We start from the raw sequence: 288358 nt of genomic DNA, 5'->3' as shown, positions 1-288358 counted from the left end.
AATCCAACTCAAAGCTTATTTCTAATAAAATAAGCCCATTTAAATGATTTATCTGCATCAGGTTTATATTTTATACATAAAATTAAAAATAAAAGGGAGTCATCCATAAAAAAAAAAGATTATGTTTTAAACTAATCCATTAATTCATTTATGGTACTTCTTTTTCTTTGAAACAGGAAGGCAGTGTTGTTTGAAGTGGGATCTTCCAACTCCGGTAGTGGAGGCTGCCGCTGCAACTCTGCAACTGTTAGAAGAATGTACTCCAGAATACCGTGGGGGTATTCTGGTCCATTTGGGGGTATTTTATGTTATTAAGTGTTTAGTTGGCTGTGTGGGTTTAGTCCCACATCGCCTAGCTTATGTAATTTGTAACTTCCCCTCTATTATAAATAGAGGGGGTCTTTCTCTCATTAAATCAATCAATTTCATTATTTGATTTCCTCTCTCTGACCCACGATTCAACCAACATGGTATCAGAGCTGGTCTGATCTAGGTTAGAGAGAAAAACCCTATTTTCTCCCTTCTTTTCCTCCAATCGATCTCACCTCCTCTTCTCCCTTTTCTCGTTTTTTCCTGCTCCTGTTCTTCTCCCTTTCAGCCCAAAAACAGGGGCAGCACTAATGAGGTAGACATAATATCGATGATTTAGTGCTGCCCTTTCTCTTCTATCGTTTTTCATTAAAATCCTACTGGACCCTAATCTGCGATTTGGAGTTTCCCTTTTGTCTTTGGAGATCAGATTCCTATCACCTAAAGAAGGCTGATCCTCCACTTTTGGAGCACCATATGCAGCCTTTTCCAGCACCTTCCTACCCTATTCCATTGACTTCCTTTCCTTTTTTGCTATTTCTCCATTTTTCATTAACCTTTCCAGCCCCTACCCTAATCGATCTCAACTTGTCAGGGTTTTGAAAAACCCCGACTCCAATCGATTTTAGGGTTTCCCTTTTCAGATGCAGCTAATTTTTTGGGGTGATTCCCTACTACTACAAGCCATACTCGACCTAAGTTTGGACCCTTTCTGATGGCTGGATTTGTTTCTACAGCAAAAATTCCTTAACCTGCTAATTTGGTTACCTGCCAAAAACCCTGACTTTCAGGTTTCAGTTTTTGCTAATTTTTTGAGGGCTGATTACTCCCACTTCAAGGACCAATCGACCTCAATATTGCACCTATCCAAGTTTTTTGAAGACCCCTACCCCAATCGATCTCTTCTTTTCAGGGTTTTCCAAAACCCTGATAAAAATCGATTTGGGCTAAGGATGTTTGTTGCTATTTGGAATTTTTTGTTGGTGTTTCTACCATCACGAAGGACATTCTACTTCAACTATTTATGGCTTGAAGAAGGTCTACTGCTCAAGATAGCTGCTGCCTTCATTATCTGCGATTTTTAGGTATTTCTCCCATGTGAAGATCAAGTCTCAATTACCGAGGAGATTGGTCATTCGAATTGGAGATCCATTCCAGCAGTTTTTGGTCAGCAAGTATTACAATAAGCAAGCACCTTTGACATGTCAGCCTCACCTTTGTGGAAGACCCCTTCCCTATAATCGATATTCACTTTCAGGGTTTTTTACAAAACCCTGGCTATTATCGATCTAAAGGGTAGGGCAGTCCACAGTTGCTAATTTTTTAGGAGAGTTTATCAACATCAGAGGAGTATACAGCCCATTATTCAGCATCTTTCATCGGTTTTTTAGTAAAAAAATTCCAGTTCATTCTGTTGGCTTGGTTTCTTTAATTATCAAGCTGTTTTTCTTGTTCCTATATGGCTGGCTGCTTCAACTACCTATAGATTTGTCTGGTTATTTATCTTATTTGGCTGGTTATTATGAGCTTCACTGCCTACCTGGCTGGTGTTATTGATTGGCTTCTGTAAGCATGACTGGTTGATGTGTTACTGCTGCCTTCATGTGGAATACTGCTGCCCTATAATTGTGACTGTGTTTCCTCTTATTGGAGATCGAATTTCTCTTGTTATTGAAGACTCGAATCTACTACCCTGGAGATCAGCCTATTTGGGATTACCACAGTGTGTTCCACGATTTTTTGGTTGCACCTACGAACCTATTCAGTTATGTGATGCTTTTCTGGTTAATATCCGGCATACTTTGGAGCTTGCATACTGACATTGTTACAGATTCAGATCTGATCCAGTTTTGTTGAGGCTACTTCCATTCATTGCTGTCCGGATATCTTCTTATTACTGTCTAGCATGTGGGAGTTTCTACCATGGAAACTTTTGCACAATTGCTCCTCCCTGTTTGAAGATTGAACAAGCCTTGACAATTGGAGCATTTCCTTACTTCGAATCAGATTTGTATCTTTTTCAGATCTGAATATTGGGGTTAGGAGTTTCTCCCCTGTAGGGGTTTCCATTCAAAGTGTTTGTTTGATTGATGGAAGAAGGTTGGAGCTTTCTATGTTACCCAAGTTAATCCTACTCCATTATCCCACTGCTGTTTTTCCTTCACCACCTCCCAAAACATACCTTTAGCATTACCCATAACACCCTTGGAAGTTAATGGTATTCTCTTCTTTACCATTTCTTCTTTTTTCCATTACACTTGGCAGCCACTGAACCATTCTGGAATGTTATGTTTTGCCCTATCTCTAACCCAATCTCTCTTATGTCCACGTGCACTACACGTGGGGGGGATTATATACAGTATATTTGCAGCCATTGCAGAGAGTAGAACATGTAGGGACACTTGGTGCAAAACATAGAAGGTCAGAGGTTTCACCATTGCCAATAAGTATCTACCTTGTTATTGGGTTACGTTTGCCGTAAGGGGGAGGCTGGTGTTAAAAGTTTTGAAGATGTTTGGTTATTGCCTGCCCATATGAGGTCCTACAGTTTGGTTGTTTCCGCTGCTTGATCTTTATTGCTGTCTGACTCATTTGCTTGCTGCCCTAGTTACTTACCTTCAAGATTATTAGTCAGAGATTCATCCCTGGACAATTGTTGAAGATTGGTAACAATTGATCAAGTCTGCCTAAGTTTGAAGGTCTATTTTTTTCAAGTTCTTGATGGTTTCTTTGGGAGCTGTATTCCTTTTGGAGCTAGATTCTGCTACAACTTATTTTTTCCATTTTTCATTTAAGTTGGGCATTAGTACCTTGTATGCACCAACTTGAGGGGGAGTGTTAGCATTGTTATGGAGAGAGTTTTTTCTTTTAGAGTTTTTTTCTTCTTTTAGTCCAAGCTGGATCTTCCTTCTTTCTTATTTGTACAATCCAGCCTAAGGGGGAGTGTTAGAAGAATGTACTCCAGAATACCGTGGGGCTATTCTGGTCTTTTTGGGGGTATTTTATGTTATTAAGTGTTTAGTTGGCTGTGTGGGTTTAGTCCCACATCGCCTAGCTTATGTAAGTTGTAACTTCCCCTCTATTATAAATAGAGGGGGTCTTTCTCTCATTAAATCAATCAATTCCATTATTTTATTTCCTCTCTCTGATCCACGATTCATCCAACAGCAACTCTGACAGCAGTGGCTGTCCCTGCATCTCCTCTTCCTATTTTCCCTAATTTTCTTCCTCCCTTTCTCATTTTCCCTGCTTCTCTCCCCCCCTTTTCCTCTTTCTTTTATAGGATTTTGGGACCTAGGAGCCTAGACAACTAGGCAATCGGCCGCCTTGCTCCCAGAAGAACACCTGGATGCCTAGGCAATGCCTTGACAACTATGCTAAACTGGTGAGATTTGGTTTGATTTCTTGATGAAGTTTGAGGTCTCACAGGTTGACCTACAGACACTTGCATCTCTCATGCTTCTTGGAGGGTAGGGGATTATATTAGGATAAATTAAATCTTTTGAAACCTATTACCCATTTGTTTTAAGTTGGATGGTGTGGAAGCAAAGGAACATAGGGATGTTGAAGGCAAGAGTACCTTGTGGTGATAAGGGTGCCTCAGCAGATCTTTAGGTCAGATATCTCCAATATTCTTCGAAGGCCAGAATTAGATAGAGGAACAACTGTACAAAATCAAGTCCATATCTGATGTCCTGATCTGGAATTATGGAAGTATTGTTGAGAACCGTGGGATTGGAATATTGTCTCTTTGTCTTAGGTTACCTTAGGGTTTTATTATTTTTCCCTCTTTACTATTTTGCGCTTTGGGTTGTAATTCTCATTATAAATAAAGTGGACCTCTGTCATTAATGACAAGTCACATCATTCTCTCAACTCTGATTCCGAACTCGTATCCTACAAGAGTTAGGACACTTGATTCAGAAATTCCAGTACAGACTACAGAATTTGGAACCAGATTCTAGATGGTTGCAACTAAACAATCAGATATGATTAGATTAGCCACAGAACTCAGAGAACAGTGGAAGATCAAATCTGAAACTAGAACCAGAACTCAACTTAGCATGATAAGAATGAAGTCAAATCTGAAAATGGAAACAAAACATACGCATGAACAGAAAAGAAAACCAGAAAACTGAAACAAGGGATGCACAAATACTACTTGATGTTTTTGACTGAATAAAGAATAAGATAAAAGAAGAGGATTTGAATCTGGAATCCCACCAGTTCCTCAGAGCTGGCATTCCACCAAACCCTAGCTTGGAATCCAATCAAGCCTTCCTTAGCATCTCACCAAGGGTCTCATTGCATCTCACAAGTTATTCTGACTTGAACAGAACAATGGAGGAAAAAGCCAAAATTCATTCTTCAAAATCGTTTACAGGGCTGTAGCCCCTTAAAAAGTATATAAAAGACTCAAAAACAGGCTCAAACTATGCTTAAAACCCCTCCAACAAATAGCTTACATTGGAGGTAGTATACTACAACTAAAACTCAACCTAAAATAAAGGAAAACAAACAACTTAAAACAAGGCTGGACGCATAGTGTCCTAAACCAGTTCAACTAAAACACTTAATAACAAATAAAATAAAGAATAAGATTCTAACTAGACCAACTAATAAAGTAAATCCCGTATTGATACCTCATACCCATATTTTAGGCCTATGAAAGTGGCTTATTACAATGAAGACCCATTGGACCAAAGGCCAAACATGTTAGAACCCAATGTAGTGCTTATTTTCACTAAAATAAGCTCACATCTGTGATTTATCTGCATCACTTTCCCCCGGGACTGATAACACTAGAAAATTTATTGATTAACTGAATGAGAGTACAAATTAGTATACGACAACAATTACGATGCCTCACAAGAAGGCAGCCCAAAAACTACATAAATCATCCAAAACATTGAGTTCTCTCCTGTGCCCGACATATGCCAGAGATGAAGGCAATCATATGGGTATGTCAGATGTTATCCCTGTAATACAACCTTGGACGTACAACCTCTTGTTTCGCCAGATTATCAACCACCATATTAGCAGATCTAGGTTTCCACTCAAACTGAAAATGCTTTTGAGAGATCTTTAGCCTCTTTGTTTTCTTCTCCTGCCCCCCCTCCCCCCTCCCCCCCCCCCCCCTCTTTCTTTGGTGGTCTTCTATTCTCTCCAACTTTAGAGGAATAGAGTTTCATGTTTTTGCAAATTTTGGTTTGGATATAATTTACGATATGTTCATCACTTGGCATACCGTATTTCAAGGTTCAAGAACTAGCTGCCGACACTGGATTCGACCAGCCAGAAACCGAGATTTCCCTGGTTTCGATAATATCTTGGTTGAAACCTGGTATTTTGTCCAGGCTAATTCGAAACCTTGGTTTTGAGGCCCAGAATTTTTTTTTGTCCTGATTGTTGTTGTGCTGCCTATTTTTGACATTTGGAATCCCATCCATGCTTTAGTTTCACATAGAGAACACTCGAAATAATACTGTGGTTTTGACCCAAGTTTGATAATGTATATTGTTCTTGGACATGGTATCGAATAAGGTTTGACCGGAACATAACTCCTTTCATATAAATCAGATTTAAGCAATCTTGGATTTGTTGGAAAGCTTTCAAACAAATCCAAGATTACTTAAATCTGATTTGTAGCGAAGGAGTTATGTTCCGGTCAAAACTTAATTTGGTGTGCGCGAATGCTGGTTAAAATTGCTCTGAATGGAAATAATTCCTTAGACATCAAAACAAATTAATATTTTACCGTTCTTTTGATTTTTAGCAATGTTTTATCATATTAAGATTTATAGAATTTTTAAAAAATTTGAGAAAAAAATCCAGCATTTAAAAGTTGAAAATTGCACCTACCGCCTAAAATCTAGTTTTTTTTTGGTTGGGGGTTGACTTTTTATCATTTTAGTTTTTTAACTATTTTTATTAGATTCAAATAGGGGGTATTTGCTTATTTATGAATAGTATCTTAAGTAAATGGTTTCGACTTTCGAGCCAGGTTTCCTCAAGTTTCGATGGGGATAAGTGAATTTATATAGGTGTTCAGGTTGAAACTTGTGAAATTACCAAAATATGGCCGAAACAGTGTTGAAACCATGCGAAACCCATCAAAATCTGGTCGAATTTAAATTCAATCCTTAACTCGTCTCAGGAGCCTGCGTAACCGAGACAACTCGGTCGAAACCTGCAGTTTTGACTGAGTTCTTCTTCCATGCTGTATTTGACTTTTAACTGTTGAGATCTTTCCCAACTACTAGCAAGGGAATAAAAAACTTCGCTAGTGTTTTATGCTGGCAGCCCCAAGCTTGGATAAAAGAGGGGTGCTGCATCAGGTCAGCAGCCGGCATTGTAAAAGCTTTGGCTAAACCTTCTAGCATGGATCCTAGAGTTGCTTTGAATAGAGTTGATTGGCGAAAGAGGATCCATGTAGCCAACCCCAATTAGTTGGGATAAGGCTGGGTTGAGCTAGGAAATATAAGGAAGTATCAAAAGGAAGGCTATAGAATGCCTAATTTTGACCATAATCTATCTAAAACAGTCCAAAGAAAAGCTGAAGGATTTAGCTTTGCTTGTTAACCATTAACTGATCTAGTAGTAGCATACTTCTGAGCTTTGTTTCCTGTACTTATCTCCGTCAACAATTTCATGCCTTATTGTGTAAAATGGGCCATGCATAGAGTGAAATGGTTGGACCGAGTTCATGTTGTTTACCCCTTATTTGACATAAGGTTTGCTCATATCCAAGGGAATATTCAAGACAACATTCTTTTGTGTGAAAGGAAAGAATGAGAGCACTAATCTCGGAATATCTTGATTTTTCTTTATCATGGACAGATGCTTTAACTCTCATTTCTTCTATCATCTATGAAAATAAAAGTCAACAGTGTAAATTGTAGTAGAAATTTTCTATATTCTCATTACACCTATTTATGGAAAATCGTAGTTGGTTTTTAATTTCAAAGGACTATAATAGGTCTCTTCTCCCTTTTTCCTATCAATCCTAACTTTCCAATTTATAAGAGCACTAAAACCTTAATATTTGTGAATACATCATGAAGTATGCTGAACAAGAAACGATCTCAATTGGGAACTGTAACGGCTCAAAATATCTAGAAGCATGGTGGAATGTAAACAGTGGTTACAGTGCAAAGTACATCTTTTCCATTTTATAGGGTAGAACATTCCTTTTTCTCATTGAAATCCTTTCATGATGACAGTTGAGATATTTATCAACAATTTTCCTTTTAATAGATGCTTTTGCTTTTCCAGTTGGATTACTCAATGAGCCTATCCTCCACATTTTTATTTTCAGGAACCAGTGAAGCTGCAAAATTTTTGCGGGCAAACGGAATTACACTTTTCAAGGTGCGAGAAGAAACTGTAAATTTACTTGGAAAATCTGACATGTACTTCTTCAGTCCTGAGCACCCTCCACTCACTGAACCAGCGCAAAGGGCCCTTGATTGGGCAGTAGATGAGAAAATGAAATCAGGTAGTAAGCTATTTTTGTGATAAATAGTAGCTATAAAATTGGAAGGGCTTCCAAACTGGTTCACCATTTTGATCCACATGGGCATATGACATGGCAATACTTTCTATTGGATAGAGAGGGCATGGTCTCGATTAGCCGAATGTCAAATTTCACATCCTAATTCAATCAAATACCCTCCTGTGTATTGGCTTGCATCTCCACGTCTGTCTATGCGTATCCTATGGTACTCCAACCATTACTGCACGCTCTCCCATAGTCCTAAAATCTTCAAACTTTAATTTGCCACTTGAAAAACTCTTGGAATGAGACTGTACATGTGAACAGGGACCTATGGGTCTAGTTGTCCAAAAAATTTGGCCCCTTCTGGTCCACCACGTGGCAGATTTGTAGGGGCGTTTAGGTAAGTCTTCCTTAATGAATTGGTAGGAAACCTTTATTCAATTATACTTTGGCATATGATTTCTATGTATCCTTTTTTTCTTTCTGGCAGGTAGTATTATGAGGTCATAATTACTACAATTTAGTAGGGCACTACGTGCCAGACATGTTAGAAACTTTTTCACCCCGTTCCCCCTTTTGTGCAGTGTGATACAATTGTGGGATCACTTCCTTGAGATATAAGGCTGAAATTCTTTAGTTACACGGCATATGATAAAAACATAGTTTGGGGGCCAACTACCATTTTTTCCAATCATGTTATAGTATTTTATTTGTATTGACCTCAATGCATGATCATCAAGTTTTTGGTCTTTTCTTTTCAACATAGACGAAGTGAGCATCCCTTCCTTTTCCTCAGTGTTGGTCTTTGGAGTAGGTAGAGAAGGTTTTTACTAGAAAATTAGACAGCCACAAGAATTAGAAATTGCAACAACTTTTCCACCAAAAGTCTAGGAATTGATTGATAGTTGAAATAAAATAATTCTGCTCAAGCAAGTGGTGATCAGGGACCCAGCAAGGCAATACATCGTCATGACCAAGGAAAGCATTCACTTTGTCGGATGGCTAAGAATGTTTATGCTTCTCCTTAATGTTATGTCCCATCATTGCCATAAATATGGCCATATATTTTAGTGCTATGATTTGATTTGTCAGCATCCTTTCCTGAATCTGATACCCAATTGAATCATGAGGTCTGCAGTTGATTTAGTGTAATCATGTTTATGGTTGAGGGTGTAGTTTCATGCTGTAAAACAGGAAATAAATACTGTACTTCTCGAGTTCTGATACCTTATGAACTTCAGAAAAATTGAGGAAAATATTTTCCTTAAAGTTGAGAGAATGGTTTTTCTTACTGATAAAGAAAGTTGCCGTTTTGAAGCATCCCAGGTTCCAAAATTTGGTAAGATCTAATTGATGAAGAGTGGTCGACCTTGTGGAATGCAACAACTCCAAAATGGGATGCTGAGAAAGAGAGATTTCCAAATATCTCTTTCTAGGGATACCATTTTTGATTTGTTGCATCCCACAAGGCCAGCCATTCTTCATCAGTTGGCTAAGGCAAATCCATGGTTCTCGGAACATTTTGTTGGTTTTCCAATGTCTCTCGCATAGGAGAGGTCTTGGGACTGTTTGGTTTTTGTAAAGCTGTCTCTTCGGTTTGAACCTTTGCAAGAGTTGGGAACTAGAATGGTTTGACTGGCCAAACAGATATTCTCAACCTTGCTGCTTTCTTCATATTTGTTCTACTTTTCATTTCTAGAAACTAAACACTATAATTTTATGCATTGAGAAGGATATATGCAGCTAGGTCCTTTTGTTTTTTTGGAGGTCGGAAATATGACTTAAAAATGAGTGATGATGGAAGGGATTGATGTAGTATTAGCTCTGAGTATTTACTTTAAAATATTTTCTCAAGGCTATGTAGCCAAGAGGAGTGGCATTTCTTGGGAGAGTAGTCTGGAATCATATTTAATCCCTCCTCAGTTCACTTATTCATGCAGCTGGCTGGTTGAACAGGATGGGTACTGTAGATAATTGGTAGATCATTGTTGCAGTTCTCATTGACATGTTTTATGTGTTATTTGGACAATGAATTTTATGCTCGTCTGTTCATGCACTATGTAGTAGCTCGGACTATCTGTTTGGTTATGTTGGCATAAGAAACCTGAGTGGATTGTTGGATCAGTTGAGATGATCAATAGGTGGAGTCTAATTCCTTGTTTCAGGCAGAGACCGAGTGGTATGGGATGCCCTTCAATTTCTGGTGTGGTGGGCATGTGATGTAGTTTGTTCTTCCATGGCTGGGCTTGACCCTGTCTCTCCAAAAGACCCAAGTCCAAACCTGGCTTTTGGCCCACTTGGGACATTTAGAAATTTATCTTCATTTGGCTTATTTTTGTAATTTGATTTTTTTTTTTTTTTAATATGGGAGTTAGCTATCGATAATGTTAGTGGCATAGTTGTCACGATGATTAGGTGACCTGAGGCATTGGAGGGGCGACAAGGCACCCGTCTAGGCATTAGCTAGGTGCCCCAGGCATGTAGTATATGACTATATATAATATAGTGTAGGATCGAATTGCAACACCCAAGAGGGGGGGTGAATTGGGTGACAACACTTTCTTACGCTTTCTTGCAATATGTAACAAACAATTAAATTAACAATGCATGCAAGAATAAGAGATGGAGACAATGAGAGACACAAGCGATTTTAGAGTAGTTCGGATTCACTAATCCTACATCCACTACCCAAGCCACACATGCCAAGGGTTTCCACTATCAAGGATCCCTTTCCAAATGGTAGGAATCATGCCTTACATTTCTCAATCACAGTCCTTCGGATTGAGCACCTGGATCACACAGATCAAGGATTTCTTACCCGAGCTACACAAGCCAACGATTCCACTTGGATCACACAGATCAGGGATTTCTTCCTTTAGCTGCAGAACACATCCGCATGCACAACACTAGCTGTAGAACACATCCACAAGCTCTACACATCAATATGACTTCATATAAGTTTGAAACTGCATCAATTCAAGCTCAATGATTCTCACAAGCAGACAAGACATTTCTCAAGATGATATTTTCGTGTAGGTTCTCTTGTGTTGTAGTTTAAATGACTCAGGCCTTTATATAGGCAGAAAAACTAGCTGTTAAACTAGCCGTTAGAGTCAACCATGGGTTTTCTTAAAGATGGAAAATATTCAAACTATTTTGGTCTTCAAGAAAATAACTTCTTTGTCTAAGAAAAACTAGTTGTTGGAGTTCAAGTGATGCATTTAATATATTCAAATTTAGTCAAACATCACTACCGTGGAACATTAAATGTTCATAGGACGGAAGTCTGCACGACCTCCACGGAAGTCTGTGGAAATGACGACTCAGATTCCATAGTCTCTGTCAGGACGGAAGCAAGTCACGGAAGTCCGTTAGCGAGTTCTTAGTTTTGACTTAATTTACTATTGTAAGCATGGATGACTGTCACTACTCATGGAAGTCCGTGAACAGTAAAGTCATAATTTTCTAAGTCAAACCTCCTAGTTTTTTGGGTTTGTTCATTTAGGTCTTTAGTTGACTTTTATTTGGGCTTTCTCATTTTGTGGACATCAACTTAAGGATTACATGAATATATAAATAAAGAGCAAATCCTATGTCTTTAGATGTCTTCAACTTGGTCCACTTTCATCTTGACGTATTCTTCAAAGCTGAATCAATCTTTAGCTTCACAGAAGTCCGTAGCTTTGTCACAGAAGTCCGTTATCAACTTATTATTTCTTCCCTTAATGGTTCCACCTCAAGTCCTTGGGTTTCATCAATCTCTTAGCACAGTAACAAACATCTTAAATACCCTCACACACATCATACAAGGCTTTCATATCCAAAAGACATAATCATTTGGAACCTTCTAGGTTCAATATATAGCAATGACAATTTTATATAATTATGGTTTTTTTTTTGTAGAAATATAAATATGGTTATATGCAACATAAGAGGACGGACCTCGGCGCATTGGTAAGGTTGATCCTTTGCGACCTAGTGGTCGTGGGTTTAAGTCCGGAAATAGCCTCTATGCGAAGTGGGGGTAAGGTTGCGTACATTATGACCCTCCCCAGAGCCCACAAAGGCGGGAACCTCGTGCATTGGGTAGGCCCTTTTTTATGGTTATATGCAACATAGAAGCCATATCAATGCAATATGCTATACTTATGCTAGTAATAACCTAATATGAGAAAACCAATATATAATAAACATAGCATAGGATATAATATAGGTATATTCATCAGAAAACAAAACAATAAACATAAGTCAACGTAAACTCTTGGAAGTGTCATTGCGGCGTACTTTCACCTTGGACCCAAGAAAGAGCTTGGACGCCTTGACAACTATGGTTAGTAGGAGTTAAGACTCCAAATTAGATTCAAATTCTGTTTCAGAATATGTATGGAAGTAGATTGGTTAGCCTCGAGTCTATTTATATATTCATCGATTATCAGGGTGTATTTAAATAGGATATTGACGTAATGGGTATGCTGCTCTGTTATGGTGTATAACGTGGACTAAGGAGAACCTGGCCGACATCCTCTAACTCCTCTTCTCTGCTCACGATACATTCTCCCAGGTGTGCCTTTCTTAATTCTTTACCTTCTTCGATCTGGTAGTTTTTTTCTTTTTCCTGATTCAGTTGTGCTCTGTACTGGGCAGTATTCACAACCCAAATAGTTTGGATTAATCTCTATCAATTCTGCTCATTTTCCCCTGGAAATTTTTGTGATAGTTATACTCCTAGGGGCAGTAAAGGGCAGGCCTCGGTGCAATGGTAAGGTTGCTCCATTGCGACCTAATGGTCGTGGTTCAAGTCGGGAAACAGCATCTCCATGAAGCAGGGATAAGGCTGCGTACATTATGACCCTCCCCAGACCCCGTAGTGGCAGGAGCCTTGTGCACTGGGTATGCCTTTTATACTCCTAGGGGCGATCTGACCTTCCCAGTGTTGAGAACCGAACCCATGTTTGGGACTGCTTCTTCTTCTTCTGCCAGCTATAATTTCAGAAAGTTAATTTTATTCTCTCAGTGGTTGAATTGGGTGGCCATTGGCTGCATCCAAAAGGGACATGAATTGCTATTCTTCACCCAAAGTTTCAGTTGAATCGGTGATCACATGAGAGAGATCTCTCCTTCAAAACAAACACAAACCTGGTTTTACCGCTGGTTTGGGTTCTAATGAGAGGTAATGTCTCATAATTGCAAGGTAGGTCAAATTTCTTGGTTATTTCATAAACCCCATTTGTTTGAATTTGTTTCTAACTTACTCAGTTTGCATTTAAAATCCGAGATTCGTCCTTTCTTCAAATTTAAATCACTTTCAGGTCCCTGACTCCCTTTCTCGCTAAAAATTGGTCCTAGACTTTCTCAGAATTTACAGAATTTCCACTGCTTCTTAATATTTAGAATTTATTTACTTTGGTGCGCCCAAAGTGACCTACATCAGGGTTTTGGAACTCTAGGTTGCATTAACCATGTAGATGGGGGAAAACAACAGGATTTTTTAAAGAAGGAAGATGGGCTATATCTCAATGGGTATTACTATCACTAGAACGTGTGTGTTAGCGTTGTAGCATTCTGTTGGGGGATTGACAGGGCATTGTATTGGGGTAGGGGAAGCATATGTTTAGGTGAATGTCTGTAGTCTTTGATCCTTCAGGGGTTCTCTTAACCAATTTTCATTCTTTATCAATAAATTACTACTCTCCCTCTTCCCTAATTCACAAAAAAGAAAAAGGATGATTTGAAGACACCCATTTTAAGGACAAGATTAATATAGATTTAAGGTTTGATTGAATTTTAATGTATCTTTAGGGAAAAAGGGATTCTCTTCCTTGGTGGATGAATTTTTGGAATCTTCTTGAAACCAGTATAGCTTTTCTCTCGGTTTGTTTCCTTTATATAGTCATTATTTCTTTTGACAATGCTGATTCTTCACTAGATTGCTATGGTACATTCAAGTTGCTGAAGGAATGAATGTTCCTGAAGTCCCAAAATGAAGTAAAAGGGTCGAAGAGCCAAAAAATGGAGCATACCAGAACATCCTTCTCATATATCAACAATCTGAGACTATTGGTAGCAAACTCAAAGAGAAAATCTTTTCTTATTCTTCCTGTCTTCCCAGAAAATTGTATCATGAGAAAGACCTAAACCTAGTGTAGATTTATGGCAATCCTGATATGAAGTGATTTCCATATTTCAGTGGAACCCCATTAATGATTCTGATATATGTGCTCCATTTTCTGAAGCTTCTCAGCTGAAGTGTTGTCCTTTCTAGTTATTTGTTAGAACAAAATGCTCAACCTGGTTCTGATGAAGACGCCTCCTTAAAAGTGTGAGCGTAACTAAGTAGATCCAACCAACAAGTTTCTCCTCAATGAAAACTAATACCATAAGGAAATGGAGAATCCGAGGGGCATCGAGAGGACAACCTACCCTTATCCCAACCTGTGCTGCCATTTCACTCTACCAACGAAATATTGGACTAAGATTAATGTAGCCACTTGAATGCCAATGAAATGCTTCAGCTACCTGACTAGCTGGTATGCTATTGACTGTTGCTTTGTGGCTGCTGTTTCTTCTTTCATATATGACATTGTTTGTAATGGCCAATGTGGAAAACACCATCCCTTTTTAATTAGTTAAATTTTTATTTGGATGCAGATGAAAGCAGTGAAATAACCACAACCCATTTACTCCTTGGCATATGGTCTGAAAAAGAATCAGCAGGTCACAAGATAATGGCTGCTCTTGGTTTTGATGATGAAAAAGCTAAAGAGATCGCTAAGTCAGTAAGTTCCAAGCTCTTTGTGTGTGTGTTCCTCTTTGAAGTTTGATCAACCACATAAAAATGGTTTTTACAGAAAGTTTAAGCATATCCTCTAGTGTATAGATTGACAATAACTTATGCGAGAAAGATCTCTGTCCGGGAGTGTGGCCTACACCAGCACTCCCATGAGTCTATCTCTCCCCTCCCCATTTGAAAAGACACATCTGCCCCCTTATTTTACGGAGGAGAGAGATAGACACATGGGAATGCTGGCGTAGGCCACACTCCCAGACAGAAAACTACTTCCCATAACTTATTTATAAGGATGTAATGCCACACAAAAAGACTACCTCAAATCTTCACCCAAAAAACCTCGTAGACATGTGAGTCAAATATTTTTAAAAAAAAATCCTTCTAATTCTCCCCTTCCACACCTCCATATATGAGAGATTTCCAGTCTGGATTCTTTTGAAGTGCAATAACATCATCAATCTTACAGTTTATATAATTGATGTTACTCACAGATGGACAAAGATGTCATTTTGACTTATCGGTAGAGAAGTAAAAAGGTTCTAGACTTGTTGCCCCAAAGCTTCTTTGCAGGACTACTCAGAAAGAGCACCAGCTGCTTTGTGGTATGGTTTGGTATGAAGAAAATTGTTCTGCATGGACTGCATACAAGTATTTTGATTTGTTAAGGCACTCCAAAGTGCTTTTGTAACCATCATTCAATTCTAGAATTCTTGTCAGAAGGAATTTTGATGGAACGAATTCAATTTCCTCAAGTATTTATATGGTAATTACTAGTCTCTTGTTAAGACAATCCAATTTCTTTGTTCCTTTCTAATTTCCTTTCAACATTGTTCATAATATTGTTTAGTGGATTTCTCATTTTATCATCAACTGAAAGATTGATTGTTATGCATGGAAGATGATGAAAGCTTCAACTGCTACAGCCTTAGGATGAGTAGCAGCTGTGGGAAACCGCACCAAATGCCTCTTTTTAGGAACCATATTGTTATACTCAGGCTAAAACTGCTGCTCAAGGTTCAACAAATGCCCAACCAGGAATTTTTTACTAGGTTAGACTTCTTTAGTTGTCCTTATGACCAAACTATATATGAATAAAATAGGCCGAGCCAGACTCAGCTGGAGGGCTCAACTCTAACCTACTCATATTATTTTGACAAATTATTTCAAACACGTTGAAACTGAAATATTTCGACAAATTTGAAAATTTAGAGAGAAATTTTGATAGTCACTTCATTTCGACTCTTGTTGAAACTAAAATATTTCATCGAAATTTGAGTTGAATTCATACCATGATTGCTGGTGGCTGATCCATCCTGTCCCCTCAACCTCTATTTTAATTGCTGGTTCAACTATTGTGGACACAAAATTGCAACACCGCAGCCATGGTTTTGAACGATACCTCTGGTTTACATGTAAACATGGATATGACCCATTAGATCTGGTTTCCAAGCTAAAATGAATCCACCACTGAGGGCAGGATCTTGTTAAAAAATCATAGAGTTCAACATAACAGGTTGTAAACTTATTGTGTTTTTCAATGAGAACTAGGTTATAAACTTGGTGATTTAATATGTGCGCATCAGGCAAAGGATGAAATTCCATGATATCCAACTGCAACACCACAGTATTTGTCCAATCTTAGGGATAATCATCATTATTTGTCCCATCCCAAGAAGGTGTTGATATTTTAATCGAAGAAAGTGATAATCAAGAATTGATAGCGGCCTTTCAGTCTGATTCTTGTGATCCCCTTTCATTATTTGTCCTATTGTTTCTAATATTAGTTATCTTGTAAGTTGTTTTAAGTCATGTATTTTTCAGTTTATCTCAAGAGTCACAAATGTTGTAGTAGATGCTCTTGCTAAGAGGGATTTGTCTATTGCGCATAGGACATCTTGGTCGCTATCTAATCCCTGTTTATCTGAGTTTTTTCAGTTAGATTCGAGGAGTGTCTCTCGCTTTTTTGAATAAATTGTTTTTAACAAATAAAAACCCGCAACATCATCAGTATATGTGCTAGTAATTACGTACTGGTGGTGGATTTTAACAAATCAACTTTAACTATTTTTTAAGTTGATGACTTCGTGCATGAAAAAAAGTTGCTATAGGTCCTAAGGACCCTTTTTGACTCCTTTGTGGTTTAGAAGAAGGGGATGTGAACTGTGTATCTCTATCTTACCCCTCAAAAAAAAAAAAAAAAAAAAACTGTGTATGTATCTCTACGATCTCTATTAGGCCCTTAATTTAATTTAGGTTAGCTTAGCAGCTCTTTCTGCCCAATCTTAGGGAAACATCCTGTAATTTTATACCTATTTCTCTGCACAAAAAGCAGAGAAAGAAAACAATTGCTTTGCTTTTGCTTTAAAATGTAAAACATATTTTCGTATGTTCCCTAGGGGTTGACCGCACGAGTTATGGAACTAAAGGGGTTCGGAGTTCGGACACTCTTATTTAGTACCTAAATTGAATTGGGTAAAAGAACTTAATAGATGCTTCTTTGTGGCCCTATATATCAGTTTCCTTCAACAACTGCAGATATCATTGACCCAATCCGACTTTTTCTATTTTCTCAGTTCCCAGTCGGACATCTTTGGTGCCTAAATTTTTGTGGACATCATGATTTTAATGTCATTATATATATATATATTCATGGGTTAATTTTCAAATCAATTATTTTCACTATGGTTAGGTTAAATCAATTTTAGACATGTATTGGGCCGAATAATAAAATTTGATTTCAATCGGTTTTTGTTCAATTTGATTTCGGTTTTCTATTGATTTTCTTAACGGGTTTTTATCGGTCTGCTAATGATTTAGTCCAGTTTCCTCTTGGCTTCCCATTGTTTCTAAACAATCCAAACTAAAGACAAACCATTAAGAGTTTGCTTCATTTTTTTAAAATTTATAAATATAAATATAAATAATAATTAAATGTAAAAAAAAAAAGAGAAAAATAGAAATTAGGAAGTTCAACAAGATATTGGATACTTCGGGAAATTTTAAATTTGGTATCTTCTACCCCATGCAAAGAAAAATAGTTATAGATTCAATAATGGGTGCAACTTGTTGTCATTAAAGTGGCGAATTGAGAAGTTTTAATATTCTTTTAATTGTCTATTTTTTTATTCTCAAAACTTATCATAGCGGTAAAAAAAAATTTTGAAAATAAAATTTATTTAATGCAGTATTTATGTAAAAATGATAAGATTTACTCTCTTTAAAAAAAATAATATATTATACTTTTTTTTTGGTAAATAAAAATAATATATTATACTAAAATGGGAAAAAAGAGAGTAAAGTACGATTTTTTTTTTCCACCAACCTTGATTACAACAAGAATTTTCCTTTATTAAAATCCTCAACATTGTATCTATCAAAAAAATTTTCAAAACATTGTATTGACATGTAGTAAAGTCATACTAGTTTAAAGTCTAAGCAATAATTAACTATTTAGATTGGCTTCCAAGCTTGTATGTGCATGAAACTTTGGTTTTCCTTCACCTACTTGTTCTTTTCCTTTCATTTTACATTTACCAACAATGATTAGTGACCTTTACCACCAAAATAAAATTGATTAGTGAATGAATAAGGTTTTCCTACACTGTGTATACTTGAAAAGTACACCCATCTAGGGTTATTAATCTCTACCCCTAGACTACAAAGTCTATATAATACTTCCTTTATAATTCTCAATACCCTCTCAACATGCATCATCCGAACGCCTTAGTCAAAGGATTCTCCATTGACCATGACTGAAGAAAAATCACCCCCTTAATGATTTAGGTTTAAAATTCAATGACACCATTGTGATTGTGATGCTAACATTGTTGTTATATTATGATATTAAACTAGAAAAACCAAACTTCGACTACACGCTTAGGAAGGTGTCATGTGTTTTCCATTGCCATTGTACCATGTGAACAAGTGAAGTGACTATTCCAATTGTTGGATAGAAAAGAAATGGTCTAAACTCTAAACTGATTAAAGTTCAAATTTCAAAGCCCTATTCAACCAAATACCTCCAGTGCCATGCATGCATCGTCGTGCATACTCCCATGCTCTAGTATTTAAAATTATATTTTAATTGAAATTGATATGTAAACAAGAAATTTTGAGATCTACCTGTCTACAAAATTTTTATTCTTATTGAACTATCATAAAACAGCAATTTCGCACAATGTAGAAAACCCATCCTAGGTGGGCTCTACAGACAACCAAAGCTGTATTAAACCGGCTAAGAGGTGGAAAATTTTTGTTTTCTAATGGAAGAGTAAGAGGTGGTTTTTAAAAACATAAGATAATAGGAATGTAATGCATTCTCATTCCTTGCATGGTTTGAGGAATTATTTCTTAATACACCTATACCCCCCCCCCCCCCCTTTAAAAAAAATCATTTCTTAAAAACACACGGTTTGCTTCACATTCTACTAAGCAAATGAAAAATCAAAGCATAGCCCAATTACATCTTTGACTTTTGAATCCCACTTGAATTATAGAAAATCATAGAAATTTTATCTTATCCTCCTCCTTCTCCCTCCATGTCCATTGTTCAAAAGCTTTAAACACACTCATGTCCCTTTCTATGTACACAAGCAGCCGGGTCAAACCTACTAAAATATCCTGACCCACCTAATGTCCCTAACTCGAGTCCGTGTCGGGTTCTTCTACAAATTGCTCAATTCCTGGCTCATGAACCTTAACCAGAGACAAGAAACAGCCACCAGGTTCTATGGGCGCTATTGCTATCCCCAGTCCCCACACTAGCTAGTAGTTTCAGACAAATTTTCATAGACCCTTACTGCCTTACATTTTAATATAATGGTAGGATGTACCGAAACAAATCGGTTTGGAGAATCGTATCGGGTTGTTATTGGTGAAGCCTGAATTTGGTCTAGAAAGCGATTCAGAGGATCTTTGGAGGATTGTTTTGGTTTCAAAACAAGCTCAGATGGACTAAAAAATGGATACATTGTCGCCGAAGGCTGTGTGTTGTGTAGAGCTCAACGAGACATTCGAAACGATATATTTTTTGATATATGTTTAGTTTCGGTCCGATCCTGATAAATTGGTCATTTTTTTATTCTAAAGGCATTTATGTACTTTGTGGGTTAGGACTTCTTTATATAATGTTCTTTTTTTTTGGGAAGGCTAGGGTAGAAGGTTTGTAATATTTCAAAGATATTAAAAACTTGTTTTGTTGCTCAGTCGTAGATGTCACTTCCCATCTTAGGGGTGAATCATGTAATTCTTTTGTATTATGTATTATGTGTTTTCATTTTCTTCTGCAAATCGTCGTTTCTGAACGTTGTTTTCTTGAGACGGGATCGGATTTCTTAAATATCCATCTCTCACAAATAATGATATACCGGATGAAACGTGAAGGGAGAGGTGTCGTTGCAGTTTCTTGTACAGAAGGAATCGTTCGGTTACATTTCAATCATGACACGTGTCAGCACGAGGTGGACTGTTATGTTCAATCAGTGCTCCCTCATCGTTACACATGGTTTGGACAGGTGCCGGACGGCGCGGCTATGCGCCGTTACGAACTGCTTAAGAAATTTCATTTTTGTTTAAAAAATAAAAAAGAGAGGGTAATTTTCGTTTATAAAGTAAGTAATGATGTAACAGCTACAATTGGGAATAGAGAAACGAAATCCCTTGTTTTTTTTTTGTTTTTTTAAATAAACGGCGCGTGGACCCCATTCTATTCTCTCACCGACTGACACGTGTCGTCTACCTATATCCGCCACTTCATTACAGTGGGCCCTTTATGTTATTCTTTGAACGCCGGAGTGGTGCTTTTGACTCTGACTGGCTCCTCATTAAAGTACTAATTTACCCCGCACTGGTGTTTAGCTTTTAGTTAATGATCTTAAATGATTGGATGATGGTGGGGATTCGTACGAATCTCGAGGACCAATTGATTGATTGTTTACGATGCGTATGGAAGAGGAGGACGTGTTCCTCAGGAGTATGATAATATGGAAAATAGGCGAATAGGTCGTGAGGCAAAAGCCAATGGGGGGGGATCCCTCTCAAAAAGGGAGAGAAAGGGAAGATAGCGTCTTTTGGCCTCTACGCAGAGCTTAAAACACGCAATTAGGCCAATGCAACCAAGCTATAGACACGTTTCGGTTTCTTCAATTTAAAAGAGATTTTTGGGTGAGAATCAGCGAGGAGGAATGGCTCAACAGCAAGAAAGTTAAGTGAGATACTATTTGGTGATTGACAGCTTGAGCTTGACTGATTGAATGGATTTCATACTCTAGAGAGGTAGAAAGAGAAAGAGAGAGAGAGAAAATTGCTAGATAGCTAGGGTTATCGCATGTTTGCTTCACGCAAGCAGCTAAGGGGGTGGGGGTGGTGTTTGATGTGTCGCGTGGCTTTAAAGATTTAGAATTGAGGTCCGTTTTAAAAAAACTCAAAACAAGTCCAAAACATGACCCACCACCAAACATAGGTTTCATTCATATTTACACACAATTTTGTTCTCATTTCATCGTCTTCTTCATCATTTGAATCAGTTCCTTGATGGATAGAAGAAACCCAATTTGAGCATGCCTTAAACAACACAAACAGTTAAGAAACCCAATCAACCAACATCTGAAGAGAAGAAAATGAGTAGTGCAAACAGCGGTGGTAGTACCAGTAGTGGAGGAGGAGGAGGTGTTGGTGGTGGCAGCGGTGGTGGGCCTTGTGGTGCATGTAAGTTCCTAAGGCGTAAATGCGTGACGGATTGTATATTTGCTCCATATTTTGACTCGGAACAAGGAGCGGCTCATTTCGCAGCGGTGCATAAGGTGTTTGGTGCAAGCAACGTTTCTAAGCTTCTACTTCATATACCCATCCATAAGCGCCTCGATGCGGTTGTCACCATTTGTTATGAGGCACAAGCTCGTCTCCGTGATCCAGTCTATGGTTGCGTTGCTCACATCTTCGCTCTTCAACAACAGGTAAGGTAACCATCCACAAAAAGCTTTTTTTTTCTCTTTTCTCTAAAACGATTCTCATTTGGTTTCAGAGAAACTGTTTCTCCTTGGAATCAGAGTCGTTTTCAGAAGAACTGTTTCCTTTACTAGTAATTCTCTTCTCTTTCGTGGAAGAAAACATGGAGAATGAATGAAAAAGACCCTTTTCCTTTCCTTTCCTTTCTTTTCCCCTCTCTCTCTCTCTCTCTCTGTCTTTCTTGATCTCGATCTGACAACTGTGATTAACGGTTTTTAATCAATATGGACCATTGGATCGTGCTTAAATCATGCTTTTTGTTTTGATTTACTGTAGAAATGTGTGAGAAGCGTTTTTTGATAAAAAGTTGTGTGGGTGTTGTAGGTGGTGAATTTGCAGGCGGAGCTGTCGTACTTGCAAGCTCATCTAGCAACCCTGGAGCTTCCATCTCCAACGCTGCGTCCGCCATCTCCGACTTTATTGACCCCACCGTCACTCTCCATTGCAGACCTTCCCACAGCTTCAAGCATGCCAGCTGCGTCATTTGATCTATCGACGCTTTTTGATCCTCTGATGCAACAACCTTCATGGACGTTGCAACAACGACAGATGGAACTTCGACAATACGGGGGTGGTGGTGGAAGGAATCCATCGGACAACTCTTCCTCCTCCTCCGCCGCCAACGCCACAGGAGGAGGAGGAGGAGGAGGTGGTGGTGGTGGTGATCTTCAGGCATTGGCAAGGGAGCTCCTTCACAGACACAGGTTTTCGGTGGTGGGTTCATCACATTTAACGGACCCATCACCTGAAACAAAACCTTCACCGCCGCCGCCGTCGTCTCTCTCTAGATAAAAATCTGAGATTGACGTTTACATTCTCTCAGTAAAGAGTTGCCCCAATTGGAATCCGGCTAATGGGAAGATTATAAAATATATATCTAGTTTACCTGGTTCTTGGGGTGTTTTTTTTTGTTTTCATCACAATAGACAATTAATAGTCAAATTTGGAACCTAGACCATTTTCATTTCATTTTGGCAAAAATATTAGGTTAAATGAAGAATTACTTTACAATTTCTGCGGGTCTTGTATGCATTTAACATCGAAATCTTTTCTATACATATAATATAAAATCAAAAACCAGATATTAGGTTTTGATATTATAATTGCTTTTGGTTTGGAGTCTTCAGCTCACCTCTCTGGTTATTTCTTCTGATTGCTTGCTTAATGGTGATCAAGGCTTCTGGAAACAGCCTCAAACAGCTGCGTGCATTATGACGCGACCCTCCCCAGACCCTGCAGTAACGAGAGTCTCGTGCACTAAATACGTTCTTTTTTTTTTAATTACTATTTTGTATTTCATTAATGTGTCTCGTGACTCTACTAGAGAGGCCCATCACAATTCCCCCCTTTTGTTGTATGTTTTCCTACTCGTGGGCGGAGTTGTAAGGGTATTTATGTAATATCTCTTCATATGTTTTAATATAATTCTATTTGTGTTAATGCCCAAATTGTGAGGGGCAATCTAATAATTAGTCCATTTGACCTAAACCCTAGTTTTCCTATATATACTAGCTGGAGGCAGCAGTCTGGGTATTCCAAACTAGATACTCAGGGTGTAATGCTTTAAACAACCTTGTGCTTAAACCCTAAACCCTAACAGGAGTTTCTCTAGAGCCGATTTCTTTTAATAAAATTTTTTCTTTCTGATAAAAAAAAAATGTATCTTAAGGTTTATGAAGGTGGATATTATGCTAGCTTTGCTTTGTTGCACAAATTTTATGGATCAATTGTAGAATCGGCCCTCTAATAATTTATCAAGAGATTCCTAATTAATTTGTTATTGGAAGCATTTTTAAGGAAAATGAATTTTGCACAAATTTCATCCAAAATTCTAAGCATAGCCTGCATAATACCATATTCAAAAGTTGGAAAAATCACAAAAGCGTAATAGGTTAATATGATTAATGGCAACATGATCGCAATGCAAGCGGTGTGGGAATGGAATCCTCAATATGCCTAGCTAATCGGTGCATAGGAGGGGGTGTTACACAATTCTTTAACAAGGAGCCAGAATGTCAGAGAGGAGAGAAAATATCATGATACATGAGAGAAGCGTGAAAAGATTACTACAGAGCTTGTGTGGGTATCATTTTCCCTATAGTGAATATATATGTTACTTACCATCAATGAAAATACTCATTGTTGATTACTTTCCTTGCATTGAGTTATCACTAATCATATAAGTCAAAAGATAATTCTAAAACCTGACATCATTTTCTTTCCCTATATTGTACAAAAGAGGACAAATTTGATATATATAATGATAGACTTGGTATAACCAACTGTGATTAATTAAAGCAAAACTTTTCAAATTAAATTAAACATTTTTTAAGTAGGCTACGGAAAAGTCTTACTCAATTTTCAAAGAAGGAATCTTCTTGACTGTTCACCTAGTTGAGTCATGTGGAAGGGTAATATGCCAATTTCGACCATTAGATGTCTAAAGACTGATATGATTAGACACCTATTAGATTAGATTTTGTATTCAAATTCAATCAAATATCCTCCCATGTATTTTCAGCTAGACTTTTTTCTTACTCTTTATTGGACCATTAGATGTTTAAAGAATGCTTTCTACGAATGAAAAAATAAGATTGCGTACATTATGACCCTTCTCAGACTTCATAGTGACAGGAGCCTCGAGCATTAGGTACGCCAGAAAAACTTTTCCACCACTCTTTATTAGCTCGTGTATATTGAACTCGTTCCTCGGCTACACGGTCAACGTAGAAGAGGTAAGCCTAATCCTATGAGCCTAGACAGCTATTCTAAAAGCATTTTTCCTTTTAGTTTTTATCAATATGAAGAAGCTTCTACGATATATATTATGCAACACTTTAGAGGTCTTATAGTTATATCTTTTGTACGCACAGTGTACTCAACGTTTCTTACGCAAAGGTAAGGAGCAATTGTTTAGATGAGATTATTACATGGATTTTTTTTTTTTTTTTTTTGATAAACACTATTAAATGGTTTCCAATCTTTCATTTGAAAGCTTCAATTCCACCTACTTGTTTCATTTAAAATCATTTTTATCTCAGTTGAGATGATGAAGTGTGGAAGCAAGAGAGAGATGTACGAATAAGGGAGTTTCCAAAACAAGAACGAACTGATAGCATGGGCTTGGAGAGTATTTTAGGTGTTTCTAATTTCCGTTATTAATATCAAAATTAGATCAACCTTCCTTTTCTCTTATCTTTTATTCTATGATTTTATTAAATCAAGTCAACTTCTAAGCATTATTGGAAAACCAAGTGCCCGCTTTATAATTTTACGAGTGTTTCTGTTCTGGTTATGTACTGAGAAACAGTAAAACAATTTTTTCATTTTCTGTGCTGAGAAACCGTTTTTGACCCGTTTGGTAAACCTGTTATTGGAAACAAGCAAAACCCTTTTTTTTAAAAAAAAATTAACAAAATGATATGTTTGGCACACTTTTCCAATTTTACAAAAGAGCATAATGAACGAATATAGGAGTTTTTATCGGGCACACTTTTCCAATTTTCAGCCAAGAAACAACAGAACATGTCCAACATGTTCTGTCAAAAGTCTTTCAGGGAGCATAAATTTTGATTTATGTTTCAAAAAACAGTCACAAAAAACACTTCGTTATCAAACGATTTTTAGGTGTTTTTTCGTTTCTCATAATGGAAAAACACCAGAAACTGTTTCTTGTAAGGTTATCAAGCGGACTCCAAGTTTACCTAGACTTGACTCACAGTGGGGAGAGGGAGGAGGAGGTGGGAATTACAAAAAAGGCCTTCATCTTTGGAAAGCTATTAAGTAAAATAGGATGGGCAGTTGACATTTCTCACAGCTCTAAAATAATAGGATTTTGCTGAAATCATGAAATTTGATTGAGTTGAAACCTCTCACAACTCCAATAATACAAACGTGTTTTTGCGCATTGCAAATCCCATTACATAAGGGGAGAGAAATGAAAAGTATTTTCCCCGACAATGTGTACATAACAATTTTGGAGTCAAGTTTTTATGAGGTAATTATTTTGTATATAATAAAAGGATGCACCTTGTTGTCACCAAGATGATGGAGTGAGAAATTATAATCTTCTTTTGATTGTCCTTTGTTTTATTCTCAAAAATAATTATTTAATTTAGGAGTAAAAAAATTTTAAAAATAATTAAAAACGACTTACCATTGTGTCATTTTAAAATTTTTTTTATTATCCATCTAAAATTACAAGATTTACCCTCATTAAAAAAAATAAACACGTTATACTATAAGGGCGATCTTGATTACAACAAGATTTTCCCATAATAAAACGACTATAAATAAAAGTGAGAGAAGGGGACAGGATAGTGAGCCACCAAGGAAGCCTCTATGTATATCACCCATTTTTATTTATTTATTTATTTTTATTTTTTATTTTTTGTCTGATGTTGCTATTCCAACTATTAGGTAGGACCCATTAGATAATTAGAGGATCCTACGATTTGGACGATTTGGACACATTCCAAGTTTTGTATGGCCCACCATGTATTTAACTTTACCCCTTGATTTCACAATTGTCCAAACATTTGTCAAATGTTGATTTTTAGCCAAAGTCTTATTTTGCCACTTAAAAGAAGCATTTAAAAAAAAAAAAAAAAAAGTTTTTGGCACTATCATAGTATCATCTTACTAAAGATCATTAATTTGAGTTTAAACTGGGTTACATCTTCACAGGTGAAGCCTCCGTTCTTCATGGCTAAAAGAGAGCCTTTTCAGCATCTTCCAACTCTGTTACCATCATCTTGGTGTAATCACAAAAATTGCTTTAGAATGATTCCTGTAGAAGGGCAAGTTCAGTAACCTAAGAAGCATGCACCAGACAATAAAATTACAGCCTTTGTTTGAATGTAAAATTAACAGAAATCATGGAGAACTATCCCAACAACATCAACAGAGATACATTGAGTTGCAATGAAATAGAAAACCAAAATTTATATGGAACCGAAATCACGTCGATCACAAAGAACTCACAAGCACAAAATATGATTATAGTTTCTCCTGAGAATCATAGTTATCTATTATTAACTACATTCAAGAACATGAGAATCTGCATTATGCAGAGGGAAACTGAGATAAAACAGTAATAAATTTAGCCATACCCAAGTAGCTTTGCCATTTAAACTTCATCTTTTTTATTTTGTTTTATGAGTTGAATCATGTAGAAGGAGGGTTTTCTACAAATTTTCAATTGCCCAAGGGGCTAGTGTATGATGAGAAAACCTAGAAGAAACTCTGTATTCTCTTATTTTTTTGTTCATTTTCAATCCTATCTTTCTACTTTCTTGTTTCTTTCTGTCTTCATGACTATACTTTCCTCATAATTTTTTGCAACTGGTAGTGACAATTGAAAACTAATACAAGAGCTTAGAAAGCTCACAAATCTTCAACTTGATCATCTTAACCATTGTCTACCATCTTTCTTTACCTTTCTCCATCATTATCCAACAAAGAAATTATTTTATGGGAGAGGGTTCTCTGAGCTAGTGGTATGGAGTATGGACAACCCACCAATCAGGGGTTCAGGTTACTTCGTAAGGGATCTCCTCAGTTTCTCCACTGCTTCTCCATTCTTACCCTAACATCATAATTCTCCATTTAAACCAAAATCTCTCCCTTTTTTTTCCCCTTAGAAGCTTTGCCTCACCACAAACCAAACACAATGCCCTCCAGTGAATCTTAAAACTGAAAATCTGATGATAATTCACTATTTCAGAACTACAAATCAAAATCCTAAATATGTTTTAGCCCACAACCACAGGGTTCTAGTGGTTCTATATCACAGAATTTGTTCTACAGTCTCTTCAAGATAGCGCTACTTCAGCAGTTACTTTCATGGCAGATGTTTGCTTCTTTCTCAATAAAAATTTGTAATCATTAAAAAATTTAAGAAGAGAAAGGAAGGAGAAAAGAACCCACTTATGACTATAAACATGGAAGAAAAGAGCAATGCTGAGGAGAACTAACTATGATGCCTAGGATCACCACATAAAGATCTAATTTGTTTACATCTTTCCCTTCTGAAGCTGTACGAGGATCCAAGCCCCAAGTAAAATCAAGTTCTTGCCTGGATGACTGAGAGTATTATTCTCCAAAGGGCTTCTAAATGGCAAATGGATATCCTCTTTACAAAAGCCAAAAGGGTTGTAGAAAGCATCTGGCATAATCTTATTCATTTCCCTTCTCTCCAGTAATTGGTTTACCTCTTGGAGAGAGTTTGAGATGAGTTGGTCACCTCCTTCCAAGTTCAAAGTGTTCCTCAAAGTTGGCATAATAAGCCCTAGGCCACAAGGCATAGTTCTGTGGAAAATCACAATTCTGGTCTTTGGATGGGAGGAGGGAAAGAAGGGGATCAAGTATTTGGCAGAAACAGAGAGCATATTTTAAGCTATGTACTGAACAATCAAAGAGTTGGGGTTCAAAGTGTGTGAGATATGAACAAGACTAGTACAGAACAAGAGTCCTAAAGAATTGTGAAAGGCCTCTTTTGCTTCACTTTGGGGGTTTGTTTTGTTGGTTGGATAGGATTTCCCTCAAGGCTTGTTGACTTGATTGGTTGTCTCTAGCTTGTTAGTTTTTCACAATGAAAAACTGAAGATCTTCAATATGTGATTATTGTATCATTGAAAATGCAATTTTCAAATGACGAACATAATTAACTAACCACCACGATCTAATAAACACATCTCCCAACTTATACCCATCTCAGGGATAATTGATGTGGAACTATTCTCTCAATACCTCCAAGCAGGTATTAGGGTTTTAAGAATTGGGATCAGAATCGCCACTGATCTGATACGGTCAGTTCACACCCAAAAACCCTAGAAATTCTCAGTTTTTAAATTTGATGACCGATTCCGGTCAATTCCAATGCTACCAATTCACACCCAAAAACCCTAAAAATTCCCAGTTTTTGGATTTGAAGAACGATTCCGATCCGGATCAGAATCACCATAGACTGATTCCATCCCCCATTCCACGTTTTAATTTCATCTAAAATTAGCAATAGCAGTCTCAACAGTCCGATTCTACAAAAATATATATATTAAAACATATATGCATGTGGACATTATCCAGAAAAACAACAAACACAAAGAGATAATAGGTAGCAAAAGAAACAATACTGCATATATGAAACAATGTCCACCAGGAAACAGTCCAAGAGAAAAAAAAAAAAAAAGAAGCCATACGAATAGCTGGAGATGTTCCAGCCTCTTCATCTCTTTAAGAACTGAAAGCCAGTTGGCTCTTCTGGGCTTCTTGATTTTCACTCATGTGTCTAAAGAAAGATTTTTTTTTTTTTTTTAAGAAGAGATACAATTGATCTGTGTCATAAGGAAGATCAGAGCATAAAAAGATGCAACCAATATGAATTCAAGGATAACATTTATTATTTTATCTCATTCAACAAAAGGCACTCACCTTGCTGTCGGCATTGAACAAATGAAGAAGACTCACCTCCTTGTATTTAAGTGTGTCGACATTGAGTTAATAAATATGAAGCACAAGAAGAAGAGTGTTTACTGGAGATGCATGGCTCTAAGTATCGGTATCGTATCGCCCATATGGGTGATACGTATTGGTTTTGCTAGTCACCAATATTGATACTGTGCCGATATCGTATCGGTAGCATGATACGGACAAGGGGTAAAATGGTCAGAAAATTTATTTTTTAAGAAATTTCAGAAGTAATTTTGTCCGATATAATCGATTCAAGCTGATACCGTATCGATATCATATCAGTTTTGCGTGTTGCCGATACCCATTCCAGATACCGTGCACTAAAACCATGGTAGAGAGGAGGGCGCATGCCATGGTCGGCACTTACCACCTACCTACTTCCCTTGGCCTATAAATAGGGGTGAGGGAGAAGAGTTCAATGCAACTGGAACTCAGTGTTCTTTTCAGAGAGGTTTGAGAGGTTTTTGGTGTGTTAGAGTGCATAATCAGGAATGGAAGAACTCATGATGTTTTTTGAGTGCAGTGTTTTTGTGTGAGTATTGAGTTTTGGGATTACTTGTAGGAGTTCTTTTGGGTGTATAATTTCTTGTTGTGTGAGTTGTATTGTGAGTGAGATCCTTGTTGAGTGGGTTTACATTAATGTTGTGGGTTAAGTGTGTGAGTTGTAATTTTCCCTAAACTAGTGAAGTGAAACTTATTGTGATTGCCACCGTGCTGAACCACATAAATCATGTATCTTCGCTTCTTTCTCTTTTTTGCATTTGTCTTGATTACATGCTTCAGATTCCTATGTGCCGATTAGTGCGAAATGAATACCAATTGTGGTTGAAATTTGTCTCGCACTAATCATCCTGTACAAATCTGAAATGTGTAATTAAGACAAACACGAAAAAATAAAAGATGTGAAGACACATGATTTATGTGGTTAAACATGATAGCCTACGTCCACGGGGCAACTACACGAAACTCGCTTCACTATTCCAAGGAAAATTACAACTTACACATCCCACCTGCAACACTGCTTGTGGAACCAACTCAAACAATGAAACTCTCACTCACATTATCACTCTCGCAAATCTCCAAATTAGAAGACATCTCACAGTATCACTCTCACAAATCTCCAAATTAGAAGACATACAAAGAGATAATATACTCAAAGAATTCCTATAAATGAAATCCAACCCAACACAAGAACACACTTAAAGCATTAAGATCTTCCGTTCTCGGTTGCTTGGATGCATCAACTCCTCTCCCTTCCACCCTATTTACAGATGAAGGAAAGGGGGAAAAACCGTGCAAGGCCACCTCACTCTTCTCTCAAAATTGGAGGGTTGAGAGAAAATAATAATAAAGAAAAATTACACCCCTCCCCTGAACTATGGCCTAATCACACCCCTTCTCTCGTGTTTTAAAAAATTATATGAATTTCCCCCACAGTTTAAAATGTGTAACAAACAGCACCAATCTGTTAGTGTGCCTCACTTAAGTGGTACCGTCAATGAGGGCTAATTCATTTAATGTCCAAAATACCCTTCGATGATGGAAGATTACATTTTTACCCTCTATTCTTAAACAACATAAATGAATTCTCTATCCCTCAACTACATTTTTTTACATTTTTTATTTTTACCCCTAATTCATTCCACCACCATCACCTCCACTACGGCCATCACCACCCCTCCCTCCCTCTCCCCTCCCCTCCCCTCCCCTTGTTCTTCCTCATGTCATCCACTGCAATCCCATTCTTCCACACCAGCCACTACAACTTCTAGCCCTGCAACCCCCCCCCCCCATCATCCAACACCTCTGCAACTCCACCCTCCCCTGTCCACACGACACCCCCCTTCCGCCGTCTACCCCTTGTAAAGATAAGAAGATAGGTTTAGAGAGATAGAAGATAAACCCAGGAGAAGCCTTTGAATAATAGTTCACCGTATTGCTTCATCTACGGTGTGCTATATTTTTATATCACATGTAGGAGCCGTTTACACTTTGTATTTTGAATTTGAAATAACAAAGAGAGATGGAGTTTGATTGAAATCAAAACTCCTATGTACAAGGTTTTGAAGAGAAGAAGTAGGAAGAGGATAAGTTGTTGGAGTTTCCCTTGACTCTATCAACATGCAATCCATTGATAGCTTTTGAATTTAAATTTGAATTTTCTTCCTTATCCTTAATACGCCCCCTCAAGCGAAGTGGTCGGTCCACGACTGTGAGCTTGACATGTAGAGCACGAAAACGTGGCCCGAGCAAACCTTTGGTCATAACATCTGCAATCTGATCTTGACTTGGAACAAAGCGTACAGAGAGAGTTTTGGCTGCTATCTGTTCACGAACAAAGTGATAATCTACCTCTATATGCTTTGTTCTGGCATGAAACAATGGATTTGCCGCTAGATATGTTGCTCCTATGTTGTTGCAATATAATATTGGAACTGGACTTGAGACACCAAGATCTACTAATAGTTGTTGCACCCATATTAGTTCAGCTGAAGCATTGGCCAAAGCTTTGTACTCAGACTCAGTAGATGATCTTGCAACAGTGTGTTGCTTCTTGGAACTCCAAGAGATAAGGTTATCCCCCAGATATATGCAGTAGCCGCCTGTAGATCGACGATCATCAGAACAACCAGCCCAATCCGCATCTATAAACGCACTGAGCTGTAATGATGAGGATACACGTAAGAAAATGCCAAGATCTAGTGTATCCTTTATATAATGCAATATGCGTTTGACTGCAATCCAGTGCTCCGTTGTTGGTGAATCCATGTATTGACAAACCTTGATAACTGAATAAGATATATTTGGTCTGGTCAAGGTCAAATATTGCAAGGCGCCAACAGTGCTTCTGTAAAGAGTTGGGTCTGAAAAAGTATTTCCACTTGTCTAGGAGAGATGGGTGGTCGAGCTTGGTGTGGGCATAGGCTTAGCTGCATCCATGTTTGTCATTTTTAGAAGATCTAGGGCATACTTGGTTTGAGAGAGGTATAGTCCTTGAGAGGATCTTGTGGCCTCTATACCAAGAAAATAATGTAGGTGGCAAGATCTTTGATAGCAAACTCCTTTGCTAGTTGAAGTATGACACTCTGAACTTCTTGTGCCGTTGTTCCTGTGATGATTATGTCATCAACATAGATCAGGATGTATATGTGTAGCCCATTCCTTTTGCGAACATATAAGGATGTATCTGCTTTAGAGGACTGAAAACCAAGGGTCACCAAGAAGGAGCCAAGCCTATGAGCCCATGCCCGTGGTGCCTGTGTGAGACCATACAAGGCACGTTGGAGATGACAAATATAATATGGTCGGGCTGGGTCAATGAAACCCTATGGTTGAGTCATGTAAACTTGCTCTTCTAGAGTTTCATTCAAAAAGGCATTTTGGATGTCTAGTTGACGAAGCACCCACCCTCTAGAGATTGCTATGGAGAGGACTGTTCAAATGGTGGTTGGTTTGACCACTGGGCTAAAGGTATCGAAGTAATCGATTCCTTCTTGTTGGGTAAAGCCCTTTGCTACAAGGCGGGCCTTGTATCTTGAGACAGTTCCATCAGCATTTCTTTTGATTCTAAACACCCACTTGTTTCCAACCACATTTAAGGATGGGGAGGGTGGGATAAGCTTCCACGTTCCATTACGCATTAGGGCATCAAACTCATCACTCATAGCCATTCTCTACTTTGGATCTTTACTGGCAGCCGTGTAAGATGTGGGTTCCTCTTTTTAGGTCAGTATGGTAGATAGGAGAGCTTATGGTAAGGGGTGTCTCGTGGCAAGATGTTATACCCTCACCTGGGATAATAATTAATTATTCTTTCTTCCTCGTGACGTGTAAATACCGTTGTCCTGTATGTTGGTGAGTTGTTCTTGATGGTGGTCAAACCCAGCTACAAGATCATTGACCATAGTACGGGTTTGTCTGTGGAGGAAAAATTTTTCAACTGGCAGTGGGGGAAATTCATTAATAGAGACTTTGTCGACTATCCTCCTAGCACCAGCCCAGGAAGCGAAGAATTTTGGAGAGAGTACCCCGGAACAACGCCTCACTTAGACACTTCGTTCAGTGATGAACTTGGCATTGCTGTGGGGAAACTATTTGGGGTCATGGGGGGACACATCATGATAGTTGAGAAGTAAGTTTCTAGCCCCTTGTTTTGTTTGTTTACCCTTCCCTTTGATGTCCTCGAAGTACGGGGCAAAGCTGGGCATGTTTGGATTAAGCTGTAACCCATCCTTGCTTGGATGGTTTACTATGTGGTTGGGTACTAAGTAAAGCCACCATAGGACCGCCCAGGCTGTTTTAGCTTAATAGTGAAATATTTTATTGTGGGTCCCACTTACCTTGGGAAAAGTGTAAGGGACTTGTGTTTCCATATTTGGTGAACCCCACTTATTAATCTTCTTTTCTTTGTGGGATCAACGGGTGGACCCATTTAATCTAATATGACCCAAAATGGATTTTGACTTATTTAATACCTAACCAAACAGACCTTAGGAAGGGTTTAAGTTATAAATAGAGGCTTGGATTCCCTTAGCCCATTTCTTTTACTCCTCCCATCTACCCTAAAACGTGGAAGAGAGCAAGAAGGAAGGAGAAAAGGAAGAAGGTGGGTGAAAGGGCTTGGTTGGAGGCTTGAGACCCCACCCCTTGGAGCCCTAAATGTGGAGCTCCTCTGTCTTGGTCAGGTAGGCCATCAAACTCTTATCCCTTCTTCTATTTTTGGGTTTTGGGAACTTGAGAGATGGGAAAACCTTGACCTAGGGTTCTACTTGGAACCCAAGGATCCATTGGAACATTTAACCTATGCTATTGTGGAGTTATTACACTCCATTGTTAACCCTAAGACTCACCATCTCACCCTACTTGAAAGACTTAGGATTTTTACCCTATTATGCCTTAGATTAGGTTCTTCTTGGATTCTCCTCTTGAATCCTTTGGGTTGTATGGACCTAATGAGGTCTTAGGACCCTAAGGGACCTAGGGGGAAGCTCCTTTAGTGTTCCCTTGCTTTCAAACTCCTTGGAAATGAAACCCTTGGTGAAAAATCCCTTGAAGTTCGGACTTGAAAGTGTAAGGTTTTACATGTGATTTTGAGACCTACGAGAAATCACCCTTGAAACCGCCTCCCTATGTAAGCCCCTGGTTAGAGAGGTTTTACATGCGATTTTATGTTCTGAGTAAAATCACCCATAAAATCGTCAGGCCTTAAAGCTACTGATTAGAGAGGTTTTAAATACGATTTCAGGAATTGAGTTAAGACCACCCGTAAAACCACCCTGTCTCTGAAACCTTATACTTAGGTGATTTAAGGGATGCCTTTTGGGGATCCTCTCCATTACTTGTTTAACCTTATTCTCACTCTTTCCCTAGGTTTAAAACTCCTACCTTGTGGCGTAATACTCAATCTCGACGACAAACTTGTAACAACGGAACATAACCTATATTGTGAGTAGGTTTGGTTATTGTTTGGGTTTGCTATTATAAATTGTACATGTACCATGCTACTAGTATACTTTATTAAGCATGATTGTGCATCTTGCATACTTTATAATACTTGATTGATATGATAATGCTATGATTGCTCTCCATCTTTTATTTAGGTTACGGTGCCAGTAAGTGCCGATGTCGGAATCCCGGGAATGTATAATATCTTTTATTGAATGTCATATTGAACTATATGCGTCATGCCGTACTGGTACCCGAGTACTAGATGGAATAGGACGTTGATGCACCCAGAATACCTCTCGGGACGATAGAACTTGCATGTAATATATTTACGGTTAGGACCTTTATACCCTTATGCTACGACCTTTACCAATATGGGTTTAGGTGTTGGATAACCAGAACTCCGAATTTTGTGGAGTGAGAGAGAGCCAGTCATGGTAGTAATGGTTATCGGGATCTGCCATTGGGTGATTTTGGTGGCTTCGACCGGCGTAGGCCCCCTGGTGACAATTGAGGTTTCATTGTGGCGATAATCTAAGTGACCCACAGTGTCTCCCGAGTTGTCATAGTAGCATATACCATTGACTTAGTCTGTGTGATAGGTGAAAAATTTACTAACATGTGCATGCATCATGGAGTATATATGAATTGTGTGTTTGTGCAGCCCCATCCCCTCACTAGTTCAGTGGAGCTAACCCCTCATATACACACTTTTTAGATTATGATGCAGGTGGCAGAGGAGTACTGCGATCGATGTCCTTGAAATGATTTTGCCTACAGGGCATACTGATGGCTGGGACTTGGTCCCCTTTTATATTTTGACTTTTGGGCCTTGTTCCTTTGTAATAACATTATCTGTTTACACCATATATTTTGTGTAGTTCCTAAATGGTTAGCTCAGGATGAAAACTTTAAACTATATGTATCACTCAGTAGTTTGAGCATAAAATAATTTTTGTGGTAAACGCTTCCGCTTATATTTCTGATCTTTCAAAATATAATATTTCTTCCTTCACGCTCTAATATTACTGTGTTGTTAATATTAGTTCTGACTATGTATTGAGACACTGCATCTGTGATCCTGGCAGTGGTTGGGATGACACGTGTCGTCCTAGTCATACCCTTTTACTATATTTTATCCCTTGTCGGGATAGGGGCGTGACACAAGAAGATTCAATTTTTGGACTGGTTTTGAGGTTCCAGCCCTTGACCGTATCACCATGTGATGGGAATTGCGGTTTGGGGCCGGCATAGGTGGCCGTTGGGTTGATGTGGTGAGTTGGGTCGATGTGATGGGTTGGTTTGCCATGGGCTAAATTGGATCAGGTGGATCTATGGTGGGCTAAGTTTGCTCATTTGCATGTATGTGTGAGGAACCAATAGGCTGCGGCACTAGTGATGGGGCTTCTTGTGTGCTTTGTAGAGTCCTACCAAGGGGGGTAGGTGCTTGACTCAAGCAAGGGGGTGGAGAAATTACAGCCCTATATTCTCTATGGGGAGGGGGGCAGGGAAAGATTACATTAGCGTTGATAAATGTGGGGTTGGGAGAGATAGGGGGGAAGGTGTACATTTTGCTTGAGATGTTTTATAGGGAAACAACACCTCATCAAAAATTACATGTCTTAAAATGTAGGTCTTCCCATTTTCCCGGTTGTAACATTTGTAGCCTTTGTGTGAATCGTTGTACCTAGGAAAAATACACTGAGTTGATCTGTATTCTAACTTGTGCTTGTTGTATGACCTTAACCAAGGATAACAAGCATACCCATACGTTCTCATCAGTGTGTAATCCGGATCTGCCTTAAAGAGCATTTGAAAAGGAGACTTGTTCTTTAGTACCGGAGTTGGGAGCCTATTTATCAAATATACTACAGTGTCAAAGGTCGAGACCCACATTTGCCTAGGTACGTATGCATGTGCCATGAGAGACAACCCTGTTTCCACCACATGGCGAGGCTTGTGTTCTGCCCTTCCATTTTGTTCGGAAGTATGAGGGCAAGAGTACTTGTGCACTATTCCCTTTTTATGGAGAAAGTTATCAAAATATTTATATTCACCAGCATCATCAGATTGAAAATTAACAATTTTGCAGTTATGATAATTCTCCACATAAGCATTGAATTGGATAAATATTTTCAATGCTTCTGATCTTTGGACTAAGGGAAAGATCCAGGTATATCTACTAAAATCATCAATGAAAGATATATAGTAGGTTTAACCTTAGACCAATGGTATTGGTGCAGGTTCCCATATATCGGAATGAATCAATTGGAAAGGCTTAGAAGCAGTGGATTTATTCAATGCAAAAGATAACTTATAGGACTTTCCCATTTGACATGAACAACAAATAGAACAAGAAGCAGTAGAAAATACTGGCAGTTTAGAATTATGAATAACAATGGTCAAAATGCTAGAAGAATGGTGACCAAGGCGGTCATGCCAGACAGACTTGGAAGTATGTTCACCAATGTAGACACTGGGCTGATTATTAGAGTTGGAGGAAGACACTGCTGTTGTGGGAAGACGATACCATCCTTATTCGTTCCTTTAAGTAAAATATTCCTGTTTGAGGGTCCTTCAAAAAACAACAAGAAGGGTGAAATTCTAAAACAACATCATTGTCAGCAGTGAATTTACTAACAGACAATAGATTTTTGGTTATTTTGGGAAAACATGCAAGACATCATTAAGATGAAATTTGCGGGAAGATGAAGAAAAGAAGGAGCTGTTAGTATGGGTTATGGCCAAACCTGCACCGTTACCAACTTTAACTTGATCAGATGTCAGATGGTGTGATGCACCTGAGTCAGGATACTAGGCAGCATCATAAGATGTCGTGGGAGTTGCAAGGAGTGCCTCTGGTGGAGTGGATGGAGCTGAAGCCGCAAGTGCCTGGAATCTAGGGTTGTATCGATTATAACAGGAGAGAGCCGAATGATAGCCACGTTGACAAATCTGGCATAAGGATGCATGATTCTATCGTGACTGATTCAGATAATAAGGGCGACCCCTACCACGCCCACGTCTATAGTAGTTGTTCTTCCCCCTATTAGAATTATTATTTGATGTTGGCACTGAAGGGGTAGGAGTGGTGGCAGCAACATTAGCCTCAACAGTTGGTAGATCCAATATCGGGGATCTCTGTTCCTTGAGAATTTCTTGGCTTAGAAGGAAACCAGTGAAATCATCAAGACTAAGAGGGTCAATCCGTGTAGTGACTAATGTGGCAAAGGATTCATATTCATTGACTAATCCTTTGAGAATACTCAAGATAACATTTGGATCTGTGACTGGATGGGAGGCAGCAGCAAGATTGGCAACCAATTCCTTGACCCTTTGAAGATAATCAGTCATGGAACTGGTGCCTTTCTTTATCTGCAGTAGCTGGTACTTGAGTTGCATCACACGGGCCTGTGAATGAGAGGCATACGTGCATTCCAGGGTTTTTCAGGCAGCATGAGAAGAGGTGAGGCCAATAATGTGAGCCATCGAATGTTTAGTCAATGAAGAGATGATCCAAGAGCGTATGATCTGATCTTGGCGTCTCCAAGATCTATAGGTTGGGTTCACGATTGGGATGGAAGTGGATGACTCGGCAGCATCAGAGGGTGGCAGTGCTGGAGGTGGGCATTGAAAGCTCCCATCGACATATCCAAACAAATTGTGGGCATGAAGAAGTGGGAGAAACTGGGACTTCCAGAGAAGGTAGTTGGATCGTTCAAGCTTGATTGGCAGCAATTGAACGATATTGGTTGGAGAATCACCAATGGAGTGGAGGAGGTAGTGGTGGTGGAGGAATCTGAAGAAGTCATGGTGGCTTGGGACGTTGGTCTTAGGCCCTGTATACCATGTAAAGATAAGAAGATAGGTTTAGAGAGATAGAAGATAAACCCAAGAGAAGCCTTTGAATAACAGTTCACCGTATTGATTCATCTACGGTGTGCTATATTTTTATATCACATGTAGGAGTTGTTTACACTTTGTATTTTGAATTTGAAATAACAAAGAGAGATGAAGTTTGAGTGAAATCAAAACTCCTATGTACAAGGTTTTGAAGAGAAGAAGTAGGAAGAGGATAAGCTATTGGAGTTTCCCTTGACTCTTTCAACATGCAATCCGTTGATAGCTTTTGAATTTAAATTTGAATTTTCTTCCTTATCCTTAATACCCCGCACCCCACCCCACAACCCCACCTTGCAGCACCTCTGCACTCCACCCTCCTCTTTAGTTTTCTGCGATAGCTTTGAATTCCTTCCCTTGGTAACAAATTGGTTTATTTCCTTCAATGTGGCATCATCTGTCAATGCATCTCTCCCTCTTGAACAATAAAGATAATTCCCTACCCACAACATCATGGATGCCTTTTCAACTGCGAATCAACTGATTGTTCTTTCTGCTTACGTTGAACACGAGGTGTTTTTTCTCTAATCTGAGGCAAGTCACTAAGGTGAAGCCATTTAAGTTACTTCTCATAAAATAGGGATTATGAGTTCTCAAGTTGCTTTCCTTTATTTCTAGAGACGCCACCAGAAGATTATGATGTCCAAGGGTTTGTGGACTACATTCAATCGCGATTTGCAGCAGGACCTCCATTAGGTATTTACTCCACAAATTTTGAACGCCAGAAGTCCACTCCAAAAATATTTTTCACAAACCCAACATTAAACCGTAAATGAAACCAAAACTTCTTCAAAAAAGGAAGATGAAGGCCCATCGGTGTCAATACCTTCCACTAGTTCCATAAAAACCCAAACACCTTTGTCTCTCTGAACACCCAAGAACTCGTCCACACACGGCTCACCTGCAAATCCCTCACATTGATCTTGAGCTCATCGCCCTATCAGGAAATAACACAGAGTGCTCCTCGATCTGCACCTTCCTCCTGATTGAACACCACCCTTTCCCACCATGGGCCTACATAGAATGTATCAACACAAACTCCATAATGGGTCTGCAAGTATCAGAAGGGGAAGGTAGGTGTTTGATGCGCCCACGGTAGGTAGAAGGGACCCGGCAACGACGATGGCAGAGGCCATCCACTGCCTTCCTGACAGATATCACCTCAACAAGCTTTAAGTCACCTGTATCACACAAGAGTTCATTGTATTGAACATAGCTGCATAAGTCAGAATCAACAATCACAACTCCAGGATGTCAAAACCCTCTCAAACCCTTTTCAAGTTTCCTCACCTAATGCCTTAATGGATGTGGGTTGTGCGGTAATGGATGATGGATTGGTTGAGCGATAATGGATGTGGGGTTGGTATATGGTGTGCGATGCAGACTGACTACGGTAATGGATTGGGAGAGATTGAAGATGGCACTGTGGGTTGAGACTTGAGAGGGGCAAGACGCGGGTCGGTGATATGAGATGGACTGTTGGCAATAGACTTGTGATGGTGATGATGGGTGGATAATGAGGGAATGTGAGAGGGTAATGGTGGTGCTAATATGTTGTGGCGAGATGGATGGATTTTGCTGGAATTTAGTTTTGGGTTGAATAGATGGAGTGTGTTGGTAGATTGAGATTGAGATGGGGCAATGAGGTTGCGCAGTGATTTGAGGTGGTTAGGGTGAAAGTAGTGATATGTTGGTTGTAGGTAATGGGTTAAAGGTAGGTGGCAGCGGTGACCTTGCAACAATGTCTTGATCTTGGAACAGGGACAGTTGCAGTGTCAATGGAGAAAAAAATTCTCAGTCTCAAACCCTAAACGATTTGAGGAAGATGACAGCAATTTGGTCACTTTATTCTTTAATTTTGAGGGGTTTTATCATAAGGGCATTTTGGTCATTAGATTCCCTAAAACTAACGTCTAACTTTCTAGATTAACGAGCTGGACTAGATTGTTTCAAAGTTTGGAAAATAGGGACGCATTTGGAATTAGTAAAAGTTTAGGAGTGCATTTGTACGTTTGAACAATTTGAGGGGGGCATTTGAAAAAAACCCTTTTTTTTTTTTGTTGAAGGGGTTCAGGTGTAATTTTAAACGGAACCATTTAAACCCAAACAATAAAATAATTATTACTTGGTTTGATTTATGTATTATAAAAATAAAAGCATCGGTTCTAGAGTCTAAACTGTTTAGTACTGCTTAAAACTAATAAACTGCTAAACGAATATGAACCAAACAAAACTGACTAAATTGATTACGAAGACTACGAACTGTATAGGAGAACAGTTAAAAAAATGATTAAATCGAATAACCAAACTGATTAAGCCGATTAAGAAACCGAACAGAAAATAAATCATTTGATCAGAACCAACTACAAAGTGGTTACGGACTTTACGGTGAACGATTTTGATTTAATAACTTGAAACTAGCTATCAATTATAACATGAATCGAATTAAGTGCAACTATTTAAACCAAATCCGAGCCGATTAACATCCTAATTATTATTAAGAGAGGAGGAGGAGTGAGAAGAGAGAATTGAATCAGGGAGCCCAGAGACCAGGGAGCTGCTAGGGGGCATCCAGCGGTTGACCTGTGCTACACATATCTTGGTGCATGCCTAAGGATGTGTGCGGCACAGCCCAATGGCTGACAACACCCTAGGCATGTGGTTAGCATCCACCATGAGAGTCCCACATGGGCTCACTCCCATTCTCGTAGGAGCTAGATCTTCTATAATGTAACTGCTCGTAATAGTCTGTACAGTGTAAATTGGGTCGTACAAGCAATGACCGCCTTATCCCAGCTCAGACAAAGCGTTTGGGTAGGGGTAAGGCGGTCTTTGCATGTGCAGCTCAGTCTACACCTCTCAATCTGCTACGGATAACGCACAGTAGAGGATCTAAATTGATTCTCATACGAGAAATCCCAACTCAGAAATCCCAACTCAGACAAACTAAGGTCCTCGAACAAAAGCCGTAACAGGTAGCACTCTGGCAACGCACGGCTGATATGAAATAATGATGGATCCTATTCAGGCTGTAGGTGTGGGCGTGTGTGTGTGGCGTGGAGGGGGTTAACTGCAATGGCACGCGTGTGGCATGCGGGTTAACACGCGTGCGAGTGGACCATCACGCTCTTCCACGTAAGCCCAATGATGGTGTTTTCACGTGAGAGGAGGATCTGGAATTCTAGATAGTCCGTCAAGTTCGTACCAGAGGAATAAGAAGACGGTCTTGAAGGAGTTTTCTATTCTTTAGGACTTTTGGATGGAGAGGGTCAGTCTCTAAAGTGTCTGTTGCCATAAGGATTTGATCTAAAAACAGAAGACCATTTTAGATGGTTGAGAAGCCACGGATTGTAATACATATATATTGTTGGGTTTCCATGCGTAGCCGCCTTCTTCATTATTCATTATTAATCTTTCTTCTTTCTCACACTCACACTTACACTTACAAGTATACAACTCTTCAAAGTGGTATTGGGTTGGGTTGGGTTGGATTGGGTGGGGGTGGGTAATAAAAATCCTCTACCGTATTGTTGGGTGTGTGGTGCACATATGGTTGTTGATTACATTTGTGTCACTTCTCAAATTATCATCCATATGAACATCAAGGCACTAAGAAAATGGCCATCGTCGATTGCTACTACTATTACTTCAAAGACAAAGCTATGAATAAGATATACTTCAGTGAGCAATGTTATGTTGTTTATCTTATTTCTTATTTTGAAGCTTGTAATTGCATTTTAATTCTATGGGAGTATAATAGTATAGTTGACTCCTCGACAAGGAAAGTCTTATCGATAACATGCATGATAGTATGACCTAGTTTCAATCCATGGCTTCTTAAATTATGTAATTCATAGACACGAGCTCTCATGTTTCTTCAATAAATGATTTCCTTTCATTAAAAAAAAAAGAGTTGGAAGGCTCCAAACATCTTATTAGTAGATTGGGCTATTGAGAAAATTGAAGTTCTAATAAGGTGGCATAGATTTTCAAGTTCCATTACCATATGTGATATCAACCAGTTGGTCTCATTGCTAATAAAAAAATTAGTATATTACTTTACATTATATCATATAAATATTTCTTGTACTCTTTAAAATTTTAAACTTACACCAGCTTTTGACTTCTTCTTGTACCCTAAAAACCTCTCTCTCTCTATCTCTCTCTAATGTCAAGATAGTGCATTATACATATTTATGTTTGTTTGTTGATTCTCCTTGGCTATTTAATGTCTTTTGTTTTTATGTTTAGGGAAAAAGAAAGCTAATTAACCGGTAGCTTGGTTAGTGTGGTTCCTACATCTATACACAAATCAATGCCTTTGTACATGAAAAGATCGTTCAATTCCTAGTAAAATAAAAAATTATATCCAAGCCAATGCTTCTACTCACACTTTAATTGCCTACCACACAGGTGCATGGACTACATGACCAATTAGAGTTCCCTTGCCTTATTTTTATTATCATTATTCTTGTTAGAATGAATGGAGATATCTAAATATCTATTGTCACTTGCACATTAAGTGATGCCAACTATTTGGTAAAGTAAAATTGCAAGGCCATTTTAAATTCAAGTGGTAGCATCATAATTAGCATGGTTGACTGTTTCAGGTGGTTTACCCTTTCATGTAATGACGTAATTAGGGTCTCTCTCTCTCTCTCTCTCTCTCTCTCTCTCTATGATAATGGACAGACGAAAAAACTCATCTCATATCAACAAATAATGCGATCAAAATACCACTTTAGGATTCATTGTTGGCATCTGGAATAACCCGTTCACAAGTTAATTCCTATTCAAAGTAATGGAAGCTACTTTAGCTTATAATTCCAATTTTCAAATTAGAGTGATGGGTGTTAGATTTCTTGTAGGCTTAATTAATTATACCCTATCTACTGGTATGAGTTCATAAGCATAAATTCGGTTTGGGATCACTTTAAAGTTAATGAGGTATTCTAATCCTTTCCATTGTGGGGTGGATAAAGATTAGGATTCTGTATTATAAATACACGGTTAGAGCCTCTATAATCTCTTGGTCTCATTCTCTGTTCTTCTCATCAAGAATTTGAGAGATGCAAGTGAGAGAAAAAGACAGTGAAATATCCAAACCAAAGGATTTGTTCATGTTCATCGTAAAAAAAACTTTACAAGGTTTTTTTCAACATACTTAAGTGTAAGGTATACTCTAATCTTGTTATATTCATTGTTTTATTGTGTAATAGAATTCTGTATGATATTCTTTATAGGTTTTCGCCAAACCCAAAAGGATTTATTCCAACAAAGTCAACATTTTAGCAATTGGGATGAGTGAGAGATATGTGACACTACAAAGGTATCCACCTCTCATTCTGGAAACTAATTTTCTTCATTTTTGTCCTCTTCCATCTTCTTTTGTTCTTGGACGGAAGAGGAAATGGAATACGTACTGGAATAGAAACATTAAGGTAAGAAAATGACTGAACAAAGAAAGATAAAGAGGAGTGGGGGAGAGAAAGGACAGAAGAGTGGAATGTGGAGGGAGATGAAACAGTGACTTATTTGTTTTATAGCGACTCATATGAAGAGAAAGAGAGATGTAGGGATCGATGATGTCCTTCTTCTTCTTCATAATCCGACAAGTCAACTTGGATCTCGTAATACTGCCCTTGAAACGGTAGACAAGGATAAGCCAAAAAAAAGTGGGGATTGAAGAATAAAGCTTTATTGGCAACCCATAAAACCGTGATGAGGTCTGATCTCGACCCAACACCTGAAATCTTCCACTATCCTCATATCTCCAGATTTTAATCTTTCTAAATGGGTTTCCATAAACTCCCCCAATACAATGCATTTATCTTCTCTCTCCTCTTAAGTCAAAATGCATCATTCACTTGCACTACTTTGTGGTGTGACTCAGTAAGAAATGACACCACTTGTGGTGCTCATGATTGGTAGGCTATATAATCCAACAGCATGCTAGGGAATTTAGCTTAGGCCCAAAACATTTGGTCCGACCACCCTAATTCACACAAATTTTACCAGATGGTCAGACCGGTTTTTAGATCTTTAAATATGTGTTTGCCCATTGCAAAGTACCCAACAAAGACCCTACAAGTTTAACTCACTTGGATCAATAGTAGTTAAATTAACACTAATTCCTTAGAACCTGACTAAGAGGTCATTAGCATCCAATGAATTGGAATCCAAGTGGATCAAGAATAAAAGTAATTGAAATTTATGAATGTATGAACACTTGAAGTTTATAAATTCTTATTATTCATAATTGAAGAAAAGTTTTTCGTTGCCTTGAATGGAGAGAAAGTCTCTTCAACCACCGATCAACTACCCACATGGGGAGCAATGGGGATGGATCCCAACCCTCCATGGGTTGTGGGATCCATGTCCCATGGAAGGTTCAGATCTATCCCCACCGTCTCTATAAGGAGAGCAGATCCGGACTCCATGATATGACTCTATGATTAGATTCTTGGATAATGATATTTTTTTTTTTCAATTTAATCAAGAGTTAGATGCAATGGCTTAAAAGGTTTTTTCTTCATCATCCATAGAAATTCTCAATCCTAACCCACTTTCACGGTCAAAGTATCTCAATCCAAGCCCTGATTAAACTCAGAGTGGGTTGAACCGATAAGACCGAACCAAAATTGCATCTTTAATGAAAACTATCCTTGCCCAATTTAATCAAAGATTAGATATGGTGGCCTAGGAAGTTGTCTCTTCACTTGAGAATAAGTATCCCCTCCAATTTGCTGTTCGCTCTAATTCCCTCCAATTCTTCACATAGGAGCGAAAATGAACACCCTATCCCACCTTGGGTAGTATGTTCGAGCAGGGGGTAGGGTGATCATTTCCACTCCTATGTGAAGAGTTGGAGGAATTGGAACTGGCAATGAATTGGAGGAGATAATGATTCCGATTAAGGCAAAGACCTCATAATTTCCCATTTTTTCAAAAAAAAAAATATAAGAAAAAAGGATTGGATAGGTCAAAAGTTGGTCCAAAGGGCCCCAAGGAATTGGTAAAGAGGGGGAGAGAGATTCAGAGGCACACGTGCGTTGGATCAATTACATTACTTTATGGTGGAACACACGTGCTTTCCTAATGATTCTAATGCCAATTTATGTGAATACAAAAAAAAAAACCAACTAACCAATAGAATAAAAGATCAACAAAAATAAAGAGAAATGGAGAAAAAGATCCTCTCTCTCTCTCTCTCCTAGTGTGTTAGACTATTTGTAAAGGCCTTTATCAACATCGCACGAGCTTATGCCTGCATCTTCAAACTCATCCCTTTTATTCTTATCTCTGCAACTCTACTCTCCAATTATTTCTCTTCTATCTTCTCCATACCTTTTTCACCCTTACATCAAACCCATCACCCCAACACTCTCTCTTCTTTCCCTTTCTTGATAAAAACATATACCAGTAACACCAATTCATCTCACCTTCATCAGTTTGTTCAAATCCATGGCTCTTGAAACATGGCTGATTAAGGTAAAGAAGCTGATCTCAGATGGTCTCGAAACAATTAAATCCAATAAGATTTCCAAGAAATCTAACCTCGGCGTTTTAGCCTTCGAGATCGCTGGGCTCATGTCGAAGCTCATCCATCTTTGGCAATCCCTGTCCGACAAGAGCATCATTCGTCTTCGCCATGAATCCATATCTCTCGAAGGAGTTCGCAGGATAGTATCCAACGAAGATTCTTTCCTCTTAGCTCTTGCCTGTGCAGAGATGGTTGAGAACTTAAGGCTTGTAGCCAAATCCGTGTCAAGGCTCAGCAAAAGTTGCAGCGAAGATTCGGGTCTCCAGTGTTTCGGTAGCTTATTCGAAGATTTCGCTAACACAGGCCTCGATCCCAACGGTTGGGTGTTGAGTTGGAAGGAGATGGAATCCAAGCTAAAGCAAATGAATCGTTACGTCACTCTAACCATGACTCTCCATAAAGAGATGAACGAGGTTTCGGAACTCGAGCACTGTTTGAAGAAATTACTCAAAGAGAAGAAGATTGTTGATCTCCAACAAAAGCTGTTTTGGCATAAACAAGAAGTGAAGTACCTCAAAGAGAACTCTCTTTGGGAAAGAAGCTTTGACACTGTCACGTTATTGCTTGCAAGGTCAGTGTTCACTGTTCTAGAAAGAATTAAGCTTGTGTTCAGCGTTGGACCAGCAATCCATGGCCCTTGTCCACCTCGCTATAACCTCTCCTTATCAGCCACGGTTCACCCATCTGAAACTACTACTACTACTACTACTACTACTACATGTAAATTTGAATTCTTGGAGTCGAATTCAAAGATACTAAAGCCACCACCAAGTACCTTAGGAGCAGCAGCCCTTGCTCTACACTATTCTAATTTGATTATTGTGACAGAGAAGATGATTAGATCACCACAATTGGTTGGTATTGATGCGAGGGATGATCTCTATGCCATGTTGCCTTCTAGTATTAGAGTTTCACTGAGGGCTAGATTGAGAGGTGTTGGATTCTCTGCGAGTGATCCAGTGCTTGCCGCCGAGTGGAGAGATGCCATGAGTAGGATTTTGGGTTGGTTATCACCTTTGGCTCATAATATGATTATATGGCAGAGTGAACGTAGCTTTGAGAAGCAGAATTTGATACCAAAGGCAAATGTTCTTCTTCTTCAAACACTGTACTTTGCAAACCAGGCCAAGACAGAGGCCGCCATCACTGAGCTTCTCGTTGGTCTGAATTATATTTGGAGGTTTGAGAGAGAGATGAATGCTAAGGCCTTGTTGGGTTGCTCCAAATTACCGAATTTGCAGAGCTCTTGTTGAGGTCTGAGAAATGATTTTTATTTTAATTTTCGGTCAGATCCTCCATTTTCCCCCTTTATTTACTCTCTTCTTTTTCTTTTTCTATATGTATATTTTGATTTTTGGTACAATTAGATGGAGGCATTGGAGCTGCAATGGTTGAGATCTATAAGGGGTTTGTTTTGCTGCCAACCCTGAGACATGTATATCTAAATCTAGATGATATATTTGTAAAAAAATTTATGAGTATTTCCTACCCACCATTTATGAGGTTTTTTTTTTTTTTTAATTTGGCCTTTAGTTAATTGGACAATTTTCTTTCCATTCCTCTGTGAGTTGCAAGATGCAACAGTGAGAATCTAAAGGTAGAAGAATATTTTTTATTTGCTTAGATAGAAGCTACCATTATTTTAACATTTCATAATTAAAAATTGATAGATGTCATTGAGAATCCTATGTATGAATAGTTGACTTTAATAGGCCTTGATGGCTTGTTTAATTCCCAAAGGCAACCTAATATTTAGCCTTTAATTTGATCCGAGTGTCAACAAGGTATCCAGGGATTATATTTATATTTCTCCTTACCTTTTTGAGTGGGCCTTGTGATTGAATTCTATAAGAGATGAGATTTTATGTACATCAAATAAGGTTATTCAGAAAGAATTATAAATTTTTTTTTGGTAGAAGAAAGAATTACAACTTTTTTAGGGTAAATTACATTGCAACTCCCTGAGGTTTTGGGCTAAATACAATATAACCCCCAGTGTTTCTAAATTATACATCCGACACCTTTAAGTGGACGATGTTAATAAATAATAATAATATATAAAATGTCAACTTTGCCCTTCTAACATTTATTACCAAAAACCTATTCAAACACTCTTTACCTTCTTTACCATTGCTTTCTTCCCCACAGCCGAAGCTGCTGCTATCTTCTCCGAAGTCGCATGACTCGCAATTCCACCGCACAAATATGCCTTTCTCCACTTGCCATTATCTCTCTCGTCTCTCCCTCATCTCAAGTACCACTCTCTTCTCCCTCTCTTCTCTTCTCTGTTATATTTCAATTTTTTTTTTTCTCTCTCGCCTCTCCCTTATCGCCATTAACCAACCCTAAATGTCCAGCAAACCTAAATTTAGGCTCTGTCTCTGTGTGATTGATGGCCAAATGGTACATTAAGGGCTAGAATGGCCTTATTTAGACACCTATAAGAGGGACAGAGACCCTAAGAAGACCTATCAGTTTTGTTCTCTATAAATCTGATGTCATTTAATGTTCTGAAAACCCTAATCTGGAATCCGATCTCCAACAGTATTCTCCCAAATTTTTAGATTAGACCATAATCAGATTGGTCCCAAGTTTTAATATCATGTTCTCTTCTCCAATTAGACGACTTGACTAGCCTTTTGACCATATCAAAATCGTTGATCTTTTGATATCTTAAATCTATTGGAATCTGATCCTTTACTGCAATTCTGGTTAGTTTCTGGATTTATGAAACTTATCACCAAAGGCTTCTAGCAACCCATCAAATTGAGTAACCTAGGTTTTTGCACAAGCTATTCTAGTTTAACCTGGAAGCGTTAAAGCAGGTTTCTCTTGCAAAGGGTTCGAATCTGCAAAAGTCCAAAGAAGACATGATTTTCAGCACAAAAAAAAAAACAAAAAACATAAGAGAGAGAAGACATGATGATCTAGTCAATTATACAAGCATATCTGCCCTCATTGGATGGTTCTTAAAACCAAGAAAGTGACAAACCCTAAATCCCTAAGAACAACAAGGATCTCCAATCATAGATATAGATTGGAGTCAGAGCCATATTGGCCATGTTGACATGGGATGGCCTCAGGAGATCACCATCTTGAGAACCCTAAAATGCATCTTCCTTATCATGTCTTCGAGTAGCAAAGAAAGGAGTTGAAGATGGCTTGAGCCAGATCGCCAGAACCCTAAACCGGTGACTAATTTGAGTAGCAGGGGAAGGGGTGTAAAGTTAGGGATGCCTTATGGGCAAAATGGTAAACTCACACCCCATTAGGGGCATATTTATCATATTAAAGCATCGATGACCAACACATCAGCAGCTAATGGGAATGCTCTAATGGAGTGGGGCTGACTGTAACAACTAACCTAAACTCAGGGGTCAGGGTGTATAATTTAAAAACACAGGGGATTGCACTATATTTAGGCCAAACCTCAAGGGGTTTACTGTAATTTATCCTTTTTTATTGTTATATAATACTTTTCTAAAGAGTAAGACTAGAAATTTTAATTTCAAAACTGATTGATAGGTCTAATTATCCTTCAAAAAATATGTAATTATAGTTATGTTTATTTTCTGTATAGGGTAATGGGTTGGGCTGACAAGAGTCCATGTTGAAAAAATATGAACCAGGGCCCAGTCCATCTTAGCCTCCCCCCACTACTCTCCCCTTCCCTTATGTTATTTCTTCTTGGACCGAGTTTTCCTCCATCCATGGTGAAGGAAAAATCCCTTGTTCATGGGCATCGGAACTATCAAATGACCATGGGGAAGGGTATTTTTGAATTTGTCAATAGAGGGCGGGAGTTTATTTATGTGACAATCGTATGGTCACATTACTAGTGGGAATGGGATTCTTCCCACTCTTGTTGGTTAATAAGGAAAACTTTTGCCTTTCTTCTTTCTCTTCTATTGCTTTTAATTTTTGAAATAATAGTTCCTACACACCCGTTTAAAATGGTATTGCCACGTAGATAGATGATATGGCTATTTGCCGTCTGAATTTGTAACCTCCAATTTACCACATGGCAATGGTAGATAAGTTCAATGGCAGTAGCATAAATTGGTATACCTAAAGCTAGAAATTTGATTTAGAAACAGATGGGGGAAGGCTGTAGATAGAATTTGATGTACAACCGAATTGTCTCTAAAAATAAAAAATAAAATATGAAACAACATTAAATATAAAAATTAATATAAAATAATTATTAAGTTATATAAGGCTGTGTATATTATGACCCTCCCCAGACCTGCAGTGGCGGGAGCCTCGTGCATTGGATATGCCCTTTATTATTAAATTATGTTCTTTTAATGAACTAATCATATTTGCAGTAATATTAGATTTAATTATTAAATATTGTTATATTTTTCTAGTCAACCCCAAATCAGATTTTATCAAGGCTATTTCTATTTCCATGTACAATGGTAAAGAAAGAAAATTTTCAGGAAAAGAGAATGCTACTTGGGTGCGTGCGGTGTGCTATCCTGTGCCTAGACACAGGGACGTGCAGAATGATTACCTCACCCTTAGGAATTTTTGCCTTTCCATGGAGGCACGCCAATCATTTCGTACGTTCTTGTGTTTGGGCGTAGGGTAGCACACCACATGCACCTAGGTAGCGTTCTTTCTCCCAAAATATAATTTTCCCCTTTATTTGGGGGGGTAAATGAGATAGATTTTTTTTTTGATAAAGACGAATGGGGTAGACGAAATGCCAAAAAAAGTCATTCAAAAATAATATTTAGATAAAATATTTATAATTACAATGAAACAAACATAGCCTAAAGAGAACCATCTGTGGGATGTCTCACTCTAAAAGGAAAATGGGCACAAGAATATTAGGTGAAATAGCTGGTGAAAGCATCGAGAAACCTTTGTTAATCGAAGTTTAGCTGTCCCTTCAGCTAAAAATTATTTATTTATTAATTTGAGTATTTTTTTTTGCTTTTTTCTATCAATGAAAAAATATACTAAAAGAAGAAGAAAGAACATTACAACAGTCAACCATGCTAACCAAAGAGAAGATCCCAATCAAAACAAACAAAACAATCAATAAAAAAGAAAAGTCTAACAATATAGACCAAGAACAAATCTATAAGAAACATTTTTGCTTCTTTATAAACAAATACACTTTAAATCAGGAAAAAGATAAGCAAATATTTGCCTATCAATGCAAATGTTTTGTAATGTGATAGAAATTTCCTATATCGATCAAAATGTTTCTCCTTGACCAATCTATAATTTGCTATATTCTGTGAATGTTATATTATGGAAAAAGTTTTTTTTCACTCACGGTGAACAAAACACCCAAGAAACTTGGGTTATTATTATTCTCCTCATAATTAGTAACAATTGGAGGTTAAAATTACCCCTCACTATTTTGGCCTTTGATGAAGAAATCCTTCCTTCACCGTAGCTTGAGGAAAATTGTCCTTATTTATAATTTGTACAAATTAAAGGGTTGGGTTGGCATCCCTTGGTTGGTTAAGCCCAAGATCAAACTAAATTTGTACAAATTATAAATGGGTATGCTTAAGGGTGTCAATTTTGGATCAGAACCGGAAACCGCATCGGGATTGGCCCATTAGGAACCGAAACCGACCCATCCAATAGGTTATTGGTCCGGTTCTGGATCTACCAATAAGTTATGGGTCCGGTTTCGGATCTACCATTTGAGAACCGTTGGAACTGGAACTAATCACATCCTAACTCTATATAATATATAATTCGTAAGACTGAAGGTCGCTAATGTCAAACCCTTTATTTTTGTAGTCTTTCAATTTTGGCTGGTATCACTTGTCTCATATACTATTTTACCAAATTTTTGGCTATAAATTTAAAAGTCAATTTGGGAATGCTAATTTAAGAACATACCTTAATATAATCCTAACTTATGAGGGTGGTGGGGTTCCTAATTATTAATTAATACAAAACAAGAGGTAATATAAGCTAAGTGTGATTTGAGAAAAAAAAATGAAGCATATCTCATTTGATTGAAATTAGTGTTTTATTACTGCAAAAAAAAAAAAAAGAAATTTGTGTTTTATTATAATATTATTAATATATGAAGCATGTGTTAGAATTTTTTGTTTTTTATTAATTTGGACTGCTTGGAACCTATTAGGAATAGGAACCGGAATCGGACCACCCATTAGTTAATGGTCCTGAATCTTAAATTTAAAACCGATTAGCTTATTGGTCCGGTTCGGGTCTTGACCCCTTAGGACTGGAACCATTAAGGAACCAAACCAATTGACGCCCCTAAGTACGCTCGAAACGGGCTTAAACTTTACGACAAGGCCCATCTCATGCCCAAGAAGACAACCCATAAGCTCATGTACCCACCAGTAATTGGGCTGGAAATCCTAGAGTATTTTGTCCTTACGTAAATGGCACTGCCCGTATGGTTCTTCGATCATAGATGAGATCTGGTCGGGCCAGGCTGATGGGCCCTGGGTCAAACGGGCCGAAAAGATGGAAGACGGTCAGTTCAATTGCTCAGGTGTGCCTGGGACATGACAGTCAACGACTCCGCTCTTCAAGCTTTTAACGGAAGAATATTAAAACTTACCAAAAAAAAAAAAAAACGGAAGAATATTAAGGAAGAAAATTATTTATTCAATACCCAAAATACCCCTACATGTTTACCATTTCACCGTCCCTCTGACTCCCGCAATTCATTTCAAGGTACGGCAATCTGAAATTATCTGAAGTTCTGAACTGAATATTCCGATTTTAATAACTTGAAAGTAGAAGGGTATTTCAGTCTTTTAGATTGAATAGAACCTTGAACATGTAGTAAAAATGTGGAGATTTTGTTTGGAAGGTCGAAAACACGGTGTCTGAAAGTCCCCCGCCATCTCCTCTGCTCCATTCCTTCTCCGAAAAGGTCAGGGAAGAGAAATTAAGCAACCAGCGTTTCTCTGCTGAATTGCTAATTAAACTCTCGCCATTGACGAACCAGGGACTTAGCTCCCTCTTCTGAAACTGATAAACCCTAATTATCGTTCGTTGGATCTGATACCCCTGCTAGGCTAGGTCGGGAATGGCTTCTTCGGAAGCCGATTCCCGTTTGAGTCAGGTAATTACACCGGCTCTCGAGAAGATCATCAAGAGCGGTTCATGGAGAAAACACTCCAAGCTCGTTCACGAATGCAGATCCGTAATCGACAGATTAGCTTCGCCTGACAAGTCTCCAACTTCTCCCAACGAAGACAGTTCAGTGCCCGGTCCGTTACAAGATGGCGGCACCGTTGAATTTTCTCTGGCGGAGTCTGAATTGATTCTCAGCCCTTTGATTGCCGCTTCTGGATCTGGATTTCTTAAGGTTGCTGAACCGGCTGTTGATTGCATCCAGAAACTAATTGCTCATGGCTATATTCGTGGTGAGGCGGACCCTTCCGGAGGCTCTGAAGCCAAGCTTCTTGCTCGTATGATGGAAGCTGTTTGTAAGTGCCACGAGTTGGGTGATGATGCGGTTGAGCTCCTGGTACTGAAGGCACTGCTTTCATCTGTTACTTCGATCTCATTGCGGATCCATGGGGATTGCTTGTTGCAGATCGTTAGGACTTGCTATGATATCTACTTGGGGAGCAAGAATGTCGTTAACCAGACTACTGCCAAGGCTTCTTTAATACAGATGCTGGTGATTGTGTTTCGGAGAATGGAGGCTGATTCGTCGACTGTTCCTGTTCAGCCAATTGTGGTTGCGGAGCTGATGGAGCCTGTGGAGAAGTCTGACACAGATGGAAGCATGACACAGTTTGTGCAGGGGTTCATTACCAAGATCATGCAAGACATTGATGTGGTCTTGAATCCGACCCCAACGGGGAAGACTGGGCTGGGTGGGCATGATGACGCATTCGAGACTACAACAGTTGAAACCACAAATCCAGCTGATTTACTTGATTCCACAGATAAAGACATGCTAGATGCCAAGTATTGGGAGATCAGTATGTACAAGACTGCCCTGGAAGGGAGGAAAGGGGAATTGGCCGATGGAGAGACTGAGAGAGATGATGACTTGGAAGTTCAGATTGGGAATAAGCTAAGGAGGGATGCATTCTTGGTTTTCAGAGCACTTTGTAAGCTCTCGATGAAAACACCTCCGAAGGAGGCCTTGAATGATCCACAATTGATGCGTGGGAAGATTGTGGCTTTGGAGCTGCTGAAGATTCTGCTTGAGAATGCTGGAGCTATTTTCAGGACTAGCGACAGGTATGTCACTTTCAATTTATTTTGTTATTGTCATTTTTTTTTTCTATAAAAATCTGTCCAGTTTGTTATTTTTCTGATTTTCTTGCTCATTTTGGTTAATATATAGTCTTTTTTTTGGGATACACTGTCGATTTTTTCCCCCAGTTTCAGTATTCTCCTTTATTTGCCGCCTAGGCCTCGCCCGCAACCATGCACAGGGCCATGCAAGCAACCATGCCCACAACCTTGCACTCATTTTCAATGTAGTGCAGATTAGTGGGGTACAGAATTCCTGGCTTAGTGGGCATGCTTATATTTCTCATAAAGATTTTAAAATATTGGTCTTCCTCCATTAGATTGCGAAGTCACCCATATATTCTAACAATTGTGCATATGTACTCCTTCCTTGGTGCACCCGTGCCTAATCCAATGGAAGAGAACACCTTGCAATTTTGAACTTATTTTATTGTTTTTCTTAAACTTTTTCTGCTCCCAAAATTGTGTATCTCTTAGATTTGTTTCTGTTCTTTATATAATGTATCAATGATTCAATCTTATCCACGGAAGGCCATGTGCTGGAATTGGGTAGAGAGTTCGTGTGGCTGACTAAAAGTGGTAGGGAGAGTTGAGTTGAGTAATCTACAATGGTAGATCCTCTAATAACCAATAATCTTTGGTGGAAAATTTTTTAATATCTTTTTTTGTTTATTAACGAAATTTTCTTAGGCCCCGTTTGTTTGTCGGGGTTTTGGTGCTGTGCGAATGAATTGTGTAGGAATACTTGACACTCTCCCATGAATGTGGTAAAATAACGATGTTTGGACGTCCGGGGTGGGAAAGGGGTCATAATGTCAGGTTTTCCTATCGGTGCAATGTATCCTCCACTCTACCTCTCTCAGAATCCAATTGAAATCGGTGGGATTCATTTGGGGAAGATGAGGGAAAGTACACGGTTATCTCCCTTTTCTCTTCTCTCTCTCTCAACTGTGACGTTCCTCCAATCCCCCTCCCCCCAAGTTGCGAACTAGAATAACAGGAAATGGTTTCCTAGTCTGGTGGAAATCTATAAACTCCCTTAGAAGAAAAGGGGGGGGGGGGAGAGAATTGAAGAAAATCTTGTCTTCTATTGATTCATAATAGCTCTTTAAATTGGTGCGACTGTGCGAGGTCTCCTCCATTCTTTAAAGTGGTCATCATGTCAGGTTTTCTTATTGGTACGATGTCTCCTCCACTCTACCTCTCTTTGAATCCCATCGAAATTTGTGGGATTCATTTGGGGAAGACGAGGGAAGTGCACGGTTGTCTCCCTTTTCTTTTCTCTCTCTCTCTTTCTCAACTGTGGCCTTCCTCCAATCCTCCCCATAGTCCAGAACTATAATCACAGGAAGCAGTTTTCGAGTCAGTTGGAAATCTATAAACTCCCTTAGAAGAAAAGGGAAAATAAAACAGAATTGAAGAAAATCTTTTCTTCTATTTGATTCATAATGGCTCTTTAAATTGATGCTCCAAATTTCTAGGGGTTCCTCTAAGGGAAGATCTTCTCCTCCAAATACTTCTTCAGAGCCTTGCTATTCACAATCCGTCCTGGCGATGGCGAACCATAGGGAAGAACTTACAATGAAGTGATGGAGGTTTAATAAAACATACAGGTATTTTAGGAAATTTAATAAAACATTAGGGATATTTGTCTTATGAAATTTTATCTCGCCCCTTTGGAAAATGCCAACCAAACATGCCTAGGGGGACGGGCAAAGTTACTTTTCCACCACTTAAAAATACCTGTTATTCATCCCTCCAACATGTGGGACCCAAACCCCCAGCTTTCCCACCCCACACTTCCTGCTAAACAAAAGGAGACTTAAGGTTTGGAAGTACAAAGAACAAGCCTAACTATAGTGTGTACTTTTCAAGAAACTATATGATGTCACTTCCTCAAGGGGTAACAATTTTATGTATTCCTACTTGAACATTTGCAAACTTGACATGTAAGTATGGGAATTTACTGAGTAGCTCATATATATGAACTGATAGAATTATGTAAAGTGGCCAAGAAAAATATTAAAATGGAAGGGGTTTTGAAATTGTATAGGCGAGTAAGACAATGCAGAAATATTATTAGGAGACTCTTTCCTTAATAACTATTGAATCATGGCATTAAGTGATTTTTTATTTGAAGTATTTTGGATATGGCTGAGCCCATATCCATGCGATTCCTCCTAATCGTATTTGTATTGTACCTCCTGGATACTGTATGGCCTTGTACATCCAGATATCATACGTTGTATTATATAACTAGTCTTTTAACCACTAACCCTCAATGCAAGTAGGGGGTGATGGGGCTGGCAATGAAAAATGAACTATAAATGTGACTTAATCTGAAGGGTGTCATATAATTCTGATTGACTGCTACATCTGCCGCTCTCTGTGGCAGAAAGCACCATATCATGGGAGGCTTTTAAGTGTGCATTGTCATAACAATAACCTTTGTCCATAGTTCATAATGGCCAGGCGGGTTTTATACTGATTCGTATGTAATGTTTTTTTTTGCTTTCTCTTTTTTGACCAAATGTATCAATATCTTTCCATGTGGTGGAGTTGGTTGAACATATTCTGGAATTCTTTTGGCAAAACAATTCTTTAACTGGCTAACCACCTGCTTTTCATTTCTTCTTTGTTGTTTTTTTTTTTTGGGTGAATATTCTTCTTTGTTGTTATTTGTGTGTGTTTACATAATTTTCTCTCTTTTTTTTTCTTTACTTTTCTGCATGTCACATTATATTTTTCTTCTATAATTTGATTAAATTGAAATGAATAAGGCATCATCATCTATGTGTAAGTGATCAAGCAGCTGACCATTTTCCAGTTAATTAGCTGAGAAGGCTAGAACAGCAACTACCTATGCCTTAGTGCTCTCACCTTTCATTAATTAAGATTTTAGTTCTTTTACTGAATTAGTAAGCTATTTATATCATGCTATTAGGCTGTAGTTGATTTTTGGCTGTTGTATTGTTTATTTTGGGATTAGGGTTTGATGCAATTACATGTTGGGTAACTTAGGAATTATTTTTTCTTCTTGTTATTTCCTTTTTCTTTTAGTCCTTTGATAGAGTCGTAGGAGATTTGATTCAAACTTTAATTTTGTGCTTGAGTTTGAATAGGTTAGGCTTTTGATTACAAACCTTTAAATAGATGTGTGCAGTCCATCGTTGGACACTATTGATGAGTGACTAAAGTTTGAATTTGATTTACCTCTGACGGCTGTGCGTGTTCTCTCCTCTCTCTTACTTTCTCTGGTTTGACTTCTATCTCATATTTTTCACTCTCTGGTCTGCTTCCCTCGTTTTCCCTCTTCCTTTATTATTAATCTTCTTATAGTACTGTCATAACCATCCTTGTTAAACCAAATTCCTACTCTGTTTTGGGCAATGAGTGCAGTCCCTTTGAAGTTGGTCAATCTCTCTCATTCAGTTGTCTTGGCCTGAAATTTTGGGGTTTAGATCACTACCCTAGGGCGACCAAAATTCTAGATTCCTGTCACCAACAAACCCTCCTGTTGAGAGCTCTTGACCTGAGCTCGAACCTGGTCTGATAGATTCCGCCAGGTCTGATTTCAGTGAAATTTAATTCATTTCTGGTTGCTGATTTGGGTGATGGTTGGTTGGGATTCAGAAGTTAGTAGCATAGGACCATAAGCCTGAAATTTCGTTCTGATTGGAGTCCACATGAGGGAGAGCTCTCACCAGAATTGACAACGGTTCTTCGCTGTTCTGTTAGAATTGTGAGGAACTGTGGAAGAAGAAGAAGTTGAGTCTTCTTATTTACACTTAAGACCATTCTTTCCTATAATATCTACAGCCCCCTGATTTATAACTTCTAATTCTGTTTTATTCATTCTCTATATGAATTCCCATAATTATCCTCCTTTTGAACTTAATTCCTAATTTGTCCCCTAGTTGGTTTATTTTATTTTAAGGGTCTGGACTGTTCCTGTTAAAAAATTATTTGTCGAAACCGCTTCCTCTAAAAGGCTGACCTTGTAGGAAAGAGAGGAAACAATATGTATATCATACAGGAGCTTTTAACACAGTAGACTATCCAAAGGGGGACACGGGTGAATAAATGATTTTTTAACACCTGCCCGCTCTCAGGGGGATTCGATACCGTGACCCCTACCTGCTTTGATACCATGTCGAAACCGCTTCCTCTAAAAGGCTGACCTTGTAGGAAAGAGAGGAAACAATATGTATATCATACAAGAGCTTTTAACACGGTAGACTATCCAAAGGGGGACACGGGTGAATAAATGATTTTTTCCCTACATATCTCATACCTTTGATATTTACCCATACCACCTTTGGAACCTTCTGGTAAATTACAATTTTGCCATTCCTTCCTTTTTTTAATTACCCATAACACTTTTAGAAAATTCTGAAATATTATGTTTTTGCCCTATCTTTTACATTATCTCTGTTATGTCCACGTGTACTACACGTGAGGGGGGGATTATGTACAGTACACCTGTAGACATTGTAGAAGCAGAACTTGCAGGAACACTTGGTGCAAAGCATAGAAGATTAGAGTTTTCACCATTGCCAATGGGTATCTACTTTGTTATTGGGTTGAGTTTGCCGTAAGGGGGAGATCGAAGTATTGAAATATTGAAGATATTTGGTTGTTGCCTATTTGAGGACTTTCGATTGGGTTGATACGTTTTTTCATTGCTGATTCGGTTTGTTTTCGCTACTTGCTGCTCTAGTTATTTCACTTCAAGATTTTAAGTCACTATGACAATCTGAGATTCATCACTGGATAGCTATTGAAGATCGTTAAAAGCTGCCTTTTTTAGAAGACATTCCAGTCCCAGTTTGCTGAACATGTCTGTCCCAGTTTTTTAAGATCTATTTTTTCAAGTTCTTGAAGGTTTATTTGGGAGCTGCATTCATATGTCAAGCTGGATTTTGCTTCACCTTAGTTTTTTTTCCCCATTATGTTCAAGTTGGGCATTAGTACCTTGTATGCGCCAACTTGAGGGGGAGTGTTAGCATTATTTGGAGTTCTTTTTTCTTTAGTTCAAGCTGAATGTTCTTTCTTTACTTATTTGTATAATCCAGCTTGAGGGGGAATGTTGGAATATGTAATCCAGAATACTGTGGGCGTATTCTGGTCCTTTTGGGGTTAGTTTATTTTATGTTATTAGGTACAGTCGGCAATGTGGGTTTTAGTCCCACGTCGCCTAGTTTAGTCTATTTGTAATTTCCCCTCTATTATAAATAGAGGGGCTTACCTATCAATTAATTAATTCAAGTATTTTACAATTTCAAAAAAAAAAAAAAAAAAATGTAGAAACCGCTTCCTCTAAAAGGCCGACCTTGTAGGAAAGGGAGGAAACAATATGTATATCATACAGGAGCTCTAACACGGCAGACTATCCAAAGGGGGACACGGGTGGATAAAATAATTCAACACCTTTCCGCTCCCAGGGGGATTTGATACCGTGACCCCTGCCTGCTTTAATACCATGTTGGAACCGCTTCCTCTAAAAGGCCGACCTTGTAGGAAAGGGAGGAAACAATATGTATATCATACAGGAGCTCTAACACGGCGGACTTTTCAAAGGGGGACACGGGTGGATAAATAATTTTTTAACACCTGCCCGCTCCCAGGGGGATTCGATACCGTGACCCCTGCCTGCTTTAATACCATGTTGGAACCGCTTCCTCTAAAAGGCCGACCTTGTAGGAAAGGGAGGAAACAATATGTATATCATACAGGAGCTCTAACACGGCAGACTATCCAAAGGGGGACACGGGTGGATAAAATAATTCAACACCTTCCCGCTCCCAGGGGGATTCGATACCGTGACCCCTGCCTGCTTTAATACCATGTTGGAACCGCTTCCTCTAAAAGGCCGACCTTGTAGGAAAGGGAGGAAACAATATGTATATCATACAGGAGCTCTAACACGGCGGACTATCCAAAGGGGGACACGGGTGGATAAATAATTTTTTAACAGTTCGATATATTACAAATTGGGGTTTCCGGACCCTGGATTGCATCAGGGGCCATTGCTTAAAGCAATTGTAAAAGGTTTGGGCTGCCAGGGCAAACGCTCGACTTTTAGTCTTGAGGGCGGCCACTTTGTGCAAAAATGGCAAAGGTTAGGACTGACTCCAAACTCACCCCTTCCAGGACCCTGCATAGGCGGGACATGCACTGGATAATGGCCCTTATTGTTTATTTTGGATTACTTCTTAAATAGAAGTTGCAATGGCACCCTTGGGAGTAATTGGATTCTCTTTTTTAATTTTGGAATTTGATACTGGTCATTAATGGTATTGTGGTTATCCCACAGAAAATGAATCCTTATTGACTAAAATACCGTTAACGACCAGTATAACAACAACAACTCAGCCTTTTCCCAACTAAATGGGGTTGGCTACATGGATCCTTGCCCTCCTATTAGCTGTATTCGATGTCATACTTGATACAAGGCCTAAGCTATGCATGTCTTTCCTCACCACTTCTCCTAAGGTCATTTTAGGTTTGTGATGAATGTTGTCTAAACACCTTTGTGAGCCTAGTTGATGAAGTAGTTGGTAGTGTAGGCGGTGCCGCGGTTGTGTAGCTGACATCCAGGCCTTCCCTTCCTACTTTTTGAGGCAAACTTTACCTAGTGTTTGCTAGCCTTCCATAGCATTTTGTATTTTAAATATGAGAAACAAGCATATATACTCTAATAAAACACATGAATCCTAGCCTTGGTTATTTTGATTCATTTTGACATCTGGACATGTGAATCAAATTAATATATCTGTAACAAATATGACGTAGTGTAATAAATAAATACAGTAGAAGTGTTTTAGAAGTAAAAAATAGTCAGAGAGCATCTTTATTTATTTATTTATTTATTTTAATTCTTATATTACAAAAAAGGAAAAAAACTGTTGTATGGTGTGATGGTAGAAGTTCGTCTGCCAGCATGAAGAATCCAGTTTGAGTCTAAGGATGGTCACTTCGTCCAAAAAATGCAGAAGGCTATGATGACTGCCTCCAGTCCACCCCTTCTGGGGCCCTGTGAAACCATAGTACTATATCTCGCGATATATCGGTATCTCGGGCCTACCGAGATATCCGAAATATCCGAGATATCGCGAAATATGACCGAAATATTGCATTTTTTCTGCAATATTTCGGGGGTCCATCTCGGGGGGTATTTGGCCATATCTAGGCCTGAAACTTCATGGACAGCCTTATTTAAGCTTAATAAACACATTTAAACCATAAAATTGTAAAAATGTGAATTCAAATTGGTGTTTTGGGCTTGCACCCTTGATTGACATACGGTCGTCGACCCTAATGTATAAATAGTTAAATACACATAGATTAATGAAATCACAACTTAAGTTACAAATTACAAGTGCTAAACTGCTAATAGTAGTTGCTGTGCCTCCCTGGATCAATCCCACTCATGCCTCGCTAGAGTCGACGTCCATTGCTCTCTGTTTGAAGTACATATGTGGACCACGGTATAGAATAGGAGAAGAAACGAGTGTAGTCATCCACAAGTGTCACGTAAATGGAATCATCAACATACTGTAGGTAACCTATCCTAGGATATAAACTAGGGTTACCAATCGATCCATCAGTAAAGAAGATGATCCACTGTGATATGATGTTGGCGCGGCGCAGAGGCGATGGCATTGGCGCATGTATGGTCGTGAGGTTGGTAGCTAGGTCCGCTAGGGTATGCAAAGATGTTATCTATAAAAGATGATCCAAGATGTCCCTGGGACTGGGATCGTAGTCATAGTCCCCTACCCCACTAAATCGCCCATATGATGATGATCCATATCCATATCCACCGTAAGGTTGTGATGCACCGTAATCCGATGCCAATGGAGTGGCATGTGCGTCGAAAAGATGGGGCACGCCAATGTCCAGGTCGGTCCTCCCTCCCTATCACCCATACTCAAACCACCAACGAGCTAGATAGGTTATCAATGTCCATGTGATCGGTTGCAGTGTGTTTGTCGACCCCTACGCTTCCTGTTGTATGTATGCAGGGGGCCTCTCAAGGGTGGGGGTGCGGGGGCACGTGCTCCGTGGTCCGTATCTTGTGTGACATGATCAAACTGTGTTTCTCCAGTGAATCGGAGTGGCTCTACAGGTGCCGTATCCTGGGCCTCCTGGCCTACCACATAACGCTCTCGCATGCCGTCAAATTCTTTACCAGCATCACCACCACCAACATCACCACCACCAGAGATTACCACCACCAGCATCACCATCACCACCACCAGCATCACCATCATCACCATCATCACCATCATCATCATTTGAGGACTTAGACCAGTCTTCATCATCAGCAACATTGCCACCGTGGCCTGGAATGGTATGGGTGAGGCTTCCTTGCATGTATCCGACCCTCGTCGACCATATACTCGTCCACATCGGCACCAATCTCGGAAGCTATCATGGGGTCGGGCCTACCTCCCTCCTCATCCAACACTGGCTCACCTCTATCCTCACCCAATCCACATAGGGTCCTCATCGTCCGAGTCAACTTGAAAGATGTCGGCTAGATCAATGGTGCCCCTCTGTCCCTCATGTCCCATGCGTATGTGTTGCGGTTTCAGCCTCGAGTTGTAGTGCACATACACCATGTCGATAAACGTTGAGACCCCAATGCATTGCGCCTCTTGGAGTGGATGAGTGCAAAGGTACTCCGTCCTCTCACAACCAGGATGCGAAACATGTTTGGGCGAGGACTTTAATTGCTATTCTTCTTAAGTTTTCAGCCGATTCCCCATACAACACCCACCATTCAGCTGCATTACAATTTTACAACAAAAAAGACATGTGTCAAATGTTGTTTCAACTTTCAACTTTCAAATTTCAATACATATGTAATTTAAAACTTAAAAGAATTACTAGCATCACCACGTGCTCGCCTTGTATCGCACCTCGGTTCAAAACTTCCCAATGCATCCCTAAATACCTTGATCTACACCCATGTGGAAAATTAGTAAGTACTTCTTCACTACTTATTTGAAAGCATCAATAAGTTGAGTTTCCAAATGAACTCACTTTATTGTTGCAAATTGCTTGTAGTGCGCACCATCCGCTCCAACTTCTTCACTACTTGTTTCACAAGATCAATAAGTTGAGTTTCCAACCCAAGCCTATTGTTATATTGATACTTAGGGTTCAAGTAGTATGCTTGAAATATGACATATAGAATAGAGGTATTGTCAAATGCATAGGTAATTAGTAAATAATAATACTATGAATTAGTAAACATAAAACAAATTTACTCACCACCTTATGCGGTGGATGCATAAGTTGATTCTCCCAATGACATTTATGATATCTAAGAAGTGTTTGCTCTGCGAGGAGCCACACTATAGACACTATCTTTCATCAATTCTATTGCAAGATATAGGACTGGCATGGTTGGGCCCTTCGAGCGGAGTCGCAACATGTAGAACTTTAACTACGGCTCTAAAACTTTCACCACTTTACTTAGTTTGGTCCAAGTCCTCGGATGACATCGTTGTTTGTGCTTCCCTCCCATTTGCGCTTGGAACCCTTCCATTCAAACCACTCCTCGAAGCAAACATGCTTCTCAGCCCGGCTTTCTTTGTCTCAATGCTTTTGAGAGCAATGTAGTTGGTGGCAAATCTTGTGATGCCAGGCCTAACCAAGTCACCCCCACATTTTTCCCTCAATAGATTGAGTGCATAGGAGTGGTTGTATACAAAGTTGGTGACTTGTCTTGCACTTTCAACCACATGTTTCACCAACTTTAACTTTCCCATATCTTTTAGCATTAAGTCAATGCAATGGGTTGCCAAGGAGTCCAGAAGAGCCGGTACTTATTATTGTTCATCATCTTCTCACCGCCACTTGAAGTTACTTCCATTGTCGCTACAATCTGGACAACATTCTCAATACCCATATCTTTTTCCACTACTTCCTTTAACAATCTGTAAATATATTTTGCATCCTTTATCTCTTTGGATGCATCCACAGATTTGAGGAACACTGTCCTCCCATCACAATAAACCATGAAATTGATGATGGACTTTCTTGTAGGCCAAGTCCATTCATCTGCCATTATAGTCACCCCATATGTCTCCCACATATTCCTCATCTCACTAATGTACTCATCAATCTCACTCTTTTGTTGAGGTAGATAAACATTCATTACCTCATATGGGGTGGGGCCCTTGAATCCTGGGCCAGCCTCTGCAATGGTATCTATCATGGTATCATAATGGGGGCCTTGTGCAGTGTTAGCTGGGATGGTATGGCATAGCATTCACTTAGCTATTGATTCTTTAACCAATCCCTTCATCCCCTTCCATGCTCCTTTGATTCTGGGTTGACTGCTTCCTTTCTTCTTATGCAATTTAGGATCGGAAGTTGATGGTGGACTGAATCTGGTAGAGGTGTTGGGGCTGCCCTCACACTTTGTGATCTTTTAAAAGGATTCAAAGTTCTAGGACCTCCGAAGCTGCGCTCCTCCACTACCCCCTACTCTTTGTCTCTGCTGATCATCTTGAAAACTTACTCTACTCCTTGAAACAGTCCGCCTAAAATCCCTAGCCTCCTCTGCTGTTTGTATGTCATCAGGTACTGCAATGTCATCATCATCAGAGGCGGAGTCATCATCATCATCATCATCATTATCATTGTATCGTCTTCCTCCTTCCATCGAACTCCTCACTGTATCCTCAAGTTGTTCTCTTATCCTATGCTTGTCAGCCTTCCTCTTCTTTCTTCCCCTCAAACTATCACCAATCTCCCTGGCTACTTCAGTGGGGACCATATGACAACCTACAACATCTTTAGATCCTCCAGTCAGTTGTTGTTTAAGTCTACTGGACCCACCTCTCATAAATTGCATGTGACAATAGTTACATATAGATTTTCTCTTATCCCCATTAATGGGAGTACCATGTAACCATGCAATGTTACCCCTATGCTGGCTGGCTGGTCTCTCTTGTTCCCTCTGTTCTCTTTGTTCCCTCCGCCCCCTTTGTTGACTACTTTCCCCTACCTTTTGCTTGCCCTTCGCACGTTGTCTATCACGATCCGCGATAATGATACTTGTTTACTGCAATGTAAGTAACACAAATAATTAAAAAACTTAATGTAGATGCACTTCAATTGACACTTTTAGATTACTAATACACTTGTATAGTTATTTAATATTTTTCCCCTAACCCTTATATTTTTCACATAATTAAAACCAATTTTTTATATATAATGTTAATATAAGTATTGACCTAACACAACAAAACCAAAAATTAGTAAACATAATATACATGTAATGCATCTCAAAACATATAGAAATAACTTTCATATTTTTTCATTATTTTTTAAACTTAAAACTCATATTTTTTCTTATTTATTTCTGTTTTTTTAATTTTTTATATATTTTTCTTAATTTTCGAAAATTAAAAGAATTATTTAAGAGCAGAAAAATAAATCCGACACTGTGAAGCCGTAGATCGGCCATTGGTGTCTAACATATATTTAATTCATTACCATCTAAGTCATATTACCCCTAATTATTTCCTATTTTAGTTGTAGGAAAATGAATTTTTAAAACCAGAAAAAAAATAAAAAAATACATATGGGAAAAAAATTTCGACACCGTGAGGCTGTAGATCGGCCTCCGGTGTCTAACATATATTAATATCAACAACATCCAACAACATTTGTACAAAGTTTTTTTAAAAAGAATAGTTTTAGAGAAATAGAATTTACCTTAAATAATGAAAATAGGCTTGGATGATGAGCTTAGATGACCCTCCGACGTCTTCCCGGCGACAAGGAGCTTCAACAATGCTTGGATGAGGCTTGGAAGGGAGGAAGAAAAGCAAAAAATGAGGAAGAAGAGAGAAAATTTAATTTTCAGCAGCTCTCGGTCGAAATATCGACCAAGAGCTGCGAAATATGGAATTATAAGGCCCTTAGTGTGACACTATTTGTCACTCTTACAATATCTCGCGATATATCGTGAGATCCACGATATATCGTCGATATATCACGATATATCGTCGATATATCACGATATATCTTCGATATATCACGATATATCGACGAGATATTGTATTTTTTTGTTTCGGAAGTGTTTCGTATCTCGGACATGTCGAGATTCACGAAATATGGCGATATATCGCCGATATATCGCGAGATTTTATACCATGTGTGAAACTAGGATTTGCACCAGGGTATGTCTTATTTTATTACAATATTTTTTTTAATAATTTCACACCAATATTATATAAATATAGTACAACAGATGGCCACCGAGGTATATGCCTTGTTGCCTATACTTGTGTGAGGATGCCAAGACAAGTGTCAAGTTAGGCATTGCCTTGGTGCACATCACTTTGGTTCCTTTTGATTATCTGATTGCCAAGGCTTGCTGTTCACAACATTATTACAATTCAATTCGAGAAGTGTTTCTCTAAAAAAGAAAAAAAAAAGAAAAAAGGAAAAGGTTAGAAATGGCTTTTTTAGAGACTTTAAATAAAATTTTACCTTTTGTCTGAGTTCTGTGGCATTCTAGGGCTGCATGTTATTTCTGCAAAGTATCGTGAACTTTGCAGTTTATTTGAGGTATACTTTATTGTAATCACTGCGACCAGAATCTGGTTCGGAATGATTTTCTTAGATACTTAAAATATAATTTTACTTTTTGTCTGAAGTTGGCTGCATGTTATGTCTGCAAAGTATTGTGAACTTGGTAATTTATTTGAGGTATACTTTATTATAATCACTGAGACCTGAATTTGGTTCCTGGAACAACATGGTGGTCCACTCGACTGATCTGTTTGGTAATTTTGTTTCGATCTGAATTTCAATATTAATTACCTTAACTTGTTTCAACCAGTGTGTACTATAATCCTGTGAAGTTGATTGCATTTGGATTTTTTCCCATCTCTCAACTTGTTTGCCTGTTGATTATTGTTTTGGAGGCTGCTGCTTCTGCCAGGAACAACAACAACAAACAAGAAACTCAGCCTTATGGCCCCTATCCCAACTAAATGGGGTGGGCTATGTGGATCCTTGCAAAATAAAGTCGGGAAAACTGACTGAAAGTAAAAGGGGTGAAGAAATGCAGAGATGAAAAGTGAGAAATTAGAAATGTAAGTAAGAGTAAAGAGGCACAGCCCAGGAAGTAAGGAAAATCTCAGCTAAATGGGGTTGTCAACATGGATTCTTGACCTCCAATAGGCTCTATCCGAGGTCATAATTGGTACAAGGCCCAGACTACGCATGTCATTCCTTGTAACCTCTCTTATGGTCATTTTAGGCCTGCCCCTAGCTCTTTTAGCTCTTCCTGCTGTCTGCCAGGAAGGAAACCCTTAATTATTGTGGAACAGAATATTTTATTGGTTGTTGGCTTCTCTGGCTCATAACCCACAGTTATAATAAGTTCTTGACAAGCATACTACATTTTTGAGCTTTGTAAGGCATTTTAGTTATACATAAATCACTTTTACATAAGCTTTACTGAACAACATTCTGTTAGTTATCTTACTTTAAGGTTTTGTCTACCTTATGGGCGGCTGCAGCCCATCTCTTCCAGAAAGACAGAGGGTGTTATTAATGTGTACTTGTCTTGGTTGATTAATTCAATTTGGTCTTCGATGACTCTGGAATCTGCATTTGGTGCATCTGTTAGTTTTGGAGAAGTATATCGTGCTTCCCTCTTACTAACTAGGACATGGTCCATGCTTCTCTACTTTGCTTGCTAATTATATGGTCCATAGTTTTCTTTTTTAAAGAATTTATATAGTTCAATGGTTTCAGTCCAAAATACACTGTTGACATTTCCTTTCATTCTTTTTTCTGCTAAGTTTTTATTTTATCCGTGCTTTTTTTGCTTTCCACAGCTTCTTGGCAACTTAACAAGTTTGTATTCATCTTTGGTAGTTTTCTTTGTTGTGATTCATGTTCTGATAAGTTGTCTACTTTACTTGATATGGCACAGGTTCTTGGGTGCTATTAAGCAATATTTGTGTTTGTCATTGTTGAAAAACAGTGGTTCCACACTTATGATTGTTTTCCAGCTTTCATGCTCCATTTTTATCAGTCTGGTATCAAGATTTAGAGCTGGATTGAAGGCAGAGATTGGAGTGTTCTTTCCTATGATTGTTCTCAGAGTTTTGGAAAATGTTGCTCAGCCTAATTTCCAGCAGAAGATGATAGTGCTTCGGTTTCTGGAGAAATTATGTGTTGATTCACAGATTTTGGTAGATATTTTCATTAATTACGACTGTGATGTCAACTCGTCTAACATATTTGAGAGGTAAGTTCATTATGTTCCAGCCCTTTGTTGTTTATAAGATACAAGGTTTGACAGTTAAACGCTTTCTCTTTTGGCAGCAGACCTCACGGCCATATCGCTCTATAATCCCCTAAGGTCCTGAGTGTTTTCATCTCATTCTTTTTCTTTTTATTTTTTGGTCCTGACAGGATGGTCAATGGACTTCTAAAAACTGCTCAAGGTGTCAGCCCTGGTGCAGTCACTACCTTACAGCCAGCTCAGGATGCCACCATGAAACTTGATGCTATGAAGTGCTTGGTGGCAGTTTTGAGATCAATGGGAGATTGGATGAACAAACAGTTGCGCATTCCAGACCCTCGTTCTCCTATGAAATTAGGAGCAGCTGAAAATCCTGAAACCGGAGCCCTTCCTATGGAAAATGGGAATGGGGATGAGCCTGCTGAAGCATCGGATTCTCATTCTGAGACCTCCAGTGAAGTTTCAGATGTGTCCTCTATTGAACAGCGCCGGGCTTACAAGCTTGAACTTCAGGTAGATAGTTTTATGATGTATTAATGGTCACATTACAATCTCTGCACCATTTATGGTCACATTGCAATCTCTGGGCCATTTTTCATCATTGCTGCATTCTGTGGGATCTAATATAAAATCTCATGGCAGGAAGGTATTTCCCTTTTTAATCGAAAACCTAGAAAGGGAATTGAGTTCCTTATCAATGCAAAGAAGGTAGGTGACTCACCGGAGGAGATTGCAGCTTTCCTTAAAAATGCATCTGGCTTGAACAAGACTTTGATCGGTGATTATCTAGGAGAGAGAGAAGACTTACCACTAAAAGTAATGCATTCATATGTGGATTCATTTGAGTTTCAAAGGATGGAATTTGATGAGGCAATCAGGTCCTTTCTGCAAGGCTTTAGGTTGCCGGGCGAAGCACAGAAAATTGATCGAATCATGGAAAAGTTTGCTCAGCGTTATTGCAAATGTAATCCAAAAGCTTTCATTAGTGCAGATACAGCATATGTCCTTGCATACTCTGTTATAATGCTCAACACTGATGCTCATAACCCTATGGTCAAGAACAAGGTGGGTTCTCTAAATTTCGGGGGGAATGAATTGGATGCTTGTAACGTAATGTTGAAACTCTCTCTCTCTCTTGTTAAGAAATTCTTTGAATATTGTCATCACATTGAAAATTTTGTTATATGACCCGGTAATGCAGATGTCAGCTGATGATTTCATAAGGAACAATCGTGGCATAGATGATGGAAAAGATCTACCTGAAGAGTACTTGAGATCCTTGTTTGAACGTATTTCAAGGAATGAGATTAAAATGAAAGAAGAAGATGATTTGGCTCCTCAACAGAAGCAGGCTATGAATTCAAACAAACTTTTAGGCTTGGACAGTATTTTGAATATTGTTATCCGTAAGCGAGGAGCAGAAACACATATGGAGACCAGTGATGATCTCATGAGGCACATGCAAGAGCAATTTAAGGAAAAAGCTCGTAAATCTGAGTAAGCTAGACAACCTTCTCCAATGCTCTAGGTGCACAATTTCTTTGTAGGAGGTCTCTGAGATAGCCTTATAATTTACAATCTTCTAAAGACATGGTTTATTTCTAGATACCTTAATAGCCCTATCATATTTTTTGCAATCCTTTATTTGTGTGGTTGTAATATTCTCTGCCTGTTTAGAGCTAAGTTGAAGATATGGTTTCATCTTATGAAGAAAACATGAAGCTTCTTTAGACTGTCTTCGTGATCTGGATAGCCTTTACCAATTTGCAGGTCAGTTTATTATGCTGCAACAGATGTAGTAATCTTGAGATTCATGATTGAGGTCTGCTGGGCTCCTATGCTGGCTGCCTTCAGTGTTCCACTGGACCAAAGTGGTGACGAAGTAGTAATTGCCCAGTGTCTTGAAGGCTTCCGTTATGCAATCCATGTTACTGCAGTGATGTCAATGAAGACCCACAGGGATGCTTTTCTTACTTCACTGGCGAAGTTCACTTCCCTCCACTCAGCTGCTGATATGAAGCAGAAAAACATTGATGCAATCAAGGTTGGTGCTTAATTTTATATTGCTTTAGACCAATTGTGAAATTCACAAGAAACTGGTTTCTACTTGATCTGCCTTACTGGTAGAGAATTCTATTGTGTTTTACTTTTGGTGATGCAAAAGGCAGTTGCTTCTGGTAGGCAGTAGGACTAGACTCTGAATCTCTGATTGACTAAGGATTTTCAGAGAGTTCGGAGCTTGATCCACCTTATCGTCTTGGCAAGGTTTGGCAATGAGTAGTATTAGTAGAAAATCTTATAGGTCTTGCATGGTAATGTCTGCTTGCATCAGTTTCTGTTGTTTACTCAACCTTTTTTCCTTTATGGGGAGGATGGACTTTGTGTGTTTGGAAAACAGTGGTTGAATATGAGGATGTTATTTGAAGGGAGCAATCGGATTTTAGGAAATTGAAAAGCAATGATGAGAACAATAAGGTAATTCACGAACAAAATAAATGAACATGGATCTATCAAAAAAAAAAAAAAAAAAAAAAAAAGGTAGAAAAGATGGGTAGAGTAGAGCCTGCTACTATCTTCCTAATAAGTTCTCTATGAATGCTCTTTCAAGCATTGAAAGCATCACACTTTTGAAATAGATAACCGGTATCTAAAAAAAAAGCAAAAATATCGTCTAATGAGATTGAAAATAAAAAGCATTATATTCTCATCTAATGACATCGTGTGCTGCAGCTGTTGTTTTTAAAGTTACCACTTTGTGAAGGCTTCATTTTGTCTAACTGAACTTTCAGAAAGTTATTTGCTTTATTTGATGTTGTGATTTGGCATTTTATTTGCATTCTACAGGCAATTCTTATCATTGCAGATGAAGATGGGAATTACTTACAAGAAGCTTGGGAGCATATTTTGACATGTGTTTCACGGTTTGAGCATTTACATCTCTTGGGGGAGGGTGTTCCTCCAGATGCTACATTTTTTGCAACTACTCAGAACGAGGGAGAAAAATCAAGACAAGCCAAATCAACCATCCTTCCTGTTCTGAAGAAAAAGGGACCTGGGCGAAATCAATTTGGAGCTGCAGCTGGCAGAAGGGGTTCATATGATAGTGCTGGTGTTGGTGGTCATGCCTCTGGAGTAGTTACATCTGAACAGATGAGCAATTTAGTGTCCAACCTAAACATGTTGGAGCAAGTTGGAAGTTCTGAAATGAATCGCATATTCACAAGAAGTCAGAGATTGAATAGTGAGGCAATAGTTGATTTTGTTAAAGCCCTTTGCAAGGTTTCTATTGAAGAATTGCGATCTTCATCTGATCCAAGGGTTTTCAGCCTTACAAAGATTGTTGAGATTGCGTAAGAATCTTCCCTGATCTACATCTTTGTCTTTGATTGAGTTTTTATTGGTCTTTGTCTTTGTTATCAAATAACTGTTTACTCTTCCTGTGGTGTTTCTTTCCTTCAGGCATTATAACATGAATCGTATCAGGCTTGTGTGGTCAGGCATCTGGCATGTGCTTTCGGATTTCTTCGTAACTATTGGCTGCTCTGAAAACCTGTCGATTGCAATTTTTGCAATGGACTCCTTGCGTCAGTTAGCAATGAAATTCTTAGATCGAGAAGAATTGGCTAATTATAACTTCCAGAATGAGTTTATGAAGCCATTTGTCATTGTTATGCGCAAGAGTAGTGCTGTTGAAATAAGAGAATTGATTATCAGATGCGTCTCTCAAATGGTTTTATCTCGTGTCAATAATGTCAAGTCGGGATGGAAAAGCATGTTCATGGTATTGTTTTCCACCTGGTCTCATTCCTTTTGTTGCTTTTATATGGCATGGAAACCAATGTACTTTTCTTTGGGGGCCGGGTTAATGTAATATTGAATTAAAGGGTTAAAACAGTACTAGACAGAATCAAAGCAGAGGAACAAACAACCAGATTTGGGTGGTAGATATAACAGAATCAAAAGGTCAGATCAGGCTGAAAACCTGGTCGAGTTCTCCTTTTAAGGGGGTAATCTTTGCTGAAAATCTCAGCTTGTTCCAATGATTGGATCCGAGTTTATGGGGATTTCTAGTGACACTAGGATAGGATTAAAACTGTCAAACTAAAATTCAGGTTAACAATCAGGCTGCAGAATCTTGAACCCAATTAAAATCTGAAGTTATGATATCAAAAGCAGATAAAATAGATCAATGGATGCTGTAATATGGGTACAAGGGTAGAATTGTCCATTAGGGTTTATTAGTGTTGCCCTAGGGGCATTATTGTACTTGTACCTCACATCATTCTATTATAAATAAAGCTGGGCTGGTGCCTCATAGACAAGCTCAATTCCCCAAAACCATCATGGTATCAGAGCTAGGATCAACATTGGGATACTAACCCTAATGCCGTTACACACCAAACCCTAAAACCACCACTGCCGCCACTCTCTCTCTCTATTTTTTCACTGCCAACCACCACCGCCCTCCCTTTCTCGATTTATACCGCCAACCACCGCCACCCTACCTTTCTCAGTTTTACCGCTAGCACCTACTGCCGCCCTCTCTCTTTCTCTTGACCTCTCGCTCACACCGACTCTCTCGCCTCTCCTTTCTTTTCTATTCACCCTTGGTGGCGAGTGTTTTTTCCCACCAAGGGTCTATTACCCCGATATGGCCACACAGATTTGAAGATTTCGGCTATTTTCTCCTTGTGTTGGGATTTATTTTTGTGACCATATTTGATCAGCAGCAATGTTCGACATCTCCACCACATCCATTGGACAGGAAGGGGTCATTTAGTGCAACTTTACTTCGTTCCCTATTAGCTCCATCAAATTAGATGGGAGCAACTACTTGATGTGGTCTCGTTCGTGTTTTCTTGCTATTGGTTCCCATGGCTTTTCTGGCTACCATACAGGAGAGTCTGTCAAGCCTTTTATTGCTAGTCCTTTTCAGAAAAATGGGATACTGACAACTGTCTTGTCATGTCATATCTCATCAATTCCATGGATCCTACCATTGCTCGGGGATATCTTTTCTCGACACCGCAGCTAAGTTCTGGAAGGCTGCCAAGGATACCTACTCTCCGGTTTGCAATGATGCCCAATGTTATGTGAAACAATGCAGACCTGCAATTGTGATCAGTAGAGAAGAAGAGGGGAGAAGATGGAGAAGGAGAAGAGAAGAGGAAGATGGAGACGAGAGATCGATTGGGAGAGCAAGGAAACCTCCCTCACGATTCTAATTAATTGAATCGTGAGGAGAGGCAATATTATTTATAATGACTTTACCACATTACAAGAGTAAATACCCAAACTACCCTTAGTACAGAAAATAAACTAGAAATATAAATAAGATATAAATCAAACCAAACACCCCCAGACTACTAATTCTAATTGACATCCTTAACATTATGAACTACGAAGCAGACTCATTATACCAAACAAAAAGAGATGTCCTTATCCCAGTACTACTCTACCCTGCGAGGTATGTGGCAAGAGTTGGATTTCTATGGTAATTTTGCTGCTATCTGTGATACAAATGCAACTGCATCAAAAAATGGGAGGACAAGCTTCGCGTATATGACTTTCTTGTAGGCCTTAATATTGGGTTTGATCAGATTCGGGCTCATGTCTTGAATCGTGATCCCTTCCCATCTCTTGAGTAGGCTTATGCCATGCTACAGTCAGAAGAGAGTCGTCGCACTACTATGCTCCATCGTGTGACACTAGAACGGTTAGCTCTTTACTCTAGCTTGGGTACTCTATCTCGTGGTACTAGTGATAATTCTGCACCTGATAGAACACCTATGAAGTATGATTGTTGTGGGAAGAAACCCCATACCAAAGATAGATGCTGGAAGTTGCATGGGCGTCCTTCCAATTTGATGATGCTCCTACAGATTCATCCCTCTTTTTGAAGGAGTTATTGACTCTGTGTCGTCTGATGTCCAGGCTAGAGCCTTCCTCTTTATCAACGCTATCTGCCGCTTCTGCCACATCTCTGCCAGTGATCTTTGATCCATCTCTTGCTCATTCAGGTATTTCTTTCGGTGGCCATTATGCCTCAGTTGTATCCATTTTACTAGTTAATCGACTTAGGTGCCACCGATCATATGATGGGGTCTTCAAATCATTTTTTTTCTTCAATATTTTCTCTTGTCAGGTAACAACAAAGTCCGTGTTGCTGATGGTTCCCTCTCCTCTGTTTCGGGAAAGGGCTCCATCAAGTGTTCTTCTTTGTTATCTCTTTCCTCTGTTCTACATGTCCCTATATTTTTTAATAATCTTCTTTCTATTAGCAGTCTCATGGACTTGGAAACGGGACGTATAATTGGCAGTGGTAAGGTGGTTGGTGGTCTAGAATTGCTTGATAGCTCTCCATTAGCTTTGACTACTGCGTCATCTCTCCTTGGTTCGTCTACTTTTGCATTATCGGAGTTACACAGGTGACATTGTCGTTTGGGTCACCCTCCTCTAGGCACATTATCTGAGCTTTTCCTAGATTTAATTAAGCATTGTAATCCAAACAGTTTCTTTTGTGATGCTTGCATTTCTGTCAAGCAAACTAGAGTTGCCTATCCTATTTTTGATAATAGAAGTTTGGTTCCTTTTGTATGATACACTCTGATGTGTGGGGCCTTGCCCGTTGTATGTCTATTTCTGGTTATCGGTGGTTTGTACATTCATTGATTGTTTTAGCCGAACTACTTGGATTGATCTCTTTTGTCACAAGAACGATGTGTTCCCATGCTTTTAGTCATTTCATAAGATGGTTCAGACTCAATTTGATGCTATGGTTAAAACCCTTCGGCCTTCGCATTGATAATGGCAAGGAGTACATTGACGGATCATTCCAGCTATATTTGTTTGATCATGGGATTATTTATCAGACTAGTTATGTTGACACTTCGACGCAGAACTGTGTAGCTGAACGCAAGAATCATCATCTCTTGGAAGTAGCCAAATCTCTTATGTTTGCCATGAACGTTCCTCCCCAGTATTGGAGTGATACAGTGCTTTTGGCAGCATTCCTTATCAATCGGATGTTGTCTCGTGTAGTCGTGTGTTGGCATCTCACTGCCCTATTGAGGTTTTCTTGGGTTCCTCCTTTGTTGTGCCACCTAGAGTTTTTGGATGTGTGGTCTTTGGTCATAATCATCATGTGCATGGCAAGTTTGATCCTAGAAGGCTCCAGTGTATTTTTCTTGGCTATTTTGCCACTTAGAAGGGATATAAATGTTATCATCATCCCTCACGTACGTTGTTTATCACCATGGATGTCATCTTTCATGAATCTGAGGCTTATTATCCATCTACTGCGCCTCTTTAGCGGGAGCCTTCTCCAAGGGAAGATGTGATAACTTCTCTGGATATGCCTACGGTGGAAGGTACTTCTATTGAACTTGAGGAGGGTGTGATAGGCCTGGAACAATAGCAACCTTCAGTCCAGGGGGAGCTACTCGAGGCGAGCATGACTGGACAAGAATAGGATCAGCTCACAGTCCAGAGAGAGCCTCCTCCTACTCCTCTGTTAAAAGTTTTTGTTTGTACTCCGAGTAAGAAGCAAGTTGATGCTACCACCACCATTGCACCTAGCCAACCGTCCTTACCGGGTCCATGTGCTTCAAAAGATCCCACTCCATCTGGTGAGTCTTCAGTGATCCTAGTCTTAACTGACTAGTTGCTGTTTGCAAACCCCGTAGAACTTGCACACAGTATCCCATTTATAACGTGGTTTCGTATGATTCTTGTTCTTCCTCCTTTTATACTTTGTCTCTTCGTTGTCCTCTGTTTCCATTCCTAACAACTGACAGGAAGCACTGACTCATTGAAGGTGGAAAGAGACAATGAATGAAGAGATGAGGGCTCTTGGGAAGAATGACACGTGGGGCTTGGTACATCTTCCTCCAGGAAAGAAACCTGTAGGCTGCAAGTGGGTTTTTGCAGTTAAATAGAAGGCAGATGGAACAATGGATAGATATAAAGCAAGGCTGGTTGCTAGAGGATTCACTTAGACATATGGAATCGACTATTAGGAAACCTTTGCTCTAGTAGCCAAAATGAACAATGTCCCGAGTTATCCTCTCATGTGCAGTTAACCTAGGATGGGATCTTCAGCAACTTGATGTCAAGAATGCCTTCCTCCATGGAGAACTTGAAGAGGTGTATATGGATATCCCTCGATTTGCTTAATAGGAAACCCGTGGCAGAGTTTGTAAGCTGAAATGGGCTTTTTATGGTCTAAAGCAGTCTCTAAGCGTGTGGTTTGGACGCTTTCATAAAGCCATGGTGTCCATTTATAGCTAAGACATATTTCAGAAGACATGTGACCACATTAAAGTCCTGATCATCTACATAGATGATATTGTAATTACTGGAAGCAGTGTTGATGAGATATCTCAACTAAAGACATACTTAGGAACAAAGTTTGAGATCAAGGACTTGGGTAAGCTACAATATTTCCTTGGCATAGAAGTTGCTCATTCAGCTCAAGGTATCATCTTCCTCTCCCAACGGAAATATACTTTTGATCTCTTATCAGATACTGAAATGTTGCACTGTAAATCAGCATATACTCCTTTAAAGCCTAATTCCCATCTTAAGGACAAGAATGGTGAACTAGTTGACAAAGGTAGCTATCGGAGGTTGGTTGGAAGACTAATATATCTATCCCACATTCGATTAGACATAGTTTTTGCTGTTAGTAGGGTTAGTCAGTATATGCATGATCCTCACTCAACACATCTGGAGGCAGTCCATGGTTTAAAGTATCGACCAATACAATACGATACGGACCGATACGTATCGGTATCGGTCGATAACGATACGATACATAACGATACGTCTCTTTTTTTTAAAAAAAAATGAACTGTCTCGAATTGTATCAAAATGTATCAACCGATACAGGCCGATACGATACGATACGGTATGACCGATACGTATCGATACCATCGATACATCCAGTAAAGGGTTCAGTGCGTGGTTGAATACGCATCGATATGTATCGATACATATCGGCCGATACGGCTCGATACATACCGATACATACCGATACGCACCGATACATATCGATACGTACCGATACCATCGATACATTCCATAAAAAAGCCATTTTCACTCATAGACTCGATACAATTCCTAATCTAACGAAAAAATGAAGAGAAACTCTCAACCAAGAGTCTAAAATCTTGCATTTAATCTTGGTTTTTCATACTTTTAAACTAAAAACGAATCAAGGAGTGCTACAACATCATCCTTTGCATCATCCAATACTCTTCATGGTTATACACGATTACAACATGTGAGAAACTTCATCTTTTATAACAATTTCAATTTAATGCACTTGTTTGGTTATACATTATTCACCATTTTAGGTTTTATGCATGACACTTATTATATATTGCTTATTTATATTGTTTTTTGTTCCAAAAGTATATTTCCATGTGTATCTTGACCATTTCTATGCGTACTTGTATTGTTCGATACGTATCTCCGAAACGATACGATACGTCTCTTAAAATCACCCGACCGATACGATACCCGATACCAATACTTTAAACCTTGAGGCAGTCTATGGGATTTTGAGATATTTAAAATCAGCTCCTGGGAAAGGTGTCATTTTCTCTCCTCACAGTCATTTGCGTATTGAGGCCTTTACTGATGCAGATTGGGCTGGTTGCCCAGATGATAGAAGGTCTGCCCAGGGTATTGCACTTTTCTTGGTGGTAACCTTGTTACTTGGCGTAGCAAGAAACAAGCTGTAGTTGCTCGGTCTAGTGCAGAAGCTGAATTTTGGGCTATGACCCATGGCATATGTGAACTTCTTTGGCTCCAAGGTCTTCTTCAGGATCTATGTGTCCCAGTTGAGCTGCCTATGCGTCTATACTGTGATAGTACATCAGGAATCAGCATTGCACTTAACCCAGTTTAGAAGATCAAACAAAGCAAGTAGAGATTGATCGTCACTTCATCAAGGAGAAGCTGAAACAAGGAGTTATTTGTGTTCGATTTGTTCAGTCAGATGCTCAGTTAACTCATGTATTTGCTAAGGGACTTGGTGTTAAGAGTTTTATTCCTATTGTTAGCAAGTTGGGCATGTTTGATATCTGTGCACCAACTTGAGGGGGAGTGTTCTAAAATGGGTACAAGAGTAGAATTGTCCATTAGGGTTTATTAGTGTTGCCCTAGAGGCATTATTGTACTTGTACCTCACAGAATTCTATTATAAATAAAGCTGGGCTGGTGTCTCATAGACATAAGCTCAATTCCCCAAAACCATCAATAGAGAATGAGTATTGATTTCAGCAATTCAAGACCATAGAACGAATCCTACTTGAAATAGGACTTCAACTAACAGTCAACAGATTGAAAGGAAACAATGTCAACAGCACAGTTCTGAAATCATAATCAAGACCAGCAATATAAAACTCTCAAAATCTAACAATCCCAGTAAGAGTAGGACTGCATTAATTAGCCTATAGATTCAGGATCTGAACACAGATTTTGACATTAGGCAAAATTGATTGTTGATTTCTGAAAACAGAATCTGAATAAGGTATGTAACTCACCTCTTATCGGCAATCGTAGTGGTGGTAGGATTGAGGTATTGCAGTCGCAGGCAACAGTAATGGCATAATTGCAGATCAGTAATCAATAGAACAATACCTTAAAGCACCCGGGCTTCCCGCTGCAAGGTGTTGGCTGGATCACACACCCGTCACACCTTGATGCACACAAGGGAAAACTCTCCACGAAAAAAAAAGAAGAACTTGAATGGCTAAATCATGGGCTAGAGAGAATTTCCCTTATGGGTCTTGTCCTCATTTATAAAACTACTAAAAGCCAAGTTTGAATCTGACTAGGAAACCCCTAGTCGATTCCTATTACAGATCACCATTCCCTTTAAAAGTCTAATTGGCCTTTAAAAGGATGTGGACCCAAACTTAAAGACTTGAAACAAGAAATAAAATATGGGAAAAAGGTCTCTACTTGGTGGTGTTTGCTATGCCATCTCACAGGGCTCTGTGAGATGGCGCCTCTGCCCCCTGGGTATATACCCAGGCATGCTCACCCATTGGCCTAAAAGCTTGTGTAGAGACCATGCGACCAAGTAGAGATCTCTTGCCCATAAAATATATAACTTAAATTGGATCAGACAAACCACCGGTTCAACCGGTCTAAAACGACTTAAAACATAAAAGAACAACTTAAAACAGGAAAATAAAAGGACTAAACACAAATTGGTCATGCTAGGCCTGGCCCTTCTTGGGTCTCCTGCTGTAGGTCTTCAGTTCTACATCAGGGGGGATGGGATTCTCCTTAATTCAACTCAACTAAGTCTTATCCCAAGTGTTCTCCATATACTTCGTAAATTCAATACCCTTGTTGTGGGCCATATGTCCTACCCAATCATAATATTTCGAGTTTTATCACTACCTTTTTTTTTTTTTTTGTTGGTGAAAGAGTTTTATCACTACCTATTGCTACATACTTTTCAACATTCTTCTGGTCCTTATCAAGGTTTAAAATCTCATTTCGTTTCGGTGTTTCAGTTTGACCGAAATTTCCGAGATACCGAAATATGGTATTTTTTGAGTTTTGCTTGGCCATTTGTGGGTGTAAAATGCCAAATGACGGAAATAACCGAAATTATCAAGTTTTCCGAAATTTCCGAAACGAGATGACTGAAATCGAAATATTGCATTTTTTCAATTCGAACTTGCGTTTCATTTTGACTCGACCGAAATACTCAAAATATTCGAGATTTCGACCGAGACGAAACAAGTTTTTGAACTACGGTCCATATTCCTATTCTTTTGCATAATTATATTCTTTAATTTATTCTAGCCTTCTTATTTATTCTTATTTACAGAATTTTTTCTGTTGTTTTTATCGTTGCATTGATAGAAATATATATACATGTATGCTTACTTTTCTTTTTCTTTTTATTTGTTTTCCAGGTTTTCACAACTGCAGCTTATGATGACCACAAGAACATTGTACTTTTGGCTTTTGAGATAATTGAGAAGATTGTGCGAGACTACTTCCCGTACATAACTGAAACAGAAACCACCACATTTACAGACTGTGTGAACTGCTTGATCGCATTTACAAATACTCGGTTCAACAAAGACATTAGTCTGAATGCAATTGCTTTTCTTCGGTTCTGTGCGGCCAAACTTGCAGAAGGGGATCTTGGTTCCTCGTCAAGGAATAAAGACAAGGATTGCTATGGGAAGATTGCTCCATTGTCCCCTCAAACAGGCAAAGATGGAAAACAAGATGGTGTGGAACTCGCTGATAAAGATGATCATATATATTTCTGGTTCCCATTGTTGGCTGGTAAGAGAAATTTATCTGCATTGGTGGTGTTGTGGAAAGCAATTTTTGGAGGCTTCATTTTGTCCTTCATTGCGTACGAGTAAACTGGATGCATATAATAATTAGCAGTAAGTTATCCTATTTTTGATGCAGGATTGTCAGAGCTGAGCTTTGACCCAAGGCCCGATATTAGACAAAGTGCCCTGCAAGTGCTCTTCGATACTCTGCGCAACCATGGTCATGTTTTCTCATTGCCATTGTGGGAACGTGTATTTGATTCAGTTCTTTTCCCCATATTTGACTATGTACGGCATGCGATTGATCCTTCTGGAGGAGACTCACAAGCGCTAGGACTTGAAGGTGATACAAATGAGCTAGATCAAGATGCATGGCTCTATGAAACATGCACACTGGCCCTCCAACTAGTTGTAGATCTCTTTATTAAATTTTATCACACTGTAAATCCACTCTTGATAAAAGTTCTGATGTTGCTGACAAGTTTCATTAAACGTCCCCACCAAAGCCTTGCTGGCATTGGCATTGCTGCATTTGTTCGTTTACTGAGTAATGCCGGAGATCTGTTTTCCGAAGAGAAGTGGCTAGAAGTGGTTTTGTCGTTGAAAGAAGCAGCTAATGCTACACTTCCGGATTTTTCACATGTTATTGATGAAAGGACTTTGGCTAGAAACCATGAAGATTCTTCGGCACAAAGAAATGGTGAGTCTGCTGAGTCTGTTACGCCTGGTGCTGATTTGCAGAGCTTGAGAGAACGCAATCTTTATTCTGTAATTTCTGATGCTAAATGCCGTGCTGCTGTTCAGCTTCTGTTGATTCAGGTATGCAATTATCTATGTGTTATTTTTTACATTTCTCACCTTCAGTTCTGGATTAACTATGATCTTTGTGCTTACACTGTTCAGTGTTTTCTTGAATATTTCCGTATGAATCATAATAGGGTTAAAAAAAAGCTTAAAATGTTGAAATCCAGTTCTTTTAGCCCTGTTCAGAAATAGAGATGTGCTAATATGATGATTTCTTTTAGAAGTTGCAAGAACTCTATATAAGTCATCTGGAAATTGTAGAAACATGCATGGTGTTTTGGGAAATGACAACCAAAGACAAATACAAGTGCATAAATTCTTATTTATTCCCTAAGCAATAGCTTGAAATAACTCAATAAGTAGGAAAAGCTGTTGAACGTCAGAGTTTAGCGTTGGCAGTGACGCGGTGGTATGTGGATTCTTCTAAATAGATCAAATATTCATGTTGGACATGCATTGCTTTCCCACACTGTATATAATTTTACAATCTTAATCTTCATTTCAGGCTTTTGCTCTATCACTTCTGGGTCCTTGTTTGTTCTACCTTTTAAGTTGATATACGAATGATTCAATTCACAGGAGATGCCATTAAGTTTCTCCCTTGAATTTAGATAAATGGATAATACAATTCACAAGAGATACCTTTTCTTGGTCTTACCAAGTTTCCTCTTTCTTTGGATGTTGCATAAATTGACTAATAACTCCAACGACAAAGGATATATCTGGGTGAGTGATAGTAAGATACATGAGTTTCCCAACCAATCTTCTATAATGGTGAACATTTGAAAAATCCTCATTCTCAATGGACCCAAGTTTTTGATGGGGATCCATAGAAGTATCTGCTGGCTTGGAAGCAAGGATTCCAGTGTCAGTCAGAAGGTCAAGCACATACTTCCTTTGAGATAAACTGACACCTTTCTTCCTTCTCAAAACTTCAATACCAAGAAAATACTTGAGAACGCCTAAGTCTTTCATCTGAAAACGTTGATGAAGATAAGATTTAACTTGAGCAATACCAGAAACATTGTTACCAGATATAATAATTTCATCCACATTGACTATCATCACCACCAATTTGTTGTTCTGACGACGAACAAAAACAGAATGGTCAGAATAACACTGTGAGAACCTAACCTGAGTGTCAATGGAGCTGAACTTATCGAACCATGCTCTTGGAGATTGTTTCAACACATAAATTGCCTTACGAAGCTTGCAAACTTTAGTAGAACTCTCCCCCTGAGCAACATACCGAGGTTGCTTCATATAAACCTCCTCTTGAAGATTACCATATAGAAAAGCATTTTTGATATCCATCCGAAATTAACAGCCAAAGAAATAAGAATACAAACTGAATTCAGGCGGGCAACAGGAGAGAAAGTCTCAAAGTAATCAATACCATATGTCTGAGTATAGCCTTTAGCAACCAATCGAGCCTTGAGCCACTCAACAAAATCATTTGGATTGTATTTAATAGTGTAAACCGACTGACACTTAACTAGATCCTTCCCAGCAGGTAGGGAAACCAGAGTCCAAGTATTTCTAGATAAGGTAACAGGTAGTAAGGACAACATCACACCAAAATCGTTTGGGGACATTCATGTGGAGTATAATGGACCGGGCAACTTCTAGTAAGTGTCAATTTTTGCGTTCGGTGGCTCCATTTTGTTGTGGAGTGTATGAGCAATTAGTTTGATGAATAATACCATGAGAGACAAAAATCAGAAATCTCAGTTTGAGTGTATTCAAGAGCATTATCAGAACGGAAAATTTTTATGGATGTGTTAAACTGAGGTTTTATTTCCTGATAAATTTTTTGAATACAATAAGAAATTGAGTCTGGTCCTTTAACAAATTAACCCAAATTGAACGGGAATAATCATCCACAAAACTAACAAAATAAGAAAATCCTAACCTATTATGAACTCGACAGGAACCCCAAATGTTGGAGTGAACTAAAGAGAGCAATGGAGAACTTCTAGGTGTAGTACGTGTAGGAAAAGAGGCACAGTGATGTTTGCCTAGTTCACAAGCTTCACATTCAAGATGTGAGGTAGACTTGCAGCTAGGAACCATTAACTGGAGTTTAGGTAAAAACGGGTGACCAAAACGTAGATGCCATTGCATGGTAGATGGTGTGGTAGTAGATGTGGCAGCAGTAGAAGGTTCTGTGCCATCTAGGTAATACAGCCCATCGCGTTCAAGCCCTCCACCAATCGTCTTTCTTGTCTGAAGGTCCTGAAAAACACTATGAGAAGGATAGAAGGTTACAAAATAGTTAAGGGACTTGGTAAGTTGGCTAACAGATAAGAGACTAAGAGGTAAACAAGAGCAAGTGAGGATGCTCTGACATGACCCCTACCCCTCCCCCCCCCCCCCTCGGCCACCTCATTCCCCCCCTCTGGTAGCCCACGTCAGCTCCACCATCACCGTTGCTCCCTCCCCCTTCTCTTCATCTCCACCCACCACAGCCACCCCTCCATCTACCCCCTCTGCCTCCTCACCAATCCCTCTCATCTTGCTCAGGCAGGTCCAAAGCAGTGGTCCTCCCTCTTCAACCACCCACCCCCCTCTTCCGATCCCTCTCTCCAATTTGTACCTCCTTCTCTTGATAATGGAGTCCCTTTTGCCCTCTGCCCCAACTCCATTTTGCTCCCAGAAATTCCCAAATGGGAATCCTGCCTGGTAGGACATTTTCTTGGTGCTAGGCCCTCCTTCAACATCATCAAGGCATCCCTCTCCAAGCAATGGAAGGCTGCTGGTTTGTTGGATATAATTCTGCTCGATAATGGTGTCTTCATTTTCAAATTTTTTTCCGACGTAGCTAAGGCTCGGGCTCTCGATGGTGCTCCATGGATGGTTGGCTTCAAGCCTATCTTTCTCCGACAATGGAGACCCCATCTCCTCCTCCACAAGGTCGACCTCAGCTCCATTCCCTTGTGGATTACTCTGCCTGGTCTCTCACTCCACTACTGGAGCCAAGATTGCCTGGGCCGAATAGGTTCTGTTCTGGGAATCCCTCTTCGTGCTGATCCTCGTACCCTAAAAATGGATTGTTTATCTTATGCTAGGATTTGCATCGATATTTCGGCAGAAGCTCCTCCCTCTTCCATCACCATCAAGGAAGAAGATGGGTTCTTCTTCGAGCAACCAGTAAAATATGAGTGGATTCCCCCACACTGTTCCCACTGCAAACTGTTCGGTCACCACACTAAAGATTGTGCAGCCTCACTGCCCCTGGCCAACGCAGCTCTTGGTTCCTCTCAGGTCCCTAAAAAGACAAATGACCTAAGCTCTGCCACCTGTGCAACTGATCCAGGGCTCAGCCCTACTGAATCTTCTTAGGCAACAACGACTACAGCTACCTCCTCTGCAACTGCCCCTTGCTTCACCTCTGCTACGGCTCCCATCTCTTCCTCAAACCTCTCTGGCTTCCCCAGATCCCATAGTCGAGGAAGAGAGCCTGTTCGCCGTCTCCGCCCCAATCGTCATCATCGTTAGCGTCTCCTACGATAACCCATCTCCAATCGCGCCTCCAGCACTCCTCCAGTCACGGTGGAGCTCTTTGTCCCAATTATCGAAGACTGCCCTCAGCCTTCCACCCTGACGGACGTACCTTCTCCATCGGCTACTGCAACCCCTGTCGCCAACTGCGTTGTGCTCGCTGCTGCTTCTGAAAGGGCTCAGCCAATCACTACTCTCTCGTTGACGGATGCTCGAGAAGACCTGGGCAGACCTGCTTTGTCTCCCTCGCATCCAGGTTTGCCTGATAGCAACTTCAGCTCGCAGGCCTCCCCTATAGCTGCCACGGACGCTGCCTCGCCTCGCAATCCAACCATTTGCCATTTCAGTGAAAGTCTTCCTTCTTCTACGGAAAGGTCAGAGCCCCCCCCCCTTTTTCCACTTTATAATACCCCCACCCCCTTTTCTTAAGGCTTTTCCTGTTTTACCCCCCACCCCCCTCTACCTTTGCATAACCCTATTTTACCCCCATCCCCCCTTTAACTCACAAATCCTTGTTTTACCCCCCTCCCTCTTCTGGTTCGCAAATCCGTGTTTTACCCCCCCTTTTGCCCAACCCTATCACCTGTCCTTTTCAATCCCCTCTCCTCCCCTCCTCTGGCCCACACGCTAGAACCAGGCCCATCATTTCGGCCCAGCCTTCTTCTCTTAGCCCTCACCTGCCTTCTTCCTTCTCCAGGCCCACCTCCCTGGCCCATTCTCAAACTTTAAACCCCCAACCTCACCCTCTTAACACCCCTCTTGGCCCTACCCATACCCAAATCCTTAACCAGGTCCAATCTTTCTTTTCTTACAACCTTCCTATCATCAGCCCTCCGGCCCATCTCTATCATAAGCATTTCCCCAACCCTCCTACCCTCACCCTGTCCCGATCCATTTCTTCCTCCTCTCTTGCGGACTCTCCTTTGGTTACCCCCAGATCCCCTTCCCCTCCTCCCTGCAGGCTTCCTCTAGCCCCTCTCCCCTCTTTAATCCTCCCCCCTTGTCGCCCGTATGTTCGCGATCCGGCTATCATCTATCGCTGTCGGCGGTATAGAAGTTCCCCGCCAATCAGGACCCTGCCTCTCCCCCTCTAGTTGCTATGTCTTCTGGCTTATTTTGGAATGTTAGGGGTCTCAATTCTCTGGCCAAACACCAGGACATCAGATCCCTCATTAAATCTACCCATTCTTCCTTCTCTGCCCTTCTCGAAACCCAAGTTCTTTAGGAGAATGCTTCCCGCGTTGCTGTCTCCATTGCTCCTTCCTGGTCCCTGCTTTCGAACTACAACCATTCCCCCAATGGTCGTATCTGGTTCCTTTGGGACCCTTCCAAAATCCACATCAACCTCTCCCATTCCTCTTCCCAACTCCTCCATCTCCATTTCTCCATTCCCAACTCCTCCACCTCCTTCCTTTCGGTGGTCTATGCTTGTAACCAGGCTACTGATTGCTTGCCGCTGTGGTCTGACCTTTCTCTCCTTAAGGCTGGTTTGGATTCCACCCCTTGAGGTATTGGGGGCGATTTCAATGTGGTTCGGTCCCAATCTGAGAAATTGGGCGGGCGACCCATTGACCCTATTTCAGTTAATGCTTTTAATGATTGCATTGAGGACCTTGGTATTAATGACCTCAGATGGTCCGGCTCCCCCCTTACTTGGCATAACCGCCATGTGGGGTTTGATCGTATAGCTTGTAAGCTAGACCGTTTCCTCTCTAATGAGGCCTGGCTTACCTCTTTCCCCCAATCCTCTGCCAACTTTCTTCTCTCGGGCATCTCGGATCATAGCCGTTGTCACATTCTTATTCAGCCCTATACCTCCTTCGGTCCCAAGCCTTTCAAATTCTTTGATATGTGGACCTCTCATCCTAATTACCAAGCCATCGTTCTGAAAGCTTGGCGCATCCCTAGCTAGGAAACTCCGCCACACCAAGTCTGCCCTCAAAAGCTGGAACACGTCCACCTTTGGGAATATCACCTCCCAACTTTCCTCCTGCCGGTCCAACCTTTCTGTTGCCCAAACTGGTCTCCAGTCGGACCCCCTCAACCCCTCTCTTGCCCTCGAGGAGAAGAAGCTCTCTGAAGAGCTCGCTACTCTCTCCTCTCTTGAGGAAAGCTTCCTTCGCCAGAAGTCCCGCATTAAGTGGCTGGACCTTGGTGATTCCAATTCAGCCTACTTCCTTCGATCCTTGAAAGCCAAGCTGAATTCTAATTCCATCACTGTTCTGCTCTCTCCCGATGGGACCCTTCTTTCCTCTATCCCAGCTATCAAAGAGGCAGCTAGTTCTTTCTTTTCTAACCTGTTTAATCCCCCTCCCCTCTGGCCTTATTGACAAGTTTATCCCTCCTCATCTTTCTAACTCCCTCCTGGCTATCCCCTCTGATGAGGAAATCTCCAAAGCCATCCTTTCCCTCAAATCCAATAAAGCTCTTGGTCCTGATGGCTTCAGCATGGGCTTTTACCTCAGTCGTTGGGATGTTATCAAGGGAGATCGTTTCAAAGCTATCCGTAGCTTCTTCTTCAAGCCCAGCCAGCTCGCCCAGGTCAATCAGACTTTTATCTGCCTCATCACTAAAAAAGATGGAGCCACCTCTTTATCTGATTTTAGACCTATCTCCCTCTGCAACCTCACCTATAAGTTCGTTGCAAAGATTCTTGCTAGTAGGATTAAGGCTGTCATTCCCTCCCTCGTCAGTCCTAATCAATCAGCCTTCTTCTCAGGCAGAAGCATTGCTGACAATATCATTATTTGCTCTGAGATTGTTAGAGGTTTTGATCGCAAATCCCATAGCCCGGCCGCCCTCATGAAAATTGACCTTCATAAGGCTTTTGACTCCATTCGCTGGGACTTCATCTGTGATGTGCTTGCCCAAATGGGCTTCCCTCCTGCCTTTGTCTGCTGGATCTATGCCTGCATCTCCTCCCCTTCTTACTTTGTTCTTGTCAACGACTCTCCTGCTGGCTTCTTCCACTCCAAAGTGGGCATCCGGCAAGGCTGCCCCTTATACCCCTTCCTTTTCTCCCTGGCTCTGGAAGTCCTCTCTAGAAGCCTTCATTCCAAAACCGATCTTCATCTCATCTCCCCTATCGCCAAGTGTAAGCAGATAAATCTCACCCATCTGGCCTTTGCAGATGATCTAATGATCTTCTCTAAGGCCAACCCTTCCTCTATCTCTGCCATCATGGACTCTCTCCACCTTTTCGAATCCCTTTCTGGCCTCCGCATCAATCTCCTCAAATCCAAAATCTTCCTCACTGGCATCCCTGACCCGACCAAAGACGCTCTTCTGCGCCTGACAGGGTTCTCCATTGGCTCCCTCGCTGTTATCTATTTCGGTCTTCCCCTCATTCTTGCCAGACTGTCCAGTCATCACTGTGCTCCCATGCTTGACAATATTCGTAAGAGACTCCAGCTCTGGAAAGGCAAACTCCTTTCCTATGCGGGCAGATTGGAATGTGTCAAGTCTGTCCTCCAAGCCTCTTACATCTATTGGACTGGCATCTTCGGTATCCCCAAAGCCATCATCAAGGCTATGGAGCATCTCTTCTGTGCTTTTCTTTGGAAAGGGTCCGATTCCTCCAAATTCCTTTATCCCTCTAGCTGGAAGTCTATTTGCCTCCCCAAATCTGAAGGAGGTCTGGGAATCCGCCGCATCTGTGACTCCAACACAGCGGGTATCCTCAATCTGCTCTGGAAAATCTCTTCCTGCCAGGATTCCATTTGGGTCAATTGGGTCTACTCCCATCTTCTCAAATCTGACTCCATTTGGACTGTGAAGACCCCCTCGGATTGCTTTTGGATCTGGCGCAAAATCTTCCTGCTCAGGCCTCTTGCCCTCCGTGGCACCTCTGCCTACATTGCTGATGGATCTTCCATTTCTCTCTGGCTTGATCTTTGGCATCCTCTTGGAGTTCTTTATAACCATCTTGGCCCTAGGGCGATCTATTCTTCAGGTCTCCCTAAAGATTCCCCCCTCTCCAACATCATCGTTTCTGGGTCTTGGGTTCCCCCCCTTCCCTTAACCCCCACACCATTTCTCTGTTCTGGCAATCCCTCTCCCCCCTCCCCCCCCTTCCCCTCCCTTGCCGATAGGATCATCTGGCTCCCCTCCCCCAAGGGATCCTTCTCTACCTCTTCTGCCTGGAACCTTGTCCATGAGCCCAGCCCCACTGTCCCCTGACACAAACTAACCTGGTTCAAGGGCCACATCCCTCGCCATAGCTTTATTTCCTGGAGATTCCTTAGACTTTGTCTCCCTACCCAAGCCTTCCTCATGCACCGTAACATCCCTGTTTCCCCTTCTTGCGCCCTTTGTTGGAATGGTCACGAGGACATAGCCCACCTGTTTTTTGCCTGCCCCTTCTCCTCCACCATCTGGAAAAAAGCCCTCTCCCTCATCTGGCACCGAAGTAGAAGATCCTTGGACTTTGATCGAGAATGGCGCTGGTTGGGCAAAGCTTTCTCAGGTACCTCAGTCTGTGACTCTATAGGTAAGCTGGTCTTCTGTGCTACTATCTACCACATCTGGATGGAGCGGAACCTTAGGAGATGGACTTCCAACTGCCGATCCTTTGATCAAATTTGGAAGGCCATCTCCTTTGATGTCTCTTCCAAAATCAACTGCGGTCGCATCCGTCATATTTTGGATTCCCCAAGGAACATGCATATTGTTGTCTCCTGGGGTCTTGATTTGTCTATTATGAGGCCTCCCTCCTCTGCGTAGGCTGCCCCACCCTTTTTTCTTTTTCTCTCCTTTTGTATATTCCCCCCCCTGGGGTATGCCGGTATGGTAATATATTTATTCATCCAAAAAAAAAGAGACTAAGAGGTAATTTCGGAACATGAAGAACATGAGAGAAGGTAAAGGAAGATGTTGGAGAAACAGTTCCATGATCAGCTACCTGAGTAGAGGACCCATTAGCAAGGATAACATTGGAAGAGGTGTGAACCTTATTTAACAGAGTTATATATGCTAACGTTTTGGTAGAAGTGGAGGCAAATGCAACTTCAAGTTGTTGTAGGTGTTTGACTAGCTAGTTGTAGTCATCATGAAATACAGAGGATGAAGTACTCGAACTCTGATATACATCACCAGTAGGTTTCTCAGCAATAGTGTCAGTCATGGCAGCATTGGCTGGTTCATTTGCCCACTCAGGTTTTCCATGCTTGGCCCAACAAGGTATCCATAGTATGATTTGGTTTGCCACAATACGAACGCTGGCGGGGAGACTTGTCAATGAGTTGAAAACCTGTACCTTGTCTACCAGTGCCACGGCCACGGCCTCTGGATTGGCCACGACCATGTCCTCGCCCTCGATTGGCAACAAAGGCTGAGTTGTCCTTGGAAGAATTATCAGGTTTGAATGGAGTAGCTAGACGATTAATACATGAGAAAATTTCATTGAGAGAAGGAACCTTCTCCCCTGTGAGCAACTGACTCTTCACAGGTTGGTAGTCATGATGTAGTCCAGCTAGAAATTTTGCAACATGGAACTCAACTTCTTGTGGTTTCAACTAATCAAGATTGGTAGTTAGGGGTTGATGTATCTGAAGTTCTTCAACTATGCCCTTGTAACTGGAAAAATATTCATTCAAGGTTTTATCTCCCTGTTGGAAAGTAAAATGTTTCTATAGAGATCATACATGCGGGAGATATTCCTTTCTTGAGAAAAGCTTTCACACAGGTCATTCTAGACATCCTTAGCAAGTGAGTGAAACATCATATTGGATGCAATAGCAGGTTCAACACTATTCCATAACCAGATCTTGATAATAGAATTTTCACACATCCATTCATCATAAGCAGTAATTGTAGTAGGATCCTTTGGATCACGATCAAGAGGATCATCGGTAATGTATTTGAGTTTACCTTTGGCATGAATGTAGGTTTGCACTGCCTGGACCCATAAGAGATAATTTGAAACTCCGAAGAGTTTAATAGTAGTAATCTGAACTTGGACATTGTCTGAAGGTGGTTTAGGATCAGCCATGGTGAAGGCTGTGATTATTCACAAGTAGCAGCAGTAGTAATAGATCTAGGGTTTAAAAGATCCCAAATTCAGGAGGATCGAAACCACTAGAACCAACAGCAACAATAGTAATAACTAGATCTGGTACAGAACCAGATTAGGGCTTTGAATAACCCAACAGAACAGCTGGTATTGAGATCCCAACTCTCAACAAGGATCGAGTCTTCAAGGATCAGCAGCAGCATCAGTAATATGAATTGATTCTTAAATAGAACCAGTTTAGGGTTTAAAAACAACCCAAAAACAGTAGCAGCAGGGGGTTAAATTAAGTTTGATAACCCAACTCCAATAGAAGAAGGAATTAGGGTTTACCAACCTCAAATATTAGCAGAGAAGATGGACCGAGGGTTGCTGATGAAGCAGAGATCAACCGCAAGGTCCTGCAGTAGGTAGGAGATCGATTGGAGAAGAGAAAACTTGATGCAGATGATCTTCAAGAGGTACCACAGGTAGTAGAGCCAGAAAAGTTGAGATAATCCACTAAATATGCAGTCTTCACTGGTGATCCACTTATATGAATCAAAAGCAAGGCTGTAATGATTTCTAATCGAATTTTGGTAAGTATTAAACCCTAGATGTAGTTTTCAAACCAGAATCTGATTCCATCAACCAACTATCGGTTGAGCTCTGATACCATGTAATGGAATAACCACAAGAAAACCAAGGCCGAGAGGGTGGAGAAGAGAGAAGCAGACTGAAGTTGGGATAGATCGAACTAACTAGTCCCCTCTCACAACCCTTTATTTATATGTAAATCCAAGTTACAACTTAAGACTTCTAATCCTACTAGGAATCACAAGAAATAAACTAGGAAACAGACTAGGACTAGGACTGACCATCACTTAATTATAACCACAATGTGAGGCACTTAGGAACTAGGTATCTCAATTAGAATAAGGAATATTCTAATTGAGATACACTAACCCTAGGAGCTCGATATACTTTAACAAGTGGGAAAAATGGGACTGGTGAAAAAGAAACAAGGGAGAGGGAAAGGTGGTAGCCGATGAGAGAAGAATTAGAGAAGAGAAAGAGGGGGCTTGGCTTCACACCACCTTGGATTCACTCCAAGGTTTGCAGGGAATCATTCATGCTGCAGAGATGGGAGAAAATCTCACAAGTTCCAACATCTTTCAATGTCTTCCATCCGAAAATACAGTCTTCTAAAACCCATAATAATAATAAAAAAAGAAATAACTCCCTAATAACTATTTTTCCAGCAATAACTACTTCTCCAGCAGTAACTTCCTAATAACTTCCCCATTTAGCATTACAACATTAGAATGTAACAGCTTTGACACCAAATAAAATAAAATACAACAAAATAAAAACAAACTACACATAAGCAAATGGAAATATGCATCCACACAAGTTAATAAGGAGGGACATCCAGCCACAATGAAGTGATTTGTGGCTGTGTATGTCTACGTTTCCTCTAATATGTCCTAAATCCCTGAGTGATGTCCTCATCAGAGAGGGGTGCTAAAGAAAACCCATATGGAATCCATAGTTCCCCACTATTTTTTTTTTTAACCCGGATATTCTCTGGGACCCGGGCATAGTTCCCCACTGTGATTTTGTTGTTGCTGTTACTTTTTTGTTTAATCAGCTATGTATATATATGGTCTAAAATTCATCATTTGTACTTTCATTTTGTTCTTTTTTTAAAAAATAGTTTTTGCAAATTACAAAAGAGAACTGATTCGTGTTATGCCTAATAGTTCTTAGGAAGATAAACGACTCCATATAACACTCTAGTATGTGTGCTAGTAGTTTTAGAATAGAACTTTTTCATCAGAAGAATAAGTCTTGAAAAATTTATACATATTGGGCAACTTTTCCTATAGTTTTCCCCACGATTCTGGAGTGGGGATTGTAGAACTTGAAACCTAAAATGATGCAGGATATGAATGGAAATCGCAAACAATCATACAAATGCAAGGATTTACGTGGTTCGGCAAGATTGCCTATGTCCACGGTAAGGATGTCAACAGATATTCGAAAATCTGTATTCGATCCGTGTTCATATTCGTTTAGGAGAATTTGAATCCGTCCGAAAACTAATTGGATACGAATATGATAATCCCCCTATCCGACCGATTATTATCCGATTTGTTTAGCAATCCGACAGTAATAAAATGTCTGAAATATATCTTTGTGTCCGTCTATCCGATTAAGTTACCTTATTGGATTTTGTTTTCTTATTTTTTTTTTATAATTTTATAAGTTAAGATAGTGTGATTCTTTTTCTAGATTTTCTATTGGTTTATATTTATTATTTTATGCACTGTGATACATGGAATCACATATCTATTAAAATAAATACAAGATAAAATCAGAAGTAAAGAACGTAAGAAAATCAAAGACTAAGAAGAATAGAAGAAAGGGTAGTTGCTGAACTATCAAGTCTCAACCCTAACCCCTCATCAACAAAATGGTAAGGATGTCAACGGATAGTCGAAAATTCATATTTGATCCGCGTTCATATCCATTTAGGAGTATCTGTATTCAAAAAATACTATCCGGAAACTATCTGATTTCGTCCGAAAACTGATAGGATGTTATCCGAATCCGTCCCAATATAATCGATACGAATATGATAATGCCACTATTCGACCGAATTCGATTTGTTTACATCCTTAGCTGCTTGTCCTCACGCCGCTCTCAGATTACAGAGAATGAACCATCGCTACAAATTTATGGCGAAACCTACGTAGGCACACATTACTGAAATACCTATGTGACCCTAAAAGGCAAGCGGTGGAATACCCTTCGTGCCTTACGGCCTCTTAACGGCTCTTCGGAATCAGCCCATAAATGCAAGCAACGAAATACAAGACATCGTACCCCCAACAGGGATTCTTCCCACACCCTCTCACATAATGAGCTGTGCGGCTCATACTGACAACCTCTCTCATCAGAAAAAATGTGGTCTCCTACTGAATGAATCTGCTCCTACCCTCTCATTGATGCAATTTCCCACTCTTGCGTCGTGAGAAATCTCTGCCTAATGCAATTTAACTGAAAAGAATAGGAGTATGAAGATACATCACAGCAATAATGTGGTAGTCAATGACCCATTTTTTGTAATTTCTCATTTTAAAGCAGAAAAATAAAAGAGCTAACCAACAGGGCACCAATCTGTTGGAGTGCCACGTTCATCCGAGACACCAGCGCGTTCTATTAGGAGGGAAAAATTCCTAGATCCCAGGTCCATCATTGCGCTTATGATTTTGTTAGAAGCCTTTATCTAACTCATTGAATAGAGAATGATGATCATCTTTAATGTTTTCCTTTAGTTATCATTTGAAAAAAAAAAAAAAAGAGTGGTGCAAAACTGTACAAGATCTACTGGAATCCAGTGTTCCTCCTAGAGATGCCAGGACCTAAATTGGAGAAAAATATCTTTTGGATTCCTGAACCTTCATCGTTCTGATAATATGAGACCATCTCAAAAAACCCTAAAACATGCCGAAGAAATGGAGTAGCAACCTTTTACCTTCAATCTGTCCATGTTTTGAGTTGAAGCATTTTGATGCCATATTGAAGAGCTTTAACTTCAAATGCTATTTAATCACCCACCTCCATTTACCTGATTTTGGTGAAAATGATGAAAGCAGATGCATCTCCAAGAACTCATCAAAGGACCTGGTATTTCATCACAGAGATTTGACAAAGTATTAATGCCATTACCTGGTCCTGGCAGTTTTGGGTGAGTGCAGAGGAATTGTTGCAAAACAGCCAAATTCTATCCATAGAGAATCCCCCATGTATATCCTGGTAGACAACCAATTGTGCTACTCAAGTGGCAAGCCTACTGTGTCAGATGGAATTGTACTAACCGACTTTCTACTTCCAAGATTCACTGATGTGCTATTGTCATACTCCCTTGGTAGTTCTCCTTCAAATCAAAAAGAGAATTTCTAATAATGCAAATTTTCAGTTATATCTTTGGAGAAAAAAAAGAGAGCCCAGAAAATGGTTTTCCTTGCCAACATGAGCAGTTGGTGATAGATTCTCCAGTTACCTTGCATATTAGGTTGCATGTGGGAGGAATCCCCTTTTTTTTTTTTTTTTTCCTTTGTGAAGAAAGAAGTAAACATGTGAATAGGATCTCAATGGCAAAGATACTGAAGGAAAGACTGAAGAAAGCAGAATCATTTGAAAATTAATGACTAAGCTCCCGTATTTTCTTCTGTATGAATACTTATTGATGCACTTACCTGAAACATAGGTCCAATGAGATACCAAGTGAGTGCAAAAGCAGCTGTGTCCATAGGTTTCCCTTGGGAGTACAGACATTGTAATTTGACCTTTAGCGGTATTTCACCTTCTCATAAAATCATCCGTAACTTGACCTTATTCCTTCTTCCAATCAATACTCAATTGAAAGAGAATTGAACAAAGGACTTTGTTAGATTGGTATTCTGACCAATAGAATGCAATCTATGTTTGGTATAGGCAATTGAATGTCACAAATCCTTGGCGTTCCTTGGTAATCTCCTCAACTATGTTGGCTTGCAAGGTAATATCTATTTTCCTTGATTTTTCCCTACTCTAAACCTTATTCTTCTTAGATCCACATTCCAGATTCTAATTGATGAGGTTGACTAGGCTCTCAAAAAGAATTCTTTTGGTGCCACTCTATTTATTTTGACTACTTCAACCGGAGCCTTGAGGTTGTGAATTGGAGGATTAATGACGATGGACGATCAGAGTCCTAGTTGTAGGATACATTTTGCCATGGAACTGGTTTTCTGGATAATATCTGTTACATTATCAGAAGTTGGAAACCAGCAGAGGAGAGAAAGAAACAGATGAAGAAGAAGAGAAGGAAAGCTGCAAGCAGAGCTCACAGCCGATAGCACCCTCCCCTCACCAATCTTATTTATAGCAAAAGCAGAAGAATACAAAGTTTCCTAATCAGAATAGGAAAGTAAAAGATACTAAAATAGATCCTAGCTTGACTCCTGGAGATATCATGAAAATAGAAAGACAGAGAAATAGAAAGACTAGTCCACGATAGAGGGACTCCCTCTATCGTGGTTACATAAGTGGACCCATATATTTTAATACTCCCCCTCAAGCTGGAGCATACAAATCACCCATGCCCAGCTTGGAACAACCCTTCCGAAACATCGGACCAAACAAGGGTTTGGTAAACAAGTCACCAAGCTAATCTGTGGAGGAGACAAACGGAGAATCGAAGGAGGATTAAAACAGTGTAGAAGACCAAAGGGAATCAACAATATTGATATCCAGCAATCGGCAGTAGGGAATAGCAGAATAAGGGACTCGAACCCAGATGTCTTGGGTAATTTTGATTACCAGAAGATGTGCAGGGTAGAATGCCTTAAAATTTGGATCAAAGGTACTGTAGGTGTAGTAGAATAGATCCCCAAAAACTCACTCCGATCAGCAGGCTTGATCAGTCTCAATTGCAGAAGGTACCAAACAAACAAAAAACCCAAAAAACAGAGCATCCACCAGGTATATGGAGGAAATTAATAGAAGAAAATCAATCCAGTGGAATTATCCCAAATCTGGATCGAGTGTAGTATTAGTAGCAGGCAATATCCTCTGAAAAATTCATCCACATCAGATGGTGGACGAGGGAGTAGTGCAGATTTCTTGTTCTTGAAGAAAAACCAATAACAGAGAAGTTGCAAGCACCATAGCAGTAAAAAATCAATCTCTTGATCAATATATCCCCATGGATTGATAATAGCAGATAGCAGTAAAAGAGAAGAACCCTAGTTTACTTCATATCATCAACTACTAGGGTATAAATTATGCAGCACAGACTGCTGCCGCCAGAGATGACAAACCCTTGAAGAAGAACACCAATAAACCAGAATCGTGGGATGAAGAAGCTACTGGTTTCAAAGCTCTGATACCATGTTACATTATCAGAAGTTAGAAACCAGCACAGAAGAGAAGGAAAGCTGCAAGCAGAGCTCACAGCCGATAGCACCCTCCTCCTCTCAAACTTATTTATAGCAAAAGCAGCAGAACACAAAGTTTTCTTATCAGAATAGGAAAGTAAAAGATACTAACATAGTTCCTAGCTAGACTCCTAGAGATATCATGAAAATCGAAAGACTAGTCCACGATAGAGGGACTCCCTCTATTGTGGTTACATAAGTGGACCCATATATTTTAACAATCTCTTAGCCTTAATGTCTCAAATTTCATGTATGCCAGTGCTATTCTAGTCTTTACTAGACCTTCTTTCAAACACTATCGTCTCCTTGAAAACATTTGAGGATCTCTTATAAGTTCTCAATATTTTGGTCACTTGGGCCTGAGAAATGATATCATCATGTGAACTTGAAGTCAAAACAAGATGCTGATCCTGAGCATTGGATGAAAAGTTCATTTCCCAATTGTTCATACCTTCAAGGAAATTTTAAACATAAAATTATGGAACCCATTTACATTCATGGGTTCAACTGCTAGCCATAGGAATAGAAATCGAGGTAACTTCATTACTCATGTGTTATTTATCCCAAGAAAGTAAATGCTACAAATTGGTAAATCTTATTCTGTTCCTTGTATTGCCTGACAGAACAGCGTATCTCCATTTTATGACGTAAGTTAGTATCGTGGGAATCTCTGTGAGTGTTATATATTTTTAATTTGAAAGTCATTTGCTCTGGGATTTCATTGGATATCTATGATCAGCCATTTTCCAAAAGTGGTAATGTATGTCAGGGAATTAAAAAAGATCCTTATTTGTCACATGAAAATATAGTTGTGAAGTGAGTGCCATGTTTCAGATTTCTTCTTGAGTTCTGGGCAATTTGTGTTCTTTATTTTCTATTATCTTTTCTAGGTGAACACTTTGCTTGAACCTGTATTCTCTGCACTTGTTTCTTTTACACCACGCCCCTCCAAAAAAAAAAATCTGCATGAGTGTGTGTTGAATGTATAGCAAGAATATTTTGAATCTGAAAACTCTCCCATTAATTCTGCGCAGGCTATTATGGAAGTATATAACATGTATAGGGCTCAGCTTTCAGCAAAGAATACTATAGTGCTGTATGACGCATTGCATGCAGTGGCATTCCATGCTCACAAAAGAAATGGTGATAGTAATCTGCGCTCAAAGTTGCAGGAGCTTGGCTCCACAACCCAGATGCAGGACCCTCCATTGCTGCGCCTTGAGAATGAATCCTACCAAATTTGCCTCACATTGTTGCAGAATCTGATATTGGACAAGCCCCCTAGCTATGAGGAGGTAGAAGTGGAAGCCTACCTTATCAATCTCTGCAGGGAGATCCTTCAGTTTTACATTGATACAGTCCATTCTGGGAGCTCATCCAAAGTGTGTGCTGATGGTCAGCCAAGGGCTCACTCGTTGATCCCTCTTGGTTCTGGCAAACGAAGGGAGTTGGCAGCACGTGCACCACTCATTGTGGCAACCCTCCAGGCTATATGTGAGTTGGAGGAATCCTTGTTTGAGAAGAACTTGGCTCAGTTTTTTCCTTTACTGTCGAGTCTGATTAGTTGTGAACATGGATCAAAAGAAGTACAGGTGGCACTGAGTGATATGCTCGGCTCTTCAGTGGGTCCGATTTTGCTTCAATCTTGTTGAGTGGGCAAGATCTGACTTGAGAATTTGGGAGGTGTATGATATTTTTCTCCTTTCATATTTTTTAGTTGTCTTTGTAGTCCAGTTTTCATTTTGTTCTCTTGTTATATGTTATTACCATTGAGGAAGCATGGGTTAGTAGTGTATTTTAGCCATGTTTTTGTATGGGGGAAGGCTTCTGAACCTTTTTGTAATATAGAGAGAACACAGCTCCTTTATTCAAAGTTCATAGATTTTTCTCCAGAGGATATTTTCATGTTTTATGCAACTGGTGTTCTGAGGCCAATAAGTTTAGGATACAAGCGCATGCAAAACACTCCTTGTTTGAGCATAAAAGATAGAGATTGTCTCCAGTTTAGTACTCAAGAACTTGAGTTGGCACTTTTATCTCAATGCTTACAGTTGGATCGTGTATGGATGGATCATCAAGTACTTTCAGTACAGAGATGTTAAATGTCATGAATCTAGATTTAACTACAATCCTTGTGTCAGCAATGTTGTCTAGCCCACTATCTCTCATCACCCTTCATTTCCTGAATATGACCTTCAAGTATGCACATGATTATAAAGAATTGGAGCTGCACTCAAGAAGTGTCAATATTGTGGACCATCAAAAGCGAACACTAATATGGAATGAACATGAATCTTATCTGGTTGATGCCACAGATGGATTGTCTATGGCTTCCAGTGAGACACAACCTTATAGGGACTTTAGTTGTGTGTGTTTGGGTTTGGGTTTGGGTTTGGGTTTGGGTTTAGGGTGCTAGGTATTCACATTTTTGTGAGAAATATCAAATTCTTCTGGAGCTGTATGATCTCCTTCTGGGATTGGATTGACATCTTCATGTGTGCTGCAAACACATAATTGTACCTTGTCAGCTTCTTTGTCCCTATCTCTTAGAATTCGAACAGCGGTCCACCAACCCCAAGCCGAATCCTGAATACAGACGAGGTTTGCTTCAATATCGTTGAGTGGCAAGATAGGATTCATTGAGGTGCATGATTTTTTTTCCCCGTGTTTTTTCTGAAGTTTTGATTTTATTCTCTCTCCATATTTTGTAACCATTGAGGAACATAGACTGCTTATTGTTTAATTTGGTCAAGGGCTTCTAAACCCTTCTGTGATATTGAGAGACCTGCTACTCTATTCAGACTTCAATAGATTTTTCCATTGGAAGTTTTTATATCGTCTCTAGTTTATTTAGCATGTAAGAAGTTATAAAATGACACTTTCATCTCAATGTTTATATGCAAGTGGCTCATGTACACATGAAGATTTAATGCTACCTTTGATCAAGTTATCATAAATGTTGACGCCTATGAATTGTTCACCCTACAAATCTCCAGTTTACTTACCATTCATGGATTTCTAAACTTGAAGATGATTCAAGTTTACATATAGGCAGGAAAATGATGGAAGCAGTCCATCCATCTAAGCGGATGCAACAATGTAACAGTTTTGCATTCTTTTCTAGCTTGTGCAAACAATTGAAGCCAATTGATTGTCTATGGCTTCTCCTGAGTCAGATAGTCATATAATGCTTTTCTTATATTCACACTACAGAGCTATCAAAATCTCCCACAGCTGTATTATCTTCTTCTGAGATTGGATCACAAACCTCCTGTCCAGCACGCACTTGTGCCTTGTTTGCTTCTTTTCCCCAATCAATCCTCAGAATGAAAATTAACAACAAAAACAAGCACACAGTCACACCAGCCAAGAACCCAAACAACAATCCACCAAGACCAAGCCGAATCTTGAACGCCAACACAATACCCAACGGCAAGGCCAGCAGGTAAAACCCACCGAGGTTCGCATACATACCTAGCCATGGCCTTGCTGTCCCACGAACTATCCCTCCACACACTGTTAATGGGAAGTTTACAACTTCCAGGACAGCCATTAATAACATCATCTTCTTGACACCTTTCAGAATGCCTTCATCATGACTAAACAAAGACCCCCAGACACCTCTGGCTGCTACCATTACAGAAGCACCAATGCAACCTGATACAATGCTCGTTGCTAAAGATACATATGAAGATAAGTAAGCAGGGCTTGCTCTGTTAGCACCTAACTCATTTGATACGCGAATGGATGCACATGTGGCTAATGAGAGCATGATAGAGAAGAGGAGGTAATCAAAGTTGAGCACCACTGCTAGCACTGCCACAGCTTGTTTTGCATCTGGTAAGCGCCCTGTTAGCAGGACTAATATCTCATAACACCACCACTCAAGGCAGGTAGTGAGGCAACAAGGACCACAGAGCCTTAGTAACTGAATCCACTCTCCCAAACTTTGATCCCACCAACCCCCTTCCCCCCACCTTTCCCCTTTTCTCCTTTCTACTATCAACACATAAAATCCAAGCAGAATTACAACAATAAGATCACTCAACCAGACAGCCATAGAAACTCCCTGGAGACCCTTTGCTCTTAAAAGTAAGATGTTCATAGGGAGGTGAAGAACTAGTGCAATAGCTGAGCTGAACATTATAGGGACTGTGCTGCTTTGGGAGCTTAAATAAGCCTTGAGAGGACAAAGGAATGAAATGACCAGCAAGTCAGGGAGAAGACACACAAGATATTTTTGTGCAACAATTGAAATATCTGGTTGTTGGCCAAAGTAGATGAGGATCTTGTCAACGTTAACCCATAAGAAAGCAACAGGGATTGTTGTTAGTAGTAGGAGAAAGGTTGCCATGATTAGTGTCTTATGGAGAAGCTTATAGTTTTTAGCTCCATAAGCCTGACCACAGATAGGCTCCATGGCACCACAGAGCCCATTCAAAACAGAGAATCCAGTGACATTGGCAAAGGTGAAACCAAGTGCTCCTCCTGCTAGTTGAAGGTCCCCAAGACGACCAAGAAATGCGGTAGTGATCGCTAATTTTGCGAACCAGGTTAAATTCATGGCCATCAAAGGGACTACAATCCTCCCCTGTGTTCTTAGCTCTAATGAAACCAATTGCTTGATGTTGGCAGGCCATTTTGGAGTGAAGGTTGATGTTGGAGTTGAAGATACCTGAGGAGTTGGGTCTTCTGGTAGTTTTGAGGTTACAGACATGTTTAATGGGAAAGATGAGAAGGTGTTTGATGGGTTTCTTCTTAATATATTTCTCTTGTGAAAAAAGATGAGATTCTAAAGGAATGGGTGCATTAGTTTCGTGAAAGGTGTTGGTTAGCAGGCAAGAAGGAGATGGCTTTTGGTAACGGCTTTTGAATCACAATAAAGTTGGTGGGATGTTATGTTAGTGCGTGATGAGAATGCAGATACCAACGAGAATTCTAAAGGGGAAGGGAAATTGGGTTTTCATTTCAAGGGTGGGGACAAATAATGGGCTTGGCTTTCATGGCCACTCAAGGCTAAAGGACCCTCAACACTTGCAATGAACTCTCAAGTATTCCAAACTGAGCAAATGATCCATTTTCCTTTCATGGATTTTTCATATTAGTTGAGGGTGATGCATAAGTTCCCTTGGTTGTATCTCAAAAAGAAACACAGAAAAGGAAATGATAGAGAAAAGTACTTGGCCTCTGTCAGTGTTGGCTAAGACACATGTCAGCAAGACTGCATATGTGAAGAGTAACTACTCTCCACTATAACTCTACATACACCACATGTTCAAAATTTGAATGCCCACTAATGCTAGACTCACATTTGTTTGAGTGATCCACCCGAAAAAGAGCTCGGATCATCTGCGTGTACGTACAGGTTGCAAACACATCGTCAGCTGCTTGTCTCATTTGTTACTATTTAAAAGGTGAAAAGTATTTTCAAAAGCGAAAGAGATACGTGTCAACACAATTTGGTTCTCCTCCAGCTGTGGAGGGAGCTAGAGGATCCAGTCCAACAAAATAAGGGGTGTTTAGATCATTTCACAGGGGTTGCATAGGTGAGCCCCTGTGAAATAACGTACATGTAGGCTACACACACACAATCAAGTGTCTGTCTCATTTGTTGCTATTCAAAGGTGAAAAGAGGCATTTACGAAAGAGAAAGAGACAGGGGTAGGCACCTAACGGTGCATGCAATGCTTGTTTGAGTGATCCACCTGAAAAAGAGCACAGCCTGCCACATTTGCTGCTATTTAAAAGGTGAAAAGAAGCATTTACCAAAGCAAAAGAGATGGGTGTTTGCACCTAACAGTGAATACATGCTTGTTTGAGTGGCCCACCCTGAAAAGAGCTCGGATCACTTGGAATAATTATCCCTTTCAATTTGTGAGTACTTCCAATTCCTCTAATAGGGGGGTGTGGATCCTACTGTGGACAATGTTTTCGGGCAGGAGATAGAGTAGTCATTTCTGTCCTTATGTGAAGAATTGGAGGAATTGAAAAAGACAGCAAATTGGAGGGCATAACGATTTGATCACTTGGGAGTTGCATGTAGGTACATGCTGCACACCACACCTGTCGTATTTGTTACTATTTAAAGGATGAAAATAGGCATTTACCAAAGCAAAAGAGAAGGTGTTGGCACCTAACGGTGCATGTATATACTTGTTAGAGTGTCCCACCCGGAAAAGAGCTTGGATCAGTTGCATGTGCGTATAGGCTGCGTACACACACGATCAAGCGTCTATCTTATTTGTTGCTATTTAAAGGGTGAAAATAGGCATTTACGAAAGCAAAAAAGAAAAGTGTGGGTGTTGACTAATGAGCTTGGTTGTATGGAGCCCCAGATGGGAATTGATCTCGTTAGTGGATCTAACGGCTTCAATTAACTTGTTTTAAAATGTAAAATGTTATTCTACCAAAAAAAAAAACAAAAATGTAAAATGTTATTATGTATGAGCTAATTAACAATTGAGCCCATAATGAGAGAAACATCAATTGTTTTGTCTAACATGATTAGTCCTCGTTCCCAGTCTAGATATTGTTAATGTTAATTAATTACTAACCCTAGCCATTGTATAGAGAAGGGAGCAAATAACATCAACAGAGGAAGAGACAGTATAGCTACATGTAATGCCATTATTTGTATCTTTATTATTGAAAATTTTTGTTAGGGTTTAGGGTTTAAGTATAAGGTTGCTTAAAACATTATACCTTGAGTATCGAGTTTAGAATACCCAGGTTGCTGCCTCCAACTAGTATTTATAGGGAAACTAGGATTTAGGTCAGATGGGCTAATTACTAGATTACTCCTCACAGTCTGAACTTTAATAAAAATAAGATTATATTAGAACATATCAAGGGATATTACATCATTACCCTTACAATTTTCTTCCCTCAAGGCTATGATGATCCATCCAAGAGTTGGATCTTTTACTTTTGAGTGCGCTTCTCTCATTCTCCCTACATAACTCATCAAAATTTTACTTTCTTAGTTTTCAACTTATACACAACATGAAAGAAAGAGAATGTTTAGTGTCTTCAAGAATTACTTGTTTTCTGATAAGTGTGTATCCCTTGAGGATATCTCATGATCATCATGGGTTTAGGCTGTTGCAGGCAAAACATCTAAGAAAAGCAAGGAGAGAGATAATCTTCCACCAATGTCTATATCAATTGTCCATAAATAATGATAAAGTAGAGTTGAGGTGACATACATGAGTCTCTATAATTTTAATGTGGGGTAGTAGTAACACTAAGTTTTTTCCAAACTGAAACAAGATATCCTTAGTACTAACCAATAAAAATAATGTAGAAGATCAAGAATAGAGATACCTCATTGGATCTAGTTCCAATGATTTGTTTACTAGGTGAGCACTTTGCATTCCACTTGCTCCCCATTCTCAAAGCAACCCTATCTCTCTCAAAGTTCTAGCTAGTGACTCCTCCCTATTTTAGATTGTGGCCTTATCTTTATAAAATTAAATTGAGAGAGAGGGATCTTTTTCTCTTCATCTAGGGAATTAAAGTAGGATAGAGCCATGGGAAATTAGAATAGTCTCTTGGAAGAATTTGGGTTGAGCTTTTCTTCTACTTTGTATATACTTTTTTATCCTTCATGGAGAGGGTAAGAAAGCATTAAATAAATGAGTGAGATACTTTGCACTAATGTAGATTCCCTACCTTTGAGTGGGCCATTAAGGTATAATTATAAGGGAAAATTAAGGGAAAATTAATAAATATATATATAATTCCATAAGTGATTAGCACTTGGTGTTTGTGGATGTAAATGCAAGCACCACATTCTTTTAGATTTGGGGAAGAGTCATGGAGTTTATAAAGATAATATGGAATCCTTTTACAAGATTATACTTTTTTAAGATTAGGAAACTCTTAAATGAAGAATAAAGAATATATGTGTGATTTGCATCATATCTAGTTGTAATAAGAGGATAATTAAGAATTTGAGAATCCATCCTCAGCTTCTGTATTATACCATAATCTTTGCGTACTAATGATTCTGCCTCGCATTTAAGGCATAAATCCTTCCTCTTCTTTCTATCGATCTCCACTTTTTTTTTGAAAAATATAAATAATATATTAATTATAATCTTTGATCTGCCATTGTCCTATTTGTCTACTTGTGACTCATCTTGATCGTTCAGACTTCAACCCCGTATACTTTCCTGTCAGATTGAGGGTGTTAAATGGTGCGGTTTAACGTGTTTGAGGGTAGAAATTGAAACCGAACTATTTATTAGACAGTTTCATTTTTTATTCAATAGGTGCACCTGATGAGGCATAAAACACCCCACCAATCAGAAGCGGCCACATGGCCGAGTCGAGGTCATACCAAGAACCGAACCGAGCTAAGCGGAAGACCAGGCTGACCCGATCTGGCTAAACCCTACTGCTTGGCCGAGCTCGTCAGACACTTCCCAGTCAACTAGACGTTGAGCTGAACTTGTACGGGTCCGACGAGGCCAACCTAGCAGGCCAAGCTCTTCTGCCGATCTCTGGCCGCACGGCACGACAGATCAGTACTCACCCAAAAATCCCCATCACGACTGAGTTGCACGCCTGCCGACCCCATGGTCCGGGCCTACGTAGGTCGGCCTCGATGGGAGCACCACAGCGCGGCAAAGCCCACACAACTAATGATGACCCTCAGGTCATACGGGCTGAGGCCGACCTCTATGGCCGAGCTCTCCACGAAGGCTACCATAGCGCCCCACCGGAGATCACAGCACCACGTAAACACCACCCGGGAATCACGGGATAAGAATCGAGTCACGATCTCATCGCGATACCGAATCACACTCCCAACTCGTGGTCAACCAGGTCAACGGAGACTATGAGGCGAAAGACAAAAGGATGATAGCTTACCTGAGCCGCGCACGAGATCTGATCTCCAAACTCGAGCACTTTGAGATGACCCGAATACCAAGAAAAGAGAATATCGTGGCTGACTCGCTGTCAAAGTTGGCCGAGGCCGACCTCCAATATCTGAGCCGATCAGTGTACATAGAGATATTGGAGAAGCCATCCTTACAAGAAGAAAGCGTAAAGCACATTGAAGAGGACGGGCCGACTTGGTTGGACCCCTTGTCAACTACTTGGAGAATGACCAGCTCCCGGAGAGCCGAGATGAAGCAAGAAAGGTCAAGATCCGAGCTGCCAAGTACACCATGGTCGATGGAGTGCTCTACAAAAGAGCAATCTCAGCACCTCTTCTCCGATGCCTTGTACCGAAGGGAGCCGAGTACGCCTTAGTCGAGGTACATGAGGGAATATGCGGGAGTCACATGGGTGGCCAAGCTCTTGCATACAAAATACTTCGGCAAGGATTCTAGTGGCCAAGAATGCAAGAAGATGCCATGAGATATGTGAAGACGTGCGAGAAGTGCCAGTTGTTTGCACCAATTCTGAGCCAACCAAAGACAAAGCTAACCTCAATGCTGAGCCCAATCCCTTTCGCTGTGTGGGGAATGGATATTCTCGGAGACTTCACACCGGCATCGGGAAACAGGAAATACGTGGTGGTGGCGATCGATTACTTCACTCAGTGGGTCTAGGTCGAGCCCCTGGCAACCATCACCGAGAAGAACATGGAGAAGTTTTTCCGAGATAAGGTCATCTACCGGTTCGGACTACCGAAAGTGGTCATCATAGATAATGACACGCAATTCAATAACCCGGCCTTCCGAGAGTTCTGCGAGCACTTCTCAGTAGCTTATCCACAAGGGGACCTCGTCCTCAGAAAGCTCAGTGCATCCCAGCCAAGGCAGCAAGAAAAGTTAACACCAAATTGGGAAGGCCCGTACATAGTCTCCAAGAAAATTTGCCCAGGGACGTATCGCTTGCAGACTCCAGGGGGCAAGAAGGTACCGAGCCCTTGGAACTCAGAAAATTTGAAGAAATTTTTTCAGTAATTTTCTTAAGTATCCTGCTCGGCAAGGTTTATGACGAGCATATTTGTATTCGGCTTCAGCCCCGATGTTTGATTCAATAAAACAAAGTCTTTCTCCATCACTTAACGTATTTGCAAGCTCCAAAATCAAAGTCGTAAGATCGGTCCTCATAGACCTGGCCGACCTCGAAGACCGACCCTCATAGGTCGGTAACCAAGTGGTAAGACCGGTCCTCATAGACCTGGTCGATCTCTAAGATCGACCCTCATAGGTCGCCAACCAAGTCATAAGACCGGTCCTCATAGACTTGGCCGATCGCAAAGATCGACCCTCATAGGTCGATAACCAAGTCATAAGACCGATCCTCATAGACCTGGCCGACCTCAAAGACCGACCCTCATAGGTAGGCAACCAAGTCATAAGACCAGCCCACAAAGATTGGCCGACGTCTAAACCAACAAGAGCAAACTCTCCCCTTAGCCGAGCTGAACAAAGTCTGAAACTAAGCTAAGGCATTACGCTCAGCCAGGGAGGCTGCTCGGCCACGCAGCTGCTTATGTGGTAGCCGGTCTAATCTGACCGCTGGGAACAACAAATTGATTAACCAAGGCGAAAGTTATCCTGACCTCGGATGTGGCATGGCCGAACCGATGACCCAGTAAAGCATGGATAAAAAACAGCCAAGTCCTTAAGCTCGGCTAACGGAACGGGTCGTCAGCTCGGCCACAACATCAAATGGAAGAACATATATAAGGAAAAGAAGGCTAAGATTGCCGAACCAAAACACTTAGACAAATTCTGAGAAAAAGAGATTTTCATTCAGTATAAGCCGACTGCTCGGCATGGTTACAAGGTGGGTAGTTCTGCCCAAAAAAATAAATAAATAAAAAAAAAAAAACAACAACAATAATTACATCTCAATCTCCTCGGCAGTGGACTTGGAGGCGACGTCGGCGACATCCACTGTGGTATGCTCGGCAAGGAGGTCTTGGGGCTCAGTATCAAGGGCAAGGGGGTTGGCCTACGTAGGGTCCTCAATTGGTAGAGCCTGTGTGACCTCGGCTCCCTCCTCATCTCCCAACTCCTCGGCAAAAGTAGTCGCATCATCGGCAAAAGTAGTCGCATCATCGTCAAAAAGTGAGAGATTGAGATCGGGATAGGCCGCCTTGATCTCGGCCAAGAGATTAGCCTGGCCTACCTCAAAACTCTCGGCATAAGGAGGCTTCCTGATCTCATGGCACACGTCAGCGTACTCCTTCGATTGGAGGTAGTCGTTGATCGCCTCGTCCCGGGCCAGGGCCAGGTCCTCCTTGACCTTCTCCTTCAGCCTGGTCACCTAGGCCCTAGAGCTCTTCACCTCGGCCTCGGCGGCAGTAAGCTTCTCTTGAGTCTCCCGACGCCTCTGAATGGCATCCTGAGCATCCTGGTAGGCTTTTTTACACTGGACACCCAAGGAGTGGTTCTCGGTCAAGAGTCGCTCAAAACGAAGCATGGTCTCCACTGCCTTAGCGAAGCCCGGCAAAAAAGCATTAGAACAAAAGTCAGGTAAGGTTGCACAGGTCGGACCTAATCACAAGGGCCGAACAGGAAACTTACCATATTAAAATCTTGAAACAGGGTAGAGAGGAGCTCGGGGTCAGACAGCGCTTCGAGCTTCTCCCTGTCATTCGATAGCCGACCTGTATCCAGCCATTCCTTGGCATGCGCGGCCGACGTCAATGCCGAGTCCCCTGGGAAAAGGCGTCAGGTCGGCCTCACCGGAACGTTGCTAGCCGAGGCTCTCCCCAAGACATATCGGGAGGTGTTGGGGGGGGGAGGCCACGGGTGGAAGGCCGCCACTCGTCAGATTGACCAAGAGTTTCTGATGCTTGGTATCTCTCGGCGGGGTCCTCTCGCCTTTCCGGCCCTTCCCTTTCTTTGGAGACCCCGCTGGGTTTGTACTCTTCTCGGCCTCAAGGCTGACCACGGTGTCTGGGTGGCTTGGCACCACGGCCTTGCCCTTGGGGGCCTTGGAGGACTCACCCCGGGACTTCTTCTCGGCATTTTTCTTCCTCCGATTCGCGATGGTCTCGGCCCTTAGCCGAGTTGTATCCATTGGGGGAATATGGCCGACTACTGCAAGAGAAACAAAAGGTCAGAAACAAACCAAAAAAAAAAAAAAAATAGAAAAGAAGACTAAGTAAAGGGGTCAGCTCGGGCGGCAAAAACAGGCCCGGCTCAGGCTCCTACCAGGGGTCATATGCCATCTTTGAAGAAACCCCTCGTCCTGAAGCTGGAGGGCATCGAGGGGCGGACGCTGGGGGATCAAGTCAAGTGAGGTCAGCTCATTCTCGGTCAGGGGCAGTACCCTGTTGACGTAGTTTAAGTGGATCTCCTTCCACTCGGCTAGGAGAGGGCTGTTTGGAATCGAAGCAAAGAAAAAGCGAGGGTTCCAATGCTTATTGAAGCTCGGCGTGCCGACCAAAAACTTGTGGCCGCCCAGGGACGCACTCTTCCCTGATCGGCGGCTGAAATAGTACCACCCCTTCTCTGGAGACTTCTTCAAGAAGAAGAGCCGAGAGAAAAGCGTCACGCTTGCACCTCGGCCCATCTCCCAAAATAGGGCGTAGAAGCCGTACACGATCAGCCAAGAGTTCGGCACCAGCTGACCTGGGGACAGGTGGAAGTGGTCCGAGATCTGGTCCACCAGGCTGAGGATGGGGAGCCTAAATGCGTACTTGAAGGGCAGCTCGTACAAAGCCACCTCGTCGGGCCTGATGTAGCAGGCCATCTCCCCTGGGTTAGGAGCTCGGAGCTAGATGTCCTCGGGGATGGCATAGGTCATCCTCAGATAGTCGAGGTTGGCATCCGTGATCGTGCTCGGAACGGTGCTGACACTCCCTTCTTCGAGCTCAGGGGCGTCAATGGACGAGCTGACCGAACCAACCCCCACTTCTGAAGAATCGCTCTCACTTGACTCCTCATCATCGGACAAGGATGATCCAGAGTTCTAGGCTCGATCCCTGGCAATTGGTTAGGCCACGAGGCCTGACTCCAGGGGTAACGGAGGCTCGGCCACCTCGGCCTGACGAGGCTCCACTACATCGGGCTCGTCCGAAGTCGAGCCTAACAAGTCTACAGTGGGAGAACGAGCGGGGAGCTCTTGGCTTAGACTCGCGCCCTCTGCTGGCCCGGCGAGCAGCTCGCCCATGTGACTAGTACCAACTGACATACAGGGCGGAGAGGACTTACTGGTTAAAGAAGAGCTGAAGACGAGCTGAACACGAATGAAGCAATAGCCGAGCTGATCACGAACCGAAAAGCAATGAGCGCTGCAGAGCTGAGAAATCCGAGCTTGCCGAGAAGTCAATAACTTGGAGCAGTGAAGAATGAACAGTTAGGAGTTGCCTATTTATAACTCTTGGGTTGAACTGATCCAACGACCAAGGAGAGCTCAACATAATTCAACGGTTCAGATCAAAAGACGTTTCGAATTCCGGAGCCTGCCATAATGACTCTGCTGACATGGCACTGACACCCAACCGTCAGACCGTACAACGTCAAATCCACGCCAAAATGAGCTCGGCTCGGTCGCAAAAATCTTTCAGACAAGCAGACCAGGAAACTTCACTCATTAGTGTCGAGCCGACCCCTGATGAGTGAGGGGCCTGTGATGAGGCATAAAACACCCCACCAATCAGAAGCGGCCACATGGCCGAGTCGAGGTCATACCAAAAACCGAACCGAGCTAAGCGGATGACCAGGCTGACCCGATCTGGCTAAACCCTACTGCTTGGCCGAGCTCGTCAGACACTTCCCAGTCAACCAGACGCTGAGCCGAACTTGTACGGGTCCAACGAGGCCAACCTAGTAGGCCGAGCTCTTTTGCCGATCTCTGGCCGCACGGCACGACAGATCAGTACTCACCCAAAAATCCCCATCATGGTTGAGCTGCACGCCCATCGACCCCATGGTCTGGGCCTATGCAGGTCGGCCTCGATGGGAGCACCCCAGCGCGGCAAAGCCCACACAACTAATGATGACCCTTAGGTCATACGGGCCGAGGCCGAGCTCTTAGGCCGACCTCTATGGCCGAGCTCCGACGCCGAGCTCTCCACGAAGGCTACCATAGCGCCCCACCGGGGATCACGGCACCATGTAAGCACCACCCGGGAATCACAGGATAAGAATCGAGTCACGGTCTCATCGCGATACCGAATCACACTCCCATTAGGACTCTTACCTTAACAAGAGTCTGACCCCGAAGGAAATTCTCCACTCCATTCCGCTCCACGGGGAAGAGCCTTACCAAACAAAGACTCTTACCATACTAGGACTCCTCCAACCGCCTCATCTCCCTCTATAAATACTAAGGTATGAAGCCCTATTGCTCATCTCGCTGTTTACTAGCTGTTACGCTGTTGCACTAGTAATCTAACTTGAGCATCAGAGAGTCCTAGGCCGGAGCCACACCGGCTCTCTCGTGCTCATCACTTGGTCCTTGCAGGCTCATCCGTGGGCGAACCAAACGTCGGAGATTTCCACACGCAACTATTAAAACTATATCATCACCGAACTCTTTCACTGATATTTTGGTGGAAGAGGCGTTGGTGGTACGTCAAAGTTTGGTGGATCTACATGCATCTGGTCATATGAGGATTGTGATTGAATCTGACAATTTCAACCTAATCAGATTCCTTACTGATAGCACACAGGCTTCGCTATTGCTACTTCGTCTGATAGTTGATGATATTTTGCATGTCATCTTTGTGTAATATTTGTAACTTTTGTTGTATTCCAAGGGAGATTAACACTGTGGCTGACTCCCTGGCCCGGATGGCCCTGTTGATTACATGCTCAACGGTTTGGCCTATTTCTAATCCTTGATTGCGAGAATTATGTTTGCTCTCAACACCTTGAGTTGTTACATGTTCTAATCAATTTCTTTGTACCAAAAAAAAAAGAAGAAAAAAACTAAAAAACTAAAACTGATTATTAAACAGTTCAAAAATGAAATTATAACCGAACCCATTTAATTCTACCCAAAAGAAAAAAAAACCGAACTCATTTAGGCTACGTTTGGTTGTAAGGGGAATTAAAGAGAAGGGAAGATAAAATTTTCAAATTATAAAAACAAGCTTTTGTAAAAATTACCCCATGTGACTATATCACTAACTCCAAATAAACGATTTTCTAGGTCTAATTTAAACAATTTGATTAAGTTCCGCTTTTGATTTAGTTTTGACACCCTTTTAAGAGTGGGTTGGGGGTTCAGCCTAAAGCCCAATTTGACACACTGCTTATACAAAAGCCCAGTTTTATAAGGGAAGATTCTTGTACATCGTTTATCTATTGACATTGTACCATCTTGAGCCGGATTGATCTTGCAAACTGTGTCAGATGCATGGTTCTAAGTAGGGCTGCAACAGGGTCGGGTTGGGCCGGGTTTTTTAAAACCCTAACCCAACCCTAAATCCCATTAGCTGGGCCCAACCCGCTTTGACCCTGACTCAGGGCTTAAAAACCCTGACCCTAACCCTGACCCTGAAGGGCCAAGCCCAGCCCAAGCCCAGCCCAAGCCTGCCCTGATTGGAACTGGCCCTGACCTTCCTGCCATTGACTCCCACCCTTCCTACACTTCCTTGCCGTGTCAAGGAGGAACTCTGCCCAAGCTCATTGCCAAGCCCAAATAGCCAACCTGCAAGGGTAAATTTTCATTATCTTGGTGATAAAATAAATAGAAAAGAAGGAAAAATTGACTCCTTTTTACTTCAATGGATTTGGCTGATTGATTTTTATCAAATTCCTTAAATCTGTCCTGACTTGATCAGCTGTTCTACACATATTCCATTTAGAGTTCTACAGTTCTAAATGGTTGCTTTGACTTGGGCACGTTTTATGTTGTATTGACCGAGATTATGTTTCTGCTCTCTGTTATTTCATGAATTGGTTTGAACCTCTTGGATTTGTAATCTAAGTGGTAAAATAACCAAATTCTACACCATATCCACAGATCACATATCATGTACTATGTAGGTTCTCATCAACATTGAAGACCAACTAATGGCCTGTACTAGCATAATATTGTGGGCAATATAGTGATAATGGGACCCAAATGACTTAATCAGGGTCAAGATCAGGGCCAAGATCAGGGTCAAATATCAGGGTAAAAAATCGATCGACCCTGACTCAGGGCCATGCATTTCTGGCCCTAACCCGCCCTCAGCACCAGAAATCTTTAGCCCAAGCCCTGTTCAGGCTCAGGGCGGGCTAGAGTGGGTTCGGGTCAACAGGGCCAAACTTGCACCCCTAGTTCTAAGTATCGTTGTCTTACAGAATTATCAGCAGTGGTACGAAAGCACTACCAATGAAGATCGGTTGTATCGGCTGAAAGTGGTCCATATTTGAAATTGCACTCGATATCAGTTCGATACGGTTCGATCCATATTGGTAACATATCAGTATTGGTCAAGAGACCCAAGACTAATACAGATGCCAATACCGATACCCATAACCTTGATTAGATGTGTTATACTCCAATGGATTAGCCACATGTTAAGTTTGGAGTTTTATCTGTTATATGGCCATGTATTAAGTTTTTTGATCGGTCATCTTTCAATGGTTTCAAGCAAAAGTGTCAACATGTCAGGCCTAATTGATCCCCGTCAACTTAAGTTATTTGATCTTGTAGGTCAGGGCATGTACATGTGGAAAATTATTTCTTGCAACTTCCTGCCTGGTCCAATTCCCTAGTGCCTATAATAAGAGGGGGGTGGACTTCACCCGGGCAGAGTGTTTGGGCAAGGGTGAAATGGTCATCGCTCTCCCTGTTAGGGGCACTAGGGGAACTAACTGGACAGAGAATTGCAATGGATAAAGATCTCATTGACATGTTACTATTTGATTGGTCGGTTAATTATTGATCCATAATTGGGCTCAAGGTAATCGGGATTTAAATGGGTTAATTGCCTAATCTAGTTATGAACAGTTCTTTAACATTCCATAAACGGGCTATAATCGAGCTAAATGTGCTTAAATGGGCTAAACAAAGAATAAAGTGTTTAAATCGGTCACAGTATTCAGTCAAATGACCATCGGGCCACTACCTTGCATTAGGACCGCTCGATTTTTTATCGGTTGTTTCTTGAACACAAGATGTGCAAAAATCGATTGAGACGGTCTCGGGCTTCAACTGATCGGTTCATGTCGGGTGCATGCCAACTTTTGACGCCCCTTCAAGTATTAGCCAAGTCAATTCGGGATTAGCAGAACTCGATTCACCCAAAAATAAACAAAAATGCAAATTGCATGTTTTTTTTTCCTTTCAATTTATCAGTTTGGACCATTAAGATTGGTCAATCAAACTGTTTAGATCTCTGACTACTGGGCTCAACGATTTAAGGCCCATTACCTAAAAAACTGAAGAAAAAAAATTGGAATAAACTGAATGGGTTGCGACAGAATAAGTTATGGGAGGGTGAGGATTTTCATCCTTCCCGGGTTCAAAAGCAACAAATGATTTGGAAACAAGAAATGTGGAATCTGGCACGTTTGATTTCAATTCTAATTCTCAATTCTGGCCGAGATGAGAATTAGAATTGACATGTACATGTTTGACTCCAATTCTGGAGTCATTCTTAGAATTAGGTCAGAACTGAGAATGGGCCTTCATCCCTATTCTCCAATTCCAATGCACACAAGAGCAAACACAGCCATATGAGAATGGGCAATCGATCCAGAATTCATTCCAAGAATGCATACCAAACGCAGCCATATGAGATATGAAAATTGCAATTCTGTCCAACTCTGGTCGTGTATTGTTCACGCTTTAGTGGGCGAGCATTGTTGTCATTTTGTAGTTAAAACATAAGAAACAAGAGCAAATAGGGGAGGGGAAGGGAGATTTTTCAGCAATCGAAGGAGAGGAGAAGAATTAGAGATATAAATAGTGTAGTTTCATCAGAATTTCAATTCTGAGAATTGCCCAGAATTGAAAATTAGAATTGGATCCAAATGTATCCTTAATGGGTCCTAATTAATAGATCTAGAGCCCATATCTCAGTCCACTTCAGAAATTGATCATTATATCCACAACAATCTACTCCTGTGATTACAAATATGGATGGGCTGTGGGCCTAATGGGTAGTTTTTCGATTGCTAGCTGCTTTCTAAGGGTGTCAATTTGGAACCAAAACGGAAACGGAAACTGAAACTGACTGTTTAAAACTAGGCCAAGCTGAATCAAAGAAGAAATAGTTTGCTTTTATTTCGGTTTTGGTTTCAAGGGTGAAACCATTCGGTTAGAACCAAACTGAACTTAGTTCCTTTGTTTTTGTTTTTTTGTGTGTGGATTGGGCACTGTATTCAAGTCAATATGTACTAGTAGCTAGAGGCTCAATTCTATACAATTTATTGGTGAAATGTCTTTGGGGTGATAGAATCTAAACTAAATAAGGAATCAAATATGAAACCGAATAAAAGTCAAAATCGAACTGAACCGAGTTGATTCGGCTTTAGTTTTGAAAATGTGCTCTTATTATCAGTTTGGTTCAATTTTAATTTCTGCATTTTGTATTTTAAATCAAACTAAAATCGAACCAAGTAATCAAAACCGAACCGATTGAAACCTTGCACAAGAGAGGAAGCTTATTAGGCCAGGAAAAGGAGGAGGATGACATCCAGTGTCCCAACTCTAAAGAGAAGACTCGTGCACGCAACTGTTTAAAAGCTTATCATAAAAACAACATTCCTTGTCTTTCGCAACATTGGTCGAATACGGCATCTGCAGCAAAGATGGACCAAATGGGCCATTCAGCATTGCCAAACCACTTCAGAATCTTAGGTCACCGTCGAGCCCGTCACCTACCCGTAAGTACTAGTGTGTACGCTTCATATGGTTAGGTGATGGCATCTTCACGTACTTCACTAATGCACTCTAATGGCACCTAATCTAGGGTGAAATGACTGTCCCACCCCTATGAAAGGTGGAAATCCTGTCTCTTGAGAAGCTAGTGCATACGTTTTCATTGGTTGCCATGCGCATTTGGCCCCTACGCTCCCCCATAGAGTGTTCTTTCATGTAAGTAATAGTTAAAAGCTAAAAAAGGCAGGTAAGTGACCCAGTGAAAGAATCAGGTTGATGAGAGTTTGGAAGAGAGAGATATGGTTAGTTCAATAAGGCATTGTTCAACAAGTCCAAGATCTTAAAAAATGCCAAAAAAACAGAGGGAGAAATACATTTTAAACGAGAATGTTTACCGTCTACTGTTTTTTTCGTATAATTGAAAAACATACAACAAAACATGTTTAAAATAGTAAAAAACAGGAACGCGTTTAAAACAGAGTTGTATTTTTGTTAACAATTGACACAACTAGATATTCCCCCTACCCCCCAAAGAGGATGGGTATGCCCACCTATAAAATATTTTGCCTACAAGAAATTTTTTGTGCTAAAATCTCAAACCGTGAATTTGAGGATTAGAAGCAAAAATATATCCCTATCAGAAAGATCAAATGACTAAAGTACTCTTCTAACAAACCAAGGTCACATTTTAATATCTTCAGTTGGGCTTTTGCCTGGAACTTTAGAAGTCTCCATTCTAAACCCAATCTGTGGGTTTGGTTTTGAGATTTCATGCTGACCCAACCCAATCAAACCTAGATCCTGAAGTTGATATCTTATGTCCACCATTCCACACTTTTTTTAGAGGTACTAAAAGAGGCCAATGAAATGATCCTATAGCTCTAAACCATGGAAAGGTGGAATTTCTTGGGCGTACAGCGATCATTCCGTGCACCTCTGTGTCTGGGTTCTGGGGCAGTACATCGCACACGTCCAGATAGCATTCTCTTTCCCTTTTTGTAATATGATAAAACTAGAAAGAAATTTAATATAAACTACCAGTTATGTCCTTAGGGTTCATATTTCCAATTATGTTATAGAAGAACATGGTCACTGTACTTTTTCTAAAATGAGGGGATTGATCTGGCATGATCTAATTTAGTGATTATAAATTATATATAATGGAAGTTTAGAGTCTCCCACGTCCCAGAAACTACGGAAAAATCTTGGGTTTAGAGTTATAGAATCATATTTCATTGGCCATGTAATAATTAACAAATTTTGCAAATGGAATCCAGTGGATGATGGTGGTCCAAACCATATCAATATGAGATTTTATGTGGAAAATTCAAGATTATCAAGAATATATATAAATGTATCTTAATAAAGGTTTGGAGCTTTATTAATCTTAAGAGGAAGTGTTAAGTTAGGGTACTATTTAATTAATCCCATCAAGTAAGATTTGGGATCTTCTCAATGATAAGGAAGAGTTTTGAGAAGGGTTTGTATTGGGAGTTGTGGGAGCTAATTGTCCCTGCCAGCTTCCACATGAAAAGGATCCAAGCCCATGATTGCCTAAGTCCCTTCAAAATCAGTCTATCCAAGTAAACTGGTAAAGAAATGGATTTTCATCATCTCAAGTGCGATGCATTGCCCAATGCACTTTTTAAAGTATATCGGACTGTGCGCACACTTCAATTGTGGGAAGCTCTGGATATAAGTCCTAGCTAGTCTAGAAGTGCAACTTAAAGTACATTTAAGTATATTTATCATTCAGATTTCAGAATGGTTCACTTCCATTCACCTGGGATCTCGTCGTTTATTTTGTTCATCAAAATGTATGGTTCAAATCTAATGATTCTTATTCTGGGCTTGGTTCAACTCCATGAATGACATCTTTTTGGGCTAAGCTTGGGCTTGAAGGCCCATCTCGCTTGCCTAAATAATAAAAGCAATGCCTATATGGTATTTCCTTAGATGGATGCATAGGTCAAGTTATTTAGGTAGGTTTTGACTTTTTAATCTAGAAATGTAGACTTATTAGTGCATCAAAAACTTATCTTGTATTTGTTAAGCTTCTTTATGGGGGAGAGAGTACTAGAGCCTAGAGTTGAACTCTTATCCAAAAAAACAAAAGTATTAGAGGTGAACATGTCAATCCCATTGGTTGTTTGGTCAAATGGAGAATGCCGAAAAGTTATGTTTGAACAAAACCAAGATGGGAACTTATGTAACAAGCTCAAAGGCTTCAACGTGTCAAACAAGTAGCTAAGATAAACTAGCTTATCTTCTAATTTGGAAATTTTGCTTGCTTAGTGTCTGTAATATACTTGAGAATGAAAAATCTAGCAAGTAGCAATTAGAGGAGGTTTTCATCTAAATTCCTTCATATCAACCAAGCAAGCCTTAACATATAACTATACATTTCTTTGACTCTTGTTGCTAAAATGATGGAACAAACACATTTTTTTTTAATATCATTTTTAAAGAAAATTTCCAACATTGATATACCCATTTGGGTTTTGACATGAATAGATAGATTTATAAAACAGGCGCAATCAATGCACGAGGCTCTCACTATTGCGGGTCTATGGAATGTCATAATGTACGTAGCCTTTCCCCTCCTCTTACAAAAAGACTGTTTTTGAACTAGAACCCACGACCATTAGGTTGCAATAGAACAATCTTACCGTTGCACCAAGGTCCACTCTTCAATATATAGTGCTATCCCTAAAAAAAAAAGATAGCCCCCTCTCTTTCCCCCCTTTCCCAAAAAACAAAAAATACTGGAAAGCTACCATGCGTTGTTAGCTTTATTTAATTAATCAACAACGTGACACTAAAAAAGCTACACCTTTTTTCTCTAACGCACACATAGCAAAAGACTTTTAGCAATATTATTAGGCAATCTTGCATGCCTTTAGTAAAATTTAATAAGTGCTACACTAAATCAAAAGGGAACAAAAGCCATTAATTGCTCTATTTTTTGTATCCCCATGAAGTGCAAACTCAGCTTCCTTTTCAGGAACTAGAGTTTTCAGTCTTTCCTTATTATTTTAGCATTTAAACATATCAAATCTAATCATATTCTCTTGTGTAGAAGGTTTTTTTTTCCCTTATTATTATTGCATTCTTGTTAAATATTGGGTTCCTTAAGAAATTATCAATTTTCAAGCCTCCAAATGGCTTATACTTTATGGAATAGTATCTTTGATCTAAGTTCTTGTCATAAGATACAAATTAATTAACAATTTTTAGATGGGTAAGGAAAACTCATTTGTATTTCCTCAATGTGTGTCTAGACAAGATCTCTGGTTGGATATTGCACCAATGCAAGTTAGTAAGTCAAGCAATACTTATTTAAAATTTTAGAATTTTAAACTTTAAGTGTTTAGTTTTCCATTTTAAAAATCTCTAAACTTATTTCCAAAGTTGAATTAAATTATTGTTAATATGAAACTCCTTTCATTTTGAAATTCCATTGGCATGGAGAATTGCACTTCCAAATAGATGGGAACTGATTAATTTTTGATTCCCAACTTTATGGAACTTCAACGTAGATTTTTTTTAAATTTTTCTTATTTATTTATATGTATAGATAAATGTATTATTTTTTTTTTGGGTTGAATAGATAACTGTACTACTACTAGGAACAATATCCATAAGAATTTATAAAGTAGATAACATTTCTAATCTGATTTTTTTGTCCATTTGAAATGTTAAAAGAAAGCTAGGGACCTAGACCATGCTAATATTCTAAGGGGCAACAAAGGGTAGCACATGTAAATATATTATTTCATTGTTGTAGGATATATATATATATATATATCTTCAAATGTCATAGGATGCTAACTAGAGCTAGTAGCTTGTGCAAAGAAATTCTATAAGGTAAGTATATATGCAATGGTGATTGAAAACTCAGTGTGCAAGTGAAATGTTTGTTATATTAACTAAATGAATACCTACAGGGTGAATTGGATGGAGGATTAAGCAGGGTGGGTCTTAGTGTCAAGAAAACAATGTCTAAAATGGCGATTTGCAGAAGAAATTGCAAAGTGAAAGAGAGAGAGAGAGAGAGACACAAACACATACAAGACAAGATTTATGTGGTTCACCTCACAAGAAGGAAGGCTACGTCCACGGCCGAGTGATAGTACGAATTTACTAATCTGTGAAGCAAAATACAAAACTCTCTCTCTCACATCTCTCAAGAGATTACAACATTAATTATATAAGAAAATCCTAACCCCAAAAAGTACATAAATGCCTTCCTCCTGAAAATCATCCGATTCGGATCTGAATTGAAATACGTCGAAATACATATTAAAACAAAGCTCTCATCAACGAGCTCTTTTTGACCATTCTAATGCGTTTCAATGGCGAAATCGCCACCGAAAAATCACCACAGCACTTTCTGGACTGAGATCAGCCTTCACCAATAACACTTAGATGAAAGATCCTCTGGCATCTTAATCAGTGTGAACGGAAACCGTTGACATAATAATGATAACCAATTGAGATCGATCGCCATTTAAACTTCCATAAGGTAGAGAGCATCTGCAGGCAGGTGAAGGGCATGCCTAGTGTGAGAGTCCAAACAGATCACCATCGATCACATGGGAACCTCATTGCTGTCGGTCGTTTTAATCTCTAAATAATTGCAATATGCCTGATGCAATAGGATTAATTAACTTAAAATTTGAAGCCTTTCAGCTGGTCATCCCTAGAGGATAAGCAAATTAAAAAGGTGCAAAGATCTATGGTATCTATCTATCTATCACCTATGGACGGAAAGCCAGGGAGGGACTCTTAGAAAGTGGAAACATTTGAAATATTAATATGCCAAAGATTCGAGGCTATGGGTGTCACTCACATGGATGGAGTTCCTAATTGTTTTTATTACTAGCTAGTGGTCCAGGAATTAGCTTCATCATTCATGTTAACCTCAATTTTTAATAGAGAGATGGTAATGGGTTGATTTGTTTAAGATAGGAGATATGATTAAATTATGTAATAAAATATCTAAGTCTTCATCTCTTCATCTTCTCCATCTCTAAATGGAAGACTATTCCTTTTTTTTTTGAATACCCAACTTCCCATGTAACAAGGGCTCCATAACCAAGTACTCCATTTCTTTTTCTTTTTTTTACATGGCAAAGTTTTAGTACTTTTAAGATGACTTAAACTTTGCTTGGGTTTGATGCTTCAAGGCAAGTTTTCTATTCCCATATTTGTATGTCCAAGGGACAAAGTATATCCAGACTTGGGAACCATACAAGGTCATCTTGGTCTGGGAAACCACCTACCTTGCAATAACTAAAGTACTCTACAAGGATTTAAATAGGCAATATTGGAGATACTAGGGTTCACAATATGTATGATGACAACAAGTACCTTGAGTTATTAGGTCTGATGGATTAATTGTGATTAGGGATGTAAATGGATCGGATGTGATCGGATCCAGATATTCCTTGGCTGAATACGGATATCTCTAAACGGATTCGGATGTGGATCGAATTCGGATTTTCAACCATCCATTTATATCTCTGCCTTGTGTAACCCGGACCTTCCTCTCCCTTGCGGATACAATTCCGATCCCTCTCAATCCATATCTCTAAGATCATGATTCTCTTTTCCTAATATTCTACAACATGTTGAATCTTCAAAAACCCTCAACATCATTATTTACTTAATTTTTTATTATTAAGTATTCGGATTTTTTTTCGGATATCTCTAAACAAATATGGATGTCCCTAAATGGATACGGATGTGGATCGGATTCAGATTTTCAATTATCTATTTACATCCCTAATTGTGATGGGTATTCTGATGATGTTTTATATGTTCATGGAGAAAACCACCACCAGAATGGTGGAAGCTCAACATCGATGGCTCATCGCTAGGAAATCCTGGACATTTTGGCACAGGTGGAGTCATCCGAAACCATCACGGAGCTGCGGTAAGGTGTTACGCATCATATGAGGCCATGAGGGTGTAGGAACAAATTACTTTGCAGAATTATCTGCGTTCTTCACAGGCCTTAAGGAAGCTCAAGAGCTGCAAATACAGAAATTATGGATTGAGTCGGACTCTACAGCTGTAGTAAACGCAGTACTCACAGGAAATACGCCGTGGATTTTTCGACAACAATGGTGGGCAACATTGAAATACCTAGACACCATTCATTGGCGGATCACACACTGCTATCGGGAAGGAAACTCGGTTGCGGATGCATTAGCCAACCATGCAGCGAAGAAAAAGAGAACAGACAAGTGGAGCGACACCCCCTCTTTCATTGCAAGTAGAATAGCGTGGGAAGAGATGAGTCTTCCTTACTACAGATTCACCTAGAGGTTTATCACCTTCAACGGTTGGCTAGCTGTGGAACTGGTCTTTTGTGAATGTAATGAAAGGCGAACCCAGCTAGAGGGTTCTTGATTGTATCATATTTTCTTTTTATTAATACAAACCTGGCTGACCATTAGCAAAAAAAGTGGGTGTGGGTGTTTTGTTGAGATTTCGGTAGAACTCTTTCTTAAAAGCTAGCTATTAACGAGAGGTGTACACAAATCCTTATAAATCTTCACACACCGGGCTACTTACATCTGATGTATGATAATTGTTTTCGGATGGAACCCAACATGTGTGTCTATGACGGAGATGAATAATAAATAGTAATTTTTTTAGGGTTGGGGAGAAGTTATGACTTAAGAGGAGTTAATAATGGTGAAGACATGGAATTCAGTACCTAGGAAGAAGAAAAAGAGTTGGGGTGAGGAAGGGGTCGATTCGTTGACTGGTTTTTGAAAACGATGGTTTTCCTTGTAAAACAGATTTCTTCTTTGTTTGATTTGTAAAATAGACTAGAGAGCAGAGGGACAAGGAGAAGAGCTGATCACAATTCACATCACGGGTGAGGAACGCAGGTTTATTAGTGTGAAGACGAGTAGAATCGAGGCCGGTCATTATCCTCTTCAACTCTTAAAGCTCGGTAGCGCGGCTGTGTTAGGTGGAGATGCCAACACGTGGCAGCTCAGACATCCAACGGTCCGAGTTCAATATAGTCAATGAGTTCGGACTGGTGGATGTCTGAGCTGCCACATGCCGACATCTCCACCTAACACTGCTGCACTGCCAACCTTTAGGGAATTAGAGAGGATAATTTCACCCCCCGGGAGAGTCCCCTCTCCCTTCAGATTCGCAACCTATAATACATTAAAGATCATCTCTCTCTCTCTCTCCCTCAAGTTTTTGTAGCGAAGGTATAAACATGGTCTCTTAAGGATAAGCCCAAACTCTATAGGAAACACAAAGATTCTAAGATTCTCGATAAGGATTGAGAGATGCATTATGATTAGTATATATAAAATTAGAAGAAGGTATTGACTATGGCAGTATAGAATTAGTTTAGAAATACAAATTTGGATTGAAACTTATATAACACCTAAAGACTACTTCAACTGCCAGAAGAGACCTGAAGGCGTTGACAAAAATATTTCCTTTGGCTTGTCTTTCTTGGGTTTTATTTGGAGGGAGGTTGGTTTTGTTATTGTGACAAGACAAAGAAGTTGACATAAGTAGCAGTTTGATGAGTGTTTTCATATGGTTATTCCCTTTCAATGGGACAAGCTTCAACCCTATAATCGTATTTAATGTGGCAAATACATTGAATGATATATTCATCCGAGTCACCTTTGGTCAATTCGATACATGATTAGTCCAATTGTTTTTGCAGCCTTTTCTTGACAATTTGAACTTTTAGAACTTTTAGGTGAAATGGTAGCGAACATTGTATCATAGTATGGAGGTCAAGTGTTCGACTCCTGGCTGAATCAGACTCAGGCAGTTCCATACTAGCTGAGAGTGACAGTACTAGGGACTGGACATGGTTCAAGTCTGAACTTGAACTGAATGGGGTCTTGGCTCTTTGGCGTTTTGGACTAGGTCTTTAATTTCTTTGTATAACAAAGTCATTTCCAAGATTTTAAAACACATTTCTATACCATTTTAGAGAAATCCTAAACTTTCACTGGATTTGAAATGTTGATCTCGAACTATTTTAGAAAAATACTAAACTTTCCCATCTAACGCCAGTGTAGGTCCATTCCTTCTCAAAACCGATATCTTTTAGATGGATTTTCAATTCCTAGAATATAGGGATGGGAAGATAGATCATTATACAAATTGGTTATGCAGAACTCTCTTTCAAGTCAAAGACTTCCCAAAAAATAGTGCGAGGAAGCTCCAAAAAGTCATTGATGACATGAAAACCACAAAGGCTGTACAAGTTATCAAAGATGTCGAGAAAACCTCAACCGAGTTGGTTCTCGGGCTGCTTTATTGGGCTGGTTTCATAGTCTACATCTGGGCCTGCATCATTCCCTCCATGTTGAAAATGGTCTGATCAATGATGCTCGCCATCCACCGGGGTCGAATAGAAACCAAATAAAGTCATTGGTGAAATCTCCAATTAAATGTAACAGCATTTGCAACACAACTTCAAATTCGATGACGATAGCAATTGATGTATTCATGACTCGAATAGATGACACATTCAAATACGACTTGGTAATGATGTCCATACTTCAAAATTGAAGTAGAGATGTGAAAGCAATAAGGTCCAAATATGGATAATCATACGTACTAACAATGTCGAACCACTGAAACAAGAGGGGACCATGGGTTGTTACCTCGTTATGATGCAGGTAAAAATCTTGTCGTGCTTTCAAAATGTAATCTAATTCAAGACTTTTGAAATCACTATATTTGTCGCAATACTCATCCTGGTACTCATAAAAAATTAGGGGTTTACTCAAATCAACCTGAACAATGATTCGTTCATCTGCACATCATTCGTTGTCATATGAACTTCATCTCTTGTGTTGATGTCCTCTACGGGAGCTGTACGATCACCTTTATACCTGGGTGCCATCATAACTTCTCCCTCTCCTCCAAAACTCTGATTACCAAAGAATGCAGCCCTGATTGGAAGATAAGGATAGAGAGAAAGACGGATTTGAGAGTTCTCTCTCATTGGGAGGGATTTTATTAGGATTTCATGTGCCTCGGACCCCATCCACGATTTGGGTACCTTGGCTAGTTATTTATTTATTTTCTTTCTTCTTTTTGCGATTTAATTTGTAATTAATCTTAGCTATAGGATTTAATAGGCTTAAAGATTAGAATTAGGTTTTATTTTGGTTTCTTATAAATGTAAGAGCTATGCTCATTGAGAAGGTGAAGAATTGAGTATTTTGGAAATTTGTAGTGTTCTACCTAGTAACCCTAGAAAGTTACGTTGCTTCGTTGAAGAGTTGCAATATTCTCGTGTCCTTGAAGAGTTACATTAAACACTTAAACCCCTTGAAGTATTTTCTTGACTCTCCCAATCTGTATCTTCCAACCAACCTGCATTATATGGCCACCCCTACATCACCAGCTCCCGCTCCCTGTAATGGGTCCTACGTTATTACAGCACATATCAATTTCATCATTGTCCGATCTGCTCTGAAGAGCCAACACCAATCCTACTAATCTCATCTCTTATTTTTTCTTCTTCTTCTGCTTCTTCTCTTTTTTTTTTGTAGGTAGGAGATCTCATCTCTGATCATGTACAATTTTTGTCTTCCAAGCTTCATCAAAAAATGAAGTCCACCAACAACTTTCCACAAAAATAAATGAGTGGGCATTTGAGGCAATAGCTTGAGTTGTGAATTTTAACGAATCCCTAAAATCTCATGCACCTTGCATTGTGTATTAACACACAAAAGAGAAGTGAGTAAGAGAGGAGTTTTTTTTTTAAGCCAAATTTGGAGGGTTCTAAGTCTTCAAGGCTTAATTGAAGTGGGGACCGCATCAGAAGCGGGTGGATCGAAAGTCGAAACTGCAAATGCCCGACACAAAGCATCTTTTTGTTTCATAGGGTTTGCGGCTTTGGTCATGACTCATGACACGATAGAGTGACTCTCAATCTCATTACACATTGCGAGCGAGAAGTGTTTAGAGTAGAGAGGAAGCAGTCCTGTCATAAGTCATTCCCCTTCCTTCAATCTTTCACTCTCGTCTTTACCTCTGGGAAAACGAGAGAGTGAATTGGAACTTGGAAGGGAAAGCCCCTCGACCCTATTCCCCTCGCAAATTCTCTCTCTCTCTCTCTCTCTCTCTCTCTCTCTCGCGTGTGTTCGTGTAAGAGAGTGAAATACACTTACACAGTTGCACTCGGGTCGGTGACTGCGGAACTAGTGCTTGATTATCGTGGCCGTGGCACTGTCAGCGCCACCCACGCGTTTAACTCTCCCACAAATGCGCAGCGCGCACACACACGCACACAAGGATGCCTTATTAGTCTTTCCCTCGTCGATCGATCAGAAAGAAAATCCAGTCAAAGATGTCACGTCATACTCCTCTAAAATAGATTTATTGGTAGCACGAGCGGCGGAGGGTGACAGACTAAGAAATTCCCTTGTGATATATCATGGCCCACCCCCACCTTCTCTGTTATCTCTCTCTTGATTTAGGTGTTGGTTGGGGTGGAATGGTTAACGGCAGAGTCTGATATCATCAGCTCTCTCAGCTGCTCCTCTGACTTCTGAATCCATTTGCATCCGTAGACGGCAGACACGATTCACTAAATAGCATGCATGTGCGTGCTGTCTTGATCAGAACATGGTATAAGATAGCACCGTGGGGGTTGCCACTTACCATCCCCCGACACCCTCTTAATAATGCCCACCTACATAGCGTCACTTGGGAGATTCTAGAGGTTGCGTGAAAACTAGAGAGAAAGAAAGACTGTTTGGAAATTATAAATTAATTTCTGTATCGGATCTAAGGTATCTGTATAATCGTATTCGATATCAAGTAAAGAATATGATTGCTTTTGTTGATATTTGTTAGATATTTTTGTTAGGTATATATTCGTTTGATTAGATAGGATATCTCTATGCATTTTATTTGTTTTGAGACAAGATATTTAGGAAGTGATTTTACACAGTCATCCTATTATATTTAGAGTAGGATGAACTGTTTTCTATAGTCAATATCTGTCCAATCTCGTATTAGTGGAAGAGTTCTTATTGAGTTCGGTTCCTCTGCACTTATCAACAGATGAACGTATACGTGAGAGCCAATCACTTGTCTTATTTTTGCTATGTACAAGGGGAGGAGGGGTTTTTATGAAAATAAAATTAAAATGTGATCGGTTCTGAACTGCACGTTCACCAGTTGATATGAGCAGTTGATCCATTCTTAGGCACAAATCTGCTCGAAAAAACAAATTTTAATTTTAATTAAGTGCAAAAACCGTTCAATAGACTCGATTTAGGGGATACATTTCAATATCAATATCAATATCAATCGAAATCAATACAAATCTCGATACCAATATTTATAACCATGGGAGGAGGAGGAGGAGGAGGACGACGAGGGGGAGGGGGGAGGGGGGAGGTTAGAGGAATCAATATCGGATCGGTGGATCGGTACGGACAGGTGTAAAAATGAAAAAAAAAAAAAAAAAAAAAAAAAAACTATTGCCCCCTGAGATGGGGTTATGGTATGGCTGGTTCAATAGGGTTTCAGATAGGGCCATTTATGGTATGGGTTTCAGATGGGTAATGGTATTGGGGGAGCAAAGACGGTCTAATGGTGAATCTCAGTTGGATTGCAGGGCTTTGTAGTGGGCTGGGGTTGTTGGGTTTGGTGGCCATGGATTACGGTGGAGATAGCTAGGGTTTGAAAGATGAGTTGCAGGGTTGAGTGTTTGTGAGGGCAAGTTGGTCATTCTTCCCTATTAAGGGCGAAATGGTCAAAAAAGTCCAGACGTTTGAACATAACGTCCCAAACTAACGAATTGAACCAAAGTGCTACACTGTTTTGAAAGTAGGGGGAGTATGAAATTAGACAAGTTGTAGGGGTGCATTTGGACAAATGAGCATTTTTAGGGGGATATTTGTAAAAAAACCCTTTTTTAAAAATGAAAACAGAGCAGATCCAAACCGATACAATTGATCCAAACTGATACGACCAATCCGGATTGATATCGGATCAGTATCGGCAGAGACCAATACCATTACCGAAACCGTTTACTAAAACCTTGGGTTGGACACAACGCATCTTCAATTTCAATTTTTAACTTTCTTGCAATACCCATAAAATAAAATAAAAACCCAGTTTCTCTTACCTGAAAAGAGACTCTTCACCATGGAGTTCTAAACCCTTTGATTATGATGAAAATGATCAATTTTTATCTTGTATAATAGAGGGTAAGAATTAATGATAATACAATACTTCAATATTGAACACTTATTGATAAGTTTTTTCCCTTTTCAATTTTTTTGTTACATATATTCAATTTTTTTTTTTGGGGTGAATACATATATTCAAGTTTACTCAAACTTTTAAACACTTTTATTAGTAATAAACTTAGGTAATTCTATTTACACATGCATTTATAATGTTTAAAAAATTAATAAAATTTATTATATCTAGTAAATCTACATCTAATTCTTATTTGGATTTTCCAACTAGAATTTTTCTAAATATTCAAAAAAAAAATTTATTAGAAAAAAAAAAGAGAGTAAAATTAAATATCAACATGGATATAGTTGTTCTTCAATTTTATTAATCTCAATCACAAAGTATATATTGATTACGATTTTAGATATTTCAAATTAAGATTGGTAGGGATTTTTTATGGTGCTAACATTTATTTTATTATAACATATAATTTGAATGAATGTTTTTAATCTATTATTTCAATTTGGATATACATATTTATGGTCGTAACGCATATATGTAACTATGTAAGCATTCCATTCCTTATTTTGATGTGGTTGTTTGTTTTTGTATCTATGGTTTATTATACTTCGTTTTTCAGTATCAACTTAAAAGATTACAAGAATTACCCCCTTAAGTCTATATCAAAAGTTAATTTATTTAAAAAATGTATTAAATTGAAATAAATTAAAAGTAAAGTACAAAATATATCACAAAGTAGTACTAGGTTTTCATCTTCTATTAGATAGAAAATTTACACGAAACTAACATAATAGAGTGCATTCTGACAAGTTAGCGACGTAGAGTTTCTAATTCGCAACGAGAAATCTAAGACTTGTGCTATTAATTAATTTTGATATGATTTAGTTACTTACATATGATGTTCTCAATAAGAAGAGGGAAAAAAATATCTTATATTTTCAATGGAAAAAATAGATAATCTAATTTTTTTATATAGAAAATATAAAATTATTGTAAACCCTAATTAATGAGAGTATGGTGAGCATAATATTCAAATTGAAACAAAGTTTTCATCATAATATAAATAACCCCTTATATAACTAAGTGGTACTTTATTACCATATATAAAATTGAAAGGACATCTAGGGAGTACTAGAAGTACCTTAAAGAAAAGTGCCAAAAGGAAAAGAGAGAAGATCCATGAAAAATAACAAAGTTTTTTATGCTTAATTGCAATTTGACTTCAATACATGCATATGTCGGCAAATATTCTAATTTTTCATGACATCGTTTGGCAATCTCCTCAATCATATATCAATTTATGTCTAAGATTAGGGGTATATAGTAAAATAAGTATTTTTTGCATAAGGGCTGAGATATAAGTTAGTTACATAAGCAGCATATGACTACTTAAGAACTTTTCAATTCCTTTATATAAATTTAAATTTCTAAATAATTGCACATAACTAATTAGATGGGTGGATGTATTTTTATTTATTAAACTCTCTCATTATTATATGTAAATTTCTTCAAATCGTTTGTGATCTATGGAATGACTCAGACTCCTCAAAATTTTATTAGAGATAATGCACAAAAATTTGTCATTAGAGATAAGACGAGATTTATTTGTACAATCGAAGCAAAAGCATGTGCCCTTGCTATGTTTGGAAGTCAGGAAAAAAAAAATTTAATAAATTTTGAATTTGAGGAGATAGATAGACACATAAATCAATCATTGTATCATCATGATTTTTGTCTCTTTTTTTTTTTTTTTTTTTTTTTTTTTTCTTTCTTTTTCTTTTCTTTTCTTAGCTACCAAACATAACATTAAGCTAATGGATTAATGGGTAGGCAACCAATAGTTATTTATTTAAATACATGAGGATAAAAATAGTTTTAATTGGATTCCAATCTAATAGTTGATAGCTCGATATCATTGTGCTTTTACTTTTATTTTCATTTTTTTATATAAGGTAATGTCTAAATGACACCTCTATATGTGTATTTATAACTTGTAACTTTCTTTTGATTGCCCCTTGTCTTATTTACAAAAATTCTTTAAACTAGGGACAAAAAAGGGTTTTCAAAATAATTTGAAAATGACATATCATTTGGTACATCATTATCAAAAGTTGTCATTATCTTACACATTTATTAGTAAATATGAACATGATAGCATCTACCCTCAAGAAAAAAAAAATGTATTATACTAAAAGGACTAAAAAATAAAGTTACAAATAATTTGACACCTCAAAAGGTGTCAATAATTAAAATCTCTTTACATAGATACTATAAGGTAGGATTTAATCTTTAAGGCCACATCTGTTTATGAGTAAAATTATATACTAAAAAAAATCTAGAGAGAGTATTAAAAATAAGATCTCACTTAAGAATTTCCTTTTATGTTTTTTTTTCTCATTTCTTTTTCTCTTTTCTTTGATCCTATTCTTCCAAATCTGTTCGATTAGATGATGAGCTTGAAGGAGATTTGACTAGGGATATTGGGGAAACCTGTCTTGGAAGGTAGGATGACATATGGGAGGATCAAATCTTATCCTCTTAAACACTAAATAACAAATGATGGATACAAAGATGGAAAACGAGGCAGCTTAAAAGATTATTTTTTGAACATTTATTATGGGGAAGAGGTTTGAAATCACACCAATAGGGAAGGGGTTAGTCAGATTCGTTCAATGGGGGTCCACATTTGTTTGAAAAAATTAAGAGTGTGTGTAAACCCCACGGCACATTATGTGACAGGACATGAAAAAGAATCCCTGCTCTAACATCATAATAGACTTGTTCTTATGTGACCATTTTTTATATTCTATTTTGATAATGCTAATAGGTTTCCCAAAAAGGTAAGTAATCGTAAAGGAAAATGGGGTATACATTGGACGATGAAAATCCTTATAATTTCCTCTTGGCATTGGAGTCGTGGAGATCCCCTTAATATCCAATATTGGAAAATAGGAAGTAGTTTTTAGTCTTATCTTTCTCTTCTTCAAAACAAGGGACATAGAAGGAGATAGATAGACTCATGAAAATGCTAACGTAGGTTATATTTTTTTATTTATAAAAAAAAATATGTAATTGAATCCACAATATAAGGTTGGGACCCAGAAAAAATGAATGGTTGGATCAGGTGTCACAAGGTACGATGTCGATATAATATCACTTCTCTTTTGTGTTTTGATTTGCTCTCAAAAGAAAACTTTCCTTACGATCAGAATCCAAAGGAACTTCACTTCTCAATAATTCAGTCTCTATAGCCCCCACTATTTTATTTTCGTTATTTGCAGATCTTCCGGAAAGGGGCATTTTGGTCAATCCATAGGACAGACCCCATCTCTTATGTTTCACGGTACTTCCATCCCATTGCAAGTCGCAATCTGGGAAGGAAATCTGTACTTTTCATGTGAAAGCAACGGGAAAGCCGGAAAGCTAATGGTCCAATTAACAGTGCGCAATGCGCATACGGCACACCCCCACCTTCTGTACTCCCTTCCACGTGCGCATGATTGTTTGTGCGCACCACAAATAACCTCGACCTTTGATCTAGACTTTTGCCCCTTTACTTTATTAAATTAAATTAAAAAAATAAAAACAAAAAAGAGAGAGAGAAAAAACAAGAAAAGAAACACCTACTACATGATCTGGACTTGGACAACTGGCAAACATGTGAGCCAATCCCATGGTTGTGATCATCTATCCAAAATTCTGCGTCTGGTCGGGCCCACCCAACCATTAAAATCAAGTACTACCCCAGAAATTACAATAGTACTACTAATTAACCACGAGGGATGTGTGGACCCCAATTTTGATCAAGATTAATTTTTTTTTTAAATAGAATTATAAAGATTTTTATTAACGAAAGCTTCTAGGAAAAGACATATTACAACAATCCGTATTACGCAGCATGGAGAGAGGAGTTATAAATCTTTGAAGGTGGGGTTTGTGTAGATGCAAGATGCTCAGCTACAAAGTTACTCTTTCTTAAATTATACGTAAAATCAATAAAGTTGAAGAAAGAGAAAAAAACAAAAAAATTTGTCTAGCATTGAACTTGCTTCATCATCGTGTTATTGAATGAAATTTCTTTCACATGTCAAGTTCTTAGAACCGTCTTACAATGTATCCCAAGATATTACACTGCAAAAGATTTTAATCTCATTCAACATTGTCAATTTCTATGCACATGGATCATATGCCCAATTCTCAAGTAGTTAGAACAGCATTTTTTGATTGCCACAGCCTCTCCAACACAAACATAGGTATTGCCACACCCTGAAGAAAAACAGAAGAGGAATCTGCCCAGACAATCTCTTTCTAATCCCACCAAATCCACTTACACCAGGGTTACCAAAGCTCGAACCATCAACATTAATTTTTAATCAAACCGTGTATTTCGTAGGGGACCAAGAGATATACGGTCAAAAGGACCGATGCAACCTTTGTTCTAGCTTTCTTTGATCCGATGAGTTAATCAGAATTCAGAATTAAACATCAACTGGGTATAGATTTATGGTCCATGACTGTGTTTGACTAAAAAAATGATAGATTTTTTACATTGAAACGATCCGCGCTACAAGGAAGGAAACGAGGAGAAGATGACACACGTCAAAATGAAGCGTGTGGACCCACCAACATTAACGTTAACACGTATGTGAGCGCGTGCAAGTTGTGGGCAGGCACGAGAGAGAGAGAGAGAGAGAGAGAGAAGCAGTGGGTCATGGGTCCTAACTCCTCATGACCAGCTTCATGGGAACTCGAAACGGACCCTTACAATACAATGAGGTCAGTACTTGTCCTAACTCCTCATGACCGTCTTGATTCTCGGGCGCTCTTCTCTCCCTTCTCTCTCTGTTTTATCTTTCAAAGTTAAAATTTCCATTTTATCAAACAAGTACACAAATGGCAGTGGCGCTGCTTATTTCCATTTTCATGAGCAAAGAAGCCAGATAACCAGATCAAGCTCCTTTTTGTTTTCTTGTCTTTCATTTATGGCTTATATTTCCTCCTTGGAAGCAAGAATTAGATTAGGGTTCCCTTTAAATTATTTTGTGCTTAAGAGAATCCTTCATGATAGAAGTTCCCAGTCCCAACTTTTTATCCACGGCGCCCGCCGGCCGACGGAGATAAAAAGTACATAGATCTCACCGCCGTTTTGACTGTTTAATTAGTATTGGTTTCCGATCATGGAAGATCAAAATTTCAGAAGAGACATGGGCTGATTTTTTAAGAATCCATGAATAAGAGAAGAAATAGCAGAGGTGGGAGGGAGAGTTATAAGTTTAAGGATTAAGGAGTAAGGAGAGAAGGGAGGTTGGAAGTAGTCGACTAGCAGCAAGAAGTGACTTGGTAGACTCATAAAGTCATAATATAGTTTTTAGTTCATATATAGTGCGGGGGAAGAGAGAGAAAGAGAAAGTGGGGCCCATCCACCGCCCATGCGCACGCTGTCTTACCGAAATCAAAACCATCATCGATCCGTTTTCTTGATCTAACCCTAACCCAACATTGACCCAAAAGCCTCTCTCTCTCTCTCTCTCCTTCTCCCTCCTCCTCCTTCATCTCTTTCTCCCAAACCTTCAACAACATGAAGAGCTCAGCTTAGAGAGAAAGAAATATGGACGGTTCAGCCACAAAATTGATCCCTTTTCCCCAAAACCTTCTTCTCCTTTCCCCTTCTTTCCTCAAGGATTGTACCAATTGATTCTACCTTGAACCCTAATTCAAAACAAAAGCAAAGCAAGAAACAACAACACTGATACCCACAACCCTTCTCTCTTTCTCTCTAGCTGCTTCTTTCAATTTCTTCTTCTCTGTTTGGGTTTGCTGGTATTTTGTATGAAGAGTAAAGGGTCTTGAAAAAGAAAAAGATGGATCAAGTAACAGCATCAGCACATGGCCATTCACTTCCCCCTCCTTTCCATACTAGAAATCTCCATCTACACCATCCCCATCCTCACCTTCAGCAACAACAACAACAACAGCACCAATACCACCACCAACAACAACAACAACAAAATTCCGAAGACGAAAACAGCGGCAGCAGCGGCTTAAACAAAGGTAAGAAACGCGATCGCGCTGACAGTAATGGCAACAACAACGATGACAACAACAATGAAGGAAGAGAAATGGTCCTTAGTACTGGAGTAGGAGGTGGAGAAGGAGAGATGACTAGAAGACCTCGAGGTAGACCTGCAGGTTCCAAGAACAAACCTAAACCCCCAATCATCATAACTCGTGACAGTGCAAATGCTCTCAGAAGCCATGTGATTGAGATTGCCAACGGTTGCGATATCGGCGAAAGCGTCGCCACATTCGCCCGCCGCCGTCAGCGAGGTGTCTGTATTCTAAGTGGTAGTGGTACTGTTACTAATGTCACTCTCCGGCAACCGGCTGCACCAGGTGCAGTTGTAACATTACATGGTCGATTTGAAATCTTATCTCTTTCTGGTTCTTTTCTGCCACCACCAGCACCACCAGCAGCAACTGGATTGACTATATATCTAGCAGGTGGACAGGGTCAGGTAGTCGGCGGTGGCGTTGTCGGCGCACTTTTGGCATCGGGACCGGTTGTAATTATGGCGGCGTCATTCGGTAATGCCGCGTATGAACGGCTGCCGCTCGAAGATGAGGAGACACCGATTCCAATGCCGGACGGCCTTGAATCGGGAATGATAGATCAACAACAACAGCAGCAGCAGCAACAGCAATTAATGCCAGACCCAAACACACCTCTTTTTCATGGTTTACCACCCAACCTTCTCAATCCAAGTCAATTACCAGCTGAGGCTTATTGGGCAACTGGTCGTCCTCCTTATTAACAACACAAAAAGAAAGCCTTTTGAGAAATTTAGGGATGATGGAGGAGAATTTGGGTTGTTTGAGACCAAGGGATTTTCTTTTAGTTCTTCTTCTTCTTTCTTCTTTTATGTTAGATCTTTGTTTCGAATGATTCATATCATATGGGCTGTGGATTGAAGAAGCTTGTACAAATCAAGGAATTCTTCTTGAGTTTTGGTTTTATGAGTATTTAACAGCATAGAAGAAGAAGAAGAATTGAAGAGCAGCAAAAGGCAACAACAAGAGAGCAAGAAGAAGGAAGAAGAATGATGGGCTTTTTTTTTTTGCTTTCTCTTTCTAACTTTCTCATCCCTTTCTTTCTTTCTTTCTTTTCTTTCCATTTTTGTTGCAGCTCTGGTAACTTGTCTGATAATTCTTCTTGCTCTGCAAAAAATTGACGGTTTGGTGTTTCCATGTTGTTCTCTTTACTCAGTCTTAGATTATTTTTAAATTTGTCTGAATTGCTTCAGTTTCCATTTTGCATGATTCTACTCCACCACCTCCCTTCCCCCCTTCACAGAAGAAAAAACGAAAGAAAATCTTAACAGAAAAGGAACCCAAATTTTTTTTTTTTTTCAAACCCATTTAAATCTTTCCAAACTATCCATGAAATTATCATTTATTATTATTATTTTTTTATTATTGGTATTATTATTGTTAATGTTCATTGGACAGGGAGATGGGTTCATCCGTGAGTGATGGTTTTCAGTAGTGGGGAGGAAGATGGCAGGGAATTTACATGCAAGGGTATGGGCTTAGGGTTTCATTATTTTTCACAGTTAGGGTTCTTTATGGAAGGAATGAATGAAGGAGTACATGAGAAGGAGGAGACATTAACATTGGGTACTGGGTTACACGTGCACTGTTCTGAACAAGTTCCTTTTCGAGGCAGAGAATAGTTTTTGGATTAAAAAAAAAAAAAGAGCTTGAGCATTAAAGCTAGCTAGTTTCCTTCTCAATCCACCCTCGTTGGCCCAGAAGAAGAAAATAAAAGCCAAGCTAGCAGAGTAGAAGAGATCCACAAATAAGGTATGTGATATAAAATTTATTATTGTCTGGGAATCTAAATGGGCAACACAGGTTCTTTGAACTGAACTGAAACAACCTCTGAAACCTCTTGTTTTCTCCCTTTCCTCTTTAACCCTCTTTTTTTTTTTTTTTTTTGGTATAAAACCATTCTCCCCAACCTTTCTCTTTTCTTTCTTCTCATCTTTGATCATCTTCTCATTATGCTTGAAAGTATAAATCCTTTTTTCAACTTAGAAATAAACTATTTCTTACCAAGAAGTTGTGATTTATATATATATATATTTTTTTTCTGTTTGAGTTCTCAAATTCTTAACTAGGAAATCTTGAAACATGCATGTATGTATTGTAAGTGGTAAAATAATGAAATGTCATTATTAGGTGGCCCCAAGTTATTGTGATCAAGAGATAACTCTCTTATGCTCCATCATGATGGTTTCCATTGATCCCAGACAAGTATTCAGACAAAAACAGCCTAAAAAATGTCGGCTGTTAGGAACCCTTTTTCCACTTTTCTTTCAAAACAAAAGTGTAGAACTCATTATTGATTCCTTCTAATCCTTAACCCCCTCTCCTCTTCTTTCTCTTCCTCCAAGGAAGTATTAACCACTAGTCTGAGCTTTGAAGAGACTATATATTAGCCCATTATTCTTTATGATTCCTACCTGCACTAACAGCTAGAAGCTCCAAAACCCAAATTCTTTTTTGTTTGAAATGGTGCTTGAACTCTTAATTTAACCTATTTTGTATTTTGGCCTTTGTGGTTATTGATGTTGTAATTTGTAGTTAATGATCAGTTAGCTAATGCCTAGTTTATGTTCTCCCAAGTAGTTGGCATATGGGTCTACTAGAGTGAGTACCCACCCAACTACATGTTTTTTTAAAGTTGATTATCTTAATAAATCAATTAATTAATATTATTTATCTCTTCCCCATTCTCTTCCTATTACTGAACACTTCAATTAATTCCATGTCCCACTTCAAAAATATATATATATATATTGGGTGAAAACATCTGTAGTTCTCCATTATAGGGCTGCAATAACATGATTAATATGGTTGTCATGATTGATCTTCAGTCTTCTATCCAAATTATCACCAGCATCAGAACTATGGACTCAAACCCATCATCCTTCATCATATTACTTCAATTAATTCCATGTTTCACCATAAAAAAAGATTGTGTAAAAATATATGTTGATCCTTGTTGTCTTTCCTTTCCTTGTTCATGGGGCTGATCTGTTTTTTTTTCTTTGGTACCTTTCTGGCCTAGTGGTTTTGGGGCCTTTTGAGTGTAGGGGTTTGGTCCCTATTTCTTAGCAAGGTTTCCTTTGAGTTGTTTTTATCTTTTTCTTTGTGCAATAAATTGATATTACGTATAAAAAAAAAAACATAATTAATATGGGTATCATGATTGATCTTCTACTCCAAATTATCACCAGCATCTGAACTATGGGTATCATGATCGATCTTCAGTCTTCCTCGAGCTATTCTACCAGTTCACTTGAAAAAACTGACTGTATTTTATTTGTTATTTGAAGTTTTAGAGACATTTTGGGCTTTCTATTTCCAAAACTTGTAGTGTTGATTTAATCATCAGATCACATTGGATTTTTGGATATGAAAATTGGCCAAGGTTATAACAACATCCTTCATCTTCTTTTTGAAGTCATTCAACTTGAATTAATGCAATAACTTTGAGCCTTCTAGCCAAATTCAAGTCTATGCAAACATACACATGCTCTATCCAATAAAGAGACATACAGTTTCTCTTATAATAACTATTGCAATAATAATCTCTATCAAGAACAGAAAATTCTTTGTATCCATCCTTTTTCAAATGAAGCCAATTTATAGTCCATAACATTCCAAATATTCCACACTTTACACCGGAGGGGGGGTGGAACCATGGTCGAACTACAATTGTTTGTTTACATCTTAAATCAATAGATATATTAGTGGACTTATTGGGAGAAGTCCAGCTAGTGTTGACTAGCATTGATTGTGTCTTCCAAGTTTAGTTTATCTCAATCTCTTCTTCCCTTATCCAATGTATTGTCTCTTATCTCTTGTATCTCAATCCCTCACTCAAAGGAATTCTTGGTTGTTCTCTTTTGCATATAACCAATAGTCATTGACTAAATAAAATATTTCATTCCATTCAGTATCTCACAATTTCACATGGTATCAGAGCTTGTTAGAATGCAATCGCACAAGATGGTCAAATATGGAATCGAAGAAAACAACAATCAAGACAATTTCAAACACAAACAGATTTATGTGGTTCGGTTTCGCAAGAAACCTACGTCCACGAGAAGAGCAGTGGCAAACTTTTCACTAAGCAAAAATGAAGATACAAGTTATTTCGTCTTACCCTAGAATGAGAGAAAAGGTGTGGGTTCGGCCTCCACGTCATGAACTAAATCTCAACTTTTTCTCCCTTCGGGTCACGCCACAAAATATGTCGAGTCAAGTCGGATCCGCATCGCACTCGGATCTTTGGAATACAAGACACACTCAATAGAGCTGATATTGTGAATCATGAGAGACCATTGCACAACTCAATCTCTTCTTTCTTGCAATGGCGCACGACTCCTCTTCTGAGATTGATGTTCCTCATCCTCCATTGATGACTGAGGCCATGTCGTCTCCCCCTTCCCCCTCATCATTGGCTCATCCGCCATTGACCTGTCCTTGCCATATTATCTCCATCATTCAGATAATCCCAGAACTATCTTGGTTTCCACCCCCTTTGAATGGCAACAACTACTCAACTTAGAGCCATGCCATGCACAGGTCTCTTTATGCCAAGACCAAGATGATGTTGTCGATGGTTCTCTTCTGAAGTCAGTTTCACCCCATCTGAAGTTTAAATCTGAGAGTGCTGCGATTTCATAGTGCTTTCCTTGATTTTGAATGTCCTCAGTCGAACTCTTGTCGATAATGTGATCTATGTTGAAATGGCATCCTCTATCTAGAAAAAATCTTGAAGAACGTTTCACCCGTAGTAATGCACCCAGAAATTTTCATCTCAAACGTTCTATCTCGACTATCCTACAGGGCATTGACTCCTTTGCTGCTTACTACACTCTCATGGAGGTTTTATGGGATGAGCTCACTTCCTACATTCCAATTCCTGCATGCTCTTGTGGTGCACAAGGTGCTTTACATTCTACCATCCAACAAGAGTGTGTATCTGATAAAATAGGATTCTAGGATTAAGAGATGAAGAAGAGAAGGGAAAGACACCAGAATTAAAGTGGTTCGGTTGTAGTAACCTACGTCCACTGTGAGAATGCAATCCACTATATTATCTCATATGGTTACAATCCTTATATAAAGAGAACAATTGATTGGTAGGTGAGATAATTGATTGAGGAATCCTTCTATACAAGGTAATAGAATATTTAGGATTGATTTCCTGAGAATTAGAAATCCTCCTACTATATTGGACTTCCTTGATTGGATTCTTATCTTTTTCCAGCCATTGCTTGATTGGAGTCTTATCCCCTAGTCGTTGCTTGATTGAAGTAGCCGTTGGAGAAAGATTCTCCCTTATACTCCCCGTCAAACTCAAGGGGGACGTAGTCACATTGAGGTTGTTATTTAAGATGTGGAAACATTGAGATGATAGAGGCTTCGTAAATATATCAGCTAACTGATCTTTAGTAGAGATGAACCGGACATCCAGTTGGCCTTATGCAACCTTGTCTCTGACGAAGTGAAAATCTATCTCAACATGCTTTGTGCGTGCATGAAATATGGGATTTGCAGTGAGGTAAGTTGCTCCCACATTATCACACCATAGGATTGGGGCAGATGGTAGAAAGATTTTAAGTTCCTTGAGTAGAGATTGTAGCCAGGTTATTTCAGCTGCAGCATTGACAATTGCTCTATATTCTAATTCTGTGCTTGATCTGGAAACCATTGCTTGTTTGTGTGAGCTCCATGATATTAAATTTTTACCAATGAAAATTGCAAAACCTCCGATTGATTTGTGATCATCTGGGCATCCAGCCCAATCAGCATCTGAATAGGCTGAGAGAGCTAAGGGAGAGCGTCTGTAGAGCATTATCCCATGAGAAGCAGTGCCCTTTAGATAGCGAAGAATTCTCTTTACGGCAGACCAATGATCTGTTGTTGGATTATGCATATGTTGGCATACTTTGTTGACAGCATACTAAATATCTGGTCTTGTAAGAGTGGCTTACTGTAGGGCACCCACAGTGCTACGATACAATGTAGGGTCCTCCATTGGTGTACCCAAGAATTTACTGAGCTTTGTTGAGGGGGACATTGGTGTTGAAATTGGCTTACAATCCGCCATTTTTACGCAAGCCAAGAGGTCAATAATATACTGCCATTGTGAAAGATGCATGCCGGTGACCATTTGTTCAACACTTATACTAAGAAAAAATGTAAAGAACCCATATCTTTTAGAGCGAATGTACCACCAATTTTGGAGAGAAAATTTTGAAGAAGAGCATCACTTGAACCAATGAGGATAATGTCGTCAACATAGATCATAATGTATATTGTTCCTTCAGTCTTGGTGTAAATAAATAAAGAGGTATCCATCTTGGAGCTTTCAAAACCATTTTCAAGAAGAAAGGAACTTAGCCTATCAAACCAAGCCTGGGGAGCTTGTTTGAGGCCATAAAGAAATTTATGCAACCTGCAAAAGTGGGAAGGAAAATTTGAATTAGCAAAACCGGGTGGTTGAGTCATGAAAACTTCCTCATGGAGAATGCCATGGAGAAAGACATTTTGGATGTCCAATTGGCGAATTGGCCAAGACCTTGAGAGAGCAATTGAAAGAACCAGACATATTATCGTTGGCTTAACCACTGGTCTAAAAGTCTCATTATAGTCAAGCCCTTCTTTCTGATTGTAGCCTTTAGCCACTAGGCGGGCTTTGTAGCGGTCTATACTCCCATCAGCCTTACGCTTAATGCGGATGACCCATTTGCAACCCACTACATTTTGGAAGGTAGATGGTTGAACAAGAGTCCAAGTCCCATTTTTTATGAGGGCATTGAACTCAGAGTCCATAGCCTGTCGCCAATGGGCAAAACGGTTTGCTTGAGCAAAGGTAGTGGGTTCAGTGGTGTTAGGGTTGATTGGTTTGGCAATTGTAACAAAAGTTTTTGGCTTTCGAGTGTCATCTTTTGAGCGAGTTACCATTGGGTGTTGGTTCCCTACCGGTAGTGCAAGAGGTAAATCAACCACAAGATCAATAGATGGTAGAGAGTTTGAGGCACAGGAAATCGGTGAAGATGGTAATGGTGGGTTTTGGTGTGAGTCGTGGGAAATGGGTGTGGTTGACTCCATTGGAGATGGAGTAGACAGGGTAGAGTTGGCTGGTTGAGTGACATATTGAGGCTGCCGGTGTTCGATTTGGTTTGGTAAGACCCAGTCCACGATTGGTGGTGGACCAAGAAGGGATGGTTGGGTAACCACCGTTGGTGGTAAAGGGGTTAGGGATGTCTCATATGGAAAACTGTTTTCATCAAAGATCACATGTCGTGAAATTATGAATCGCTTGGATTCACGGTCATAACATCTATAACCACGGTGTTTGGAGCTATAGCCTAAAAAGACATGAATCCGAGAACGAAAGTCTAATTTGTGTTTGTTGTAGGGTCTTAGTAGAGGGTAACAAGCACAGCCAAAAATTCTGAGGTGGTCATAAGTAGGGTGTGTGCCAAATAATTTAAAAACGGGTAAGAGGTTCCCAAGAACTACAGTAGGAAGTCTGTTGATTAGAAAAACCGCAGTTTCAAAAGCATGATGCCAGAATTGTCTAGGAACAGATGAATGGGCTAGTAAGGCAAACCCAGTTTCAACAATGTGTCGATGGCGACGTTCTGCTGCCCCATTTTGTTCATGGGTGTGGGGACAAGAAAGTCGATGTTCAATACCAACTTGGGCAAGATAAGTGGATACCGTGTGATATTCACCACCCCAATCACTATGAAACATTTTAATTTTCCGATTGAATAAATTTTCAACAAGAGTATTAAATTTTTTTTAAATACCATAAACTTCAAATTTTAAGGTGAAAGGAAAATAGCAAATAAATTTGCTATAATCATCAATAAAGATGACATAATAGCGATGACCATCAATAGATGTGATTGGGGATGGTCCCCAAACATCCAAAAAAATTAAATCAAGTGGTCTTGAAGATTTCGAATTTGAAATTGAAAATGGAAGTTTATGACTTTTTCCAGCTTAACAGGCACTACAAATTGTAAAATCTTTTTGAGATGACAGAGGTAAATGAAAATCTTGCACAATACGTCTAACAGTTCGGAGGGCAGGATGCCCTAACCGATTATGCCATTGTTGAATAGAAGCCTTTTCTCCAATCATAGCCATTGGAGAGTTTTTATTTAAAGGGGCTGTTTTATTGAGAGTCATCAGGTAAAGTCCGCCTTTAATTGTTCCCTGAAGAAGACACCTCCCCGTTGCTCGGTCCTTCACAAAACACGTGTCAGGATGAAATTCAAAAATAATATTGTTATCACGGGTGAATTGTGAAATTGAAAGTAAATTACGAGTTATAGCAGGAACATGCAATATATTTTTAAGCTTTAAAGGCTTAGAAGAAGTAGTAATGCAATTTTTACTAGTGTGGGTAATGGGCAAACCTGTGCCGTTTTCGATTTGAACATGATCTGAACCTGTGTAGGGCTGAGAGAGATGCAAGTTCTCTAAATCAGCGGTGATATGATTGGTTGCACCGGAATCGGGATACCAATGATTATCCACAGTTGAAGAGGTTGGATATTCGGCCATGTTAGTAGTCAAAGGAACAGTGGCAGCAGCTTGATAGGCATGGTTGAAACGCTGCCTACAGTCCAAGGCTTTATGACCAATGCGAGTACAGATCTAGCACTAATCATGTGCTTGCTACTGGTTACCAGTAGGGGCAGTGTTGTAGCCCTGTTGTGGCATAGTAGATGGGCAAAACTGTCCATACCTACCACGAGAATAACGGCCCTGTGTTCCTTGGCAGCCACGGTTGTGATGACCACCACGATATGGTCGGCCACCACGATTAGTGGGAGATTGAACAACAACATTGGCAATAGTTGGAGATATTTCAGATGCATGATCCTCTTTAATGCGAAGGTCTTGAGTTAACAACATACCCCGGAGATCGGTATAAGGTATTGGATTATCTCGGGTTGAGATGGAAGTAACAAAGGCTGAATATTCGATGCCCAAACCGTCGAGAGCATAGAGGGTGAGGTCCTCATCAGAGACTATTTTTCCAGCCACCGCAAGTTGATCGGCAGTGGTTTTAATCCTCAACAAATAATCGTGAATGGATGAGTCTCCACGCTTGATGTTCTGTAATTGCAGTTTTAGTTGCAGAACGCGTGCTGTGGAGGAGGTGGAGTACAGGCGTTCAAGATTGAGCCAAACGTCTCTTGAAGTAGTGCAGCCTACAACCTGTGCATGGACAGGTTCAGTGAGAGATGCAATAAGCCAACACATGAGTAGTTGGTCTTGACGGATCCACTTGAGGTAGGCTAGGTTCTGGTTGCTTAAGGAAGAGGTGTTATCGGTGATGGCATTGCTGTCTAGTGGAAGTGTTGGAGATGGGCAAGGAGTGCTGCCATCGACAATACCAAACAACTCATAACTCTTTAAAAGAGGAACCAATTGGGATTTCCAAAGTAAGTAATTTGTATCGGACAACTTGATTGAGAGAAAGTTGTTGAGGGAGGGAAAGGTAATACCGGTGGTGGGAGAAGAAAAGAGTCCGGATGTGGCCTGGTGCTTTGATACGATGATAAGATAGGATTCTAGGATTAAGAGATGAAGAAGAGAAGGAAAAGACACCAGAATTAAAGTGGTTCGGTTGTAGTAACCTACGTCCACTGTGAGAATGCAATCCACTATATTATCTCATATGGTTACAATCCTTATATAAAGAGAACAGTTGATTGGTAGGTGAGGTAATTGATTGAGGAATCCTTCTATACAAGGTAATAGAATATTTAGGATTGATTTCCTGAGAATTGGAAATCCTCCTACTATATTGGACTTCCTTGATTGGATTCTTATACTTTTCTAGCCATTGCTTGATTGGAGTCTTATCCCCTAGCCATTGCTTGATTGAAGTAGCCGTTGGAGAAAGATTCTCCCTTATAGTATCAATTTCTCATAGTTCTCTCTGATAGTTACATTGTCGTTCGCTACCATATCCTCACCATGGATCCTATGCATGATGTCAATCGATCTTACTATCTTCTCTTACAAGAGGAACAACAACGGGTTGTCTCATGCACCTAGCCTTCTAGACACTGCTGCCATGGCCACCAATCGCTCCTACCTGACTCAGTAAGGTACCCGTCCAACCACTCCTCGCAACCTATCCTCCACTCAGAATTCCACAAGGCATGGTCAGACTCGTCCATTCTATGACTATTGCAATGTTCATGGTCACAGAAGTGCCACATGTTGGCCTCTTCATGGCTACCCCCTAGACACCAGTCTCGTAACCACAAGTCGACTGCAAGTTCTGATCATAGTCGTGGCACTTTTTGACATGCTTCTCAGGTTAATGTCGTTCCCAGTTCAGGCTCTACAATTGGTTCTGGCTCCACCACTGGCCCTGCTATGATCTCTGGACTCACTTCAGATCAGTTCTAGTACCTTATCTCCCTTTTAGGATCCAACTCCTCCGAGTCTCTGATGCCAGTGCTAACCTAGTAGGTATGGGGATTTGTTTATGTGTTTGAAGTACGGCCTACTCCTTGATTTTTTGATAGTGGAGCTTACAATCACATGACCTGTGATCTTTCTAGTCTTACTGAGCCTAACCCCACCTCTTCTTCTAAACCCGTTTGTCTTCCTAATGGAACCACTTTGCCCATTATCGATCTCGGCATCCACCACCTTAACACTTTTTTGTTCCATAGGACCTATCAATGAAGAGGTTGATTGGGGGGGGGGGACAATGTGTGACAGCCTTCCTTCTCCATTGGCTTCTCTGGCTACCCATGTACTCCGCTCATCACTTTGGCCCAAGCGGATGGGCCACCCTTTTCATAGTCGCCTTTTGAGTTTATCTCCTTTTGTTTTCTATGTTTCTAAATTGTTTCATTCCCCTAAACATTGTGAAGTTTATCACTTGACTAAAATTGGAAGACATGGGCAATACTAGACAAACACTAGCTGGACTTCTCCCAACATTATTCGTTGTTCGTCAAGTCCACTACCACAAGTTATACTATCAACCTTGTTTATGTTGATGATAATATCGTTGCCGGTGGCGACCAGGCTGCCATCCAGGCACTCATTTCTTTTCTCCAATTTCAGTTCCATATCAAGGACTTGGGGGCACTTAAATTTTTCCTTGGAATCAAAGTTGCTCGCATCACTAATGGTATGTTCATCAACCAACAGAAGTATGCTCTTAACATACTGCCCGAGTTTGGTGTACTTGTTGCCAAGCCCACGGCCTTTCCTATGGAGCAGCATCATCATCTTGATAGTGACACTGGGGCTTTACTTATCGACCCCTCCCCGTATCATCGACTTATTGGACACTTGATCTATCTCACCATCACCCTCCCTGACATCACCTACGTTGTGAACACGCTTTGTCAATTCGTGCATCAGCAACAACCGCCCCACTGGGATGCCGCCATTTGTGTTCTTCGCTACCTCAAGTCTTCTCTGGGTAAAAGCCTCTTCTTTTCTACCACGATCTCCCTTTCTCTTACTGCCTTCTGATGAGCACATTTATGTGTGAAATCTAAGGGTATAAAGCATGCATTTTACCACATTGAACAGAGTTACTCGGGTACTTTTTTTCATTTTTCAGGTTTAGGGGCATTTTGGTCAAAATGGAGAATACATGTCTAATTGGACCTCCAAACGTCAAGTTACAAGGTTGAAGAATTCATCCGGGTTAGCTTTCCAATGCATAATATTGGAAGTCACTTGATTAGAGCCGATTCATGTTTAGAAGTAGAAGAAGAAGAAGAGAGAAAAATCAAGCATAGGGGCATAAGGGTAATTTTGACAAATTGGGAATCTTTCGAAATATTGAATATTTGGCTCATATCATCTGGAATTTAAAATGGTGCAACTTTAATTCTCAGGCTGGTTCCATCTGAGCTCAGTATAGAAAGATATAGCCCAATAATGATTTTTAGTGAAGTTATTTATGATGAAGGAATAGAAAGAAAGAAAAAAAAAAAAAATCTCTCTCATTCTCACATTGATTTTTAGAGAGTTGGAATTGGAAGGGAATCAACCACGGTTTTAGTGGTTGTTTCCAATTGGGAGTTTACTTCCTTTGTAAAGAAAGAACGGAGGAGAGATGAGACTCCGCCTCAGGAAGCGAGGTCTCGTGATCAAACCTTCACTGCTGCATAATTTCTTGGGGCCACCCGCCTGAGGCTCACTAGGGCCCAGAAGCTCCCGGTTCGTGCGTGGCACGGGGGTCATGTACTAGCCCAGGGGGGATTTAGTCTGCCTAAAGTCGGATACCCCTCCTCTCTCAAAAAAAAAAAAGAAGAACGGTGGAGAGGACATCACATAGAGCACGATGGGCATATAAGAACAGCAAGCGCCTTCTTCTCCAGAGAGCTTTTTTTTTGGGGGTTTTTATATTTCTTCTATTGGTCTTTGTTCTTATTTCTCTTTCATGTAATGAACAACAAGCTTCCAACTTCTTTTTTCTCTTCAATTTGTTGGTTTTAATTGAAGTTTTAGATAACTCTCTCTTCCCACTCCCGATTCTCTCATCTTCCTTTTCTTCTGAGTTTTTTTTAGATCCTATGTATTTAGGTTATCATATGTAATTTTTAGAATCATTGTTAAGGATAATTTTTATTTCCTCATCCCTAAGATCATATGTGTAATTTTCATTATATACTTTGGTAATTTGTTCTTCAATATTGGATGCGGCTTCAAGTGATGGGATTCAAGTGACGGAATCATCTTCATTGGAGTTATTCGAATCAGCTAAATTCTTCTTCTTCTTATAAATTTTAGTTTTAGTAATTTCTATGTCTTTTTCTCCATCAATCCTTCCTTCCCTCTTCATTGCTTTCATGGCTAGCTAAACCTCTCCTCTTGCGAGTGGGTGAAAACATGAGAGAAGGAAGAATTGATGGTTAGCATTGTTTATGTGATTAATGAACATGATCAATATTGGACTTACAATGGATGACCGCCCACAGCTTGTATGTCATTCCAAGGGGAACTATATACATGTTCGTTAGCCGTATCCATTGTGACACCATTATGTTCATGTATTTTTTTGTTTACATTGTATGTTGTATGAGCACTATTTTCATAGGATATGTTAGCCGTATATGAGCCGTGTCGCATATCTTATAGACCTAGGCTGTATGCATGCTTTGCCCTAATATGCTAGTCATTGATCTGCTCTAATTCTCATAGTGGAACCCATTCCCAAGTGACTTTCTTGCTTTTAATTCATCCATTCCCTTAGCGGTTGCCCTAGTTTCTATTTTTAATTTGTTATCTTTGGTAATTTAGTTGCTTCTATATTTGCTAGTTTCCATAATTGGTAGTTTTCATACATAGGTTGTTTCCATATTTGGTAAGTTGTACACTTCGCCTTAATTAAAGTGAAAATTTATTCAAGGTTGACCTCCTCGTGTTCGACCCGTAGCTACGATTGACCCGTACGCTTGCGGTTATTATTTCTTGCAAACACCTTCCCCAACTCTAATTTGGCTGCTTTCCCATCTATGAGGCGCTCAATTACTGGTTACATTACCTTCCTTGGTGATAGCCCTTTGTCATGGAATTTCAAAAAGTAGCACACTGTTTCCTACTCTTCTAAAGAGGCTGAATACTGATCCATGGTTGCCACGACTTGCGAGCTCATATAGTTGTGCACTCTGCTCCAAGACCTTGGGGTCTCTCAATTCATTCCTATGTGCTTATATTGCCACAATCAGGCTGCCCTTCACATCACTGCCAATCCGATTTTTCTTGAGTACACAAAATAGATTGATATTGATTGCCATGTCATTTGGGAACGCCTTCAATCTGGTTGCATTCGCACTTCCCATATTCCTTCTCGTGTGCAACTCACTGATATCTTCACCAAGACCCTTGATTGTGATCGGTTTCTCTATCTTCTTTTCAAGTTGGGCGTTCAGAATCTTCACGCTCCAACTTGAGGGGGAGTATTAGCGGACTTATTAGGAGAAGTCCAACTAATGTTGGTTAGCATTGACTATGTCTTCCAAGTTTGTTTATCTCAACCTCTTCTTCCCTTATTTGATGTATTCTCTGTTATCTCTTGTATCTCAATCCCTCAATCAAAGGGATTCTTGGTTGCTCTCTTGTGTATATAACCAATAGTGGTTGACTAAGTAAAATATTCCATTCCATTCAATCTCTTAGAATTTCACAAGATATGATGTAACTTCGATCTTTTTCATTCTCTCGTGACCAATGGATGTGTTGATGCGGTTCATTTGCAGTGTTGGGGTTCCATGCGGAAGGCGGAAGGAATAGTAGCCCGATGTGGACACTTATAGGTATTTGGGCATCCTCTCTTAATGGCTAGCTTTTAAGGATGAGTTCAACCCAAGTCCCTAACAAGTATATCAGAGACTTATAGGTATTTGGGCACCCTCTCTTAACGGCTAGCTTTTAAGGATGAGTTCTACCCAATTCCCTAGCAAGTGTATAAGAGACAGGGTTTTGGCAAGGCCAAGATTGTGACAGAGCCAGTTGCTTCGCCCAGTGTGCCTCTGAGGATGGAAAAAAACTTCAAAAAGATCTCAGGATGGGAATGATAAGATGAAATGCCACACATGTATTAAATCAAATCAAATTGCACAAGAAATACAACAAATAGCAAGCAATCATTTGCTTTAGCTGACAAATGAGTTTGTATATCAGAAAATCAAAGAATGATTTCCAAATTGAAACACTATTCATAAGTGTGGAGAGGAGAATCAAAAGAAAAGGCACGAACCGTACCAGAAGATACACACAACCAACACCAAAAGTCTTCCAATAATTCTTCATGCAATTAAGCTATCCAACAACTGAGAGGCACCTACACATCCTTATTAGATGGTATTGTGAGGGTTTGTGGGCGTTGAGCAGGACAAACTTTCAAGTCTTTTTTTTTTTTTTTTTTTTTTTTGTTTTTTATAGGTAGCATCAATTTATTGAGAAGAAACAAAACTAATTACAAGTGAAGGCCAAATGCCCAACAAACTAGGCCTCAAGGACAAGCCCCAAGAGACCCAGAGAAACAATCCAAGTCTTGAAACAATAAATCAATCAAAACACATGAAAGAAGCAACAGAACAATTGCATAAGCTATATATGGTGCTTGAAAATGGACACGTTCTTGCTTGTTTCAGTGGATCGAAGTGAGTATATTATTTCTCGGTGTGCACTTGATGCTAAGCCAAACCAACATTGAAACCATTTCATTGAGCGAGCATGCATGCATGCATGAAATGTAATATTATTATTATGTGGCTGGATACATTAGATTGAATGAACCCTAGAACAGTAGTCAAAAGGATTCAATTCTGTGAATATCAATACCTATCTATATATGCCCTTAATACATGAAAAAGCTTCAACTCACCATTTGCTTAAAATCATCCAATTAAGTTCCATCTTTATTTAGCATTCCAAAACGATAGATGACATTCCATGCTTCACAGTGGAAAATCACTCTTCCTTCCACACAGGTAACTTGGGTTAGGCTAGTTTTTTTTTTTTTTTTCGTTTAAATGAAAAAAAAAAAAAAAGGAGGATTGAGCTAACCTAGGCCTGGTCAGTCCAGATCGACTTTGACAATTTATTTGCCTTATCGATCTAGTCGCACTCTCACCAACAGGCCTAGCTTATGTACGACTGAACCATCTTATATAAATTAAAGGAAAAATTTTCCAATGACAAATTGTCAGAGTGCAATTTTCTTCTCACATAGGTTATATAACCTATGTTGTATTATTTACAAGTATATTGCACTATGTATGTATAAGTCTGCGCCCAGATACAAGAGGGCAAGAAATTATCGCCTCACCCCTTATGAAATAAAAAATCTCATCCATATTCATGCCTTTGAGTGCACTATCATTGGGCCCCGTATTGGTGTAGGGTCATGTAGACAAGGCAGCAATCTCTTGTCTATATTTATATATGGGAAAAACATTCTTGCGATGCTAAAGTGGATAGGAATCTGCACGTCTTCTCATATGACTCCTGAGACCCGCACTGAGACTCTTTCCCCTCAACTAACATTAAAGCAATTATCTTTGTTAAACCTAGTTTCTCTTCACCCATGGTGCACAGAGAATCTCAAAGATATGAACCCATTGATTTAGTATGGGAAAGATATTTTCGACACTGTCCAATATGGATATAGGAATCTAATCATAAGATCACATCAACAATGGTGAAGAGATTCTCCTCTACAAACAAAGAAAAACTTAATCCATTTTTTTAAAACATAACACTTCCTCAAAATTCGAAAGCAATTAAGCCAACCGCTGCGAAAGCCTAATCCATCATACAACTGACCAAATTCTCTATTATTTCTCTATTTATTTATTTTGAAAACTTTGTACCAAATTCTCTACTCATTAATAACTAATACAAAGAGGGTGAAAAAACGTGTCCCAATGCACGAGGCTCCTGCCACTGCAGGCAAGGTAACAAATAGGCACAAGATAAGCTAAAGATATGCATGGAAATGGTCAAGAAACATATAAATTAGTATATAAAAAAAACTAGTTTGATGCAATTATGAGGTTTTTTTCACTAATCTAGTGATCCATTGTAATAAAACAATCATTAAAAATCAATATTTAAACAAAAAATTTGAAGTTTCGATAAATAAATGTTCTTGCACAAATCTAGCTTTGATCCTTGATTGCAGGCTGCTTAATCCCCAAATTAAGATGAAAATCACACTACTAGAGTCTCTTTCGCTAGTAGAACCAAAGAATTAAGCTGATTATGTCAACAAAAAAAAAACAAAACAAATGCCTATCAACTATATAGATACCAATTATGGATCGACCACATAAGATCACATATCAAATAGGTAAAGTCGATACATTTTTTAAGTATCATAAAGATATGATACATATCGACAGATCCAATAGAATGCATATACCCATCACTGTGGGGGGTGAGGATCATAATATACACATCCTTAACTCCGCTCGCTTCATGCAGAGGTTGTTTCCCGACTCGAAACTGCAACTATTAGGTCTCAATGGACTAACCTTAGGGTTGCGCCAAGGCCCACCCTCTACTAAAGAGGGGGCATACAAAAATCTTTTAACATGATATAAATGCCAAATGATGCTTAGGTCCATTCATAGATGTGATAATAGAAAAATCTTTCATTTTCATTGCATATACAAATCAATTTCTACAGCATGTATCTTTGCAAACCCCCCCCCCCCCCTCCTTTTTCGCCCACTCAACACAAAGAAAAAGAAAAGACAATACAAAATACATTAATAAACATATTCACCAAGAGATTATGGATATCAAACCCAAGCCCAAACCCATTTAACAAAACATATAGGCCGGCTTATTCTTGCCAAGGATGGATTCTTTCCCTCGCCCACCTCACAGTGAGGTCAATAACAAGCTTCTGCACACGTCCCCAACTGTGGTCTACATGCAAAATATATCACAAGCTGCTCATCAGAAGCAATCTTCAACATTCTATCCGTAAGCGCCCCAGTTCAGCTTGAAATGTGGGACTGGAAGTTAGTGTACGGTGTGCAAGAGTCCTTATGTCCTCTCGAGAACAGTCTCGTGAAATACGGACCAGCTCCCACAGAGCACCTCCACTGATCATATCCTTTGCATTCACCTCTGCAGAATAAAATCAAAGTTTTCAAGCAACAAAGTCTGAGGAGATTCCATGTCTTATGCATCAGAAGAGTTAAGTTTACTGACCATGTTGTGCCAAGTGACAGAGTGCAAGTTCAATATGGCGTCTGATTGGTGAGGCTTCATTGTTCGCATTCTGTACAATCCAATGAAGTGCTCCATCATCGATCAGGAGAGACCTGCCAGTTTTTGCTCCTGTTGTGTGAACAGTAACATTATTAGTACGCATACCCTCATGGTCAATTTCACTCCAACTTGAAAGGGACAAAATAGTGCAGAATATCGTACTTTTCATAGCCCATCCATCCATATGTGAATTTAAGTTTCGAACAAGAGATGCTTGAGAATTTTTGGCTCAAGAATGAATTTGATAACTCAAACTTCACAAATACAATAAGAAAATAAATCCCAAAACTATCTGTTTATTAGGTACTTACCTTGAGTAGATGCTCTGGACTCGCATTTTGCAAAGTTAGCAATTCCACGTGCAACTTGGGCAAGAACATCTGGATGTCCGCATCTCACCATTCCAAGCAATGCTTTAATACCACCTTCACCTCTCAATTTCATTTGTAGCTTGTCTAGACAACCAGGTATAGAAGTACTTAGTGACAAAAGGTTCTTGTGGTTCTCACGACATTTTCCCATCATACGAATTGAAGATCATTATAATCATACACATTCCAACTTGTATTAAAATATTTTTTAACATGGAATTTCGATCTTGCTTTGAAACATGCAGACTTTCTTAGATGCCTTGGCTACCGAAATAGGCCATCATACGTGAAGTGATGCTTCTACACTAAAGATTACCAATTATAATATACAAACACCAAAAAATATTGTGTTTGTCATGAAGATGAGAGCTTTGCTTATCAAGAGAATCAAACACAATAAAAATTAGAATCAACAGTTTCCTTCCACGCCTATGTTTCTTCCAAGATAAGTTGATTACAAATTCCTGCAAGTTTTATGGCACTACCAGCCAGGTGTCTGGCAACTAAATGGAAAAAAAAAACAAACGAACAAAAGATACAAGGCAGTTTACCATTTCCACAGAGATTTGCAATGGCTCCAGCAACCATTCGAAGAGTTTGTGGATCCTCGGCATCTGCTGCAGTCATTGACAACAAGCTAATACCACCTTGAGCCATTATAAGTTCTTGGTTGGTTTCTGAAACAAAAAGATGAAGGTAAACAGCAAGGAATCTGAATCATAAAACATCAGAAAATAGACATTTTGAAACTTACCATTCATTGCAAGGTTGGCAATCGCACCAGAAGCTACTCTGCGTATCATCTCATCCTCTGAGCTTCTAAGAAGCATTAACAAGGATGTAAGACCACCAGCTTCGACAATCTTTTCCTGATTTGCTTCTGCACATGTCATCATAATCAATCAACACCAGCCGAAATAAAACAATCAGTACTGTTTGGCTTGATTAACACCAGCTGAAAACAAATCATATGCAGGAAGCATCTTGGATCATGCAACAGGAGCCATACACAGGTCTCAGAACCTAAAAATTCAGCCTATTAGGTTCAAAAATCAAGACCAACAGATGAATGATCCTCACAAAAAACTACACATGGAATTAATCAGCCTTATCAGATGATTCTGAACTATCTGACCTAGGTAATATTTTTCAGAGCTTTTAGAGTGCTCCATTCTAAACAATATTGTCCAAGAACTGAACCTATCCTGCTTCTAGACACAAACCAAATAATACATCTAAACAAAAGCCCAAAACATTTTCAGAAACTAGACAACTTGAACACCATATCAGAGAGAATTTGCCAACTCAAACAGGATTGCTATTGTGTATACAAAATTTGTTTGGTTTTCTAAATCACTTTAGTTTGAGAATACCTACTTATTAATGAGTGTATATTTTCAATCTCCAATGGAAAGGTCATTAATCTAGTGCATGTAACTATGTACAACTAATACTCTGCAGTGAAGTTACTGTCAAGCTGATTGCTGATATGAGATTTGACTCCTCACTTGATTGGTGCCATAGTTATCAAGGCGGGAAGGCGACCATGGCATTTTAGAGGGTCAAAATTCAAGGCGGCACCACCATGGCGGCAAGGCGCCCGCCTAGGCATCCAAGGTGACCAAGGAATCCAAGACAACGCCTAGGTGACGCCTTGATAACTATGATTGGTGCAAATACAATCACTTGGATTAGAAAGTTCAGATGAGGTGTTAAGGACTGATATCAGACCCTGGATCATTCCTTCGCAAATACCATACAGGATCGGCTCAGATCAGCTGATCCAGTGAGAAAGAGCCTAATAGACTGATACCAATCTGATGTAAAGGCTATGGTCTGGCTGGACAGACATGACCCACTTTGGAGGCCCAAACTAAGAACCGGTCCTAAACCAGTTTTCTGGTCTGGCAAGGGCTGGTAGACGTTTGGTAGTTTCTTATTCAGCTAGCAGGGACTTTATTTCTGATCTTTTTTATTCCATTATGTGGTAGGCTACATAGGATATTTATTTTCATGTAGTCTTTATTTTATTCTCTTTATTTTAGAAGGTTGGGTAGCTACGCAGGGGATTTGCTTGGGATTGTCAGTTACTTATTTTAGTTGGTTTCCATTAACATGTTTGCTTTTTTCTTTATATTGAACATGTAATACAATACAACATCGAGAATGAATTTGAATGAAGTGAAAGAGTTTTGAGTTGCTACTGTGATTTGTCCGTAGCGTGAGAAGTTTCATCTTCTTCCTTCCTTGTGCGAGATCCCCTTCTTCTCCTGTGTTTTTCTTCCTCTGTTTCTACTTCTTCTTCCGTATTTTCCTTAGCCAAAATTTCATACATTTATTTCCGTGTCTCTGCTGGACTGTATTATTTGGCTGAGAAGAAAAGAATGACCAAAACCTCATACCAGGTTGCTTGCACATGAGACTCCAGGCAAAGGTTGCCACCCTATAGGCGACCCAAACCTTAGAGTATCACTTCCAAAATCTTTTCTTGCTGTGAGAAACGAACCAAACTTCAGATGTGGTTCTTGCTTTCCCACCAAGTGTAGTTGCAGGTGTTAAATCTTCTCTCCTGAATTGTTGAGTCTGTTAATATTTGAATGAGAGAGGAATTCTAGTTGACCTGAAATCCAAAGTCCCAGTCGATTGAGGTTTTTCTAAGGGAGATCCCTTCTGCAAAATCCCCTTTTCTTGCCGCTGTTCTGTTTTCCAGGGGAAGAACTGTCTCCTTTCCCCTTTTTTCTCGATAGTTTACTTGTTATTCCCTAAATACTCCCCCCATCCCTTCTTTATTACGTTACTTATTTTCTTTATATGTGATTCCACCTCTACCCACGTAAAATTCCTTCTCTTTTTAGTTTGGGGTTCATTAAATTACGGTACTTCCACCACTTGTTACTTACCTTTATTAAGGCCTGGATTGTTACAGAAATTCCAGTTTTGCCATAGTTCATAGTCCTCGAGTTGTTGCAAGTGTTTGAGTGGGTCCAAAGCAATCCAAACCAGGTTTTTGGAACCCTGGATTGCACCACAATATCAGTTATTCAGCAAAACTGCAACATTCCTCATGACCATGCCCTGTCCAGTGCAGTTGACATACCATCCACTTCATAAGAATTCTTTGTTAATTTTCAGTTTCCATCTCAGAAACCCAGAAAGTCTGCTCATTCTTCAAGTCAGCATACAATTCAAATCCTGCAATTCCTAGAAAACCACCATCTATCACTATTTATAATCATTCTACAGCTCCATTTCAGCTTCAAACCTTAATGGTCCAATACAAGCAACATAAATCATTCTCAGACTCACTGATCCAAACTTGGTTCAGTCTGTCATTTCCTACCTTTAGCCTCTTGAATTCAGTGCAAACAGCTACTCACAAACCCATCTTTACCTACATTTCAGTTTTATTCTCGACAATAACAATAATCAATAGGAGGGGAAGGGTAAAAGAAGAGGAGATCCTTTTACCCAGCATCACTCACATCAAGCTAATCTAGATTATGCTTAAATACAACATAAAACAAGGAGCACCAGATGCAGAATCCTTGCACACAAGACAAAGGAAGCACATAACTGGATAAAGTAGCATAAAAGACTACCTTCAGCTGCCAGATTGGCCACAACTTTTACCGCATGAATCCGTACATCAGCATCTTCTGATTCAAGCAGAGACAATATCTTTTGCAATCCAACTGCAAGAGAACAATTTCTTAAAGAGAGACAGAGCTAGCAGAAATTATTAGATAACCATAAACGATAGACAACTAAGTAATCATTGTGTCCAGTCAGTTTATATTACCTTGTTCAAAGAGTTTTGCAATGGAGGCTTTTTGTCCGTGTCCTGAATCTTTGAGCTGTGGATGCCGAACTTGAGCCATGAGGGAATCCAAACCAGTGAGGATTTTTCCAGGTCCACCTCTGTCAAGACTTCTTCCAGTCTACAAAGAGGAAACTAAGGCGTTAAACAAGATAACAACACTCGTACATATTTGAAAAATTCCATAATTACCAAGAGAAATATAATTTAAGTAGTGACCAAGTTTAACTTCTACAAAGAGCATACCTCCTCAGCTTCAAAACTCAATTGTAACAACTGACTTCTTAGTATTGTGATTTCTTCTTCAAGTTTCTCTTTCTGGCGTGCCTCGTCTTCCAGCATCTTATGGAGCTTCAGTAACTCAGCATTTCCAGATGCCTATAATACCATAAATACCAGGAAACTAATAATTAAAAAATTTAGAAAGAAACAAAATGATAATGAAACAACAGTACTTAGTGATTGATGGATCCATCAGACCTCAGAAGCTTTCCTTTGAGCTAGTTGACTTTTTAGATTTTTCACCTCTTCTTCAGCAACCTTTCTTAAATGAGTTTCATTCTTCAGCAACTGTCTGAGTTCAATGACTTCCTCAGAAACAGACACCAAGGGGCCCTGCTCACACCAGAATGGAAATTCTAAGGATCACTTCCAAGGTAACGATTCAACAAACGGATATTCATTAAGAAAATGCTTCCATCAACCATGGTTTAACAACCACACAACTCAAAATTCTCACAAACAAAAACCAGTTGTCAATGGATGCTAAATATTCAATGAGATAGGTCTTTCTTTGTTAACACCTCTTCCCACCCCCACCCCCACTCCAATTACAGAGAATGCAACCAAGCATAGATCATTCAACAGTAAAAACTGTCACAACCACAAAATTCTAAACGTTCATCTCTCGCTCTCTCTCAATAAAGACAAAGGAAAGAGATGGCAAAGGGAAATTGTTAGAATAATGTACACCAGAATACCCGTCCTTTTGGGGTATTTTTATGTTATTACGTGTAGTTAGCTTATGTCGGCTATGTGGGTTTTAGTCCCACATCGCCTAGCTTAGACTATTTGTAAATTCCCCTCTATTATAAATAGAGGGGCCGGGGCCTTTCTATCAATACAACAAGTCATGCCATTATTTTATTCCCTCTCTCTGACCCACGGTTCAACCAACCTGGTATCAGAGCTGGTCTGATCTAGGTTAGAGAGAAGAAAAAACCCTATTTCTCCCTTCTTCTCCTCCAATCGATCTCTCTCTTCTTCTCCCTTTTCTCGGTTTTCTCCTCCTACTGGTTTTCTTCTTCTTACCCATGTAAGGGGGCAGCACTAATGAGGAAAATAAAATATCCAATGAGTTAGTTGCTGCCCTCCTTCATTCTATTCGAATTTTTCCAATAAAATTCTGTTGGATCCTTCTCTACGATTTGGAGTTCCCCTTCTTTGAGATCAGATCTCTATGAAAACTGATCCTCTAATTTTGGAACACCCTATGCAGCCTTTTCCAACCCTATTCTGCCTAATTCCAAAACCTAACTTCCCTTTTTTTCTTTATCTCCATCTTTAATTATTTTTTTTCCAGCCAAAATCCCCAAATCGATCACACCTTGTCAGGGTTTTTCAAAACCCTGACTCTAATCGATTTTGGGGCTTCCCTTGTCAGATGCAGCTAATTTTTCAGGGATAATTCCCAACTAATCCAAGCCTTAATCGACCTCAGTTTGAACACAATCTGATGGCTAGATCTGTCCCTACAGCAAAATCTTCTCATCCTGCCTTTTATGGTTCCCTATTAAAACCCTAACTCAAATCGACATTAGGGTTACAGGTTTGAGTTCTTGCTGCCTTTTTGAGGGATGATTACTCCACCTACAGAGACCACTCGACCTCAGTATTTGCCTCTTTCCAAGTGTTTGAAGACCCCTAACCCCAATCAATCCTTCTTCTTAGGGTTTTTTTCAAAACCCTGACCCATATCGATTTTAGGGTTAGGGTTGATTGCTGCTATTGGAGTTTTTTGGAGGTGTTTCTACCATCAAGAAGGACATTCTACTTCAACTATTCCTGGCTTGAAGAAGGTCTATTGCACATGATAGCTACTGCCCTTTTTTTCTGCAATTTTTTGGTGTTTCTCCCACGTGAAGGTCAAGTCTCAATTACCAAGGAGATTGGTTATTCGAACTGGAGATCCATTCCATCAGTGGTGGTCAGCATCTATTACCAGAAGACATCACCTTTGACAAGTCATCATCACTTTGTTGAAGCCCCCTTCCCTACAATCGATCTTCCCTTTCAAGGTTTTTTACAAAACCCTGACTATAATCGATCTAAGGGTTAGGGCAGTCCACTATTGCTGATTTTTTTAGGAGAGTTTTATAAACATTAGAGGAGTATTCAACCCCTATTTCAGCATCATTCATCAGTTCTTTTTGGAAAAATTCAGGTTCATTCTTATGGCTCGGTTTCTCCAATTATCAACCTATATTTCTTACTTGTTCCTATATGGCTGGCTGCTTCAACTACCTATGGATCTGTCTGGTTATTTATCTTATATTTGCTGGTTATTTTGAGCTTTCATACCTACCTAGCCGGTGTTATTGATTGGCTTCTGTAAGCATGACTAGTTGACATGTTACTGCTGCCTTTATGTGGACTACTGCTGCCCTATTATTGTGACTGAGTTTCCTACTATTGGAGATCGAATTTCTTTCGTTATTGAATACTCGAATCTGCTACCCTGGAGATCAGCTTATTTGGGACTACAACAGTGTGTTCCACGGTTCTTGATTGCAACTACGAACCTATTCAGTTATATGAAGCTTTTCTGGTTCATATCTGGCTCACCTTGGAGCTTGAATCCTAGCATGGTTACTAATTCAGATTTGATCCAATTTTTGTTGAAGCTTCTTCAATCCATTGCTGTCCAGATATCTTCGTTAGTACTGTTTAGCATGTGGGAGTTTATACCTTGGAGTTTTTTGCACAATTGTTCCTCCTTGTTTGAAGATTGATCAAGCCTTGAAAAATGGAGCCTTTCCTTTCATCAAATAAGATCTGTATCCTTATCCGATCTGAATATTGGAGTTAGGAGTTTCTCCCCTGCAGGAGTTTCCATCAAAAGTGTTTGTTTGATCAGTTGAAGATGGTTGAAAATTTATATGTTGCATTATTGGCTCCGTACTTCATTATCTCACCGCTGTTTTTCCTTCACCACCTCCCAAAACATACCTTTTGCATTCCCCATAACCACCTTGGAAGTTAATGGTATTCTCTTCTTTACCATTTCTTCTTTTTACATTACCCTTGGCAGCTATTGAAAAATTCTTGAATGTTATGTTTTGCCCTATCTCTAAAATCATCTCTCTTATGTCCACGTGCACTACACGTGAGGGGGGGATTATATACAGTATACCTGCAGCCATTGCAGGGAGCAGAACATGCAGGGACACTTGGTGCAAAACATAGAAGGTCAGAGGTTTCACCATTGCCAATGGGTATCTACTTTGTTATTGGGCTAAAGTTTGTCATAAGGGGGAGGTTGGCCTTAAAGTTTTGAAGATGTTTGGTTATTGTCTGCCCATATGAGATCCTACAGTTTGGTTGTTTTTTCCGCTGCTTGATCTTTACTGCTGCTTGACTCATTTGCCGGCTACCCTAGTTACTTATCTTCAAGATTATAATTCAGAGATTCATTATTGGACAAAGATTGGTGAGAGATGCCTTTTTGCTGATCAAGTCTGTCCAAGTTTGAAGGTCTATTTTTTTCAAGTTCTTGAAGGTCTATTTGGGAGCTACATTCATTTTGGAGCTGGATTCTGCTACAACTTATTTTTTCCCATTTTATTAAAGTTGGGCATTAGTACCTTGTATGCGCCAACTTGAGGGGGAATGTTAGCATTGTTATGGAGAGAGTTTTTTTCTTTAGTCCAAGCTGGATCTTCTTTCTTTAGTATTTGTATAATCCAGCTTAAGGGGGAGTGTTAGAATAATGTACACCTGAATACCGTGGGGGTATTCTGGTCCTTTTGGGGTATTTTTATGTTATTAAGTGTAGTTAACTTATGTCGGCTATGTGGGTTTTAGTCTCACATCGCCTAGCTTAGACTACTTGTAACTTCCCCTCTATTATAAATAGAGGGGCATTTCTATCAATACAACAAGTCATGCCATTATTTTATTCCCTCTCTCTGACCCACGGTTCAAAAGGGGATACAATTTTACAACATTTTCAACGAATAGCAAACACAAAATGTGGCATCCATTGTGGATTTGTACTCAAGCTTACAAAAAAACATAAACCAAACGACTACAACCTCACTCTTGCTTTCTTATATCCATTGATATGTGATATGTCATCATATTTGTAAAGGCGGTGGAGGGGTGCCTAAGCACTTAGGGGACAAGGCGCCCGCCTAGGCGTTGCATATGCCACCAAGGCACCCAAGTGTTATTTTTTATTTCCCCTCTTTTCTAACATTATTTAGTATGTTAAAATATATACCTCATATCATAAAAAATCCACACTATGCCACATCAAGTCATCAAAAATCAATATATTAAGCCACATCAAGTCATCTAAAGTCAGCATAGAACCAGAAGACAGCAGAACTGAAGAAGCAAGCTATTGGAAGTTTGAAATAATCAAAACATATAGTTGGTTAATATTGTTCTTGGAATTGGTCATTGTCATGGTATACCTAGTCTCACATTTGGTTTATACTGTTCTTAGAAAATATGATTTTATCTATAAGTAATTAAACTGCTCTCGATTTAGAGAAATGTTCATGTTCTCTAAGAAGTTTGACTGATCAAATGATTTTATTTTTACATGAGACTTTTTGTATTAGTTAGAGCACAAAACCAGCTTTCCAAAAAATCCAAGATTGCTTAAATCTGATTTATATTGAAGGATTTATGTCCCAGTCAAACCTTATTTGGTGTGCGTGAATGCTGTTAAAATCACTTATGAAAATATTTTTTTAGATGTCAAAACAAATGAATATTTACCGCTTTTTTAGTTTTTAGCAATCTTTTACCATATTAAGATTTATGAAATTTTTTTATTTGCGAAAAACCCCAGCATTAGAAAGTTGAAAATTTCACCTATCACCAAAAATCCAGTTTTTGTTCTTGAACTGGGGGTTGACTTTTTATCCTTTTGGAATTTCATTTTTTTAACTATTTTTATTGGATTCAAACTGGTGGGGGGGGTATTTGCTTATTTATGAATAATAACTCAATTCATTTCACTTAAATGATATTTGGCATAAATAGGGGCCAAGGATTTCAATACTACTAACGCGACAGCTGCCTAGACCCCAAAAAATCCGCCTGGATGCCTAGGCGACACCTTGACAACTATATATGTCATTAACTAGATAATCAAGAAAGTATAATTAATCCTAAATCAAGATTGACAACCACATTCCAGAAACAATGAAATCGTTATTATGCTATGCTGTTCGCATGAGGAATGGTCAAGAGAGAGAGAGAGAGAGAGGAAATGCATAAAAAAGAAGTAACCAATGACATCAAATTCAAAGAACCAGATGATGTCTTCAGAAAAGTTACAGAAAGTGAATATAAACCTCCCAGCTACGCGCTTTGTCCAAGCATTCATCTTTATGTTCAACTCCACGCTTATCATTACCATGCTTCTGCTGATCCATTACCCATTGTTCCTCAAGTTTCTTTATGGATTCCATATAGTCCTTCTGGTATTTCAATCTCTCCTTCTAGAAAAAAGAATGCACGAAGGCAAAAGATTACATTGTTAGTACAATGTTAAACCAAACTTGACAAGCTTGATGTGCAGATAAGGGAAAACATTCACAGTAATGGAGGAAATATTTCATTATCAAATGACATTGTAAGTCAAATCTCGATTTCTGTCCCTTTCTTTTGGATAAATTTGAATTCTTTGACATTTGAAAAATAATGGAAGATCATAAACATTGTTTCCTGCAAAATGTAGAATAGATGCATCAATAGCATCTTTATTGGAGACGTAGCAAAATACAAGGAGAGCTGTTAGCTACGGAAAGAGAGAATATTGCTAAGCAATCCAAATGCCAGTTTTATTTTTTGCAGTTTGGAACTCATCTTGCCAAAATGGAAATAGACATCACCACTATCTTGTAGGAAAGGAAAGAGACTATAAATTGATTTTTTTTCTTCTGGGGAGTTAATAGATTATTGAAGCTTAAAAGAAATAAGACGATATCAATTTGAGACAAGACAGAGGCTCAGAATGAAAAGAAAAGGAATAAAAGCACAAGGAAAACGCACATAAAATTCAGAATATTTTCTTCAGCACAAAATGGTCAACCTAGTTGACCCTGAGAAAGCTTCAATGTGCATCATCTAACAATTGTGATTGAACAGTAAATCAGTTCATTTTGTTGCAGGATTAATTTATTGAGTAGGCAAAATATAACTAACCTCCAAAGCATCAGCATAGTTTCTTTCCACCTCAGAGATACGGTTTTGTGCTTCTATAGTTATTCTTTCCACTTCATCCTCAAAAGCTTTCTGCTGTCTTTCATTTTCAGCAATAAGTTTGTCTAACTGTATCTCAAGTCTTCTTGACAAACTTTTGTAATCAAATTCTTCCTTTATCTTAACCATATTCTCCACCTTCATAGCCTATAAGAGGGGGGGATTTCAACAACACATCAATGATCACATCAATCCAATCATGTAATATCAAGTGTTACCAATGTCTGCAGAATTTTTTTCTCCCCCTGAAAATAATTCCAAAGTGAGAAGTAAAAGCACAGATACAGCAGTAACAAGCATTCCAGATAAACAAATAAGTAGCAAATACAGTAGTTACATGCAAAAAATTTAGTGAATACGAAAACAATATAGCAAGTGAAAAATAGATCACAATAATTCTATCATTAAAAGTAAGAAAAAAGCGAACATTATTGTGCCTTGGGACATTGGGTTGTCAGCTTTCTATGGAGAAAGCTTGTGCTTCAGATCATAAGTTTTCAAGGATTTTGAGTTCCGGCTTAAACTTAATATATATATATATATATATATATATAATAAAAATAAAACTTCAATGGCAGTTTGGAAGACCGGAGATAAACTACTTTTAAAGAACAAAACAGAGCATTGTAAAAAACCCACCCTTTGACCAAACATTACGGTACTTGCAGTCTCTCCTCTATGGCGTGGAGATGGCCCAATTGTTACAATCAATGAAGTTCTTGCTGTACCTGTAACAAATAATAAATGTCAAGTGAGACATACAGAAGTGCATATTAACACTCGCTTTGCTTGGATGAACTCATGCAGCAGCAAAACAGGATGAGCTAGAGAGATATGAAGAAAGTCTCACCCCCAAATGAATCACGAAGCAACCTCGTAAGCTTTGAATCACGAACTGGTACATGTGCACTATTTTCTGCCAATGCATTTATGCACTTTCCAAGTGCACTTAATGAGAGATTGATAGATTTGGCTTCCTCTAAAGTATGCCCCTCGCTTCCTGCAAACATAAAATACAATAAGAATCCAACTAAGAAATATAAGAATCTACTCAAACAACAGTCATTAGCATAATTATAGTGAAGAACAGTGACAAGCACTGCCACAACTTTATGTAACTTTCACTGATGGGGGGAGTGGGAAAAAAAATATAAGTTGTAGTTTTGTACTTGATGACTCATATTATGCATTTAACGATCAGTCCAGAACTTTGATCACTACTTGGCAAAAAATCCATGAAGTTGTGATCATGCACTATTTTAGGGGGGGGTTGCAGAAGAGACCAAGGAAACCCATACTGTTTTTCTAAGAAATATCGCTCAAAAAAGAAACTACCTAAGATAAGAAATACAAGCAGATTGAAGGGACCACTTGGACTTGGCCATCAAGGATATGGAACAGGAATCCTGCATCACCTTTCATCTCAATAATGAACCAGAATGCTATTCAAATGGAAAACGTTTCAATTAGAGCAAGGATACGGAGTTGAACATGATTTATGATGTAGAAGATCAACACAGTAATGCCATGTTTATGAAAAGTGAGCAAACAATAAGGCATCAGTTTTGGGGAGGGTCAGATTTGTTAGAATTTATGTAATACAGATTACTTAGTCACTGGTTTATCATAAGTCATATTGAGTTGTATTTTTTATCTTTTGTTATTTTTACCTTTTACCTCCCTAGGGAGGCATATGTAATTCCAAGAAAGTATTAATGGAACAATATAGGTGAGAGGATAATCACTCTCTTACCAACAGTTCTCTCTCATCTCTTCTTAGATGTTAATCCTTGTTCTTTGCTAGAATCAACCCATATCTAGTTTCTAACCTGGTATCAGAGAAGGTTTGAGAGTCAACCAAGCTCATTTTCCTCTCTACACCTCTCTTTGGAACCCTAGAAAGGTAAAGGGTTTCATTCGGGGATGTACTATGTAGAAAACTACCCATAGAAGATTCAATGGAATTCTGTTCTCCAAAACAAGACATAATGAAGAGAGTTTGGGGCTGCAGAAATTGAACAAAGCTCTACAAATTCAAGCCAGCATTACCGCCAGCTCCTCCCTTCTTGCTTTCGATTCTCCCTCCTCGCACCACCATTTGCAATGGCACCAGGCCAGTTAGAATCGCCCAGGGGTCCTCTTTCAACCCCCTAGGGACTCGGTTGGTGAAGTGAAATAGTATGGGAGCATAGTCCATTCTCTTACAGCCCTACAGGTACCGCCAGATTCTGGTTTGCTTCTCTATTTAATCTAAAATGACTTGTGATGTGTTGAATAGTTGCTGTTGATTGAAGAGTTCAATAATTTGAGTATTATTGGTTGTTGTGGAATGAGGCTAAGGTGCAAAAGGTGTCTTTGATTTGATTGTCTTCAAGAAACTGTTGTTCATTTGCATGCTGGTGGTGTATTAGCTTGCTGGTTTGTTTCTTTGGGTAGAGTGTACTCCCCATTTGGAATGCAATAGATGATGATTTCCAGTTATGAACTGGTTGTGGAATGTCTCATATGGATCCTTGAGTTGTCTTAAGTATGTTGTTACCCTTCGAAGGGTTTATTTGAGTGGAGTTCACATTTGGAGCTTGTTTTTTCCTTGCTGGAATTTTTTTTCGAAGAGGAACTGCTTGGTGTTGGTGAGGAATATTATTTGAGCTTCTCTAGTGGTTGTGTGATGAAGCTATACCTTAAAGAATGTGGTGGTATTGAATTTCTTTGAGATGTTTGTCTTGTTTGGTTGCTGGACTATGTTCACCAGTGTTTGAAACATTTTTTTTTTTGGATGAGAATATATTCCTCATTTGACTTTGGGTGTTACTCCCATCTTGTAAGTGTGTTTCTTCCGCCTATCTAGGATTAGTGAATCAACAGAGGTTGTTTGGAGAAATCTTTCCTGAGAAGGATTGTCTCTGTTTGGGTAGAGTGTGTACTCCTCATTGAGTTTGGGTATCATTCCCACTTTTCGTGTATTCCTACATTATGTCAGTTGTTGGAAGAAGAGGTCAGGTTCCACCCCAAGGGAATTACAGGGATAGATTCAGCTATGACCATTGTGGGAATCTGGACACATTCGAGAGAGATGTTGGATACTTTATAGTTGTCCCTCTGGTAATCTGGAATGCATGACAGCAGGAGAGGGGGAACCAGCGCGCGCACTATGATGACTGAGGTTGAACCTATGGGATCTCCATATGGAATACAGACAGACACCAAATCTCTCACTCAGGATGAAATTGCAGCATTTCACAAGGTTTTGTCATATCTAGATAGATCTACTTCTACACCTGTAGTGCCAAATTCTTCAGCTTCCACTTTATAGGCCTCTACATCTGCTCCTTCCACTGCCTCTACGTGGGTCATTGACTCTAGAGCCACTAACCATATGACCGACATATCTCAGTGTTACGATTCCTACTCTATCTGTTTTGGTAAGGAAAAGGTTAAGGTTACTGATGGTTCCCTTTCTTCTATTTCTGGTAAGAGTAGTGTCTGTGTCACTTCTTCTATCTCCCTTGACTCCGTTCTTCATGTTCCTCAGTTTAACACTAACCTCTTATTTGTGAGCCACTTAACCAAATCCTTGAATTGCTGTGTCACTTTTTTCCATCTCATTGTGGTTTTCAAGATTTGGTGACAAACAGGAATATTGGCAGTGGACGTGAGGAAAAGGGACTCTACCTTCTTGATCTAGGAACATACTCTCTATCTCTGCTCAATCCTACGTGTGTGGGCATAGTGACAACAGTTCTGTTTACTCAGTGATGTTGTGACATCAACGTTTGGGTCACCCTTCTTTTGGTGTTATGAAAAAAAAATACCACACTTGTTTTCTTCTATTCCTTCTTCCTGTGTATTTCAGTGTGAACCCTATTTGTTTGCTAAACATTGTCGTTCCCCTTATCCTTACCATGGCAATGAATCCACCGTTCCCTTTCATATTGTTCATTCTGATGTTTGGGTACCTGCTCCCACTTCCTCTTCGTCTGGATATCGTTATTTTGTTTCTTTTGTTGATGACTATTCGTGGTCCACTTGGACTTTTTTTATGAAACAAAAGAGAGATGTTTATGATGGTTTCGAAAATTTCTATCAGTTGATTTGCACTCAATTTGGTACTCACATTTAAATAATTCGTTCTGATAAGGGAGGAGAGTACATGTATGGGGGGCTCCAACAGTTTTTTACTGATAATGGCATCATTCATCAAGTTGTTTGTGTTGACACCCCTCAACAGAATTGGGTGGCTGAGAGGAAAAATCGTCATTTGTTGGAAGTCACTAGGAGTCTCATCTTTGGCACGCATGTTCTTAAGACTTTTTGGTCTAATTCCCTTCTTGTTGCTGCCTTCCTAGTCAATCAGATGCCAACTCAGCTCCTTGGCTCTAAATCGCCATTGGAAACTTTTTCACCTCAGACTCCTGCTTTTTCCCTTCCTCCTAAAGTGTTTGGGTGTGTCTGCTATGTCCATGTCAATAAATCAACCCGCACAAAGCTTGACCCCAAAGCACTCAAATGGCTTTTCCTTGGCTATTCCTCCTCTGCTAAAGGGTATAAATGCTACCACCCTTCCTCCCAAAGACGACTTCTCTCCAAAGATGTCACCTTGTTTGAGTCTATTCCTTTCGTTTCTCTTCATCAACATCCTCTTCAAGGAGAGATTAATGGAAGTGAACAGGCTGTTGATGTCATCCCCTTTTTGTCTCCTTTGCCTACTACCTCCCTATTCCTACTTGACATTGGAAAATACAAAAAGGATTTCGTTGACATTGATACTCATTCAGGTGCTGATGTTGGCAATGAAAAAGAGTTAGTTGTGTACAAAAGAGGTGAATGCTTGAAGGGAAAGGGAAAGAAAACCTGTCAAGAGTCCTCTTTGGATCCACATTAAGCTTCAACCTCCTCAGTCAGGTGACATCCCTTCTCTTCCTTCTGATTCAGACCTTCCTATTGCAGTTAGAAAAGGAAAAAGTGTTTGCACTAATCCTATTACCCAACTTGTTTCCTATGATGCTCTCTCTCCTACAGGTCTTGCTTTTACTATTGCCCTCTCCTCTGTTTCCTTTTCCAAGAATGTCATTGAGGCTATGTCCGACCCAAAGTGGAAGCAAGCCATGTCTGAGGAAATTATGGCTCTTGAAAAAAATGGTACTTGGAAATTAGTAGATCTTCCCAGGGAGAGAGTTTCAGTTGGATGCAGGAGGGTCTACACAATCAAGTATCAGTCAGATGGTGATGTAGAAAGATATAAGGCTCGATTGGTGGTCAAAGGGTACAGTCAGGTGCATGGCATTAATTACCAAGAGACATTTGCTCATGTGGCCAAACGCAACTCGATCAGAGTCCTCCTATCAATGGCGGCTAATAGAGACTAGCCATTGTATCAGTTGGATGTAAAGAATGCCTTTCTCCATGATGACCTAGAAAAGGAAGTATATATGCAACCTCCACCGGGTTTCAATTTTCCCTCAGCTGAAGGAAACGTTTGCCTCTTAAAAAAGGCATTTTATGGCCTCAAGCAGTCTCCTAGGGCTTGGTTTGAGCGGGGATTAGACAGGCCATTCTTAGGAATGGATATTCCCAGGGTCAGGCTGATTACACCTTGTTTATCCGGCAAGGTAATGGTACTGTCACAGCTTTTATTGTTTATGTTGATGACATTGTAGTTATTAGGAATGACCAGGCCAAGATAAGTAGATTGAAATCATCCTTGGCCCAACAGTTTGAGATTAAAGAACTTGCACTCTTGAAGTACTTCTTGGGAATTGAAGTGTCAAGATCAAATAAGGGAATCAATAAAAAAATTTGTGCTAGACTTGTTAAAAAGAAACATGGATGTTGGGTTGTAAGCAAACAAACTTCCCAATTGATCAAAATCACAAGCTTAGTGAAGATTGTGGTCCTCCTCTTATATATGCAGGAAAGTACCAGAGATTAGTTGGAAAACTGATTTACCCCTCTTTGACTCAGTCAGACATCACTTACGCAGTTGGAGTGGTGAGACAATTTATGCATGCCCCCAAGAGTGGGCACTTGGATGTTGTTTATTGCATCATCAGGTACTTGAAGTCTTCTCCAGGAAAAGAGACCAGCTAAGAGCCAAGCAACAGGATCTGCAATGAACAAGCAGTCTGATTGGGTAGAATAAGGGTTTTAGTCGAAATTAGGGTTAGGGTTTGATGATATGGTTATGCTAGGCAGGTGTAGGGAAGTCTATTAGTATTGGTCCAGTGATGTTTGGATGAGTGGAAGTGAGAGAATTCAAAGGACAGCACGTTAGGGTTCCGGGTTTCAGGTTTTTAAAAAAGATGGAAGTGAGGGGATATAGGGTTTAGAGATGGAATTAGGGCAGGAGGTCAAATTCGAGTTCTTTAGTGGTGGTGAGAGTCGCTCGGCCAGGATTCTGGGGTTTGTTGATGGTTGAATATGGCTAGGCTGTATTTTAGGGTTTTTGGGTTTAGTGGAAGTAAATGGAAATTAGGGTTTTAATGCTGGGATAGGGCAAAGGTCGAGGTCGAGTGGAAGGGTTATTGTGAGGGTGCTGTGGTCCCAAATTTGATTGAATTGTGATGGTGGATTAGGGCTGCGAAGGAATTAGGTTCAGGGAAAATGTAGAAAATAAAAGGGGAAGGTTAGGGTTAAACTGTAGAGGGTTTAGAAGAATAAGTTTAGGGTTGGGGAGGCTTCAAACTAACTTGAAAATGCAGTGGAAGATAGGCAACAGCAGAAACTTGAATAAAAATCCAGTCTTGAAGAAGAAAACTTAAGAGAAAGCTTGTTCGAACCACCCGGGCTTCACACCGCAAAGTGTCAATTGGATCACACACCAATCCCACCTTGCATTGATCACACACAAAGCAGTCTTCACAAGGAAGAGAAGCAGCAGCTTGCAAAACAGAGTTTAATTTTCAAAAAGTGGAGAATGAGAGAGCTCCCCGAATTTCATTAATTAAATAGGCTTAACAGCCTTTACTCTTATTCAGCCTAGGAGTCTAAAAGACCCCTAGTCGGCTAACTAAACCCACACTCCTTTCTAAATCATGGGAGTGCGGTGTGGACCCCAAAAAAAAGAAAGAAAAAAACTTACATAATAATTAAAGGTGACTCAAGCCACTTAAATTGAACCACTGGTTCAACCAGGTTGAACCGGTTCAATTTAAAAACATAAAAGCACTCCAAAAAAAAAAAACTAAGTATGGATCCACATCTAACACTACTGACTAAACTACTTGGACAGTAGATTCTTATTCTTTTTCTTCTTGCGGATGTAGAGTTGTAGCTCTGCATCACTCCTCTTTGACTCAGCCAGACATCACTTACTTAGTTGGAGTGGTGAGCCTATTTATGCATGCCCTCAAGAGTGGGCACTTGGATGTTGTTTATAGCATCATCAGGTACTTGAAGTCTTCTCCAGGGAAAGGACTTCTATATGCCAGGCACAACCATTTGAGGATAGAGGGCTACATTGATGCTGATTTGGATGGTTCAGTTTCTAACTGACGATCTACATCAGGTTACTGTACTTTTGTAGGTGGTAATCTGGTTACATGGAGGAGTAAACAACAACAGGTTATAGCTAGGTCCAGTATAGAGGCAGAATTTAGAGCCATGGCTCATGGAGTATGTGAACTCATATGCCTGAGGCAGTTGATTCAAGAATTGGGCTTTGACATTGAGGGACCTATGCGGCTCTATTGTGATCATAGTACTAAATCTAGTCATAATTTCGGTGAAGGCAAGACGAGATGCACCCTCAAATTGAAAGTATACCATGTTTCGGTCGAAATTTCAGCCAGTTTTGACATTTCGCCAAAATTTTGGCTAACCACTACAATCTCACTTGATATAAATACAAGGTCATGTGGGTCTCAGTCAAAATTTTGACCAAGAATTCACCAGAGATCTCTTTTTTCTCCCATTTGGACTCCAAAGGATGGTTTTTGCTATTTTGAGGTTCTAATTTTCGTCACATCAATGCCGGAAATACTTGGGAAACAGTACATTGAAGCTTCTTCTCCACATATTTGAAGCCTTCTCTACTGTTCAAGGTAATAGTTTTTTCTCCAAAAGTGTTTTTTTGAAAAAAAAATATGATCAAATACATGTTGGTTGGTGATGAATTTATTATGTGTTAGACACCGGAGCCCGATCAACAACCTCATGGTGTCCAATTTTTTTTTCTCTCCATATATTATTTTTTTTTATTTTCTGCTTCAAAATTTTGATTTTTCTACAACAAAAATAGGAAAAAATTAGGGGTCACGTAAACTGGATGGGGATTAATTAAATATATGTTAGACACCAATGGCCGATCTACGGCTTGAAGGTGTCGAAAATATTTTTCTGCCAATAATTAATTATTTTTATTTTCAAAAATTAGGAACAATATTAAAAAATTCAAAAAAATGATAAAAATAAGGAAAAATGTGAGGTGTTGGTTTGAAAATTAATAAAAAAATATGAAATTAATTTCTACATATTTTTAAGTGCATTAGAGGAATATTATGGTGTATCATTTTGGTTTTGTTGTGTTAGGTCAATATTTATTTGAAAAATATTTTTAAAAATTATTTTTAATTATAAGAAAAATATAAGGCTTAGGGGAAAAATACTAAGCGATATGCAATTGTTTTAATGGTCTCAAAGTCTCAATTGATGCGCTTCAGCCTTCAGTTATTAATGATTTGTTTTATTCATACAACAGTAAACAAATAAGATTATGGTGGACCGTGAAAGACAGCGTAGGGGCGGAAAGCAGAGGGAGCAAAGGGAGGAGGAGCAAAGACCAGCCAGGCGCATCAGGGGTGGCATAGCATGGTTACATGGAGTGCCAATTAATGGGGATAAAAGAAAAACAGAGTGTAATTATTGTCACAAGAAGTTTTTGGGAGGTGGGGCCACTAGACTGAAACAACATCTAGCTGGTACATCTAGTGATGTGGTTGTATGCCATAGCCATATGGTCTCTGTTGAGGTAGCTAGGACCATAGGTGACACATGAGGGGAGGGAGTAAGAGGAAGGCTGAGAAGGAGAAGGTAAGGGAAGAACGTAAGGAGGCAGTGAGGAGTACAACGGGAGGAGGATACCATGATGATGACTTTAAGAGTTTAAAAGTGTATGTGTATTGAGTCTATTGACTATTGTAATCTTGGCTATGTACTTGATTCTATGATTATGAATTTATGAGTTTAAAAGCAACTATTGACTTTATCTTTATATGATTTACTTGTTTAAATTGCTTATTATGTCTTCTACTACTTAGACGATGTGTATTTAACTATTTATACAACTGGATCTGACCGTATACTGTTAATTAAGGGTGCAAATCCAAAACACCACTTCGAGTGACTATTTTTGCAATATGAACATTTAAATAGATTAATATAGCTTAAAATAGGGTTTCCATGAAGTATCAAGCCTAAATTTGGCCTAAAACCCACCGAAATGACCTACTGAAATTGGGCCTGAAGAATACCAAATTTCAGCGAAATCTCGCCAAAATTTCGGTATCTCGGCCATTTCGGTCAAGCCAAAATGGCCTGCCGAGACGAGATTTTAAACTATGATTATGATAACCAGGCTGCTATAAGTATTGCTCATAATCCTGTGTAATATGGCCGAACGAAACACATTGAGGTTGATAGACATTCCATCAAAGCGAAGTTGGACTCTGCTTACATTTGTACTTCCTTTGTGAAGATAGGTAATCAAGTGGCAGATATCTTCACCAAAGGTATCATTCCTAACCAGTTCAGCACCCTTCTGTGCAAGTTGGGGATATATGACATTTTTTTCTCCAGTTTATGTAATAGGGGTACTTTAGTAACAGGTTTATTGTTAATCATAGAGTTGTAGTTTTTATCTTTTGTTATTTTTAACTTTTACCTCCCTAAGGAGGCATATGTAATTTCAAGAAAGTATTAATGGAACAATATAGGTGAGAGGAGAATCACTCTCTCTTACCAACGGTTCTCTCTCATCTCTTCTTAGCTGTTAATCCTTGTTCTTTGCTAAAATCAACCCATAAATAGTTTCTAACTAGATTTGCATTCAGTTTAGTCACAAAACTAGAAGAAAGATTAGACAACCACAGATTTTCTGAGGCAGGATTACCTTTGGAATATGAGTAAGAGGGGAGATGAAGAGTTTAGAAGCAATCAGGTTGAAGAGAAACACTATTACTAGGAGTAACATAGCCCCTATAGGAAGAGCAAAGAGGAAGCACAGCATGATTTTTTTTTAGGTTAGTTGCCAGTTGGGGGATCAATGATATAACTGGGGCTGAGAAGCTTTAGCATTTGTATCTGAACTGCGTACATTTGCCCCTCCCAGACCCTGCAATAGTGGAAGCCTCGTGCACAGGGATGCTCTTTTTTTTTAGAACCCCAGGGCAGTGGACATGGTTGAGAGGTGTGGGGACAGTAGGGTAGTGTTGGAACTTGAGTAGCCTGACCGAGCTCAAAATGATTATTGAAAGCAAGCATGTCTGGTACCATGATTTCTAAACTGGAGACCCAGGACAGGAATCTTGTAATCACTTGTCCGACTTCATGGCAGTTGATCCTCTTCCTCATTGGAATTATGAGTTAGGGCATTGGTCAATCAGAGTATCAGACGAGGCCACAGAGGAAGCTTTCTTTCCACTTTTTAATTCCTTCTTTTTTTTAATTTTCTCTTCCTTTTCTTGGAGCTTGTGACCTCTCAGTATACATATTTTTTTTATGCACAGTAGCTAGGACAAAACAAAATAATGGGTCAGAAGTTGTGATCAGATACCTGATTTATCAATACGCTCTGAACCAGCAAGATCTACCACAACTAATTTTCCTTTGCGAACAAGAGGTGGTTTTATAGTCTTGCTCAAGTGGGAGGCATTGCCATTCTCACTTAAAAGAGTTGCTTCTCTTCCTATGACAGACCTCTTAACATTTACCTACATGAGATATAGTAAAACTCCATTATACTTAACCAAATCTGTAAACAAGTAAAACAGCCATCAACAAGACCATATGAGCTTCTACACGAGTGCATAACGCTAAAAGAGAAGTGCAATTATTCACCATTAGAATAGCATGACTGCGAGAAGATTCAGTATTCAGCTTTGTGTTTGCAGCAAATCGATGAGCTTCCCCCAATCGTAGCAGCTCCACAAAACTCTTCTGGTTCCTGATTTCTACTACAGTCGCACCTGGTAATGAAACATCTCCAGTTCTCGGGTCTTCCACAATGGAAATGTTATCATTAGCAGGATCAAGCAGATCCTGGATGGTCTCCATATAAAGCTGCACATGTTGGTAAAAAGCAATGAAGTTGGAATAACAAGTAATGTAATACAATTACACGGCCATCAACAGGCTGAAACCCAATAAACATGAATAGTGGCTTTAAATAATAATGGCAATGTGCAGTTATAACCACTCTTAATGTTCAACAACCTGCAAGTAGGAGACTGATACAGAGTCAGTCTCAGGAGAAATATCTGCTAAAATATCCTCCATTGAGCGCACCATAATTCCACGAGAAGCAGTATCCTCCTCTCCAAGGAGTCCAAGGGTAAAAGTCTTCCCAGTACCAGTTTGCCCATAAGCCATCACTGTCCCATTATAACCTTCCAGAACACTCTACAGAAAGAAATGACACATTAGCACACCATATTGATGAAAGTAGGATCTAAGTGGAAAAAGCAGATCCAACACGAGTAATTAAACGTAAAGCCAGCTCCCTAAACTATATTCTACAATGATGTTAATATAGTGAGAAAACAAGTGATAACAGCCATTACAAAGAGAATAGAAATTATGAAGACCTGGTGACATACAGATATAGAAAGTAGAAACCTTGGACCCCCTTAACAGCCAATCACTATGTAAAAATCATTGTTGAAATTTGAGGCAGGGTATGAATTATCAATTGGCTCCACAAAACCAAAAGTGGACATGCCACTTTAGCATGGTTCGAAATTTCGGTTAAAATGACCATAAATTTTGAGTAATATTTAGGTTTCAACCAAAACCAAAACGAAATGACTATTGAAATTGCAGTGTCAAAATGGATCAAAATTCGCGAAATGGACTGAAATTTCACCGAAATATTTTGGATTTGACAGAATTGAAACAGGATCAAAATCCGAAATTCCAAACAACCATGACTTTAGCTAAGGACTGCACAATAGTATACCATCAATATAGAGCACAAAAAAATTGTAGAGCAAAAGAGACACTTCCCAACATTATACGAGAAGGAAAAGTAAATAACTTGAAGATTACAATCCAAGATAACTATAAGGAAGCACAGTAAATAATTAGACCAGTTTTGAATCCCACGCACCTCAACAACAGGTTTTGCCACAACTTCATAGACACGCTTTTGAGATGCAAATTCAGTGAGCACTTCATCGAATTCATAGGTGTCTGAATCCCAATTGTTTTTGCAAAGTTTTAACCTTTTAAGCTGAGTTGGGGCAACCAAATCAAGAATTAGCAAGACAGAAGCAACTATTCATGAAACATCTCTGAGCTTTTTTGTTGAGAGGGGTGTTTAATGTTTCACATTGTCATGCAGAATGTACAAACCTCTGGCTGCAATTCTACACAATCAGCAAAATCTGCATCAGCCACCAGCTCCTCTGCATTCTGGGGTCGCAGTCTCACAGTAACTCGAACTCTTCCAGGAACTATCAGCGACACCAAAGCAATCCAGAATGGCCAATATTTAGACAGATAAAAAGGGCGTACCCAGTGCACAAGGCTCCCGCCACTGCGGGGTCTGGGGAGGGTCATAATGTATGCAGCCTTACCCCTGCTTTCGCAGAGAGGCTGTTTCCAGACTTGAACCCGTGACCACTTGGTCACAATGGAGCAACCTTACCGTTGCACCACTTGGCCAATATTTAGACAGATGTAACTATTTAATAACTAATAAATATATACAGCATGATTCTAGCTTGTACTGCTGTGATATGCTAAGAAACACAAAAATAGCAAATGGTAGACCCTATTCCACCCCAAAATGGAAATTTACATAGAACTCAACACAGAGGACAACCCTAAGAAAGTAAAACCACAAAATATAAGATCTAAAAAAAGGAAAAAAAATGCAGTGGAATATTCCTCTCTCTGTGTTATCAAGAATTCAGGATGTTTGGTGATTTCACTTAAATAGTTTATGACAATTCTATGGGATATGAAGGTACCATGCATAGCGGTCAGAGTTGGTTTGTATCATCAGTTTAGGTTCAACCATTGGGTCGTTTTCCCTTTTTACCCTTATTGAGTATTGACACCATCATACAACAGAATATCATACTCATCTCGTACTGCTATTGTGATTATTGTATTTCCAGAAGAGATATACAATGGTTGATGCACCACAAAAAGTTGGCAATGTCTGTTGCAGCAAGTCACTAGCATAGTTGTCACGGCGTCAGGGCGATCCAAGTCGGTGGAGGGGTGTCACGTCGATATATCGACGTGTCGCCCGCCATGGCACATGTCGACCATGTTTTATTTTTTATTTTCTCTATTTTTAATGTGTTAATAGATGTATACTCAAGCCATGTTTTATTTTTTCTCTATTGTTTCTCAAGTTTTAAGAAGAAAATTCAGAAATCGAAGAAGAAATCGAAGAGGGAAAGAAGAAATCGAAAGAAATCGAAGAGGGAAAGAAGACAGGAAGAAGAAATCGAAGAGGGAAAGAAGAAATCGAAAGAAATTGAAGAGGGAAAGAAGAAATCGAAGAGGGAAGAAGAAATCAAAGACAGGAAGAAGAAATCGAAGAGGGAAAGAGAGACAGGAAGAAGAAATCAAAGAGGGTCGCCATGGCGTAGGTCGCCATGCAACCCTCTCCAGTGCCAAGACGCCATGGCGACGCCATGGCAACTATGGTCACTAGCTATCATATGCACTTAGCCTTGTCATTTTAGTCAATCTGGACCATTCATTTGTTTGTTTTGATGAGCCATCAGGTAGAAATCACTCTTACCAATGATCTTCAACTGAGGGCACGAGAGCAGAAACTTGAACGGCCACAAAATCGTCCTAAGAATCCCAAAAAATAATTGGAATCAGAACCAAGGACTAGATTTCCTTGGCCCCAAGCCATTAATCAAAGTCTAAGATCAGCTGATAACAATACATAGAATACTATCCATGGTAAAACATGCTCCTTGACCTTGGCATTTTCCAGGAGAATACCCAAAACTGAAGCATTTTTAACCAGTTTCTTGTATACAGGTCTGTTACCAATGAGTTCGAAAATCTTTGACTGCAGAAACTCGATAATGATTTTGTACTTCCCAGAACTTCTATTACTCAAAAAAGAAATTGAACTTCTTGTTATTATCTGTAACTCCCCACTTTAAAATACAAGCATCCACAGATTTTCATAAGATGATACAGGGCCAGCATAAAATGAATTATAACCTCCTCGCGACACAGTAAAGTCAGAACCTGAACATGTTTACCATTGAAGCATAAAAGAAGGATGGGTTATTGGACACAGCAAACACAGAATTTCTCCCGAAACCGTATAAGATCCAAATCGGATGACAACATAGTCGGTTCCCCATTTATCTAAGATCCCTTCATGCATATGTACCAGTACAACTTTTCCCTGCAAAACATCAACAGCTTTTCACCTTTGCCACAGCTAAAGCATGAACCAGTAAGCTGGAGGTGGATCTCCGTAACCAAAGTTAAACCAGAGGCGCAGAAAATCGGGAATCTTCACCTGGTTTAATATTTCCTCTTCTACATAAAATCCTTCTACCAACTAAAATGCTTCCCCAGAAAAAAATAGAAGAGGTTATCCACCTGGAACTAACACAATTAACCCCGACTTTATCTAGCACGACCTCTAAACGCTTTGTTCCAGTACAATTAAATATGAGAAAATGCTATAAAATCGACCGAACCTCCACTGAGAAAACGCTATAAAATCAACATTCCTCAAAACATCTAAGAAAATAAACAGGTTAATCTCAAATCTAGAGTCAAGAATAACGTTCTAATAGTGAAATTTAAAGAATGATAACAGATCTCCATGCCCTCGGGCATCAAATGCAGCAACAAGAACCAAGAAAAAACAAATTGCATAGAAAACAATATCCCAGTTCAGTTTTACAGAAAAACACACAGAGACAGACATATGTAAAAACCAACCTCCTGCATCGTCCTTAACCGCTCCAGGCGAACCAAGCGAGCCGGAGCTGCTCCGTCGAAGACCAGAGGCATGAGAAGAAGCCGAGGAAACAGGCTTGGACTTGAAAGAAGAAGATTTGACGTTGGAATACACGGAGAGAGTCCTCTCAACCTTCAGCGCTCCCTTTTGCGTTCCATTTCTAAAACCACTGGAAGCCATGACTTCAACTCCTTGAGAAGCTAGCTCCCCTCGGCATTCAAGCCTACAAATCTGGAAATCTCAGAACCTTTGATTACACTGCCGAGAACACGACAAGTCGACAACAGAACAGACTAAAATGGAAAAGAAAAAATTTCAAAAACAAAAAAACAAATGAAGGAATGATGGTAACAGAAGTAGAAATCGTGGGAAACGTAACTCAGAAATTTGAGGGTTCAGACTTCAGAGTTCAGAGAGATAGAACCGCGGTTTTTCGAAAGCACGTACAGAGCAGTACAGGGGAGAGGAAGAAGAGGGAAGAGTGGTATAGTCTTTTCTGATTAGAGTAGATCAGTACATGGACGATGGTGGAGTAATGGTGGGCCCACTCCATTTTACTTTTCTCTTTTTTTTGAAAATTTAAAAATACAAAAAACCCCATTTTGCTTCGGTTATTAACCCAGACCGGCCTCGTGATGATCTTAAATTACGCCGAAAGGTCGTGAATTGCGGATAGTGCACTAGTGCGGCTCCCATTTAAATGACCAAATTACCCTTATTTTATTGCAAGTTTCAACCTTTTTTTAGTTGGACCAAATTTCCTTTCTTCCATGGTGAAAGAACGTTCACGGCGGGGCTCGAGGGCAGAGTCCGGATCTGCTCCCCACTCGGGATGGTGGGGATAGATCTGATGGGCCCCAAGGAGGGTTCAGATCTGTCCCCATCACTCTCCATGTGGGTAGCTGATCCCAACTTGGGGGCAATGTATAAGTGCAAGGTATCTTTATAGAAGGGATCGATTAGCTTGGAAACCGATATGATATCAACGCATATGGCATGGATCAGCACATATCAGATAGTTTTGCCCTTGATTTTCCATAAAATTGGGTTTCTGAAAAGTTTACCCCTTATTTGTACTGCTCCACTAATATGAGATTGGTCAAGTATCGAGATCGCCTATGTCCGATATTTACACGGATTGCCCGATATGGGATCGGTCCGGAGCATTTTCGAACTTATACTATAGGGAGGGCAATTAAGACCCTAGGATGGTGTGTGAACCTTCTCCATGGATGAAGGAAAAGTATTTTTTTTAAGGTAAAGATCTCAACACCTCGAGTGACAGATTCCTTCCCTCAATTGGTTGATTCAAATTGGAATCAATGGAAGCTGATCCTGATTTCAGCTAGGATCAGTTGATCAGTACATAATTGCTAGGTTTAGGGCATCCATTGGCCGATTCCAACTGATTCTTGACCGATCTAGACCAACTATGATTTGGAATCGGATCTAAATCGACGAATAATAAATCTTAATCCTGAATCCGTTCTTTTAAACCTCATTTCCAAACATCTCACATGATGAGACATGGTGCCTACACTGATATTCTCTCTCCTTTTAGATAACTTATGGGTCTCCTATGGGCCAATCTGTCTTCCATCTTTTCATAGATATGGTTTCCACTCTAGTATCGTTAGAAACCTCTACCTCTTTTTTATTTTTTAATTGAATTGAATCATTGAGTATTCATTTGGTTTTGTCATCTATGAGAGGAGAGTCAATGTATTAAATGGCTGATCAATTGGTTGTTCATTTTTCTCTCTTTGGATACTAGTATGATTAAGGAGTTATAATCGGTTAAAATGAGTTATGAAGGCTTCATGAATTTGATCTTTATTGAACAGTTCCTACTTGTTTTGTCTTTTTAATTAATCAATACTCACCAGTACTTATGTTAGTATTCATGAATTCCAACTACTCTGGTTAGTATTTAGTAAAAGTCAAGTCTAGTACCTTAGGTAGATTTTTTTTTTTGGCTAATGATCAGCAACGTATGTATTGATGGAAGAGATAAAATAATAGTACAATATTACATAGTATTATCTGAAGACCCTAGCCCAGCCTTAAGCTACAGCTCAAAAGAAAGCAAACTATCCTGACCGTGAGGCCCTAAGAGAACCTGTAATGTGGTCTACCCAATGCTTCCCAATTAACCATGTGAACAATAAAGCTTGGAGAGTAATTCCATGTTTGGGAGGATTGTGTTCTCGTAGCATGATTGGCTAGAGCGTCCACCGGTGTGTTTCCTTCTCTGAAACAATGAGTGACGCGCCATTGTATGGAGGCAAGGAAAATAGAGGCAGCCCACCATTCCTGTAGTTGGTACCATGGAAAATTAGCTGAAAGTATTGACTTAACCACTGAAACCGAATCACATTCCACCCATAGCTTGCTCACCCTTAAGTTCTAGGCTTCCTTGATGTCAATAAAAAAAGCTGTCATTTCAGCTTTATAGTTTGCTCCAACTCCTTGAAAGGAAGCAAAACATCTGGCCACAACACCAAGATGGTTGCGAAAAAAGTCTTCCAGCTCTTGAAGACCCTGGGTTTCCAATTGAAGACCCATCTATATTGAGCTTCCACCACCCCGACGGCGGCTGTCGTCACGTGACCTCCACAACCTTTTTACTCGGGGACCTGGAGATGGTTATTCTAAGTGACTTCGCCAATACCAGTGCCTTGACCGAATGCACATGAACCTTCAATATATGTGAGCAGTATGTGATTTCTCTAAGGCTTCTCATTACTACCTGCCTAGGATCACTTATTTTATTTTCGTATCTCCGACTATTACGCTCCCACCAAATCTGCTGACAGGTGATTACAAGAAGAGCCCTCCAGATGTTTGGGAGCAAAACTCCATTGGACTTTCTCCTCCACCATGAGAAAAACAGCTCCATTGAAGCGAACCCACTCCAATTCTCCTCAAATAGTAAGAGGATATCCTTCCAAACCATAACAGAAAAATTGCAATTTAGGAAAATTTGTGTCCCTGATTCCATTTCAGCATGACATAATTCACAGCGTGAGACCAAGGGGATCGTGCGGCCTCTCACTTTGTCGTCTATGGGTAGAGCATTGTGCACCATCCGCCATCCAAATAAAGAGTTGTGTGGGTGTAAACCTTGCTGCCATACTGCCCAGGCCCACACGGGTGGAGGGGCCTTTTTCCTAATCTCTTCCCATGCCGATGTAACCGTGAACTCTCCATTCTTGGAGTGAGCCCACATCCTGGAATCGTTTTTGTTTGTGGCTGTGATACCCGAACTCAAAATCTTTATGACCACCTGAAACTCATGAGACATCATAATGGAGAAGCTCCACCCATTCCCATCTAGGAAATCTGAAACCGTGGCTAATAGATTTTTTGGAATCTGATTAGGCAGCAGGAGATCCTCAATGGATTGATTCCCAATCCATTTATCATACCAAAACCAAACCATTGTTCCATCTCCCACCACCCATCTCTCCGATGCAAGAGTAAAATCCCACACTTTTCTAACTCCAGGCAGAACCGAGGAAGGGCCCACAGTTTTTTTTAGCGTGCCATCTTTACTTACAAATCTTCCTTTCAGAAATTCAGCGAGTAGTGATTTTGCTGATTTAATAGACCAAGCAAATTTTGCAATCAAAGCCAGATTAACATCTATCATGCGGCGGATACCTAAACCTCCTTCTCGTTTGGGCTTGCAAAGACTATCCCATCTCACCGTGATGGCTTTGGATTTATCAGATTCTCCCAACCAAATAAAGTTGCGGATCCAGTGCTCCATAATTTCTATGGCTAAGGCGGGCCATAAATAAATAGAAAAGTTATGGATAGGGATACTACTCATGACTGATTGCACTAGCTCAACCCTCCCTGCCATGGAAAGGAGACGACCTTTCCAGGCCGCAAGTCTTTTCTTGAAGTGGTCGATTAATAGTAAAACCGAATCCTTTTTAACCCTTCCTTTTAAGAGATTTATCCCTAGATATCTTGTGGGAAAGGTACAAACTAGAATTCGCAGTGCAGAAACCAGCCGCTATCGATGTGTTGCAGTGATTCTCTCTAAAAAGGCCTTGCTCTTTGTAAGATTAACTTTTTGATCAAAATACTCTCCATAATCTTCTAGGAATTTTTTTCACCCTCCTAACACCACACAACTCTGCCTTCATGAAAATAAAGAGATCATCAGCATAAAGAAGATGAGAAGGAGTGTTTACCTGTCTAGGCCCAGGTAGAGTTTTCAAGCTACCCGCCATCCAAAGAGCTGAAAGACCCTGACATAACACCTCTTCAACGATAATGAAAAGGAAGGGAGATATAGGATCGCCTTGCTTCAGACCTCTTTCCATGCCAAAGAAATCCATTGGACCTCCATTGATCACCACCGAATTCCTAGTTGACAACATGATCTGATGTATCCAGGAAATCCACAAATCAGAGAACCCAAATTTTTTTAGAACATCAAATAAGAAACCCCTTTCCAGGGTGTCAAAAGCCTTCTAGATGTCCAGCTTCAAACCCAAACCTCCTCCCCTGCACTTTCTATAATTAAGTTGGTTAGCTCATAAGCTACACCAATGTTATCAAAGATGATCTTTCCCTGGTGAAATGCACCTTGCTCTAGTGAGATTAATAAATGTATGATGGATGAAAGCCGAGTCGCCATAATTTTTGGGATCAATTTGAAGAAAAAATTACCCATGCAGATCAGGCGATACTGTCCCACTTTGATCGCAGATTCCATCTTGAGCACAAGGCTTAAGAAATTACAGTTCACCCCCTTCATGACCACCCCTTCCCTGAAAAAATTTTGCACCCCCCTACACACATCACTGCCAACAATATCCCAACATACTCTGAAAAAGGTGCCTGGATACCCGTCTGGGCCTGGCACACTGAAGGGATCCAGATCAAACACCGCCTTTTTGATCTCATCCTGCGATGGAATCCTAGCCAACATTTCATTATCACCTGCTGAAATCAAGGTGGGGATCACCTCAAGTAACTCGGACTTCCTGGTCGAATCTCCTCTTTTGAAAAAACCCTCAAAATGCGAGACAAAGTGAGTCACAATAGAAACTGTATCTGTAAGAGCTGTGCCATCCTCCTTAATTATTTTACAAATGGTGTTTTTTGATCTTCTCAATTTGGTTGAGAGATTAAAGTACTTAGGGCATCTACCTCCCAACCTAAACCATTTATCCCTTAACTTTTCTCTCCACAATTGATCTTGAAGCATAACAGCCTTATCAAACTCCTTCTTGGCCTGAGTCTCCCTATCAAACAACTCCTCTGAGAAGCCTTCCACTTCCACCCGATCCAAAAGAGAAGCCAAGTTAGCATGAGTACGTTTGACTTCAAGGTCAACATGTGGGAACCTCACCTTTGCCCATTCCTTCAAGGGACCTTTTAATCTTCTAAGTTTTTGAGATACCACAAATAAGGGGGATCCCCTAACCGGTTCTGTCCAGGACAATTTCACAAATGTTTTGAAGTGCTCATGTTCAGTCCAAAACCTTTGAAGGCGGAAGGGAATATTAACATGCCGGGGTATCTCCTCACATAGAACCAGAATTGGAGAATGATCAGAAGAACCTCTTACCAAGACTTTTTGAATACTGTTAGCATAGCGCTGCCACCACGCATCATTACATAAACTGCGGTCCAAAACGGCACGGACGTTCCCCACCCGACGGTTATTTGACCATGTGAATCTGTTGCTTAAAGAAGGAAGAAGAGAAAGAGATGCCGAGTCAATCATAGCTGCAAACTCCTCTACAGACCCCAAGTTGAAGCGACCAGGCCCTCGCTTGTTCGATGCGAACAGATAAGCATTGACATCCCCAAGTACTAGCCACGGACATGAGGATCCAGCAAGTGATACAAGGTCACTCCATAGATGCCGACATAAAGCTCGAAAATAGCTTGCATGGACCACTGTAATAATGATTTTGCCACCCTGCATATTCACTTGTAGAGTAATATGTTGATCTGAGTCCATAATGATCCTAGGCCGAGATAATCCCCTCCTCCATCAAAATCAAATATTTGGGTGACCCTCCTCCCTGCTATTAAAGATGATGTCTGAACTCATTCCCATTGCAGTAAAAAAACCCAATGGGCATTTATCAGTTCCAATCTTTGGTTCACTAAACAAAGAAAATCTGGAGAGTTTGCTTTCATAATACCCCGTAGATGTGTGCGCACACGCCGGTTTCCAACTCCTCTGATATTCCAGAATAGGCACTTCATTGGGGACTTGTGAGAGAGCTAGTGTGACGCTCATCATTTGCGTTCTCGCTGGGTTTCCCAAGCAACATCCGATCCACCATGTTGATCTCCAGTGTGTCGTGGCGTCTCGAACCTCCAGGCAAGATATTAGATTGCAGGATGTGTTTCTCCCTTACATTCTTTCTCTTACCCACTTTGATGAAGGGTGCAACACTGCCCTCATTCTCCTCTTGTATAGGAGCAAATTCATCATGCAACACTACCGCCAATCGGCCATTGTTACGACATGTAACAAAAACCAGCGAGGTCCTCTCCCTCTGGATATCTTCTCGCTCCAACATACCTACGTGGCCAGGTCCTTGAATATCTCTCCCCAAGGAAACGTGATGCAAGTGAGACTCCAAAGAGTTTGTTTCAAAAACCACCTCTCTGAGAGAGGAATCCTCCCTATCCACATTGTGAGCATTAGTGCCAGCTGGGTAATTGGAAAGAGCGTCACCAATATGAGAAACTGAAACCAAGGGGAACTCAACCACTGAAACGTGGCCAGGCACCCCAAGAGTCTCGATCGGGGGATTAGGGCTTGTAACGACATCCAGAAGTTTGCTCAACCACGGCACCCCCTGCCTGCAACTCCTCCGTCACCGGAGTAACCTTTCTTCTCCATTGCCGTCGCCCACGTCGACCAGTTCTCCCAACAGCCACCTCATAGTCTACTCCTGGGATGTGATCATTGTTCTCCACCTTCTCATGCAGTCTATTAGGGCACGCGTCCGGATGATGCCCAAATCCATGGCAGCTTGAACATCTTGTAGGAGGTTCCTCAAAAATTACCTCTTGTTTGAATACAAACATCTCCGGAGACCCTTCCTGTTCACGCTCGACATATATCTCCTCCACCCGGGGGATGGACTCATCATAATCAACACACACTCGAGCATACTGACCTTAGTGGGAGTCTTTGGTACGTCTATCGATCGCAATAGGTCGCCCTACTGCCTTCACCATAGACAACAGAATGTCTTCATGCCAGTACTCTTGAGGTAAGTGTGGGAAACGGATCTAGGTCAGTCTATGCGTTGAAGCTTATTCATGGACCCTGAATTCTTTCTTCCACCATTGTAGGCGAAGGAGTTGGTTATCCAATCAAATCGGGCTTCTTCTCCAGATATTAGTCATGTCCTCGGCATTAGAAAAAGTAAAAACCATATAACCTTTGCCAATGGATCTCAGGGAACACCTCCCCGAAGAGACTATTGTTGCGATGCTTCTCGAAGCCTATCCATCGCGGTGAAATGGAAATTAACTCTCCCCAGAAGAGAGTGTTGCAGCTTGTCCAGTTGAGCCACGTAAGCACTTGCGGGATCTTGATCCTCGTCAAATTCCCATCTCTAACAGGTGATGGCAAACTGTCAATCTCTGGAAGACGGGGTTTCACCACAGTTGCAAAGGATAACTGCTTCGCCGCCGTCTGAGATGCCATCCGAATCTCCGGGAAGCCCAAAAAGCCCCCCAAGTCTTGCATTGTCAATCCAAAGAGCCTTTATGTAGATTGAATTAATTAGATGTGTAAAGTAATGATTTATGGGTCGTATTCATTATACAAAGTCTTAAAAGTAAATAAAAATCCATTTTTTTTTGTGCAAAAACTGATTACAATCTTAAGAAGATCCTCAAGAGGACTCAAAAAGGTCCTGATGAGGGTAACTTTTTTTGTTAAGAAGTGAAAGGGCATACCCAGTGCACGAGGCTCCCGCCACTGCAGGATCTAGGGAGGGTCATATGTACACAGTCTTACCCCGGATCCGTCTTACCCCTGCTTTCACAAAGATATGTGATAGTCCAACATAACGGGTTGTGTGAAGACCCAATCTGAGAGCAAGAGCTTCCTCAACTAAAGCAAGCATAAGCACCAAGTGATCAGAAGAAACCAACTGGCTCTTCCTCTGCTTTCTCAAGATAACACACCCCAACCCCATTGCTTTGGGGCTAGAGGATAAGACAGCATCAATGAAATAAGAAATAACTCTCCGGAGACAAAAGGTGGTTCTACTTGGATTTCTAGGGTTCAATCCCGTTGCTAGTTCCACTTTTTTTTTTTTAGATAGGTATGCTAGTTCCATTTACTTAAACCTTACTTTTCGGACATCCAAAAGATGTTTATGAAAGCTCATCTCACACATCAAATATCATCTACCACATGCCAACTTAAATGGGGCCCAAATTTTATGGCTCAATCTCCCTTGCAATTGAATTTTATTTTTTTTTTTCTCTATCTAATTGTCCAACGTGACTTTAACAATAACTACAAGAGAGAGGGGGGAAATGCGGGGGTGAATGGTGTATTACAGCACAAGGTGAAGACAGGAGAGTCGAATGCATGACCTCCTGCGAGCTTGTACTCTATCGACAAACCATCAACCAATTGAACAAGTAGTTGTTTTTAATTAATTTCAGTTGGTCAAATGAAAAAAGAAATCATTAAAAGAATCATGAATACGGTAATAGGGTTAGGGCTACAAAAAGAAGCATGAACATATATGGAGGTGAAATAAATTGAATTTAATGCTACGGAGTAATAGCTTAATAAACTTCTTTTTTTGGGTGGAGAGGGGAAGTTGCTTTCCAAAACATTTTTTTTATGAAAAATAAAATAATTTATTAAGAGAAACGGAAAAACATAACACCACTTAATTTTAAACAAAGTTTTTTACTCCTTACATTTATAACTAAGCCATGGGCCAAGGAGATGATGCACTGATCTTGCTTAACTATATTAACCATAATGAATCGTTTTTCGATGTACAAAATGAAAGTAAACAACTGCCATGGCCATTCTCTTATCTCTATATCTAAAATTTCCACTAGGTTAAGACAGTCAGTCCAGATGTTGACGATTTTATGCACCTAATTGTTTGGCTTCTGCCAATCTTTTGGATAGTCCTCTTGCCTTTGCCTTTTGTGCATCCCCTGAATACTCAAAGTCCAAAGTGGCAATCACAAAATTATTATCACGGACAATAACTGATGCCCACCTACCTCATTAGATGATTCCTTACAGTAACTACCATCAAATATTACAACATATGAGTCCGAAGAGAATACCTCATGGTGTATTAAGGTAAAATCATAAAAACTGTTAGAAGTGAAGTTAAAATATTCTAAATATGAAGAACAAGAAGACCTAGATCTATGACCCATTTGTAAGAGCTTTGGATGCATATGGGGTACTATTTCCAAGCCAAGGATTTTTTGTGTTTGTGTTAAACAAAGAAAATTATATATGGAAGTGCCTTGTAGGGATAGTTTTGCATGTCACATTCAAAGTGAAGAGCTAGTGTCACTGGTTGTCTTAGTCAATTCCTAATTTTGAATATCAATGATCAAAATACTTTTTTTTTTTTTTTCCTTTAAAGGTGACATGCAAGGAAGGGATCCTAACTCTACGGGTCAAGAGCTCCAAATGATCATCAACAATGCCTAAAATACTAAGATTTTTCTTTTCTTTTTTTTTAAAAAGGAGATGCTTCTTAGTTAAGAGAAAGCGAGAGAAAGAAAAGATAATGAGATATAATACTTGACATGCATGAAAGAGATAATTCTTATTTAATCTATTGGTGTCGTATTATGTTATCATATTGCTCAATTTGTCTTCTATGGAGATTTGCTCTCAAAACTTATAAAGATGAAGATTAAGTATAATGTGCATGAAATTATATTAGGTTAAGACTTGTAAAAGTGTGAATCTCCTATAGAAGTTAGGGTTTTAATACACCGATATTGGGATCAATACTGATCATCACCAATATCGATATAGATAAGCTATATCGGGTTGGATCGAACACTTTATCTTTTCAAGATACCCGATATATGTGTGTGTTTATTTTTTAATTATTTCTCTTCCCCTAAAACATGTATTGATCGATACTGATATGAATCGACAGATCCAATACCTGATACCTAACGTAAAACTATGATAGAAGTAATCTCACACTCTCTTACATGTATATTAATCAAATCTAAAGATAGATTTTGTTGTAGTATGGTTGGTCGTCCTTTGATATTTTAATCCCTCTTTATCAAATGTGTGCATGCACTTACAAGAGGACCCGACCCCTATTTGTGAAATATATTTATATGCATTCCTAGTCAATCAATAGTTAATTTGAAGTTCTTCAATGATTTAATTTTTCTTTGGGCCAGACATTGGATATGATATGTTTCATTGGGTCAACACATATGAGACAACCTTAAAAGTTAAAATGGCGTTTAGATAAACCTATTGGGTTTGCACATTCAAAGAGTTTAAGGACATTATTGTAATATACCCTTCATCGGAAAAAAAAAAAAAAAAAAAAAAACTTTAAAAGGGTGTGTATGAGAGAGAGTGGGAGGGATACTTATTGGGAAATGATGAGGGGGAACTTGCTTTAAGTTATGAAAGCTTTTCAAAGGAGATGATTTGCTCTGATGGCAATCATGGCAGACCATAAAAAGAGTCTGTACCTAAAATACCGAAAGGAACCAAAAAGTGTAGTTTGCCTTTAATTAGAATTTCAAATTGTGACATTCTTTTTTACCTGAAATACCCCTAATCCTTATATACTCTATTGTCGATACCCATAGCGATTGAGAACTTCACAATTCAAATAGATCCTTTTAACATGCTTTATGCATTTTTATATTTCAGGTTATACTTAATTAGGGAAAAGGTTGGGTATGCTAGTAGTGTATCGTATGCTTACACCCTATGTGTTTATCTCTCGTTTCCTCTCTTTGAGTTTAAGGGAATCATTTTAAAAAATGAAAGAGAGAGATAGATACATAGGATGCTTATATACAGTAGACACACAGGATGCATATCTATCTCTCTCTTATTTAATTATGGGAAGTAGTTTTCTGTCCGACACTCCCATGTATCTATATCTCTCCTCTTCAAAACAAGGGGGCAGAAGTGTCTTTTCATATGAGGAGGAGAGAGATAAACTCATGGGAGTACTGGAATAGGCCACACTCCTGGACAAAGTTTTTTTTTCCTTTAACTATTTATGCATTTGAATTTGATGTACATGCTGTGACAAAACCTGACCGACCCGTAATTTTATCCGCCTAATATTCAGGTTTCACACTATGACCCGTGATTAATCCATTTATCTAATTTTTTTTTAATTTATTCTTTTCTTAATTAACATAACATTGAAAGATAAGTCACATCCTTAAAGGGACCGATTTTCAAAATCTATTAATCTAAGAGACAGGAAGGAAGCTAAAACCACTTCTAAAATTAGAGCTGGACAGTGATATGTTGCTTAACCAAAAAGGCTGGAAGTAACATTCTTCCAAACTTCAATTAACAAGTCACAAATTAAGATTTGTTTACTTACATATCCATTTATTGTTGTGGCCGTATTGCTTGAACAATTGGGAATGCTTGATGCCTATCCAAGCAATATATGAGCTAGCCTCCACCTTATTTGAGTCTTTAAGGTATCGGTCACCGGTGAAATCGATATTGATACTGATATGTACATATTAATCATATCGACATGTATTGGACAATTTTGTCCTCCATTTTTTTGTACCACCAATCAGATATCAACCAGCTGTCGATATCGATACAGACAGTCTGATCCAATATTGATTCCTAAATCCATGTATGTGACTGCAAAGATTGATTAACAACGTCTAATTAAAACCGAAACCGGATTTTGTTTTGATTAAACTTAGTCAAAATGTTCCAAATAATATTAGAGAATAGATGAGTTACCATTAGAGAGAGGTAGTGTATCAATTTGGATGGCCCAATTCTGCAACATGATGTCCATGTGCAAATATTGGACGGTGAAGTTGTTCATTTTCGATCAATACATTGATAGTTCCAATCTATCTATAAAGTGAGATATGATAAAGCTGGTATCCTTTAGACTATTCACACATGACATGAATATGAGAGAGAGAGAGAGAGAGAGAGAGAGAGATTCGTTTATATGTCATATTGTATTTGGAAGCTTGAATTATAGTAGCGGCATAAAGAGGGGGTGAGGGTAGGGGGGGGCAGGATTTGGGTCCTTAGAGCGACACAGTGTGTAGTGCATCATCCGGCGGAGAGAGAGAGAGAGAGAGATTCGTTTATATGTCATATTGTATTTGGAAGCTTGAATTATAGTAGTGGCATAAAGAGGGGGTGAGGGTAGGGGGGGTAGGATTTGGGTCTTTAGAGCGACACAGTGTGTAGTGCATCATCCGGCGGTCTGCAGTGCACGGGCATGCAGCCCAACACACAAGTGGATTGTTGGGATGCGTGCTTGTGCGCTGCAAACCGTTGGATGTGCGCTACATGCTATGTCACGCTACAGAGGAGCCCCACGCCGGGGGGGGGGGGGGGACATGGGCTGCTCCACCATTGCAGGCCTTATGGGTGTGGCTTTTTTTTTTTTTTCTTTTCACTTTGCCTTGATTACAACACCACCTTGTGTCAAAAGATTCAAAGTTTGGGCCCCAAGATGCCTAATGTACTTATTTACAGAGTTCCTATCCTTTTCCTCTACCCCATGAGTTGTAAGGAATCAATCAATGTTAAGTGCTTTATACTTTGAACCAGCATCTGAGTTCCCAAAGCCTGGATTGTTGTTAACCAGTGCAAAAATAGCTCAATTGGGTCAATTGATCCCATCACAGTTAGACAAGTCTTGTTATTAGAGAGCTCATGGTCTTGGATTGAATACTCCATCATAGTATTAAAGGTTAGGTTTCTTTGTTATCCTTCTTAAGTTGTTTGTCTACTTGTAAAATCAGGAATGTCGAAACTCATGTGAGAGAGAGTGTTGAGATGTTGAGAATTATAGAGCAATATATAGTTTTACATGAGTTTGTTCAGGTCGTGGGTGTCTACATATACTTGAGGAGTTATTTCCACCTAATGTCCTAAAGTTTTAAGTTTTAAGTTTTAAGTAAGACCCTCCAACCCAACCTAGTCTATAAAGCTTATAGACCTTCTACTTGATGACATACTATTGATTTGATGGACGATGCCCTTGTGATAAGAATTTGATGGTTCATCTTATGCTATTGATAACTTTTTCTTTTCTCCCTTTTATGGGAATGGAAGTAAGATGTATTACTTCATAACTGCATAAGAGTTGGGATGGAGATGTGAAAGTCGACCTGCAACTACCACTCTTTTTACTTAATGTGTGGCCACCTTTTGACACCATTAAAGCTATTGGTGATTTCATCTCGTACCTTGTGTTCATATGCTACTTTCTTAGGAATCTATTCCTTGGTTGGGGCCACTTCATTGATTAGGACATCTATTCATTACAATCCATAGTCGGAAAACTAGGCTTTTCGACTTGACTTACTCTTTTCAAAATATGATGAGTCAGGTGAATCATTTTTTTCCTGATTTTGTAAGCATCTTCTTATGCTTCTCCAAGTGAGGAGAGACTGATGCTATATTGCTATGTTGCTTCACAATGAGAAGAAGAAAATGGGTTAATATTGAAGACAACAAATAATACTTCAAGAGCTTTGTTTAGTTTGAGACCAAACTTATGGTCTATAAACGGTATATGGCCCAATAAAGAAAACCAGACTCAATAAGTTTCACATGACTCAAGCAAAAGGGGTTTTTTTACAAATGCCCCCCTGAAAATGCCCATTTGTCCAAATACCCCCTTACAACTTTTTTAATTGTAAACTCTCCCTATTTTCAACAAATTGTAGCATTTTGGTCCAGTCCGTTAATTTGGGACGTTAGACGTTAGTTTTAGGAAATGTAATGATCAAAATGCCCTTGTGACAAAAAACAACAAAAGTTAAAAAGTAAAATGATCAAATTGCCCTCATCTTCCCCAAATCATTTAGGGTTTGAAACTGAAAATCAAACCCTAAACCATTTGGGGAAGATGAACCCTAAAATCAGATACATCTAGCACTTGATACTTCCAATCTGCTTGCATTTTATGATTTTTAATTCAATAAACCAACTAGGAACTTTTCTAAATGTAGAAGAATTTAACTGCTATCTTGATTCATCTGCTTAAGCCATGGCGGATCCAAAGAGAAACCGTTGGTTTCCTTTATGATTTTATTAACCAATTGACCGTTCATGATTGTTATTACAGAGGATCTTAAGAGGGACAGACCACAGAGGGTGAACACCCCACATCCAGCCCAACCATTTGGGGAAAATGAACCAAAAAATCAGATACTGGAATGGAATGAATGAAAAACATTTGGGGAAGACGAACCCTAAAATGAATGAACAAATATTTGGGCTGCGAGTTGTGTGCGACTAGGTTGGTCAATCCCTCCCAATCTCACATCTTAATCCCTCTTTTCCTATCTTCTTTCTTGTCCATCGTAATGGTTCTTTTCCCCATTTCTCTGTGTCTGCGGTACTTGCTTGTTAGAGAAGGTTGCTGAAATCCCATCGATCTCTCTCTTCCTTCTCTCTTTCTCTCTAATACTCTGGGTGTGAGTATCTTTGACTTAAGCGACTTCAACCCTAGAGCCGGCCTTGCTATAAGCTGCTTTGTTGAGAGGAATCCAGTTGAAATCGAGACCCACTCTGCTGTTACCGCTTCTTTGGGTTTTAGAAAGTCGTTGACGAGATAAGTTTTCAGATTTGGGGATCTTGTGGGTCGTAATCAAGGGGTCTGTTGATGTGAACCTTCTCTTAAAATTTCAATTAATTTAGATGCTTGGAAGGATAGTTCAATAGATCTCTTGATTCTGATCTCTATGCGTAGGGTTCAGGAGTTGTGAAGAAGGTCTCGATTTTTCAATTTGCAGAAGAAATTACGATTGGATTGATGGGTGATTATAGGGTTCATCTTCCCCAAATGGTTTAGGGTTTGATTTTCAGTTTCAAACCCTAAATCATTTGGGGAAAATGAGGGCAATTTGGTCACTTTACTTTTTAATTTTTGTTGGTTTTTGTCACAAGGGCATTTTGGCCATTACATTTCCTAAAACCAACGTCTAACGTCCCAAATTAACGGACTGGACCAAAATGCTACAATTTGTTGAAAATAAAGGGGAGTTTACAATTAGAAAAGTTGTAAGGGGGCATTTGGACAAATGTGTATTTTCAGAGGGGCATTTGTAAAAAACCCCAAACAAAAGCACCAACTCGATAAACTCGGACTTGGTGTGGTTATTTCTTAAACCTAGGCAAGTCTTCATTAGTCTTGATTAGGTTTCATGTTTTTTAACTCCACTTAGGTGATTCGCCCAAGTCAAAATCTGATTTTCCAAGTATGTTGTAACCAATTGATTATAAGTATTAAATACTTCTATCATGATTTGTAGCTCTTTTTAGTAGAATTATACTCTACACAACTCTTCCCTTTTGGTGGTTCTTAATTTCTCTCTTTAGAACTGTTTACCAAAAATAATAGAACTATACATAATGGATGGGAGAGAGTTCCTTCCAACGCCCGGATACTAATTGGGCGAATGAGGGTTCCCCCTTTCGAATCTTCCAATTGAAGGCTTCACTCCAACTACTTAATAGCTTCAGTCCACAGACACAAAAAAGAAGAAATTAGTTAGAGACCGTAGAACCACAAAGGTACGAAGTCGGATACAATGGTTGCAAGTTGCAACAATTAAAATCAGTGAGAGAGAGAGCTAGGCACTTCATTTTTAGTGTGGTTCCAGGAAGCCAACAAGGAGGAATCGGCTACATAGGACGCAATTCAAATGGCGGAAGGTGTTTGGTAGCGGTGTCAAATCCATGTCAATTTGAGGAACCAGAAATGGGTGAAGCATTGTGTATTCGAGCGGCTTTGCTTGAAGCCATCTCTAAAGATTTTAGATGCATCATCATTGAGAGTGATTGCAAGAGTGTGATAACTCCTCTGCAGCATCGACATCAAGCCTCACCTTTGTATTTGTGTCCTATCTTGGATGATATTCTGTATTTGTCTTCTTATTTTGATTCTTGTACCTTTGAATATATTCCAAGGGAGATTAACAGTATTGCTGACTCCCTTGTCAGGAAGACACTGTCGGTAACAGGTGCGACAATCTGGCCCAACTCTGATCCATGGATTATGAAAATGTGTTCTTCTCCTTCCATGCGTACTACTCGATGATATATAAATAAAGTACCCCCTGCCCCTAGTCTTGACGAGTTGATACCCATATATGTTAATCGAGAGAAACTGATCATTTTCCTTTTTGCACGTGGGTATTCAATTCAACCTTTTATGGAAGTAGGATAAAAAAAGGCTCTTCTTTTTAATGGCAGAAAAGTGACTCAACTGGAACTGGTCTCTTCTATATGTTTATATCCATTTAAACTTGACAATGAAAGCCAATACTACTAATGTATTGTCAATACTCAATAGTGTCTCTCTTCTTGATCCTCAAATTTACTTTATTTTCTTTTGGGTTGTTGTCCAGGCCATTACAGACCATCCGTTCACATCATGCTAACCAACAACTTAAATTCACCTAGTTGAGAGTATTGGCTCCCATGCCACCGAGAAGACTCATTCTAACTGGAGGTGCAACTGGGCCGGGCTGGGTTAGATTTTTTAAGACCTCAGCCCAATCCTACGTACCCTTAACTCAACCCAGGTCCATCCCTACCGGACTCAACCCAATCCAGCCTTGATTGACTTAATTGGGCCGGTCTGGGCTGAGTTGGTCCGATTGACCCCTATTTTTGCCATCTAAGGTCTAGACATGTTTTCTTAATTGTATGTATGATATAATTATGGACAAGAGATCTCTACTTGGTCGCATGGTCTCTACACAAGCGTCTGGGCCAATGGGAGAGCACGTCTGGGTATCTACTTAGGGGCAGAGGTGCCATTTTCACGATGCCCTATGAGAGGGCGTAGGAAACACCACCAAGTAGAGATCTTTTCCCTATAATTCTATATAATTCTATATTTTTATAGCTATATATATACAGAGCTGGGCTCAACCTGAGGTTTCAATCCAAGCCCGTTCAAGCCTTACACCAAGCTTGGAAATCTCAAACCTAGCCCATCATGTGGGCTGAAAAGCCCAACCCAGGCCATGTTGGACTCAGGGCTGGCTTGGGCGGGCTCGGGCTCAAAGGGCCAAATTTACATCCCTACCCCCAAAAAAAATAAAAATGTTGCTTCTAGGACTGAATATCTTTTAGCAATGCAATACTACAGGGTTGAGACTTCTTAATTTTATTAAAAGGAGAGGTTCCGGAAGGGCGTGTTTGGTTGCAAGTGAAATGGGAAAGGGAAGTGAAGGGAATTTTTTTTCCCTTTTAAGTCGTTTGGTTGCAAAGGAAGCCAAGTGAAATTAATTTTGCTAAGTCGTTTGGTTGTCTGTGAAATTGATGTAAAATCAATGTAATTTTTTTTAAAATTTGTAATCCAACCCACTTTACTAACTTTCACTTATTAAGGCTCTTTCTTAATAATTTATGGAAAAGGAACGCTAACTGGTGTTGCAGCGTAGTGTGTACCTACGCTTAGGCATTGCCGTGCAAAGTGGCCGGTGCACCCCCTAAAAAGGTAGAAAGGACCAGAGGTGCGCCGGTCATTTCAAACTTTTGTAATATATAACAAAATTTTAATGAATTTGAAATACTATTTGAAAACACATCATATCTACCCCATTGAGACCCATAACATTTACACACAAATGTGCATGGGTAATTAGAGAACCTCCAAATTCTAACAATTTGGATGGTTAAGAGAGGGCATCGCACATCAATGGGGAGGGGGGATATTATCGGATATTCATAAATAAATGGGTAGACATTTATAATCATTAATGACCATTGAAGCAAAACCAAATTGTAAATTCGAGCCTAATGATTCAAAATGCAAACATTCAATATGCCTTTGCATTTCTCTAACCTTGTGTGGAAGAGAAAAATAAAACGATTTCCAATGACAAGCTGGATAAAGGAAATTCTATCTATAACCAGTTGGATTTTTCCTCAATCAACCAAATAGTACAATTTGCGTACAAAAAAAACCAAAAATGGCCACAAACAAGACCAGCCTCAATGGCATGTCTGTATCAGATTATAACGTCAAGTTCCTAATTGAAGTTTTCCAACTACAATGTGAGCACTATATACAAGAGCAAGGAATAGAAACTAGGATTAAATACCATATCCAAAGACCAAAATTAAGCTCCATAGGAAACACAAATGAAACTCAACGAGTGAGCCAAACATCATAAATCCAAAGTGGAAACAGTTCCATACTTAGCTAACAATGTTGTATCTCATGCTGACTCAGCTGTAGGTTCCCAACCCCACACCAATATCTTTGCCAAAATCATATCTGAATCCATCCTTAGCCTTAGAGTAACAAACATGAAGAGTTCCTTGAGTATGCCAGTGAACACACTGAAGGCAGCCCCTGCTCCAAAGACTCCTTTCCTCAAGATCTCGCAAGAAGGTTTTTTTTTTTTATGAGACGCAAGAAGGAGGTTGGTCCCAAAAAACTGTCATGTATATGGTATGGTAGGCATTCCTCATAGAACCCGCAAGCAAGCAAATCTCCGCGACAAAAAATGCCAACCTACGACGGACAAATCAACATTATATTTAATGGTTGGAGCAAAGAAGGAAAATATTACTAATGTCATGGAATGGAAAATTAAAGCATTGGGTAGATACAGATCAAAGAGAGTTCAATTTGAAAATTTATCTACCATTAATAAGTGCCAACATCCTAAATTTCATCAAGCAAATCCAAGTATGCTGCAAGGGAACCTTTTCTCAAAAATAACAGAGTACAACCCCGCCCTCCCCCCCAATAAATAAATAGAAATCAATCAATAGAATAATCAATTGAGGCCAATAAATAACAGCAAATCCAAGTATGCTACAAGAGGCATAGATTATCTGCTTTCCTTTTATTCTCTTCCCTTCTGGTTCACACTAATTTCTTGGTAGAAAGGGAGGGGTTTTGTGGGGGTGGTGGTTAAGATGGGATATCTGATCGATTTATGTCTTTAACCTTATCATATGATTAACATTATGGGATTGTTTCTTTCACAGCTACTGTCCTAAGAAAGGCATAGACTCCTATAATTACCATCTTTTTCATATAAACTTTAGCCAAGGTTCGTATAACCAAGTTGTGAGTATTTGTTAGACTCTTATCTCTCCTAAGACAATCCCATGCATTATAAAAATTTGGGTATGCTAAGAGGGCTTCATCTTCAGATGTTAAATCTGGGACAGCATCAAGGTCTAATGGTTTTGAGTAACCTAAGCGCAGTAAAGGGTGAAGCCAAGAAAACATCAAACGACTAACGAAACTGGCTCGGCATAATTCTGTCCGATATGTATCACACTTTTCAATAAGCGGTTCAGATAAACTTTGGTTTGGGCTATTCTGAGACGCAGCCTGACTGAAGTGTATGAAAGCACAAACAAGAAGCATTAGCTTGGCAGGCCATGACACACAATGTCTAAGGTACAAATTGTTTGCATTTTTACCAACACTTCCATATTCAGTGCAGTCCCCACTAATGAGAAGGAGACCCACCAGATTGTTGAACACACAGTGCAGATGGCAGTGACTGTGTGTTGGTTGTCATTGCTGTCAACACAGTGCATGTGTGTTGTTGTAGTCAACACAATGTATCTTGGTGCAGTTACAGAGCTCGGGCCAATCAAGCAACATTCTAGTTGAGTAGACATGCTTATGGCAGTGCAGGCAGTGACTGGATTGTGTCCTCACCATCCCCAGTAGTTCTTATAGTGTTCACTACGGCAGTGATATCATTACAGGGGTATGGCAGTGTATACAGAGGTCCCATAGTGTTTGGGAGTCATCCAGGGGCATTTTGGTCATTTGACAGTGTTGTGGCATGTTGGCAATGATGTTGGAGCATCTAGGGATTATATGGCAGCATGAGATTGTTCAATGCTGTGTTTGGAAACCTTAAACAGCCTTGGATGAAGGTTAGGTGTATTAAGAATGTTGATTTCATAGGTTTTCGCACTGGCAGCGTGTTCGTCGGCATTTTTAGAGGGTATAATGACAGAAATGGGTGAAGCATTCTACATGAATATTTTAGTTCGTCGAGTCCTCTTTGAAATGCAACTGGAATCGTGCAATTCCGAGTTCAGACAGCAAAGTTACATCAATTCCCGTTTGGTCACCTAAAATGAAGGGCAATTTAGTCAATCCGAATTGTTTTTGGGTTTCCTGAGAAAATCAGTAAGGGTTTTGCTGATGTCGCTATTTTTGATTGGTAGTGCTCATCGGCACGGACACGTGGCCTCAAACGGCGCTCAAATCGGAGCTATAACGAAGTAGTTATGGCCTAGATTCCATTTCGGGCTCCTTGGTTGGTTGAAGATGCAAAAGATTCCGATCGATAAGACAACATTCAACTGAGATTTTAAAATTTGAATGTACGGTACAGATTAATCCATATCTGTAGACCCTTGTGACCCTTGATCACGTGCAGCGCCTGTGTAGAGAAGTGGCTAGAAAAAGATTCTCTTTGGGAAGATCTCATAAGCCTTGTCAATTCAATTTATAAATGATGAAGATCCAACGGTCTAATATCTTTCCCGCCTTCACCGACAGATCTAACGGCTTGCAGGCCGCCGTACGAGAAGGCCAATAGAAGCACGATACGTCGCCTGCTATGTCAGCCGTTGACGATTGACTTGCTGACACGATCTGAAACGATCTGACGGTCTCAAGTGCTACGATTCTGATCCAACGGTTCCTTCTGTGACCGATACTGCACGTGTGCTACACAGAATCAAGCGGCACTAAGGTGTTGCGCGTGCACGCATAACTCTCCCTCAAGATTCCATTTTAAGCTACACGGTTCGTCCAACTTCAGTCTGCGATATCTAGGGCTACAGAACTCGAAATAAGGTGATCTTTTTTTTTATTTTGGGTAATTTTTCGAGATCTATCCATTGGTGAGCTGAGAGAACAGAGAAGAGAAGCAGAGGTCGCCGGAAAAGGGTTGCAACCCTAAATAGGTGATGTGTGTAGTCATGGCTTGAATCACCTTCTCCTCTCATGTGTTCAGCCTCCCAAGAAGCCATTGACAGTTTGAAATCATAGTTTCAGCACCTCCCTTTGTGGTTGTAGCCAAGGAAGAAAGGGGAAAAGAGAAAAAAAACAAACAGAAAGAAGGAAGGAAGGAAGGAAGAAAGAAGAAGGGGAAAAGAAGAAGAAGGAAAGGGGAATGAGATAAAGCAAAAAGGTTGAAGCTCATCTCACATTCCGTGAAGGTTTAGTGCAAAAAGAAAGAAAGGAAGAAGAAAGAAAGAAAAAGAAAAGGAAAGGAAAAGATGAGAAAAGAAAAGAAAGGGAAGGAAATAGAAGGAAAAGAAAGAAAAGGAAGAAGACAGTGGTTTCCCACGCTGCCAGGAACCAATCCAGAACTCCAGTGACAGAGCACACTTGAAGATTCCAGTTTTCCATCAAATTGGAAAAAAAATGAAAATTCCAGTGAGCCACCAGAGTTGCCAGACTCCATCACCGGACATCAATGATCAGAGACAGTGCATGGTTGTGAGATTTTCTACACTTTATTGCCTGTTGTGTTTGATATACTGTATTTCCATTGCATATGCTACCTAGGTTATACTGCCATAGACCTATGCTATGTGGATTTCATTGTAGGGCATTTGTATAAGCCTAATTGTTTTTATTCAGTTGTCCAGTTGCATCTGGACACAGTGCTGGTTACCAGTGGGTGCTGGGAGAACCATTGGGGGTAACACCCTTGTCTCTATACTTAGGGATAGAAGTAGGTCAGATGTCCTGAGTCATAGGTGTGACTAAAATATCATCTGCCGTGGGTGCGGCCTCTCAGTTTTATGCTGGGAAAATTAGTGATGAGTAGATGCTGAGGTCTAAGTGACCATTACTCCGTGCACGTAGGCAAACTGCCGAAGCACGTATTTCTTTGTATTGTGGATGATTGCTTGCCTTTGTTAGAAGTGCTTTTCTGTAGGATGGGTGTACACACCTGGTAGAGCCTTTGACAGTCAGGCTGGGGTGTGTATGTGTATATGTATGCCATCAGTGAGGTCCTCCAGTTGTGATTGAGTCAGTGTGCTTGAGTGAGGGATCTCCAACAATTGACATAGTAGCTCTTGGCAGCACTTTATTTAGCAGCTCTTGGCAGTAGTATCAGTGACTGTGGTTGTATGAGACTGAGTCAGGATTGTTATTAGAGTGTGTTTGTGTGCCTGTGTGTCTTTTGAGAAGACTGTGTGGGTAGTTGTGGTGAGAGTGTTAAAGATCTCAACAGGTGAATTGGTAATGAAACTGTTGAGGGAAAATATTTTTAGAGTCCACTGATTCACCCCCCTCTCAGTGGCCATCACTGTTCAACATAGACTATAACTAGAACTCTTACCCATCTGATCCTCTGAAAAATCAAGGAAACAACCAAAGATATCCAAACCAGTCCCCTGAGAAAATCAGCCACCCAACTCAAATTCCTACATTCATCATTTCTATCCAATACATCCCACGCACCAGAAATAATATATGCAGAACTAATGACAGCACAGTAGACTGAAACAGCTACAAAAAATAGAGATTTTCCAATTCCAAGTGTAAAATCACAAAACATTTGCATGTGATTAAAATCCATTAAAACTATTTACTAACTTTAAAAGTAAGAGAGAGAGAGAATATTACAGAAGTGGCATATAGTGAATACTGCAGACTGGGTCATTAATTGGTCCTTAGGGACCCTCTGCCTCCGGCATTTCATTAGATTCTCTTTTCACAATCAGATAGCTTTTCTGGGTTTTTCTTTCCTCTGAGTTTCTGGCTTTCTGAAGTAACAAAGGAGCCTTTGGAAATGCCTTCTCCAACCACAGCTACTATTCCGCAGCTCACTACTACTTACCTTTCTTGCTTTAGGAGATAAGATCTTAACTCCTATATGGAGAATCTCCTGATGATTCTCCTTTATCCCCCAACCCAACTGGACTCTCTCTCTCTCTCTCTCTCTGTGTCCGTAGTTCCAGCCCAGTTTTGAGGCTTAAAACTAGGGTTTTCTTAGGGTCCCTGTCCCTCTAATTAAAGGTGTCTAAATAAGGCCATTCTAGACCTTCATGTACCACTCACCCATAGCAACTGCTGATTGCATCTAATGTAAACTTTGCCGAAGGTAGAAATGGATCTTGTAGAGATTCCCTATGATAAGTAGGTTTCCTGTCATCTGCGTAACTACAGGTCATATTCTGGTGTTGTATCTTGAATTTGAAGTAAGGCTAATTCACAAGTCACAACTATGCAACTATGAAGATGGCCCACAATAGGATCACTCACACTTACAACAATCATTGTACTCAGTTTCAGCAACAGGGACAACATTAGAACCACCTAAACAGTAGGTGAATAAGCTCTTTCACACCCGACTATATACATATATATATATATATATATATATATATATATATATATATATATATATATATATATATATATATATATATATATATATATATATATATATATATATCCCTAAGACTAAGGACTGTCCACAACATAAACAAAACCGTCAACCTTAGACCTATCAGCAGGAGATGAGACAACTTAGCACTTAGAGTGCTTGGATGGAACTGATGTTCCAGTCTAGAGTTCCTATGATTGGAACAACTCTTCAAAATTTCAGCCAAAATAAATGCTAAGGAAGAAATTCTCCCCTATACACCTTTATAAACAAACAATTATTGGTTGAATCGCTGTGAAAGAAAAAAAAAAATACCGCATGTAAAATTCCAACGAATCACCAAAATCAGAAACAGCGCTGCAAGTTAAACCACCCCCGCCCACCCCAAAGAACAAAGAATAGCAGAAACCCAAATAAGAGAGCCTTTACAATAACTAAACACCCCTCCCAAGTCCAAGCAAGACAAAATCCCAAATGGCTCATCCACAAATAAATCTCATAAACGTGTATGGCAATGATACGGTATGTGTTTAATACGATTGCACTGTAATACGGGCATATATTCATTATGCAACAGACATGTACACCTAACAAACACAATAATATGTAACTGAAAATTTGATTAGTTTGAGAAAAATGGAGGAATAAAGATAAAGATCAATTCTAATAATTTCAGTGTGCACAAGACACTCCAATCCTTCCTTACCATAACCAGCTAAAATCCCGAAAACCATAACCATTAGTAGAGAAATAAAACAGCCAGCTACAAAGAATAAATAGGAAATGCTAACAGATTGTTGACCCACCCTAATTCCTTTATGAAGGTTCCAGGTGTTGCATCAGGAAATCTGATTTTGGGTTTATCACCAGGTTTTAACTTTTATCAGTAATTGGCACAAAACTTCTATACTCAGGGTAGGAAGACATGGAGATAGGCGGCCACTTTTTCTTAATCATTATGTATGTGTGAAGTTTTTAAATTATGAATCATCAACCTTGACTAGGAAATGGTCATTGCAAAGATGGTAACATTTTACTTGCAGCTCTGTTCTACTTATCGACCCTCCTTTCTCATAGAAGGGCAGTCCACATCTAGAGTCTCCTACGACACCATTTTGGATGATGTTATCTCTTCAAGGAGCCGGTGACTTCTCATCTCTCCAAGCCAGCGGGACAGTCGACCCTTTGTATTTTGTTTCTTACAAGCTAACATCTCAGGGAAACAAAGGAAACCATATGCATTGAGGTGCTCCGAGTATTCACTGTTCTAATAGAGTTATATGATAGCACCTCATCTCAATTTTAAGATTCAAGAAGTAAATAAAGCATCTCTGTAAGGATAGAAAGCTCATATAATTTATACAGAAGAGAGAGAGAGAGAGAGAGAGAGACACAGTCACACACACACAGAGAAAACTTACAGAGTAGATAGATTCTCGCTGGCCGAATTGAACGGAGATGGCGAATCTGCTGCTGCAATTACCGACTGCCACAGGGGGTATTCCGGTATTGTGAGGTTGCACTTCGCAGGTCGCTACAATCGCCGAGGAACGGAGACAGAGAAGAAGGGGGCAAGGGTGGGGATTTATTCAATGAAGCAGTACCTGGATGCAAGATCTACCGAAGACTTGAATCGAAGGCCCCGTCCTAGCTTCGGAGCTTGCTCGAGCTTCGAAACCTTCTCAGAGAGACTGAACCAGCACCGGGAGACGTTAGGGCTTTTCAGCAGACCCTTTCAATCGACGAAACCACAAAGCAAGCTCGAACTCGATTTCTCGAGTTTTGAATTTACTTGCGGTTTTTGTCAGAAAATAAAAATTACAATCTTACCCTAAAAATGAAATTTATTCTCCATGAGAAAAACAATTCCTTGACAATCAAACACCTAAAATTATTACTCTTGGAAAAAAAATTTCACTTTACATAAAAAATTTCCATTCCCCTTACAATCAAACAAACCCGAAAGGCAACATGGCTATGCAAATGCTTCTTTATCTCTAAAAAATATATCATAAAAACTTCAGGAGTATAAAAATTTTAGAATAGGGCCAGGGAACTCACTGACTATAATGGTGGAAATGTGACTAAATTTGCCACATAGTAGATCATGTAGGCGAACAATTTATAGATAGATTGAACTCAAGGTCACTTGCTCACATGCTCACTTGCTCACATGTCAAGTTTGAATAGAATCAAAATTACGCATGCATGTGGCAAAACGAAGCATGGAAATAATAGTAAGAGTAAGAGAGTACGTGCACTGAACTACAAGAGATGCATGAATATACACTAGAAAACATGATATGGTAAATAATTGAATTTGAGGTTGAAATATAACTATTTAACCATTTCGTCAAAATTAATACATCACTCTTCGATATCATAGAACAGCTATGCCCCCTCATCAAATTTATCGGCATTTACAAATATATCCTTGCAAATGCTTCTTTATACCTCTTAAAAATCACTAGCAAAACTTGAATGTAGTATGTGCATGCAGCAAATTCTTCATCGAGATCCAAGTACTAAGAGGCCTTGCCCTAACCCTGTATGTAGAAACGAAATTCTATATACATAATGTAGAAAACGAATGAAAGAATAAATAAATAATCACAACGCATGGATATATGTGGTTCGACAAGGTGCACCTATATCCACGGAGAGATAAGAGCAGTTTCACTAGCAATGAAGAAAAAGTTTCAAGCTCTCTTTCTCGGTCTTTGTGTTTACAAAGAATTTTTAGTAACCCCATCACTATTAATTTTTAAAGAAAACAAAGAGATACAATTTCTCAAATTATCCCATGCAAACCCTAAAAATTTTCAAGTCCTTCCGAAGTTGGGACAACCCGAGTCTACAAAATACAAGACATCAACCCTCAACACCCTTACCCCTACACACGCATGACATTCCATATTCGAAATACATCCAAGCCCACCTCATCCATCTAGATATTAATTAAAAAGTAACACATGTGAACATCATAATTGATAATTCAACCACTTATTCACTGGTGTATATAGTTTGGTAAACAAAGCCCATTAATAAGATCCACAATACACGACAAGTCTATATTCCTTGTTTGAATATAGAAAAGAATTGAATGGAAAGTCTGATCTACTCATCTCCATGCTATCGAGAAATCTGTCACATCACATCAATGACAACTGTAAAAAATTCCAAGAATAGGTAAAAGGAGAGAATAAATTTTAAGAAAAAAAAACCTATATGGAAGTGGATCTTTTTACCATGTAATTATTAGTTTACCATTTATGGACATATATTTCCTTGATGAGTGAAAATAGATTCGATAAGTAGGGAGCCCACATTTTTATCAGAAAAGAGCATATCAATGGAGGTTCCATGACTCATTATTTGAGAAGACGTAGGAATGGCTTTCCACTCCGATTGTGTGTCATACCGAGATCTTTTGTCCCGCCATTTATTTTTCCTTCCAGGTAGCTCTTTAGGTCTATTTTTTCCATGGTAGTATTATTATTTCAATAAAACATTGGTTACTAGTATTATTCTTTTAGGTGGGAACATAGTTGGAAAACTAGTTTTTGACGAGATGAGTCGTCCAAATTGAGTCAACATTTTCAAAAATCTAGTCAAGAGTCATATAGACTTAGTCTTGGTAAAAAATGACAAAAATCGATCACAACTCATCCGAGAATAAGACTCGGTCTTTTCACCCGAGTCATAACAAAATTGGAAAGTTAATTTTTAAAAAAAAAAAAAAAAAAAAAAACTCCATTCAATTGTTTCACTTGAGTTGAGTAAAATGCTAAAAACCTTTGAGCACTCCAGTTCCATAGTTCAATAAGAGAAAATGAAACCTAAGTTCCTCTGCAACTTTTGGATGGTTAACAACTGTGAAACTTCCCTCTTTCTTTCCAGTTACAAGTGTGCAATTCTCCAGCTGTGACAAATGTTTCTCTCTCTCTCTCTCTCTCTCTCTCTCTCTCTCTCTCTCTCTCTCTCTCTCTCGCTCACACACACACACACACACACATACACACATTTTGCATATACTGAAATCACTGCACCCCATGAGTCCACATTTCTTTCAGGCATTTCTTCAAAAACAAAATCTCTCTTTCTCACATTTTCCCATCTGTGCATAGCCCACAATCATTGCAGTCGATGAAACTATATTTCCATATGGCATCCGATCAAAGAACTGGCGAGCCACATCAATATCCCCTGAATTCGAGTACTGAGTAACCAATGTAGTCCAAAATACCACCTTAGCTATGCTGTTACGGTCTTCAAATAAACAAGAAGCATAGCCAAGCTGACCATCCTCCTCTTTAGTTAAATACTTGTCCTTCTCTGTGCTCTTTCAAGAAAATTGTGCATTTTCAAGCTGATTGGTTCAAACATCTTGAGTTTTTTAGTTTCTTCAATTGTCAATACTCCAATCTCCCCATGTGCTTTTGCTCTTTCACTGCAGTAGTCCTTTCACAAAGGAAGGGCTAAGAAGCTGCTTTGGAGTGCTTCCATCACAATCAAGATATATGCAACTATCAGGCTATTGCCCATCCAAAATATACCTTGTTTCTGAAGTATTCCATCTAAGTCCTCTTAGACAGTGGAGCATAGTCTATATTTTCTTTGATTAGGGCTAATTAAGGCAAGAATATATGGTAAAGTCAAATAACAGAAAGTTAATTACTATTTGATAAACATTAAATTATTATTTCTATAGTAAGGTTCTTCTGACAAGGACAGAGCTATCTGGATGGGAATTTACAGTATAGGCTGGCTCAGAAGATAAAGTTACTTAAACCTCTGGCAAACGAGACTTCTCGTTGAGGTTTTGCCTTGTCCCTTCCCATAGCTCTAAGAGTTCCTTTTTCAGCCAGGAGAGCACAACAACAGGTCCCAAAGTCGATGGCACCTGTATTCACTTGTGGTGAAAGAAAAAATTTCAGTTCAAGAGGTCAAAGTATAGTGTTTCTTTAAACTCAAATGAAAATATTCTGGAAATATTTGATTGCCAATACAAGTTGATAGCATCTATAGGTGGAAGCAAAATTGATCTAATTAACTCCCATCTCTACCATTTTCCCTTATTCTAATAAAAAGGAGGCTTGCAGAAGTCCCTGAAAAAGTTGACAATTAGTTGATATCTAACCTGCCATATAGAGCTCACCCACTACAAAAATAACCCAGAGAAAAATGGACCTGTGCGCCTGTGCCACACGATTGGTTCTAATAAAACTGACTATTCTCATATATGGTTAGCTATTACCATACAAGTACGTAAGAATTACTGCACAGGATCCACCAAGGTTAGTCATTTGGTTGCGACTTAGTCCATGACATCTCAAATGTCAAAGCTATTAGATGATTCTAGCCAACATAGACTGATGCAGGACATTTGGGGGCTGCTCCTATTAACCCTAGGCCCAGGCCCAATTAGATACTCCAAGGGATACCATCTCAGAGGCCCAAGCCCTACCAACCCTGCATTTAGTTTATTTATGTTTTATCTTTGATTTTTAGAGTTATATGTAGTTATTGCTGTAAAAGTAGTTATTAGGGGGCAGTTATTGTTGTAGAAGTAGTTGTTAGGGAGTTATTTTCTTCTTTTTCAAATGATGGGGGACTGGAAAGGAGAAAAGAAAATAATAGTAACCAATGTTTTGATGAAATAATAATACTACCATGGAAAAAATAGACCTAGAAAGCTGGAAGGAAAAATAAATGGTGGGACAAAAGATCTCGGTATGACACATAGTCGGAGTAGGAATCCATTCCTACGTCTTCTCAGATAATGAGTCATGGGGCCTACATTGATATGCTCTTTTCTGATAAAATGTGGGCTCCCTACTTGTAGAATCCATTTTCTCTCATCATGGAAATATATGTCCATAAATGGTAAACTAATAATTAGATGGGAAAAAGATCCACCTCCATATAGGTTTTTTTTTCTTAAAATTTATTCTCTCCTCTACCTATTGTTGGAATTTTTGGAAAGTTATCATTGATGTGATGTGAGAGATTTCTCCAACGCAGATAGCATGGAGATGAGTAGATTAGACTTTCCATTCAATTCTCTTCTATATTCAAATAAGGAATATAGACTTGTCGTGTTTATGGACCTAATTAGTGGGGTTGGTTTACCAAACTATATACACCATCATTTGAAAGAGAATAAAATAATTCCTTAACAGTTACTTCTACAGCAATAACTGTCAAATAACTCTAAACATAAAAGATAAAATATAAATAAACTAAATACAGGACTGGTAGGGCTTGGGCCTTTGAGATGGTATCCCTGGAGTATCTAATTGGGCCTGGGCTAGGGCTAATAGGAGCAACCTCCAAATGTCCTGCATCATACACTTCATCCCAAACTGTAATTACTAATACAGAAAATATTTTATGCAATAATCCATTAGTTGAAGGGAAAGCCTCTAATTTTGGGACTACAACTCATCCAAAAATGGCCAATCAATAATTTATGAATAAAGAGAATACCAAAATCTATTAAAAGCTTTGGATTAGGGGCATTTATAGCTATTTGATGCATCATAGCTGACAATAACTTTCAAGTTATAAAAAATAATACACAGTTCTAAGGTGCAGAACATTGAAAGACAAGGATAGCCAGCAAGTGGATACATCTATACAGTTACCATAATAAAGACAAGGACCCACTAGGAAATGAAGTTCAAAAAAAATGAACAAGAAAAATGGTTAGTACGAGTTGCTGTTTTACATAACGATTGCATATGCCTAAACAGGCAAATTTTCATACATGAATCATCGTACTGTTGCTCTGAAGATAAGAAAATTACTCCAGTAAAAGGTATTACTTTATCAAAATCAATTTCCTTTAGGTTAGATTTTAACATTTTGTCCTAACACACATAAATTACTACTAGTACTAATCTAGCTATGGAATTTAACTTAATAAGATGCTATTGAAATATGGATGAGATTTTGGCATTTTTTCCTGACACATATAAATTACTACTAATACTAATCTTCTCAAATCCTGTAATTTCTAGCATTTAGTACAAAGCATGTCCTCTGTCTTAAATTATAACATGCCTAATGTACTTGTTCAATTCTTTCCCTATTTTTAAAATGAAAAATATGGGTACAAATCAACGGATCGAATTCGAATCGGATTGGGTACTATCCGAATTCGAATTCGATCCGAATATCCGCCGAATATAATAACACAATACCAAATTTCTAATTCAACTTGTTAAACGGATTCCGGATATTATCCGGTTCGATTCGTTTAGCAACAAATACCAAATATCCGAATGTTTCTATCCGATTACCATCCGATTGTCCGTTTACTGTTTTCTATTTATTGAGCTTTATTTCTTCTTGGAAATGACTTCATTACACTCCGTTTTTCAAATCGATTTGAAATCATGTATCACATAATACATAAAATGCAAGGAATATAATAAAACAGAAAAGCTTGATCTAAAACCCAACCAAACCTGCAGTATCCGACTATGGAACAACCCAACAAATATAAAGCAATAGGTGATACTGTAGATAAGACTAATAACAAATCCAACATACAACAACCAAATTCATACAGTTAAAAAAAACAAAAAAAAAACACAGAATCTGAAAGATAGAAACTCACGTAAATCTGTTGCCGACAGACTTGAGATCGACAACCTGAACAATGAGTTCTGGGACTTTAGAGGACGATCCAAGAGATGGATTCGTTAGAAATTAGAATGGTAGAAATGGCATCAGGGGTAATGCTATAAAGAAGAAAACGATGCATATGAAACAAGAGAGAGAGAGAGAGAGAGAGAGAGAGAGAGAGAGAGAGAGACTTACCTTTGACAGTTGCTACTGGTGATTGAGCATGCAGAACGATGTCTCTTGTAACAACGAAGATGTGCGCAAGAAGGCATGAAACAATATGTATATGAAACCAGAGCGAGAGGGATTGTAGATTTGTAGTCACAGTGAATGGAAGGCAAAGAGAACGTTGAGCTTTAGGGTTATACTTGAGAGTTGAGAGTTGAGAGACCGAGAATCTGAGATTTCAGTTTTCAAAGAGGTTTTTGGCTTTCCAAGTTTCCATCGAGACTTTTGGCTTTCCTATCTTTTTTTGTCTTATTTACATTTTTACTTGTGGCTTTCCATCGAGACTTTTGGCTTTCCATCTAAACTTTTGGCTTTCCTAATTTCTTTTTTTGGTCTTATTTACATTTTTTTATGTATTTCTACTTTTTGTTTTGTTTTTATATGTTTTTCTAATAGATATATGATAACATCTATCTTAGTCAAATAGTAATATATATAAAACAATCATATTTTCTAACTTACTAGCTACTAAGTTATAAATATAAATAAAATACAAAATTCAAGAAGGCAACTTAATCGGATAGACGGATACGAATATTTTATTTCGGATATTTTAATACCATCGGATAGCTAAACGAATCGGATAATAATCGGTCGGAAACATGGATTACCATATTTGTATTTGATTAGTTTCGGACGAATTCGGATAATTTCCGGATAGTGAATTTCTGAATACGAACCTGAATCAAATACGGATTTTCGACTATCCGTTTACATCTCTAGTACAAATTTGATGGTTGAGTAAAAAAAATCAAGTCCATCACATTCATACATACAACAAATGGTACTTAGAGCATATTGAAAGTATATATCAAAAACCCAAATATTACAAGTGGTAAAAACAGCTCAACAAAAGCAGGGGTAAGGCTATGTACATTATGACCCTCGCTAGACCCCGCAGTGGCAGGAGCCTTGTGCACTGTGTACACCCTTTTTTTTTTTTAAAAAGCAGCTCAACAAAAGGGTTTAGAAAGACAAGAACAAATTCAAAATTTTGGCTTAAGGTGTCAGGTTGAGTATAGTAAAGTGAAAATCACCCACGTAAGAGAAAAATCTCTATCCAGATAAAATTTTTGGTGCCAATTCTGGGACCAATAACAGATGAAGCATAAAACAACGTTAGGGGTGTCAATACCCAACCCCAACCGGTGAAACCGGCCCGAACCAACCCGAATGAGCCCGGACCACACCGGACCGAACTCTTACTAGTTCGGTTCGGTTTGTGGATCCATAAAGGCAAACGGTTTGGTTTGGTTTGGGCTAGCCCGACGGTGCACCGGTAGCCTGAACCGTTAGGCCCGAACCCAAACCGAACCGACCTAACCCGATAAATGAGTAAATCAGTAAATGCCTAATGCCCCATTGCCCCCTAAATGTGTTGTGATAGTTTCTCACTTTATCTCATATCCTTTGTTAGTGATTACCCAACCAATTGTATCCATAGGCTATAGGACATAGGATACAAAGATGCATTGTATTTGAAATATTTTATGCACTTAAAAGAGAAAGAGAAGAAAAATTAGCACTAACCAAACCTTACTAGTTATATAAAATCGGTACCAAATCGAATCCAAACCGATATCAACCCGTTATCATAAACTGAAACCGACACGAAACCAAACCGCACCGAAACCGAAACCGAATATTTCTTAATGGCTTGGTTTCAGTTTCTATAAAAGTCACACCGAAACCGAAAAGCCCGAACCGAAACCGGCCCGAACCGGCCCGTTGACACCCCTAGTAAACGTGATGCTCTATTTCTACTAGATGGTTGTAATATCGATGGAAACATACCAGATACAGAAGGGCTGGTTGGGGTGAATGAGTCAAGATCCAAGCCGCTAAAGCAGCTACAAATCCGATGGTATATCCAGGAAGTGCATACCTTATGTATTTGTGTCCTTTTGGGGAAGATATATCTAACATGCCTACTGAATCCCTGCTCTTCTGATGATCAAAACATAGCCTCCATGATTGCCATAAACTGCCTTCATCAGACAATTGCCCATTAACGCATCCCAGACCATTACATAGCATGAATGGTCATGTTGCTTCTATTATAATGTTCCTTGGGTTCTTGGAAGCTCTTCTCTCTTTAAACAATCTTCTAACAGTTTCCACATCATCCCACCTCCTCGCGGCTACAAATATATTAGACAAGAGAGCCTATCTCCCACTATAGTGTGGCTCCAACTCGATAAGATGCTTCCCCAATTCTTCTCCAAGCTCTTCATTTCCATGGAATCTACATGCACTAACAAGGGCACTCCATAAGGATGAGGCCAGCTCTTCCAAGTAGGTCAACAATGCAACCATAGTGCTCTAGCTGAGGTTCAATTTCATACTCTCGAGTCATAAAATAAAAAATCCGATGACCCTCATCCACCAATCCTGAATGACTACATCCATGTAGCACATTTAGGAATGTTACCCCATTTGGGGCAAGACCTGTAATCTGCATCTGCCAGAAGAGTGACAATGCTTGCTTCCCACAGCCATTCATGGCCAAACCACCTATCATGGAGCTCCAAGACAACACATTCCTTATTGGCATCTCATTGAAGACTTTGAGAGCATTCTCAACACTTCCACACTTACAATACATGTCCACCAGAGCTGTCCCTAGGGTCACACTAAGCTCAAACTTTTGATCTTCTACATAAGCATGTAGCCACACACCCTGTTCCAATGCTCTAAGTTGTACACAGGCTGATACTGTGCTCACCAGTGTAGACTCATTTGGCCTGATTCCAAGTCCAACCATCTTTGTGAACATCTCCAAAGCCTCATTCCACATCCCACATTTTGCATATCCTGAAATCATTACACTCCATGAGTCCACATTTCTTTTAGGCATTTCTTCAAACAATTTTCTCGCTTCGTCACATTTCTCCATCTGTGCATAGCCCACAATCATTGCAGTCCATGAAACTGTATTTCTATATGGCATCCGATCGAAGAACTAGCGAGCCACTTCAATATCCCCAGAATTCGAGTACCCAATAACCAATGTTGTCCAAGATACGACATTGGCTATGCTGGAACGTTCTTCAAATAAATGACGAGCATAATCAAGCTCTAGGCAATTTGAATACATCCTGATCATGTTATTTAGGACAAACACATCATAATCGATTCTGAATTTTATAACATGGTCATGGAGTTGTTGCCCTTGAAAGACGAACGACTTATTCGAACAACATTGAAATAGAAAAGGGAAGGTGTAGTTATCTGGTGAGATACGGGCACGGAGCATCCAAATGTAGAGATGAATGGATTCTAGGGTGTCGAAACTTTGAGAGAAGCCTCTGATCATGGAGTTGTACCTGAAAAGCATAGGGTGTTTGACTTGGTTGAAGAGAGTTTGTGCGTATTTGAGGTCGTCGAAAGTGGCAGCGAATGCTAAGAGTCTGGTAGTGGTGAGGACATCATTGGCGAGGCAGAGGTTATGATGTGGGCGTGGACCCTTTTTAGTTCGAACATGTTGGCGAAAGCGGCTAGAGAAAGGGTGAGGCTTGGATGGTGTAGCAGTGCTAACTTTCTTGCAAGATAACCTGAAATCATGCTTGAAATATGAATCTTGCATCCTAAGAACAAGAGAAACAGTGGCCGAATTGATTGGAATTTGGAAGTATAGCTAAAGTAAAGACACTTATTAAATTTATTTGGGCTGCTAAGGTTCAACACCTCACAAATAAGAGGATATTTCCTTCATCAGCTTAGCCTCTCTAATCATTCGAAGCATTTAGATAGATAAATGGGAATCTCTTGGATAGGCCCATTGTCAAACTCAATGGTCTATATCTCACCCCATATGTTCCTCCATCTAGGTTTTTCTCCATGTTTTTAATAGTCTCTCTGTTTGGTGGCAAGCATGGTTCATGATCTCGGTATCAGTTGGATCAGATCGGATTGGCCGATACAGATTGGGATCGCCCAAACTCGGGCAAATATGACACTTTTGTCTTGTTTTCTTATTAAAAAGTTACTTTTTTACATTTTTATCCTTGTCTGTACAGTTGGATTGCATAGTGGGGTAGGGGAAGCATGCTTATTGTAGTTGCTCTCATATTGGACTCAAGAGGGTCCTTATAGCACCCTTTGTTTGTTGTCAAAGGGGGAGAGAATCCTCTTTACAATATGAAGAGAGAAAATAGGCCTAGATAGTGAGAGAAAATTGGCAATACTACAATCAGGGGAATGTATTGTAGTGTACAAATAGTTCATAGTGTTACCATGTGTAGATGTGATGTGAGGGTTGTCAACAATTTCAAAGGGGGAGATTGTTGTGCATATGTTGGCAACCATGCTAGTAATCAGGCAAATGTGTAAGTGGTAAAGTGGCCAGTAAACAAGTATAATGGCAAGTATATTGATGATGTAGCAAATGGTAGTGTGGCAGTGATGCACACTGTGTGATGAGATGGTTCAGATGTAGTAGCATTGGTGAAGTGGCCAGTCAGTTCGATGAGGTGGCAATGTTGCTGATAGGGTCCAGGGGAGCTTATGTGGCTTTGTGAGGATGATATGACAGTTGATCAAGTATACAAGATCTTGGTCTGCTCATAGATGAGGTGGCACTATCTAATACGTGATATGGCATTCTCAAGGAATTTTTTTTTGTCTTTTTCAGAAGTGGATGATGCGGCATTGCAACGTGGCTTGTTAGAAGGATAGGTGGCAGGGCCACCATGCAACAGCAACGACAACCAAACATGCAGGGGTGTGTGACCAAGCCCACATGGGGTGAAAGGGTGTCCACACACAACTCAGGACCTTGGCAGTCACGCTAGCATGCCCATGCAGGCACGCGTGCACGAGAGAGAGAGAGAGAGAGAGAGGCCCAAGGCACGGGTCTCATGTGTCTTTATTAAAAAATTGGCTAAGTCCTTATAGGCCTACAAGGTGTTCGATGATTTTCCACAATGAGCGGATGCCAGACCCATCTCAGGGTGCATGGAAATTGAAACATTAACAGGAGTTGTAAGATGGAAATCTCATTTACTGTTTCATTGTTTTTCTGTAGCAGTGTGTGCTAGATATAAATGTTATTGTTGTAAACCTATTCTAGTGTGTGCATGAGGGTAGGGCAAAAATATAAGCCCATTTTATCTTGTATTTTGGAGGGTGTTCAGTGGGTGAAAGACATTGGTAGTTTTAGCTACCTGAATTTGGCATTGTAGTGCCCTCCTGGTTTTATGTTGGGTAAAATAGGGCTTATAATTCCTAACTGTTGTAGCCATTGTCTTGTAAGTAGTAGTGTGTTGAGCAAATACGAGGCCCTTAGAGGCATTACCCTGTGGATGTAGGCAACTTACCGAATCATGTATGTTTTGTATTGTTGTTGTATCTATTTATGTGTGGAGATATGAAGTGCATTGTCTATAGGATGAGTGTACACAACCTGATATGCCTGGCCATGTAGAGGTTGCAATACAGGTGTGCACACGACTCTATTGTGCATGAGTTACAGAGTACATCGTCAACAGAACAATAGGCCTACAGTTAAGAAGGAAAGAATTTAAATACACTGATGAGAAAACCCTTCCTCTTCTTCTAATTCAGATAAATAAAACTGTTTTTTTTTTTTTTTGGCAAAATAAGGGGAAAAAAAGAATGGTCACTTTGTCGGTGCAGGTGCACAACAAGTGTCACCTTCTCTCCACCTCTTTTGGAAAAGGCTTCTAGTTAGTGCTGGGATACTCGTTTGAATTTTCAGTTTGTATATTGATTCCAAAGGACCATTAAGAGGCTAACTTACTGTCCTATTTGAAAATGAATAGGCATACATACATCTAATTGGGAATTTAATGCACTGCATCATTAGACCATTCTACTTACTCCTTTGGAAAGTGACACGATAGAGATAATCCCAATGGCTTTTCTGGTGGTTGCAGGGCACAATGGCCATGTCCAACTTGCTCTCCAAATAAATGTCTTATGGTCCACTTGCTCCACCAGAGTGACATTTTGGGTATTCTAAGTTGAAGGTGAAGAAAAAGATAGCATAGTAATTCTAATTGTGATGTTTTAGTACAAGGGTAAAATAATCTTCAATCCAGGAGAGAAGTGATCTTGTTGAGCATGTATAAACTCGAAAAGACCCACAAAGGCTATTAAATAACTCATAAAATATAACTGTGAAGATTGACCGGGGTTTTAAATACCTACGAATCAACATCCCTTTTGGGGATTTGTCCTCATACTCAACCTCTTGTTGTAGAGCTACCTTAACCGTTGAATGGCACGGGACGGCTTTCCAGGTAGGTACCCAACTCACCCTGGTGCACCGATATGGAGGATACATAGGGAGTATACCTATCCAAAAGTGATTTCATTTTTTCTTTCACTTTGGAAACGAACCCTTTGCACAGGTATGGAGGCTACATAGGGAGTATACCTATCCAAAATTGATTTCAATTTTTCGTTCGCTTTGGAAACGAATTCTTTGTACAGGTATGGAGGATACATAGGAAGTATCCCTATCCAAAAGTGATTTCATTTTTTCTTTCACTTTGGAAACGAACCCTTTTTCAAACTATAACCAACTCTAGGCTAACACCATCAGCCAGAAGGATCCGAATGTAAGGAAACAATGAAAAGACATTGATTCAAATCCTAGATCTAGAGATATTAGGAGAAAAGATGTAAGTTTGACCTTGTCGGCTTGAGCCTTGAGCCCACCCTGGCCCGCTCTAAACCCGAAGAGGGCTTGGGAAGGATTTTTCAACCATGAGGGCAGATTAAAGTTGGAATTTTCAGGCCCGGGGTTAGGATCGGGCTGGGCTAGGGTTGAGGGCTCAGGTAGCCCTATGTTAAGTTATGTTTTACAATTATCTATTGGTATACCAAAAAGAAGTATTTAAAATTTAAGATTGGACTAAGTGTTTTAACCCAAAGAAATCTAATAATCATTTGAGTATAAAAAAACAATATCCAATCATATTTTCTCATTTTTTTAATTCATACGACGACGCAAATTAACCGGAAAAAAAAAAAAAAAAAGAGTTTGATCACAAAAATAGGGTCAATTCGGGCCAACTCGGCCTAGCCCAGTCCAATTAGGGTCAATCATGGTTGGCCTGGGTTGGGCTGAGCCCAATAGGATTGGGCCTGGGTTGAGATATCTCAACGGGCTTAGGCTGAGCTAAGAGGACTCAGGGTTGGGCTGGGTATTAAAAACCCCCACACAACCCGGCCCTGTTTCACCTCTAGAGATCAGCTTAGATTTTGGGTATGAAATTATAATTAGGGCAAAGTACAGGCATCTCCAAAAATAAATTTTTGGTGCAACCGTGCAAATTGAAAACAACTCCATTATCCGAATCAACTTTACCCAAATACCTAAACATCCATCCAGCCTGGATTTCAACGACCAGTTTCCCATCCCAATTCCCGTTTCCCCTCCCAAGTAAGTCCCAACAGAAAAGAAAATTTGTCCCAAGTCGCAGCACCCAAACACTGATAGCAAGTAGCAACGCCTTTCTTCCCAGCATAAACCAAGAAAGAAACAAGAAAAAAAGAGGAAACTAAAAAGGATAACACCTAACGAACGGATTAATAATTACGAGAGAAGGTTTTCAGAACCTCTGCAACTTGTCAGCCTTGACGACAGGATTAACGTTGGCCATGGCGTCCCGACCCATAGCCTTGAAATCGAACGTGCACGCATGCACCTCTGGGTACCGATGCTCCGAGCAGAAAATACTACCACACCTGCACTTGAACCCCAACACACCGACCCGCTTTTTACAGCTCATGCACCTCTTCTTCACCACGCCTGTTTCAACACCAACACCACCGGTGGTCGTGGAAGTGGAATCAACAGCAGAAGAATCACATTCAGATGATGACGACGCTGACGATGATGATGGTGGAACCAAAGAAGAAGAATCGTCAGATAACGAAGGAATTGATAATTGTTGCAGTTGCTGCTGCAATTGCGATGTTGTTATCGATTTTGTGGGGCTGAGAGATCTCCCAACGGCAGCTTTGGCCGATGCGTCTTGCTGCTCTTTGATACAGAAATCCCTGTAGCACTTGGAACACATGTTCAGAGTCGCTGGTGTACCAAAGAAGCCACACCCGTTCGCGCAGGGACGGTGACTTTCAGGAGTTTGACATCCGGTCTCGTTCTTCACTCGATCCCAACTCTCTTCAGAACCCATCTTTCTTTCTCTTTCTCTCTGTAGTATCGAAGAATGAAAAAAACTGCAAAATTGAAATAACAAAAGCATGGCTTCTTGACATGATCAAAAGAGAATTGATAAGAACAAAGAAATAAAAAACTGAAAGTCAAGAGTCCAACACAATTGCCCTGACTACTGACTTGACAAAAATACCCTCCCACCCTATCTTCCTTCCCCAATTGGAGACTCGGAGTTTCACCGTAAGAGTTTGGGAACTTCTGAGTAATTGACTCTTTCTAATATTGTAAAGGAAATTGGAAAAGAATCGGTCTCCAGATTTTTCTGGTTTTCTCCTAACTCCGCCATGATCATAGAACTCTGTAAATACCGGGGATGAAATTCCCTTAGGATGGGTATATCTACGGCCATTAAAACAGAAGATAGTGTGACAGTGAAGAATCAACCAATATAGACAGTAATATTCTGATTCCAATACTCCAATTTCAATATAAGAAAGACAAAAGAAAGGATTATGGATCTATTACATTACTACCAGAAATCATCACTGTATATGAAGCAGAAACGAATATTATAAGGGTTTCTTACCTCTTCCGCTAATGAATCAAGATCTCGTTCACTTCTGTAAGTTAATTAGATCTATCTGCAACACGTAAAGGTACAGAGATTGCAATGCAAAAGCTAGAGGAAATAAACGAAGAACCCTGGCTTCAGTATAGCAAGAGGGATTGAGGCGCCCCTGTTTGGCTTTATTGTTACTAACTTACCTTTTTTATTATTTAAAACAAAGGAGAAAAAATTGATTAGTGAGATTTTGATTTGACGTTACATTCCTCATATTGGTTGCGATCTTTTAACGTCGGATCGAAATCTATAATCAGATAATCATACCTTTTTGTTGTCCTGTCAGATCAGATACTAATCTGACGGTGAAAGTCATAAGCCACATGAGACTCAGTTAATATTGAATCGCGACTCAAAAATATAAGAAGACGGAGAAGGCGAAACTTCTCCTTCTCCACGCACCTTCCTTCCCACGCTTGTTTCCGAGGCAAAGCTACAACACGACTCATGCAACCCAAAAACCGGTTAGTCCTTTTCTGTGGGCCCGATGGTGACTGGTAAATAAAGGGCATAGGAAACAAACACGTCCCTCATGACCGGCACTTGGCAGTGTTCTCTCCCTTGGTTTGGCAGGTTCTATTATTGAGCCGCCAAAAAGGTAATGGGCCCCACAAAATCGTCAGCATGTGTCATATGGAAATAACTCTTCACGCGAGCCGGCTTGTTGGTTACTACCACGTGGCCCTTACTGGAATTCGGCGGAGAACTCGTGAGATGGCGCGCGTGTGATGGGACAGTAGAGCCGACAAATTGTGGGAACGTCACTCATCGGAAAGTCTCGGTACTCGAAATCAGGGCCTGTTGGGAAAAAGATCCCTACACCGACAATGTATAGATGCTTTTCCTCAGTCCAGGGTCTAGACTCTAGATCCTATCGTTTTCACTTTTCACACTAAAATTCTATCCCTTTCGTTTGTGTCAATCCGTCGGTTCTGTCGAGTTGAATCAATAGTAGGTTTCTAGGAAAACTTATAATCAAATTGTTAGGAAGTTTGTAGTTTGTGGTTTAAATCGGTTTCAATTTTGGCCCAATTTAATTCGATTTCTTATCATTTTTAAGACGAGATTGTTGGTCGCATGGCTCTTGCATCTATAGGGTCAATGAGAGTATGTACACGGATATTAATATGGATGAGATTTTTTATTTTATAAAAATAGAAAAATAATTTTATGGGATCTAATGTCTAGGTGTAGGGGCCACATGATTAGACAGTGTTTTTCTTGTTTCATTTTTATTTTTAGTTTGTAGTTGGGCTGTTATTGGGTTTCGTTTGATCTAGTTTTGGGTTTACATGTATCTTTAAAGAAATGGAAAAGAGTGCTACCTATACGCATATGGTACATTGACACATTGCCCCTGTGCCCAGATATAGGGGCAGGTGAAATGATCGTTGTGCCCTTAGGAAATTCCATCTTTTCAAAGTGGCGTGACGATCATTTCACCACCTCTTTGTCTAGTCGCAGGGACAATGCACCACACACACCCAAATTGTGTTATGTGCCTTAGGATCCACTCTAGTGTATGGGTGCTAGATTGGACCAGCCTAGTATGGAATAGGTTAAAAGACTTGATTTAACGTGTTCCATCAGTGTCAAAGCTTTTGGTGTATCGATCAAGTACTTAACAAATAGCGTTCTTTTTTCCTTAAGGAAATTAATAGGAAAACCTTAGTTTTTTGGGTTTTGTGTTTCTTATCGTGATACAATCGGTTTGGCCTTGGTTTTTGTTGGATTCAATCCAATGTTTTATTTCAGTCAGTTCAGTTTGGTTTCAGCTACTACCAATTCCATAAAACCCTAACCCAAAACCAAACCAATAAGTCAGTTTGATTCGAATTAGAATGAATCGATCAATCCAACCGGTTCGAGCTGAAATTTGACATCCTCAAGATTGATCCGTGGGGTCTCTTTGTATGGTAACGCTTCTGTTTTTTTTTAGTATTTTTGGGTCCGACACACTTTTATTTGTTTCTATGTTTTTTGAACGTTTCTATTTCTGGGTTCTAAAATGTTGTATGGTAATCCAAAAAAAAATAAACGTTTCTGAAATTTAGAAGAAACTGAAATCTGTATGGGTTGCACTTAAACAGAATCATTTATGCTGTTTACAAAAAATTATGTAATTATCACCTACATCATGGCTTTTACATATATATTTTTTAATTTTAATCTGTTTATTGGTTGAAGCCATATAATGATATTACTTGATATTTTGTTGGAATTACCGTCTGAATTTTCCTTTGATGTTAAGTGGCAATCTGAGGCTTCTTTGTGTTTCCTCTCCCTATTTTCCCTTTTTCTTATTTATTTAAGAAAGTTCTTAAGAGTATCAGACTGCAACAGAAGTCAAGAATGGAATTTTAAGAGGAAAGAACCCAATAATGGAAAATCTTGTTTGTTGGTTTCATTACTGCCATTGTTGAAATTTCAATCCAAGCTTGAACAGAAAGATGCAAAATTTACCTTATTATTACATCAGATCCTACAAAGCCTAGATCAAATGCTTTACAATGCTTGAGAACCCACCCAATGATAGTGTGAAAAAATTATAGAAGAAGCAAAGGTCGCCTAGAAGTCCTCAAAAAATGGTCATTCTCAACTCCGATTGAGAACCCTTCACTAGAACTCCAGTTCACATGATAGAGCTTGCTTGGTGACCCAGTTGTGGATTTGCTATGTGGGTGGAAAGAACCTGTTGAGATTGAAAGGCAAAGTGTAGAACTCCTCATTTCTGTTATCACCTCTAAATGTTCTGAACTTGACCCAACAAGGCATCCCTCGGTCCTTCTTTGACTTCTCCACTTCCAATGTGTTGTCAAGGAACACAGCAACAATCAATCCCACAGTTGGTGGTGATGAGAAGATAGTATTCAAGAATGCATTAAACAATTTAAACTCAACTGTGGAACGCTTACTTAAAAAGTACCCAAAGAACTGCAGGTTATCACACTCTCATATTGAGTGTTTAGGCAAGCAAGAGGGCCTGGGAAGAAGGGTTGGAGATCAGAAGCTTATGGAACATAGAGGGGTGCCCAAGGTTTCAGGATACAGATAGTGCTTATATGATTCATGGTAGCTTTAAGATGGTAATATTAATCAAATATATTGATTGGTAGATAAAATCTCAACCAAGTCCCTGTTCCAAAATCCCAACTGAACAAAATCTACAAAAAACCCCAAAACCTAGGGTTTGCAACATCACAAGATTCCAAGTTCAGACAGCAATAACGATAGAGAAAGTGAGAGAATTGATATGGCATTTCACCACTTACCTGCAACGATTCTCTTCCAAGCACTCCGAATTGCTACCTCCTGTGCAAACTCTTCGTCGAGTCCTCTAAATAGGTTTGTAGAAAATCAAACAAAATCAGTAAGTTCATGCGTGAGAGAGAGAGACGCAGAGAGGTCTACCATTACCGTTTGAAGATCGGAGTCATCCCCGGCGATTTTTGGAAGCTTGGTGAAGAAAACCTTAGGATGGAGGCGATGTCAAACAAAGAAATGGCGTTAGGTTTTCCTTTCTTATGTTTGAAGTGGCAAATGACAATAAGGCCCCTCATAACTTAAAAACGCACCGTGTTTCTCCGCTTTTTCCCATGATTGATTCTTAAATGTGAGAAACACCAAATTGGTGTTTCTCACGTGGGGCTCAAAAGTGTGCCCAGTGTTTGCTCTGTTGCATAAAAAAAATAAAAAAAAACAAAAAAAACAAAACAAACAGTGATGCCATACAATTTTTAGGTCGTTTCTGTTTCAAAAAATATAAAAGACACCAGAATCGATTTTTTGAAACGTCACTGATATGTCACGAAACGATGGCCAATAAGAAGCTGACACGTACATCAGGAACGAGCTGAGAGTGTGTTGGACGAGCATGAGCCGTCCTCATCCAAAAGAATGGGATCCAGGCGCGCACTGAGCCTCAGGGCACGTTCATGCGAAGCTAAGCATCGTCCAGTGACGAAAGCTCGTAGGTCGACCCTTCCTTAGAGCGCGACCAGACCAAAACCTGACCAACTTGTGGAAGGTGGGAGCGACCTTATAAGGACGATCCGAACTCTACACTCCACTAAAAGAGAACACGCCACGAAACCCCGTGGCCCGAGATTAACGCCCCTACGTTGCCTAATAAAGTGCAAGGGGATCAAGGGATCAACACTATCCCTAGAATTACTCTTAAAATCTCTCACTCTATGCCTAGGACTCTATATTCCTAATAGGGCACGATTCTACCCACCATGCCTCACTCATCACCTATAAATGATTGGGTAAATTCTCTCCACGATCATCTAAATTCAATTTTTTTATCTGTTGCAAAGAGTTTTGATTTAGGCATCGGAGTGGACCAACCGGTATAGCCCGGCCCTCTCTTGCTAATTCTGTATTGCAGGAACAGGTCGCTCCGGCACAGTTCTTGATGCAACAGTTACCATACATAACCCTTAATTGATGAAATCGTTTCCTACACGGTAATTAATATGACGTGGGAACCCTTTCATTATGTGCGTCCTCTTCGAGGGTAGAATCAAGATTCTATGGTGTCTTGCTTTTACATATTAGGGATGAAATCTTGGGCCGGGCCAGCCTGAGATCAGGATTCAGGACAGTACGAACCTTATTTTTGTCAGGTTAGGGCTGGCCCTGGGCCATAGATTTTGGACATATGTTGGGCAGGATTATTTGGGCTACATTTAGGGTCGGGCCCAAACCCAACTATATAAGATTCATATAAACCAGAAAATGGATCTGGGCCCGACCCAATATAGATGATTAACTTGATAATTCTATCCAAAAAATAAAGAAGTTTTAACTTGGTAAGGAAAAAAAAAAAGCACTTATGGTGTCATTTCCATAAGAAAATCTAATCCCATCACAAAAAGTGAAGAATTAATTTTCTTCATGCGTTTACCAAAAGCATAATTAAAATTTTAAATTTTTTTTTTTTTGGGTAAGAAAAAATTTTCAAATATCCAGATCATACGAATTGTGATCAAAGTCTGAACCTTTCCTTAAAGACATAGTACTGTTACTGATACAACATAAAATCACCTCACTAGTCAGAAGCTGTCACGTGGTCAAGCCGAGGTCACCCCAAGAACCAAGCAGAGTTGAATCGGAAATCGGGCCGACCCGATCTTCGTCAGGTCGCATGGCCGGGCCGAGCACTCGGCCAAACCCGCGACACATCACCCAAGTCAGCCTTAAAACTCCGGCCGAGCATACATAGGGCGGCCTAGGCCGAGGTGACTGCCGAGGCTAACCTCCCATGCTGACCTCACTGGCCGACCTTCGAGGCCGAGCCCTCCACCAAAGTCCTCATAACGGCCCGCTGAGAATCGCGGAGCCACGTCTTGAGAATCACGGGATAAGGATCGAACCACAATCCCAACGCGATACAAAATCACGCCAAGTATGGACTCTTACTTTAATAAGAGTTGGACCCCAAAAATAACTCTCCACTTCGCTCTACGCAAGAAAGCTTTCTAAGAGAAGAACTCTTACCATACTAGGACTCTCCCAACTGCCTCACCTCACTCTATAAATACTCAGGTATGGAGCTCAAACGCTCATCTCACTTTTTACTAAGCTGTTACGTTGTTGCACTGGAGACCTGATTTGAGCGTCGGAGATTCCTAGGCCGGAGCCACACCGGCTCTCTTGCGTTCACTCTGTTTTTTGCAGGCTCATCCGTGGGCGAACCGGACGACGCAGTTTTTCACACGCAACAGTTACTAATTTTCATTAGTAAGCATAACCATCCTTAAACATAATCTCATCAAATACTAATGAGGGGGGGGGGGAGCTGATCTACGAGCACCCTTGCTTTTTTTATCGTAGATCAGTTAGGACGTGAATTCAGCAAGCACTTGAACGAAGTAAAGCGGATTTACAAGCACCGTTTTGTTAACGCGCACGCTGTAATTTTTCAACGCTTGACTCTCTTCGGGAGAGCATTTTCTATAGATGAGACCAGGAAGTTAACACGTGGCTAATTTAAGGGGAGGACTTCCCATCAAATTTTATGTTTGATTAGTGAAGACCTCATATGATGCAAAACGGCATAAGGTGGACTGTCATGAAAACTAGGCAAACAATATGAAAAATAGACCCAACCCAACCCAAACAAGTAAAGGAAAGTCATTGAAAAGTGAAAATAAAGTTTCATGAAATTACATGAAGGGAAGTAATTTTCTGTTTGGGAGTGTGGCCTACGCGACAGCACTCTCATTGAAAATCATTGGCTTATTGAGCCTTGGAGAGGTTAGGGCTTTTAGTCGATTTTGATTTTGGACGCCAAGGAAAAATGGAGCCATGGAGGGTTTAAACGGACTCGTAATCGGTCTGTCCAGTCGGGTGTCCAACGAGCAAGGACCGTACATCGGGAATGACCGATTATTAAACATGTTGGGCTTAAGCCCGACACGTTTAATAATCGGGCCGAGCTTTAACAAGTCAGGCTCATTCATGCCTGCCGGGCTGGGCCTGGAATTGACACCCCTAGTTCATCTTTCTCCCACCACAACCATCACGAGGAAATCCCTTCAAAATCGTTGTGGTTATTGTGGAAAAAATTGAAGGAAAGTTTATATTGGATGTTAACCATAAAGAAACTTTGGGGCCAAATTCTAGGATTAAGAAGAGAAAATCTCCTCTCCACTAGTATGTAACCTTGTAATCGAACTCTTATGTAATCATTAACTCCCACCTCCTATTGTATAGGTTGAAAACACTCATTGTCATGGGTTCACATCTCCATGGGTGAAGAGAAATTAGGTCCCAAGCATAATGAGAGTGTGCCTAAGGGCATCAACATGGATGAGATTTTTTATTTTATATGAACAATATGGTAATTTAGTGCGTTCATATGTCTAGACGCAGACTCCACCTGACCGGATAGCATTTTTTTCCCATAATTTTTATACGAGGGTTTTATGAGCAAATAACAGCGAAGAGTAAATCAATAAAGTGTGACAAAATGGTTTCATACATAAGAGGGTAGCGCGTACTTTTCATGTGTGGAAAATAGACTGAGAAAGGTGCTAACATACCCTTCCCTAATGGTTCGGACAACTTTTTCCAAATTTTAAGGGTAAGAGGGCCAACCAAATAAAAGCTAAACTAATTTTGATATTACCACCTTGTCTTAATGTTGTCTTATTGTGTAAAAAATACAGGATAATCCTAACCCCGCCTTAACCCGTCGTGAGCCCGATCATTGTTTCTCTCTTGTAGTGTAAATGGCAAAATAACTAAGACTGAAACTTGACAAGTGAGCAGAATTGGAGGCCATGCCAAGCCCTGCTCCCAATCCCATACAAAGTTGAGCTTAAATTTTCTTTTATAAACTCGAAAACACATGTGCTGTGTCATCTATCATTTATAGATATTGGATACCCTAAGCAATGGTATTTGTAATCTGGTTGATCTAGAAAAGGATGAATTATCAAACAAACTTGAAGCATAATTAATGTTTTTCCATTAACAAATCCTTAATACTGAGTCTTTCAGGTTGCAGTACTAATCCAACCTAAAAGAAATATAATACTTATTAACAAATACAAAAAGATTGAATTACATTTCCTCCTTTATCCATCCAAAAATATTAAATCTCCCACAGAATTTCTACTTGGAAAGTGAAAAGATAAAGAACAGAAGAAAGAACTCATCTCTTCCTTATTAGTTATATTTCAATTACTACCATAACAAGAAAGAAAGAAAGAAAGAAAGAAGCCCTTTTCTTCTGATCACCTTCTCCTTCAAGCTTCAACATGAAAGCTCATGTCTTGAATGGTGATTGGAGTCAAAATCATGGATATGAGAGAATTTCTTCTGGAGCTCAATCATCAAGGCTTGGTTCTCTTGATGAAGAAGAAGAGCTTTCTCCCTCAGCTTCTCATTCTCTTGTATGATACTTTGGTTCTCCATGTATAGCTTCAAGTTCTTCATTGCCATTTCTGTACCCACCACCCCTGCTTTTGCTTCTACCGACCTTCTCCTCCTGCTCTTAAATATCATTAATTAGTACATAACCATTGAAATCTAATATGGAAACAGAATCAAGAATGAAACCCATGAATCACAAGAGCTCAGAGACAAGGAAGAACCTGTTTAATCGGCGAATTCGAATCTTGCATCTCTTTGTAGATTGGCACATTCTGAAATTTTATTTTTCCTTAAATTCTTAAGTTGAAGATATAAAAGGAATAAGTGAACAAGTGGATATTAATGGAGAAAGAGAGAGAGAGATTACAAGAGGGTTTATGGTGAAGGTGCAGATATAAATAATGGATGAGAAGTTAAGAGATGATCAAGCAATTGAGAAGGTAAAGACTATGGAGTCAGAAGCAGAGGAGGGAGGGAGGGAGGGATAAGATATATATAATAAAGTGTTTGAATCAATCTTGGTGCGTTTGAAGTGTATGTATATGGGAACTGAGAAACCTTCTTTGTTTGCAATGATGGCACGAGGTATCATCATTACTTCTTACACCTTCAGCTTCCCCTTCTTTCTTCCTATCTCCATTCATGACTTATATCACCTCTCTCTCTCTCTCTCTCTCTCCATATACTGCCACAGTAGTAGTATACACTGGCGTTTTTGGTTATATACCCTGCTTTGCAGGTAAGAGTTTACTTTTGAGACTTCTTCCCTTGTTAATTTGAAAGTGGCCCACGAGATGTTGGAAGGAAAGAAAAAGGTTAGTTTTGATCTATTATTCAATTAAACTGTGTGGATTACTGTCTCAAACAAGAGTTTAGACAAGGGGTTTTTTGGGTTTTAGACCCGGAGAAAGCCCTTCTTTTCATGGATGCTTTTCCGCAATTTTTTGGCAAGTCAACAACCATTAGGATGTAATTACGGAAAAGAGTGTTTTTATGTTTGGGTTTTACACTCTTACCCAGTTCAAAAAGAAGAACAAAAAAGAGGTGAAACGGTTTCATGTTAGGTACTTGTATAAAAGTGTAGAACTCATTCTTAAAAACTAGCCGTTAAACAGAGAATGTTCAAGTATTTCTGTATTTATAGGTCTTCACATCAAACTACTTACATCTGATATGAGATTATTACCTCAGCACCTTGCATGGTACCTTAAAAAAAGAAGAGGAAACAAAAGGTCCACTTTGGGCCACGTTCCAACACATCCAACACTTATATGGAATCACGTAAACAAAGATTATTTCAACCGTATTGAGTATCTTATGTGCTACCCACTTGTTGATTTTGCTTATGGTAATTATTAAAACTTAGAGAAGCCAAGAGAGTCAATGTGGTTAGGTTTCTCCTTTTGGTCCTTTTCTTCATGTAATCAAGTAGGGGAAGCCATGGTCATTTACGTGGAAAGTGGAAATGTGAAACACTGAAACTCCGCGATTAGGCATTTTTGGCTTCATCTTCTACATTCATCGGAATCCTCAACATCATCACCATCTTCACCCTTTCCCCCCCTACTGCCCACTACTACTCCTCCTCCTCCTCCTCCTCCCACACCCACACCTATACGACCCTGAGGCTCAACTCCTCCACCTCTCTTTCTGCCCCCCTCCATTAAAAGAGTGATAGTGATGGTGATGATGATAGCGCATACCATGATCGATGATGGTTTCTGTCAATCAATCTCTTTCACTTTCAAAAAAATTTGGGTTGGCCGGCTCTTAGCCTCCAGGGACCCACCACATATACTTACTCTTCACCAAGGTTCTAAATCCCGGTTTCGACCAGATTGAAATTGAGATTTCCCAGGTTTCGATCCAACCTGATCGAATCTGTTATTTTTATGGCCAAACTTAAATTGTCATGGACTGATTGAAACTACCAAAATTGATTGAAACTATTAAAACATGTCAATACTCAGGTATTTTTTTTTGTCAAAACTAGTGACGAAGCCAAAAGAGACCTAAAATGACTATTGAAGAAATGGTTAAAAAGGATATACATGTGGTAGAACTCGAACAAAGACCCGTGTAGCCGACCCCTTGTAGGGGTTGTTCCTAAGATGCTGCTTTGACTACTACTTTGACTGATCCATGTAACCAACCCCATTTAGTTGGGATAAGGTTATGGTTGTTGTTATTGTTGCTAGTGAAAACTACTGAAATATCCGAAATATGATCAAAACTGATTGAAACCAGTATCGATGTTCAGTTTCGTCTTAGTTTCTATTGAGATATCTCGGTTGAAAAGTTTCGACCGAGATCACACTGAATCAATTACTGTCTTTTTACTAGATCTCTGTATGAAATACTCCTCTCTCTCTCTCAAAAGAAACACTCGTGGGGTATTCCATAGGAAGGGTGGGCTGTTCACTTTCATTCTTACTTCAGCTTCACCTTTTTGTCCAATCTCTCATTATATTAAGTTTGAAAACAGGGATATAGAAGTCAAATGTTACTTAGAGGTGTCCATTTTATTGAGTACCCTTTGCTCTGTATTTCTTCTTTCTCTGCCTTGGATGATGGAATGAAGAAGAAGAAGAAGAAGAAAACCATGATGATCCCTTGTCTGGATGGACTCCCACCTCCTAAATCATACCCTTTTGAACATGAAAGGGTGAGCCATTTGCGGAGGGAGGACTAGGACCACTCACCATTCCCCCCAATCCATTTCTAGCTTTCTTCTTCTCAACTTCTCCTCCTTACTACTTAATGAGGGAGGTGGGGGACGAAACTTGCTAGTCAACCCAGAAATGAATTACCATTCCTTCCTTCCTTCCTCCAGTGTTACAAGTGCCTTGGTTTTTTTTGGGTTTTTGTACACCTGACATAGCTCACATGAATGAACCATGATGATGCTGATGAAGACTATTCATACACCCATTCTCATGTGGTCCACTTCATCTCTCTCTCTCTCTCTCTCCCACCCAATTGGTCCCATGTCTTTCCTTAGCAATCAATTGCCCTGAAGATTTGTCAACAAACCCATCATCAGAATCACTAATTTCAAGGATAGGCTATTTTACACCTTTGTACAAGAAGCTTCTATTGGCTTGGCCCCTCTTGAACCAGATTTTAAACAAGATTAAACCCAATTAATAATGATGGAAATTGGACTCCCTACATCTATAATTATGTAAAGAGCTCAAGGGTTTTAGCTCCTGATCGTCCAATCAAAATGAAAGCTGGTGGATATACGATGTTAGATGGCACATCCATTGCGGACCCAAAACCTACTAAGTCATAGACATCTTCAAGAATCTACGCAGGAAGCACAGTTACAGGAAAAGAAAAAAAAAAAAAAAACTCCATTTAAATCCATCCAATAGGGTTTTGCTGATGGAAAAAAGAGTTGGCTTGTTCAAGAGATCACAGATGCAGGCAGTTGTACTCCAGCAATCATCAGCACATATCACAATTTATGACGATGGAATTACAATCTATTCTATCAGTTCTAGTTATGTCTTCAATTCTAGCTCTTCTGGCCATCAGATGAAATTATGGTTCCAATTGGTCCTGGCCGATTCTGATCCAGGATCGATGAAGATTCGGTAAGAATCTGCCCAAATAAGCCCTAGCGGGCCTAACCCTAGTTTTTGGAAGGAGATCGGCCGAGCCAAATCGGCCAATATGATCCTGATTTTTTGAAATCATAGTGTCCAACACACTCTCCAAGCACATATCAAGTTAGGTAATGCAGCCCATTTGGACAATAGCTCATGAACCCAGTTAGAGTCTATCAAGGGATCCCTGGATAATCGGTGTACCTTTGGGAATTACCAGGGGGAGGCTACTACTAAATAAGAAATTAAGCATGGATGAGGACTCAAGAGCACTTCACACTATGATGAATACCTGTGCATAGAATACGTCAAAATTCTCAGACAGCCTTAACCAAAAGGAACAAAAGTGATTCACATGCAAAATCTGTTAAATGGTCAGAAAGTCTAAATAGGCTGGCAGCATCACATGATGATTAACACAGCCTTGAATAAATATAAAATAACAACTGGTGGGCTGATTGTCAATTTACCAGGTTGAAAAAGTCACTGCTCCTACCGTGTGATTTCATATTTTACAATACAGAACAGCTCCTACCTGCTGGCATTGACCATTCACCCCATCCAACTTCAAGTCGAAGACATTAATTTCCTTCGACTCTAAGCATTGTGAAACATTCCACAATTTGATATATTGAGCCATGGCCATGAATCAGAATCTACAGCTTGCTTTACTATAGATATTATTAACACAAGATTTCTCTACCAAGCAGTAACATTCGATACGCCATTTCCGATCACCAATAAGAAAGCTTCAACTTTACCTCCACCATTTCCTACTTCCTGCACCAGTGTAACCACCATTACAAATAATGGTGTCGTAACTGTGAGAAACAAGAACAATAATAGTTCACCTTGCAAAGTAGACACATGAACAAGAATAATAATAGTTCACCTTGCAGAGTGACCGAAAGGAAATGGTTAAAGATTTGTCAGGCCATAAAGAAAAAACCCCCATGATAATATGTATTATCGGGTCCCTAAACTTCATTCACTAGACTTGTATAATCGAAATGCTGCAATGCACATTGTGAAGTTATCAACAACAGTCAGTGCTGCTTGCAGGGCCACCAGCACCTGAAATTAGTGGAGCATTGCCAAGTTAGTTCATATATCATCCATTGCAAAAAGCATGGGCATGGATGGCAGACTGGCATACAACAAAACTTCCCTATTGGAATAGCTTCAGTACAATTCAACTATGGTGGTCACAAATTCAGTAAAAGATGTGAATTGTAAAAAAAATCATGTAAGGATACAAACATGTTCAAGAGAATTTTAATTACAATTTGGGACAAAAATATACTATATTTTACAAATAGATATAGGTATCCAGGTATAAGTAATTTATGTCTATTATATCGTATTTCTGCAGCTGTATTTTCGAAAAACTGTATATATCATTGCAATTCTTATGTTTGTCATACTTTCGGTTGTCTATGATGCTTGAATTTTTCAGCCAGGTGCCATGATGCAGTTGCTCTAGCCTGGCTAGACAAACATGACCCGTTTTCTCCTTCGAAGTCGCAAAGCCCTCCTCCTTCCTTGCATTGCGACACTCCTCTTTCGCAGCTCACAGCTGCTTCCTCAAGTTTTCCTTCTCTGGTTCAAAAGAGTAAAGGACTCCTAGTAGAAGACGGTATCCCTCCCCACAATTCCCCTTTTGTCCTTTTTTTCTTGTTTACCCAAATTACCCTCTATTTTATCCCTATTTTGTTTTATCTTTTTTTTTTTTAAAACTTTATTTTCAAGTTTATCCTTACCCTTTTAATTTAATTCCTTTCTAATCCTCTCCCCCATCAAACTACTTAGGTGCCCTTTAAGATTTCCCTTATTTGCAATTCTGCCCACCATCCATATAAACCTCTGTTTATCTAGTGTTTTGCCATTTAGCTTTCGTCTTCAAGTGTTCTCTTGCTATAGTGGGCCTATAGTGATTCTGAATAGGGTTTCTGAACCCCGGGATCGACCCCAATTTGGAGATTCTATCCATATCTTAATCGTGGTGGCCAATAGTGAGATTCTCGAACAGCAGAATTCCTATAAAGGTGAGACCGATCTAAAAATTGACATCCTCACTGAACATGTTGATATCCTCACCACAACTATCAGATCCCTCCATACTATGATGACATTCATGCAAACTTCTATTGACTGACCGGTGGCTCCTGATAAAGGAAAGAGTCCCAAGCAATCTGGGGATTCTTCCAACTCCATCCCACAGGATCCGTCTCATGGTACGCCATAGCATACACCACCACCACCACCAAATGGAGTTGGTTGATATGATGATCCTATTTATGTAGCTAAAAGATGCGCAAAGTTGGACGTCCTCGACTATGGAGATAACAACCCAGAATAGTTCCTTGACTGGGTTCGCAGTTTGGAGACATTTTTCAAGTAGTAAGGGTTAACTAAGGCCAAAAAGATCTTATTTGCAGAGGCTGAGCTAATGGGCACAGCTCGAGTCTAGTGGATCAAGCAACAACAACAGAATCAGACTCGAGCCATTGGGTTAATCACTACTTGGGCTTAGACGAGTGAAGCCCTGAACCGAAGATTCTTGTCTACCAACTACAAGCAACATATGCACCACAGATTTGATAGTTAAGAATGAAAACATGATAGTTGAGGAGTATGTTTCTAGATTCTACTATTTCGCCACTCGATCTGATTTTGAGTGGGATGAGAAGGTCTTGGCGGCACAGTTCCGTAACGGCTTGCATCCACAGATTAGTGCCACTTGCAACCAGTAGACTACATATGTGGAGGATGCAGTTCAGGTGGCATATCAGGTTGAGGAAAGTCTGAGGAGGCCATACTCTCGGAGGACTTTGGCGGACCCACCCGCCCACAACAGTTTTCTTCTCAAAAGAAATCGGTTTTGGTTACCACAGGCCAATGGTTCTTTTATGGAACCTACACGACCGGTTCGTCCTTACTCCCCACCTTGGCGAGGTTCAGACAGACCTTACTCTCCACCTCAGCGTGCATATGACAAGACTTTGGTCATGCGGAAGGAAGCTATTCAATGTTTCATGTGCAAGGGGTATGGACATATGTCTGCTCAGTGCTTTAACCGGTTGGTAGCTTCCATTGACAAGGACAAATTCATACCATTTGCACCGGAAGAACGGACGACATTGACAACAAATTTGGAGGCCGAGTGTGAGCATGGGCCTTATGTGGTCGATGATAGTGATAGTAAAAGCGAGCGTCAGTAGTGCTATGTTATTCATCCTCTCTTGACTACACAAAAGGTTCCTGACGAGGAAGATTGGCCTCATAACAATATCTTTCAGACCAGGGTGCGATGCAATAACTTGTGTAATATGGTGATTGACCTTGGCAGTTGCACCAACGTCGTCACTGAAGATGTTGTTCGCAAGTTGGGCTTGAAGACGAAGCCTCATCTAAATCCCTACAAGGTTGCGTGGGTGAACATCACAAATCTCAAAAATAATGAAAGGTAAGTGATCATGTATTCCATTGATGGACTGGTAGCCATACACTTCACATGTTTCTAGCGATTCAGACGGCATTCTTGGACCTCATCCAAACTCAACAGAGTCGAGTTCTTTTCAAAGGAGGCGAGTTGATGCAGTTGCTCTAGCCTGGCTAGACAAACATGACTCACTTTGGATGCCCAAACCAAGAACCGGTCCAACCCCAGTTTTTTGGTCCAACAAGAGTTGGAAGTAGTTTAGTTATTCTTTGAGTCTTTTATTTGTTTTGATTTGAATACGTAGGATATAAATAAAGTTATTTTTCAGTTTTATAGTCTAGCTAAACTTCCAAACAACCGATTCATCCAAAAAAAAATCTTCCAGACAACCTCATTAAATGCATTTATTCTAGTCTGGTGAGGTGCCACCCCTCTTTTCCCACCCCATTCACTTTCAAAGTCCTACCAAATTGGTAGGACTTTGGCACTATTCATGGAAAATTTAATCTCGAGTCTTATCTCTCTCTTTTAATTTCCTTTCTTTCCCATGGAATCCCCCCATGTCCATTTCCTCTCTCCCACCAAATCCCACCCCACTACAAAATTCATATCCATTATTTCCTTTCCTTGTCAACCCAACCTACAACATGTGGGACCCACCCCTTTTTATCCGTCAAACAAACAGGGCCTTAGAGTTTTACATCTTTAAATATGGGCATTGCTTGTAACCGATGGACAGAGAATTGAACAGAAAAGTGTTGGGTTTTGCTCTGCGTGATTTCTTCTTGTTGATGTATACACTGATGCTGCCTATTCCTAACAGTTTGAGCTTTTAGGTGAAACGGTAGCGAATATAGTATCAGAGCCGGGAGGTCAAGTGTTCCAACTCCTGGGAAGTACAAGGACCATGGGATCTTGGCCGGCACGTGCGGGGGAGTGTTGATGTATACATTGACGCTGCCCATCCCTAACAGTTCGAGCTTTTAGGTGAAACGGTAGCGAACAAACTCCCCCTGCAACTCTAAGTTCCCATCTCAGAATGCTTCTCTTCTCTAACCAGCCATCCACCATCCCACTTGCATCAGATTGACATCCACTTCAACACAAAAAGGGTGGGATGTGGAAGAGGGGAAAAAAGGTTAGCCATCTAGAGTGGTATCTGATCTTACGAAGGATCATAGATGTACCTTATTCATTGCTGGATATTTAATTTGCTTATCATTTCCTGGATGCAACTTGCAAAAGGTAATGAATCTTAAATATAATCTTAAATATGAAAGGCATTGCAATACAAACAATCAAATTTACATTTCTTTTAAGAGAAGAAAATGATAAAGAAATGTTTACTGTAGCATGAACTATTCAAGTTACAAGAATTTGAACACTACGGGCAATAACACAATGCAAGTCCTACTTTTACAGGATCCCAGGAGGGTTTCAATTGGAGAAGGTCCTAGCCTTGATCATTTTCGCACAAAGTAGCTTCTCACAGACTCATTACCACTGTCTTCATGCTGACAGCCCTCGGTTTTTAGCATTGCGCCAAGCGAGCCACTTAAGCATTTAAAAAATGGTTCATGCAAAACTCTAGGCATTTCCTTGAACAAAGTAAGGATGAGCTGGTTACCTCAAGGGACTCAGAGTTATAGAAGAAATGCCATGTGCATGCACAAAATGCTCAGCCAAGCAGGGGTACCTATGTCATAAAACATTACATGAGGGTAAAGCTCCAAAAAGAAATAACTAACACTTACAAGTTACAGCATCTTCCATTTCTTTCCTTTATCCCGTTATTTATAACCTTTGACAATTATTAATATTATCACCGCTTTGATACATATCATAACTTTACTTCCTCCCCCACCCCCCCGTTATGATGTAAAGGGAAGAAAGAGATATATCTACAGAGAGAAATCTCTGTGGGCTGCTATGCGGCAGCTGAGCTGGCACGAGAACCTTGTAGACCTATTATTCATGTTAGACTCTGGCCACGAGGCAAGTTTCAACCCAAATATAGAATTCTATACAAAGAAATAAAGGTTCTAAACAAGGGAAAAACAATGTAACAAAGTTACATTTAGCCCATTACCATATTACAACCTTCTGCCACATGGCCAGACAGGTGGGTCCATGTAATAAGAGGAAACTGTGGCCATCTTAATGGTCAAATTTTATCTTCAGACATGTATGAGAAGTGCCTCAAAAATGAGTTCAAAGTGAGAAAAGGTTCCAAAAATGCCACTAGATTCCATTACCATGAATTGGTAATATTATGCTTTTTCCCATAGACCACATGGCAAAAAATTGTAATTTGGTGATGGGCCAAATGTAACCAAACTTTGTGATGTAGATCACAGGTCCATGTGTAGCCGCAAAAGCAAGCCCCAAAACCAGCCCAGTGTAGTTGTGGGATTCAACTGCTGTGGGAGGCAGCCTGGTCTGATGATGTGGCAAATTTTTGTTGGTTCAATGGAGCATCACATAAGGCAACCCCAGTCCTGATAGAAGCATGAAGAAGAGAAGGAGATAATTTAGGATTATGTTCTTTATTTATCTACCCAGCTTTGGTGGGCCCAAGATGTATGGAGTACTTTGAATCCAAGAAGGTTGCTGCTGTTAGAATATATGGGCCAGAATATCGTAGGGGGATTCTGGTCCTTTTTCCCACTTTATCTCCCACTTTCTCCCTCTTTATTTTCTGTTTTTATTATTCTGTAATTTGCCTTTTATTTCTGTATTTTTCCCCTGGTCGATCTCTATTAGAATAGACAAGGGGAGCACTCCTAGTTTGACTAGGAGTGTGCATTCCTAGTTGTTTCTATTTCTATTATTAGCACTCCTACTTTGATTAGGAGTTGTACTCTTTTACTTGATACGGCTTCTCAGATTTGGGCAGCATGTAAGGAGACATATAGGCAGCTTGGTAATGATGCTCAGGTTTATGAGCTTCGCAAGAAGGTTCTTCATACTACTCAAGGGGACCTAACTGTGTCTAAATATTATGCCACTCTCCGCAGCCTCTGGCAACAATTGGACCATTTTTCAGATTATCACCCTGATACCGCTGCCAACATAGTTGCATATAAGAAGCATGTTGACAAGATTCGGGTTTATGACTTCTTGGTTGGGTTGAATGTTGAATATGACCAGATACGTGTTCAGGTGTTGGGCCATTCACCTTTTCCCACACTTGAACAATCCTATGCCCTAGTCTCTTCAGAAGAAAACCGCAGGGCTGCTATGTTACATCCTCCTGTTTCGGACAGATCGGCTCTCCAGACTGCTGCCCCGGCTACTGCTGCCCCTATTGGTACGTTATCTGTTGGTAGTTCTACTTCCAGTCCTATTACATGTGACCACTGTCACAAGCCTTATCACACCAAGGACAAATGCTGGAAGCTTCATGGGAAACCGGCCGACTTTGAAGCCAAGCGGGCTGCCAAGGAAAAACCTAAGAGCAAGGCACATCAATCTGAATCTGTTGCTACAGCCCCAGCTACGGACATTGGTCTATCCCAGGACGATCTATAGGCTTTCCTGCGTGTACTAAGGTCTTCTGCTGCTGTGGCCTCTACTACTTCCGCTGCTACTGCCAATTCCTCGGCTCCTTCAGGTTCTTATTTTGCCCGGTCAGGTATCCCTTTTGGTGGTCATTGTGCTTCTGTAGCTTCCCATCCCTGGATAATTGATTCCGAAGCTACGGATCACATGACTGGCTCTTCTAGCTTATTTTATAGATACTCTCCCACTTCTGGGAAAGACAAGGTCAAAGTGGTGGTTGATGGTTCCCTTTCCTCTATCTCTGGAAAAGGGATCATCAACTGCACTTCAAATCTCCCTTTGTCTTCTGTTTTACATATCCCTAGTTTTACTACTAACCTCATTTCCATTAGTAGTATTACTCGTGATCTTAACTGCAAGGTAACTTTTTTTCCTTCCCATTGTGTTTTTCAGGATCTGGCATCTGGGAAGGCGATTGGATTGGGTAAAGTTCACGGTGGGTTGTATCTGCTTGATGATGGTCATCTCTCTCCACCGGTAACTTCTCCACTACATCAGAACTCCTTGGTCTCTTCTGAACTTTGCCAATGGCACTCTAGATTAGGTCACCCTCCATTAGGAATTTTAGCACATTTATTTCCTTCTTTAGTCACCAAATGTAATAAGGATAACTTTTTTTGTGAGGCTTGTGTTCTGGCCAAACAGACACATGCAACTTTTTCTTTATCAAATAAAAGGAGTTCTTCTTGTTTTAATTTGGTGCATTCGGATGTTTGGGGACCTAGTCGTAAGACCTCTATTTCTGGCCACCGTTAGTTTGTCTCATTTATTGATTATCATTCTCGTAATACTTGGATTTATCTTCTTCAGTCTAAAAACCAAGTTTTTTCTTGCTTTCAACATTTTCATAAAATGATCCAGACCCAATTCCAGGCCACTCTTAAGGTTTTACGGAGTGATAATGGCACTGAATATAAAGAATCCCAATTTCAACAGTACCTTGCTGATCATGGGATTATACATCAGACTAGTTGTGTTGATACCCCAGCCCAAAATGGTGTGGCTAAAAGAAAGAATCGCCACTTGTTGGAAGTGGCCAGAGTTTTAATGTTTGCTCGCCATGTTCCATCCCAATATTAGGGTGATGCTGTTCTAACTGCAGCTTACCTTATTAATAGGTTACCTTCACGGGTTCTGGATTCCCATAGCCTCGCTGACCTTTTACTTGGTGATTCCCCTTTTGTGGTCCCTCCCAAGGTCTTTGGTTGTGTCTGTTATGCTAGGGATACTCATTCCCCTGGAAAACTTGAACCCTGAGGGTTGAGGTGTATTTTTTTGGGTTATTCTCCAACCCAGAAAGATTACAAGTGTTACCACCCTCCTACCCGCCGTACTATGGTCAGTATGGATGTGGTTTTCTATGAAACCCTTTCTTATTATTCTTCCCCGCCTCTTCAGGGGGAGCACTCTAGTGAAGATGTGGTTCATCCTCTTGGGTTTCCGTTCCCAACATCACCTATAGCCACCAACCAGCCTCCCATAACTGCTGTCCAGCCTCCCGAGGCTGCTGTCCAGCCTCCCGAGGTTGCTGTCCAGCCTCCCATGGCTGCTGCCCAGCCTCCAGTGGCTGCTGTCCAGCCTCCCAAGGCTGCTGTCCCTTCACCTGGGGGGATTCCAATACAAGGGGAGACCTTGGAAATAGGTGGTGGTAATGTTCCTACTCAGGGGGAGCTGACTCCAGTACAAAGGACCATTCGTAACTTTCAGAGGACCATTGACAATTCCACCATTCTCACTTATAACCGGAGATGTTCTAACAGAGGGCAGAATCAGTCTACTGCAGCACCGATACCCATCCAGTTGCCGCCTCAGGATCCAGATCCTCCTCCTGGTGAGCCCTCCTCTTCTGATCTACCCATCGCACATCGCAAAGGTACCAGGACCTGCACTTTACATCCTATTTCCCGTTTTGTTTCTTATAGTTCTCTTTCTCCTTCTTTTCGTACTTTTGTTTCCTCCCTTTCTTCTGTTTCCATTCCTAAAAATTGGCAGGAAGCATCTACAGATGGGAAGTGGAAGGCAGCAATGTTGGAAGAAATGAGAGCATTGAACAAAAACAATATGTGGGATCTTGTAGCTCTTCCTCCAGGGAAAAAACCAGTGGGTTGTAAATGGGTGTTTATGGTCAAGCAGAAGGCAGATGGTACAGTGGATCGGTACAAGGCACGTCTAGTTGCTAAAGGCTTCACTCAGACATATGGCATTGACTACCAGGAGACTTTCGCACCAGTAGCAGAACTCAATACTGTCAGGGTATTGCTATCCTGTGCTATGAACCTTGGATGGGATCTTCAGCAGTTGGATGTGAAAAATGCCTTCCTCTATGGTGAACTGAGAAAAGGTATATATGGACATTCCTCCAGGTTTTTCAAGTCCTGCTACCAAAGGTAAGGTTTATCAACTGAAGCGTGCACTCTATGGCTTGAAGCAGTCACCAAGAGCTTGGTTCGGTAGATTTACAAGGCTATGCTTTCAGTGGGCTACCAGCAAAGCAATGCTGATCATACCTTGTTCATCAAACGTATGGGTGATAGGGTTACTCTCCTCATAGTCTATGTTGATGATATTGTAGTGACCGGCAATGATGGTAATGAGATAAAAAGGTTGAAGCTGTTTCTTGGCCGTGAGTTTGAAATTAAGGATCTGGGGACTCTAAAATATTTTCTAGGGATAGAGGTTGCTCGCTCTTCAAAGGGCATATTTCTGTCTCAGAGAAAGTATGTCCTGAATCTACTATCTGAAACTGGGTTGCTAGGGTGTCATCCTTCAGACACTCCCATAGAAGCTACGATAAGATTCAAGGAGAAAGAAGGCACACCAGTTGACAAAGGTCGTTATCAGCGGTTGGTCGGCAAACTTATCTACCTATCTCACACTCGGCCAGACATTGTCATTGCAGTTAGTATGGTTAGCCAGTTTATGCATGACCCTTATTCTTCTCATATGGAGGTGGTTCTTCGTATCTTACGATACTTGAAGTCTGCTCCGGGACAAGGAATTCTTTTATCTTCCAATGGTCATCTGAAGGTTGAAGCATACATTGATGCAGATTGGGCTGGTTCATGTGATCGAAAGTCCATCCCTGGATATTGCTCTTTTGTAGGAAGTAACTTCGTCACTGGCGTAGTAAGAAACAGAATGTGGTGGCTAGGTCCAGTGCTGAGGCTGAATTCCGTGCGATGGCGCATGGCATCTGTGAATTGTTGTGGCTTAAAGGGTTGTTGCAAGATATTGGGGTTGCTGTCCAACTTCCAATGATGTTATATTGTGACAATAAGGCTGCCATAAGCATCGCTCATAATCTTGTCCAACATGATCGTACAAAACATGTGGAGGTAGACCGACATTTCATCAAGGAGAAACTTGAAGCTGGACTAATCTGTGTTCCCTATGTGAAGTCTACTGATCAACTGGCTGATGTGTTTACAAAGGGTCTGAGTGGCAAAGTGTTTCGTCCTTTTCTAGCCAAGTTGGGCATGTGCGACATCTTTGCACCAACTTGAGGGGTAGTGTTAGAATATATGGGCCAGAATACCGTAGGGGTATTCTGGTCCTTTTCCCACTTTATCTCCCACTTTCTCCCTCTTTATTTTCTGTTTTTATTATTCTGTAATTTGCCTTTTATTTCTGTATTTTTCCCTTTGTCGATCTCTATTAGAATAGACAAGGGGAGCACTCCTTGTTTGACTAGGAGTGTGCATTCCTAGTTGTTTCTATTTCTGTTATTAGCACTCCTACTTTGATTAGGAGTTGTACTTAGGGCTACAACAGGGTTGGGTTGGGCCGGGCTTTATAGAACCCTAGCCCAACCCTAAGTCCCCTTAGCTGGGCTCAAGCCGACCTGACCCTGACTCAAGGCCAGAAAAATCCAACCCTGACCCGCCCTCAGGGTCGGGCCGGACCGACCCTAATTGGCCCTGATCATGGGGAGGGGAAAAGAAATGCATGGGTTGGAATGGGCTGGGAAGAACCTATTAATTTTACATAAAATAACAATATAATAAATTATATTATAACGCTTATTATCTTCATATATAGTATATTATATAAAAAAATGTGGGTGACATTTAAAGTTCATAATGTATAAATTATATCAATATATATTTTATAGTATAACTTAAATCAGGGTCGGGCCGGGCCAGGCCAAGCTTAGCTCGAGGCCTCAACCCTAACCCGACCCGACCCTAACTCAGGGCCAGAAGTTTCTAGCCCTGACCCGCCCTCAGGGCCAAATATCTCAGCCCAGACCCTGTTAGGGCTCAGGGCGGGTTCGGGCCGACAGGGCCAAACTTGCACCCCTAGTTGTACTCTTTGATTCTATTACTATAAATAAAGGGCTAAGTGATAGGATTAATCACTTAAGCATTAATCAACTAGTTATTCTCTCAACAGCTGCCTTGCGTGAAGTTTTAGAAGTTTATTATTTTAGTTATTTTCTTTTTCCATGTAATGATTAATAGGCTAGTTTCCAATGAGGAATAGGAGTTTTATTTGATTTGGATTTGTAATGGGTAGTTTCTATTTTTAGGATTTTTCATTTGTTAGTTAATTAGATTTCTATTAGGATTTTATTTTATCTCTAGAAGACTTTGATGTAATCGATTTGAAGTTTATAAATAAAGAAAAAAAAGGCAGAAAATACCCAAGTCAAGTCGAGTCGAGTTTGAGAAAAAAAGAATGAGCTTGATTGAAGCCATTAATGGTTGTGAGAGGCTCAATACAAATTATCCTTCTTCTATCCTACCTTCTATTTTTTTTATTTTTTATTTTTATATTTTCATTGTATGATCTGCTACAAGTTTTCATTAGTTGTTGCCCAGTTTTTGAAGACCAAATCAGCATTAAACTTAGTTCAAGAAGATCCTGTCGGGGGCTAGGTCCTTCGTGATCCAGCTTTTACATTGCTTTGTTACAAATTGACATGATTTTTCCCATGTAGGGCATGATTTAGGAGGTAATATTATGTGTTTTCCCATTGAGAAAAAGTTGGTTACAGCAATAATTTTGGGAACAATTGGACCATTGAAAAATAAAGGGAAACAGAATAAACATGGGGGTAATATGGTTGAGATGAACCGCAAAATTGACACATGTTTGATCTAGACCATAATCAATCTATCCAAAAGGAAAAATAACTGATGCAAACCTGACGGGGTAAGCAAGCCAAGATCGAATCTGGAAGAGAATACGGGTAGGTGTTGGACAGCTTGGGTCAAATTTGGATTAGTTCTGATCCTGTTGTGTTGGTGTTTGAATGATGAAGGTTGTAATGGTGCACAAATGGTGATGGATGATGAATGCTGAATGCTGAAATAGTAAGATAACTTTGGCAAGCTAGAGTCCCACTAGTTGCCCAGCCATAGGAGTCCCACCTAGGCCCGCTGTAGGAATCTCACCTAAGTCCTCTTGAGTCACACAAGAAAATATTCAGATAGTTTGCTGTAAAAGTTCGTTGGGTGGCTTTGAGAGCAGCCAATGGTTTGCATTATAAAAGAGAGGGGGGGGGGGGGGGGAGGCTTAAAAAGCCAAAGCCTTGAGTACATCAAGTAGCATTATAGTAGACTCTTAGAATTCCAAAGCCCCTTTGGAATTCCCCATAAATAGATAACAAATCCTAGACATAGAAATCTGCCACCAAAACATAGAAAACTGTTCCCAAGAAAGTCGAAGTGAAAAGACCAAAGCTAAATTAAAACTTAGCACTAGACTCTTTGACTACTACTTAGAAGACTGAAACGACTAATTAATATTACCTAGGAAAATAAACCCACTACATTAATCAACCTAGGAATGAAAATAAGCTACTACTAAGCCTAATCCTGTATGCCTTCCTCGTACCCACATTTTAGGCCCATTAAAGTGACTCATTACAAAGAAAACACATGGAATCAAAGGCCTAAAGCATACATAACCTAAGGCTTATTTCCAATAAAATATGCCCATTATGTGACTTATTAGCATCAATAACCAAACCAGATATCCACATGGCAGAAAACCACAGGCTGTGGACACTGGACAGAAGCCATATACATACCCTCTCCCCCCCCCCTTTGTAGGCTTCGCATTGTTCATGGTTCGTCAGGTTTTTATTTCATAAACTTTTGACTTGTCAAAAAAGGGGGGGGGGGAAGAACCATCCTGTTATAGTTACAGAAACACGCTTAGTAATGTGTTCAAAAGTTCAAGTATTCTATAAGAAGTTTATATCAAAGAAAACAGATCAAAAAAAATAACCCTAAGAATCAAACCCTGAAAAGAGATAATCCTATTACCACCCTCTAAAAAACCCTCCACCTTTAAGGTGAAGATTATAAATCTGTCACACCCAGCTTGTTAAAGAGATGTGAATAAAAGCTCTGCAACCTCCATGACGAAGATGTCTCACTATGTGTACTTGATGCAGATAAAACAAGGAAATGGGCTTACTTTAGTGGAAATAAGCCTTCTCTGGTCCAATGGGTTTTTAGGTCACTTTAATGGGACTAAAATAGGGGTAGGAGGAATGAATACGAGATTTATTAAATACTTAAGTCGTGGGGTCTAGTTAGAGTCCTATTACTTTATTTTTAATTGTTATTAAAGTATTTTAGTCGGATGGATTAGGTCTCTATGAGTCCATCCTTCTTTCAAGTTGTTTTCTTCATTATTTTATAATATTCTAGTCAGTTAAGACCACCACCAAGGTAAGCTATTGTAGGAGGAGTTTTAGGCTTAGTCTGAGTTGGTTTTTGATTCTTTTATATAAGGTTGTAAGGGGCCTCACCCCTACACATGAATTTGATTAATGAAAGTTGGTTTTTTGCCTTGGGTTTCGTGGTGATTCAGAATGCTCCTAGCCGTTGTAATTCAGTAGGATCCGTATTCCCTAGTGGTGATTACAAGGTTAGGGTACTGGTGGTGACTCCTGGTCATATCTTTTTAATCGTTTATTTATTTCTTTTCTTCCCACAATGACATTAGTTGTTCATTACAGATGCTACCTTTCAAAATCTGCAAATAACTTTCAAAATATTTGTCCTTTTAGAGTTGTGTTGTGTTGGAAGAACATATAAAAAAATCCTGATAATTGAAACAGCACTTTGACTGTAATTCAACCTAGATCTAATCCCAAAAAATATGAGCAGAAGCTCTCATGTACCATTGTGTGAACTCTGTCCTCAGACTAACTTGGAGCCATGTAAATTCAGCTTCAAATCTGTAGATTCAGAACATAGTTGTCACGTTGTTACGGCGATCCAAGTCGGTGGAGGGGTGTTATGTCGATATATCGGCATGTCGCCCGCCATGGCATTGCCATGGCGATCATATCGACCATGTTTTATCTTTTATTTTTTCTATTTTTAATGTCATTTAGTATGCTATAATATATACCCTATAACATCAAAAATTAACATGAAAGTGTACTACTAATCTACTATGGTTTAGTTCATGAAAGCGTAATATCCATTAGTGTATATGAAATCATGGATTATCAAATAATTGATAGCAATAGTCTTGCTGATAATAAAGTTGAAAAATCATGAGTTGAGATATGATTCATATGAAAGTGACTACAAAAGTAACAAAACAAAAAAACAATTACAAGAACGTAATTTATATTGAGTGAATAAAGCTAATAAACAACCCATCTAAATAAAAAAAAAATTTGCCGATGAAAATATGTGATTGTATAATAGTCAATAGTGTATTAATGTTTTCTGTTTGATTTTTTTTTAATTTCTTTTATGTTAAGGAAAAAAATAAAAAATGGTTAAAAAAAAAAATTATTGTTCAAAAATTAAGTTTTATAATTTGAAAGAACCATGCCGCCCGATATGGCCATATGTCATGGTATGGCGTCCATGGTGGCGCCATGGCGATGACATGGAGGCCATATCGGTCGATATTCTTACATCATCCATATCGGTGGTCGATATGCCCACTTCTCCAGCGATATAACGCCTTGGCGCCGCCATGATAACTATGATTCAGAAGGCTGATAAATTACTACCTGAGGTAGCAACAACACAGAGTATCTTGAATCATGCCGGTCGCAAAGCAGTAATTGTAGCATCTGGATGAACTGGAAGAATCCGTGGCTGATGACCATATTTATCCCAATATGGCTCCACAACAAAGCTAGTGGCTACTTTGCCCAGACAAATTGCACTTCTCATAGACATCCCAACTTGACCTCAATCATCGGTACTATGTTTTGAAAACAATACTCAGACAAATTTGAGAATTCCAGATACATGTTTCCAATTAGCTTCACCATTATAATTTGAAAGAACTAGAAGTCTCAGAAGAAATAGTTTAGCATCTTTATATATTCCTTTTTTTTTTTGGTAGACAGCATCTTTATATTGTTGGTAACTCAAAAGTGATGTCTTCTCTTTCAACTCGTATTAAGGATTTTAAAGTGGAGGATAATTTTGTTCATTCATTCCGCTAATGGATTTTACTTTGCTGGTGTAAATTAAGCTCTGTTTGGTGGTTCATCTCAAGGTGATTGATGTCTCTACATATTAAATACCTATATCGGTATATTCATGAGTTTTTAGTTTGTCATAGGATACAACTAAATTAAGCAATAAATTCAACCAGAACAATCTTGCTTTGATTTTACTTTCCCTGTTCTCTTTTCTATTTTCTTTTTAATAAATTTCTATATTCTTCTACCATTACTAGTCTAAGAAAATACGAGAAATCAAATAGAAGGCACAAAATCATGCTACTTCAGGGTATCCAGAATGCTTTTTGATATATCAATACCATACAATAGATTAAGATGTAGATGAAGAAAAACTAGCCAAACAGATTTCAATTAGTGCCTCACGAATGAAAAGTTGGGGAATGGGAATACCAAGAAAAGGTATTGTGTTTGGCCGTAAAGGACCACAAGTTCAACACTACTTTTCTGCCTTAGAATTGATGGGCATGACCAATCTGGAATGGAGGAATACCAAAAGTAAATTTCATTTACTGAAGAGCTATTTATACAAGAACAGGAATGGGGATCAGCCTGGGTATGTATCAAAGAATGAGATACAATTTGACCCCCCAAACTAGTTTGTGAGGAGAATTGGCTAAAATGTGTCCAACCCCCTTGGGGGTGGAGGGGTGGTAGGTGGACAGGGTCACTAATAATCACTATTCCTTTCACGATTGGATTCAAGTGCCTGTGATACACGTCCATTTTTCATATTCATATCTCATACCCATAATCAGGTCTGGTTGTGCCAACATATGTACTCTAATGGTACACAGAGTGTCTAGGTAACAGAGCTCAAGAGAGAAATGGGTTATTAGATGCTTATCAGATCTTTGGGAGGGAAATACTGACTTCAGTTCAGTTTCTACTGGCTGGTTTATCTATGGATTTAGCCTTGTTATGGTGAACCATGTGCATCTTTTTTTATTTTTTTTTGGTGTGTTATTGTTTTGCTATATATTTTCCCATATTTGCTTGTATTTGCTTCACACTCATTGGGGTTGAGGACACTAAACTGGATTGAATGCCATTGGGTGTTTGACTTTGGCAACTATATTTGTTGTTGCCAGCTTGTTGCGAGAGCCTAGCAGCTACATGATGGCTGGCAACTAAAATTAAGCACATGAAGCAGCAAAATGCAGTAAGAGCCAGAAGGAACAATACAGAACTAAACAGTTATTGACACAGTAAGGCCAAATCAGCCGCCCGTACGTGACATAAACATGGATAGAACTCATGAATACTGACGTAATTACAGATCTTTTCCGTCAACTAATTAAATGGAATGACTAGAGATTGATCAACATCTCAAATTTCAGAGGGAGAACTTCAAGTAACAATCGAGTTATGTGTCAAAAAGCAAACTGAGAAAACCTAAAACATTAAACGTAGAAATGCAGGATGTGTATGTCTAACTTACCATACCCCAAGAAAGCCCCTTCCAAGATTCATTCCCAGATTTCTCTCCATATTGCCACACCAGAACCATTGCTGTTATCCTGATTAAGAGGGAACATAAGAAATAGTGAGGACAAATTTAAATACGAAAAAGAATAATCCAATACAGCACAGAAGCAACAAGGTCATTAAAAAACTATAGAGGATTTCCTCAGTCTCACCATTCGACGATGCTGGAGACATGAATAGCCCAGGTAGGTAGAGAGAGCGCATTATCAGGTTCACTGAGCCGCAACGTGCTACCCCACAAAGGGAATTCAGCAGCAGAAGCAGATCCACCAAGGGTGAATAAAGAGAATACCAAAATCTATTAAAAGCTTTGGATTAGGGGCATTCATAGCTATTTGATGCATCATAGCTGACAATAACTTTCAAGTTATAAAAAATAATACACAGATATAAGGTGCCGAACATTGAAAGACAAGGATAGCCAGCAAGTGGATACATCTATACAGTTACCATAATAAAGACAAGGACCCACCAGGAAATGAAGTTCAGAAGAAATGAAACAAGAAAAATGTTCAGTACGAGTTGCTGTTTTACATAACGATTGCATATGCCTAAACAGGCAAATTTTCATACATGAATCATCATACTGTTGCTCTTAAGATAAGAAAATTACTCCAGTAAAAGGTATTACTTTATCAAAATCAATTGTCTTCCAGTATAACAGACAGATTTAGATGGTATGTGTCAATGTTCCCTGCATAAATCATATGTGAACTAACCCAAGAATTTTGGTATAGAGTATTCCTGAAATTCAGGAAATCTACAACCACAAGCTATTAAAACTCCTAAAAATGTGCAAAACAAGACACTAACTAATAGAATATCTTCACACTACTATTACTATTAAGGTAAACTACCATCAATATGACACTTAAAACAAAGACTTAAAACAACTTTAAAATTATCCTATGTATCTAGCCTAAATTGTTACAACACGTCCTAGTTAAGTACAAATCAAAAGTCCAAAATAAAAGATCAAACTACATCCAATGGTGGTGATCATGCTCCTGAATTAGGATTCGCATTAAACCATCTGATCCTAACAAAGGATCAGGAGATATCCCAATCCATATCAGGATTGGATGGGACCAATCCAATCCCAGAACCCAATCCTTGAAACCAAGCACAGGGCCACAAGGACATCGTTGGTCATATGTGAGTGCAAAACTCTAGCTGTAAAGCTGTGAAACAGACTTCTGTGCAAGGTTTAAAGAGTTCAATGGATACACTTGATTGGCCTACAACACTAGCAATATGCAACTCAACTCATCTGATTTAAGTTTGTTCACCCAGTGGCAATGCTATAGTTGTTATAGTGGCTAGGAGGCTCTCCCAAGATGGTAGAATCAAGACCTAGTTGAGTCCTTTCAACATCGAATTTTTTTGGAATGCCTAAACAGACTTACTTTTGGGTACCAGAAAAGAAAGTGTTTCTTCCTGGTCCATTAGTTTGGTGAAATAAATAGCTACCACAGCTCACATTCGCTATCCATAGAAGTAGAATATCTCTAACTTAATATGGAATTTCAACCTAAAAAGATACTATTGAAATCATACAATAATATGAAATCAATTTCCTTTAGGTTAGATTTTAACATTTTGTCCTAACACACATAAATTACTACTAGTACTAATCTAGCTATGGAATTTAACTTAATAAGATGCTATTGAAATATGGATGAGATTTTGGCATTTTTTCCTAACACAAATAAATTACTACTAATACTAATCTTCTCAAATCCTGTAATTTCTAGTATTTAGTACAAAGCATGTCCTCTGTCTTAAATTATAACATGCCTAATGTACTTGTTCAATTCTTTCCCTATTTTTAAAATGAAAAATATGGGTACAAATTTGATGGTTGAGTAAAAACAAATCAAGTCCATCACATTCATACATACAACAAATGGTACATAGAGCATATTGAAAGTATATATCAAAAACCCAAATATTACAAGTGGTAAAAACAGCTCAACAAAAGCAAGGGTAAGGCTGTGTACATTATGACCCTCGCTAAATCCCGCAGTAGCGGAGCCTCGTGCACTGTGTACACCCTTTTAAAAAAAAAAAAAAAGCAGCTAAACAAAAGGGTTTAGAAAGACAAGAACAAATTCAAAATTTCAGCTTAAGGTGTTAGGTTGAATATAGTAAGGTGAAAATCACCCACGTAAGAGAAAAATCTCTATCCAGATAAAATTTTGGGTGCCAATTCTGGGACCAATAACAGATGAAGCATAAAACATCCTACTTAGATATGGTAAACATGATGCTCTATTTCTACTAGATGGTTGCAATATCGATGGAAACGTACCAGATACAAAAGGGCTGGTTGGGGTGAATGAGTCAAGATCCAAGCCTCTAAAGCAGCTACAAGTCCAATGGCATATCCAGGAAGTGCTTACCATATGCATTTGTGTCCTTTTGGGGAAGATAATCTAACATGCCTGCTGAATCACTGCTCTTCTGATGATCAAAACACAGCCTCCATGATTTCCAAAAACTGCCTTCATTAGACAATTGCCCATTAACACATCCCAGACCATTATGTAGCATGAATGGTCATGTTGCTTCTATTATACTGTTCCCTGGGTTCTTGGAAACTCTTCTCTCTTTAAACAATCTTCTAACCGTTTCCACATCATCCCACCTCCTTGCGGCTGCAAATATATTAGACAAGAGAGCGTATCTCCCACTATGGTGTGGCTCCAACTCGATAAGATGCTTCCCCAATTCTTCTCCAAGCTCTTCATTTCCATGGATTCTACATGCACTAACGAGGGCACTCCATAAGGCAGCATGGGGCTGAACTGGCATAGAATCCACAAAATCCAAAGCTTCTTTGATGAGGCCAGCTCTTCCAAATAGGTCAACAATGCAACCATAGTGCTCTAGCTGAGGTTCAATCTCATACTCTCGAGTCATCAAATAAAAAATCTGACGACCCTCATCCACCAATCCTGAATGACTACATCCATGTAGCACATTTAGGAATGTTACCCCATTTGGGGCAAGACCTGCCATCTGCATCCGCCAGAAGAGTGACAATGCTTGCTTCCCACAGCCATTCATGGCAAAACCACCTATCATGGAGCTCCATGACAACACATTCTTTACTGGCATCTCATTGAAGACTTTGAGAGCATTCTCAACACTTCCACACTTGCAATACATGTCCACCAGAGCTGTCCCTACGGTCACACTAAGCTCAAACTTTTGATCTTCTACATAAGTATGTAGCCACACACCCTGTTCCAATGCTCTAAGTTGTACACAGGCTGATATTGTACTCACCAATGCAGACTCATTTGGCCTGATTCCAAGTCCAACCATCTCTATGAACATCTCTAAAGCCTCATTCCACATCCCACATTTTACATATCCTGAAATCATTGCACTCCATGAGTCCACATTTCTTTCAGGCATTTCTTCAAACAATTTTCTCGCTTGGTCACATTTCCCCATTTGTGCATAGCCCACAATCATTGCAGTCCATGAAACTGTATTTCTATATGGCATCCGATCGAAGAACTGGCGAGCCACTTCAATATCCCCAAAATTCGAGTACCCAGTAACCAATGTTGTCCAAGATACGACATTGACTATGCTGAAACGTGCTTCAAATAAACGACGAGCACAATCAAGCTCTAGGCAATTTGAATACATCCTGATCATGTTATTTAGGACAAACACATCATAATCGATTCCGAATTTGATAACATGGTCATGGAGTTGTTGCCCTTGAAAGACGAACGACTTATTCGAACAACATTGAAATAGAAAAGGGAAGGTGTAGTTATCTGGTGAGATACGGGCACGGAGCATCCGAATGTAGAGATGAATGGATTCTAGGGTGTCGAAACTTTGAGACAAGCCTCTGATCATGGAGTTGTACATGAAAAGCATAGGGTGTTCGACTTGGTCGAAGAGAGTTTGTGCGTATTTGAGGTCGCCGGAAGTGGCAGCGAATGCTAAGAGTCTGGTAGTGGTGAGGGCGTCATTGGCGAGGCCGGAGGTCATGATGTGGGCGTGGACCCTTTTTAGTTCGGACATGTTGGCGAAAGCGGCTAGAGAAATGGTGAGGCTTGGATGGTGTAGCAGTGCTAACTTTCTTGCGAGATAACCTGAAATCATGCTTGAAATATGAATCTTGCATCCTAAGATCAAGAGAAACAAAGGCAGAATTGATTAGAATTTGGAAGTATAGCTAAAAGTAAAGACACTTATTAAATTTCTTTGGGCTGGTAAGGTTCAATACCTCACAAATAAGAGGATATTTCCTTCATCAGCTCAGCCTCTCTAATCATTCGAACCATTTAGATAGATAAAAGGGAATCTCTTGGAAAGGCCCATTGTCAAACTCAATGGTCTATATCTCAGTCCATATGTTCCTCCATCTAGGTTTTTCTCCATGTTTTTAATAGTCTCTCTGTTTGGTGGCAAGAGAAGTGAAAAGAATTATTTGCATTTCTTGCAAAATATACTTCATTGGATTGAGATCCTCTATGGTGCGTTGCCCGTAGTAGCCTGAGCGGTGCAAACTGAGTCACAGGCGCAAAGACCACCTTACCCCTACCCGAACACCTTGCCCGAGTGGGGGTAAAGCGATCATTGCACACACGGGTCAGGCTGCGCCACATAGGCCACTACAGGCAACCGAGCCATAGACGATCTGAATTGTACTTCATTTCCCTTGCAATCAAACACAAAAAAAAATGATTTTTTTGAGAAATCTATTTCACTTTTTTAAGAAAATATTTGCAATTCCCTTGCAACCAAACGGTAAGTAATCCTCACATCCTTATTCTGACAAGTGATGATGTCAAGTAGGTTGAAGATCAATCCCCTTCCCCCATAATTAGATGCTAATAAAAATTACATGTTCAAAAAATTTTGAGGTTAATCAACACCTCCACATGGCAAAAAAAAAGTTGGTTTGGAATGCCAGTAAATGAATATTGTAGTCCACTAGTTTAGCTTCCCCGCTTCCTTAGAAGAGGCTGGGTATATTGCAACAACATCTTGTTGTACACAGGTGTTATGGATAAAACAAATGTTAAATGACTTGAGCATTTAGGTTGAATAGTCTGTTGTAGTAGTCTATTGTGCCAATACCAATCCAATTGACATCTCCAAACATCCAGACATGCGCTCAAGGATCAAGGCCATTGCCATCAGTTATCATTTTCTGAGCGAAAAAGTCACTGAAAATAAGTGAAACTGAAATTTATCCCCACAACATAGCAGTCTGCAGATATCTTCAGCAAGCCATTACCCAATGAACTATTTGAGTATCTTGGACAAAAGTTTGGGGGGGGGGGGGTCCTCATTCTTCCCAAGCACTGAGGTGCATAGTGGGGTAGATTTCCTTGGCCCCAAGCCATTACTCAAAGTCTAAGATCAGCTGATATCAATACATAGAATAGTATCCATGGTAAAACATGCTCCTTGACCTTGGAATTTTCCAGAAGAATACCCAAAACTGAAGCCTTTTTAACCAGTTTCTTGTATACCGGTCTGTTACCAATGAGTTCGAAAATCTTTGACTGCAGAAACTCGATAATGATTTTGTACTTCCCAGAACTTCTATTACTCAAAAAAGAAATTGAACTTCTTGTTATTATCTGTAACTCCCCACTTTAAAATACAAGCATCCACAGATTTTCATACGATGATACAGGGCCAGCATAATTATAACCTCCTTGCGACACAGTAAAGTCAGAACCTGAACATGTTTACCATTGAAGCATAAAAGATGGATGGGTTATTGGACACAGCAAACACAGAATTTCTCCCAAAACAGTATAAGATCCAAATTGGATGACAACAAAGTTGGTTCCCCATTTATCTAAGATCCCTTCATGCATATGTACCAGTACAACTTTTCCCTGTAAAACATCAACAGCTTTTCACCTTTGCCACACCTAAAGCATGAACCAGTAAGCTGGAGGTGGATCTCCGTAACCAAAGTTAAACCAGAGGCGCAGAAAATCAAGAATCTTCACCTGGTTTAATATTTCCTCTTCTACATAAAACCCTTCTACCAACTAAAATGCTTCCCCAGAAAAAAATCGAAAAGGTTATCCACCTGGAACTAACACAATTAACCCCACTTTATCTAGCACGACCTCTAAACGCTTTGTTCCAGTACAATTAAATATGAGAAAATGCTATAAAATCGACCGAACCTCCACTGAGAAAACGCTATAAAATCGACATTCCTCAAAAAAATCTAAGAAAATAAACAGGTTAATCTCAAATCTAGAGTCAAGAATAACGTTCTACTAGTGAAATTTAAAGCATGATAATAGATCTCCGTGCCCTCAGGCATCAAATGCGGCAACAAGAACCAAGAAAAAACAAATTGCATAGAAAACTATATCCCAGTTCAGTTTTACAGAAAAACACAGAGAGACAGACATATCGAAAAACCAACCTCCTGCATCGTCCTTAACTGCTCCAGACGAACCAAGCGAGCCGGAGCTGCTCCGTCGAAGACCAGAGGCATGAGAAGAAGGCGAGGAAACAGGCTTGGACTTGAAAGAATAAGATTTGACGTTGGAATACACCGAGAGAGTCCTCTCAACCTTCAGCGTTCCCTTTTGAGTTCCATTTCTAAAACCAATGGAAGCCATGACTTCAACTCCTTGAGAAGCTAGCTCCCCTCGGCATTCAAGCCTACAAATCTAAAACTCTCAGAACCTTGATTACACTGCCGAGAACACGACAAGTCGACAACAGAACTTTTGGGTTTGTTTGGTTGCAAGGGAAATGGAAATTTTTTATGTGAAGTGAAAATTTTCTTCCAAGGGTAATAGTTTTAGGTGTTTGGTTGTCAGAGAATTGTTTTTCTCAGGGAGAATAAATTTTACTTTTGAGGTAAGATTGCAATTTTTATTTTCTGACTAAAAACGCAAGTAAATTCAAAACCCGAGAAATCGAGTTCGAGCTTGCTTTGTGAGTTGTTTCGTCGATTGAAAGGGTCTGCTGAAAAGCCCTAACGTCTCCTGGTGCTGGTTCAGTCTCTCTGAGAAGGTTTCGAAGCTCGAGCAATCTCCGAACCTAGGACGGGGCCTTCGATTCAAGTCTTCGGTAGATCTTGCATCCAGGTACTGCTTCATTGAAAAAATCCCCACCCTTGCCCCCTTCTTCTCCGTCTCCGTTCCTCGGCGATTGTAGTGACCTGCGAAGTGCGACCTCACAATACCGAAATACCCCCTGTGGCAGTCGATAATTGTAGCAGCAGATTCAGCATCTCTGTTCAATTCGGCCAGCGAGAATCTATCTACTCTGTAAGTTTTCTCTGTGTGTGTGTGACTGTGTCTCTCTCTCTCTCTCTTCTCTATAAATTATATGAGCTTTCTATCCTTACAGAGATGCTTTATTTGCTTCTTGAATCTTAAAATTGAGATGAGGTGCTATCATATAATTCTATTAGACCAGTGAATACTAGGAGCCCCTCAATGCATATGGTTTCCTTTGTTTCCCTGAGATGTTAGCTTGTAAGAAACAAATTACAGGGGGTCGACTGTCCCGCTGGCTTGGAGAGATGAGAAGTCACCGACATGTTAAGAACGAAGAAATTGAGTTTGTGTGAATCTCACTTACCCTTCAAGATGGGTTTGCGTTAGATCTTATAGACTTGTATTTGAATTTGAATATGTGTTTGTTACAATTGGATAACCACAATTGGTTATAGATAAGCTTACAACTGCTAGATAGGGTAGTGACCTGGTCAATCGGACTTTTGAATTTGAAATACAAATCATATATCCATTTCCTTAACATCCCCCCTCAAGTCGAAGATGGTCTTTGACTTATCTTCAACTTGCTTCTGATGTATCCAAACCTTAGCTTGGACAACGGTTTGGTGAAGACATCTGCAATTTGTTCGCGTGTGGTGATGAACTTGACTATCAACTTTCCTTGTGCCACCAATTCTCGCAGGAAGTGGAAGTCTATTTCGATATGCTTGGTGCGGGCGTGGAACAACGGATTGTGAGTGAGATATGTTGCGCCTAAGTTGTGACACCATAACACTGGTGGAAGTGTAAGATTCACACCAAGCTCTTGCAATAGAGACATGAGCCATACGATCTCTGTCGTAGCATTAGCGATTGCTCAATATTCTGATTTAGTGGATGATCGAGCAATGGTTGATTGCTTTCTGGCGGACCAGGAGATGAGATTATCACCTATGTATATGGCAAAACCTCCTGTTGATTTCCTGTCATCTGGACAGCCTGCCCAATCTGCATCACTATAAGCAACAAGTCGTTGAGGCTCTGTATTTGACAAAAGTAGGCCGTGATCTATCGTCTCTTTAAGATAGCAAAGTATCCTTTTAACGGCCTGCCAATGCTCATCGGTTGGCGTTTTAAGAAACTGACACACCTTGTTCACTGAGAATGACATATCAGGCCTTGTCAATGTGACATATTGCAAAGCACCCATTGTGCTTCTGTAAAGTGTTGCATTAGTTAGAGGAGTGCCGGAAGAGAGCGATAGGGTTGCTGATGTGGCCATGGGCGTATGAACTGGTTTAACCCCATCCATGTTTGTTCTTCTGAGCAGATCTATAATGTATTTCTATTGAGATAGAAGTAGACCTTTGGGATGCCGTAGTACTTCAATTCCCTGAAAATAATGGAGATCCCCTAAATCTCGAATGGCAAACTCACTCTGTAGGGCACAGATTGTCTTCTAAAGGAGCATGGGGTCCGAACCAGTGATGACAATGCCATCTACATAAACCAGAATATAGATCTTATGTAAGCTCTACCTCAAGATGAACAAGCTTGTATCGGTTTTAGAGCCTTGAAAGCCTAATGATATACGGTAATTGCTAAGGCGTTGAAATCATGCTCGGGGAGCTTGTTTTAAGCCATATAATGACTTATGTAGCTTGCAAATGTGTTGAGGCTTCTTTGGATCAGTGAATCTTGGTGGTTGGCTCATGTATACATTTTCATTCAGTGTGCCATGCAGGAAGGCATTGCTTACATCAAGTTGCGTAGTTTCCAATCGTATGCAGTTGCCAAGGATAAAATTGTCCGCACAGTCGTTGGTTTCACAACAGGGTTGAACGTTTCTGTGTAATCAATTCCTTCCTGTTGATTGTACCCTTTGGCGACTAGCTTGGCCTTATAGCGCTCTATCATGTCATCAGCTTTCCTTTTAATACGAAAGACCCATTTACTGCCTACCACATTTCGGGACTGGGTTGGAGGCACTAAGCTCCATGTTCCATTGGTTAATAGGGCATTGAACTCTAGTAACATTGCATCTCTCCAATGACCATGCTTATTTGCCTCTGTGAATGATGTAGGTTCTTGCTCAGAGTGAGACTCAATGAGATGGGCCGAAGGCAAGGGATACCTTGTGTTGGGTCGTGGATGTGATCTAAGCTGCATTTGATGAGTGCGTTGTGGGGCCTGATTTTGAGTGGAAATAATGGATGGTAAAGGTTGGGTGGATGGATTGATTGGGGCAACCGTGGTAATGGGTAATGTTGGTGATGAAGTTGAGGGAGTGTATTCCATGTGAGTACCTGCATCACTAATTACAATATTTGAAGTATCACCATTAGGTAATGGGGTTGGGAGAATATTAGCATTGGTATTGGGCTGGTTGTTGGCAGGTGGAACTTGTGTCGTACCTGTGACATTGCCAATGGTCCCAAGCGCCCTTGATGGTGTTGTATCATGTGAAGAGATGGTCAGCCATGGTATTGAGGGTGAAACAATGGTACAAGATGGTGGTTTTAGGCTAGCAAATGGAAAACGATCCTCTACGAAATTGGCATGGCGTGCAATGTAAATACAACCAGTAGGACGATCGAGGCAGCGATACCCAAAATGTTGTGGACTGTAGCCCAAGAAAACACAAGTGGTAGACCTTAGTGCAAACTTGTGTGAGTTATATGGCCGTAATAAAGGGAAGACAGTGCAACCAAAGACTTTAAGAAATTTATAGTCGGGTTGGAGTTTGTATAAATGTTGGAATGGTGAGGTATTATTGAGAACCATAGTTGGGAGCCTATTTATCAAAAACACTGCTGTTTCGAATGCATAGGTCCAATATGTTAATGGAATAGATGCATGGGCAAGCAATGACAAACCCGTATCTACAATATGTCTAATTTTCCTTTCAGCTACACCGTTTTGTTCATGAGTATGAGGACAAGCAACCCTGTGAATAATACCACAGTTTTGAAGATATCGATTCAACTTTCTATATTCCCCACCCCAATCTGACTGAATAGCTTTGATGGGACGAGAAAATTGTTTTTCCACCATTGCTTTAAATTGTTCAAAAATAGAGGAAAGCATAGAACGATTTGAGAGTGGATAGAACCAAGTAAACTTCAAAAAATCATCAATAAATATTAAGAAATAAAGATGTCCAGTGGTTGAAGTATGAGGGGATGGTCCCCATATATCAGTGAATATTAAATCAAGTGGGCTTTCACTTATTGTACCAGTACTGGGTAAAGAGGTCTTGTGAGCCTTGCCAAGAAAACATGAAGGGCATTTATTCAAGGTGGGTGGTGAACATGGCAGTGAATGTGTATGAAGTAGCTTGCGGACTGTTCGTGGTTGTGGATGGCCCAACCTAGCGTGCCAGGCATCTGAAGTAGCTTGGTTGCTTAGTTGGACATTATTGACAGATGGAGTTGATGGCGGTTGTAGACCCTTCAGTTGATACAAACCATCCTTAAGGTCACCCGATCCTTCACAATGAAATGAAACGGGTGAAATTTGAAAAAGCAATTATTATCTTTGGTGAAGTGGTGAACAGATTGCAAGTTTTTGGTAATTTTTGGGACATGTAGGATATTTGAAAATTGAAATGAATTATTAGAGGGTGATAATAATTTGGAAGAACCAATGCTACTAATATTCAAGCCAACACCATTACCTACACAGAGAGCTTCATTACCATTGTACGCATTAGACATTTGCAGGTTAGAGATGTCTGGTGTCACATGGTGTGTTGCAGCAGTGTCTGGAAACCAATCGGCCATAGGGCTTGGTGGTGTAGGAAATAAACCTGCCATATTAGCTGAAGGAGAAGAAGTAGCAGCAGAATTATTAGATGAGTTTGTATACCGGAAGACGTAGCGACTGGCCGTATGATTGAACTTGTTGCAAATTTGGCAACGGTCCCTTCGACAAGAGCCTTGGTTGCTCCAACGATTGGTGTTGGCGTTGGTAGTAGGACTTGCTGGTTGAGACACTTGTTGCTGTGGTACTGTGGAAGGAGATGAAGGCACGACAACTAATTTGGGTGGAAGTTGAGTGAGATGGGCTTCAACAGGCACTTGTGCACTCTTCAATCGAAGTTCATGATTGAGAAGAAGGCGATGGAGATCATGAAAATTCAGAGGTTCTGTCTTTGTAGACAATGCAACGACAATATCACCAAAATTGCCACCAAGATTTTTGAAAACTATTGCATTGAGTTCAGCATGTCCAAGCGGCTTGTTGGCTGCCACGAGTTGATCGGAGATGATCTTTACTTCACGTAAATAAGTTGTCACTGATTTCTCTCCCTTTGATGTATTTTGCAATTGCATATGCAACTGCAAAACACTTGTGAGAGAGAGAGAGAGTCCCAAAGGCAGATTGAAGAGCTTCCCAAACCTCTGTTGCTGTGGCGAGACCAACGACGTATGGTAATACTTCTGCAGAGAGGCTGGAAATTATCCAACTCATAACGAGCTGGTCTTTGCGTATCCATTCAGAGTGGGCTGGGTTGGGAATAGGAATGGTAGAGCCTTCAGGAATTGTTGTTTCGATGGGGCATGGTAGGGTGCCATCGATGTATTTCATGAGTTCTTGACTGCGCAACAGAGGAAGCAACTGTGTTTTCCATAACAAGAAGTTGTCAGAGGTTAACTTCAAGGTAAGATGTTGGAACGCAGGAGCAAAGGTAGAAGATGAAGCCATAGTTGAAGGCGTTAAGGCAGAAATAGAGGAGGATGAGGATGTGGTGGACATTCAAAATCCTTGGATCAGAACTTAGTGGATGATACCATGTTAAGAATGAAGAAATTGAGTTTGTGTGAATCTCGCTTACCCTTCAAGATGGGTTTGCGTTAGTTCTTATAGACTTGTATTTGAATTTGAATATGTATTTGTTACAATTGGATAACCACAGTTGGTTATAGATAAGCTTACAATAGCTAGGTAGGGTAGTGACCTGGTCAATCGGACTATTGAATTTGAAATACAAATCATATATCCATTTCCTTAACAATCCAAAATGGTGCCGTAGGAGACTCTAGATGTGGACTGCCCTTCTATGAGAAAGGAGGGCCGATAAGTAGAATAGAGCTGCAAGTAAAATGTTACCATCTTTGCAATGACCATTTCCTAGTCAAGGTTGATGATTCATAATTTAAAAACTTCACACATACATAATGATTAAGAAAAAGTGGCCGCCTATCTCCATGTCTTCCCACCCTGAGTATAGAAGTTTTGTGCCAATTACTGATAAAAGTTAAAACCTGGTGATAAACCCAAAATCAGATTTCCTGATGCAACACCTGGAACCTTCATAAAGGAATTAGGGTGGGTCAACAAGCTGTTAGCATTTCCTATTTATTCTTTGTAGCTGGCTGTTTTATTTCTCTACTAATGGTTATGGTTTTCGGGATTTTAGCTGGTAATGGTAAGGAAGGATTGGAGTGTCTTGTGCACACTGAAATTATTAGAATTGATCTTTATCTTTATTCCTCCATTTTTCTCAAACTAATCAAATTTTCAGTTGCATATTATTGTGTTTGTTAGGTGTACATGTCTGTTGCATAATGAATATATGCCCGTATTACAGTGCAATCGTATTAAACACGTACCGTATCATTGCCATACACGTTTATGAGATTTATTTGATTCAATCTTTGTTTGGATGAGCCATTTGGAATTTTGTCTTGCTTGGACTTGGGAGGGGTGTTTAGTTATTGTAAAGGCTCTCTTATTTGGGTTTCTGCTATTCTTTGTTCTTTGGGGAGGGCGGGGGTGGTTTAACTTGCAGCGCTGTTTCTAATTTTGGTGATTCGCTGGAATTTTACATGCGGTATTTTTTTTTTTTCTTTCACAGCGATTCAACCAATAATTGTTTGTTTATAAAGGTGTATAGGGTAGAATTTCTTCCTTACCATTTATTTTGGCTGAAATTTTGAAGAGTTGTTCCAATCACAGGAACTCTAGACTGGAACATCAGTTCCATCCAAGCACTCTAAGTGCTAAGTTGTCTCATCTCCTGCTGATAGGTCTAAGGTTGACGGTTTTGTTTATGTTGTGGACAGTCCTTAGTCTTAGGGAAATATATATATATATGTATATAGTCGGGTGTGAAAGAGCTTATTCACCTACTGTTTAGGTGGTTCTAATGTTGTCCCAGTTGCTGAAACTGAGTACAATGATTGTTGTAAGTGTGAGTGATCCTATTGTGGGCCATCTTCATAGTTGCATAGTTGTGACTTGTGAATTAGCCTTACTTCAAATCCAAGATACAACACCAGAATATGACCTGTAGTTACGCAGATGACAGGGAACCTACTTATCATAGGGAATCTCTACAAGATCCATTTCTACCTTCGGCAAAGTTTACATAAGATGCAATCAGCAGTTGCTGTAAGGGAGACTGAGGATGCAATCAGCAGTTGCTATGGGTGAGTGGTACATGAAGGTCTAGAATGGCCTTATTTAGACACCTTTAAGAGGGACAGAGACCCTAAGAAGACCCTAGTTTTAAGCCTCAAAATTGGGCTGGAACTAAGGATAGAGAGAGAGAGAGTCCAGTTGGGTTGGGGGATAAAGGAGAATCATCAGGAGATTCTCCATATAGGAGTTAAGATCTTATCTCCTAAAACAAGAAAGGTAAGTAGTAGTGAGCTGCGGAATAGTAGCTGTGGTTGGAGAAGGCATTTCCAAAGGCTTCTTTGTTACTTCAGAAAGCCAGAAACTCAGAGGAAAGAAAAACCCAGAAAAGCTATCTGATTGTGAAAAGAGAATCTAATGAAATGCCGGAGGCAGAGGGTCCCTAAGGACCAATTAATGACCCAGTCTGCAGTATTCACTATATGCCACTTCTGTAATATTCTCTCTCTCTCTCTCTCTCTTACTTTTTAAGTTAGTAAATAGTTTTAATGGATTTTAATCACATGCAAATGTTTTGTGATTTTACACTTGGAATTGGAAAATCTCTATTTTTTGTAGCTGTTTCAGTCTACTGTGCTGTCATTAGTTCTGCATATATTGTTTCTGATGCGTGGGATGTATTGGATAGAAATGATGAATCTGGGAATTTGAGTTGGGTGGCTGATTTTCTTAGGGGACTGGTTTAGATATCTTTGGCTGTTTCCTTGATTTTTCAGAGGATCAGATGGGTAAGAGTTCTAGTTATAGTCTGGTGGGTCTCCTTCTCATTACTGGGGACTGCACTGAATATGGAAGTGTTGGTAAAAAATGCAAACAATTTGTACCTTAGACATTGTGTCATGGCCTGCCAAGCTAATGCTTCTTGTTTGTGCTTTCATACACTTCAGTCAGACTGCGTCTCAGACCAGACCAGATCAGACCAGAGTTTATCTGAACCGCTTATTGAAAAGTGTGATACATATCGGACAGAATTATGCCGAGCCAGTTTCATTAGTCGTTTGATGTTTTCTTGGCTTCACCCTTTACTGCGCTTAGGTTACTCAAAACCATTAGACCTTGATGCTGTCCCAGATTTAACATCTGAAGATGAAGCCCTCTTAGCATACCAAAATTTTTATAATGCATGGGATTGTCTTAGGAGAGATAAGAGTGTAACAAATACTCACAACTTGGTTATACGAGCCTTGGCTAAAGTTTATATGAAAGAGATGGTAATTATAGGAGTCTATGCCTTTCTTAGGACAGTCGCTGTGAAAGAAGCAATCCCATAATGTTAATCATATGATAAGGTTAAAGACATAAATCGATCAGATATCCCATCTTAACCACCACCCCCACAAAACCCCTCCTTTTCTACCAAGAAATTGGTGTGAACCAGAAGGGAAGAGAATAAAAGGAAAGCAGATAATCTATGCCTCTTGTAGTATACTTAGATTTGCTGTTATTTATTGGACTCAACTGATTATTATATTAATTGATTGCTATTTATTTATTTATTTATTTATTGGGGGGGGGGTTGTACTCTGTTATTTTTGGGAGAAGGTTCCCTTGTAGCATATTTGGATTTGCTTGATGAAATTTAGGATGTTGGCACTTATTAATGGTGGATAAATTTTCAAATTGAACTCTCTTTGATCTGTATCTGCCCAATGCTTTAATTTTCCATTCCATGACATTAGTAATATTCTCCTTCTTTGCTCCAACCATTAAATATAATGTTGATTTGTCCATCGCAGGCTGGCATTTTTTGTCACGGAATTTGCTTGCTTGCGGGTTCTGTGAGGAATGCCTACCATACCATATACAAGACAGTTTTTTGGGACCAACCTCCTTCTTGCGTCTCATAAAAAAAAAAAAAAATTCTTCTTGCGAGATCTTGAGGAAAGGAGTCTTTGGAGCAGGGGTTGCCTTCATTGTGTTCACTGGCATACTCAAGGAACTCTTTATGTTTGTTACTCTAAGGCTAATGATGGATTCAGATCTGACTTTGGCAAAGACATTGATGTGGGGTTGGGAACCTACAGCTGAGTTAGCATAATATACAACATTGTTAGCTAAATATGATACAACATTGTTAGCTAAGTATGGAACTGTTTGCACTTTGGATTTATGATGTTTCGCTCACTCATTGAGTTTCATTTGTGTTTCCTATGGAGCTTAATTTTGGTCTTTGGATATGGTATTTGATCCTAGTTTCTATTCCTTGCCCTTGTATATAGTGCTCACATTGTAGTTGGAAAACTTCAATTAGGAACTTGACGTTGCAATCTGACACAGACATGCCATTGAGGCTGGTCTTGTTTGTGGCCATTTTTGGATTTTTTTTTTTTTTTTGTAAGCAAATTGTACTATTTGGTTGATTGAGGAAAAATCCAACTGGTTATAGATATAATTTCCTTTATCCAGCTTGTCATTGGAAATCATTTTATTTTTCTCTTCCACACAAGGTTAGAGAAATGCAAAAGAGGCATATTGAATGTTTGCATTTTGAATCAGTAGGCCCGAATTTACAATTTGGTTTTGCTTCAATGGTCATTAATGACTATAAATGTCTACCAATTTATTTATGAATGTCCGATAATATCCCCCTCTCCCATTGATGTGCAATGCCCTCTCGTAATCATCCAAATTGTTAGAATTTAGAGGCTCTCTAATTGCCCATGCACATTTGTGTGTAAATGTTATGGGTCTCAATGGGGTGGATATGATGTGTTTTCAAAAAGTATTTCAAATTCATTAAAATTTTGTTATATATTACAAAAGTTTGAAATGACCGGCGCACCCCTCATCCTTTCTGCCTTTTCAGGGGGTGTATCGGCCACTTTGCACGGCAATGCCAAAGCACAGGTACACACTGTGCTGTAGCACCGGTTAGCGTTCCTTTTTCATAAATTATTAAGAAAGAGCCTTAATAAGTGCCTTAATAAGTGAAAGTTAGTAAAGTGGGTTGGATTACAAATTTAAAAAAAATTTACATTGATTTTACATCAATATCATAGACAATCAAACGACTTAACAAAATTAATTTCACTTGACTTCCTTTGCAACCAAACGACTTTAAAGGGAAAAAAAATTCCCTTCCCTTCGTTTCCCTTTCCCATTTCACTTGCAACCAAACTCGCCCAAACTAAAATGGAAAAGAAAAAATTTAAAACAAAATAACAAATGAAGAAATGACAGTACCAGAAGTAGAAAATGAAATCGTGGGAAACGTAACTGAGAAACTTGAGGGTTCAGACTTCAGAGTTCAGAGAGAGATAGAACCGCGGTTTTTCGAAAGCACGTACAGAGCAGTACAGGGGGAGAGGGAGAATGAGGGAACAGTGGTATGGTTTTTTTGTTTTGATAATGGGGAAGAGTGGTATAGTCTTCTGATTAGAGTAGATCAGTAGATGGACGATGGTGGAGTGGTGGTGGGCCATCTGATTAGAGTAGATCAGTAGATGGATGATGGTGGAGTGGTGTTGGGCCCACTCCATTTTACTTTTCTCTTTTTTTTGAAAATTTAAGAATACAAAAAACCCCATTTTGCTTCGGTTATTAACCCAAACCGGCCTCGTGATGATCTTAAATTACGCCGAAAGATCGTGGATTGCGGATAGTGCACTAGTGCGGCTCCTATTTAAATGACCAAATTGCCCTTATTTTATTGCAAGTTACATCCCTTCAATATTTGTTTTAGTTGGACCCAATTTCCTTTCTTTTATGGTGAAGGAACTTTCTTTCACCGTCGAGCTCGAGGGCAGAGTCCTGATCTGCTCCCCACTCGGGACGGTGGGGATAGATCTGAACCCTTGGGACCCATGTCCCAAGGAGTGTTCAGATTTGTTCCCACCGCTCCCCATGTGAATAGCTGATCCCAACTCGGGGGCACTGTGTAAGTGCAGGGTATCTTTATAGAAGAGATCGATTAGCTTGGAAACCGATATGATATCAACACAGATGGTGTGGATCAGCACATATCGGATAGTTTTGCCCTTGGTATTCCATAAAATTTGGTTTCTGAAAAGTTTACCCCTTATTTGTACTTCTCCATTGATACGGGATCGGTCAAGTATCGAGATCGCCTATGTCCGATAGTTATACGGATTGCCCGAAATAGGATCGGGCAGGGGCATTTTTCAGACCTATACTATAGGGAGGGGAATTAAGACCCTAGGATGGTGTGTGAACCCTCTCCATGGATGAAGGAAAAGTTTTTTTTTTTTAGGTAAAGATCTCAACACCTCGAGTGACAGATTCCTTCCCAAGCAACATTTTAAGAATTGGGATCCAACAATCGGATTGGCTGATTCAGATTGGAATCAATTGAAGCTGATCCTGATTTCAGCTTGGATCAGTTGACCAGTACATAATTTCTAGGGTTAGGGCATCCATTGGCCGATTCCAACTGATTCCTGAACGATCTAGACCAACTTTGGTTTAGAATTGGATCTAAATTGACGAATAGTAAATCTTAATCCCGAGTCCATTCTTTTAAATCTAATTTTCAAGCCTCTCACATGATAAGACATGGTGCCTACACTGATATTCTCTCTCTTTTTAGATAACTTATGGGTTTCCTACTGAACAATTTGTCTTCTATCTTCTCATTGATGTGGTTTCTACTCGTGTGATTAATGAGTTATAATCTGTTCCATTAAAATGAGTTATGAAGGCTTCATGAATTTGATATTTATTGAACAGTTCCTACTTGTTTTGTCTTTTTAATTAATCAATACTCACCAGTACTTATGTTAGTATTCATGAATTCCAACTACTCTAGTTAGTATTTTAGTAAAAGTCAAATCTAGTACCTTATGTAGATTGAATTAATTAGATGTGTAAAGTAATGATTTATGGGTCGTATTCATTTTACAAAGTTTTAAAAGTAAATAAAAATCTTTTTTTTTTTGTGTATGTGTAAAAACTGATTACAATCTTAAGAAGATCCTCAAGAAGGACTCAAAAAGGTCCTGATGAGGGTAACTATTTTTGGTAAGAAGTGAAGGGCATACCCAGTGCACAAGGCTCCAGTCATTGCAAGGTCTGGGGAGGGTCATGTGTACGCAGTCTTACCCTTACTTTCACAAAGATATGTGACAGTCCAACATGACGGGTTGTGTAAAGACCCAATCTCAGAGCAAGAGCTTCCTCAACTAAAGCAAGCATAAGCACCAAGTGATCAGAAGAAACCAACCGGCTCTTCCTCTGCTATCTCAAGATAACACACCCCAACCCCATTGCTTTGGGGCTAGAGGATAAGACAACATCAATGAAATAAGAAAACTCTCCGCAGACAAAAGGTAGTTCTACTTGGATTTCTAGGGTTCAATCCCATTGGTAGTTCCACGTTTTTTTTTTTTTCTTTTGATAGGTATGCTAGTTTCACTTACTTAAACCTAACTTTTGAGACATCCAAAAGATGTTTATGAAAGGTCATCTCACACATCAAATATCATCTACCACATGCCAACTTCAATGGGTCCCAAATTTTGTGGCTCAATCTCCCTTGCAATTGAATTTTAGTTTGTTTTTGTCTATCTAATTGTCCAACGTGGTTTTTGCAATAACTACAAGAGGGAGGGGGAAAAATGCGGGGGTGACTGGCGTATTACAGCACAAGGTGAAGTCAGGAGAGTCAAATGCATGACCTCCTGAGAGCTTGTACTCTATCGACAAACCATCAACCAATTGAACATGCAGTTGTCTTCATTGAATTTCAATTGGTCAAATGAAAAAAGAAATCATCAAAAGAATCATGATTACGGTAATAGGGTAAGGGCTACAAAGAGATGCATGAACATATATAGAGGTGAAATAAATTGAATTTACTGCTATCGAGTAATAGCATAATAAACTTCTGTTTTTTGGGTGGAGAGGGGAAGTTGCTTTCCAAAACATTTTTTTTATGAAAAATAAAATATTTTATTAAGAGAAACGGAAAGACATAACATCACCTAATTTTAAACAAAGTTTTTCACTCCTTACATTTATTGCTAAGCCATGGGCCAAGGAGGTGATGCACTGATCTTGCTTAACTATATTAACCATAGTGAAATCATTCATTATCATTTCGATATACAAAATGAAAGTAAACAACCGCCATGGCCGTTCTCTTGTCCATATATCTAAAATCTCCATCAGTTTAAGATAGTCAGTCCAGATGTTGACGATTTATGCACCTAATTGTTTGGCTTCTTGCAATCTTTTGGATAGTCCTCTTGCCTTTGCCTCCTGGGCACCCCCTGAATACTCAAAGTCCAAAATGACAATCACAAAATTCTTGTCACAAACAATAATTGATGTCCACCTACCTCATTAGATTCCTTACAGTAACTACCATCAAATATTACAACATATGAGTCCGAAGAGAGTACCTCATGGTGTATTAAGGTAAAATCATAAAAACTGTTAGAAGATAAATTAAAATATTCTAAATATGAAGAACAAGAAGACTTAGATCTATGACCCATTTGTGAGAGCTTTGGATGCATATGGGGTACTATTTCCAAGCCAAGGTTTTTTTGTGTTTGTGTTAAACAAAGAAAATTATGGAAGTGCCTTGTAGGGATAGTTTTGCATGTTACATTCAAAGTGAAGAACTAGCATCACTGGTTGTCTTAGTCAATTCCTAATTTTAAATATCAATGATCAAAATACTTTTTTTTTCCCCTTTAAAGGTGACATGGAAGGAAGGGATCCTAACTCTACGGGTCAAGAGCTCCAAATGATCATCAACTAAATTACTAAGATTTTTCTTCTTTTTTTTAAAGAAGGAGATGCTTCTTAGTTAAGAGAAAGAGAGAGAAAGAAAAGATATTGAGATATAATACTTGACATGCATGAAAGAGATAATTCTTATTTAATCTATTCATGTCATATTATGTTTTCATATTGCTCAATTTGTCTTTTATGGAGATTTACTTTCAAAACTTATAAAGATGATGATTAAGTATAATGTGCATGAAATTATATTAGGTTAAGACTTGTAAAAGTGTGAATCTCCTATAGAAGTTAGGGTTTTAATACATGATATTGGGTTCAATACCGATCATCACTAATATAGATACAGATCAGCTATATCGGGTTGGATTGAACATTTTTTCTCCTCAAGATACCCAATATGTGTATGTGTTTGTTTTTTAACTATTTCCCTTCCCTTGAAGCATGTATTGGTCGATATTGATATGAATTGACCGATCCGATACCCGATACCTAACCTAAAACTATGATAGAAGTAAACTCACACTCTCTTACATGTCTATTAATCAAATCTAAGGATAGATTTTATTGTAGTATGGCTGGTCGTCCTTTGATATTTTAATTCCTCTTTATCAAGTGTGTGCATGCACTTACATGAGGACCCGACCCCCTAGTTGTGAAATAAATATATTTATAGGCATTCCTAGTCAATCAATAGTTAATTTGAAGTTCTTAAATGATTTAATTTTTCTTTGGGCCATACATTGGATATGATATATTTCATTGGGTCAACACCTATGAGACAACCTTAAAAGTTAAAATGGTGTTTAGATAAACCTATTGGGTTTGCACATTCAAAGAGTCTAAGGGCATTATTGTAATATACCCTTCTTCGGAAAAACAAAAACTTTAAAAGGGTGTGTGTGAGAGAGAGAGAGAGGCAGGGATACTTATTGGGAAATGATGAGGGGGAACTTGCTTTAAGTTATGAAAGCTTTTCAAAGGAGATGATTTGCTCTGATGGCAGACCTTAAAAAGAGTTTGTACCTAAAATACCAAAAGGAACCAAAAAGAGTATTTTGCCTTTAATTAGAATTTCAAATTGTGACTTTTTTAAACCTGAAATGGGAGTGCTGGCATAGGCCACACTCTATGCCAGCACTCCCGGATAGAGATCTTTTTTCCTATACTTAATTAGGGAAAAGACTGGGTACACTAGTAGTATATCGTATGCTTACACCCTATTTGTCTATCTCTTATTTCCTCTCTTTTAGGGGTAAGGGAATCATTTTAAAAGATGAAAGAGAGAGATAGACACATACGATGCTTGCATATAGTATACCGCTAGCATACCTATCTCTCCCCTATTTAATTATGGGAACTAGTTTTCTGTCCACCACTCCCATGTGTCTATATCTCTCCTCCTCAAAACAAGGGGGCAGAGGTGTTTTTTCATATGAGGAGGAGAGAGATAAACTTATGGGAGTACTGGCATAGGTCACACTCCCGGACAAAGTTCTTTTTTCCTTTAATTATTTATGCATTTGAATTTGATGTACATGCTATGACAAAACCTGACTCGACTTGTAATTTTATCCGCCTAATATTCAGGTTTCACACTATGACCCGTGATTAATCCATTTATCCAATTTTTTTTAATTTATTCTTTTCTTAATTAACATAACATTGAAAGATAAGTCACATCCTTAAGGGGCCCATTTTCAAAATCTATTAATCTAAGAGACAAGAAGGAAGCTAAAACCATTTCTAAAATTAGGGCTGGATAATGATATGTTGCTTAACCAAAAAGGCTGGAAGTAACATTCTTCCAAACTTCAATTAACAAGCAATATATGAGCCTCCACCTTATTTGAGTCTTTGAGGTATCGGTCACCGGCGAAACTGATATTGATTCTGATATAGTGATATGTACATATCAATCGTATCGACTTGTATTGGACAATTTTCTCCTCCATTTTTTTGTACCACCAATCAGATATTAACCAGCTATCGATATCGATACAGACAGTCTGATCCAATACTGATTCCTAAATACATGTATGTGACTGCAAAGATTGATTATCGACGTCTAATTAAAGCCGAAACCGGATTTTGTTTTGATTAAACTTAATCAAAATGTTCCAAATAATATTAGAGAATAGATGAGTTACCATCAGAGAGAGGTAGTGTATCAATTTGGATGGTCCAATTCTGCAACATGATGTCCATGTGCAAATATTGGACGGTGAAGTTGTCCATTTTCAAAACATTGCGTTCCAATCTATCTATAAAGTGAGATATGATAAAGCTGGTATCCTTTAGACTATTTACACATGACATAACTATGAGCGAAAAGGCTCCTGGGCAGCATCCTACCCACGCTGCATGTGCAGCGCCAGACACGGTGAGGCGTGCAAAGATTGCCTTACCTTTATTCAAGCAAGGCGTTCGAACAAGGATAAGGCAGTCTTTGCACGCCTCGCTGTGTCTGACACTGCACGTGCAATAAGGGCAGAGTGCTGAGAGAGAGAGAGAGAGGAAGAGAGAGTCGTTTACATGTCATATTGTATTTGGAAGCTTGAATTATAGTAGCGGCATAAAGAGGCGGTGAGGGTAGGAGGGAGGGGGACATGGGCTGCTCCACCATAGCAGGCCTTATGGGTGTGGTTTTTTTTTATCTTTTCAGTTTGCCTTGATTACATCACCACCTTGTGTCAAAAGATTCAAAGTTTCTTAACATTTGGGCCCCATGCCTATTGTACTTATTTACAGAGTTCCTATCCTTTTCCCCTACCCCTTGAGTTGTAAGGAATCAATCAATATTAACCAGTGCAAAAATAGCCCACTTGGGTCAATTGATCCCATCACAGTTAGACAAGTCTTGTTATTAGAGAGCTCATGGTCGTGGATTGAATACTCCATCTTAGTATTAGAGCTTAAGTCTATTTGTTATTTTTCTTAAATTGTTTGTCTACTTGTAAAATCAGGAATGTCGAAACTACAAGTGAGAGGGAATGTTGAGATATTGAGAATTATAGAGCTATATATAGTTCTACATGAGTTTGTTCAACTCGTGGGTATTTACATATACTTGAGGAGTTATTTCCGCCTAATATCTTAAAATTTTAAGTTTAAACTTTTAAGTAAAACCCTCCAATCCAACCTAGTCTATAAAGCTTATCGACTTTCTACATGATGACATACTATTGATTTGATGGGCGATGCCCTTGTGAAAAGAATTCGATGGCTCATCTTATGCTATTGATAACTTTTTCTTTTCTCCCTTTTATGTGAATGGAAGTTAGATGTATTACTTCATAACTGCATAAGAGTTGGGACGGAGAAGTGAAAGTTGACCCGCAACTACCACTCTTTTTACTTAATGTGTGGCCACCTTTTGACACCATTAAAGCTACTGGTGATTTCATCTCGTACCTTGTGCTCATATGCTACTTTCTTAGGAATCTATTCCTTGGTTGGGGCCACTTCATTGATTAGGGCATAGATCCATTGCAACCCATAGTTGGAAAACTTGGTTTTTCGATTCGACTTGTTCTTTTCAAAATATGATGAGTCGGGTGAATCATTCATTTTTTTCCATATTTTTAAAACATCTTCTTATGCTTCTCCAAGTGAGGAGAGACTAATGCTATATTGCTATGTTGCTTCACAATGAGAAGAAGAAAATGGGTTAAGATTGAAGACAACAAATAATACTTCTAGGGTTTTGTTTAGTTTGAGACCAAACTTATGATCTATAAAATGGTATATGGCCTAATAAAAAAAATCAGACTCAATAAGTTTCACATGACTCAAGCAAAAACACCAACTCAATAAACTCGGACAGGCTCTTGGACTTGGTGTAATCATTTCTTAAACCTAAGCAAATCTTCATGACTCTTGACTAGGTTTCATGTTTTTTTATTCGACTTAGGTGATTTGCCCGAGTCAAAATCTGATTTTCCAATTGTAACCAATTGATTATAAGTATTTAATACTTCTATCATGATTTATAGCTCTTTTTAGTAGAATTATACTCTACACAACTCTTTCCTTTTGGTGGTTCTTAATTTCTCTCTTTAGAACTGTTTACCAAAAATAAAATCTCTCTTTAGAACTATGTATAATGGATGGGAGAGGGTTCCCCTCCAATGCCCGTGTACTAATCGGGCGAATGAGGGTTCTCCGTTTCGAATCTTCCAATGCAAGGTTTCACTCCAACTACTTAATAGCAGACTTAACTCCTCTCAGGTTCCCTGCCCGGTCAGGTTCATAGGTACCTCTCATAGGGGATCCGAAATGATGACCTCACCCCCTGCCCAAACACACTACCCGAGTAGGGTGAGATCGTCATTTCTGCCCTCCCTATGAGAAGAACTTACGAACCTGACCAGGCAAGGAACCTGAGAGGAGAAAAATTCCTTAATAGCTTTAGTCCACAGACACAATAAAGAAGAAATTAGTTAGAGACCGTAGAACCACAAAGGTACGAAGTCGGATACAATGGTTGCAAGTTGCAACAATTAAAATCAGTGAGAGAGAGAGCTAGGCACTTCATTTTTAGTGTGGTTCCAGGAAGCCAACAAGGAGGAATCGGCTACAAAGGACGTGATTCAAATGGAAGATGTTTGGTAGCGGTTTCAAATCCATGTCAATTTGAGGAACCTGAAATGGGTGAAGCATTGTGTATTCGAGCGGCTTTGCTTGAAGCCATCTTTGAGGATTTTAGATGCATCATCATTGAGAGTGATTGCAAGAGCGTGATAACTCCTCTGTAGCATCGACATCAAGCCTCACCTTTATATTTGCGTCCTATCTTGGATGATATTCTGTATTTGTCTTCCTATTTTGATTCTTGTACCTTTGAATATATTCTAAAGGAGATTAACAGCATTGCTGACTCCCTTGCTAGGAGGGCACTGTCGGTAACGAGTGCGATAGTCTGACCCAATTCTGATCCATGGATTATGGAAATGTGTTCTCCTTCCATTGAAACTGATCATTTTCCTTTTTGCACGTGGGTATTCAATTCAACCTTTTATGGAAGTAGGATAAGAAAAAGGCTCTTCTTTTTAATGGTAAGTGTTGGATATATAAAGGCAGAAACGTGACTCAACTGGAACTGGTCTCTTCTATATGTTTATATCCATTTAAACTTGACAATGAAAGCCAATACTACTAATGTATTGTCAATACTCAATAGTGTCTCTCTTCTTGATCCGCAAATTTACTTTATTTTCTTTTGGGTTGTTGTCCAGGCCATTACAGACCATACGTTCACATCATGCTAACGAACAACTTAAATTCACCTAGTTGAGAGTATTGGCTCCCATGCCATCGAGAAGACTCATTCTAACTGGAGGTGCAACTGGGCCGGGCTGGGTTAGATTTTTTAAGACCTCAGCCCAATCCTACGTACCATTAGCTCAACCCAGGTCCATCCCTACCGGACTCAACCCAACCCAACCCAATCCAGCCTTGATTGACTTAATTGGCCCGGTCTGGGCTGGGTTGGTCTGATTGACCCCTATTTTTGCCATTTAAGGTCTAGACATGTTTTCTAAATTGTATGTATGATATAATTATGGGCAAGAGATCTCTACTTGGTCGCATGGTCTCTACACAAGCTTCTGGGCCAATGAGGGAGCATGTCTGGGTATCTACTTAGGGGCAGAGGCACCATTTTCACGGTGCCCTATGAGAGGGCATAGGAAACACCACCAAGTAGAGATCTTTTCCCTATAATTGAATATTTTTATAGCTATATATATACAGAGCTGGGCTCAACCTGAGGTTTCAATCCAAGCCCGTTCAAGCCTTACACCAGGCCTGGAAATCTCAAACCTAGCCCATCATGTGGGCTGAAAAGCCCAACCAAGGCCATGTCGGACTCAGGGCTGGCTTGGGCGGGCTCGGGCTCAGAGCGCAAAATTTACATCCCTACCCCAAAAAAGAAAAAAAAAAACATTATTGCTTCAAGGACTGAATATCTTTTAGCAATGCAATACTACAGGGTTGAGACTTCTTAATTTTATTAAAAGGAGAGGTTCCTGAAAAGCAACATGGCTCTGGCTCCAAAAAGTATCATAAACACTTCAGGAGTATAAAAATTTTAGAATAGGGCAGGGGAACCGACTGACAAAAATGGTGGAAAGGTGACTAAATTTGCCACATAGTAAATCATGTAGGCTAACAATTTATAGATAGATAGAACTCAAGGTCACTTGCTCACATGTCAAGTTTGATCGAGTAGAATCAAAATTGTGCATGCATGTGGCAAAATGAAGCATGGAAATAATAGTACGAGCAAGAGAGTACGTGCACTGAACTACAAGAGATGCATGAACATACACTAGAAAACATGATATGGTAAATAATTGAATTTGAGGTTGAAATATAACTATTTAGCATTTCGTCAAAATTAATACATCACTCCAATAGAGAAAAGGTTTCAAGCTCTCTTTCTCATGTCTTTGTGTTTACAAAGAATTAACCCCCCCCCCCATCAATATCAATTTATAAGGAAAACAAAGAGATACAATTTCTCAAATTACCCTATGCAAACCCTAAAAATTTTCAAGTCCTTCAGAAATTGCGACAACCCAGGCTACAAAATACAAGACATCAACCCTCAACACCCTTACCTCCCTACACACGCATGACATTCCACATTGGAAATATATCCAAGCCCACCTCATCCATCGAGATATTAATTAAAAAATAACACATGTGAACATCATAATTGATAATTCAACCACATATTCATTGGTGTATATAGTTTGGTAAACAAACCCCATTAAGAAGATCCACAAAAAGTCTGATCTACTCATCTCCATGCTATCCGCATCGGAGGAATCTCTCACATCACATCAATGATAACTTTAAAAAATTCCAACAATAGGTAAGAAGAGAGAATAAATTTTAAGGAAAAAAAGACCTATATGGAGGTGGATCAATTTACCATCTAATTATTTGTTTACCATTTATGGACATATATTTCCATGATGAATGACAATGGATTCGATAAGTAGGGAACCCATATTTTATCAGAAAAGAGAATATCAATGTAGGCCCCATGATTCATTATGTGAGAAGACGTAGGAATGGATTTCCACTCTGGTTGTGTGTCATACCGAGGTCTTTTGTTCCGCCATTTATTTTTCCTTCCAACTAGCTCTCTAGGTCTATATTTTCCATGGTAGTATTATTATTTCAATAAAACATTGGTTACTATTATTATTCTTTTAGGTGGGAACATGGTTGGAAAACTAGTTTTTGAGGAGATCAGTCGGCCAAGTCGAGTCAACATTTTCAAAAATCTAATCAAGAATCATATAGACTCGGTTTGGGTAAAAAATGATAAAATCGATTGCAACTCATCCGAGAATAAGACTCAGTTTTTTCACCTGAATCATAACAAAATTGGACAGTTAGGTTATTTTTTTTCAACCAAAAAAAAAAACCTCCATTCAATTGTTTCACTTGAGTTGAGTAAAATGCTAAAAACCTTTGAGCACTCAGGTTCCATAGTTCAGTAAGAGAAACTGAAACCCTAGGTTCCTCCGCAACTTTTGGATGGTTAACAACCGTCAAACTTCCCTCTTTCTTTCCAGTTACAAGTGTGCAACTCTCCAGCTATGACAAAGGTCTCTCTCTCTCTCTCTCTCTCTCTCTCTCTCTAACACACACACACACACACATACACACATTTTGCATATACTGAAATCACTGCACCCCAATCACTGCACCCCATGAGTTCACATTTCTTTCAGGCATTTCTTCAAAAATAAGATCTCTCTTCGTCACATTTTCCCATCTGTGCATAGCCCACAATCATTGCAGTCGAAACTGTATTTCCATATGGCATCCGATCGAAGAACTGGCGAGCCACATCAATATCCCCTGAATTCAAGTACCCAATAACCAATGTAGTCCAAAATACAACCTTAGCTGTGCTGTTACGGTCTTCAAATAAACAAGAAGCATAGCCAAGCTGACCATCCTCCTCTTTAGTTAAATACTTGTCCCCTGTGCTCTTTCAAGAAAATTGTGCATTTCAAGCTGATTGGTTCAAACATCCTGAGTTTTTTAGTTTCTTCAATTGTCAACACTCCAATCTCCCCATGTGCTTTTGCTCTTTCACTGCAGTAGTCCTTTCACAAAGGAAGGGCTAAGAAGTTGCTTTGGAGTGCTTCCATCACAATCAAGATATATGCAACTATCAGGCTATATTGCCCATCCCAAATATACATTGTTTCTGAAGTATTCCATCTAAGTCCTCTTAGACAGTGGAGCATAGTCTATATTTTCTCTGATTAGGGCCAGTTAAGGCAAGAATATATGGTAAAGTCAAATAACAGAAAGTTAATTACTATTTGATAAACATTAAATTATTATTTCTATAGTAAGGTTCTTCTGACAAGGACAGAGCTATCTGGATGGAAATTTACAGTACAGGCTGGCTCTGAAGATAAAGAAACTTAAACCTCTGGCAAACGAGACTTCTCGTTGAGGTTTTGCCTTGTCCTTTGCCATAGCTCTGAGAGTTCCTTTTTCAGCCAGGAGAGCACAACGATAGGTCCCAAAGTCAATGGCACCTACATTCACTTGTGGTGAAAGAAAAAGTTTCAGTTCAAGAGGTCCAAGTATAGTGTTTCTTCAAACTCAAAAGAAAATATTCTGGAAATATTTGATTGCCAACACAAGTTGATAGCATCTATAGGTGGAAGCAAAATTGATCTAATTAACTCCCATCTCTACCATTTTCCCTGTTCTAATAAAAAGGAGGCTTAAAGAAGTCCCTGAAAAAGTTGACAAATAGTTGATATCTAATCTGCCATATATAGCTCACCTACTACAAAAATAACCCAGAGAAAAATGGACCTGTGTGCCTGTGCCGTTCTAATAAAACTGACTATTCTCATATATGGTTAGCTATTACCATATAAGTACGTCAGAATTACTGCACAGGATCCACCAAGGTTAGTCATTTGGTTGCGACTTAGTCCTTGATATCTCAAATGTCAAAGCTATTAGATGATTCTAGCCAACATAGACTGATGTAGGACATTTGGGGGCTGCTCCTATTAACCCTAGCCCATGCCCAATTAGATACTCCAAAGGATACCATCTCAGAGGCCCAAGCCCTACCAACCGTGCATTTAGTTTATTTATGTTTTATCTTTGATTTTTAGAGTTATTTGGCTGTTATTGTTGTAAAAGTAGTTATTAGGGGGCAGTTATTGCTGTAGAAATAGTTGTTAGGGAGTTATTTTTTTCTCTTTCAAATGATGGGGGAGCGGAAAGGAGAAAAGAAAATAATAGTAACCAATGTTTTGATGAAATAATAATACTACCATTTAAAAAATAGACCAAGAAAGCTGGAAGGAAAAATAAATGGTGGGACAAAAGATCTCGGTATGACACACAGTCGGAGTAGGAATCCATTCCTACGTCTTCTCACATAATGAGTCATGGGGCCTACAATGATATGCTCTTTTCTAATAAAATGTGGGCACCCTACTTATAGAATCCATTTTCTCTCATCATGGAAATATATGTCCATAAATGGTAAACTAATAATTAGATGGGAAAAAGATCCACCTCCATATAGGTTTTTTTTTCTTAAAATTTATTCTCTCCTCTACCTATTGTTGGAATTTTTGAAAGTTATCATTGATGTGATGTGAGAGATTCCTTCAACGCGGATAGCATGGAGATGAGTAGATCAGACTTTCCATTCAATTCTTTTCTATATTCAAATAAGGAATATAAACTTGTCGTGTTTTGTGAATCTAATTAATGGGGTTGGTTTACCAAACTATATACACCATCATTTGAAAAAGAAGAAAATAACTCCCTAACAACTACTTTTACAGCAATAACTGCCAAATAACTCTAAAAATAAAAGATAAAATATAAATAAACTAAATGCAGGGCTGGTAGGGCTTGGGCCTTTGAGATGATATCCCTTGGAGTATCTAATTGGGCCTGGGCTAGGACTAGTAGGAGCAGCCCCCAAATGTCCTGCATCATACACTTCATCCCAAACTGTAATTACTAATACAGATAATATTTTATGCAATAATCCATTAGTTGAAGGGAAAGCCTCTAATTTTGGGACTACAACTCATCCAAAAATGGCCAATCAATAATTTATGAATAAAGAGAATACCAAAATCTATTAAAAGCTTTGGATTAGGGGCATTTATAGCTATTTGATGCATCATAGCTGACAATAACTTCCAAGTTATAAAAAACAATACACAGACATAAGGTGCAGAGCATTGAAAGACAAGGATAGGCAGCAAGTGGATACATCTATACAGTTACCATAATAAAGACAAGGACCCACCAGGAAATGAAGTTCAGAAGAAATGAACAAGAAAATTGTTCAGTACGAGTTGCTGTTTTACATAACGATTGCATATGCCTAAACAGACAAATTTTCATACGTGAATCATCATACTGTTGCTCTTAAGATCAGAAAATTAAACCAGTAAAAGGTATTACTTTATCAAAATCAATTGTCTTCCAGTATAACAGACAGATTTAGATGGTATGTGTCAATGTTCCCTGCATAAATCATATGTGAACTAACCCAAGAATTTTGGTATAGAGTATTCCTGAAATTCAGGAACTCTACAATCACAAGCTATAAAAACTCCTTAAAATGTGCCACACAAGACACTAACTAATAGAATATCTTCACACTACTATTACTATTAAGGTAAACTACTCTCAATATGACACTTAAAACAAAGACTCAAAACAACTTTAAAATTATCCTATGTATCTAGCCTAAATTGTTACAACACGTCCTAGTTAAGTACAAATCAAAAGTCCAAAATAAAAGATCAAACTACATCCAATGGTGGTGATCATGCTCCTGAATTAGGATTCACATTAAACCGTCTGATCCTAACAAAGGATCAGGAGATATCCCATTCTACATCAGGATTGGATGGGACCAATCCAATTCTAGAACCCAATCCTTGAAACCAAGCTCAGGGCCACAAGGACATCTTTGGTCATATGTGAGTGCAAAACTCTAGCCGTAAAGCTGTGAAACAGACTTCTGTGCAAGGTTTAAAAAGTTCAATGGATACACTTGATTGGCCTACAACACTACCAATATGCAACTCAACTGATCTGATGTAAGTTTGTTCACCCAGTAGCAATGCTGTAGTTGTTATAGTGGCTAGGAGGCTCTCCCAAGATGGTAGAATCAAGACCCAGTTGAGCCCTTTCAACATCTAATGTTTTGGAATGCCTAAACAGACTTACTTTTGGGTACCAAAAAAGAAAGTGTTTCTTCCTGGTCCATTAGTTTGGTGAAATAAATAGCTACTACAGCTCACATTCGCTATCCATAGAAGTAGAATATCTCTAACCTAATATGGAATTTCAACCTAAAAAGATATTATTGAAATCATATAAAAATATGAAATCAATTTCCTTTAGGTTAGATTTTAACATTTTGTCCTAACACACATAAATTACTACTAGTACTAATCTAGCTATGGAATTTAACTTAATAAGATGCTATTGAAATATGGTTGAGATTTTGGCATTTTTCCTAACACATAAATTACTACTAATTCTAATCTTCTCAAATCCTGTAATTTCTAGGATTTAGTACAAAGCATGTCCTTTGTCTTAAATTATAACATGCCTAATGTACTTGTTCAATTCTTTCCCTATTTTTAAACTGAAAAATATGGGTACAAATTTGATGGTTGAGTAAAAAAAATCAAGTCCATCATATTCATACATACAACAAATGGAACATAGAGCATATTGAAAGTATATATCAAAAACACAAATAATACAAGTGGTAAAAACAGCTCAACAAAAGCAGGGGTAAGGCTATGTACATTATGACCCTCGCTAGACCCCGTAGTGGCGGGAGCCTCTTGCACTGTGTACACCCTTTTTTTTAAAAAAAGCAGCTCAACAAAAGGGTTTAGAAAGACAAGAACAAATTCAAAATTTCAGCTTAAGGTGTCAGGTTGAGTATAGTAAGGTGAAAATCACCCACGTAAGAGAAAAATCTCTATCCAGACAAAATTTTGGGTGCCAATTCTGGGACCAATAATAGATGAAGCAAAAACATCCTAGTTAGATATGGTAAACATGATGCTCTATTTCTACTAGATGGTTGTAATATCGATGGAAACATACCAGATACAGAAGGGCTGGTTGGGGTGAATGAGTCAAGATCCAAGCCGCTAAAGCAACTACAAGTCTGATGGCATATCTAGGAAGTGCATACCATATGTATTTGTGTCCTTTTGGGGAAGATATATCTAACATGCCTGCTGAATCCCTGCTCTTCTGATGATCAAAACACAGCCTCCATGATTGCCAAAAACTGCCTTCATCAGACAATTGCCCATTAACGCATCCCATACCATTACATAGCATGAATGGTCATGTTGCTTCTATTATACTGTTCCCTGGGTTCTTGGAAACTCTTCTCTCTTTAAACAATCTTCTAACTGTTTCCACATCATCCCACCTCCTCGCGGCTGCAAATATATTAGACAAAAGAGCGTATCTCCCACTATGGTGTGGCTCCAACTCGATAAGATGCTTCCCCAATTCTTCTCCAAGTTGCATGGATTCTACATGCACTAACAAGGGCACCCCATAAGGTAGCATGGGGTTGAGCTGGCATGGAATCCACAAAATCCAAAGCTTCTTTGATGAGGCTAGCTCTTCCAAGTAGGTCAACAATGCAACCATAGTGCTCTAGCTGAGGTTCAATTTCATACTGTCGAGTCATAAATCAAAAATCCAACGACCCTCATCCACCAATCCTGAATGACTACATCTATGTAGCACATTTAGGAATGTTACCCCATTTGGGGCAAGACCTGCCATCTGCATCCGCCAGAAGAGTGACAGTGCTTGCTTCCCACAACCATTCATGGCCAAACCACCTATCATGGAGCTCCATGACAACACATTCTTTACTGGCATCTCATTGAAGACTTTGAAAGCATTCTCAACACTTCCACACTTACAATACATGTCCACCAGAGCTGTCCCTAGGGTCATACTAAGCTCAAACTTTTGATCTTCTACATAAGCATGTAGCCACACACCCTGTTCCAATGCTCTAAGTTGTACACAGGCTGATACTGTGCTCACCAGTGCAGACTCATTTGGCTTGATTCCAAGTCCAACCATCTCTGTGAACATCTCCAAAGCCTCATTCCACATCCCACATTTTGCATATCCTGAAATCATTGCACTCCATGAGACCACATTTCTTTCAAGCATTTCTTCAAACAATTTTCTCGCTTCGTCACATTTCTCCATCTGTGCATAGCCCATAATCATTGTAGTCCATGAAACTGTATTTCTATATGGCATCCGATCGAAGAACTGGCGAGCCACTTCAATATCCCCAGAATTCGAGTACCTAGTAACCAATATTGTCCAAGATACGACATTGGCTATGCTAGAATGTTCTTCAAATAAACGACGAGCATAATCAAGCTCTAGGCAATTTGAATACATCCTGATCATGTTGTTTAGGACAAACACATCATAATCGATTCCGAATTTTATAATATGGTCATGGAGTTGTTGCCCTTGAAAGACGAACGACTTATTCGAACAACATTGAAATAGAAAAGGGAAGGTGTAGTTATCTGGTGAGATACGGGCACGGAGCATCCGAATGTAGAGATGAATGGATTATAGGGTGTCGAAACTTTGAGAGAAGCCTCTGATCATGGAGTTGTACATGAAAAGTATAGGGTGTTCGACTTGGTCAAAGAGAGTTTGTGCATACTTGAGATCGCCCGAAGTGGCAGTGAATGCTAAGAGTCTGGTAGTGGTGAGGACGTCATTGGCGAGGCCGGAGGTTGTGATGTGGGCGTGGACCCTTTTTAGTTCGAACGTGTTGGCAAAAGCGGCTAGAGAAAGGGTGAGGCTTGGATGGTGTAGCAGTGCTAACTTTATTGCGAGATAACCTGAAATCATACTTGAAATATGAATCTTGCATCCTAAGATCAAGAGAAACGGTGGCAGAATTGATTGGAATTTGGAAGTATAGCTAACGTAAAGACACTTATTAAATTTCTTTGGGCTAGCTAAGGTTCAACACCTCACAAATAAGAGGATATTTCCTTCATCTGGTCAGCCTCTCTAATCATTCGAACCATTTAGATAGATAAATGGGAATCTCTTGGATAGGCCCATTGTCAAACTCAATAGTCTATATCTCAGCCCATATGTTCCTCCATCTAGATTTTTCTCCATGTTTTTAATAGTCTCTTTGTTTGGTGGCAAGCATGGTTCGTGATCTCGGTATCGGCTGGATCGGATTGGATCGGCCGATACAGATTGGGATCGCCCAAACTCGGGCAAATATTTTTTTTTGGTAAAAGATAAGTTTATTGAAACGAGGGGCAAGGATTGCACAAGGCGTCTTGTTGACATAAGGACAGGAGCCAAGGATTGGAAAGTGGCCAGTCTATCTTGCTTGCCAAAGATAGGGTGCTATACCCGCACCCCGGATCATAATTAATTATTATTTCTTCCCCATGACGTGTGGTTATCACTGCCACGTGCTGGTGAGTTGTTCTCACTGGTGGTCAAACCCAGTTACAAATTTTTGACCATGATACGGGCTTACCATTGACACACCATGGCAATGGAGAAGTAAGTTCTAGCCCTTGGCTTATTTATTTATCCTTTTCCTCGATGCCCTCGAAGTGCGGGTCAAGATTTAGACCGCCCGGGCTATTTTAGTTGAGTTGGGAATATTCTATTTGTGGGTCCCACTTATTTAAGGGAGCGTGTGATGGGCTTATAATCCCATGGTGGATGGACCCATCCCCAAGTGGGTTCTTTTCTATTTGAAACCTGTGGGCAGACCCATTTAGTTAAGAGGCCCATTCAACTTGAGGGCCCATTTGACTCTATTTGACCCAAAGATGGGTTAACCCATTCCTGTACCCTAAATAAGACCATGGGTCAACCCATTAAGCCCTCTTGACCCATTTATCTTGGATCCACCCATTTAGCTATTTGACCCATTTAACTTAAAGTACCCATTTAGCTATTTGACCCATTTAACTTAAAGGACCCAAGCCCATTTTCTATAAATAAGACAAAGGGGGGGGGGAGAAGCATTCATTTTCATTTCTTCTCCCATCTAACCTAAATCGTGGAGGAGAGAAAGAGGAGAGAAAGGAGAAAGAAGAAAGAAGAAAGAAGGAAAGAAGAAAGAAGGAAGGAGAAAAGGAGAAGGAGGAATGGAAAAGCTTGGTTGAAGGCTTGGAACCTCACCTTGTGGAGCCCTCTACGTGGAGCGTTTCTACATTGGGGAAGGTAAGCCATTGAAACCCACATCTCTTCATCTATTTTGAGTTTTAAGGTTTGGGAAATGGGAGAGATTCGACCTAGGGTTCTCTTGGAACCCAAGGAATCGATGGAACCTCTAAACCTAGACTATGGTGGAGTTATTTCACTCCATTACAACCTCTAAGCCTAAGCAATCTCTTTCCATTTGAGAAATTTAAGGTTTCTACCCTATTATGTCCTAATTTAGGTTCTCTTTATTTTTCCTCTTAAATCCATGGGATTACATGGACCTAATGAGGTCTTAGAACCCTAATGGACCTAGGAGGAAGCTTTCTTGAAGCCTCCCTACCTTTAAACCCCTTGGAAAATGAATCCCTAGTGAGAAACCTTTCAATTTTCGGTTCTGCAGGTATGTGGTTTTATATGTGTGGTTTCATTTCCCGAGAAACCACTCCTCTAACCACCCCGGACTCGAGACCGCTCCGAGCCCCTGGTTTCGTAGGATTTATGTGTGGTTTCATTTCCTGAGAAACCACACCTGCAACCGCCCTTGACTGAGACTGTCCTGAGCCCTTGGTTTCCTAGGATTTACCTGTGGTTGCAGAATTTGGGCATGAAACCACTCCTGCAACCACTCTGTCTCTGAAACCTTATACTTAAATGACTTATGGGAGACCTTTTGGGGATCCGTCCCTTTACTTAATTAACCATGTTTTCACTCTTTATTTAGGTTTAAAGTTTTCATCTTGCGACGTGTTACTTAATTGCGGCGACAACTCATAACATCGGAACATAACTTATATGTGAGTGGGTTTGGTTGTTTGGGCTTGATATTATTATTGCATTGTATATTATGTCATCATTATAAATTATTAAGCATGCTTGCGCATATTGCATATTTTTATATATGAATGTTATGATATTAATTGGAGATGCTTTACTTTGATGGGTCTCGGTGCGGTGGGTGCCGTGGCGGAACCCCAGAACTATATATAATTATGAAAAAATTATGTTGAATGTCTTGTTGAACTGTATGCGCTGTGCCGTGCTGGTAACTGGGCACTAAACCAGATGAAAAATTGATGCGCCCGGATTACCTCTCAGGACAATAGGACTTGCATGTAGTTGTGACTAGGATTTTACACCCTTATGCTACGACCTTTACCAACAGGGGTTTAGGTGTTGGGTAATCAGTACACCGGATTCTGTGGAGGTGGGAGAGGCCAGTCATGGTAGTATTGGTTATCAGGGGTCTGCCACTGAGTGGTCTTGGAGGCTTCGATCGGCGTAGGTCCCAGGTGACAATTGAGGTTTCATTGTGGCGATAAGTTAAGTGACCCACAGTGTCTCCCGAGTTGTCACAGTAGCATATACCTCTGACTTAGTTGTGATGTTAGGTGGAAAATTTACTTAACATATGCATGCATCATTGGACTATGTGAATTGTGTGTTTGTGCATCCCCATCCCCTCACCGCTCGGTGGAGAGCTAACCCCCTCGTGTACACAATTTTTAGATTATGATGCAGGTATGGAGGAGCCGGAAGCTGTGTTAGAGGAACATGGCAACGGGTGTCCTTGTGACAATTGTGCCTACGGGCCGTGAGAATTCTAGGGACTTGTTCCCCTTTTGTTTATTTTAGGGCGTAGGCCCATGTATAAACATTTACTGTTATACCCTTGTTGATCATTATTAGATGGTAATGAAAAATGGATTAACTACAGTATTTATCATCTAGACTTTGATCATCTTGTAACTATTGATTTTATACGCTTCCGTAAAACTATTGATCTTTTGGAATGTAATATTTTCCTTTCCGCACTCTGATAGTATATTATTTTAATATTGGTTATGATCATCGTTGGGACACCGTGTCGTTGATCCCGCAGCCTTAGTAGGATGACACGCGTCGTCCTAGTCATCCCTTATAATGTATTGTATCCTTGTCCGGGATGGGGGCGTGAGCAGTGGTATCGAGCAATGATGCTCTGCACCGACCACGATCTTGCGGACTCTTGATTTACTCTCCACAATTAGGTTCTAAACTAAAAATCTTCAAGAACATAAATGATTGTGTGCAGACATAGGAGAAGACTGATTGTGGTGAAACAAGAACTTAGAAGATAATAGGTAACATGGAACTTAGGACTTGAACCATAGGCTGTTAAGCTACAACTATGTAATTGTTTGGTTCAGTCTTAAGTAGGTCATAAATGAGTAACTATTTGTTAAAATTCATAAACAATAATGAACCAATTATAACCAAGCATAATTATCAACAATGATTTAAACAAGAAAGAAGTAAGCAAATACATAGAGATATATATAAGATTAATTACAAATATTCAATCGTTCCAAATCTTCTTGGGAGGAGATCATATCCTTCCCATTTCAACATTCATGATTTCATCTATTCCAACAAAGACATATGATTCTATCCTGCTCAATCAAAAGATACTAATCTAAACACCATGATTGTTCCAGATTCTCTGCTTCGGCATAACTGTGCCTTTCCCAACTCGAAATGCAAGATCTCATCTGTTCCAACTCAAAACATTTGATTCTGTTCATCTCAGATTAAATATATAAGCCTACCAATTCTAAAAGTCCCCAGTTGTTCATCCTAAGACAAGAACTAGAAGAATTGATCCGGGATAACTTTAATTGTTGAGAGAAAGCTGAGCTAGACATTTCACCACCGCCACCACCTAGACCAAAAAAGGTGTTGATGTCATCTACCCCTCTCTCGATACCCTCTAGGCGCCGAGTCTGGTCGGAGAGTTGCTTTGTGACCTCATCGAAGCCATCCACCACTCGTAGGTTCAGTCGCCTGATAGCCGTCAGAATGTAAATACCTCCCACTTGATTAAGGTATAGGGATTCCTTCTAGGTGAACAATAGGTCTTCGCTTCCCCAATAGACACATTAAGAATCCCCGCTAACTGTGCTGCTGTGAAGGCTATAGGAACCCCCTTGACATATGAAACAACCCGATAGTTTTGTGTGCCCGGGTTCCCGGTGTTCAGATTTACATAGAAATAGAGAATGAGTTTTGGGTAGTATGGTTCAAGAAGGTTGAGAATGTTGGTCCACCCCAATGTCTCGAATCTTTGCCCCACCATGTAAGCTTTGAGATCATCCAATACTACATTCCGCCCTTCCACTATATTTTTGAAGCGAAAGTAGTCTTGGTAAAGCTCTTGGTCCTCTATCTTTTGAAACTATAGTGGATCTAGCACAGCTGGTGCAACTTGTTCAATGCATGTACGCCGTGCTCATGGGGCCATTAATTGTTTTAACCTGCAACCAAAAGCTAAGATTGATAGCAAATTAGTACCTTGAATGCTAAGGCCTAAGTAGATGATCAATGTAAGGTTGTGAAGTTCAAAACCTAGCCCTTGATTTTTCTTTCAAAGCAAATTAAATTACAGCAGGATTCTTAGGCTAGAAAATTCTGATTTTATCCAATTGTGATCTAAGAAGTTAGGGAAAAGGAAAGGCATGGCCATTATGTGAATGACATGATAAATAATGAAGATTCATGGTCATATTATGCCTAGGACATGATATTTTATACAAAGTAGTAAGTTCAAACAAGAAGTAGACTTGTTCGATCATGGAGCATGCCTTGGGCTTCAAAAAGAATTTTCAGATTTTGTGATGGGAAGTTTGAATCTTGAGAAACAAGTAAAGTTGGCTTGTGACAACTCAAAGGATGTAAACTAAGTCCTATCTAGTAAGACCGATTCAAATATGGCAAAAGAGAAGAGGAAAATTTGATTAGGTTTTGATTTTCCAAAATCCAACCCAAATCCTTGAGTTAGATGCCAATATCGTATGCAAGCCCTTGTATAGGTTGCTTATGGTGAGAAAATGGTTAAGATTAGATTGTGAGTAGCCTACCGAGCAAAAGGAAACAAAAACCCCAAGTTTTATAAACCTGAAATCGAGTTTGGGGTTTCTCCTTGAGAGAAATCGATGGGAGAGAGAGAGATCTTACCTGAATGCGATTGGATGTAGTTAAGGAGTAAATTGGAGCACTAAAATCCACCAAGGAGTGAGAAGAGAGCAAGTGCAGTCGCAGTTGGGGTTTTTCCGGAGCTTTAGAGTTGTGTTTTGAAGGAGGGAAATAAATCCCTAAGTCGCGGGTTTTAAAATTTTAATTTTTGGGCCATGCGGTTTTACACTCGGTTGCAAAATTATGAATCCGACTGTGAATCCATGGTTTTCCTGGGACCAAATTTTGGTTCTGTGAAGCTCGGATTTACCTGTGGTTGCAACTTACTGAAACCACACCTAAAACCGCCCAAGCCAGAAAGGATTTTCTTGCCCTGTCTTGATGAACCAACCTATGTTAGGCTTTTATTACCTCTATTTGATGTTTCCCTCGCCCCTCTTGTGGCATATCTTACCCCGGTAACTTAAGCTTTATGCTTGACAAATAAAAGTATAGAAGTGAAATGTATACAAGATGTGGAAATGGTATTGCGACAAGAGCATATAAGGGAAATGAGACATGATAACCATAGGAAGATGTTTGGAGTGAAGAGAAATGAATAAGATCAATGCACATGTAAAATCCATGTGAGATTCCTAATGCGTGAATGTGAATAATGAGATCAATGTGAACAACATATACTTTTGGCTACTTTACATCCCAACCAATATCAAACAAGCAAGTTATTGGATGAAAATACCCCAACAAGAGACAAGAATTATTTATTTGAGGAAAAGAGGAAAGATTCTAAGGATTTTTATCAACAATCATGTATACAAGAGAATATGCTTGAAGATAAGACAATGTGATAATTTTCTATGAGATTTTATGGCATGTAAAAGAATTAGATTTGAACTTGGAGAGTTTTCCCAAAATATTGTGAATTGAGGATTTTACTATAACTAAAACCTGAACATAATCCAAGTAAAATTCAACTAGACATAACGAACATAGCAATAATCCCTAAAATATTTTCAAAGACTTGAAAATTTATAAAAGATGCAATAATCAAACAAGGATCCAACAACATAGTGCCATCGATCGAATAGGACTTGATTTACACCCAAAAACCCTAGTTCCAATCGATTTGGTATGGACTTGGTATACATGGCTATGGGATTACAAGCAAAATCAAGACATGATCACAACTTGAAATGATTCATCCCAAATCTAAGAAAAGAGAAAGTAGAAATGGGAAGAAAGTCATATCTTGAACAAGTGAGAGTTAAACCTTGAGGCTTAAGATTACAAGAAAACCACCCAAGGGAAGCTTGAACGGAAGTCCCTATAGAGCTTTTTCTCCCTGCGGTTATGTTCCTTTCTTTGGAGCCAAAAGTGAGTTTTAAAACTCGCGGCTCTGTTATGTTAAATTTCTGCAAATGACCGAATGAGCGAATCCACTTATTGTGAATCCGCTCCGCATAAAACTTGAAATTATCATTATAAATCTGTGCGGATCAACGAACGGATCCACACTCATGCATCCGTCCGTAAATCCGTTTGACTTAAACCCTCTCGGCCATTGAGACTTTTGAGATCGGACAAACGAACGGATTCGCATTCCACATCCGCCCGTTAGTCTGCTCTCCCTATTTTCGCGGAGGAGCCACGAACGGACCCAGAGTACTGACACCGCTCGTGAGTCCACCCGATTTCTTTTAGGATTTTTAGCTTGTTTTGGAGACCTTTGACTACACTTATATGTGATGATTATGTGCCTATACCCTAGATCGGACACCCCGTTGTGTGACCCATTTGTGGGAACCACCTAAGTCTAGTCAATACCTTGAATTGAAAGAGGTTAGGACTTGTACCCAACTAGGCCAGCTAATAAAAAGTAGCAGGCATTGGTAACCGCTGTGACTCCTCTCTTACATAAAGGAAGAAGAGTTACCTTTGAGGCTGAAGACCTTCGATCCTATGAATTTAAAGACCCGAACCTTATGGATAGAGAAACCTAAACCTATACGGGTAGAGACTCTTAATGCGATGCGTAGAATCTAAACCTATGGATAGGTACTAGGAAAGGAAAATAATAGGCTGATTTATTTGAGTAAGCCATAAAGGTCACGTGTATTTGGAAGTCATTCATAACACCTCAAGCTAGTGACGACTCTATTTGAACTTTACCTGGTCCATCCAAACCTTGTTTAGACTCATAGAGAAAGTCCTACACCGTGGTTTGACTTTCCAAAAAAAAAAAAAAAGA

General features: G+C 39.6%; 9 protein-coding genes, 2 long non-coding RNA genes, 1 other non-coding gene and 1 pseudogene across 14 annotated transcripts in view; 7 read left to right on the top strand and 6 right to left on the bottom strand.

The window, feature by feature from the left end:
- Positions 1–15346, top strand: part of LOC122645721 (ATP-dependent Clp protease ATP-binding subunit CLPT1, chloroplastic-like) — a 20792-nt gene extending 5446 nt beyond the window's left edge. The window contains exons 4-6 of one of the 2 annotated variants that reach the window (XM_043839063.1): positions 7628–7807; positions 14456–14583; positions 15086–15346. In XM_043839063.1, coding sequence (XP_043694998.1) covers positions 7628–7807; positions 14456–14583; positions 15086–15118 — 341 coding nt within the window. In that variant the 3' untranslated portion in view covers positions 15119–15346. Of the gene's footprint in view, positions 1–7627; positions 7808–14455; positions 14596–14880; positions 14937–15085 lie in introns of those variants that run through there. The other variant, XM_043839071.1, reaches the window with a different exon arrangement.
- Positions 15347–21211: 5865 nt separating this feature from the next.
- LOC122654415 (LOB domain-containing protein 18-like) lies at positions 21212–22400 on the top strand. Its single transcript, XM_043848497.1, has 2 exons — positions 21212–21547; positions 21924–22400. Exons 1-2 carry the CDS (start codon positions 21212–21214, stop codon positions 22389–22391), a joined length of 804 nt encoding a protein of 267 aa, XP_043704432.1. The 3' UTR covers positions 22392–22400.
- Positions 22401–45831: 23431 nt separating this feature from the next.
- Positions 45832–47234, top strand: LOC122661409 (protein PSK SIMULATOR 1-like). The gene has a single exon (XM_043856794.1). The coding sequence runs from the start codon at positions 45879–45881 to the stop codon at positions 47208–47210; it is 1332 nt and encodes a 443-aa protein (XP_043712729.1). The 5' UTR covers positions 45832–45878; the 3' UTR covers positions 47211–47234.
- Positions 47235–52837: 5603 nt separating this feature from the next.
- LOC122666302 (brefeldin A-inhibited guanine nucleotide-exchange protein 2-like) lies at positions 52838–98986 on the top strand. The gene is made up of 11 exons (XM_043862531.1): positions 52838–54171; positions 68162–68479; positions 68647–68989; positions 69119–69541; positions 69678–69973; positions 70247–70520; positions 71321–71826; positions 71936–72257; positions 80419–80800; positions 80933–81615; positions 98109–98986. Exons 1-11 carry the CDS (start codon positions 53000–53002, stop codon positions 98724–98726), a joined length of 5337 nt encoding a protein of 1778 aa, XP_043718466.1. The 5' UTR covers positions 52838–52999; the 3' UTR covers positions 98727–98986.
- Positions 98987–100181: 1195 nt separating this feature from the next.
- Positions 100182–102123, bottom strand: LOC122659432 (protein DETOXIFICATION 56-like). The gene has a single exon (XM_043854545.1). It carries the CDS (start codon positions 101789–101791, stop codon positions 100277–100279), a length of 1515 nt encoding a protein of 504 aa, XP_043710480.1. The 5' UTR covers positions 101792–102123; the 3' UTR covers positions 100182–100276.
- Positions 102124–133445: 31322 nt separating this feature from the next.
- Positions 133446–135063, top strand: LOC122644047 (AT-hook motif nuclear-localized protein 24-like). The gene is made up of 2 exons (XM_043837652.1): positions 133446–133459; positions 133906–135063. The coding sequence occupies exon 2, from the start codon at positions 133911–133913 to the stop codon at positions 134859–134861; it is 951 nt and encodes a 316-aa protein (XP_043693587.1). The 5' UTR covers positions 133446–133459; positions 133906–133910; the 3' UTR covers positions 134862–135063.
- A 16338-nt stretch (positions 135064–151401) lies between these two features.
- On the bottom strand, positions 151402–253219 carry LOC122648964 (kinesin-like protein KIN-UB). 2 transcript variants are annotated; one of them, XM_043842297.1, is made up of 19 exons: positions 252918–253219; positions 175177–175277; positions 174932–175054; positions 174040–174225; positions 173665–173886; positions 173381–173537; positions 163463–163612; positions 163252–163340; positions 162556–162759; positions 161703–161849; positions 156595–156729; positions 156361–156492; positions 156097–156235; positions 155897–155989; positions 153052–153177; positions 152849–152974; positions 152238–152381; positions 151867–151995; positions 151402–151782 (listed from the first exon to the last, which is right to left on the bottom strand). In XM_043842297.1, the coding sequence occupies exons 1-19, from the start codon at positions 253114–253116 to the stop codon at positions 151622–151624; spliced, it is 2763 nt and encodes a 920-aa protein (XP_043698232.1). In that variant the 5' UTR covers positions 253117–253219; the 3' UTR covers positions 151402–151621. The 2 variants fall into 2 exon arrangements, with proteins under 2 accessions (XP_043698232.1, XP_043698231.1); XM_043842296.1 differs by lacking the exon at positions 252918–253219 and adding an exon at positions 177763–178130.
- Positions 206183–211325, bottom strand: LOC122648966 (signal peptide peptidase-like 1). The gene is made up of 2 exons (XM_043842299.1): positions 211070–211325; positions 206183–206318 (listed from the first exon to the last, which is right to left on the bottom strand). Exons 1-2 carry the CDS (start codon positions 211310–211312, stop codon positions 206202–206204), a joined length of 360 nt encoding a protein of 119 aa, XP_043698234.1. The 5' UTR covers positions 211313–211325; the 3' UTR covers positions 206183–206201.
- LOC122648965 (zinc finger A20 and AN1 domain-containing stress-associated protein 1-like) lies at positions 216790–217463 on the bottom strand. Its single transcript, XM_043842298.1, has one exon. It carries the CDS (start codon positions 217441–217443, stop codon positions 216856–216858), a length of 588 nt encoding a protein of 195 aa, XP_043698233.1. The 5' UTR covers positions 217444–217463; the 3' UTR covers positions 216790–216855.
- On the top strand, positions 220231–220316 carry LOC122649248. The gene has a single exon (XR_006331221.1). It is a non-coding gene; the product is annotated as a small nucleolar RNA snoR77Y (small nucleolar RNA).
- LOC122671159 lies at positions 230272–246761 on the bottom strand (annotated as a pseudogene).
- A 7881-nt stretch (positions 253220–261100) lies between the features above and the next one.
- On the top strand, positions 261101–278150 carry LOC122648968. Its single transcript, XR_006331150.1, has 3 exons — positions 261101–261392; positions 271748–271757; positions 278141–278150. It is a non-coding gene; the product is annotated as an uncharacterized LOC122648968 (long non-coding RNA).
- LOC122648969 lies at positions 262283–281761 on the bottom strand. Its single transcript, XR_006331151.1, has 4 exons — positions 281751–281761; positions 279185–279187; positions 266445–266466; positions 262283–262350 (listed from the first exon to the last, which is right to left on the bottom strand). It is a non-coding gene; the product is annotated as an uncharacterized LOC122648969 (long non-coding RNA).
- Positions 281762–288358: the final 6597 nt, after the last annotated feature.

Source organism: Telopea speciosissima, chromosome 1 (assembly GCF_018873765.1).
Source record: "Telopea speciosissima isolate NSW1024214 ecotype Mountain lineage chromosome 1, Tspe_v1, whole genome shotgun sequence".
Taxonomy (NCBI): domain Eukaryota; kingdom Viridiplantae; phylum Streptophyta; class Magnoliopsida; order Proteales; family Proteaceae; genus Telopea; species Telopea speciosissima.
Note: the sequence above shows the minus strand (reverse complement) of the source record. Positions and strands in the feature narration are given on the sequence as shown.

Bases quoted from the DNA above. Each gene is read 5' to 3' on its own strand.
- LOC122654415 (XM_043848497.1), top strand. From the start codon at position 21,212: ATGAGTAGTGCAAACAGCGGTGGTAGTACCAGTAGTGGAGGAGGAGGA. The intron at 21,548-21,923 runs GTAAGGTAACCA...TGGGTGTTGTAG, and splicing joins TCTTCGCTCTTCAACAACAG to GTGGTGAATTTGCAGGCGGA.
- LOC122661409 (XM_043856794.1), top strand. From the start codon at position 45,879: ATGGCTCTTGAAACATGGCTGATTAAGGTAAAGAAGCTGATCTCAGAT.
- LOC122666302 (XM_043862531.1), top strand. From the start codon at position 53,000: ATGGCTTCTTCGGAAGCCGATTCCCGTTTGAGTCAGGTAATTACACCG. The intron at 71,827-71,935 runs GTAAGAATCTTC...TCTTTCCTTCAG, and splicing joins ACAAAGATTGTTGAGATTGC to GCATTATAACATGAATCGTA. The intron at 72,258-80,418 runs GTATTGTTTTCC...TTTGTTTTCCAG, and splicing joins GATGGAAAAGCATGTTCATG to GTTTTCACAACTGCAGCTTA.
- LOC122659432 (XM_043854545.1), bottom strand. From the start codon at position 101,791: ATGTCTGTAACCTCAAAACTACCAGAAGACCCAACTCCTCAGGTATCT.
- LOC122644047 (XM_043837652.1), top strand. From the start codon at position 133,911: ATGGATCAAGTAACAGCATCAGCACATGGCCATTCACTTCCCCCTCCT.
- LOC122648966 (XM_043842299.1), bottom strand. From the start codon at position 211,312: ATGCTATGTAATGGTCTGGGATGCGTTAATGGGCAATTGTCTGATGAA. The intron at 206,319-211,069 runs GTATGTTTCCAT...AAGTGAATACAG, and splicing joins AACCAGCCCTTCTGTATCTG to GTGCCATCGACTTTGGGACC.
- LOC122648965 (XM_043842298.1), bottom strand. From the start codon at position 217,443: ATGGGTTCTGAAGAGAGTTGGGATCGAGTGAAGAACGAGACCGGATGT.
- LOC122648964 (XM_043842297.1), bottom strand. From the start codon at position 253,116: ATGGCTTCCATTGGTTTTAGAAATGGAACTCAAAAGGGAACGCTGAAG. The intron at 161,850-162,555 runs GTTAGTTATATT...TCTTTTTTCTAG, and splicing joins ACTATGCTGATGCTTTGGAG to AAGGAGAGATTGAAATACCA. The intron at 153,178-155,896 runs GTAGTCTTTTAT...TGACATGTGCAG, and splicing joins GGCCAATCTGGCAGCTGAAG to AAGCAAATCAGGAAAAGATT.